Source organism: Nomascus leucogenys, chromosome 2, assembly GCF_006542625.1.
Source record: "Nomascus leucogenys isolate Asia chromosome 2, Asia_NLE_v1, whole genome shotgun sequence".
NCBI lineage: Eukaryota > Metazoa > Chordata > Mammalia > Primates > Hylobatidae > Nomascus > Nomascus leucogenys.
The window spans coordinates 51,738,531-51,947,464 of NC_044382.1; the positions used below are offsets into that span (position 1 = coordinate 51,738,531).

The 208,934-nt window shown below is 49.4% G+C and overlaps 4 protein-coding genes, 3 non-coding genes and 2 pseudogenes across 16 annotated transcripts; 7 read left to right on the top strand and 2 right to left on the bottom strand.

Annotated features, from left to right (window-relative positions):
- Positions 1-10,646: 10,646 nt before the first annotated feature.
- On the top strand, positions 10,647-103,151 carry SMPD3 (sphingomyelin phosphodiesterase 3). 5 transcript variants are annotated; one of them, XM_003262921.4, is made up of 9 exons: positions 10,647-10,983; positions 73,649-73,710; positions 88,215-89,743; positions 96,413-96,488; positions 96,598-96,753; positions 97,636-97,725; positions 97,942-98,005; positions 99,734-99,890; positions 100,177-103,151. In XM_003262921.4, exons 3-9 carry the CDS (start codon positions 88,421-88,423, stop codon positions 100,276-100,278), a joined length of 1,968 nt encoding a protein of 655 aa, XP_003262969.1. In that variant the 5' UTR covers positions 10,647-10,983; positions 73,649-73,710; positions 88,215-88,420; the 3' UTR covers positions 100,279-103,151. The 5 variants fall into 5 exon arrangements, with proteins under 5 accessions (XP_003262969.1, XP_030650813.1, XP_030650820.1 ...); XM_030794953.1 differs by lacking the exon at positions 100,177-103,151 and having other exon boundaries at positions 99,734-100,159; XM_030794960.1 differs by lacking the exons at positions 73,649-73,710; positions 100,177-103,151 and having other exon boundaries at positions 10,811-10,983; positions 99,734-100,159.
- On the top strand, positions 47,099-47,242 carry LOC115832054 (annotated as a pseudogene).
- Positions 100,803-156,593, bottom strand: PRMT7 (protein arginine methyltransferase 7). 3 transcript variants are annotated; one of them, XM_030794935.1, is made up of 20 exons: positions 156,466-156,593; positions 151,522-151,699; positions 146,172-146,208; positions 142,792-142,941; positions 138,413-138,521; positions 129,319-129,431; positions 127,323-127,564; positions 126,917-127,097; positions 115,655-115,782; positions 115,177-115,312; positions 114,164-114,247; positions 113,780-113,827; positions 113,027-113,116; positions 109,084-109,245; positions 107,926-108,000; positions 105,619-105,779; positions 104,703-104,799; positions 104,298-104,446; positions 103,511-103,684; positions 100,803-100,882 (listed from the first exon to the last, which is right to left on the bottom strand). In XM_030794935.1, the coding sequence occupies exons 2-19, from the start codon at positions 151,614-151,616 to the stop codon at positions 103,600-103,602; spliced, it is 2,142 nt and encodes a 713-aa protein (XP_030650795.1). In that variant the 5' UTR covers positions 151,617-151,699; positions 156,466-156,593; the 3' UTR covers positions 100,803-100,882; positions 103,511-103,599. The 3 variants fall into 3 exon arrangements, with proteins under 3 accessions (XP_030650795.1, XP_030650783.1, XP_030650787.1); XM_030794923.1 differs by lacking the exons at positions 100,803-100,882; positions 103,511-103,684 and having other exon boundaries at positions 104,234-104,446; XM_030794927.1 differs by lacking the exons at positions 100,803-100,882; positions 103,511-103,684; positions 142,792-142,941 and having other exon boundaries at positions 104,234-104,446.
- LOC115830627 lies at positions 102,155-103,151 on the top strand (annotated as a pseudogene). Its single transcript, XR_004026156.1, has one exon. The product of XR_004026156.1 is annotated as a translation initiation factor IF-2-like (transcript).
- Positions 137,700-137,833, top strand: LOC115832074. Its single transcript, XR_004027542.1, has one exon. It is a non-coding gene; the product is annotated as a U4 spliceosomal RNA (small nuclear RNA).
- LOC115831975 lies at positions 154,251-154,352 on the top strand. The gene has a single exon (XR_004027458.1). It is a non-coding gene; the product is annotated as a small nucleolar RNA U13 (small nucleolar RNA).
- A 13-nt stretch (positions 156,594-156,606) lies between the features above and the next one.
- SLC7A6OS (solute carrier family 7 member 6 opposite strand) lies at positions 156,607-169,810 on the top strand. The gene is made up of 5 exons (XM_003262923.4): positions 156,607-156,854; positions 156,976-157,254; positions 163,428-163,634; positions 165,468-165,588; positions 166,562-169,810. Exons 1-5 carry the CDS (start codon positions 156,663-156,665, stop codon positions 166,690-166,692), a joined length of 930 nt encoding a protein of 309 aa, XP_003262971.1. The 5' UTR covers positions 156,607-156,662; the 3' UTR covers positions 166,693-169,810.
- Positions 166,149-205,844, bottom strand: SLC7A6 (solute carrier family 7 member 6). Of its 3 annotated transcripts, none has more exons than XM_030794981.1 (11): positions 205,668-205,844; positions 203,441-203,569; positions 193,242-193,800; positions 180,412-180,537; positions 177,754-177,898; positions 176,851-176,974; positions 176,525-176,628; positions 173,170-173,266; positions 171,460-171,609; positions 171,163-171,346; positions 166,149-170,738 (listed from the first exon to the last, which is right to left on the bottom strand). In XM_030794981.1, exons 3-11 carry the CDS (start codon positions 193,762-193,764, stop codon positions 170,644-170,646), a joined length of 1,548 nt encoding a protein of 515 aa, XP_030650841.1. In that variant the 5' UTR covers positions 193,765-193,800; positions 203,441-203,569; positions 205,668-205,844; the 3' UTR covers positions 166,149-170,643. The 3 variants fall into 3 exon arrangements, with proteins under 3 accessions (XP_030650841.1, XP_030650844.1, XP_004087350.2); XM_030794984.1 differs by lacking the exon at positions 205,668-205,844 and adding an exon at positions 200,685-200,735 and having other exon boundaries at positions 203,441-203,478; XM_004087302.3 differs by lacking the exon at positions 203,441-203,569.
- LOC115831834 lies at positions 183,936-184,041 on the top strand. Its single transcript, XR_004027326.1, has one exon. It is a non-coding gene; the product is annotated as a U6 spliceosomal RNA (small nuclear RNA).
- Positions 205,845-208,934: the final 3,090 nt, after the last annotated feature.

Genomic DNA, 208,934 nt, shown 5'->3' on the forward strand with positions numbered 1-208,934 from the left:
ATTGTGACCACCGAGGCTGGAATACTGCCCCCCGACCCACACCACAGACAACCCCATGCTGGATGCTGCCCATAAAACTGTTGTCACTGGTAAATGAGATCATACCCATCGAATCACTAAAAGGGCTGCTAAGCAGGCCCTTCCCCTTTGCTGTCTTTTGCTTCCAATCAAAAATTGATGGAGGGAGCCAATAGTGGGTATGGTTTGTCTTGCCAGAGAAGCCTGAGCCTCAGGCCAGTGCCCATGCCCTAGGTGCAAAGGAATATGGCTCTACCTCATGACACATGGAATTCCTCAAGGACAGAAAGGAGGCTCAGATGTCAGGCAACCAAAATGAGTGACACACATCTAACCCTGCATCTCACAATCAATCATCACACCTACACGTGAAGTTGTCAGGATGATTCTTATTTCCTTTTCAGATAGGAGTGGGACCAGGGTAGCTTCTCTACAACCAGGTTGAAATAAAACAGGGAGAAAACCAAACTCTTGCTTTCAGATTTCAAAAAGAAACAACAACAACAACAACAACAACAACAAAAACTGCAGGAGTGTAGGATAAGAGGAACTAGGTTTGGCTGCAGGTCACATAAAGATCTCAGCATCTCAGCTTACCAGAAGCTTCACATGAACCCAGTTGGAAAGGCTGCTGACTTGGCCACTGCGAAGACTTATGGCCAGGACAGGGTCCTGGCCTCTGGGCCTGCCAGACTTCACCTGGGGTTGAACATTCTAGTCTGGCAACATATTTGGTGAGATAGGCAGTCATGGAGGAGGAGGTTCTATAACACTTGGTATGTGGGCCCTGCTGCTCCTGAGGGCAGAACTGGGTCACATGAAAGCCACAGGGGTAGGCCGGGTGCAGTGGCTCATGCCTGTAATGCCAGCATTTTGGGAGGCTGAGGCAGGTGGGTCACCTGAGGCCAGAAGTTTGAGACCAGCCTGGCCAACATGGTGAAACCCCGTCTCTACTAAAAATACAAAAATTAGCCAGGCATGGTGGTGCATGCCTGTAATCCCAGCTACTTGGGAGGCTGAGGCGGGAGAATCACTTGAACCCGGGAGGCAGAGATTGCAGTGAGCAGAGATGGCGCCATTGCACTCCAGCCTGGGCGACAGAATGAGACTCCGTCTCAAAAAAAAAAAAAAAAAGAAAGAAAAAAGAATGAAAGCCACAGGGGGAAAATGCCAGCTCAACACTTGAAGTGCAGGTCAAAAACTGGACAGGCTGTCCCATGAGGTGGCAAGGTCCTCATTACCAGGGATGTGTAAGCAGAGGACGGAAAGCCATCTGTCCAAAATTTTAGTTGAACTAGATGATGAATGCAGTCCCTTCCAACTCTAAGATGCTATGATAAGCTTCCGTTGTGTGCTAAATATTGGGCACAATCTACAAGGTAGGACATCGGCCCTCCAAGAGCCTCCTGGGGACCTACTGAACAAACCAATGACCAAAAAAAAAAAAAAAAAAAAAGAAAGAAAGAAAAAAGAAAAGCAAAAAGGTGCATCCTTACTAGACATTAATTACACATAAAAATAAAAGGAAGGACCATTTTATACTCTACATTAGGAAAACCTGAAAGTAATGCCTAATGTTGGTAAGGCTGCAATAAAGCTGAAACATTCATTCATATTGGTGTTTAGGTAAAATGGGTACTACCCTTTTTATAAGCAATGTAGGGTGCAGTGGCTCACGCCTGTAATCCCAGCACTTTGGGATGCTGAGGTGGGCAGATCACCTGAGGTCAGGAGTTTGAGACCAGCCTGGCTAACATGGCGAAACCCCATCCCTACTAAAAATACAAAAATTAGCTGGGTGTGGTGGCGCATGCCTGTAATCTCAGTTGCTCAGGAGGTTGAGGAAGGAGAATCATTTGAACCCAGGAGGCAGAGCCTGCAGTGAGCTGATATCATGCCACTGCACTCCAGCCTGGGCAACAGAGCAAGACTCCATCTCAAAAAATAAAAAAAAAAGCAATGTGGCAGATGGTATCAAAAAAACCAAAACTATATTTAATCCTACAACCCAAAAACTGCTTGGGAACTTACCTTAAGAATGAAAGGTAATTGCTATAAACTTGAAGATATTCATTACATTATTATTAATAGACAAAAAGTCTTAACTAGGGGAGAAGTTAAGTGTGGTATGGTATATGATAGAATACTGGGCCATCATTACAAATGGCGTTTATAAAGAACCACTGTTTCTACATCTTGTTCACCACTATAGTCCCAACACTGTTTAGAACACAGAAACATTTCATTAAAGATTTATTGAATGAATGAGTGAATGGACAACTGAACAAATGAATCCAAGCAAAGGAAAATGCTTATTATATGTTATATATTTTTTAAAAGAACCAAAAATTATTCCTAAACTATGATTTCCAGAATACGAAAGATTATATGTACATATGTCCTAGATGTGGACTGTAATATGGAAAAATAAAAAAAATTAAAAATAAGTCAGGCATGGTGGCTCACGCCTGTAATCCCAGCACTTTGGGAGGTCAAGGTGGGTGGATCACTTGAGATCAGGAGTTTGAGAGCAGTCTGGCCCAAACGGTGAAACCTGTCTCTACTGAAAATACAAAAGTTAGTTGGGTGTGGTGGCGGGCACCTGTAGTCCCAGCTCCTCGGGAGGCTGAAGCACAAGAATCGCTTGAACCCAGGAGGTGGAGGTTGCAGTGAGCCGAGATAGACTGCTGCACTCCAGCCTGGGCAACAGAGGGAGACTCTGTCTCAAAAAAAAAAAAAAAAAAAAAAAAAAAAAAAAAAAAAAAGTTAGGATTATGTATTACGGAGGATGTGCTGTTATTCTTATTCATTCAAAGCATTTTGCTGACTACTTATCATGTACCAGACACTGTTCTACATGGTGTGAGCATAGCAGTGAACAAAATAGACAAAGTCTCTACCCTGATGGAGAGCTTATTCTACCTGGTCACTGGAGAGTTGGCAGTGGGTATAGACAGACAAAAAAGAGAGAGAGAATGTATATGTTAGATGGTGATAAGTGCTATTGACAAAAAAAAAAAAAAAAAATAGCAGGCAAGGGTGATAGAAAGTGTCAAGAGAGAAAAGGATGCCATTTTATAGGATGACCATCAGCATATTTAGGGAAAGAGCTTCCAAGCAAAGAGAACAGCAAGTTCAAAGGCTACAAAGGCGCTGAGGCCACAGTGTTTGGTACAATTAAAGAAGGTTAAGTTACTGGAGCAGAGAGTCTAGGGGAGGGGTCAGTGAGGCTACAGGAGTCAAAGTTCATGCCATGTAGGCTACCATAAGGACTTTAGGGTTTGCTCTCAAAGACACAGAAAAGCCGCTAAGAGCAGAGGTGTGATATGATCTGACTTGGGTTTTAAAACAGTCACTCCTCTTGTAAAAATATTTTATGAAAGTTTAGGATAAAAAAGAAGAACTTTAAACATTGGCCAGATTATCATAACATTCATGAATTGATTCACAAAATATATTCTGAGCTGTCCCCAACCCCACTTTGAGAGGCTGGAATAGCAGGCCTATTTCAAGATTACAAAGACATATCAACCATATGAAAATGTTTTAATATAACATTCTTTTTTTCAAAGATAGGGATTGCTCGAAGCAATTAACTGATTTTGTCCTTTTTTCTTTAGACATTACGGAGATTGTTTTTCTTAATTAACATTTAGATGCACATTTCATATTCTATACGAAGCCCTGTAATTGCAAACTGAGCTCCTGCTTGGGAAATCCTAAAGTTGGCTGCTTATTTGACTTGTCTTAAATATCCCACGCACAGCACTTCGGCAACATCACTCACAATCCAGCATTATTGATAGGAGACCCTTGTGGGAAGTCTAAATGTGCTGGCAAGATTATTTGAAAAACTAATAAAATTCTTGTAATCCCTTTCAAGGATGCAGAGAGGAAGATGGCTGCATTTCAAATTCATGGCATTTCAAAGGCATGAATTAAGCTCTAAGCTCTACATTTGGAAAAAAAATAAATCAACACAAGTTCTCTAATTTATATTCTAAACTGAGAAAACAAATCGTTGCTAAGAAATAAAATTTGCAAAAAATATTCAAATTTGTTTCTGAAACACATTTTCTAGTTGATATGCACATATTTAAATCTACAAACTATACCAAAATATAAATTACAGGAATCACTACTGTTGAACTTGGTTGATATAATTTCACCATGAAATCTGAAGTCACTTTTTGGTTTGGTTAATTTTATTCCAACATTCTGCCTTTTAGATGTGTACAAAACTGATCACGTGTATTGATGTTGACACAAGACTTCTGTGAAAATGTATGAGAGGCCAGATGTGGTGGCTCGCGCCTGTAATCTCAGCACTTTGGGAAGCCGAGGTGGGTGGATCAGGCCAGGAGTTCGAGATCAGCCTGGCCAACATGGTGATTCCCTGTCTCTACTAAAAATACAAAAATTAGCCAGGCGTGGTGGCGCATGCCTGTAATCCCAGCTACTCGGGAGGCTGAGGTGGGAGAATTGCTTGAACCCAAGAGACAGAGGCTGCAGTGAGCTAAGATTGTACCACTGCACTCCAGCCTGGGTGACAGAGCAAGACCCCATCTCAAAAAAAAAAAAAAAAAAGAAAGAAAGAAAAGAAAATGTATGAGAAAGCTCATTGCCTCACTTCCTCCTCACCCCACCTATCTTGGGCAAGAGGGCTTCTTCTTAGCACCCGCTATCTTGGGTTGTGTGACTCTCATGTCAGAGGGCTCTGTACTCCATCTCTCCACCTTGCCATCATCGAACACGCCACTCACTGTACATTGGCATGCAGCTACCAGGGTTCCTGTCTCCTTCAAACCGGCCATCTTTCCAGGAGACTTGCCAATAACCCATATAACAAACTGGCCTTTCAATCTCATGATCTTCTCTGTCCACCCCAGCCACCCTGCCCCCTCATCCCTGCCCAGAGCTCCTCCATCTCTGACCAGCATTGCTTGCCCTCCCTGCTCTTCCCTGCCACCCACGGCATCTGTCCTCTCACTCCGCCAAGAATCTCACTACCCCCATCTGCCCTCTCCATCCAGGCTTCACCTTCCTCTTGGTGGACCACCATTTCCACCTCTCGTCAGTATCTCCAAATCCCTTCCTTTCTTGTTTCCCTTGTCCAGCAAACCCCAGCCTGCACCAGCCTCCCCAAGGCTATCTCAGGGCCAACAAGATGCTGGAGAAAGCCCATAACCACATGGATTAGTGCTTCCACACCCATGGTCTCCAACTTCAGCAGGCCCCACCACTACCCTGCAGCCTCTGTGGATTGCCATTAGCTTTCCCTCCTGTTTTCCACAGCAGCCATCTTGAATCTTTTCTTCTTTCTCCAAGTTTCCCACCCCACCACACCTCCTCACACTGAGCACATATCCTTGCTTCCAGCATCAGAGAAGTAATGGCCATGGAATATGAACTCCCTCAATTTCCAGAGCCCACCTCTCATCTACCTACCTACATGTTTATTATTGTTAAATGTCCTAATTGCTCCCAACTCAAAACAAAATTGTTCCTCAACCTATATTCCTTCTGGTTTTCTCTCTCCTCCCCTTCCAAAGCAGTCCATTCCCCACAGTTGTCTACATGTACTCCCATTCACGGAGACTTCTGTCCCTGCTACTCCCCTGCACCCACTCTCTCCAAGGTCACAAGTGACCTTTTTGTTGCTAAATTTGGCATTTGTTTTTTCAGACCTTCGCTTATCTGAAGGTACCATGTCACCCCACTTCCTCCCTGTGGCTTCTGTGGCACCCCACCCTATGATTTTCTTCTAATCTCTCTGACTGGTCTCACCTTTTCCTCTGGGCTCCTCTTTCTCTACTTGTCCCCTAAATGTTGATATTTCCCAAGGAATGTTGTTCTTTTCTTTGACCCTCTCTACTGAAGGATTTCATTCATTCCCATGGCTTCAATTATGATCTATATGGTGATAATTTGATAATTTATGACTCTATCCCTTAACCAGATCCCTCTCATAAGCTCCGAACCACCTCTAGACATCTTGTTTGGACATTCACACCCAATTCAAACTTACCTACTCCTCTTCCTGCCTAAACGTGCTCCTTTACTGTGTCACATCTCAGGGGACAGCACCCCTATCCATCCCCTAGTTACCCAGGGCAGACACCTAAACATCATCTTTGACTTTTATCAGTTTCCTCCGCACCCTCGGCTCTCATTCACAAAGTCCTCTGAATATTTACCTTCTTAATAACTCTGTGATGAGCTACTTAAAAAAGATGGGAAACTTGATGAACTATTAATACTTAAAAAACAAACAAATAAATAAAAATATCTCTCAGATCTACCCCCTCTTTTCCACTCACCATGCTGGATCACCGCAGCACCTTCCTGATCCACATCCCAGCCTCATCTTCTCCTGGCCATTCTCCAAGCAGCCCCTAGACCTTTTCAAAATGCACATCTCCTTAAAAACCTTCATTAGCTTTAGAATCAACTTATATTCTCAGCCTAGAATACCAAGTTCTTCAGGACCCAGCCCTGGTCAATCACTCTAACCCCTCAGTGTCTGAGATTCAGCATTCTAGTTAATCTCCCCTTTACTTACTGAGAAGACCCATGGAACTTCACTGAGATCTTTTCTTCCCCAGGAAGAAGGAAGAAGTCCAGCACAGTGTTCCCCTGGAATCTTTTTTTTTTTTTTTTTGAGACGGAGTCTCGCCCTGTCGCCCAGGCTGGAGTGCAGTGGCACAATCTCGCCTCACTGCAAGCTCTGCCTCCCGGGTTCACGCCATTCTCCTGCCTCAGCCTCTCCGAGTAGCTGGGACTACAGGCGCCCGCCACCATGCCCGGCTAATTTTTTGTATTTTTTAGTAGAGACGGGGTTTCACCGTGGTCTCGATCTCCTGACGTCGTGATCCGCCCGCCTCGGCCTCCCAAAGTGCTGGGATTACAAGCGTGAGCCACCGCGCCCGGCCTGCCCTGGAATCTTTCACAACTGTAGCTTCGAAGCATTTAGAATTCCATTCATTCCTTTAGGGTTCTGTGCCCTAAAACCACCCCTTAAAAATGACAAAACAAATATATTGAGCATTTTCTCATATGAGTCAGGCCTTTTATCACATTTAACCCTCACAATTCTGAAGAACACATCATTTTAATTTCACAAATGAGAAAACTGAGACCCAGAACAATTAAATATTAAATAACCTAATCAAAGTCATACAATTAGTAAGAGAGAGAAGGGGGATTCAAACTCAGATTACCCAAGAAATTATCTCCTGTTTATTCATAGTCAAACCAATTTCTGGTAATCCAAGAATAATGTGAAAACAGACTAACATTTGGTAAGTGCTTAATATTTATAAAGTACTTTACATAAGGAATCTCATTTATCCCTTATGACATTTTCAAATAAACAGACTGCAAATCCAAGAAGGTAGTTTAGGCAAGGTCACACAGCTAGTAAGTAGCTTTGAATTTCCCTACCTCCACCCTTAAAAAAAATTTCTTTTTTTTTAGAGAGACGTCTTGCTCTGTCACTCAGGCTACTAGAATGTAGTGGTGTGATTGATCATAGTTCACTGCAGCCTCGAACTCCTGGGCTCAAGCAACCCTCCTACCCCAACCTCCTGAGTAGCTGGGACTACAGGCATGCACCACTGCACTGAGTTATTTTTTTTTACTTTTTAGTAGAGGCAGAGTCTCATTATGTAGCCCAAGCTGGTCTCAAATCCCTGGCCTCAAGCAATCCTCCTGCCTTGGCCTGTCAAACTGCTGAGATTACAGGTGTGAGCCACTGCACCCTGCCCCACCTCCATCCTTATTAGCTGCTACCTAACACCAATAAACAGCATTTTACAACTGAAGAAACAGCTCCAGCCCAGGGTCACACATCTAATCAGAGGCAAAGTCAGGATTAGGATCCAGGTTTCCTAACTCTACTTGGCTGTGCAGATGCTGTTATAGTCTCTGGGTGCTGCCAGAATTGTGGAACCCTGACTTTTTCCTATTTATAACAATTTGCCAAAACTGAAATTGGATTCCAGTGGTAGACAGATGGTGGTACACTACTTCTGAAGGGGTAAACTGACCTCCAAAGGGTTTCAGCTCTGGCTCCAGGTGGACTTATTTGGTATCCCTCTGCAATACTCGGGTGATACTCTGCTGATGCCCACCTGGTGGCATGGTCCTCCCCTGATCCACTTTTCCAACAGCCTCTGCTCTCACTGCATCCACTGAATAGCACACGTCCCATTTCCCCCTGCCTCCTTACCGTTTTCTCTTCAGCAATAAGGCCCCATCTGTTCACCCAGCTCCAGTGCCTTCTCTGACGGTTTAGCCAGGATCAAAGCCCCTCTGCCATGCCTCTTAAAGCCCTGTTGGTTCTTCCCTAAATGCCATCTGTTTTACTCACTCCCCCACCCTAGCCTTCCCTTCCTGGATGTTACTAACTCAAGGATGACAGAGCTGCTTTCTCTCAGGCTCTGTCTCTTTGGTTTGAATTAGGTTCAGAGTAAAAGTCCCCTTGGTTATTTCCTTCTTGGCCACGAGTTAATTATTCCCATATATTAAGGCATTCTCCCCAGAATGTATTGGCTGACATACACAAAAAAAATCTGGAGAAAGTGATAAAATGAAATGTGTAGATTAACTAGGCCATTTGGCCAACACCAGAATGTTTAGTGGAGAAATATTCAGGAAAGATGCTACCTAGCAAGGTGGGACATCACCAGTGAGGCCTAAGATGCTGAGCAGAGGGTTGAAAGGAGAGCAGGAGGCCGGGCACGGTGGCTCACACCTGTAATGCCAGCACTTTGGGAGACCGAAGTGGGCCTGGGTGGCGGAGGCTGCAGTGAGCTGAGATCGTGCCATTGCACTCCAGCCTGGGCAACAAGAGCGAAACTCCGTCAAAAAAAAAAAAAAAAAAAAAAAAGAGAAAGAAAGAAAAAAGAAAAGAAAGAGCAGGAATCTTAGGACGTCTTTACTTCATAACTGACAGGGCAGAAGATCTTTCTCAGAAAAGGAGTGGGAGGTAGGGCATTTAGGCACAGAAAGGAGTAGGGCCAACAGCTAGAAAAAGCAGAACATGAAGAACTGATAACATTTCAGGGAGAACTGACAGGAATAATAGGCATGGGTCTATCAATCTCTAGCATCATAGGATTAAAAGGGTATTCAAAGCATTCAGGTAAAATCCCAACCCACTGTACAAATGAAATAAACATTTCTTCAAGGGGGCGGCATGCCTCTAATTGAACACCTCCAGCAATGAGAAATGCCGAACTTTAGGAAATCAGAATTTTGGAGGTGTATGTGAATGAAGCTCCTTTATTTTCTTCTTTTAAATTTTATTCTTTTTTTTCTTTTTTTTTTTGAGACAGGGTCTCACTCTGTTGTCCAGGCTGGAATGCAGTGGTGCAATCTCGGCTCACTGCAACCTCCGCCTCCCGGGGTTCAAGTGATTCTCCCGCCTCAGCCTCCTGAATAGCTGGGATTACAGGCACGTGCCACCATGTCCAGCTAATTTTTGTATTTTTAGTAGAGACAGGGTTTCACCATGTTGGCCAGACTGGTCTCAAACTCCTGGCTTTAGGTGATCCCCCCGCCTCGGCCTTCCAAAGTGCTGGGATTACAGGCATGAGCCACCACGCCTGGCCCAATTCATTTTCAATTCAACAAATATCTATATTTATATTTCAGTAACTAGTGAGTGCCTACTACGTGCCAGATACTAGACACTGAACTGTAAGTATGAATAATATAGACATGGCCCCTCCCCTGTGGATCTTATAATGAGGAAGACGAGTATATAAACATGCAAGTAGAACAGGGGAAGTAGAGGGTGCTGCTCAAACACAGGGTGGGGCACTCAACAGACAGCCCAGCATCTAGATGTCTTCACAAAACAGGCAGTGTCTAGGCTGGGGCTTGCCGACGAGTTAGCTGAGGGCAGGGTGGAGGGGCCCAAGTGAATAGGAGGCTTCCCAGCTTCCAAAGAAGTTAAAAGTGTTGCAAGAAGGTGGAGTCCAGATCTTGAAGGGGAGAGTGGGCTTAGGTCCCGGGGCATGTGAAGCGCCCTCCGTCTACTGCGCTGGGGGAGATGCTGCGGTATCCGGGAGTGGTGTGAAGGAGGCCAGGACCTGCGATGGGAAGACGGAGACGGGAAGGCCCTGGTGGCCCAAGGGATGACCAAAAGTGAAGCTCTCCTCTATGACAAGATTGAGATAAAAATAGAGCAATAAAGTTTTGAATGCGGTGGGAGAGTCTCCTCCGTCCTCCCTCACCTTTGCTGGGCAGGAACCAAAGCTGCTTGCTTGCCCTCGGTTTGCCCCATCACCGACGGGTGTGGTCGGGGGCACAGCTCTTCGCCCTTCTTCTCAGATAGGAAAACTGAGGCCCAGGGTCCTGAGGCAGAAATCAAGGTTTTCTCCTCGAAATGGCCTCCCAAGAGGCGATCCTTCGAGGGTCCTGCGGCCTGCCCCACGCCTCCGCCAGCCATCCTCGGCTGGTCGTCTTTACTATGGAAACGGTCCTCCCGCCCTGCTCCGCGCCTCCGTGTCTTCGGTGCACTCTGGGAAATGCAGTCCCACTCTGCTTGCCTGCCCGCGGCGTGAGCCCACTCCGCGTCCTTAAAGAACTATAAGTCCCAGAAGGCTGTGCGAAACTCCGCCGGTCTCTGGGGGATGTGGTCTTGAAGGAGAGACCCAGGAACCTGCGGGCGGGGCCGGAGGGAGAGGGGGAGGACGCCCCAAATGGGCAGACTCCTGGGCGGGGTCCGGGTCACCATTGGCTACGGCGGCGCGAGGGAGGCGGGGTCAGAGGAATGAAGCGCGGAGCTGTTCGCCGCTCCAGGTGCTGAGTCTGAGGGAGGCTCCGGACCCGAGAGCCGCGAGAGCCGCCGCCGCTGCAGACGCCGCCAGATCTGCGGCCGGGAGCCCGGGCTGTGAGGAGCCGGGAGGAGCGGGGTGCGCTGCCGGGCGCTGACCGCCCTCCCGCCCGCCGTCAGAGGTCGGTGCTGCTGAATTTGCTTTTGTTTTCTTGGGGATGGGGCGAACCGAGGCGTGAGGGGCTGGGGAGTTGACGGGACGTGTTCTCGCTGCTCTCAGGACCGCGGGTCCCGGACAGCCGCCTACTGACTAGGGGCCTCCCGTGGCCCGGCGCCGGAGGTCGGAGCACCTTGGGTTAGTTTTCGTTTTATCATGGAGAAGGCTCTTGGGTATGAGGGGAGAGGGCTGGGGGTCTCCCCCGCCCCCCATCTCTCCTGGGAGAGCGAGGAGATTTGGACCCTCCCTCCCGCTGTGCCTAGCGACGGGGCTGCTCGGATTACTCAGGACGGGAGGAGGGGGTGTTGTGGGATGAGGGGACTGGAGGCAGGGGGACCCCTCCCCGCAACGGTTCGGCTGCTCGAGGTTACAAAGGAGTCTGGTGGTGATGGATGAGATCGCGGACCGCTCCCCCAACCCAGACCCTCCCAGGGTTATTAAGGAAGGGCTGCTTGGGATGCAGGGAAGACCCTTGCCCAGGCCCCTTCCTCCACACTCGTCCCCCTCCCTATCCCCCCCTCCTCCCCAGGCCCTAGGGTTTTGTAAAGAGGAGGATCGAGAATGTGGAAGAGAGAGAGGACTCTTACCCCTCCCACTTGGACCCTCCTAGGTTATTGGCGAGGGGTGGAATTGGGATGTGGCAGGGAAAGGCTGGGAGACCCCTCCCCATCCTTCTCGGAGTCGCGGGTGGAGGAAAGCACCGACACTTGGAATCCCCCGTGCTCGGGCCCGCGCCGAGGGTTGGGTGGCCTGGGTGTGGGAGGTGGTGTAGGGGGATGTACGAGGAGACGAGGGACCCCTCCCGACCTCTCCCCACCTGGGCCTTATCTCCCAGGCCCTCCCTACCTGGATCCAGGCCTGGGGCTCTAAGTCGAGACGACCCGCCCTAGCCCACCACGCCCCGGGGACCGAGCCTCTGGCACCGCAGATGGGCATGTACAGAGCGGGACGGGGCGGGTCTCCCCTCAAGCACCCAAGAGCTCCAGGTAGACGCTACCCCCAACCTCGTGCCCGCGAATCTTTGGGGGCTGCTCCGCTCCGATGCAGGGCGCACCCCAAACCGAGGCTCGGGGACCTGCTTCCAGGACGCGCGGTGGCTGTTCCCAGGCACGGGGCTTTCGCGCTCGGCCCAGGCTTCCTCGAGAGGACAAAGCGGCGGTCGCCGCACTGGCAGGCCTGCGCTGCGGGCTGGGCGGGGGGCGCGGCCGCGGAGGGGGGGCTTCGGGCGCGGCGCGGGCAGCTTCCACGGAAACGTGCCAGGAGCGGGGCGGGAGACAAAGCGCACCGGCTTCTAGCGGGCCCGCGCGAGCCGGGATGGAAAATCCCGAGGGAGGAGGCGGCTGAGCCAGGGCAGGGCACTATGCCCCACATCTTTCTCTTTTCCCATACCCCCTACCCTAAGGCCAGCCAGGCACCCAGGATTCTGTGCACACGATGGTGACCAGGGCCCCTTCGGGGGCCGAGAGCAGGGGCGTTCAGGACCTGTGACCACTAGGACAGGAACAGGTGGGGGCTCCACCTTGAGCAAGAGGCTTGGAGTTCACTGGGCGTGAGTGGGCCAGGGTCCAGAGGGACATCCTGACTGGACCCTCCCACGCCCCATCAGCCATGTTAGGTCAAATTTGGTTCTGGAGAGGGGATGTGTTTAAGTGTGTGAGGGTTTGCATGGATGATGGTGTGGGTCAGAGTGTGGGTGTGAATGTGTGTGACTAGGTGAATGTACCCATGTGTGTTTCAGTCTTCGTGTGTGGCATGGCCAGAGCTTATGCTTCTGGCTGCGTGTGTGTGTGTGTGTGTGTGTGTGTGTGTAGATGAACCACTTACTCATTTACTGCTGGGCTTCGATGTTGTGGGGGTGGGGAGCAGGGTAGTCACATCTTTAACTCTCAAGCCACAGCAATGACCTAGGGTCCGAGTGGATACCCTCAGGGTGAAGGCAGCTTCAGGTTGCTTTGTGCCTAGCCTGCCTGGCCTGCGTAAGGCCCAGTAAGTGGGGAATTCGCAACTATGTGGAGCCTTCTTCAGCCCTTCTGAGGTCTCAGGTCTGACCCTAACATACTCACCAGTGCCCTGCCCTTCCCATTTTATCAGAAGCTTTATCCTACTGTAATAGGCTGCTCCAAAGACCAGAATTCTGCCCCCTCACCACCACCATGTGCTTCCAAGTGAGGCTTGGCAAGGGACTCATCAACAGAGTCACTTATGATGTGGGTGCAAGACTACGTGGCAAGGCAACTTTTGTCACTTTGGCCTCCATGTCTGGAAGAGCATGGCGCTGATGTTGCTGGTCAGTCACAGGTGGTGTCTCAGAAATACTAGGTACACTCAGAGAGGAAACAAGGGTAACACAGACATACACTACAAGGTGATAACCCTAGAGGATGAGCATGGCCCTCCCAGACCTGCCCTCCCCAATAAGTGACCCTGATTTCACAGCACTTGCATAGCAAATGTACTGTGCAGCTTTGAGATAATCTTCACAGAGATCTACTTCCCATAGGATGAGAGACCAGATGATGGCCAGCAGAACAACAGAAAGAGCAAGTACCACAACGTAGTCACCATCTATCTAGCCCAGGCTGCCTGATCCAGTTCCCACAAGTGTCCACTCCCAGTGTCCACAGCGACCTCTGCTGGAAAGAGGTTAAACCAGACACAATTTGGCAACTAACACTCCCCCATGGTGTAGAGGCTCAGAGTGGGTGTGAGCATTGTTAGGTAAAATCACAAACATTTCTATTGGGGGGCTCCCTCCTACCTTCAGAGTGTCAAGTTGATGTTCTTGTCTGAAGTTCTGTCAAGCTAGTTCAAGCCATGGAATTGCTGCTTTCTTCACCTCTATGGAAATGTTTAAAGAGGGCTTGAAGGTCTTTGTTCAAGTTTCTGACCAGTGGAATGTGGGCATCAAACCCATTTATAAGGACAATGCATGGAAAACACTTATCAAGGTCAAAGAGGTTTAGGCATCTCCTGTCTCTCCCTCTACCTCTACTACTCTTTTCTCCTCTTTTCCTGTTCCACATTTATCCTCTTCTTTCCGTCATTATTAAATTAGTCAATAACATTTTTCAAAGGCAAGCCCTCTTTTCCTCAAAAACAATGTAGCCCAGAAAATGAAGGCATCTGGAGGCTATTACTAAATGCAAAAAGCTGCAAATACGGCTCTTCCAGGCCTAATGACAGAAGTGGGGGAGAGAGATGAGACATGCTCAATCCTAAATACCCATCTGGTGACATGTGTCTCTTCTCCTGGAGTTACTCTGAAGGAATTTCATGCAGTCACAAAATCTTAAGAGCTCTGCAAAGGAAAAAAGGTATTTTAATACCTGGTATTGTTCTTACTTTGGCATCCATGTGATTTGCATTGAACTACGTGACTCAGTATCATAAAGTAAAAATAGGACTTAATCTCTTCCTTGCCTGTTTGGAAGGTGACTGCATATGGTGTGTTGTGTTCTGCATTGGAGAGTGAAAAGCTAAATTGCCTCATAAATTGAACCACCTGCTTATCCTGATTAGAATGGTGCTTAACATCACCTACAGGCAATAACGTTATTTTATGTTTCTTTTAATTTATACCTGTATCTTTGTCTTGTAAAACATTTCCTCATGTTCATACATTATTACTTTCACTTGAAGTTAATCAAGAATGTTTAATCCTTGTACTGAAGCCAAACAAATTAAATATCAGCAGATTCAGGAAGATGTGGGTGGTGTTTCTGTTCTTTTTGGCCTCAAAAAAATTCTTGGAGTTCATGGAAAAGAAGGAAAAGGCCCTAAGATTTGGTAAATCTTGTGAGCAGTTCTGAGAGGCTCCTTAGAAATTTCCAGAAGGGCTGGTCATGTTGAAGAATCTGTACATGCATGCAAGTGGCAGCATGCATGCTGGAAATGAGACTGCAGCCCTGGCATTCCTAAATCACTGCACTAATGCAGTCTTTCTCAGAAAATTTCCCAAGACCCTCCTGCTCCCTGGGGTAGCCAGCTGAATCACTATGGAGGAGAGCTGTCCAAGGTTCTGGAGTGCTGGCCTCACCCACCTGGTGGGAAGGGAGTACTTCAGGGTGTGGACCAGAAGCAAGAGCTGAGGGCCATGGCCGCCAAGAGGATTTCCCCAAAGCTGATTACAGAATGGAATAGGAGGAAACAGAGCTGTGGAGGATATTACTGCATTACTTCGAACAAACTCATCAGCAATCCCTGTTTAAAGAATTATGAGCTAATAAGAGGAAACATTTTCTGACTCAGGCTCTTCACATGTAAGAATGTGTTTAATCCTCACAGTCCTATGAGGTAGATGGTGGCATAATTCCCACTTTCAAGGTGAGGAAACCAAGCTTTGAGAGCTTTCCCAAGGTTACACAGAAGGGGAAGAATTTAGGTTCCATCCTGGATCTCAAACTCTGGAAGTTCCTCCTTACCACTGTTTTTTCCCTATTGCTATTACAGAAATAAAACTGAACTATTGGATTGTCCTATGTAAGTTTATAACCAAATGCCAGAGGAATAGGATTGGGGATCCACTAGGATTTAGACACAAATCAGTCTTTCCAAGTTCAGCAAGGATAGTGCCACCTGCTTTGTATCTTATCCAGGTTTGTTAACTGAACTTGGTTACCAAAGAATGGGGAAAGGGCAGTATAATGACCCTCATGACCAGTAGCCCAGGGGTTTCTTTCCAGCATGGAAAATTTTCACAGGAAGCCAAGCGTAGATGGCAACAGAGTGTTGTCGTTTTTTTTCCTTTTTAAGAAAGGAAGGAAAAAAAAACATGAGGAAGCTGTTATTTGACAAAGAGTACACATACAGCCAAAGAAATAGAGCTTATCTTTATTTCCTAGCATCCTGTTCCAAAGCTGAAGACACTCAGATATTATTAAGAGATTCCTTCCACCTATTCGCACTCTCAGATTTTCATAGCAAAGCCTCTAACACCTAAATAAAATTTTCACTGTGTGGGCCTCAGCCAATCTCAGGGAAGCATCACATTCTTGTCCTTATGCCACCCAACCAAAGCTCTACCTCCATATGTGGCTGCAAGACTCCAGAAGGTGGGCAGGTTTGGGGTTTGGTGAATTTCAGACCACAAGTCTGGTCCTCCTAAAGTGGCAGTTCCAACTGCTCCAATCTTGCAACACACACAGGGGCCGGTTTCTGAGAACTCCCCATTGAGTTTGGATGTCTAAAGAGGGTAGAAAGGAATGAACTTATGATTTTTCTCCTCTCCCTGGGCCTCAGTCTGTACAACACTCAGATAGGGGGTTAGCCTTTTAGGAAAAATTCTTCATATCAAGCTGAGTTTCCATTCCATTTTGAGTGATTCCTTCCCCTTCCAAGCTGGGGCTACGCAGAGCTCTGATGAAAGGAGCAAAGGCTGCTATTGCTTTTCCCCAGGGCACTTGGAAGCCAAGGACCCGGCACCCCATCTGGGTCTGCTCTGACTCATATGACTGCAGACAGATTTGATTGTTTTCTTATTTAGAGTCATTAATTAACTCTCCTCAGCATCAGAACAGCATGTAATAAGAAGGAGGCCATTTGTGGGGGTCTCTAGGCAGCCACGCCTAGGGCTGAGTACCATCTCCTTTGCACACAGGATCAGGAAATGGTTTCTAATCCTAGCTATAACCCTTCAGAAAGCTTAGATTGTTAAGATTTTAGGCCAATATAAGAAAGTGCAATTAATTGCTAAGGCTGTTGTGATCATTCTGGCAAAAACTGGGAGGCCCAGGAGTCCCTCAAAGGAGGACTGGATTTCCATTCATTCGGACGTTTCTTGTGCCTACAAAAATGTGTCAGCCACAGAGCTGGGCACAGGGAACACAACTATGATGTGGGATAAGTCTTTTCTTATAGAAATCTTGAATGGAACAAGGAAACAGACACAGAAACCCTGAAACAATGTGTGCTGTAAGCAGAAAGGGCTTTAGAAATGGAAAAGATATTAATAATCATAAATCATCATGTCTTTTTAACATGAGGAAAGAGAGCAAGGGAAGTTGAGGGTTGCTCTGGCCACAGCCCTGGTTAGTGGTTCTAAGATGGGGCTTAGAATCCAGATTTTTTAATGCCTAAAGCATGTTCTTTCCACTGTCCTAAACTGTTGCTCTGTTCATTTAATTATCCAAAGGGCACATTTCCATTAACATAGGCTTCTTTGATCCAATACCAATGCAAAACCCAAATTTTAAGTTGAAATAGCCCAGGCACGGTTGCTCATGCCTATAATCCCAATAGTTTGGGAGGCTGAGGCAGGAGGCTTGCTCGAGGCCAAGAGTTCAAGACTAGCCTGGGTAACATAGTGAGACCCTGTCTCTATAAAAAATAAAAACATTAGCTGGGCATGGTGGTGAATGCTTGTAGTCCCAACTACTTGGGAGGCTGAGATGGGAGGATTGCTTGAGCCCAAGAGTTCAAGGCTGCAATGAGCTATGATTGTACTACCACACCCTAGCCTGGGCAACAGAGCAAGATTCTAAAATTTTTTTAATTTAAAAAATTTTAAAAATAAAGTTGAAATAGAAACAAATAATAGAAAAAATAGGAAAAGTATAATGTCTGTCTATATATCTGTTGTCCAACATGGGGCCATAAGCACTTGAAATATGTCTAGTGGCAATTAAGATGTGCTGAAAGTATAAAACATACACCAGCTTTTGAAAAATTAGTATAAAAAAAGTAAAATGTTGCATTAGTAATGGTAATATTGATTACAGGTTAAAATAATATTTTAGATATATTAAGTGAAATATATTTAAATTAATTTCACTTGTTTCTTTTTACTTTTGTAATGTGGCCACTAGAAAATTTATATTATATATGTGGCTTGCATTTGTAACTCACGTTATATTTCTACTGGGCAGTGTTGTTCTAGACTGCTTCCATTTAGGAGGATATTTTCTTTATAAACTGAGGAATTTAACGAAGTAGGTCTGTAATCAATTAGCCTGGGATTTGAATCCTGGCTCTGCTATTTGGGCTGCATAACCTTGAGCAAGTTGTGCCTTAGTTTCCTCACCTGCAGAATGAGGTGATAATAAAGCCTGCCTCCTAGGTTTTGAGCTAAATCACTTAGAACAGTGACTGACAGGTCCAGAGTGAGTGTTCACTTAATATTAACTATTGCTATTACTATTGGAGGAAGCTTATGAAGTGTTACAAGATAAGGGCAACAGGAAGGAGAGCAAGCAGACAATTTTCAGATAAATCAAGCAAAAGATTTATTACTAGTTAAAATATGATTGAAAACACTTGCTAAGTATGTGGCCCCTATTTTCTGGCAGATAATGATGTTGAGGAAAGATTTCAAGCCATTTACACAAGCATACAATGAATAAACAAATTAGCTAACTGCATTATGCACAGGTCTTGACTTCAGCTAATGAGTTGAGGAAGAGGATGATTGTACCAGATGACTCAAGGGCTCTAAGTCTCTTGGACTCCCAGATTCCTCAGGGGAATCAGGGGAATGACAACCTTGTGCTCTGGGAGAAAAATTCTGGACGGGAATCAGACATACCCAAGATCAAAGCTACTCTGCCACTTATTGGCCTTGGTCAAGACACTGAGTCTCAGTTTCCTCTTCTGTAAAATGGAGATAGTACCAACTCTCTTGCAGGTTGTAGTGAGGATTAAATTAGATAATACAAATAAAACATCAGGTACATAGTAGGCACTCAACAAATGATAGCTGTGACTAAATGGGATTTCAGGTATTCTTTAATAGAGAATTTTTTGTTATTTAATATAGAATTTGCAGTTCAGGCCAAGCGCAGTGGCTCACACCTATAATCCCCGCACTTTGAGAGGTCGAGGCGAGTGGATTTCTTTAGTCCCGGAGTTCAAGACCAGCCTGGGCTACATGATGCAACCCCATCTCTACTAAAAATACAAAAAATTTGCCAAGCATGGTGGTGTGCACCTGTAGTCCCAGCTACTCAGGAGGAGGCTGAGGTGGGAGGATCACCTGAGCATGGGAGGTAGAGGCTGCAGTGAGCCAACATTGCACCACTGTACTCCAGCTTGGGCTACCGGAATGAGACCGTCTCAAAAAAACAATGAAAAAACAAAGAGAGAATTTGCTGTTCAGAATCTTCAATGCCTTTTCTACAACTCTACCGCGTCATTCCCCATCCTCATTCAGTCCCTGAGGAGATTGAAAGGACAGTTTCACCTGATTAAGTGTGTCTACACCAAAACATAGGCTCTCAGTAACTTTGGGCACACTCTACACAATCTTTCATGTTCTCTGTCCGATTAACACACATGAGGCTCTTTCTTAGGATAATGAGGCAAGTAGCAAAATGGGCATTGTTCTCCATCATGTTTACCCTGAAGTTCTGACCTCAGTGTTTAGAGCACTTTACAAGTAGTTTTGCTTTAAAAAAGAGAGAACATAAATCTGGAAACCAGAGCCCAGAGCCATTTCTCCTGACTCCTAGGGCAGGCCATGGGTCCATTCACTGCATAGCTCTGAGGGAACACACATTGTTGCTGTTCTCAACCATCACCTCTTCTTCCAAAAGTTTGCTTCTGGAGGAAGATGGCCAAAGAAATATGTATTAAGCTCAGTGAAGGCTTATGTTAACAGAGCACGTTGAACTGTAAAGAAAATACTCAGATTAGTCCTACAGGAAAAGTGAGGATCGCTTCAAATGTTTTAGCAGGAGAGCAACACAGATTTCCTGACTCACAGCACAGTGGGTGAGTTGAGGTGGAGGGAGGCTCACCTCTGGTTCTGTTGGGAGGCTCCTGACTTCCAGGTACCAAGTACCAGTGCTAAGTTATTTGGGGATAGTCTGGTGTTAATATGCACATTTTCCTACTCATTCTTTCTTTTGTTCATTCAACAAATGCCAAATGATGGATAGCTAGAGTGGGGTGTTTTGAGAACCCTTCCCCAGGAGGAGACCAGGGTCTGGCTGGGGAGAGGAGAGATGCTCATATGCAGAGTGAACCAAGGAACAGGGGCTGAAGTAACCACAGGAGTCCTGATTAAGGCAAGTTGGCTATGGCAGTAGAAAAGCTATGGATGCCAACCAAACTTGAGTCTGAATCACATTTTTACCACCAAATGTGTGGCCTTGGGCAAGTGCTTTAACCTTTCCAAACTTCATCTTTCTCCTCTGGGGCAATAAAACTAACTTTTCCTGCCATGGCAATTACATGGCAACATATATGAAAATGCTTAGAGACAATACTAACCCTCGTTCAAGTGTTTACAGTGGGTCAGCCATTGTGCTCAGCAATACATATGTGTAAAAGAATACCATTATTATCCCTACTTTATGGCTGAGGAAAGCAATGCTCAGCGACTTTAAGTAACTTGCTCAAGGTCACACAGACAGTAAGAGGACCAGGACCCCAACCCAGGCAATCTGACTGCAGAGCCTGTTCTTAACCACTGAGATCACTGCTTCTCTGGTTCAAGATCAGCAAGAACCCAATAACTATTATTTTGAAGGAGGGAGGGTGATTTGTGGGTCAACTTGTGGAGAAGTCTTACGCTTGGTCTTCAAGCATGGGTACAATATGGATAATCTCTGAGGGGTGAGTGGGATGAGGAAGGAAGGCAAGGGAAAGTTGTGATCAAATGAACAGGGGTAGGAATGACAATGGTATGTTCTGGGAGCACTGAAATGGAGAAGAGTTTCCGTATGAAATAGATGTTTGGAAAGAAGAGTTGAGAAAGCCTTGAATGTCAGACTAACAAGTGTTAGAGAACCAAAAAAGCTCATAGGCAAAGAAAGGGATATGAAATCTGAAGCCATCAGTTTGAGGCATCTCACTGAATCTGGGTAATTTGTTGCAGTATTGAGTGTGCTCACCAAGTGTCTCAAAGCCACAGCTTCTGGAGGGTATTGCCAGGTGGCACCACAGTTGAGCATTCCTACCAGTACTATTTGGTTTTCAAATAAATTACACTATTTCTCGCATTTGGTCTTCACAAAAGCCCTGGGCAGGAGAAGGTAGCAGGTCTGCCACAAGGATTCCTGCCTGTGTCAAGTCGCAGGCAGTAATGGCTGCCATGAAGCACAGATGCCAAGAACAGCTGCAGTGCCCAAACCCAAGCACAAAGCTTAGAAGAGGCTTTCTCTGTGAGGGAGGAGGCAGAAGATTTGCTCCCTGTGCTCTGGGAGGCAGGCAATAGTATCCTTTGGTTCTTGATTCCCAGTGACACTCCTGAGCAGCTGCCTCCCAGGGTGGCTGCTGGGAGGGCCTGAGTTGGGGTCATTGCAAATTCCACAGCCCTTTTTGGTTGCAGCACCCATCAGTCACCCACTCCCGTGCAAACAGCTTGTTTTACAAAAGGAGATTTTTTTGGACCTGCCATCTTGAATTCATTCTGCTTATTTCTCTGTAGGCTGCAGGGGCTGAAAACCAAACCCCATCCTCCTTAGGCTGGTTAGAAGGAAAATCTGTCTTTTCTAATGGCTGCAGTCGCACTCTGTGCCAGATTTCTCTCCATGGCTACGCTTCTAATGACAATGGAAAACAAAGGCAGGAAGGGAGAGGGGCACAGATGCAGCACTTCTTCCAAGAGGCACCTGCAGTTCTGTGGAGGATGCAAGGCAGTGAGGAGGTAACTTTCACAGCTATGAGAGAGTCTCTTGACGAGTAAAGAGTTTTGATGTGCAAGATGATAGAGGATGAAAGAGATCACTGTGTTTTCTTTGAAAAGTCATGCTAGGATTCCAGATGCTCTCCACAGTTCTGGAAGGATGAGTACAAGGGTGGGAAAGGCCACAACAATTTTGACAAGTTGTCCAGGGATAAGACCTTAGTGATTATAAACATATAACTAATGAGAAATGACAAACACTTGGAAATGAAATGTTAAGGGCTCATCTGGCCATTGACCCCAGTAACAATGTGTGTTAGCACATGCTGAACTCGACAGGGTTGAATGGTGACTTCTGGAAAACAAAATCAAGTTGGGAAATCAGAATGATAACAGTAAAGGCATGGATGTTTGGAATGGCTGTGCATCAGAAAGTAGGGCTGTTTGGTTACATCAGAGCAACTTCATCAGCCAGGACCAAGTGTTCACGCCCTGCTCACACAACTGGCTCCCACTCTGTGTTGAACCCTGTGCCAGACATTGGAGAGATGGAAGTGAATGAGACACAGTCCCTGTCCTCAGGGAGGTAGTCAATTCTAAAACAGAACAAGAGATGCAGTGTAGAAAATGTGCAAATGAATGTGGCCACTTCATGACGTTCCCTTCTAGGTGCTTCCTCACGCCTCTGGAATTAATGTAGCCCAACAGGTGAGGCAAGTCGGGATCTTATAAATACTGCCAACCTTATCTCACATCAGGCCTAAGCAGACCTGGTATGTGGAACCTGGGGTAGCAGAGTAAAGGCAAAGGAGGCAAAGGGTGGTGTATTTCAGAAGCTTGTATACAGTTGGTGAGGATGATTTGCCTTTGTATTCCTTATTTGAAAGACAAGCTCTTGAGACCCTTTGCCTGCAATTAGAGCATGCTGCCACAAGGGGCACCATGAATTAGTGTGGTCCAAGCAGCCATGTGTCCGTCCCACAGGCATGGTATGCTGAGCAAAGTACAGTTTTTCCATTGTTAACCTTCAGAAGAATATAATTTTAAATTAATTGATTATAATGGGATTGCACACTTAATAAGACCAAGCCATAGTAACCTATATGTAGTGAGTGGAGCATTGTGAATTCATCAACATTCATTTAACAAAATCCATTGTGTGCCTACTGCTATGTGCAAAGAAAAGCACAAAGTCCCTGCTTGGTATTCAAGTCCTAGAAGGAAGACAGAGATAGATAATTACAGTGTAGTGAGATAAGATAAGTGGTAATATGGAAGGAGGAGCAGAGAGCACGGGGAGCATAATTCTACCAGGGGGAACACACACCACACACACATGCACACTCTTGTGTGTTGGGTCCAGACAGTAGCACCTGGGTCACAGGGTTTGTATCAACACACATAGAAGGGGAAAAGCCAATGTATTGGAATACTTTTAGATGCTGTAAGGAATTCAGATTGTTCTATTGCATGAACTTGGACATATCACCTATGTCTCTGGACCTCAGTTTCCTAATCTGGCGCTCTGGGGTTTTGGCAGTGGCTATCTTGACTATGTGGGTGGAGCAGCATGGAGGTTAGAGTAATGACTTTGATCTCCAGTGACCAAGCCTGGGATTGTCCTTGCCCTGAGACCTCCTCGGCACTTGTTTTGTTTGTTTGTTTGTTTGTTTTTGAGACAGTCTCGCTGTCACCCAGGCTGGAGTGCAGTGGCGCAATCTCGGCTCACTGCAGGCTCCGCCCCCCCAGGGTTCACGCCATTCTCCTGCCTCAGCCTCCCGAGTAGCTGGGACTACAGGCGCCTGCCACCTCGCCCGGCTAATTTTTTGTATTTTTACTAGAGACGGGGTTTCACCCTGTTAGCCAGGATGGTCTCGATCTCCTGACCTCGTGATCCGCCCGCCTCGGCCTCCCAAAGTGCTGGGATTACAGGCGTGAGCCACCACGGCCAGCAGGGCACTTGTTTGTTGGGACGCTGGTGATGCTACCACTTGATTCCAGCTGAAATGTTCCAAGGGATCGCAGAGGATTAGCTAAGATTCTGGTTCCAGAGGAACTTGGTGTTTGTGGGGTGCAGACTTTGGTGTAGAGTGGAAATGGTCTAGATCTCCTGAGGTGCCACTGGCTTCACCACCCTCCCCAGTAGCCAGGCTGGCCCTGCCATAGCACTGACCACTGTACACACTGCCTGCCTCCTTCTCATCAGTGGTCTTCTGACCTGTGGCCTGTCCCTGATGCCACTGTTGGGAAAGCTTTGTCCGAGTCAGGCAGAGGATCGCTGACAGCAGGCCAGTCCCACTCCTGCCCCTCAGGCCCCCCAGAAGATGAGGCCCTTCTTGGCCTGTGTTTCCCTCTGGAGAACTTAGGCCCTGGCAGGATGTCCCTCCCACCCCAGCCAGCCCCCACCCTGCCTTTCGCAGGCCCTAGCCCTCCCTGTCTGTGGCCCTCAGCAGAACTGGCACCTCTGTGTTAGGGGATACAGGGGAGCGACCAACTTGAATAAATGGAAAAAAATGCCAGAGTGTTTAATTTTAAACAAACCACTTAAAGCTGTTAATTGCCCTGTAGAGAGTTTTAATATGCAATATATTAGAGCAATACCTGGTTAAGAGAGTAGACAAATGGAGGCACTGAAAAAGCCCTCACTGAAATTCCATTTACAAGTCTTTAAAAGGATTTTTTAAAACAGTTTGTTTGCCCAGGAAATTTCCCAGCTGAGACCAATAGGCCCTGACCCACCTTTCTAGGCCAGGGCCAGCTCAGGTCCCTTTCCCCCAACCTACCCTCACTCTGGTCCCTCAGCCCTAGAACCCTCTCTCTGCGAAGAGTTCATCCCTGCCAGCAGGGACCAGATCTGCTCGGGCTGCCTTTCTCAAACAAGGGCCAGTGGAGCCAGAAAGAAGTGCTTCCAAACACAGGTGGTAGTGATGACACTTTCTGCCACGCCTCCCACCCACCATTGCCAAACACACATACCCTGTGGCCTGGACAATCCCTTCATCTGGCAGGAAGCACTGGGGCACCTCCTAGGAGTGGCCTGCCACTATCCTGCTCCAGGCATGCAGGACTCCCTTCCTGGAGCTAGCAAACAAAGAAAAACCAACATAGGGCCTTTAAAACCACTCTGCAGAGGATGTTGCCTCCACCAAAGGAGATGAGAAGGGCAGGCTGAGATAAGCAGAGCTGCTTAGAAACCGAACACAGAGTCAAATTAAAACATTCATTGGAGGCAATAGAACGCGGATCAGTGGAGTGAGAAACAAGATGTCTCCCTTCCAAATCACTGCAAAAGAGAAAAGAAATCATCAGCTATGGCTCAAAAGTCAGAAAAGAAAGGAAATGCAGAAAACATAAAACAAGATGACAGGGGGCCACCTGGAATGGTTATGATGATAAATGTAAGCATTTAACATTCCCTTGTAAGAAGAGAAAGGTTCTAGATTAAATTCATACAGGAGACTCGCCTAAAATTAAATGGCTCCAGGGTAGGAAAAGCTATCCCAGGTAAATGCAAACAAAAGAAAAAGCGTGAGTGGCTATATCAGACAAAGCACAATTTAAGGCAATAAGCAGTGTCAGGCAGGATAAAAAGGGTAATTTTATATTCATAGAGCAATTGTGAAAGCATAACCGTTCTGAACATTTGTACACTCAGTACTTTAGCATTGAAATACATGAGGCAAAATTTGTTACCGTTAGAAATACAAGAAGCTGGCCAAATGACAGTTGTGGGCATAAATTTACATTCATCTCTCAGTACCTGACCTTAAATAACCAAAACATATATAACAACAGAAAGGAGTAATATAATGAAAATTTAATTAAAAGGTGGATACTGAACTTTTTACCAGTTTGAATGATGTTTGCCATGTTTTAAAAGCCATAAATTCATGCCTGTGACATATGTTAAATTTAGTACACATTTATGTATACAATATAATTATAATAGCAGTTTTCAAAATCCTAAACCACTGAAAAGCCACTGAAAGAAAATAGACCAAAATGTTAACATATGGTATCTTTAGAAAGGTTGAAATTTAGGCATTTTTAATTTTTCTTTTTTCACTTTTTCTTCCTGTGTTCTTTAATGATCAAATAATATTCCATGACCTAAAAAAAAAAAAATGAACTAGAAAAAAAAGAGTAAGACTCATTCTCATAGCATAGGGTTTAGAATTTCTAAGATTTGAGACCATATATTCATGGGGTTTGGGTAAAAATTAACAAGCAAGGGCAGCAGATAGGAATCCCAGCAGGCCCCACACAGCCTGGGCTTCTTTGCTCCTCCAGGTCCTCCTAGCTCATTGCCTACTTGAAATCCTCTGCCCCAGGGCACTGCATTCTCCTAACTCAGCTCCCACTCCTCCTATCTCATCCTTTCCACTCTTCCATACTCCACTGGCAGCTCCAATGTGGTTGTCCCAAGACATAGCCCGGTCTCCTTGCATACCCCATCTGCCATGCCCTGGTGACCTCACCCACTCTTGTACAGGGATGTAGCTCCCCCTTATGTGCTATGGATTCCTGAATTCATCTCTAGCCCCAAACTCAACACAGAATATCAAGGGTGTACATCAGCCTGCTGACTGGACATCACTCCATATATGTAGGGAAGGAATGGTAGATGCAGGTAGATGTGCCTGCAGTCAGTCCCTCTGAGCACATGAGGGTGAGGCAAAGGGATTGAGTGTGAGGCAGGGATGCCACAGAGGCTGGTGATGAGAGCATTTAAACATCCATAGACAGATGCAGTAGAAGGTTCTTACGAAAGAATCAGAATAAATCATCACCTTGGATATGGCCTACTCTACGCCATCCAAAAATAAAACCAATGGCTCTCTCTGACTTACATGATTATGAACTGTGCTTATTGCAGTAATCCAGAAAAACAACAGCCAGGCACGGTGGCTCATGCCTGTAATCCCAGCACCTTAGGAGGCCAAGGCAGGAGAGTCATTTGAGCCCAGGAGTTCAAGACCAACCTAGGCAACATAGTGAGACCTCATCTCTACCAGAACCAAAAACACTAGCTGGGCATGGTGGCACACACCTGTAGTCCCAGCTGCTCTGGAGGCTGAGGTGAGAGGATCACTTGAGCCTTGGAGGTTGAGACTGTAGTGAGCCACGATCGCACCACTGCACTCCAGCCTGGCTGACCCTGTCTCAGAAAAAGAGAAAAAAGAAAAGAAAAGAAAAACAAAGTCAAATTTTTAAAACCAGAAACAGGCTGCCCTGGCACTTGGAATGCTCACTCTGGACCCCTCAAATTTTCTTCTGCCCACCTCATACATCTAGCCACCAGACAGACTCTGCACCCCCACTGAGATTTGCTGGTCAGTGGTTTCTGGTCTGGTCTCCTTACTTCTCAGGGCAGAGCAGAAAGTCTGTAAATTTCCTGAAGTTTTTAATCTACCAGTAAAACAAGTAAGGATGAGATGAGGTTCTTAGCCCACTGATGTGGTATGTTAATTTAAAGGCTTTTGTAACTACAAGGTACTGTCTCTTTTGAAAAGGACAAAAATAAACTTAAGTACTTTTTATAAACATATATTCTTATCAATTTCAGCTCCAAGTACATACTCTCATTGGAAAGTAAATTACTTTAAGAGAGCTTTCTAAAATTATTACATATAATTTCTCTTATATAAGAATCCTAGGTCTGGATTGCTATCCAGTTACTATTTTATTTTAAAAGGCAAATGTGCATGAGACCACTCTGGAAAGAGTGGCTTTGGAGAAGGAAGAAGTGAGTCCTCTAACAAGTCACTTAACTTTTGTAATTTGCAATCTCCTCTTTTCAAAAGTGAAGAAAATAATACCTACCATAAAGGATTATTGTAAAGAAAATTCTGTTTCTTTTTTTCTTTTTTTTTTGCGAGACACAGCCTCGCTGTGCCACCCAGGCTGGAGTGCAGTGGCACAATCTCAGCTCAGTGCACCTCTGCCTTCCAGGTTCAAGTGATTCTCGTGCCTCAGCCTCACGAGTAGTTGGGATTACAGGCCCGCACCACCACACCCAGCTAATTTTTGGTTTGGGGTTTTTTTGTTTTGTTTTGTTTTGTTTTGTTCAGACAGAGTCTTGTTCTGTTGCCCAGGCTGGAGTGCAGTGGTAGGATCTCAGCTCACTGCAACCTCCACCTGCCGGGTTCAAGTCATTCTCTTGCCCCAGCCTCCCAAGTAGGTGGGATTACAGGTGCCCACCATTATGCCTGGCTAATGTTTGTATTTTTACTAGAGACAAGTTTTCATCTTGTTGACCAGGCTGGTCTCGAACTCCTGATCTCAAGTGATCCGCCTGCCTTGGCCTCCCAAAGTGTTGGGATTACAGGCGTGAGCCACGACACCCGGCCAAAATCCTGTTTCTTAAGTAAAGTGTCTAGTACAGTCTTGCAGTACAAGCTCAGTAAACATAGCAGTTATTATTATTCCCATGTCAAACAGTGGTTTTCAGGCTCCCTACTCCTGCCCCATGCACATTATAAACGGGAGTCCATGTGGGAAAAACTCCCAGGTCTGATACAATTGCCAGCAGCACAGCTTTAACTCCACATCCCTTCTCCTGTCACTCAAGAAACATCAGAAGGCACTGATTCTGACTGCAACTGAAGCTAATATAGAAAAAGTCCCTAGACTCTTTACTTTTATTTTTAAGTAAATTAGTCCCGAACCTTATTGTCTTATCATTAGTAACAAATTAAAGGGCATGCACTAATGTCTACAAGACAAGTTCCAATTATCTGAGAGGCTGTTTTCTCAGAACCAGGCATGTCATCACTTCCCTGGGAGTTGGCAGCCCCCTTTATTATGTGAGACTTGGTGGCCCAGCTCCCTGCCTCATTTACAATCTCAAGTAACTGAAAATCTAAGGCCACATTTTCTTACTCCCTCAATCCCTGTCCTCCCACTGGTATGCTGCCCTGCCTTAGCTAACAGTTCCTAAATGTTTCATGAAGAAATATGTCTGAATTCTGCCCCCACTCCCTGCACAGGGACTGGCAAATATGCATTATGGGCCAAAATCAGGTCAGATGACCTGGCTTCCAGCAACAATGTGCACAGAAGGCAGATGATTCAATAGTGCATGTCTATCCACTTGACACGACATTCTGCAGCCACTGGAAATGATGCTCTCGAAGACTCAAAGGCCACATGGAGATGGATCTAACATTAATTGAATAAATAGACCATAAAGAGAGTGTCCCGGTTCAGCCATCACACGCATGGATCCAGGCAGAAGAGGAAGGCCAAACAGTATTTCTTGCTATGAGAGGGGCATGATTCTGTATGATGTGTTTCCAAATTCTCTTCCATGTTTTTTGGCTTTTATAATGAACAGTGGGGTGATGGGGCAGGGGGAGGGAGAAGGCCCCAAGACTGGAAATTAGCCCAGGGCTTCTTCATAGGCATGTAGCCAAACTCAGCGTGCTGAACTCAGAATGAAGGGTAAGGAGCCAGACCAGGGGAAAGGATGGGTCAGCTGGAGTCCATTTAGGAATGAAATGTGGACTTGACCCAAAATAGCTGTCATGCTCAGCCTCAGAGTCTAAATTAATCCTCCTCTTAGTTTATTGACATCTATGAAATTGATTCTCACCACAGAATCACAACCCATGGCCCTAGCATTGCAGTCGATAAAGCATGACTGGGGAGGAGGTAGGAAGCATCTGCACCCAATATTCACAGAGGGGCACTGTGGTGGGCTTTTCTAAGGCCTGTGTGTTATCCTATGCATTATTAGGGAGAAAGAGAAACTTTGGTGGAGGGAGGGGGCATAGAGGGAAGAGCGGAGTATGTTAGTGGCTGGGGGACGGAGGGCAGCTTTTGCTGCTGTCAGATCAAAGCTGACCTTGGGTACCACCTCCTCTACACTCATGCTGGAAGCCTGGCCCCACTTTAATTGAATGTGCTCCTAACCCCACTCCAACCCCACCCTGCAGATTTGGGGGGTAACAGGTGCAGCAGCAGAAGGGCCTGGATGGCTTGCTCCAGAGGGGACTACTCATCCTAAACTTTCAAAGAAGGGAGTGAGTTTATCCCTTTGTCCTCATACTATCTTGAGTCTGGACTTCAAAGGGCAGGAGATAAATAGCAGAACCGGTCTCAGGGAGAAAAGGGCTTTCCAGGAAGCCATCCTGGAAATTGTAACGTCTAACCCCTTCCTTTCCTTGCTGCTGACCCAGACTTCACTACCCTCTCCTAAGAAAGGACACACTGCTTGGTCCCAGGAATGGGTCCCTCCCTTTGTCCTCAAGTCGTTCATTTTGAAAAGCACAGAGAAGGGCACAGTCCAAAGGGCTCATACTCATTGCTGACAAGAGTAACTAGGACAGGCCAGTGTCAGCCCTGGGCTACACAGCCCCACCCCTCCCCAGCTGGGCTGCAACTGATCACGCTACCCTGCAGGAGTAAGGGCCTGTGGTGCCCACTGCATGAGCCCCAAGCTCCTTTTTTCTGCCCTCAAGGTCTTGCTGAGAGCAAAAACAATTATACTCCTGGAATCAATACAGGAGCCTTGAAGCGCTGTGCCCCCAAACCTACCCAGATCCTTCTCAGGAAATCCAGCCCAGCACCAAGGTTTCCATAGTAGTCAGAGTGCCCTTATCACTGGGCACAGAAGCTAACTGAGATTTTCAGAACAACCCTTCTCAAGCACAGAGCACTAACCAGCCCTCATGCAGCATTGACTGGTGCCTGGCTCTGGCAGCCCCTATTACACTGAGCTTTGCAGGATCTGGCAGACAGCTAGACTGGAATGGAGCCCACTGTATCCAGCAAGAAAGCAGGCAGGCCTTGGCTTTGCCCACAATGGAGATTAGACCACTAGCAATCCAGCCCTGGGGCTTCCATGCACGCCACCTCAGGGTACCTGGTAGGCTAGGGCCAACTCCGAGTCTATAACCCTGCAATGGCCTAGCCCATAGCCCATGTCTGCCCTGTCTATGGCACCCAATGTATAGCCAGCAGAGAGGGGTCGTCTCCTACAGGGCAGCCAGATGTAGTTACATCACTGAGACTGACTTTCCCCTGGCTTGACTAGGCTGACCTGCTCTGACCACAGTCACCATTGTCTGCTGGGATTTTTTATGTGACCATAGTTCCTAGACAGCAGAACCCAACTGGGCCTGGTCTCCTCTGGACTCTCTGCACATACTGCTGTGCATGACCATCTGTGTCCAGGTCTGCCTCCCTTCTCTAGGGCAGGGACCAAGTGTGACCTCCTCCAGCCCCTAGTTCAGGTATTGATGGAGGGTTCTGTGATGTGGGGACCTTAGGTACTGCCTCTTGCGAACATCCCAAGCTCACTTTTTCTCTTTCTTTATCAGACATGGAAAAGGGGGTTAGATGTTCCAGTTCCCAGTATGACTTCCTGGGAAGCCCTTTTCTCTCTGTGACCAGTTCTGCTATTTACCTCTTACGTTTTGAAGTCCAGACTCAAGACAGTATGAGGACACAGGGATAAACCCACCCTCACCTTTGAAAATCCAGGATGAGAAGTCCATTCTGGAGCAAGCTGCCCAGGCCCTTCTGCTGCTGCTCCTGCTCCCCGCAAATCTGCAGAATGGGGTGGGAGCGGGGTGAAGGATGCATTCAATTTGTAAACCAGGGTGGAGTAGCTGTTTGTGGCAGCCTGTGTGGCTCTTCTGTTCAAAGTGTTGCCTCTGGCATACTAGTCAAGGATTTGTCCTACTCTTTCTGATCATACACGGTTTATTGCTCTCTGCTTCCTAATGTCTTTTTACCATGGCTATATCTTCTTGGGAGATGCTCACAGGGCCTTTGAGCTGGAAAATCTTGGGCCATTAGCCTCTGTAAGTGAAGTTAAGTGAGTTTGTCTCCATGATGTTTATTTCCCTGCTCCAAGGATGGGGCCTTGGCTGCTCAAATACTCCAAAGCAAACATAGAAATGGGGTGTGGATGAAGGTGGACATAGCTCATGGGAAGTCTAGGACACTGACAGAGGCACAGGAAGATGCTTCTCTGTGGGTAGATCCACTAAGTGGCATGGGACCCTCCCCTCTCTGAAGTCTTCATCTTTCCTTTGCATTTCTGGGTCTCAAGCACAGGGAACAAGGGACTGGATCCTCAGGTGAACCTGTCTTGTACCTGCCCCCGCTTGCCAAGCTCCTCCCGTCCCCTCTGTCCTGCCCACTCCCTTCCTCCTTCCTTTCTCTGATTCGATGTTTCAGCTCCCACATTTGGAGGTGACTGCTCACAATGCATCAGCACCCCCCCAGTCATTTTTAACTCCCCATCCCACTCCTATGACCCAAACGTTAGATGTTACACAGTTCTCAACCCAGAATTATCCTGTTGACTTCTGCCCATAGCACCAGGGTTGTGCTGTCTGGTATGGGAGCCTCTAGCAATGTGTAACTATTTAAATATAAATAAATAAGATTAAATTAAAAATTCAGTTTCTCAGTCACCCAAGCCACATTTCAAGTGCCTGATAACCATGTGTGGCTACAGGCTACCATACTGGACAGTGTCGAAACAAAACATTTCCATCACTGCAGAAAGTTCTATTGGACAGTTGCTACCAGAGCCTCCAGATGTCTTAGGGTCCCAATTCTTTCACTAAATGCATTCATTATTCCTCCCAGTTCTTCCTTGACGTCTGGCAAGTTTGACGATACAGAAAAGTGGTAAGATCATCTTTGAAATCAGATAGACCTTAGTTTAAGGCTGGGCATGGTGGCTCACACCTTAATCCCAGCACTTTGGGAGGCTGAGGCAGGTGGATCGCTTGAGGTCAGGAGTTTGAGACAAGCCTGGCCAACATGGTGAAACCCTGTCTCTTTTGTATCTGAAAATACAAAAATTAGCCAGGCATGGTGGCACACTCCTGTAATCCCAGCTACTCGGGAGGCTGAGGCAGGAGAACCGCTCGAACCCCAGAGGTGGAGGTTGCAGTGAGCCAAGATCTCACCACTGCACTCCAGCCTGGGTGACAGAGCAAGACTCTGTCTCAAAAAAAAAAAAAAAAAAAAAAAAAGATAGACCTGAGTTTAAATCTCTGATTTAAAATAGGTTGCTGAGTGGACCTAGGAAGCCTCAGCCTCCTCATCTGTAAAATGGGAATAACCATATTGACCTACGTGGATTCATGGGAGGATTAAATGAGTAAATTTAAAGTAGCTGGCAGAAAGAAGCACTCCACAAATGAGGTTATTATTGTTCTTGTTATTAATAAAAAGTTGAACAGCCCAGTGTGAGGCTGAGTCCGTATGAAATATTTACATGTGTACACACAGTCAGGGTTGGAAAATGAGTGCAGTGACAGAAACAGCAATGACTAATGTACATCTATCCCTTGGCCTCTTGGGGATATTTCTATTTTGGGTGCTATTTCCACACCATATTGATTTTAAATCAATTGTTAAGAGCTTTTCATTGTTTCACAGTTTTCAGAAGCGTGTCTCTCCCTCAGATATTCAGTAGCTCCCCCTGGCAACTTTCATCAATGAGTCACTTGTATGGAGGCCAAGCAGTAGGGACAAGCTACTGGGTCAGCCAGGAGTCAGCTCCAGGCCGCTGTGAGGAGACCCACAGAAGCTTCTTGACATGGTCATGAAGTGGTTGTCAGTGTGACAAGGGTCAGCCAGCTCACCACTCTTTGTTTTCTCTTCCTCCAGTCTCCAGTCCCCATAATGACATAATAAATGGGGTTGTCAAAGATCAAATAAGGTTATTGAATCAACATTCATTTCCTTGTGGGTACACCTGTGTCTGACATCCGTGGGGCTTGGTTCTGCATTAAGCCTTAGTAGATTCTCCATTCAAATGTTGACTAGATACCTGATCATGCAAACGTCCTATTTAGAACTATGCTATGCATCTTGCAAAAGTGGAACAGGATTATTGATACTGTAGTAGATAAGATGGCTAAAATAGAGCCTCCATTTTATTTTCACCTTTGTTGTGTCTTAAGTCTGAAGTTTATTTTCCTTGAGGAAAATCTAGCCCATCATCAGCACTAGGGATCCCTGCTTCTTTTTAAGCAAATCCACTCTCAGTGCTCCCTTAGCATCCTCCCATGGAAGCCTCTGTGCTGGGGGTACATTGTTACCTCAGAGACACACATGTGATTGACTTCCCCGCAGCATAGTGCAAGGGAGGAGGGCTGGCAAACCCAGGTGTTGTTCCTTCTGGGTGGCACACCGCTCCCTCTCTTCCAGCAGGGAATGCTTGTTCTCCAGATCCCCACCACCCAGCCCCAGCCTGGGCTGGGCCGAGGCCAGATATCTTGCTGAGTATCCCACCAGCCTCCCAGCCTGCAGATTCACCCATCCTCATTGCCTTGCAGTGCTAACAACAATCTGAAGAGCTTAGGGTCAGCATTGATGCGTCCCATGGGGCTGCCACATCCCTGCCCCTGTCATCACAGCCTCCTTGGTTTCTGCCCATCCTTCTTCTGACTCTGGTTCCTTAGGGCCCACCCCCCACCCATTGTCCTCATGGCATCCAGTGGAGTTTGCCTCCTGTGGCTGTCACTCTGCAAAAGCCAAAGACCGTCTCCAAGAGATGAGGAAGCTGGGCCCCTTCGCTCCCTCCCACTGATTATTCATGTGAAACCTTGGAATCATCCAGCTGGAGGAGACCCTCTTGGCATGCAGGGCTCTTGCCCCTGCCTTCACCCACCCCAAGCAGTCTATTTCTTTTGAATAGGGAAGATTCTCCCTCACCAGTTCCAGCCTTGACTTCAGTGCACCTCCAGAGACATCCATGCAGTTCCCTTTTGATTTCCCATATACAGAGAATTGACTATCCTTAAAGGTCTAAAGCCAGAGGTTCTAATTCTGGCCCTTGTAAGCCCTACTATCTGATAAGTGGGAGTGAGTGCCATGACTACCAACCCACAGGCACCATCCCATCAGCTGAGGCCCAGGCCTCTCTTCCACATCTTCCTGGGAGGAGGTTTCTACATCTTTTATTAGGGACTGTTTTCTTAAGAACATTCTTGTGGTTTATAATATAGCCAGGTGCAGTGGCTCATACCAGCAATCCCACCATTTTGGGAGGCCAAGGCGGGCAGATCACTTGAGACCAGGTGTTCGAGACCAGCCTGAGCAACTTGGTGAAACCTTGTCTCGACCAAAAATATAAAAAATTAGCCAGGCATGGTGATGTGCACCTGTAATCCCAGCTACTCAGGAAGCTGAGGTGGGAGGATCACTTGAGCCCAGGAAGCAGAGGTTGCAGTGAACCGAGATCATGCCACTGCACTCCAGCCTGGGTCACAGAGTGAGACCCCATCTCAAAAAAAAAGAGAGAACAGGCCAGGCGCGGTGGCTCACGCTTGTAATCCCAGCACTTTGGGAGGCCGAGGCGGGCGGATCACGAGGTCAGGAGATCGAGACCATCCTGGCTAACATGGTGGAACCCCGTCTCTACTAAAAATACAAAAAATTAGCCGGGCGTGGTGGCAGGCGCCTGTAGTCCCAGCTACTCGGAGAGGCTGAGGCGGGAGAATGGCATGAACCTGGGAGGTGGAGCTTGCAGTGAGCCGAGATCGTGCCACTGCACTCCAGCCTGGGCGACAGAGCGAGACTCCGTCTCAAAAAAAAAAAAAAAAAAAAAAAAAAAAAAGAGAGAGAGAGAACATTCTTCTGGTTTATAATAGAGTCATCAAGACAGGAACTTTGCAGGACAATGCCACAGCATCTATTGAGCATGCTGATGCCTGGAATGGCGCTGAACCATTCTGTGTGGATTCTCCCATTTCATCCCCTCAGCTGTCGTATGATGCAGCTACTATGATTACCTCCATTTTACAGATGTGAGAATTGGGGTTCAGAAGTAAAATTACTTTTCCCAGGTCACTGTGGAGTCAGGCCCAACATGACTTGAGGGCCTGACTGTTTGACCATGATCCACAGGCCCTTGCACACAGGACCAAAGCTCTGCAGGCAGTGCCCAGGAGTCACAAGGGTCTCTGCTGATGCTCATTCCCCCTGCGGCCCCTGCAGCCCCATTGTGGAGGGGCAAGTGAAGAAGGCAGAAAGGCAGACTTAATGCTGGGGCTGGGAGTTCAGGATTCAAAGCTTCAGGATGGTATCTTTAGGATAGTTTCATCCTGCCATGTATACACAGGAGCAAGGACATGGCAGTACTCCTGGCCAAAGAGAGGATTCAGGAGAAACTGTTGTCCCCATAGCCAATGACCAGGGCAGGCTTAGCCAGGGGGCCTAGGACCCTCTGGCACCCTACAACCACCTAGGCCCCCTGGCTAAGCCTGCCCTGGTCATTGGCTAACTCCTTGGGCTTTGTGCAGGGAGGGCCTAGACTGGGCAGGTGACCTCCACAGGCCAAGCCCTTGGTCACCTTGGGCCATGTCCACCCTCAGTGTGGACTGTTCACCCCCACTGAGGCCTCCAGACCTTCCATCTCCCCAGCACTGCTCTGCTGGGTGACATCACCCCTCCTCAGCCACAGCTCGGGTCCAGAACCACCCACATCAGCCTCCACAACTTGCTTCACTTGTGCCAGTCTGTTCTTTCATGCTCAGAGTGCCCCATGGGGTCTGGAATAGTGCCCAGCTTAGGAAGTACCTGCTGGTAGGTAAAAAATAAGGTGGTCCTAGGCTCCTTGGCTAAGCCTGAAGCAGAGATCTGGGGTTCAGGAACAAGATCACTAGGAAGAAAAAGACTCAACCCAGTTTGCTGGTGTCTTAGTTCATTTTCTGTTGCTGTAACAGAACACCTGAGACTGGGTGATTTAGAAAGACAAGAAATGTATTTCTTACAGTTCTGGAGGCTGAGAAGCCCAAGGTCAAGGGGTCGCATCTGATGAGGGTCTTCTTGCTGTGTCATAATATGGTAGAAGATGGAGAGAGACAGAGAGTATGCCAGCTCAGATCTCTCTTCCTCTTATAAAGCCGCCAGTCCCATCGTGGAGCTCCACCCTAACTACCTTAACTAATCCTAATTACCACCCAAAGGCCTCACCTCCAAATGCCATCAATATATGAGTTTGAAGATTAGGTTTCTAACACAAGAAATTTGGGGGACACATTCAAACCATAGCAGCTAGTAAGTAACTCTCTGAGGAATCCCAGGAAGCATCTTCAGTGACTCAGAGCAAGGTCACAAGAAGGGAATGATCTTTGAGATCCCTTTTGTGCCATAAAGGAGGTGACAAGGAGACCAGAAAACCTGGGTCAAAATCCTGACTGTGATGCTAACTTCAACCAATTACTTCACCTCTTTGAACCTTAGTTTCCTCAACTGTAAAATAAGGTGATACCAGTGCCTGTTCTTAGGTTGTTGTGAAGATCAGAGCTAATAACTTTGAAAATGACTGTGAAGCCCCCGCTGAGGACTGTGGGAAAGTTTACCATTACAACTAAAATCCTCTAAATCAGGCTGGAGCTGTATATATGTACAATGGTTAAGGAAACTGGCGCTTTTCAAGGAGACTGCAACATTTTAGCCGAAGGACCTCAGAGATCCTCACATTAACCTCCTCACTTTAACGAAAGAACCAGTGCAGCCCAGCCCAGAATCTCCCAGCAGCCTACGTGCCACCTCTTTCTCTGCAGCAGGTACACCCAGGGGAGGCAGAAACTCGCCCACTATTCCCTGGAGGTTAAAATAAGGAGACTGCATGGGAAGCAATTTGCAGTCATCTCAGATCTGTGGCTAAGGAGAAAATTCCCTCCCCTTTTCTCCAAACCCTCAGCATCATCAAACTAAACAACCCCTCAGTGGGAGGTGGAATTCTTCACCACCAGTTCTCACCTGACTGGAGGCCTCCAAGCAGCTGGGCCTGTACTGTTTTTTATTTCAACAACAGAAAAATGTTCTTTTCCTCCTCTGAGCGCTTTATTATACTCTGTTTCCTGCACATTTTTCCAGCTTTTTGCTCAGGGGCCTTATACGTCTATCTTGTCCAAGCACCTTCCCAGATCACAGTTCAAATGAGAACCAGGCCCCCCATCCATGGCTTTCCCAGTTCTGGGCAAGGGAAGAGGTTAATTCAGATTCCATGAGAGCCTCTGCAGAATCACAATATTTCCTCACCTAGGATAAATTCCACCTCCTTCTGAGGATTTCTGCTGTAGTTTGGTGATGCTGAGGAATATGTTATCTTATAGTTTTGGAGGTCAGAAACCCAAAATCAATTTCACTGAGCTAAAATCAAAGCATCAGCAGGCTGATGTTCTTTCAGGAAGCTCTAGGGGAGAATCTGTTTCCTTCTAACTTCTAGAGCCTGCCTATATTCCTTGGCTCCTTGCTCATTCCTCCATCTTCAAAGCTTCAGCCTCTGCTTCCTTGTCATCCTCTTCTTCTGCCTTCAGCGGTCTTGCTTCCCTCTCACAAGGATCCTTGTCGTTACATTGGGCCCATCTGGATAATGCAGGCTTCTCCCCCCATCTCGAGTTGCTTGACTTAATCACACCTGCAAAGTTCCTTTTGCCACATAGAGTAGCATATTCACCAGTTCTGGAGATCAGGATATGGACGTCTTTCAGGGGCTACTATCAAGTCTACCACAGGCAGGCCACTGGACCCCTAAGCCTTGGTTTCATCAAGCAAGTAGGGAAGAAAAACAATGCCCACCCCTAGACTTTTTAATGGGTCTAACTCAATGGTGCCCTGGAATGTCAATGGCTAGGAATGGAGGCCGAGCTATGAGTATCAGGCCTCATTCCCTAGCCAAGTCAGAGAGATGTGTCTGGGAGGTGGTAGAGTGAGGGAGTGGGACTTGGACTTAATTGTTTTACCGGACATGGCTTTTTCAGGTGTACTGGGGGAGTGGTTTGCACAAACACTGCCAGGTTGGTCATAAGTCTGTCCCCCTGGCTCATTGCCATGCTGGCTTTGGCCCCATTGCTTCTGGTCTCTTCATCCCCCACCCCACATACATATCTTCCTGTGCTGTCATTCCAAAGCACACATATAACCACGTCTCTCCCTTTTGTGGCTCCCCCTCATCCTTGGGTGGAGGTTCAAGCTCTTTACCTTGAGTTAAACAGTCTCTGCCATTCTCCACAAGCGCCAGACAGAGCCACAGCAAGCAGGTAGCAGATGTGCGAAGGCAGAGCTGGGAATGGGGGTGAAGCAGATGAGGGAGGATGGGGATACTGTGCAGATGGTGTTGCAGGGACGGGCCTGACTCCAGGGGCCCCTGTGTACAGAGGCAGTCGGTGCCGACATGCTGGTGGTCTCTGGCTGTGAACCCAGGTGGGCCAGTGAATGAGCATCAGGTAGAGCCCAGCCCATCAGAGCCGTTGGCCTGGTCCTGACTCAAATGGGAGTGGCTTCTGAGTGCTGGTTATTGTTCTGAAGTCTGGAAGGACAAGAGGGGAAGTCTTTTCTCCACAAATGATTTCGGCCAAACCCCAGGGATGGAGAATGCCCACTAGGACCTGGATGAGCTGAAGGCCATAGCTTGCTGAGGGAGCGATTTGGTCTCTCTCTGCATTAGCTGAAGACATGTTGAAGTGGGTTCAGGGCCCCCACCTACCTGAGTCACCACCATGAAGCTTAATTAATGCTTACAAAGTGCTCTGAGGCCTTGACTGAGAGGCCTCATGTGAACACAGAATACCCTTATTAATCACTGTGACAGCACCAAGTGAGGTGGCCTATGGGGCAGCTGCCTCCACGCACAGAACAATGGATGCAGCCCAGCAGTTAAATTGCGATTTTGAAGAGTAGTCCTGATCAGATGGTTCAAAAGCAGCTTAGCTAGAGAAGGCAGGCCTGCCTAGGAGCCACTTAACTCACCTGGCCCTTATCTCCCATGCATTAAGTTGAGGCAATAAAACGCCCCTCCCTGCTGGGCAGGGATAATGGGAGGACTGTCAGGTAATGGTGAAGCATCCCTTTTAAGCCTGGGTAACCAGGCTGTTAGCCTTGCTAGAGGGAGCCAACTGGAAGATCATATAGGCTCCATATACCAGGCTGAGTGTCTTTGGACAAGTCCCTCAACTTCTCTGAACCTCAATTTCCTCATCTGCAAAGTGGGACAATAACAATCATACCTTTTTCCTTATAGGATTGCGAGGTTCAAATGAAATGGATATGAAAGGTGCCTATAGTAATGATATTAGTAATAAGAATAATGGCCGGACATGGTGGCTCACACCTATAACCCCAGCACTTTGGGAGGCTGAAGCGGATGGATCACCTGACGTCAGGAGTTCGGTACCAGCCTGGCCAACATGGCAAAACCTGTGCATGCCTGTGGTCTCAGCTACTTGGGAGACAGGTGGGAGGATTGCTTGAGCCTAGGAGGTTGAGGCTGCAGTGAGCCAAGATCACACCACTGCACTCCAGGCTGTGTGACAAGAAAGACCCTATATCTTAAAAAAAAAAAAAAAACAAAAAAAAAAAAAAACAGCAATAGCTATTCAGGATACTACATGTTCCAATAATCAGCTACTCTGATTCCCACTTTACAGATGAGGGAGCCCAAGAACAAAGTGACCTCCAAGTTCCCACAATTAGTGAGAGGTAGAGCTGGAACTCAGGCAGTCTGGCTTCAAAGTCTGTTCTCTCCCCCACTCTCTGATGCTGCCTTTATCATTAGTGTCATTATACTCATTTTAGGAGTAAGATTTCATTATGGTTGTCATCTTCATCATCATCATTACATGGGGTTCATGGAAGCTAGGCCCTGGGGCATCTGTGCTATGTTGGAGGTGAGGAGGGTTCTCCCTATTTTCCATAGGAAGGGAAGAAAGTTATTGTTGTCAAGATGGAGGTGAAGTACATGGATTTTCTCACTCACCAAAACTCTGGAGATGCAAGGAAATGTGTAACAGGATTTGAGGAAAAGCAGTCAACAGATGTTGGATGCTGCATCCCCATCCTGCCCTGCCCCTCAGGCTAGGCATTGAGGGGGACATTGTCCCCACATGTGATATACAGTGAGCTGCCTGTGGGTGATAGGGCAGTAGATTCCTGGTCACCCAGCCATCACCTGTTTCTCCTGCACTGGCTGATCCCCCAAAGGAAGGTTCCAGAGACCTGACCGAAAATCCTCAGTCTTGTTAATGTGCTCAATCCATGTTCCAGAACTTCAGCCAGTCCCTGCAGTGGGACCCTGGCTCAAGGGCCATCAACCTTCACTTCTTCCTGTCTCATTGGTGGCCATAGCTGCTCTGGGGCAGCTTCCTCCAAGACTCCCCGACCCTCCTAAACCAGCCTCAGAGGGTATGGTCCAGCATCCCTTACCCCTCCAGGACTAGATAGCCCAGCCAGATACTAGCTGTGGCCCCTAGCCACTACTTCTTCATCCCTCTCACTCCTCCTGAGGCCTATTTCTACAAATAGACCATACTGGGGCCTGCCCTGTACCCAGCTTTGCCCTCATGCCACACTCTCTCCATCCTGTCCTTGTCCCCTTCCTCAGCATCCTGCATTCACACCATCCCTCTCTCCCCTCTAGGAGGATACACCTAGCAGACCCATTCTAGACCCAGCATACAGAAGGTTCCCTGCTCTGGCCTTCTCATCACCCAAAAGGACAAGGAAGTCCAGATCCATCTTTAGACAAGCTGAAGACTATGGTTCAGGCCCACCTGACATTTACAAGGAGACAGAGCCAAGGGCAGGCTTACTTTAGAAATGAACAAAAGAGTTTCCCAAGCTACCTACCATTTGAAATGGGCTTCTCTGTTCTCATATGGGATCCAAACTGGTTTGCAAGGTAATGTGTGGTATATGGGGTGCTAGTGTAGACTATAAAATGCATTGAATCCTCCTCTGCTGCCTGCAGGGGGATGTGATGTCAACATGGATGTTGTTCTTTGCCTTCCCCATTTGCCTTTTGGGGAATATGTCCCTATCAGGAAAGTGAGTCTCTCACCCTAGGAAAGCTCTCTACTTTAAAAAATTTAGTGCAATTCTTTTTATATCAGATGGTTATATTTAAAGTATTCAAAGGCCTAGATTTGCATCGTCTTAGTTAAATTACTCATCACCCATCTCTCATCTACAACCTTTTTTTTTTCTTTTTTTTTTCATTTTATGGAGGCTTCATTTACATAGAGTCTAAGTTTTCCTCCAGCCAAGTAGGTGCTCATTTCTCTTGTGGGTATTTGAGTCATGTATCTACCTGCCTGGATGAACTCGGTGGGCATCTACACGGGACCTTCTGCTGCTGCACACCGTCTGCTGTGAGCCGCAGGTGTCTGGGTAGGCATCTTTCTCCCATGAGAAAGTGAAACCCAACAAGCCAGAAATGCACCTTGGCTGACAGCCCGCACACAACAGGAAGGGAGTGGGGGCAGATCCGGCAACATGATAGGGCACTTTCTTGAGAGCACATGATTTTATAAAAAGTTGTTATGAATGTGTACCATTTATTGAGCACTTGATATGTACCAGGCATGTGCTTGTTGTATTTTTCTTCAGAATAATTATGTGATGCAGGCATCAGGCCCACTCCTTGGCTGAATAAACTAGGGCTTAGAGAAGTTGTAACTTGGCAAATGTCCCAGAGCTGGTAACCGGCAGACAGGTCTGTCTGACACCACACCCCCATGGCTGTATGTATGTGTTTACTCATTTATACCCTACTTCATTCCACGCAGGGTTTGAGGCAGCTCAGAGGGAGCTGTGTGATATAGCAAAACAGCACAAAGAACAATAGCAAGGAAGGCACATTAAGGGAACTCTGAAGGTACCAGCATCTTTGTCTAGTAGCGCGTAGGTCTAGGACTGGTCTCCAAGCTTCCCAGCAGCCAAAGCAAAGAAAGCCCAATCTCTTCCCCACTTGTTTGTGTTTATATCATAAACACAATCCAAACACAGACCAAAGTCCTAAAGAAGCACAATGTTTCCTAAGTCCAAGTTCAAAAATAAACAAATGTCTCTCAAGTGGCTCCTTAGGGAGGCTTGAATGCAATAAAAGAGTAACAGTAGAACAATTGAGGGGGCTTCGTCAGCAGCCCCAGCACAGCAGGGCCAGAGTGGCTCTGGAGTGGGTAAGAGGCTATCAATCAACCCAGCCCCTCTTAGCTGAGCCGTGACAGCTGTCATAGCCTGGTCTGAGTGTGTGCGGATTTGTTGATGAGTTCAGGGAAGTGAAGAAGGCAGGATCAGGCAGATGGAGAAACAGACCCAGACTGTGGGTGCAAATGAGACCTCGGCCGTTCTACAGGGAACTCAGGAGCTGAGATAGCCCCTCAGAGTTGTCCCAGATGGGGGCCAAGGGACCTGGCCTTGGTACCCCCTCCCCATCTGCCAATCATTCGGAAAGGGCTTAATTTTGAGTGAGGCAGTTTGCCTCGGCTGAGGGCAATGCCCAGGGAGGGACACAGCTGTGAGATGTCCCCAGTGCCCAGGAGATGGGTACACCAGCCCTGAAGACAGGGTCTAAGTGGAAACCATGGCAGCCACCCCAAAGAGCCCTTGGCTACAGCTTTTGTGACTGAGTGCCCTGGCAATCAGGAAGCAGCTTTCCAGCCACAGAGCTCTCCTGGGACTGAGGCATATTCCAGCGACACAGGCCTCCCACCTGGACCTGACAAGCCTCAGGACCAGCCAAGTTGCCCCTGGAATATAGCATGGCCTATGATCTGACACACCTGTGCTGTGACCCACCAGACAGATAGGGCTTGAAGCCCCAGTGGCCGCATGGGTGACAATAACTTCAGCCTGGAAACTACTGAACACTCACCTAAGGCACACCTACCTACATTCACACAGCTTCAGAAATAAAAGTGCCACAAAGCACCTGGCTTTAGCAGTATTGTTACTTCCTGGTGAACCTGCCAAGATAAACTGTTTGCTGAGCATACAAGGACTAGGCAGAATAAGGGAACAAGTTTGATGTTGCTGTTAAGAGGGAAACTGCCAGGGTTAGAAGACAACAACGGCCTTAGATTGTGTAAGGTTTGCCAGTAACATTCTGGACAGGAGGGTCAGGAGGGATTAGGGACAAACCCAGCTGGGCGGTGGCAATGATTTGTGGAGGGAAGAGTGGGATGGGAAGTAGAAGCCTGGGACAACTCAGGGTCTGAGGCCCCAGAGAGAGGGAGATGGGAAGGGGCTGACAGGGAACAATGGGGAGACCAGGGAAGAGGGTGAGGTCTAGAGCAGGGGAAGGGGTCGGGCTCTGAGCCATGACCCATGTCAGTTTTCATTCACAGGAGTTCTCCCTGGCCTGGGCCCAGCAGGAAGCGCTGGCACACACCTGATTACAGGCACAGTGGCAGCAGCAACCTGTCACTGTCCTTCATAGAGGTCTGGTCTCAGAGTCTTGCAGAAGGCAGAATCTACAGTTCCATCCAGGTTCCATTTGGTTCTGCCCGGCTCTCCCAGCAGCCCTTGCAGCGCAGATGTTGTCAGTTTGAATCTGAAGTGATGAACTCTTTAAATAGCTACCCTAATGGATAATCAATCATTTCAGAGCTTTAATACTAAATCAGGCCGTTGGACACATTTGGGGGCAAAGCTGTTTGTAATGGAGCCAAAAACTGCCCTTTCTCTTTTACTTTGTGAGGCAAAGTATGTCACATTAAATACCTAAGGATCTAGAACAAGTCTCTTGTAACCTAAAAAAAAAAAAAAAGCTGAAGAGGTAGACTCTTCAAGAGTCTGCAAATTACATATGAAATTTGTAGATCTTTTTAAATTAGATTCTTCATCTGAAGAGTATAATGAATAGTAAAATAGAACCTCATGTTAACATTTAAAATAAGCATCCGCTATATATATTTTTGCTATATTTTTAAAAGTCAATATTAAAATAATACAAACACAGTAGTCATGGTTACACTTTTCAGGTTACCTAAATTAAAAAGGTACTGGAAGAAAGAAATTTTAAGCCGTAGGTTAACGTTTCCGTAGACAGATCTGAAAATGCCTGGGAAGCCTGCTTTGAACCTTCTGTCCAGGAAAACAAACCATCTGCAAAACTGCAGAGTTGGCTCAAACTGCAGCTAGACCCTCAGCATTGCTGAACGGGCAGAATTCCCCACAGTCTGACCCAGTGATGAGCCCGGCCTCTCAGGCATCCCCTTACTGCCTGACCCCCAAGGACTCTTGCCTCGGGGACCCACTCCATGCTCTCTAGCCACCCCTCTGCCCACTCCTTGGGTTTCTCCACAAACCCAAATGTCAGGGACTCCAGGAGCTTCTTCCTGGCCCTCTTTGGGTCTCACTCTGAACTCTCCCCATGGGATTTTATCCACTCTCTGGGTGTTACCTGTGGGATGCCCTTGCCTACTTTTCAGCCTCTGGCTTGAGTTTCTCCCTAATGGCACAGTTCATGGCCCATGTTCTCATGGATCCATCTGGATGTCCGCTAGCCACCTTAGTTGTCACCTGCCCATCTCTGACTCATCATAGATGCCCAAACCCACAGCACCCATTCTGTCTCAGATGAGGCCTCAGCATCCACCCAATGCATAAGCCAGGGGCCTGAAAGACCCCCTGCTAGGCCCACTCCCTCTCACTGTCACTGTCACACCAGTCATTGGTCCATCAGTCTTCCAGATTCATCATCTCCTGCCTGCTGTCACCATGTCCCTGGGTGACCAAGGCCACCTCTTTCCTGGCCCTGCTGCCTCTGAGCCTTCCCCTCCCGGCAGCCCATGTGGCCTTTGTAGAACACAAATCAGAGCATGTCACTCAATCTGATGTCTGCAGGATCTGGCTGCTGCCAGCCTTCCTCATCTCATGCCATGCCCTGTTGGCCAGAGCCAAGAGCCAGCACTTTCCCCTACAAGTCTTTGTGCATGCCATTCCTTCTGTTCCTGCTTGGACACAAACCAGGACATGAAGACTGGCTCCTACCTGTGGGGCCTCCCAGGCCCAGAGTCTCCCACCAGGAAATCTGACTGCCAAACCTAGCATTAGGACTGACTCCATCTCCCAAACCCCCTCCTCTATCCACCAGTGGGTGGCTCAGTGTGGGAGAGACCAGGCTGAGCCTACCCTACAGGTGGGACTGCATATAATTGAGCCCGGGTCAAGCCTTGCTAAAGAAGAGTCACAGACATTTCTTATATTCCGAAAGATACTTTCACAGATTTCCTCCAAGTTCTGAATTAATAAAGAGGAAAGTGAGGCTTTTACTCTCCAGGCTGTTTTCAAAATATCCTATTGTCCTCCCTTCTTTTGCTCAGCTTCACAAAAGCAGTGAAATTCCAAGTGCCCTTTTAAAATGTTGAAATAGCCATCTTGAAGTTATTTATCTTCCAGCTGGAAGGACTTCACAGGTCACCCAAGCCTATACTCAGCCTAGCCCTGTTAGACTATGGGAACAGAGTTGGGTGGTTGAGGTGGGGACAGAGACCAGAGCAGGGAATCTGTCTCTACCATAGTATGGCAGCACCATCCTCAGACTCTGTATAGCCAGCGGGCCAACCTTCATCTGTCCACACCTCAGGTGGAAAGTCACAGCTAGGATGGTGAGAAGGTTCTGAATGTCCACCCACCCAGACCTTGACAGGAAGTGCCCCAGGCCCTTCAGGAGAGCACCAGAACAGCACCAGAGCATGCCAGGTTTTATACTTGGTGTGTAGCAGCTGGTCAGGGATTCTGATCCAGGACTCCTGCTCTGTACAGCCCATGCTCTACCCACTAAAAATCACTGACTTCATGTGCTTGAACCTACAAACAGGAATTTAACTCAGAGAGGGGAGAGTGGAAAGGGGATTATTTTAAGCTGTTTCCAGAGGAGGATTAAACCATTTTTTGGATCCATTTCAACGCACTGCCACGTTTTCATGACTAGCCTGGAGTTCTGAGTCCATATATCTTTTTATAGTTTGACCTTTACACAGGAAAAAACCTCAATGATTTTCCACTATTTTGAATAAGCCGAATGATTTTCTATGTTTTCTGAATGATTAAGGAATGAAAAAACAGAGCCTCTCATCATCAAAGGCCTTCAGGGATAATTTTCTCTGGAGGACAGGGTTCACAAAACTATCTTCCAGGTGAGCCAATCCCTTCCTCATGATGGAGACCTCCTGTTGGATAGACCAGCTATTGGACTATCTTCCACCTGCAAGGCTTCACAGCTCATGCTTTCCCATGTGGAGAGGGGAGCTTTATCCTGGAGCAGAGACAGAAGCAGGGCCTTCACCTCTCAGAGTGGCCAAAGCTATGGAGGCCAGGGCAGGAAATCGGTCCCCACAGTGAGCTGATGGGACAGTGTCAGCCATCACCACCACCCTGGAAAACATCACCCAAACTCAGGCTCTGTGCATCCAGCAAAGCCTCATTCACCTGGTGTCAAAGAGCAGGCATTCCACATAGGCCCCAGGCCAAGGACTTGAGCCACACCAAGGGTGAAAAGAAAAAAGCATTATCGGCATGAGCTGGGATACATCACTTCAGCTCTCTAAGTCTGTTTCCTTTTCTATAAAATGGCATAGATCATAGTTACTTGTAGGATTGTTAGGAGATTAACATGTTTAAGATGATGTGTATGTAGCAGGTACTCAAAAAATGTTCTTCCATCCCCTCTTCAAATGCCTAACTTTTAAAAGCACAGCATATTCCTCTAACATCTACCATACACTACCTTGCCTTCTTAAGAAATGAAGATGGCATCGCTTCTCGGCCTTTTGGCTAAGATCAAGTGTAGTATCTGTTCTTATCAGTTTAATCAAGAAATGAAGATGGAATATTATTTTACAATGTCTTGATAAGTTGGGGAGCCTCATTATGAAAATATGGGAATCATAGAATCTCTATCTTGAGTGGGAATTGGCAGCCTTTCCAGGCTGATTCCTCACTGTGATGATCTCGCACATTCGAGATTTGCAGAGCCTTATAGTTTTTCTTTTGGGCTTGATTTTCGTTGTAATTGAAACCAGGTACCAATGTCTATCAGAACTGTGTGTTAAATGAAGCAGGTAGGCTCTGAGTGAGGGCCTCTGCCTACAGGTGAGCATGTGGGGACTGGGGGTGCTGTGGCCACCGTTTTGACTCTTCAGAGCTGCTTTCTACTTACTCCTGGATTCACCAGCTATGTTTTGGGAGATAGGTGTGGCTGGAAATCTGTTGGATTTCCTGATCTGGACCCTTTATGTTAGATGTTAGGCTGTTTGGTCACTTGTGGGTCTTGGGGGCTATCATCCTTGCTGTGGGTTTCCTCCCTGCCCACTCCCAAGGGTTGTATCTGGCAACCAGGAATAGCAGTGGGTGTTGGCACAGGGCTTGGGCCGCTGTGGGCGTACCTTGACAGGCAGTGAGATTTTCTTCTGAGTCCCCACTAACTGCTCGTTCCTCGTCATCTTCATGCCCTCCCCTCCTTAGGCTTTTCCTAGGAAGTTGCCCCAGGCCTTCCCCAGCCTCCTCTGGCCTCCTGGGCACAGCTTTGCCTAGCAACTGCCTCTGCCTCCCTGGCCCCGTGCACTGCACTTTCCCAGAGCACCTCCTGCCTCCTTCTTCCTTCCCCCATGCCCTCATTTCTGTTCCAGGCATGCTGGCTTCCCAGCCACCATGTCTCAAAAGCTCCCCGACCTCAGCCTCTCCCCTCTGGCCCAGGGGGTGGCCAGGTGCTGATCCAGACTCCTGGATTTCTCATGTCTATCATTTTCATTCCTGCCCCCAATTCTGAGCTTCCTCCCAGTCTTCAGCACTTTTTGATGCTGTCCCACTGCCCTAGGATCCCCAAGGTGTCATAGCCACTTCCTCTGGCTGCTACCAGGGCAAGGCAGAGAAGGCATTAGGAGCTCCACTTTACAGAATAAAACATCAAGGTTAATGCATGGGGCTTGCTTGAGTGACCCAGCTTGTTCTACAAGGATGCTCTACATGGTTGCTGTTCCTCCACTGCTGGGTGTGGGCCTCATCTTTGATCGTTATCCATTATCACTTCCACCTGCCCAGTCTCAAGTCCTGTGGGCAGCCCTGCTGGCCATCAGCTCATGCTCAGTCTTTCCTCCCTCCATCACCCTCCCATCCCTCACTCACCAGCCTCCGCCCATGCCTGCAGTGGGAGGGTGGGAGAGGCCCTAAGCAGGAATCAAGATGGGTAGGTGCTCATTTGGGCCCCACAAGACCAGGTCTCTAGCCTGAACTGTAGTGGTGACCTTGCAGGGGATGGTGGTTGTCCTCAGACACCAGCTCTGGGCTCCTATCTGACCAGGCAATGTGGCTGCCACACCTGGAGCTCCCCACCCCCAACACTGCAACAGCACCCAAGTGCCAAGTGCCCAAGGAGTTTGTGCCCCTCTGTGATCACTGGACTGAGGTGGTCCTGGCAGGAGAACAGGCCTGGGCCTGAGGTGGGGGGAGGGCCCTGTGCTGACACTCCCCGAAGATCTCTCCTGACCCCAGCCCGCTTTGCCTGGAGGCTGCCCTCCCTCATGCCCACAGGGACATTCTGGTCATAGAGGAGTGCAGCCACATGGCCTCTTCCTGCTGGCTCCTTAAACTCTGGCCTTCTCTCTCATCAATGTGTGATCACCCCCACACTCCAACACTGGCAGCTGATGATGCCCGCCCATTCCCTGCTTAGGCAGAACTCACTGGCATCTGCTACGAAGTCTGAGCGATTCCTGACCTCACTGTGCAGATGCCATGGCCTGTCATTAGGAGTCTTCACTCTGCCCGAATTCACAGATGCAAGATGCCTCAATACTGCAGGTGTTCCTGTTACTCTTTATTTTACCTAAATTACTTGTAACAGGAACATTGGGCCTTTCGGTTGGCCTACGATTTAAGTCCTTCTCTGTGTCTGGGAAACTTTTGAATTAAAAACAAACAAACCAAAAAACTCAGGATGCTAGAGTATTCCCATCCATGATGGTGGAGAAACAGATAAAATGACTCTCAGTCAAACTCTGCAAGAAAGCGAGGATTTGTAGTCAGGAAGGCTCTGCACTTACAGCTTTTTAATGAGGCTTAGGTGTCCAAAGTTGGGCTGATTTAAATCCAGTAGTATCTACTATGATTTTTAACACCTTGGGTTGCCAGATTTAGCACATAGAAATAGAGGACACTCCTAGCCCCACTGCCCAAATAGCCTGAGGCTGGGGGTGACAGTGCTGATGCCTAGGGGAATGGGGAGGAGATTCATGTGTGTTTGTGCCTGGACCTCAGAGTGGCATCCAAGATGACAACACCAACAATGTTCATGTTGGTGGGGCCACCCTTGGTCTGTGGATGGCATGGCCCATCGCCTCTGCCCTCACCTCCTCCTTCCCCTGGGAGCATCTGGAGCCTGAGCCCTGTGCTTCCTGACACCTGTGGAGTAACCACAGTTTGTGACACCAGCCCCAGCACCCACGGGGCATTCGTGTGTGCCAGGTGCTGGCTGCAGGTCCTCTGAGTACTGTCTTCCGTCCTCTTGTGGTGGAGCTGGGGGCAAGGAACTACCCCACCAGGGCCTGCACGTGATTCTTACAGCCCTCAGGGGACAGGCAGGTCTTGTCTCTGCCTCATTAGGGACAGAGAGGCCCTGGGGCTTGCCCACATGGGTGACTAACCTCAGCCTCTTCTCCCATGAGGTGTGAAACCTCTGTCAGGTAGGTGACGGTTTGAGGGAGGGAGCTGGTGGCTCTTCTCACCCCCAGGACAGGATAATAACCAATCACTGGCTGAGCGCGGTGGCTCACGCCTGTAATCCCAGCACTTTGGGAGGCTGAGGCGGGCAGATCACGAGGTCAAGAGTCAAGACCATCCTAGCTAACACAGTGAAACCCCGTCTCTACTAAAAATACAAAAAATTAGCCGGGCGTGGTGGCGGGCGCCTATAGTCCCAGCTACGCGGGGGGCTGAGGCAGGAGAATGGCATGAATCCCGGAGGCGGAGCTTGTAGTGAGGCGAGATCACGCCTTTGCACTCCAGCCTGGGGAACAGAGTGAAACTCCGTCTCAAAAAAAAAACCAATCATCATGACCACGCACCAAGTGCGTCTGAGTGGGGCACTGGGACAGGATTTTGTGTGAAGTTTACCCTCATGACACCTTCACCTCGTGTTACTTAGGTACTGTTAAAATTCCCACTTCAGAGATGGAAAAACGGAATCCCAGAGAGGAAACCTGACTTACCCAAATCCCCCCAACTCTGGCAGGCATTAGAGCTGCTGCCCACAACACAGACCCAGCCTGAGTCAGGCATGTAAGACTCACACTGCTGTGCCGTGACCACAGGTGTGTCCTGCTTACAGATATGCCTCTCCCCTGGGGGCTCCATGTCCAAGCCATGGCCCTCTCCCCTCACTGCATCCCCTCCCCGCATCCCCCACCTCTCAGGAAAGGCACTCTCTGCTGGGGCCAAAGTGAGTCCTCCGGGCAAGGTTTCGAGCAAGATGATGAAACACAAAAGAGCTTTAGAGCTGCAAAGGAATGAGCTCTGAGTAACTGAGTACAAAAGGTGACCGAAAAGCAGCTGGGAAAACGCAGTGCCTGCTGGAATTCCACCCTTAAAGCCTGCTGGGAGAATAGACAGAGACAGGTCAGCATTGTCAGCGAGGGTCCTCCCCCAACACACACACCCCAGTCACCTGCAGTGCAGGGCCCTTGTGAGACCTCAGCAACCTAGGTGGAGCCTCTTGGCGTGCACTCAATAGCGGTGAGGAGTGGGGGTGCACAACATATCCTTCTAAAGCAAAGCCCACTTCAGGATTGTGCCCACTCATCCAACACTTCATAACTGCCCACCTTTCCTGTTTCTAGTTTGTGAGCTATTATCGTCCAACACTAGCAGTAGTGGTATCAGCTACCAGTACCAGGCAGAAACCTCAGGGATGCTGGGAATGTGTCTTTGCCCTCCTGGAGTTCCCAACCCAGGAGAGACAGAACCATGGTTGAGTTTTTTTATGTGCAAAATGTACCAGGCACTCTCTGGGCAGACCAGAGAAATAGAACACAGCCTCTACCTAAGGACAGGCGAGACACTGCCAAATGCCTAGGTCCAGGTCCCTGGCCTTGACCTGAAATGATTCATTCAGCAATACGCTGATTGAATGGGAGCCATCCCAGAGTCACCCAGATCTTAGTGGGCATGTCTGTCAGCATCGCCCAGCCTTTGCTTCTCACCAAAAAAATTTCTAAATCAATCTTTCCTTTTCTAAATATTCTTAAAATATCTCCCCCATTTTCCCAGAAGTTACCTCTGACTCTCTTGCTTGTATAAATTCACAAATAATTAAATACCCATATGGGCAGAATATTCCTCACAGCTCAAAGGTAACAGTGGTCACATTAATTCCATAGGCAGCTTTATGTGTGGCTACAACAAATTTTACTAGCTTTTTCATTGTCTTTCCATGAAATGAAGTTGAGAAAATAATTTTCCCTTTGCAGATTGAAGTTTTATTTATGCAATTATCTTTTATTTAATAATAAAAATGCATGAATTGGCATACTTTGTTCATTTTAGTAGCTGGGGCTATGTAATTAATTACGTTTCCCTTTTTTCCTTGGATTCTAGGAAGCTCAAAGATAAATTTGGAGCTTGGTCACAGAAGTAAGATTAGCCATTGGTGGTTAGAAAATTTGTATTCTTTTCTGCCTGGGTTCCAATTTCCTATTTCTATCTTAACAAACTCTCTGTTATATCTTTTGTTATAAGCTTCACCAATTCTTTCTTGGTAAAAGGGAAATAAATGAAGTTGATTTTTAAAAGAAAGTACTTTTTTAAACACTTCTTTTTCCTCTGCCAGTAGAAACTTTTATTTTCACTGTTTTTTATAAGTAGGCAAACACATATTACAATATTATCAATACCAGAACTTCACACTCAGCAAGTTAGAGTTCGCACACCAGCCCAAACAATAAGGCATAAGAAGCATTTAAGATCACAGGTTAAAAATACAACAATATGCTACACATTCTAAGAGGCGATAATAAAGATTTTAGAATAAAAATTAAAAACAATTTTTAAAAATACAACAGGCTCCTGTAGTAGCTCACTCCTGTAATCCCAGCACTTTGGGAGGCTGAGATGGGAGGATCCTTTGAGGCCTGAAGTTTGAGACCAACTTGGCCAACGTAGCAAACACCCCGTCTCTTAAAAAAAATTAAAAATTAAAAATACAACAATAGACTCGAAAGTCAAACATTAAAGTTGAATGTCATTTTGAATACCTACCAATCAGGAATTTTAAATTACATAAAACAACAAAATACTCTTAAAATAGTTTTTCAAAAGAGGTTACTGATCATTCAAATTATTCTTTTCCAGGAAAGACAGCTTTAATTTATGCCTAAGAGCAGGGTTGTCTGCCCTTCCATGATGCTGTCTCAGACATGAATGTTATAAATTGATGGAGACAGTTCTCCTCGCCTACGTTTGGTTTTCCCTAAATGCCCTTAGCAACCTATGTATAAATCCATGCATCTTGCCAAGCTACACTTATGGTTAAGCAGTAATTATAGTGTGCCTGGACAGAGCCCTCAAATGTTCACCTCAAGCAAGACAAGTCTCCCTTCAATATTCTCCTGATCAAGCTTCTGCCCTTTTTCTGGCCACCACGTCCCAATCTTACTGAGCAGGAATCTAAAGACCACATTAATGAGCAAACAGCCCAGAACAGCCATCCGCTTTTACAAGATTCCCCCAGGCAAGCATTAAATCCTCAGTCTCTACTGCCCTACCCCCATGCCCCGATGTGCTGCTGAGAGCGGATTTTTCATTCCTGCCAGCTGATTGTGTTCAGCAAATGTTTGTAAATGTCTGTGGCCGTGTCTCCTCCACGCTACGGTGAGCTTCCGCCCCCTGAAACTGTGTTTTCTGAGTCTTTTGTGTCTCCTAATGGTGCCTGGAACATTTTGCACATGATAAAGAACTCAAATAAAATGAACAATAAGCGTCCCCAACCAGCTAGAGCTTTTACGAGGCTCTCAGTGAAAACTCTGAACCACATCAGCGTCTGATAAAGGCAAACATCTGGAGATGCCAGTGGCAGATGCCCAATTATGCTGAGTCTGATGAATGGGCACGGAGCTATTTGGGGCTCAGCAGCAATCCTCAGCTGGACCTGCTGCTACTGAGGGCGACAGGCTTCCCTCTTTCCAGGCACCATCCTGGCCTTCAGAGGGCTGGGAACTTCTGCTCATCCACCACTAGCCCCAGCCATCCCAACCAGCCACTGCCACAAGATCTGCTGCCCCATCCCCAAGGAAGAGGAGGGCCAGGTTAAATTGATTTTCTCATTCACTTTTTTATTTCACAGAAATATCATATTTTCTACAAGAAAGTGTTAATTATACCACAGACACCATCAAATGGTACTAAGTGATAACTAAATGTTCAGAAGGTTGACATGTATATTATTTCAAGTAGCTTCATGATTTATTATCTAATTTAGATAAATGGCAAATAGTGATATCATAACAGCCCCCTTTTATTCTGGTTTATGCCTCATTGTTTCTGGGTATAGAATAAAATGAATCATCAAACAGCCCCACGGGAAAGACTGGCAGACTGATTAAGAGCATAGGCTCTAGCATCAGACCCTTGGGGGTTCAACTCCTTGCCCTGCTGTTGACCAAGGGCAAAAGCAGGGAGTGCTAAGGGTGGCTCAGAGGGGACAAGGTTGATGATCAAGTGAGATAAACCACTTGACAATGTTCAGCATCACGAATGTGCTCCACCTGTGTTAGCTGGTGCTAAGTCTGGGGTTGAGGGCAGACGACAGCTCTGGATTTCCACTCCAGGGGTCACGCCCAGCTGAGAGGTGCAGGCACCCACATCAGTCTCTGAATTGTACCCAGTGATGAGGGGGCTTCACTGTGAAGGGGCAGTGACTGTGGCATGCCATCCTGTGGCCAGGTGGGTATTTTTTCAGGGCCCAAGCTGTATCAACTTACATTTCTGAAAGAGGAAAAGGACTTTCAGGCTGAGACTTTTACACCAAGAAGTCACCATTTTCATCTGAGTATAGTGAGGCCCATGATGGGGGCAGAACACAAGGCCTCTCAGACAAAATTATTCTCTCTTTGTATTTTCTTTTCTTTCTTTCTTTTTTTTTTTTTTTGAGACAGGGTCTTGCTCTGTCACCCAGGCTGAAGTGCGGGGGCACTATCATGGCTTCCTGCAGCCTCAAGCCCTAGGGCTCAAGCAATCCTCCTACCTCAGTCTCCCGAGTAGCTGGGACCACAGGTGTGTGCCACCACATGGGCTAATTTTTGTATTTTTTGTAGAAATGGGGTTTTGCCATGTTGCCCAGGCTGGTCTCAAACTCCTGAGCTCAAGAGATCTGACTGCTTCAGCCTCCCAAAGTGCTGGGATGACAGGTGTGAGCAACCACGTCCGGCCTGTGCATCTCTTTTAATGAAACCTGCCAGAGAAGCCAGCAAAGTCACGGAACCGTGTGGTCCAGGCCAGCAGGATGGAAGATACAGAGCAGCCATGAGTCCTGAGGCTGTGACCCCAAGCCCTCATCAAAACACCTGCCTTGGGGGAAGAAACTCTGCTAGTAGAATAGGTGTCTACCAGCAGTCCCAAAAGCTGTAGGTCCTAGAGGGTAGATGCCACAAATGATAAGGCCCCAAAGTTAAAAACAAAAGCAGCAGAAGAGGAAAAGTCCATTTTCCTCGAGTTACCAAATGCCCGGATAAGAGCCAGGTCCTACATCCGCTTGGGCCACAGGGCCTGGCAAGTCTGCACACATGTGCCGGGGGTTACAGAGAGAAAGTTCAGAGCCGCCCATTTCTACTGCTGCCAAGGACAAGTCTCCCACACAGTGTTCCAAGTCACTGGAGTAGATCTGTCAAGTACCAGGGCCTTTTCATTTCCAATTTGGATGCAAAGACTTCTTTTCTATGCTGTACTCCTGGAAACAGGGTTTCAGGCTGTCCTGATGCCCCCAGCATCTATACAAAGATAACAGCCTCTGGGGGCTAGCACCTCAATGACAGGTGGGCTGGGGGCACAAGTGACCCCTATCTCCTACCTGGGGAACCCTTGACAAGTCCCTTCGGAACTGCTTCTAAAGGTTGCCTGCCAGCCCCTCCTCACACCCCACCTCCTGCACACCCACCCTCACAATTGCTAAGCTGAGGCCCATGGAGATTCCAGGATAAAACAGAGAAAACAGCTGGGCGTGATGGCTCATGCCTGAGAGGCCAAGGCAAGCGAATCCCTTGAGCCCAGGAGTTCAAGACCAGCCTGGGCAACACGATGAAACCCTGTCACGGTGGCTCACTCCTGTAATCTCAGCACTTTGGGAGGCGAAGGCGGGCAGATCACCTGAGGTCAGGAGTTCGAGACCAGCCTGACCGACATGGAGAAACCTCATCTCTACTAAAAATACAAAATTAGCCAGGCATGGTGGCACATGCCTGTAATAATCTCCAGCCTGGGCAACAAGAGCGAAACTCCATCCCAAAAAAAAAAAAAAAAGTTAGCTGGTCGTGGTGGTGTGCACTGAGTAGTACCAGCTACTCGGGAGGCTGAGGTGGGAGGATCGCTTGAGCCTGAGAGGCAGAGGCTGCAGTGAGCCATGGCACCACTGCACAGAATGAGACCCTGTCAAAAAAAAAAGAAAGAAAGAAAAAAGAAAACAGAGAAACAATGGCAGGGTTGTCATCCTGCCCACCATCCCAGCTGCACCTCAGCCTCCCTGGGACCTGGCATTCCTGCAAAAGAAAGTGCATGGGCTTTCTGACAGCTGGCCCCTCTGACTCCTGTGTGTGTGGTCACCCCTCTAGTCACAGGCACTCAGTAAATGCTGTCACGCAAGAGTGGGGAGCTGTTCCCCTTCATTACGGAATATTTGTCAGGGTATTCTTCAAGGCATGAGGCCCAGCCCTGGTTTTGAAATGAGTTGGGGTAAAATTATTGTGCAAACAATCAAACCTCAGCAAATCCATTCTAATTCATTTCATTTAAAACTTTTGTTTTCCATAAAGGATTAGGCTAGGAAAGAATTTAATCACATCAAATCCACTTCTAAAATGGTTACAGATCCCAGGATCAAGAGTTATGATTACAAAAAAGAATAAAAATCCCTGGATATTGAGAACTCATGTTTGGTACTGAATTGGTCAAACCAGCCTTCCTGACGTCAAGAAGTAGCCTTCTTCCAGGACTAGGAAAACTGTATTTGTTGTTTTCAGGCGTGCATGAAGGCCTGGCCAGGCCACTTCTCTTTATGCGGAGGTCAGTTCTGACCTGTAACAAATTTGTATTGGCATCTACTCTGAGCCTGGCGCTGTTCTGGGTGTCACAGATCCAATAGTGAACATAACAGACAGAATCCCTGTCCTCAGGGAGCTCGTGTTTCAGTGGAAGAAGAAAGAAAACGTAGAAATGCAAGAGTTAAGTGGTGATGTTTTGGAAAGAAAAATGAAGCAGGGAAGGGAATAGAGGGTGACAAGAGGCATTATTTGTACGGAATGGTCAGGGAAAGCTATCCCAAGGGAGTGATGTTTGAAACAGGGACCTGAACAAAGTGAAGCAGGGAGCCACATCACATCTAAAATCAGAGCTTTACTGTAGGAACAAAGGCCCTGGGGCCAGAGGGAGTATGACACTCTGTGCTGCACCCTGACAGTGTCTACAAATCCACTCTACATACTCCAGAGGCAAGACTAGCTCATCATCATTATAGAAACAAAGCTTCCCCTCCAGCAAGTCAGCAGAGCACATCTCAGGCCCAACAAGCCCTTCTCAGCATCTTCCTGGAAGTCTCCTAACTCAGCATACGCTGGTTTTCCAGGGAAATGACATTCCAGTTGGAGGTTGCATTCCTAAGAATTTCTAACTATTGAATGCATTCCAGCATCCAATCAGGAAAGGCACTGACCTGCCGTCACCTTGAACCTTGATTCTGTAGAACCTTGTTGCCTCTTTGTGGCTACCACCTCTTTGAGTTTTCAGAGAATTGTCTGGTGTGGGTCTGGGGTCGCTGTTGGTCATCGGGGCTGGCAGTCGGGAAGGAGTGCTGAACATAAAGCCATGACAAGTGAGGATAAACTTGAACACTCAGGCACAGCAACCACCATGCTATATAACAAATCACTACCAAAGCAGTCATTGGAAGGAGTCACCACGCCTTCCACCACCAGCATAAATGTACCCACTGGCCTCATGTGGGCCCTGCTCTGTGGGACTCCCACAGCTTGTGCAAGATGAAAAGCCACACTGAATTGAGTCATGACTCTGGCTTATTGCTTGTCCTCAGATTATGACAAATGTGCACACAGAATCAATCCCTGCCTCCTGGCCCTCAGCACCCAGTTGCAGCCCCCTTCCTAGGGCGGTATGTCACATACCATCTCCATTTTATAGAGGAGAGAAACGGAGGCCTGCAGAGGTGAGGTGCTGTATCACTCAGGGTTCAATCAGGGAGGCAGAATACTACAAGTATAATGGAATCAGAAATTTATTCTAAGAATTAGACCTTATTAATTGTAGGAAGAGCCAGGGAAATGACAGTCTAAAAGAGAGAGAGATGTGACTCAGAGGAAGGTCACTAGCCAGCCGTGGCGCGGGTGAAGGAGAGTCAGAGCTTGCAGGGAGGTCCTGCTAAGGAAGGCTGGGTAGGATTCTGTAGAACCTTGTTGCCTCTTTGTGGCTACTGCCTCTTTGAGTTTTCAGAGAATTGTCTGGTGTGGGCCTGGGGTCGCTGTTGGTCATCGGGGCTGGCAGTTGGGAAGGAGAGCCGAACATAAAGCCACGACAAGTGAGGATAAACTGGAAGCTGCTGTCCTCTTAGCCATTTGGCATGTTTGCCTTGCTGGGATTCTAAAGATCTGTGAGGAAGGCATTTATATGGTCCTAGGTGCTTTAAGAAGGCTTCCAGAAAACCTGGTATGACAGCCTGCCTTGTACCTATGAAATTCTCCTGTTCTGGCCAGCACAGTGCCCTGAAACTTCCCCTTGCAATAAGAAGATTGAAGTTCCTGGAACCAGGCTATTGGTGTGGGGATCTCAGACAATTACCTTTTAGGCTAGGCCAGGATTCAGGGAGATTCTTGGACATGCCCTGTCCCACCTCCACCCTGACTCTAAAGCATGCTCCAAAGACAGGGCCCTGTCTTCAAACTCACCCCCTGTAACATCCCACTTATGCCCCAGCCCCTGCTGCCTCCTATACCCCTATCACTCCCAATTCCACTCCCAGCCCCAACTGCCCAAACTCAAGTCTTGCATTTTCTACTCCCTACTGAGCATCACCACTGAGCCGGGCAGCAAAAACCTAAAAAATTGGCTCAGAAAACCTCCAGTGCCAGTGACATCAGGTCCAAATGTGTCAGCTACATGTTGAAGTGCTCCCTGCAACAGGATGTGGCATGCCCCTCCCCTCAGCCACTGTGTTTCCCTCAGGTGGACTGGGGCAGAAAAAGGGTGAGACGCAGGGATGCTGTGGAAAGTGCCCAGATTTTGGAGCATGACAAATCGGAGCTCAAGTCCCAGTTCTGACACTCACTGATGCTGGCCTGGGTGGTTCATTCAAGACTCTGTACTTCTGTTTCACTGTCTGAGCTCTGAGGCCAGTACCTCACAGAGGGTGGCACTGGCAGTGCTCTGAAGGTGAGGGGTGGGTGTTGGGAGACAAAAGTTCAATCCAGTGCAAAACTAACAGATCCAATCACAAGCATCCAATAATCTGATTATTATTTGGCCTCTATGATCCCACAAACCACCACTTAGAAGATAAATCCTCTCTCACTCAGAGCTGGCCAGAAGTTGCCACGTACCTGAACCCAGTTACACTCCTCAGCCACAGAAGGGGCTGGTGTGACCGGCCCTGCCCACTGGGTGATTGCCCAGGTTTGGTTTTGAACAGAGCAGTGTTCCAGGTGTCTAGGCACCTTTGTCGGGGCTTGAGAGGCACAACCATAGCAGATCAAGGCTGCAGGGACACATGGCCAGTCTGAAACATGCCCCCATCTGTGTGTGGGACATACAAGTCTGTGTACTTGTAGCGTATGGTACTAAAAAAGTTCATCTCTTCCACTTAATTTTTAGAAAACTGTCAGAAAGTGCAAATTGAGGATTCTTGTCTGAGTCTAATCCAACTGCTACTGTAGTCTAACCCATGGGCCAGCTTCTGTCCCTTGATAAATATGACTTAGAACAACCATATTGAATTAGGAGCTGATTATATCTGATTTGCCCTGTAACAGGGTTAGGTCCATTTCCTGGGATATAGCAGAAGGGCCTGATGGTCACCAAGCTAATCCATAATTATGGTTTAAAATTACAGCCCAAATGGGTCATGCTGGCAAGGTCAGGGGGACACCCTAGCAGAGCTGGGCTGGACTCAACAAGAAACATCACAGCTTCCAGCACCTCCACAAAGCCCTTAACCCTTACCCAGGACCACATCACCCCCGACACGTATTTGAGGGTGGTTCCTTCTAGAGGCCACTTGGCAGAGGCAGGAAGTGGGACTAGGAGGCTCTGTGGCAGGATGGGTTGAGAAGAGCACTGGTTTTAGAGTCAGACAGACCTGGGTTCAAATCCCAGCTCCTCCACTGTGATCTTGGTAGCATGCTTTACCCCTCTGGGCCTCAGTTTCCTCATCTGGAAAATGGTGACTACAATAGTAGCTGCCCTGCTATGGAGTCGAGTGGAGAGGTGTGGTGACATCCACACTGGTGCCTGGGGAGGCATGAGGCTATGGAGAGAAGCTGTGCCCCGGCCAACTTGGCCTTAGCCCTGAGACAAGGCAGGGCTTTGGGTTTATCGTGGATGTCACTGATGTACTGTGTTTATAACAAGGGGCTCCTCTCTGGACATGGTCACTACAGAAGCAAAGTCCATACCTGGCCACTGGTGCAGTCTTCCAAATGATGAGGACGAGGCAACCTGGCAGTCCAGGTGAGCAGCCGCTGATTGGGTTCCAAGTCATCCAAGAAGAATGGCCAGTGGGGGGTCTGACCATCATTCTTCCTTCCTCCCCACCCACCCGCCCCTACATTGCATCAGCTGCCTCTAGGGAGCCTGGGCCTCAAGGCTCCTTCTTTGTGGGTGTCCACAAGATGGGATGGATGGCACTTGGCTCTTGAAGGGGACCCCACAGGCCTAGAAGGGGTCCCTACTTCCCTCCATTCCAGGCAGCAGATGTACTGGGGGCATGGGGACAGCAGAGTTGTTCTTTTTACATCCAAGGCCTGTGGGACCAGGGGCTGACATTCATAAATGAAGCACAGTGGTGAGTGGACATGCTATGGGGCACCAGACCATGGGGCAGTGGGGGTAAGATGGTGGCTCCTCCTTCTCACCTCCTGACCTTCACCTTGAACCCAGAGCAGAAGCCAGGTAATGGGAGAAGCCAGAAGTCCCCATGTGGGGAAAATGGGACCTCACTGCACGGCCTAGCCAGTCCTGATTTTGAATCCTGAAGTGACCTCCCCGCAAGCCCACCCACAAGGACATTTTCTGGCTTCAGCATTTGAACGAGAGTCTGAGAACCCAGAGGTGTAGGCAGAGGCTGGGCGGGCCTGAGGAGGCCGGGAGGATTTTCTGTCTTTATTCAGAGCCAACAACTACAGGCTCAATGTTTTTAAATGTTTGAATCAACAGAGGGACTATTTATCACTATTTTAAATAAGAAATGTAATTAGAGGTTAGTGAGCCCCCAGAGCTCCTGGCCACGATGCCAAAGGTTTCCTTGACCTGGAGCAGGGAACAGAATGAAAAGTGACCACAGACACACTCCACTTCGGTGTGCTCTGCCACAAATCCCGCCTGATGGGTGCCCCCACCAAGGCCCACAGAAGATTCTGTGGCTACTGGAATGGCATTTCACATAGGTCCATGTTTTTCTCATTCCTAGGTGGCTTTTCTTTCTAAACTTGGGAATGTGGAGATTCTATTTTAAGAGCATGAATTACTGTCTAATTTTAATGTAACTACTACAAACCAAAAACCAACTTTGAACTGAGGAAAGGAAACAAAAGCAATTTATGGGATAATTTTGTGTTCACATCCCTCAAGATTACTTGAGAACACTTGTCTGATGCATTTATTTCTGGTCAAGAAAAGTGAATAGCCAGCTTTTTGGTGGTTTCTGGAGAACAAGGTGAAGGTTGGCCACATCAGCCTGGAAGACTCCAGCTCGGCCACCTCAGGCCAGGATCCTCCTCGGGGCTCAAAGAGGTAGTGTCAGGAAGGTAAAAATAGCGCGAGGGATTCGGCACCAGCTTTCTGACACATGATTTTCTCATCCCAGGGACTGCCACGTAGGGCCCTCCTTTTCCAGCTATTCTAAGTGAAAAAGAAAAAAATAAGATTATTTGAGAACTAAATAAAAACAGTGCTATATTTTAAGCACCTTTTCTGTGATCTTCCTCCTTTCCCAAGTGCTCTTTTTGGCTCTTCTTTCCTCACCAAGCCAAAAATGGGATAAGCCCCAAGCTTCTGTCCTTGACCCCCTTTTTCCCTCCGCCTGTTCTCCCTGAGAACAGCATCCACAGCTGCAGCTCCAGCAGGGGCCCAGGTGGCCACAGCCCTAGCACAGTCCAGACGCCCACCCACCTCTTGGACTCCCTCCCTCCCTCCCTCCCTGACGAAGCCCCAACATCCCAGAACCAGATTCTGTATCTCCCTCTGGAAGGTTGCCTTTGGGGCATATTCCTCCCCGTGGTTGTCATCCCCTGGCCTTGCCTGTCTGCAGGTGGCCAGGACTGTTTGACATGTGACCCAGGTCCCAGACCCTCTAGAGACCACCTCTGGGGTGGTGCCAGGAGCAATAGGGGCTCGCTGTAGGAGGCCCTAAGACGAAGCACTGCCACCAGGGGAGGGGGGAAGGCTTCCTGAAGAGACCCCCCCACCAACCTGCAAAAGGCAAGAAGATGAGGAGGAGCTAACCAAGCGAGGCATGGAATTCCAGGCTGAGGAAAGGCCATCCTGGAGAGAGACCGGGACCAAGAAGGAAAGAGGGGAGCTCTAAGGACAGGATTGGCAAGAAGTGTGACAGGAGAGGAGGCAGACGTGGGGCATGGATTTTATCCTGGGGGCCATGAAAGAGTTCTCAGCTGGGAGGGTACCCAGGTGTGTACCTAGAAAGATCACTCTGGCTTCTGTATGGAGAACAAATGGAGGGCGCAAGGCTGAAGGACACCAGGGAGAGACAATGGGCTTGACCGGGGTGTTCCCCATCATCCCTCAGCCCCACAGCAGAACTCTACCTGGTTCCTGCTGGGTTCATACCTCCCAATCCCCACCAGCTCTCTGACCATTCAGATATCCAGGACAACAGTTGATGGATGAATTCACACTCAAGTGTTAAGAATAAATCATGGCAGCATCCGCCTTGAATCCCTCTGGGACAGAGGAGGAGGCAGGTAAGAGGGAAGGGTGGTGGCTAGCAAGACTTCTCAACCCCTGGGGTGTTCCTCCCTTACCTATGGGCACCTCCTGTGTATTAGAGAGCCCCATCGGTCAAAATGCTAACCAGGATGGGGCTGTAGATAAGTCTTGCTCACAGAATCTGTGCCACCCTCTAGCTGTGTGACTGAGCAAGTCACTTATGCCCCTCCAAGCGTCAGTTTTCATCTCTGAGTACGGGATCAATAATACCTACCCTCCCCAAGCTGCTTAGGGGATAAAACAAGGCATTGTGCAGAGAATGCTGTGAACACAGTGCCTGGCATACAGTGGGTGCCCCAAAACATTTTTTATATAATCATGTTGATGAAGATGATGATTCCAGTAAGCTATAGGCACTCACAACACACACGTGAGTTCACACAGCTTTTAAATTTCAAGTCTCCATGTTGCATTTTCATTTTGTTTTCTTTTGTTTTACGACAAAGTAGCCTCATTGAGGCAATAATTCAAACAATTGGGAGCAGTTTCTCACAGCTCCTGCTGTGCCCCCTGGTGTGTACAAACGGAATCAAACCTTCTGGTGATGGACATGCCCGCCTGGCTAGAAATCACTTTATTGATTCCACCGAGGTTCCTGGAATGCCTGTCAGGGACTGGACCCTGTGCTTAGAGCTCAGGGGGCTCTAGGCTGCCAGTACAAAGCCCCAGGGTGTGAGACTGAGGGGAGGGGGTTGGAAGCTTTAGAGCTGAACCTTGGAGGAGGGGTGTCAGGTGGACCACCAGGGTGTTCCAGACACAGGGTACAGCATGTGCAAAGGCATGGAGGCGTGAAAGAGCATGGTACGTTCCAGGAACAGTGAAGGCTGGAGGTCGGGGCCGTCAGATCAAATCAATGGGAGAAAGAGAGGGGCAGAAATGAGGCTGAGGAGGGCAGGGCCTGGTCACTGGGGTCCTCAAGCCAGGCCAGGTAGAAGGATTGATCCTGGGGGTAGAGGGAGATCTGGAGATGCTGGACAAGGGCAGAATGAGCTCAGAGCTGCTGGTGATGGGGATCACAGGCTTCAGCCCGATTAGGAGGGAAGGGGCTCAAAGCAGGCAAGACAGGAGGAGGCCCTGGTGGAGGTGACAGCCAGGGATGGGTTGGGAGTAGGGACTAGAAATGGACTCAGGAACTAGGAGTAATTGACCTTGACTCTGGACAGGACACTTGGGGCTGAGGGAGGGGCCAAGGACAGAGTAGACAACTAGGGGCTACACCCGCTGAGGCTGGAAGGGCAGGGCTGGGCTGCCCAGGCCAGGCACACTGAGCTGAGGCACCCAGGGAACAGGACTCTGCTCCCTGCCTTCCCTCAACCACTTTCAGTCTGTTTTTCTCTCTTCTTTAACTGCCACAATAGGAAACTAAGGTCTTTTTTATTGTTTGATATATTCCTCATTTTTAATTTGAAAAAAAGAGTAAGTGAAATATTTTCTATTTCCTTCTCAAACAGAAAAGCAACATTACCTATACAGTCTCTCATGTATAGGAATGTCTAGATTTTACTTTTCCCTTGATGTATTTTTTTAAGACAGTTTAGGCACCGGGATGAAATTTAGAGCTGTCTGTCACCTTGGTGCTCAGCTAGCTGCCACTCAGGGTCACCCCCTAAGTGGGCCCAGACTAGGGTGGCCACAGGCCCGAGCTCACCTGCCCGGTCTCAGGCTCATTGCTCAATATCTTGAGGTAAACTGGGACATGACGGCTGTGGGACTGAGATCTTCCCTCAAAGCCAGAGGGCACACTTTAAACCCTGGAGATGATGACATTTTGATAAAGTTTAAAAAAACTATTTCACTTTGCAAGACAAACAGCTAATAAAATAGAATCTTTTTTTGTAACCACCCATACACCAATCAATCTGTCACTCGAAAAACTAGTTCCCAAGAAGTGTGAAATGAGGCCACTCTGGAGTTCTGTGGGAACAGAGAGCCCCTGACAAGCCTTCCTCTCGACCAGATTACAGTTGCCACCCAACACAGGGAAAATCTCTGATTCTGAGCACAGGAAATACACAGCTAATTAGTTGCTCAATCAATACTGACTTTTGGAAGGTGAGCCATGAGGCTGGGGGTCACTGTTACACTGTTTATGTGCCCCCAGTCCACACTATCACCTATAATCCTGCCTTTTTTTTTTCTTTTTAATTCCAGCCCCCTTGGGAAAGATATATATATATATATATAAGCATGTCCCACCCAGGGGGGCTAGCCAAGGGAGTGATGCCATGGGAGCCTCTTCTGCACTGTAGCCATTCAAGCAAGAATTTAAAACAAAGGGTCATTCAACACCACCAACAAAAATCAATAGGACAAGCCTCAGTCATAAAACACATCTCTGTGCCCACCTGAGGCCACCATTGGAATGAGACTTCACCTCACTCACTCTCTCTGTGTCTCCAACTCTGCCTGATGGCCTCTTGTTTATTCTGTTTTCCCTTAGCTCTAATTCCCTATTTAAACAAACAAACAAAAGAAGTCTCATATTGTACATAGGATACAGTTTAAGTTATCTTAAATCTTTTGGGGAACAAGAGAAAATAAATGAATTAATTAATCAGAACCTGCCCAAAGCAGATGTGACTGAAGAATTCTGAATCCTGCTGCACTAAACTGAGAAAGAAAGCAGACAGCTACAAGTGCTAAATGATAAGCAGCAGTGTCTGCATGCAGTAGGTGCCCAATAAATGTCAATTAATTTTTTTTTAAATGATGGAATCTGAAGGAACAAATAAGATGAACTGGATAATAACTACTTTGAAAGAAATAAATGACAACAACAACAAAATACTAACAGAAACAGATCAGAAAAAAATAACAGCTGTAATTCCATGGTGACAATTATAAAAGAATTAGAAAACACCTGGAAGTAGTAATTGGCATTAACAGAAACAAATAGAACAAAGAAATTAGTGATGTTGAGGAGAAGGTAAGACATGAAACCTAAAATGTAAACAAAGAGAGGAGAAAATAACTGATTCAGAAAATGGAAAATGGTATCACAGCCCTAAAGTAGGCCTAGAAGAGAGAGATGAATGGATGAGGAACACATAAAGGAGACATCAGGAAAGAAATAATATAAGAAAAGTTTCCAGAAATGAAAAAACAGCTCAGCCTAGAACTAAAGAAAACACACTATACCTTTCAAGTTCAACTCTGAGGGAAAGAAATAAGCATTTGCTAGTGTAAATTTTGAATTATAAATTATCCAACAAGCTGAAGTGAAGGGAGATATGTTCTTCTGAAATTGGATAAGAATGACAAGAGAACTGACATCACAAATATTGAAGACAAAATGAGCCTCAAAAAAATGTGTAATTCTGACTGCACAAGTAGATTCTAACCACATCAGTTATGCTCCTAAACAAGACTTGTTCTCTACAAGTAGGGGAAAACAAAGTCTTGTAAAAATTGGGGGAAAGTTGTGCACAATTGTACTTTTTTAAAGCAAAGGAGAATATCTGATTTTTACAAAAATATAAAAGACAAAAAGCTATCTTATATAACAAGAAATTAGAATTAGAATGGACCAATTGAAGAAGAAAGAAAGAATAAGTGATCTGACAAAATGTAGTCACTCCCAAGAGTCCGCCTACACTCTAATATTCTCAAACCTGCTCCAATCCAGACCTCAACTCTGAGTTCTGGTTCTGAAGATCCCAATTCTGTCTGGACACTTCTATGCAAATGTCACCCAACACCACAAACCCTGCCTTCACCCATTCACCCAAACCCCACTGCCAGTGAGCAACTTCACTAGCCATACAGTTACCTGAACCAGGAGACCTCTGAATAAATTCCTGGTCCATTTTCCTTTTTGTTTTTTTGTTTTTGAGACAGAATCTTGTGCTCTATCGCCCAGGCTGGAGTATAGTGGTGCTATCTCAGCTCACTGCAACCTTGACCTCCTGGGTTCAAGCAATTCCCCTGGCTTAGCCTCCTGAGTAGCTGGGACTACAGGCTCACACCACCACACCCGGCTAATTTTTGTGTTTTTACTAGAGATGGGGTTCTACCATGTTGGCCATGCTGGTCTTGAACCCCTGACCTCAAGTGATCTGCCTGCCTCGGCCTCCCAAAGTTCTGGGATTACAGGCATGAGCCACCATGCCCAGCCTCCTGGTCCATTTTCATGTTACCCAGGTACCCCTTGGTCCCCATCCATTTGTATAAGTCTGTTTGGGCTACCATAACAAAATATCATAGACTGGGTGGCTTAAACAACCGAAATTTAGTTTCTTACAGGTTAGAGGCTAGAAGTCTGAGATCAATGTTCTGGCTGATTCAGTTTCTGGTAAGGGCTCTCTTCTGGGCTTGTAGACAGCCGCTTTCTTACCAAGTCCGCATATGGCTTTTCCTTGGTTAGTGTATGCACTTTGGCATCTCTCTCTTTTTTTTTTCCAGATAGCATCTCATTCTGTCATGCAATCTCAGCTCACTGCAACCTCCACCTCCAGGGTTCAAGCGTGCCTCAGCCTCCCGAGCAACTGGGACTACAGGCGCGCACCATCATACCCGGCTAATTTTTGTCTTTTTAGTAGAGACAGGGTTTTGCATGTTGGGCAAGCTGGTCTCTAACTCTTGGCCTCAGGTGATCCTCCTACATTGGCCTCCCAAAGTGCTAGGATTACAGGTGTGAGCCACCGCACCTGGCCTGGCATCTCTTCTTATAAGAACACTAATGTTATCAGATCAGGGGCCCATCCTTATGACCACCTTTAAACTTAATTACAAATGCTCCTCAATTTTTCATGGGGTTACATCCCTATATGCCCATCTTATGTTGAAAATACAGTTCCTTGAAAATGCATTTAATACCCCTAAACCAGCAAACATTATAGCTTAACCTAGCCTACGTTAAACATGTTCGAAACACTCACATTAGTTTACATTTGGGCAAAATCATCTAACAAAGTCTATTTTATAATAACTACTAACATTTTATAATAAAAAATTAAAATAATAAAAAGAAAAGGTCAAAATTCAAAGCACAATTTCTATGGAATGTCTATTACTTTTGCACCATTGAAAAGTTGAAAAATCTTGGCCAGGCACAGTGGCTTAAGCTTGTAATCCCAGCACTCTGGAAGGCCAAGGCGGACAGATCACCTGAGGTCAGAAGTTCGAGGCCAGCCTGGCCCACATGGTGAAACCTTGTCTCTACTAAAAATACAAAAATTAGCTGGACGTGGTGGTAGGCACCTGTAATCCCAGCTACTCGGGAGGCTGAGGCACGAGAATCACTTGAACCCGGGAGGTGGAGTTTGTAGTGAGCCAAGATGGCACCACTGCACTCCAGTATGGGTAACAGAGTGAGACTCTGTCTCAAAAAAGAAAAAAAGAAAAGTTGAAAATTCTTAAGTCGCACCATCGTAAGTCAGAGACCATCTACACTTCCTTAGAGCCTCCATCTGCAAATGCAACCACACAGTGGGTTTAGGGCTTCAACATATAAATTTGTTGGGGACACAAACATTCAGTTCATAACACCATTCTACCCTCTTAGATGTCCCCCAGATATGTGACCGTTCTCTCTTCCCACTGCCTTGGCCCTGCCATCTCCCTGCTTTGCCTACTGCACTGGCCTTCCTGCTTGTCTCCCCTCCTGCCCACCCCATGCTCCCTGTAGAATTATCTTTCCAAATGGATAACTGATCACTGAATGCCTACAAAGAGTTGTCACCAATATCATCTCATCTAATTCTCCCAACAGCCTTGCAAAGTAGTAGAAACCCAAGGCTCAGAGAGACTAAGTGAAGGCCCAGTGTTGTCCAGGGCCAGATTTGAACCTAGATTGGACTCTAAAGTGCACAGTCTTTCCAAGTGTGTCTCCCACCTTTGTAGTCCAAACTTCTGAAAGGATGTCAGGTCCACAATATACACAACAATTAATGACTGGCAGGTGAATGGGCTTCATATGTAATCAGAACTTCATCTTCTTCAGTATATATAGTCAAGTTGATCTCCCTTCTGAGTCCAACTAACAGAGATCCAGGCCCTCTGTTTTGCTGCTTCTTTGGGAGAAATGAGGAGTTAACATGTTGTTAATCAAAATCAAAATGTGTACTTTTCCTGTTAAAGACAATTCCCACATGTGACTTCAATTATTTACTAGTAGAGTTATTTGCACTTTTAAGGGCAGAACTTTTTCAAGCATAAAATGACAAACTACTGCTTTGTCTTAATTCCCCATTAGCTTATGTCCTAATCTTTGTTCACTGAGGTGGGGGCACTGTCCCACTCACTGGAAGATCAAGTTGAACCAACCAGGTGAGACACTCATCACCCTATAGTGTTACTCGGAGACCTAGGAGGTTTGAAGGGCAGCTCCTCTCACCAGCCATCACTAGCAGCTACTCTGGGATACTTCTGCACCTCTCCCCCAGGGTCTCACCCAAATGCAGACAGGCTGCCTGACCATGCCTGTCCAACCATGCCACCCCCCTTGCCTTGGTGCTGGTGTCAGAGGTGTTTGAACCAGGGCAACTCTATCTTGTTTTTTTTTTTTTTTTTTTGAGACGGAGTCTCGCTCTGTCACCCAGGCTGGAGTGCAGTGGCGCAATCTCGGCTCACTGCAAGCTCCGCCTCCCGGGTTCACGCCATTCTCCTGCCTCAGCCTCTCCGAGTAGCTGGGACTACAGGCGCCCGCCACCACGCCCGGCTAATGTTTTGTATTTTTAGTAGAGACGGGGTTTCACTGTGGCCTCGATCTCCTGACCTCGTGATCCGCCCGCCTTGGCCTCCCAAAGTGCTGGGATTACAAGCGTGAGCCACCGCGCCCGGCCGAACCAGGGCAACTCTATCTTGAATAGGTGCTGGGTAAAATGAGGCTGAGACATGCTGGGCTGCATTCCCAGAAGGTTAGGAATTCTTATTCTTTGTTTATTTTGAGACAGGGTCTCACTTTGTCACCCAAGCTAGAGTGCAGTGGCGCCATCACAGCTCACTGCAGCCTCGAACTCCTGGGCTCCAGCGATCTTCCCACTTCAGCAGCGCAAGTAGCTGGGATTACAGGCATGCACCACCACACTCAGCTAGTTTTTGTATATTTTTTAGAGACAGGGTTTCACCATGTTACCCAGGCTGGTCTCAAATTCCTGAGCTCAAGAGATCTGCCTGCCTAAGCCTCCAAAGTGCTGGGATTATAGGCGTCAGCCACTACATCCAGCCTAGGTTAGGCATTCTTAGTCACAGGATGAGATAGGAGGTCAGCCCAAGACACAGGTCACAAAGACCCCACTGATGAAAACAGGATGCAGTAAAGAAGCTAGCCAAAACCTGCCAAAAGCAAGATGGTGACCAAAACAACCTCTGGTTGTCCTCACTGCTCATTATATGCTAATTATAATACATTAGCATGCCAAAAGACACTCCCACCAGCGCCATGACAATTTACAAATGCCAGGGCAATGTTCCAGAAGTCATCCTTGGTTTTATATGGTCTAAAAAGGAGAGGAACCCTCAGTTTCAGGAATTGCCCACCCCTTTCCTGGAAAACTCATAAATAATCCACCCCTCGTTTAGCACATGATCAAGAAATAACCATAAAAATAGCCAACAAGCACCCTCAGGGCTGCTCTGTCAATGAAGTAGCCATTCTTTTGTTTCTTCTCTAATGAACTTGCTTTCACTTTACTGTGTGGACTCACCCTGAACTCTTTCCTGTGCGAGGTCCCAGAACCCTTTCTTGAGGTCTGGATCAGGACCCCTTTCCCATAACACTGGGGGCTTAAAGGTAACCCCTTCACTAGGGTTCAGTCAAGATTTTTCCCCAAGGTGAGCAGCTGCTCTTCACTCTCACTCACCCCAAACTTCAACTGTAGCATGAGGCTGGGAGGCCCCAGGTCTGCATGAGGTCTGACACTGACAGTCAGATGGAAGGCTGTGTGACTTTGGGTCCATTACTAAATCTCTAGGCTCCAGCCTCATCGAAGGTACCTGGCCCCAGTATCACCATGTGGGTAAAAAAATCAACCTCCTAGGTGCCAGGCCCTTTGCAAATATTATTTCTAGACCTGTGAAGTCAGTGTTATCCTCATTTTAAGAAGGCAGAAACTGAGGCTTGGAGAGAGGCCCCGGGGAACAGGTCCATTCATCTCCACAGCTGGTTCTGCTACAAAGGAGAGGTGGAGGTATCCAGGAAACTGACCAAGCTCAGTGCATCTAGGGATGTCTCCCTTGGAGCTGCACATCCATCAGGGGTCACCCCAGGTGCTGGTCTGTGGTCTTGGGGCCTGTGGGATTGAGGCCTCCTGGTGGACAGGCAGGCAGGCAGGCACATGTTTGGGACCACTGCTGGCTCCAGACACTGCCTTGCTGTGCTAGGTAAACGGCCCACTTTCCACACCCGTCCCCCAGGCCCTCCCTGCTCTGCTCCCACTGCCTATTTAAGCCAGAGGCCTGACTCAGCCCAGGCACAAGCCAGCTGCCGGAGCCAGGAGAGCAGCACTGCAGGCCCTGCTCAGCCAAGATGAAAGGTTCTTCTGTTTCACCATTTCCTACCGGTGCGTTTTGAATGATGATGCTGAGCAGGGTTGGAGCAGGAGCTGATTCTGCTCGCCTGGGAGTATATTGAGATGGGTAGCTGGCAGAGGGAGGCTCTGATTGAATTTTTCCCGTTTCTAATCCCTGACTTGATGTGATCTTATTCTCAAAGAGGGAAAAAGTCTGTGGTTCGTGAAAGGATAGGGGGAGAGCATATTTCAAAACAAGGCCTGGCTGAGAATATCAATGATCTGACATGTTTCTCTTTTCTTTGAGAAAAGAGAAGGGCTATAATTTCAAGGTTGTCAAGATTCCATTTCCCCTCAGGAACCCCTCCCTAAATAGTCATTTCTTGTCATTTAATTCTATTTTGAAAAAAACATGTAGGGATTTTTCAGAAGAGTTGGTGGGGCATGGGAGTGGGGGTGGAGAGTGGGGAGGGGGCTGTGCAGCTGGTGGGGGACAGTTTGGGAAATGTCGGAGGCCAAAGATCCTGCTTGACAAACTTCTCACTCAGGGATGAGAGGTGAGCTCCTCCCCACTTAGAGAGAGGGCAGTGGGGGCTGGGAGTCACACAGGCCCAAATGGCTCAGGAGCGGCCTGCCTCCTTTATGTCTAATGCCGGATGCTTGCGAGCCTGTGGCCTGGGTCAGGTCAGCCCAGCAAGAGGGTGAAGGACAGAGGTGCATGCAGGTTGTCAGCCAACTGTGGGTGAAGAGGCAGGAGTACCAGGAACAGAGGACAGGCCGGGACAGCAGGTCACTCTCTGCTTCCCGGCAGGCTGGACTCCCCAGGCTATGGGTGGGGAGGGATCCTGCCAGGTACTTGGCTCTGAGGGCAAAAGCCAGGGTGTCCACATGAACATAAGGGCTTCTGGGGAAGCCAGGTCACCACGTGCACAGCGTAGACCTGGGGGGCTCTAGCTTCCTTCTTCCCACTCTGATCTGGCAATATCAAGTGCCAGTGCTCATTTGGTCCTGGCCGTGGCCATCCAAGATCTTGCAGTGGCCCCTAATGTTACAGGGGAGGCTCAGAGGTTAAATGACTTGCCCAAGACCGATGGCCTAGACCAGAACCGGGTCTCATTGGAGCCCAAGCCTTTTCTGTGCAAATTCCCAGTGAGAAGGGAGCCAACTGTGTGCCGTGGAGGAGATGCTCCTGCCAGCACTGCTGCTACATCTTCAGCTAGGGGACAGAGAATGGACGGGGCCTCAGCTTTCAGATTCTTCTGAAACACTTAGTTTGGGTGATTTGCAAAATAAGTGTACCTAAGGGATAGGGTGTGAAGAGTGATGGGTCACCCTACTCTGGATGGAGTGGTGGTAAGAGGGCTTTGGGCCGGGCCATGGGACTGGCTTAAGAAGGTGGAGCATGCAAGGACAGCCCTGGCTGTGCTGGGCATTGGGCGGGGGGTGCTGAACTTGAAAGCAGAGACTGGGCCTGAGACAGGGGGCAGGCCCTGGAGCCAAGGATTCGGCAGGTTAGTAGGGACGAGGCCTGGAACTGGGCCAGTGGGCTCAGAGAGCTGCCTGGGACCAGGAATCAGGGGCGGGGCCAGCACCTGAGGCCAGGGGCGGGACTAGCAGGCAAGGGCAGGGACTACAAACTGGGACTGGGGCCCAAGTGTGGAGGGCAGCGTCCCCAGAGCATAGTGCCAGGATCCCTCACCTCAGTCAGCAAGGGGAGCCAGTGACATCATGTCCAAAGGCCTAGGGTCACATGAGTTCCCTCCCAGCTGTCCCCTCCAAAGACCCCGCTGGGTTCACAAAGTGTCCCGCTGAGCCTCCCTTCCACTGATCTGCTCCGCCTTAGATAATGGGGGAGCCACCAAATCCCTTTGGTTCCTCTCAATGTTGCTCTTCCTCCCCTAATCCACCCCATCCTGGTGGCCACTGTCCCTCTTCCCTGGCCTGGGTTCAGCTCTCCCCTACCCTCAGTATCTTAGGGAAGCAGAGATTGCACAAAGCTCCCAAAGCTGTGATTATTCTGGTTCTAACTATCAGATTAAACCTGGGCCCTGTGGCTGGAGCTTTTGAATTCACCTCTTGCCCACCCTCCACCTTCACCCTGAACCCCCTGGGCCTGGCCTGGGTCCCGGTGTCGATGTGGAGGGCTCATCCATCCCACCCTCAGAGTCCTCTCCTCTTGGCAACCCTCCTCCCTGAAAATCCGTCACACAAACCTCGGGCCCCACCCACTGGGGCTGCACTTCGTCCACTGGAACTGCCGGGCACACACCCTCGCCCTGGCGACGTGGAGGGTGTGGCAGTGCCTCTGGCCGCAGGTGAGGCCCCTTGGTCTTTGTACCTGGCTCACCTGTTCTGGGCTGCTCGGTGGCTGTCAGGTGAGCTCTGGAGATTGTTCCGGGCACCCCTGTGAACTGCTCATCTCCTTTCAGGTCTGCGGTGACAGCTCTTCTTCAGAGAGAAGGACAACAAGGTCCCAGTGGCCCCTCCTCAGGTAAAACCAAGGTTTCTGGAACCAGAGGGGTGGGGTGGGGGTGGGTAAGGGAGTGCTCCAAGCCTTTCCTCATGGGCTACTTGTTAGTATTTTTATAAAGAGACGCTGTGTGAGATTAAGAAAAGGCTCTCCTGCTTGTTAAAATGTTTGAAAACCACAGCTTTGGGGTAAGCAATCTGGAGCTGGCCATCTGGGTCCCATCCTGAACCTGACTCAAGTGGAGTGCAATACACCCAATCTATGGAGAAAATACTAACTCCTTCAATATATGGGAAAAGGATTTGAAGCAGCACTTCATAAAATGGATACAAATTAAGCATCCTGAAAAATGTAACCAGATACCACTGCCCACTAAACTATCAAAAACTTTTTTTTTTTTTTTAAACCTGTCTGTCTCTGGGGCTGGAGTGCAGTGGTGGGATCTCAGCTCACTGCAACCTCTACTTCCTGGGCTCAGGTGTTCCTCTAACCTCAGCCTCCTGAGTAGCTGGAACTACAAGTACAAGCCACCATGCCTGGCTAATTTTTGTGTTTTTTGCAGAGACTGGTTTCGCCATGTTGCCTTAGCTGGTCTCCAACTCCTGGGCTCAAGTGGTCTGCCCGCCTTGGCCTCCCAATGTGCTAGGATTACAGGCATGAGCCACTGTGCCCAGCCAAAATCACATTTTTTAATGTTAAAACCCAGAGTTGGTAAGGATGTTGTGAAACACATATTCTCAAACAATCAGTAAATTGACAGAACCTTGGTAGAAAGCAGTTGGGCAATATGTATCAGAAGCTTTAAAGTTTACTGAGTAATTCTACTCTTGAATCCATCCCAAAGAAGTAATTCAGACGACTGGCCCGTTCTCAGGAATAAAAGCAGAAACTGGTGACCCCTGACAGTCAGGAACCTCAGACTAGGAACCAAAACAAGACGACTGTAAGAACCCACTCCTTCCCAAATATTGACAAATTAAGTGTTTTCAGGGTTGCCAGGGTGGTCACCAGGCTGGGGGCAGGGAGATTTGGGGATCCAAGGTGGTGGTGACTGGATGGAAGAAAAAAGGGGAAATAGATGAGACCAGCAGCTCACAGGGAGGGAGGAAGAAGATCGGTGGAGTTTTCACCAATGGCTCAGAGGGGGTGGGTGACAAATGTAACCTTCAGGGGACTGAAAAAAGAGGCAAAGGTCTTGTTTTGTGGGAATTTAGGGGAAAAGACAAGAAGGACAGTGTAGGGAATGTTACTCTTCCCCCAGAACTTGTCCTGGAAGTAAGGGTGGTGCTGGACGCTGCTCATTTACATATTTCTGGATATGTTTGCATATCCCTTATATTCAGCCTTGGCAAGAAAAGTAGAGAGAAAAAGGAAATTGGAGTCAGGTGACTTGGCTGCACCTCTCAGAGACTGCCATTTACTTCTCTGAGTCTCCGTTTCCTCATCGGTAAGTGGGGCCAGCTGTACCCATTTGGGGTAATTGTGCAGTATAGATGCACCCCCAGTGTGAAAACCATATTCTCTGAGGTGTGTGCTGGGTGACGCCTTCTCCAATGTCCCCAAGAGCCGGCTCCGTTACTCCTGCCTTTCTGATGCTCATGTCCAATCTCCCTCTTGTCTTTGCCATGGACTGGCTCATAGCTGTGTCCCCGCTTCAGGAGGCAAAGAGAAAGGAAGGGAGGGAGGGAATGAGTTTGAAGTCCCAAGCAGGCCACAGGTGGCCTCAGATGAGCCCATTCTGGCTGCAGCTCCAGGTCAGCAGGGGGCAGGGCTGCCACTTGTTCTCGGTCAGCAGGGGTTCCTATTACCTGCCTACTCTACACACAGCTAGGGTCAGGTGATGGAATAAAATACTGAGGGCTTGTGGGGGGAGTGGGGGACACAAGCTTTGTTCTCTTCATCTGGCCTCAAAGTTAGAAAACAGAACCCTTATTCCCTGGGACTGGAAGTTGGGATGGTCGGGGAGCACCTTACCCCCCAACCCCAGGGCTCCACATGGGCAGGGTCCCTGGTCCTGCAGAGACAACCCGCAGAGCCACACGCACAAGGCCGTCCCTCCTTCTGCTTTGAAGGATGGAATTTGCTGACATAGCTTGAGCCTCCTGTCTCTCAGTTCTGTTTTTAGCTTGATAGATCTGAAGGTGTCAGATCTATCAGGGGCTGGTTACCTCCCTTTCTAGTATGCAGACTGCAAGCTTGTGCAATACATGCACAGAAACACTCAGCTCTCAAGAGAGAAAGGGCCTGTTTGGCCTCAGTCTAAGGTCCTCTAGTTATCCCAGGGGCCATGGGTAGACTGGCTGAGTTTTGATGAAGGGATCATCTCTGTGAATCTTAAACCCTGAGCTCCTCTGCTGAGGCCACATTCCTTCACACAGATGACAGCTGTCAGGGAACAACCCCAACAGAAGTGTGGAGGCCTGGAAGGGCACAGTGGGGGACTGCTCGGGTCAGGGCCCCTGGAGCTCCAGGAGCAAGAGGAGACAGAGCAATCAGGCAACCAGATATATCCTGCCCTTCCCTGCCTAGGTGCCTGGGCAACCTGGAGTCTGCAGGCACTACTGAAGGGCCATAGGGGAGCAGTGTGGTATGATGTGTAGTTTAGAAAGACCCCACCAGCTGCCAGGTGGGCCAGAGGAGGGAGACCAGGTGGAATCTGTTGCAGTGTCTAGGTTGGAGAGGGCAAGGCCTGAACTGGGATATGGCTGTGGGAATGGATCCAGGGGACTAGGAGGCAGAATTGTGAGCTGGGAAGAGGAGACAGGGTATGGAGGAGGTCCAGGGCCCAGAACTACATGGGAGACAGAACTGTATGTGGGGAAGTTGGGGGAGGAGGAGTAATAAACTTCTAGAGGAAGATGTAGAGTTGTCAATCAAATACATGTGGTCAGAGATCAGGAGATACCTGGGCTGGCTGTCACCTGGAAACAGGTGACCCACAAGGGATCAGCCGAGAAGGGAGGGAAGAGGCAAGAGAAAGTTCAGCCCCTAAGAAGTGGGCAGGGGAGGGGCTCTGAGGGATCTTCCAAGGGTCCTGAGAAGGAGCAGTCCCATGGTGCGGGGAGCAAGAGGATGGCGCCAGGACCAAGGGGCAGCAAGTGGAGCAGATGAGGAATGAGCCTCTTACACCTCCGGTTGGGCCTATTTCCTAAGCCCAATCTGGTTGAAACTGCATGGACTGTTTTCTCAGAGATGCTGACCTCTGTTCTGGACATTTTCTTTCCAAAACTCTACCAAGAAAGTCCAGTGAGACACTCTGTCTTCCTTTTCTCTTGTGGTGTGCGGGGGAGAGCAGGCAGCTTCAGGTGGGTTGCCACCCAGACCCCCAACCAGCCAGAGGGCCACTCAGCCCTCCTGGAGTGCAGGACACAGATGCAGCCGGCATGCTCTGAGCAGAAGGGATGACTTGAGCCAGCTTGCTCTGCACAGTGTAGGTGGGATGCTATCCGGACAGCCTAAGCATTTAAGTTAAACAAATCTGGCTGGGCGTGGTGGCTCAAGCACTTTGGGAGGCTGAGGCTGGTGGATCACCTGAGGTCAAGAATTCGAGACCAGCCTGGCCAACATGGTAAAACCCCATCTCTACTAAAAATACAAAAAAAATTAGCTGGCACATGCCTGTAATCCCAGATAATTGGGAGGCTGAGGCAGGAGAATCGCTTGAGCCCAGGAGGTGGAGGTTGTAGTGAGCAGAGATTGCACCATTGCACTCCAGCCTGGGCGACAGAGCGAGACTCCATCTCCAAAACAAAAAACAAAACAAAACAAACAAACAAAAAACTAACTGGGGGCAAACTAAGTGAATGCAGGGGATCCTCCCCTCAGGCCTGTGTTCCCCAGCTGCCCCTCCTGGAGGATGCCTCCTTGTCTGCAGTCAGTGATCTGGTAGTCATTACGGTACTCAAAGGTATGGCCCTGGCAAGGCATGATTCTCTAAGTGGCTCCACCTCCCTGAGTCCACTCTCAGTTCCCTTTCTGTCCCACCACCACACCTGTTTCTCCCTTGCTCATGGCTTGCTCCACGCAATACCCCCCACCTTCCTATCTCCACACCCTCCCTAGGGGACACCCCACCCTCAACTATACACAACTAGGAGGCAAAGTCTCTGCTGCCAGAAACCCTAGGCCCTTGCTGTGCAATACCCTGAGCTGCCACTGTGCTGCATCTGACTCGCCCAGTGCCCCCAGCCTCCCTGCTTAACAGCTGCTGCCCAGCCCTGCCCCTGCCAGCCCTGGGTGCACTGTCAGCCAGCCAGACCTGGCAGTGTCTCACCAAGCTGGGCCTCTGGGCTTTGACTCTTATCTCAGCCCACCTTAAAGGACCCCCAGTGTTGCCTCCTGCCCCTCCCCTACAGGGCTCACTTGGCCCCTGTGACCAACTCATACCCTGACCCCTGGCAGAGGTTTCTGGTGGATTTACTTCTCCAAGTCTATGGATTTACTGTGCTACCTGTGTCACCAAAGCAACCGCTTCTCTGAGCAGAAACAGTTTCCACTACAAATTAAAAGATTAAGACTCAGCTCCCCTGATGCTTCATGGTGCTAGAGGAACTTGGGCAGGTAGGAATGGACTTTTTCAGGCCACACTGAGGGGGTGAGGAGTGAGCCTTCCGCCTGGCCTGGATTCAGGACAAAGGAACATCATTATTGCTTCATTATCCTTGAGGGCAGGAAGAGTTGGATTGGATTGGAGAGTAGATCTGGCTGTATTCTTGGGAAACTGCGAGCTGTCCATAATGAGGCTTGTTTTCAGCATCAAGTAAGTGGACTAATTACACAGCCAATCAGAAGCTGTCCTCTATTGGTCAGGATGGGATGGGTCACGTGGTGGTTATAATCAAAGGTTTTCTTTTCTTTCTTTTTTTTTTTTGAGATGGAATCTTGCTCTGTCACCCAGGCTGGAGTGCAGTGGCGCCATCTCAGCTCACTGCAAGCTCTGCCTCCCAGGTTCATGCCGTTCTCCTGCCTGAGCCTCCCGAGTAGCTGGGACTACAGGAGCCCGCCACCACGCCAGGCTAATTTTTTGTATTTTTAGTAGAGACGGGGTTTCACCTTGTTAGCCAGGATGGTCTCGATCTCCTGACCTTGTGATCCGCCCACCTCGGCCTCCCAAAGTGCTGGGATTACAGGCTTGAGCCACCGCGCCCGGCCAATCAAAGGTTTTCTTCTTGCCCACACTACATGTGGGTTAGCTGGGGCCCTGCTCCGTGTCTCTTCATCCTGGACTGAGGCTGCCGGAGCAGCCACCATCTCCAACACTGCAGGTCAATGTGGCAGAAGGAGAGAGCTCTGGAAGGTTCCACATCTACTGTTTAAGTACTTAATTAAGCGCAGCAATACCCGAGATCACTTTCACTCACAGCTCATTGGTCAGAACTCATCACATGATCCCACCCAACCACCAGAGGACCAGGAAGTGCAGTCCTACCTCTTGGCTGGACATCAGGTTCCAGGTGCTTCAGGGGCCAGAGGAAGTGAGGCAAGAGTCCTGTCTTGGGCTTGGAAGCAGAGGTAAACTAAAGGGAAAAGAGCTCTGGTCTCCCCTTTCAGAGGTACAGCCCTTGGTTGGGCCTGAGCTGGGGCATCCTCTCTCAAAGAGGAGCGTGTTCTGGCTGGTTCTCTTGGAGCCAAGGGCTTTCATGGTGCCGTGTACAGAGGGAGGGTCTTTCATGGTGCCATGTATAGAGCAGTGGCCTAGGGTTAGAGGTCTCCAAAAGGGTCCAGGATGGGGCCTCAATCCTCAGCAGTGAGGCCTTGCCTCAGTCCAAAAAGCCCAGCCGCCTGGGAGGGTGAGTGAAATGCTGACACCTGATTTTATTTACTCATTCTCACTCACTTGCTTTTTAAGCTCCGCATAAATTTTCCTCTAGGACTCAGTTTGTTAAATGTTCTTTGCATAGAAAACTTTAGACTGAATGTGAAATGATTCCCTTCCGAAGAATGTTAGCCCGTCTGTTCTGTTTTAGGAAGGTTTGTCGTCTTAATCTGTGTTCTCTGGTGCCTTGAAATGCCTACACATCATGCAGTCGGCCAATCCGTTCCAGAAGGAAATGCTGTACTTGAAATGCAGCCGACACAGGGTCTGCCTAAATCCTAACATTTGTGTGGACTTGTGTTTAAAATTCTACTCCCACAGAAAGTATGCTGTCATCCCCTCTTAAGTAAAGTATATTCCAAGCCTTGTTTGGCTCATGAACCATTAACATCAGCCTTCATGTCAGGGAAGTAGGGACTTGGCTGTGACAGAAACCTCAACAGCAGAACCTGAGAGAAGCAAAGCCCTCCTGGTCTCCTTCCTGTGAAGGGCAGAGGTGGCGCTGAGGGCAGAGGGCCTCCTGAGGATGCAGGTGGCGCTGGTCAGCCAGGAGCAGGTGACGTGACCTGCTTTGGTGTTCCAGGATCCCTTGCTTTGGCGACTTGTGAGGCCCAGCCCAGGCACAGGCCTCAGCACCCAGGCAGGCTCAGAGCACTTGAGGTTGGAGGCCTTGCCTAGCTTAGATGCTCAGCTGTGGCCTGTAGCCTCCTGAGTCGGGCCTGCTCCAGTTCGGCCCCGGAGCTGCCTCAGGTGGAGGAGGTTCCCCATCTTCATCCTGAAGCAAGCCTTTGCCCCTGGCCGCCTCTCTGTCTTGCGCTCAGCCTCCATGAGGACATAGGACTGGGAGGAGCCCTGCGGGCTTCTGCCCTTGCAAACTCTGGCAGATAAGTCTGGTCAGGCGGGTTCGTGAGCAGAACACAGGAATGAGAGGAGGTGCTGCCTGGTGTGGCTCAGACGTGGGTCTAGGTGCCAGCCTCCATCCAGCCATCTTCTTGCTGGCACTCTTTGTGGTCACCAATAGATGACTTTGGAGTGGCAGGTGGTAGAGAGTGGGCAGTCAGGTCTTCAAACTCAGCTGTCCCCCTAGGATGGGGCCCATGCCTCCAGGGCAACTGCCCATGTCACCGTGGCACAAGGGCCTGGACCCAGGGGTCCTGCTGTTTGAAACATCACATTGGCTCTTGCACCTCTAGGACATGCACCACTCACCTGGCTTGAGATTTGCTTTCCAATCACGCCCAAGTTGGCTTCATCTGGGCTTTCTGACTTCACCAGGGAAATGCCGAGGCTGGCTGGTTGAAGGAGTGCCCCAGAGCTGCTCACAGCCTGTTCATATTCTCAGAAATCACACAGTGCAGTAATACCTCCTGTGGAAAGTTTCTTTCTGAAAATTGTATGGCCCCTTTGCCTGCACCTGGCTTCTGCAGAAGCCTGTGCCTCGGGCTCCCACAAGCAGCCCACAACAGATGGCTCTGATCACCTCCTGCGAGGAGACGGAGGCCCTGACGTTGTCCCCTGCACTGTCCTCACCATGCACCTGGGAGAGCAGAGAACCCTCTTTGTAAGGCAAACCAGCCTCACGAGGAGGAGACTTTGAAGGCTCCGGCTGTATCTTCAGGCCTTTGCAGCAAGGGAATTAACAGTGATAGCAAAATGATAAAAATAAGCATCCTAGAGATGAGGCAGGCACCACACTCGGTGCTGCACGTGCACCATCTGCAACTACCCTGAGAGACGGTTATTACCAAGGCTTAACATGTGAGGAAACTAAGGCACAGTCAGTTGAGCAGCCTGTCCAATAACCAGCAGGTTGACCTGGCCCCACATGTCCAACACCAGAGTTTGTGCTCCCAGCATCTGCTCCACTGTGGTCTCCCAAGGGATGCTGATAAGGCACAGGCCAGAGGCACCAGGTTCTGCAGGGCCTCCCAGGACTCAGGGGAGCCTCCACTTTGCCCAGTGGGACGTCAAGGGGGAGCCACAGGAGGTTTGCACAGGAGAGGACCTGATAGAATCACATTTTAGAAAGATCACATAGCTGTATCTGAGACAGGATCCATTTGGTGGCAAATGCCAGAAACCAACTCAAAGGGACTAGAGCAAGGAAAAGGGGAACTGCTGAATCATTAATTGGAAAGTCTGTGGGTTGTGCTGGCTTCGGGTGCAGGGAGCTCAGAGCTCAATGATGTCTCTAGGACTTGGTCTCTTTCCTTCCAGCCCTAAGGTCTGTTTTCCTCTGAATTGGATTCATTTTCAAAGAAGGTTCCAGAAGCTTCAGGTTTCTAACCTTCCATCTCAGATAAAATGCAGGCCTCTTTCCTAAAGGGCACAGTAAGAGTTCCAGGGAGAGCTTAGGGTAGTCTAGCTGGGTTGTGTGACCTTCCAGGTCAGGAGGGCTGGTGCTGTGTGGCCTGGCTGGCTCACTGCCCTCCCTGTGGAGTGCAGCAGGGTGGGCTTCAGGCTTGTGGTGGTGCCGAGACTTGGAGCTGTATCCAGGACGTGCAAACAGACACATGCCTGATTAGAGTGACAGACGGGGTGTGTGCAGGTCAGGGAGGACTTCAGGGAGAAGGAGGCAGGTGCTTTGGATCTAGATGGATGAACAGGCATTTACCTGGCACACCTGTGTCTGTGGGAGCCGCTGCCACAGCACACACATTCTTGCTGGACCCCAGACCCAATTCTGCCTGGGATGTGGCTTTCGGGAATTAGCATGGATGTGTCTGACCTGCATCACTCAGAAAGGCATCCGCTTCTGTCTTTCTGTCCTCCCAGCCACGAGCTGACTTAAGTTTCAGCAGCTCAGAGCTCATGTTGCCATGCCAACTCCTCTGCAGCAGGCATCCAGGCAGAAATGGCCTGGCCTTGGGTAATTGGATTGGAGCAATCCACGTGGCTTTTCCTGCAGAAACCAGGGGCTTGGTGCAGCTCCTGTTTAGACATGAGCTTGTGGACACAACAGGGACTCAGAGGAGGCCTCTCTGCTCTGGGACTCCCAGCCCTGCTGCCGGGAAGAGCAGTGTCAGCAAGCACACGAGCCAGAGGAAAGGGCAGTGGAGGGGAGACAGGCCTCATCCTAGCACCAAGGTGGGGCAACTCCCAAACCTCCTCAATTTTCCAGAAGCCCCCCAAGCTCAGAGATCCCTAGAAAATGGTGTAGGCTTCCTCACAGGGGCCAGGGCTTGCCTTACCAGCAGAACTGTCTGGCTTGTTCACTTTCCCACCACCAGAGAAATTCAAATTCAAAGCCAGGATCCACCTAGGACCCTTTGCACCACCGTGCAGGCAGAGCCTGTGTGCCATTACACCTGCAAGTCTATTGCCAGGGAGCTGGGGAATGGGATGGCTGTCTTGGTGCTGGTGGTATTTGAAGTCCAGTAGCAGAGGTCCTGGCCACAATGGCTTGTCCAGACAGGACCAGCCTGGCCAGGCCTTATTCCTGGGATCACCCTCCGCTGGTGGTGGCAGATCAGCTGCCCTCTGAGCCCTCAGGTCAGTGTCTATGGAGGGGGGCTCTGGCTCAGTGCAGGCCCCTGAGCAGCCATAGTCTCCCACTGTCCGTGCCGTGATGCCTCAGGTCACATGTCAGCAACGGGTCTCAGGACTGCAGATTGACTGCAGATCATCAGTCACTCACAGGAGCAGCCGCAGTGTGGGGCTGCCTGCTGTCAATGTCACACACCCACCAGGAGTGGCTGGGGCTGTGGCCTCCTGGGTCCTGCCCAAGACTTGTTCACTTCTTCCCCTCATCCTCTCACATCTGGACTTGGGGTTGTCTGGACTCCCAAACTCCCAGGGCAAGTTCCCCTCCTACTCGGGTCAACCTGCAAACCATGGAGCTCTCTGCTCCCTGTAGCCCAGTCCCCTTGTCACAGTCAGGCCCAGTCCAGTCCCCACTGCAGGGAACAGCAACAAGCTAGTGAAGTCCAGCAGCTCCAGCCTAGGCAGTGTGGCTGATGTCTCTGAGGCTGCTGAAGGTGCTCTGGGACAGTCAGGGTCCTGGGACTTCTGTGGGTGGGCTCCAGTGACCCCCAGAACCGTGCCCAGGACCACAGGCTGGGGAGAGCAAACAGGGCACACAGGGGCCGACCTCAGGGGAGGAGTGGTTGGGAGGTCCTACCAGGAGGGGCACAGCGGGTAGGGAAGGAAGCAGGGCCTGGCCAGGTCACTAGACTGGTCCCTTTCTGTCCTCATGATCATCCTGGGAGGTAGGAAGTCCTGACTAGTGCAGGGTTGCACTCAGGTCACCCTGAGTCCCAAGACCAAGCTAAGCAGTGGCCAGTGAAGCTGAGGGCCAGGGGCAGGTCTAAAGTCTCCTTTTCTAGGTTGGGGCTGACTCCCAGTAGCCCGGCCTTGGGGTACCGTGTGGCCTCCCACACTGACCCCAGGGCTCAGGAGTGACCATGGGGCCTGCCAGGACCCATGATGACCTGGAGACATTGGGACTCCAACTCAGGTCTGGAGAGCATGGTGTTGGCGGATGTCATTCTGGGCAACCTCAGAAGCCACATACCAGGATTTCAAAGGGGACAAACCCACAGATGACTGTGGACTTCAAAATAAGGAGCCCTGGGGGAACAATGCAGTCTGAGGTTAAGCTTCGAAAACTCAGCCATCAAGGCCTGTGGGGGTCCTGCCAGTCCCCTCAGAGGGGCCCACAGTGGACTCTACTTGGCAAACTTGCCAGTCCAGGGACATAGAAGCAGAGAGCGGGGGCATGGAGTCCCCCACCTGGAGACAGAGCCTGGCCTGGGCCCACTCAATGGCCCAACTAGGCCAAAGGAGCGCAGGCAACAGGAAGGGGACAGGCACCAGTGTGGCTGAGCACCACCACGCAGCAGGCCCGGGCCGGGGAGCACGTCCTGCCTTGGCCACCTCTCTGAGGACTCGGGGGTTTCTCTGAAAAGTTACTAGCCTCTAATGTTTAACTCTAGTTCTCCTCTTTCATGGGAAAGTGTAGATCAGACTAATTAATGTGTTGTTGCTTATTTACCCTCCTTTTATTTCCCTGAGACAAGATAATTAACCACAGAGCCTTAGAAACCAGCTCCATGGTTTCTCCATGGGTGGCAATCCCTTTTGTGTCTCCTGCACCAGCGGCTTCTGTGCAGAGGCAGGGGCCGCACACAGGAGCAGGGCAGGGGACAGCAGCTGGGAGGCTGGCAAGGGGCTGTGGACAGGGGACCTGGAGTCACTAGGAGGGGCCTGGAAGGGCAGCAGGAAGGGCTGGCATGCTTGGCTCTGCCACTTCCTAGAGGAATGCTCTTGGGCCACTCCTGCCCACCAGCTGCCAGTCACCTCAAATCCCATCAATTCCTGAATAAGGACCAAAGACATTCCTCTGGCCAGCCCAGGAGAAGTGTAAAGAGCAGGACTGGCCACTCACTACCATTGCTGGCAGGGCCGTGGGGAGCTGGCCCACAGGGTTTCTGGGGTCACAGCAGGAGAAAGGGGGGCCCAGGGCGGCTGAGGGGAGAGTCTGTCTCCTCTACACCCTCCACAGCCCCATCTCAGCCAATAGCAGATCCCAGCCCTGATGGGCCAGTGTCAGGGATGCACCACACGGGAGAGCAGTTTTGCAGAATTCCCTTAGGAACCCTTTGATGAAGTGAGTCTGCACCCTCCTCTGACCCATAAGGGAGCTGTGGTCACACTGGAATAGCAGCTAGTTCTGCCAGGAGGGCGGCATGGTGCAGACAGGATAGACCTTCTCCTCCCAAATCCTTCTGCAAAAGTGTCCTCATGCCAGGGCTCAGCCTGCACAGCCCTTCCTGCTGGTGGACCCCAGGGTGGGGGTGGATGAGGGAAAAGCTGGTGGGGGCAGAAGCACAAACGGCCCCTAGATAGAGACTGGGAGACTGGACTTTGTCCCCCAAGACAGTGAGACCACCAAGGGGAGAGAGAGAATCGGCTGTGTCTAGGAGGACCCTCTGCACACTGGTGGTGGACTTGGGGCTGTGGCTGAGGCTGAGGGCAGCAGGACAGTGCCGGGGTGAGGCAGGAGCTCAGGTGAGGATGGTGCTGGCCAGGCTGGGCTGGTGACCTCAGGCCACAGAGATGAGGGAGACTCGGGAATGGGCCTGCCTCATGACATTGGGGCGACATCCAGGTGGCCCCAAGAATCTGGCCTGGACCTTTAACCTGAGGCCTTAGTGCCAACTGCAGGGACTACTGGTGGCTGGAGAGCCTTGAGAGACCCCATCCCCCCCATTGTCCCCACAGGGACAGGACCTGCAAGCTCTCCCTCCGGCCCCAGCTGGTCCAACAGAGACAGGTGCCTGTGGGTGGCTCTGTGTCCCCTCCTGTGGATGTCAGTCCAGCCAGTGTGAAAGCAGCCGGCTCCACACAATGCGGGCTGCAGGTTTGCCGGCGGGGGGAACCCTCCAGCCTGGGAGGGAGAGTGAGTGGGCTGTCGCTCCCTCTGCAGGTTTGATTCATCTTGCAGCAAGTGCTGGGATTTTAAAGAAAGAATGAGGGAGTATGTCCTGGAGTCTCCCAAGCCAGATGGCAGGCGGGGGTGGACCTGGACACCCACCAGTCCCGCTGAGCACTGAGCCATGAGCACTGGCCGCAGAGTGAGATGCCCATGTCCCAGATTTCACTGAAGCCCAGGGCAGAGCTGGTTTCCCAAGGCTCCGGGTTGCCCGGCTGTGGTCTGCACAGATACACATGCTGCTCCGAACTGCACCCTTCCAGTGTTGGCTTCAAAGGCATTTCCCCTGAGGAGAGTGACAGCCTTGTGAAGCTGCTTATCAGAACCAGACACAGCTCCAGCTCAAGTTCACCTTTAGACACTAAGCGCTGGAGATGGCTGCAGGCTTGCCCTGGGGCTGCTGACATGCCCCACAGAAACCCCCTCCCCACACCTCGGGCTGGCGGGAAAACAGCTGCCCCCTCTCTGGCTGGAGGCATCCAGGTGAACCTCCCCTCATCCCCATCTCCTGCATACCTGCTGGTGCAAGCCTGGGACTCTAGGGCGCCCCTGTGCAGCCTATTCTTTCCTGAAGCTTGCGGTCTGCTGGGCAGGTGGCCACATCCCAGAGCATTTGTGATACAGAACTGCAGAGACCGGGCCACACGTGGGGACAAGAGCCACCAGTGGAGACACCTAAGCCACCGGGGCAAGGGGTCCAAAGGTCTTCTAAGCAGGGAATTTCTAAGTTGAGTCTTAGAAGGGGTGAGTGAGGCGAGGGGCAAAGGGATGGGGAATGGCAGGCAGGGACAGGACACAAGTGAGAGGCGGGCGTCCAGGGGAGGGGGCTGCAGAGACCCGCAGGCCTGATGGAGGGGCTGAGCTCCCCACTAAGGGCCGAGGGAGTTCCAGTAGGTGTGAGGCAGCTGTGACACAGCAGACTACATAGAGAGCATCCCTGCAGCCCTTGTGGAGGCTGATAAAGTTGGGGAACCGTGATGCAGTATCAGGCCAGCACAGGGGGTCCAGCAGGAGTGGCAGGGACTGATGGGGACTGAGGGAGGGCAGAGTCCAGTGACACCTAGGTCCCTGGCTTGGGTGACCAGGGATTCAGGAGGAGGAGAGGGTGTGGGGCCAGGATGGATGGCACCGTGGGCTCAGACCCCCCAAAGTGCCAGGGCAGGAGCTGGGCTGAGTCAGCAAGACAGTGGGTGGGAAAAGAGTGGCCCAACTGCTCCAGTCATGAAAAGTCTGGGTTATACTTCTACAGGCTCCCCCACGGAGTGATCACACGTGGGTCCCTGGAGGCTGGGCAAATACTCCAGACACTTGTCTTTATTGATTTTACATTCAGCACAATAGATGCACCTGGCAGCCTTGCCTAGGCGGAGCTCTGAGTCTGCTCTGAGACCCACTTGTGGCTCCCACAGGGGACCCAGGGTGGGCTTATTCAGGTGGCTGTGGGTCTCGACTGGGCTGCATCTCTGAGGACATGAGGAACAGCAGTTAAAGCTTGGGCCAGACCCACACAGCCCCAGGGAGCTTCTCCGAAAGTCACAGGGACTGTCAGGGGACCTCTGATGGTTCTCGAAGTTGATAAGACCCAGGCTGTGCTGGGATCCTCATTGCTGGAGGGTTTCGCCCCCGGTCAGTGGAGTGGAAGCACCGGGCTTGGTGTGATCCTGCAGGCTGGGGCCACAGTGACAGCCCAGTTGTGCATGGAGGGAGACCGCCCTCCCCTGCGGCCCTGCTGGCCACACTGCCCTCTGCTCCAGGAGTCTCTGGCCCCTTTGCTCTGCTATTTGTTCCTGCTCTGTCCTTACCTGGCAGGCGCTCCATGACAAGTGGCCATGTTTGTGGCTCCTCTGACCCAGGGTCACCTGCCCTCCCATTCTAAAAACTGCCCTGGCTCCTGATGGGCTTCTGGTGGCCCCCGGCAAGGGTGGGCCCAGGAGTCCTCTAGGATGCCCTGCCTGCTCCCTTTGCACCCACAAATCTGTACCTCTCTGAAAACCAGGGCCATTTTTCAAGCAATTGGGTTACAAGGTTAAGAAGGTTAGTTAGGGGCAGTCATGTCACCAAGCTATTCGCTCCAAGAGAACAGCACACACGGAGGAAGGGGTGTGCGGGGGCTGCCTCCCAGTCACCTGCTGAGCCTGCCGGCTCCAGCCTGGTTCTCAGAACCGTCCCACTCACACCAGGGGAAGCAGGAGTGGGATGAGCTGGGGTGACGGCCCCATATCTGACCCGCTCCCCTGAAGATCACTAAAAACAGTCCCCCTACTTTTGTCTCTGCAGGGTCTGCAGTAGGCCTCCGCATGGCCCACCGAGGTGAACCATGACCGGCTGGCCAACACTCGCCATTGACCAGCCGGAGTTGCATCTCGCCAGGAGGTGACCCCTCCTCCAGCTGTCCCCAACTCGCCCACCCTCGCCCAGGAAAGTGCCCGCGGCTGCCACGGACACCATGTAGTAGGGCCGGCTGCGGCGCCCAGTGAGCTGCGATGGTTTTGTACACGACCCCCTTTCCTAACAGCTGTCTGTCCGCCCTGCACTGTGTGTCCTGGGCTCTTATCTTCCCATGCTACTGGCTGGTGGACCGGCTCGCTGCCTCCTTCATACCCACCACCTACGAGAAGCGCCAGCGGGCGGACGACCCGTGCTGCCTGCAGCTGCTCTGCACCGCCCTATTCACGCCCATCTACCTGGCCCTCCTGGTGGCCTCGCTGCCCTTTGCATTTCTCGGCTTTCTCTTCTGGTCCCCACTGCAGTCGGCCCGCCGGCCCTACATCTATTCACGGCTGGAAGACAAGGGCCTGGCCGGTGGGGCAGCCCTGCTCAGTGAATGGAAGGGCACGGGGCCTGGCAAAAGCTTCTGCTTCGCCACTGCCAACGTCTGCCTCCTGCCCGACTCGCTCGCCAGGATCAACAACCTTTTTAACACCCAAGCGCGGGCCAAGGAGATCGGGCAGAGAATCCGCAATGGGGCCGCCCGGCCCCAGATCAAAATTTACATCGACTCCCCCACCAATACCTCCATCAGCGCCGCTAGCTTCAGCAGCCTGGTGTCACCACAGGGTGGCGATGGGGTGGCCCGGGCCGTCCCTGGGAGCATTAAGAGGACAGCCTCTGTGGAGTACAAGGGTGACAGCGGGCGGCACCCTGGTGACGAGGCTGCCAACGGCCCAGCCTCTGGGGACCCTGTCGACAGCAGCAGCCCAGAGGACGCCTGCATCGTGCGCATCGGTGGCGAGGAGGGTGGCCGGCCACCTGAAGCTGACGACCCTGCGCCTGGGGGCCAGGCCAGGAACGGAGCTGGCGGGGGCCCGAGGGGCCAGACGCCCAACCACAACCAGCGGGACGGGGATTCAGGGAGCCTGGGCAGCCCCTCGGCCTCCAGGGAGTCCCTGGTGAAGGGGCGAGCTGGGCCAGACACCAGTGCCAGCGGGGAGCCAGGTGCCAACAGCAAGCTCCTGTACAAGGCCTCGGTGGTGAAGAAGGCGGCTGCGCGCAGGAGGCGGCACCCCGACGAGGCCTTCGACCATGAGGTCTCCGCCTTCTTCCCCGCCAACCTGGACTTCCTGTGCCTGCAGGAGGTGTTTGACAAGCGAGCAGCCACCAAATTGAAAGAGCAGCTGCACGGCTACTTCGAGTACATCCTGTACGACGTCGGGGTCTATGGCTGCCAGGGCTGCTGCAGCTTCAAGTGTCTCAACAGCGGCCTCCTCTTTGCCAGCCGCTACCCCATCATGGACGTGGCCTATCACTGTTACCCCAACAAGTGTAACGACGATGCCCTGGCCTCTAAGGGAGCTCTGTTTCTCAAGGTAGGAGACCTCGGCCCAGCCTGAGGACCACGTGCCAGCCGGTCCTAGAGCCACGCAGGCAGGGGGGCTATAGCGGGGCGTCCTCCTCGTCATGGGGGCTGGAGTGGGAGGTTGGAGTGGGAGGCAGACGCCGTCTTTCCTGGAGCCAAACAGCAGGGCCCTGGCTCGGGGACAGGGTCAACACCAATGCAGGGATGAGCACTGAGGCTCTGGGCTCAGACAGACCCATCTGGGTGATCCCGGGCCCATTCCTCAGATCTCTGAGCCACCATTTCCACAACTGTAAAGTGGGGAGAGGGTGGGAGTGGAACAGAGCAGTAAGGCCTGGGAAGGGTTCCAAGCCGGCGCAAGAGTGGCAGTGGTGGCCATGGAGATGGTGGCAGTGATAAAGCAAGGAAGAACAGGAGGCAGGGCCCCTGTCGGTTCATACGAGGCAGAGAGACCAGCCCAGACCAAGCGCATGAGGCAGGCAGACGGGACCCTCAGGTCTCCAGGCCGTGATACCGCCTGGCTCACTGAGGCCACTAGCTGGACACCCCTCCCTCCTGGCTGTCGTGCAGCTGCCCTGCCAGGCTGTCTGCCCACCAGCCGTGGTTTCGCTTCCATAGTCACTAATTAAAGTGAATCATAATTATTTCTGCTAATTTGGATTCGATTGGAGGAGTTTTTAGGCTGTGGTAATTTGGCCATTATACATTATCTTCTGCTGCGCCTGAGATGCTCAGAGTGCCGACTTTTGTTCTCTATCCAAAAGCCGCTCATGGTGCTTCCAGAGTTTTCTGAAGAGTCATTTGGCCAGTGGATGCAGCACAGGGCTTTCTGCCCCGAGAGGCAGCAGCTGTTTCAGATGTGGGTTCTGTCCCTTTAGGGTGAGACATGAAAAAGTAGTGGCTCTGTAGGGAGGGCTGCAGCTCGGAGGCCTGCCTAGGGCGGGTTTCCTCACTTCCCAGTTCGCCTTCAGAAGCAACCACGCTCCGCCTGCCCAGGGAAACACTGGTGCGCAACCTGGCGCCTGCCAGGGGTGGTGGTGCTTTTCTTCAAGCCCTACGGGAGCCAGGGCAGGCAGCAAGGGCCCTGGCCCCCACTTCTGGTTCCTTGATGGCTCTTGTGTGGCTCTGCCAGGCCTAGAGTTTGGGTCCTCTGCTCTTCATTCACAGCAAGGGATGCTGAAATTGAAGCAACTCCTGACAGATAGATCCAACCTTCCCATTTTGGCATATGGTTCGTTGGTGTTCTGTTCCCTGGATATATTTTTGTCTCGGCAGCTAGAGTGACTTTCTGGGGAGGAAGGGGATGTGTTGTCAGGCCCAGGGTGGGAGGATGTGCCCCTTACTCCCACCCCTCACTCCTCCCACCCTACTACAGGTGGCTCAGAGGTCGGGGCCTCCCCCGCCCCCTACCCCAGCCCACTTCTGCACAGATCAATTGACACATCCTATCCCCACCTCCCTCCTCCATGGGGCACCCTCACTGTTCCCACCGAGGTCAACAGTGTTCTGTCCTGAAAGTTCTTTTCATCTTCCTCTACCCCCTGGGTCTCAAACTGTAACCTGATCTATGACGTTCAAAAATGTTTTGTATTGACCAATTTTTTTTTTTTTTTTTTTTTTTTTTTTTGAGACGGAGTTTCATTCTTGTTGCCCAGGCTGGAGTGCGATGGCACGATCTCAGCTCACTACAACCTCCACCTCCCGGGTTCAAGCGATTCTCCTGCCTCGGCCTCCCAAGTAGCTAGGATTACAGGCATGCACCACCACGCCTGGCTAATTTTTTATTTTTAGTAGAGACAGAGTTTCACCATGTTGGTCAGGCTGATCTCAATCTCCCGACCTCAGGTGATCTGCCCACCTCGGCCTCCCAAAGTGCTGGAATTACAGGCGTGAGCTACCACACCCAGCCTTGACCAATATGTTAAAATCAATATATTTCACAGAAAACCCAGTTTGCAGGTTCTCTCAGCAGCCCCAGGCCTGCCACATTCCGCACCCCACGCGGCTGCAGTGAGCTGGAGCTGTGGTTGGCTGCCCCTCGGTGGGGTTTCCCAGTGACCACCATGACACCTGCCTGGGAGTGAGACTCTGCAGCTTCCATTTCTGTCCTTTCTGAGGGCCCTCTGCTTTGTCCTGGCCCAGACCTCTTCCCCTAGCCCTGCATCTGGCTGCCTCCAGGACGCATCCCCATTCACTCGCAAACCAGACTCAGCCTCTGCCCTGGGCTGCTCCTCTTCCGTGTTCTGCCATCCTGAAGCCAGAAGGACCACCTTGGCTGCTCTGTCTTGTGCCCGACCCATCCATCCCAGGCCCCTAGCTCACTTTCTAGATGGCCCTGGGTGCACCCCACATGTCCAGCTCCCTTGGCCCAGGCCCCCTCCTCTGCATCAGCCCTGCTGTGGTTTCGGTCACCCTCCCCCTCGTCTGAGGCCAGGTGTGACTCCTCTTACACCCTCCACTGCCTCAGGAAAAGTCTGACCTTCACCTTGTACCACCTCCCCCCGCCCCCCCTCCGGCCCTCGCCACCCTTAGCTCCAGCTCTGCCTCAGCCACAACCCCGACGAGGGGCGCCTGTACTCCTGGCCCCTGCTTGTCTTGGTCCCACACTGGGTGTGGCCACACCACCTCATGGAGCTCCCTCAGCGGCCAGCTGCACAATCCTCTCTTCCCTTCATGGGCTCCTCTGCCCTCGTGCCCAGGGTCTTGTCTGTCCATCAGACAGAGCACCAGGACAGCAGAGCTGTGGTGTGCTCGGCACACACGGACCCGAGCACGGAGAAGTGAAGTACCTGGGGCCGCCTCGGGGACAGGCCCAGCCGGAGAGGGGCCGGGACGCTGGAGGGACTCGCTGCAGAAGCCAGCGGTCCCCTCCTCCCCGGAAGGCCCTCATGGTTTCCAGTGTGGGACTTCAGAGCCTTCAGGGAAATGTGGCTCTGTGAAGGAAGGGACTGGAATCCCTTTTTCCTCACCTACAATAGAGCCTTATTCTGGACGCCTCTTCTGTTGACAGTCTTTGCCCGCCAGGACTCAAAGGCACAGCCTCTCCTGTGATTGTTTGTTTTTGCAAGAGAAACACAAGGCTCTGCGGCTCCCAAGGCCACGAGCCAGGAATCAATAAGGCCCAGCAAATAATCAAGTGGATCTTGGCGAGATCACACAGCCGATGAGGAAGGAGAAGCGGGGCGGAAGGGAATAGGGCCTCGCCACTCCTCCGGCCGGCGGGTTCTCGTCGTGCAGGGCCCAGTCTGAGGCCTCCCTGCGAGTGTCCAACCCTGCCTGGGACACAGCACAGGGCAGGTGACACCAAGTGCTGTGTGAGTGAGAGGCTGATGCCTTAAGACCAGCAAACGGGCGGCTGGCGAGAAACCACAAAGACACCAGCCCCTCAGAAAGCAGCGCAGAGCAGCGCACAACAAACAGATCCGACTGGAAGCTGCCTAGACCATGTGAGCCTGTGACCCTGGCCCACGACTCAACTTCTGGCCTCAGTGTGTTCAACGGTAAAAGCAGCATCACTTTACCATGTGCCTGAGCCATTGTAAGGACCCAGAAAAGTAACGTCCATGCGCGGCCGCCCCACCCCAGCGTGAACCCACCGGGCCTGAGATGATCCTCATGGAGGAGGAGCAGTTGTTGCCTGAAGACGGCGCCCCCGTGTGGTCTTTTATTTATTTATTTATTTTGATACAGAGTCTCGTTCTGTCGCCCAGGCCAGAGTGGTGCAATGGGCCGATCTTGGCTCACTGCAACCTCTGCCTCCCAGGTCCAAGGGATTCTCCTGCCTCAGCCTCCTGAATAGCTGGGATTACAGGCATGCACCACCACGCCTGGCTAATTTTTGTATTTTTAGTAGACACAGCGTTTCACCATGTTGGTCAGGCTGGTCTCGAACTCCTGACCTCATGATCTGCCTGCCTCAACCTCCCAAAGTGCTGGGATTGCAGGTGTGAGCCACTGTGCCCGGCACACCCGGCTGATTTTTGTATTCTTAGTCAAAATGGGGTTTCACCACGTTGGCCAGGCTGGTCTCGAACTCCTGAACTCAGGTAATCCACTCGCCTCGGCCTCCCAAAGTACTGGGATTACAGGCGTGAGCCGCCGTGCTCAGCCTCATGTGGCCTTTTGAGCATGGCGGCTTCATAAATACTTTGTTTTTGCGGCAGAACCATTAACGCTGCGTGATCTCACAGAGCCATTCCGGGGGCGGGGATGCTGTTAGGCTAAGGTTTGGGTCTGTCTGTGGGCAAGAAGTGAATGGTGAACCTGTGAGGCCGAACAGCCAGACATTCATACCTGCAGGTACTGGGGAAGGAAGGCTGTGCATTAGGGCTGGGAAGGGGATGAAGAGCTGTAGAAAGCCAGGGGCACCTGCTGCTGAGGACATCCAGATGGAGGAGATAATACCAGCCCGACCGACTGCAGCAGTGAAGGAAGGACGGAGCCGGCCAAGGCCATTGGAGCAGATGGGCTGTGACGTTTGGGCTGCTGTGAGCTCCACAGATGCGAGGCACCCACCCTGCGGCCCTCGGCCCTCAGCCAACAACTGGGAGAGGCAGCGTGTCCTGCCCAGCCACCTCCCTGGAATGTTTTTTGGGTCTGGGGTCTCCTCATCATGGGAAACCCAGTCTGGAATAGATGTGCATGGCTTGGGGAGGGCACAGAGGCACAGGAGGGAAGGAATCCCAGGGGCAGGGGATGAGGAGCCGGTGAGCGGCCTCTCTGTGCGGGGCATCTCCATGGCCATCCCTCACCTCTCCTGGGCTGAACACTGACAAGGGCTCCATCTCGCCCCCACCTGGGGTAGGGCAGTTATGAGTTGCCTGCAGGGTACAGTGGAGATGCTCATTTGTTTTTTTTGTTTGTTTGTTTGTTTGTTTTTTATTATTTAGGGTTTTAGGGTACATGTGCACAATGTGCAGGTTTGTTACATATGTATCCATGTGCCATGTTGATTTCCTGCACCCATTAACTCGTCATTTAGCATTAGGTGTATCTCCTAATGCTGTCCCTCCCCCCTCCCCCCACCCCACAACAGTCCCCGGAGTGTGATGTTCCCCTTCCTGTGTCCATGAGTTCTCATTGTTCAATTCCCACCTATGAGTGAGAACATGCGGTGTTTGGTTTTTTGTCCTTGTGATAGTTTACTGAGAATGATGTTTTCCAGTTTCATCCATGTCCCTACAAAGGACACGAACTCATCATTTTTTATGGCTGCATAGTATTCCATGGTGTATATGTGCCACATTTTCTTAATCCAGTCTATCGTTGTTGGACATTTGGGTTGGTTCCAACTCTTTGCTATTGTGAATAGTGCCGCAATAAACATACGTGTGCATGTGTCTTTATAGCAGCATGATTTATAGTCCTTTGGGTATATACCCAGTAATGGGATGGCTGGGTCAAATGGTATTGCTAGTTCGAGATCCCTGAGGAATCGCCACACTGACTTCCACAATGGTTGAACTAGTTTACAGTCCCACCAACAGTGTAAAAGTGTTCCTATTTCTCCACAACCTCTCCAGCACCTGTTGTTTCCTGATTTTTTAATGATGGCCATTCTAACTGGTGTGAGATGGTATCTCACTGTGGTTTTGATTTGCATTTCTCTGATGGCCAGTGATGATGAGCATTTCTTCATGTGTTTTCTGGCTGCATAAATGTCTTCTTTTGAGAAGTGTCTGTTCATGTCCTCTGCCCACTTTTTGATGGGGTTGTTTGTTTTTTTCTTGTAAATTTGTTTGAGTTCGTTATAGATTCTGGATATTAGCCCTTTGTCAGATGAGTAGGTTGCAAAAATTTTCTCCCATTCTGTAGGTTGCCTGTTCATTCTGATGATAGTTTCTTTTGCTGTGCAGAAGCTCTTTAGTTTAATGAGATCCCATTTGTCGATTTTGGTGATGCTCATTTGTATTAAGCCAGCCTTTGGGGTCCTGCCAGGGTCACCTGCCACCTGGCGGGTGGAAGGCTCCGTCTTGGGTAAAGGAGGTAAGCAGGAGGTCAGGGCAGAGGGGAGGCCTGAAGAGGACGCTGCCACAGTGGGCTCAGGCTGGAGCCAGGGGTGTGCAGGGGCCAGCCTAGGACACAGGCCAGGGAGCTCTCATCCAAGACGTGGGACAACGGGACCACGGCCTATAAAGCAGATGACTCACCATGCAGCCAGAAGGCGACGAGGCCAGGAGGGGCAGGGTCTGGGCCTCTTACCATGTGGGGTGGGCTCTGAGGCCACGCCATGGCACAGGGGCAACCCCCTGAGATTTCAGAGGGAGAAAGCACCAGGGTGTGACCAGGTCTAGGGTGTAACTGAGGGAGGGAGGAAAGAGCCACAGACAGGAGTGGACAAGGAACTGAGAGCCGTGGCCATGCTGGTCGCTGGGAGATGGCAGGGCCTGGGCCTCGGGGGAGCCTTGCTGCGGTTCGGCACTTCCCCCATGCTTTGCACAGATGGCCGCCAGCACTCCCCACGCCACATGCCGATAGTTTCTTTCAGCATCCACCTCCGGCTCAGATCCGTAAGCTCCCAGAAGCAGGACACGTCCTGTCCCTACTTGGGCCCCAGAATCCAGCCAGGAACCTGGCTTGTGAGGGTCTGACCTCATGGGTGGGTGGGCACTGCCAGTGTCCTGTGCTCTCAGGGCCACAGTGACTGGCAGGTGGCGGCACTGACCCCCTCCTCCCCCAGGTGCAGGTGGGAAGCACACCTCAGGACCAAAGAATCGTCGGGTACATCGCCTGCACACACCTGCATGCCCCGCAAGGTAGGACTGCCGCCCACCTGTGATTTTCTAGGCATGGGATCAGCGCCTGGGGCCTAGGTGGGGTCTGGGGCAAGCTTCATCATCCAGTCTCCGTACTTCTGCCCTGCAGAGGACAGCGCCATCCGGTGTGGGCAGCTGGACCTGCTTCAGGACTGGCTGGCTGATTTCCGAAAATCTACCTCCTCGTCCAGCGCAGCCAACCCCGAGGAGCTGGTGGCATTTGACGTCGTCTGCGGAGATTTCAACTTTGATAACTGCTCCTCTGGTAAGGCCGGGCTCCTCCCCACTCAGGTCTCCAGCTCTGGGGAGGCTGTGGGCTCAGTCACAGCTAGACAGACTTCATTAGGCAGCTCAAAGAATTCCTGCTCCTCGAGAGCATGTGGGTGGGGTATTTAGCAAGACTGATTTCTCTGCCCCCTAGAAATCCTAGAACAGGAAGAGCCCACGCTCTGCCTAGAAAGCTGGAGACAGAGATGCCCTAAAAACGAACCTCTGACAAGGAAGGCTGGGGGCCTCTGAAGCGGACGAAGGACGAGTCCACTAGTAACACTCATCAACGGGGCGCCACGCTCTCGCTTCGAGCCAGCTGCCATTCTATCGCTGTTTCACTTAAGTGTCTTAACAACCTTGACAGGGAAGCATTGCATGTCTCCACGTGGTGTGGTGGAGGAAGCTGAGACTCAGAGAGGCTGGAGAACCAGCCCAAGGTCACATAGCCAGGCAGTGATTGCACTGGGATCTGAACCCTGGGAATTGCCCCTTAAACCATTAGGGTGAAAGACTACAAGCTCATCATCAGTGAAACAGCAAACACTTGCTGTGAATAACTGATCTGTGGATCCGATGACCATACGGACCTTGTGGGGACCTTCTTTTCTCTGTCCGAGGACAGTGGTTACTGTCACTGTCCTCAGACGTAATGCTGAAGACCAGGGCGTGTGCTGGGGCAGGTGTTCTCAAGGACACAGAAAAGGAGCGACAAATGAAGCACGGGGCACCTGACTGGGACCGAGATCCCACCCAGGGGCAGTGGCCTAAGGGACGGGGGCCTGGCAGCACATGGGGAGTAAGATGGGAAGCGGGGGCACAGGCCGTGTGGGACAACAAAGCCCCTTGATGCCTCAGCGTTTCCTCCCTCCCCGCACAGATGACAAGCTGGAGCAGCAACACTCCCTGTTCACCCACTACAGGGACCCCTGCCGCCTGGGGCCCGGGGAGGAGAAGCCGTGGGCCATCGGTGAGCTGGGGCTGGGGGAGGAGGATGGGAGCTGGGCTCCCCACAGACTTCCCTCGAAGATCACCAGGACCTACCCCCAAGACCCTACTACTGGGGAAGGGCCCCATTCAGCTGCCCCTGGCTAGCAGAAGCCCGTGCCCACCCACAGCGGCCACCCCTGAGAGGCTGCCTGGGCCCCGCCTGCAGCGACCACTGTCACCCCCTCGTCCCCCCCAGGTACTCTGCTGGACACGAACGGCCTGTATGACGAGGATGTGTGCACCCCGGACAACCTCCAGAAGTAAGCACCGCGCTCCCAGGCTGGGGACGAGGCACTGACTCCCTGACTCGGGTGGAGACAGGGACTGGGCAGGACCCACGCGGGAGAGCTCAGCTCAGGCTCATGAGGGCTTTTGTGTGGCAGAAACCTGTCCCTCATCTCACCTTTGAGAGCTTTTGAGAGCTGGGCCAGGCAGGTGCACCTCACACCCTCACGCCCAGGGGGACTGGCCTTGCTAAATCTCTAGGGGTGTTTCCTAAACCTGTTTTCAGGAGCTAGCCCTGCCCCGGGCCCCTGCCTGCTGGGTACAGGAAAGGGCCTGGAATTTCCCCAGGCCAGGCCACGGGTCGACCCCTGTGAAAGAGCTGCTGGGTACGGCGCCTGCTGAAGGCAGCCTGGCAGCTTGCAGCACCAATCAGGCAAAAATACACCAGCAGCAATTAACACAGTTGACCATTTTCAAAGTAGAGACAGTTCCATCCCAGCCAAAATTCATTCTTGAGCCCAGTGAGATGTCCATAAAGAACACATCTGAGAGGCCAACAGCAGAACCAATTTATAATTCACAGCCCGAGACTGCAGTCACGGTGATGGTTCCTTGCAGCTAATTTGAGCCAATTAATTAGATTATAGACTAAATTTGAAACATCATCCTATGCTGAGAAAATTCTTTTTATGAGATGATGATTAAAAAATGACTACCAGTAACTCTCAGATCATTGATGCTGGAATTAATTATCAAGGGCAAAGGACAGTGATGGATTCCATTTCTGAGCTGTAACAATGTTCTAAATGTCATTAGTGTATTTATCTTAAGGCTGATGAAAACCTTGTGGAAGCCCATGTTTGCAGGCCCTGCCTCGCCGGGTACCCCTTTTCCATCTCTCCAGGCACTCACTGACCTGGCGGCCTGTGCAGGGTCTCTAACCACTGCACTTGCCATCCTAGGCCCTGGCCCCAGCCTGCCCTCTGCGATAGGGGCTCCCAGGAGGGGGTCCTAAGCCTCTGGCCCAGTGGTGCTGAGGCCCCAGGGGACAGGCTGGCAGGAAGCAGACAGGCATACTGCTTGTCTCAGGGGAACAGTGCCAGAAAGGGATTCCAGATGTCACATCCCCCTGCTCCAGCACCCTGCCCTCCCTGTGGATCCCCTAGCACTATCATGGGTTTCCTCACTCAGAAGCGGTATGACAGCCTGTTCCCTGAAGCGTCTTGGGGCCCACAGCAACCATTCTCGTTTCAGAGGAGGAAACAGAGGCTTGGAGGCTCGGTGACATAAGCAGAGTCACACAGCCATGTAGGGACAGCCCCACATGAGACTCCTCAGAGGTGCTCTCCTGGCTCCCTCAGCCCGTCAACCTGGGAACAACAGTCACAGGGGTCCTCGAGACTCATGGCAAAGACCAAGCTCCCCAGAACAGGCCCCCTACTGGTTCAGGGCAGAAGCCCATTCTGGGAAACTGGTGGGATCAGTTCTGTCCGAGTTCAGAAAGGGAAAGTGAGTGCTGGCCAGGCTGGGGTGGACAGAACACCTCGACGGGCTCCAGAGCCCAGATTCAGCCAGGAACCTGCAGGCAACTCAGCCTGCCCCCAGCTGAGGCCCTTTTTGGACCCGAAAGGGAGAGATAAACCCAGCGCTTTGGTCCCACCCACCCGCTCCCACACTGGGAGGAGACCATGGCTCCACACACAGCCCCTGTCAGGCCCAGGGGCGGGCATGGGGGCTCACCTGCCTCCTGCATGTGTGGACAGAGTCCTGGAGAGTGAGGAGGGCCGCAGGGAGTACCTGGCGTTTCCCACCAGCAAGAGCTCGGGCCAGAAGGGGCGGAAGGAGCTGCTGAAGGGCAACGGCCGGCGCATCGACTACATGCTGCACGCAGAGGAGGGGCTGTGCCCAGACTGGAAGGCCGTGAGTCAGGCGGGCCCAGCAGCCAGGGCCATGCAAAGAGAGCGCAGGGCCCAGGCGCTGCAGCTCTCGACAGCCGACTCCCTGAGACCCCACATCCCAGGCCACTCTTACAATGACACCCATCACTCCCTTAGACCCTCAGGGCCCCAGGTCTTCCAAGCCCCATCCCTCTGACTGCAAGAAGGTCCCAGCCCCAGGGCCTCACTTCGGGGATCCCCAGGCCGCTCCCTGCAAGATGCCCTTGGAATCTGACCAGGATGTTTCTCCCCTCTCCCACTGGCCCCAGGAGGTGGAAGAATTCAGTTTTATTACCCAGCTGTCCGGCCTGACGGACCACCTGCCAGTAGCCATGCGACTGATGGTGTCTTCGGGGGAGGAGGAGGCATAGACCATCCGGAGCAGCGGGGCCTCTGCCAACCCTTGGAGCTGCAGCCCATCCCTGGGCCGTGTCCCCTCCATCGAGCGCCTGGTGCTTGGGGGAGGAGGGCAGGGACAGGGAGGGAGCCACAGTCAGTGCCCAGGAACCTGGAAGTTGCGCTGCTCTGCGCCTCTGGGCCTCACTGTGGACAGAGGAGTCAGGCCCGTCCCGGGAGCCTCCAGCTGCCTAACCAGTGCCATTCTTTCACAACACGATTTTCTACAAATCTACAGCACAACCGAGTTTGTAACCCGTGGGTTAGTATGAGGACCGGGTTCATGTACTCTCTGTATCTCTTAAGCTTCGTCCAGGGTTCTTTATTTTTGTCTGCTGCCAATGTCGTCTCGCATGCCTGCACCCTCGCATGCACGCTGCCCGCATGCCACGTGCCATGCCGTAGCCACAGACCCCTTGCTCGGGCCTCACCCAAGGCCAAACTCCAAACACAATCAGAACCAGCCAAAGAAGCACTTCCTGGGCACGGCCACCAGCTCTCCCGCCTCCAGTGTGGGCCGGCTCCCGCAGGGTCCGAGGGCTGCATCCCTACCAGCCAGCCCAGGGCTCTTCCCAGGGTCTCGCATTCAAGGGCGATTACATTTTAAAAAGAAAAACAGAAAAAGGTTAATCATAAAACCAACCCTCACTTCACAGGGTCTGTAAGTCACTCATAGAACTTTGCTCTTCCTGAGACAGGGTCCCTTCCCCAGCTCAGGCACAACAGGGTCTGGCAGGCTCTGGCGCCCCGGGCCTCCTCTGGGAGCCTCCCATCTGGGCAGTGGAGCCATAAACGGGGAATCCGAGAAGAGAGCATCCACTTTTTTTTTTTTTTACAGGAAGAAGGGACTCACAGCATAAAGGGGGGTGGGGGGGATCCTGATTTTGAAAATAATCTATTTGTAGCTTCTCTTCTATCAAAACCAACACATCCTCTTCTTTCTGCCAATCCTCTCCCCCACTGGACACCTCTCTGGTTCGGGACCAATCCCTCCCTGGGGACGTGCCCCACCTGCGTGCCGAATGAGCTCAGGAACCCCTGCCTGCCCCCCGGGTGGGGCTGCGGCTCTGGCCTCCCAGGCCCATCCTCAACAGCTACCCCAGCCAACAACACCAAGGCCACAAGGGGACCCCGGCCTAGGAAGCAGGAAGCCAAGCTGCAGAGAGCAGCCTGGCCCTCCCAGTGCGCGGGCTGGGGCAGCAAGACTGACAGTTGCCGCATGCCCAGGGCAGGGTATGGTACTGGCACCCAAGTTCAGCATGGCAGAGCTGGCCAACAGCCTGTGGTCCCTGATCTGCCTCCAGCCCCAAGCTGCCTATAGCCCCCAGGCCCCTTCGGCAGCACTGCCTCTGCCCACCTGCCTTTAACAGACTCCAGGGCTGCTCCTGTCATGCAGCGAAGGTTCTGTCTGTTTCAAAGTTCCAGACTCAACTTGAGGGACTGTTTTTGACAATCCCCGCTGACCTCCGCTCCTCGTGGCGCCCTGGCCCTGCACCCAGCCTGGCCCAGAGCTGGCTTTGCCTGGTGAGGCTGGAGGGAGCACCAGGACCTGCTGTCTGCTGTCAGCCCCTCCTGGTGCTGGTGCCCTGATGCTGTGCCTTGTCACCCATTGAGCTGCAAGAGGGACCAAGAGGGGGCCACGCAGCCAGCCAGATGCCTGGCCCTGTGCTGGGGCAGACAACACTGCGGAGCCTGGCACTAGGACGTGCGTCCTTGTGACACTGGCCTGTCTGAACTCACCTGGCCTGGGAAGCACCGTCTGTGCCCGGGCCCAAGCCCTGCCCCCGCTAGAGTCCAGAGCCAGGAAGGGGCTGCTGAGGGCGAGCGTCCTGCTGGGCTCTCTGCCTGGCCAGCGAGCCTTGACTGGGCTTCATGCTGTGGAGGCCCCCAACTCCCAGAAGCAGCTGGGATTCTGCTCACACAAGCAACTGGGCCGGCCGGCCCTGGACTCCTAGACCCTGAGCCGCCTGCCGACTGCCTGCACAGGGAGAACAGCTGAGGCCCGGGCAGGGCCCCCACACCAGACCCCAGCATAGCTTCCCCACCCAGGCACCCCCCTTCCTGGGGCAGCAGGCATGGGAGTCAGGGCTGCACGCTCCTCCCCTCCCACCTCACAGGCGGCCTTAGGCAAGTCATTTTCTGTCATCACAAGGTCGCCTCTGCCTAGTCAGGTCCTGGCGTCCAGAGTAAGGACGTGCGGCCCCCAGGCCCCCACATCCCTCCCTCAGCTCCAAGGCCAGGACGCCCCCTCCCCGCCCCCGCCCACTCACGTGTCTCATTGTGGCTGCCTGTGGACTCCCGGGCCTTGTGTACAGGCCTGGCCCTTCCACTGATTTTTAAAAGTGAACCATTGCTGGATCTCAGATTCTGTGGCATCTAAGGCCTAGCAGGGGTGGGCACAGGGGTTACCCGAGGCCCATACCAAGACTCTGTGCCTGCCCTAGGCCCAGTCTCAAAGGAAGCCACGAGGCACGGGGGCCGCTGAGGAAGGAAATGTTCATTTTCATTTGTCCAAAACCACCTTAAGTTTTAAGTATATTAATCTTGATGCTTTTTAACTATTGCTTTTTAACTTGCTGAGATTTAGAAATACTGTTAAAAGAAAAACTTTTTTAATTTCTGTATTTTTTTCTGTATTGTATCTTCATGGGACATTAGGGGTTTTCTATGGTAAGCACACCTACGGTTTTGGTAAAAACATCAAATATATATCCAGACGGTTCTTCCCTAGAAGAAAAACAAATCTTTACACCTGATAAAATATTTTGCAAAGAGAGGTGTTCTTTTTCCTTACTGGTGCTGAAAGGAAGGATGGATAATGAGGAGAAAATAAAACTGTGAGGCTCAAGGCTGGTGTTCTCCACTTATTTCAGCGACAAGCTGGGGCCAAGCCTCAGGGGCACGCCTGGGGGCAGGGGAGGGAGTTCCTGCCCCCAACTGCAGGATAGGCGCTGCCCAAGTCTGCCCTGAATCCGAGGACACCAGAACTCTGCTCATACAGGCGGCTTGGCTGGCCTGGCACAAGCCTCACCTCCTGAGCTGCGAGCCAGAGGCCACTGGGTTCTCTCACGTGGTGTCTGCTGTTACCTCTGAGAGCTGGGACATAACCAAAGCGGGGTTAGTGTGTGAGAGAAGCAAGGTCACAGTGCCTACTTGCCTCCCTGGTGAAGTGGGGCTGGGCAGGGGCTGCTCCCTGCCATACCCTACCTGCAGGAGGGGCTTTCCAAGCTGAGGGCGGTGCAGAGAACAGGGCTGCCTCCCAGCTCCCCTGACAGCCGCTTTCCTGGGCCTGCATCTCAGGAACTGCTCTGGGACAGCTGCCTTGTGTCCAGTCTCAGGTCCTGGCAGGCCTCCAGCTGGTGCAACACTGAGGCCAGACACCTATGGATGTGGCTTGAAGTTATCTGTCAGGTTAAAGGGCCAGAACCCAGGCCTCTCAGCCCGGGCCCAGCCAGGGTCTTCAAGCCCCAGAGACCCAGCCACAACTCAGCATCTCCACTCCGTAGAGGGCCAGAAATCTCCACCCTCCTAGCAGAAGCCAGAAGAGCAGGGACCCGGAGATCCCCGAGAGTGGGACAGGCAGGACAGGCTCCCACCATGGGGACTGCTCGCCAAGGGCGGCGTGGACAACCCCACCGGCCAGCCCAAGCCCCCAGTGCTTCCACTCCCTCCCCAGCTGGGGAGAGATGTCTCCGCATTGGAGCTTTCTCAGCACCTCAGAAGCACAAGCAGGGGGGTCTCCCCAGCCCCTCCAGGGCTCCAAATTCAGTCACCCTCTCATGCTCCCTGCCACAGCTGGAGCCAGAGGCCAGCAGTGCAAAGATGCAACAAGATGCAACACGGCGCAGTCTTTCCCACCCCTGAGGCCGAGCAGCTCCCAGAGAGGAGAAGAGGGCCTTCAGCCTTCCCCCCTAGAAAGCCATGAGCCACTCAGAACCCCAGCCCTCAGGCCACTTTATTGCTCAAGAGTGGTCATTCTGGGGTATCTGCGAGCCTGAACTCCATGGCGATGTCGCCTGTGTCGGGGTGAAACTCCACCGCATAGCTGACAGTCCGTGGGCCACCCACCAGTGCTCTGTGATCTGGGGCAGGGCTGAAGAAGTAGACGGCCTGCTTGCAGTGGGGGTTCCAGCAGCAGCCCCCCTGTAGGAAGAAGAGCAGGAAGATAGTGAGGGCTCCCTGGCACCTGAGCCTCCTTGCTAGCCAGCCTCCAGCCCAGGCAGCTCACAGCAGAGAGAAGCTGCTCAGAGGCCAGATGGCCCAGGACCACTGGGGGGTCATCATGTGGCCCGAAGAACTTGTGACAGAAACACCCAGAGCACGGGGGCAGGAAGGCCTCCCCAGGTGGCGCCTGCTCTCAGGGTCTGCATGCATACTGGGCCTGGCACACAGGCACTACCTCAGGGTCTGCAGGCTCCAGGAGGCCAGTGCTGAGCGTGCACTCCGGGGTGAGGTGGTACTCCATCCATAGCACCGCTGCGTGGCTTCGCCCGGGCCTGCCAAGGAGAGGGGGCCCAGCAAAAGTAGTCACACAAGAGGCAGAGGGGCACAGCTGCAGCTCCTGTGGCTTTCCAGAAACTTGTGGTCTTCCCCACTTCCTTCCTGCCCTGCTGGGAGCTCCCAGTGCTGCATCTACATAAACGTTCCTCAGAAAAACCCCAGCCAGAACAGCCGCAGCCAAGCCCCCACCTGAGCCAATCCGAGCCCTGCAGCCGGGCCACACATGGGGCAGGGCCGGCACGGCTCCAGGGTCCGGGGGGCTTGAAGCACAGCCTGGCACTGAAGGCTGGAAGGCCCCTCTGATACCCCAGACAGCAACCCTGGGAGCTCAGGTGGTGGCGCCCGCCCTGCCTGGCTGCCTGCCCCGGGTTGGGAGGTGCTTCCAGGAGAAGTCACTCCTCGGGCGAGGGTGGGGTGAGGGCCGGAGCAGGACAGGGCTGCCCGTGCCTGGACGCAAGCAGCGCTTGCTGACCCTGACCTGCTTCAGCTCCCAGGAGGGTTCAGGAAAATGGTGCACCGGTGACCACAGGAACTAAGCTCCCATCTTCCTGAGCTGTGATCCAACAAGGGACCCTCAGCTGTAGGGGGTGAGCAGAGCCCTTCCTGGCTCCCCCACCACTGGCACACACAGGACCGTGGGAACCACCACACGTGCAGGGCCACTCTGACAGGGACGGGCAAGGTTGTGGGGAGGACGAATACCCCCTCCACATGTCAGTGCCTCGCAGGCCAACTGTGCTCACCACGGGGGTGAGAACTCCAAGGGCAAGCAGCAGCCCCTGCCTGCCCCCCCGCCCAGCCCTCCCTGCACCCACCTCCTGAGCTCCACAGTGCCCTCGGCACACAGGGGCTGCGAGGGCACCGGCTGCCGGAAGTCAAAGGCCAGGATCTGCCAGGGCTCGGAGAGGCTGCGGCACGGGTACTCCCACAGTGGGTGGGGCTCAGCCTCCCTGCTCTCCTTGAAGTCCAGGGCACGCTGTGAACAGAAGGCGGCCTGGGGGCTGCAGAGACAGGCCGGCGGCCAGACAGAGGGACCCCTCCCTGGCTTGGCTCCCACTGACTGCAGTCACAAGGGGTGTGCGTTCTCCCGTAAAGATGCCGAGCGCCCAGCAGACCAGCGGCTCCCCCTCTCTGCCACTTCTCTCTCATCAGTGGCTCCCCAGGCACTGCTGGCTCTGAGCCTCACTCTCCGGATTTTTAAGATGGGGTGGTACCGCCTGTCTCAAGCTGTTCTGAGGACCACACGTCTACATCACTGGTGAGAACACCCAGCACCTAGAAACTTGGTGACCACCACAGCTGTGTGGCCATGACAGGTGGGCCCCAGGCCACGGGGAGGGATAAATGTGTGACAATACAGCGCCGGTGCCTGGCGGCAGGTTGGGGGCACCTGCATCCAGGAGGGATGCAGAAAGCTGCCTGGAGGAGGGGAGCTGACGGTCAAATGGGAGCCGGCAGGAGAAGGGCCAGAGGAGGTCCTTGAGGATAGAGCTAAGCCAGGAGAGCAGGCCAGGGCACCCAGGCCAGCCCGGCCACTCTGCAGGGGTGGTGTGGGGAGCCAGCTAGGGCATTCCTGCAGCGGGACGTGGCCAGACTCAGATCTACAAGTTCATGTGGGCTCCGTGTGGAGGACGGCCAGAGCAGGAGGGGCCCAAACTAGGACGGCAGCAGTCAGGGGACAGCCTGGGTCAGAGGCTCACTGGGAGCACGAAGGCCAATGGCAGGGGACAGGAGGACTTGCCAGGGAGGATGCCCGGGGCCCTGGGCCTGGCTGGTCGTGTGAAGTGGCACCAGGTCTAAGACAGGGCACTGGAAGGGCCAGGCTGAGGGTGGGGAAGGGCAGGGGGATTTAGAAAGCAGAGAAGTAAAAATGCCTGGCACCCCACTGTGGGATATCCACCACTCTCGGCCATCTGCCTTAGCACACGAGAGACAGACACTGGCCCAGGACCAGAGTGGCAGAACCGTATCAGCAAGAGGGGACAGGGACAGCCAGGGTGGGCAGGCCATGAGCAGGGGCCCAGGGGAGGCATAGAGCACATGGATCCAGTGCATGCAGGGCTCAGCGCGAAGGAGATTTCTAAAAGCATCAGTCAATGGTCTGCTGTGAGAGGCAGGTAAGATGCAAACTGAAAATATCCACAAGGTTTAATTTACTTAAAAAAGTGTTCACACACAGGCAATCCATGTTCGCTATGGGAAAATGTGAGCAGAAAGGCGAGCAGAAGCAGAAAAGCCCCACCTCCCCACGCGCAGCTGCTGCTGCGGGGCCACCGCTGCTTCCCGCTCCTCCGGTGTCCATGAGATTTCTTTTTTTGAGACAGGGTCTTGCTCTATCACCAAGCCTGAAGGCAGTGGCGCAAACGCAGCTCACTGCAGTGCCTCAACCTCCCAGGCCAAAGCCATCCTCCCACCTCAGCCTCCTGAGTAGCTGGGAATACAGGTGTGCACTGCCATGCCCGGCTAATTTTTTGTTAAGACAGGGTCTTGCTATATTGCCCAGGCTGGTCTTGAACATCTGGGCTCAAGCAATCCACCTGCCTCAGGTTCCCAGACTGCTGGGATGACAAGCAGGAGCCACGTGCATTTCCTTAATACACAGCATGGCCCACGCTCCTCACCCTGCCCCTCTCCTGTGGATGGAACAGGACCCTCAGCTTCAGTCCTCATGAATCCAAAGACCACTGGCGCTGTCAGGACAGCCCATGGTTCTGGAGAACGTAGGCCCAGTTGCTAATCCCTACCATGTAAATAACCTGTGGGACACTCCTCAGGTACCCCTCCCGGGAATGGAGCCCCCACCGTGGAAATGGCTGCCTAAGAAGGTTCCCAGACAGCCTCTGGAAAGGCTGCCCCAATAGAAAACAAGCTGTAGGCACTGACGGGGGCAGTTGCAATGACAGGACGTGTGGGCCCAGTGGAAATTCTGACACAGGGTGACAGCACAGAGCCAAGAACAGGACTGGTACCAAGCAATGCTCATGTTGAACCACACAAAATGGCAGCGCCTGACCTCACTGCCCCCAACAGAAGAGACTGTGCTGCCCAAGCCAGGACCCTGTGAGAGGCCTGCGCCGCAGGAGCAGGCGCGGGGGGACTACGCAGAGTGTGGCCCTGCCTACCTTAATCATGTCGTCCATGATGTGCACGTCGAAGCCTTCGCAGTCACCACAGGGGCTCCGGATCCGCCACAGGTCCTGTGAGGAAGGAGCAGCCCTGTCCACACCCGCCCGCCAGGGCACAGGGAAGTGTGGCAGCAAGAACAAGAGGCACATCTTGCTGTTCCCTGCACACCTGAAAGAGACCCCCAAGTATGAAGGGGCTCAGAGAGAACAAAGATCCACAACGGTTTCTGTAACAGACTGGGTTGGGCGGGAACCTGCAACCTCTGACGTGACACCTGAGTCCTCTCCTATAAGGGACAATCAGCCAGAGCTACCAGGCTGGGGGCTGCACACTCCTATCCGGGCCATCCTGAACATCATTTCTTCGGGAAGAAATTTGTAAGCCATTTCTCTACCCAGCATCATCTCCAGTCCATGAGGATGCTGGGGAGAGAAAAAGGCCCTGCCAAGAGGAATCCAGAGGACACTCAGGCCACACGGCCTTCCCTCCGTTCCTCCTGGTCACATGCATGCATGGATTGTGACATCCCCTCTTCGGCCATGAAAACCAGAATTCATGTGGAAATCTAATTAGGTAAACAAGTAACACAGGAGAAATGCCCAGAATTTCAGAGATGGAGCCAATAAGCTAGGAGAGAAAACCACTCTCATCAAATGAGATACACTCTCCAACCAGGGTAGAGCTTTTCAAATCCTTTTAATAAAAATGCCCTTCCCAAAATGACTTTGTGACTATGGTTCTGCTTTGATGAGAAAATTAAAAGGAAGCTTTTCCATTTTTTCTTGCATAAAGCAGCTGACTCTCCCAATCTCAAAATGCTTTTAACAATTGAAGCCTCGGCTCTTAATGAGAGCAGAGCAGGCCACACGGCATGGCTTCTGAAACGCTTAATTTATATTTTTTAATTATTCTGATAAGCCACAATTGTAAAATGACAACACTCAGCCATTTCCATTTCGTATGTCAAATTATCACATTTTTTAAAAGGCAAGCATCTTCTACTCAACCCCACAGTGTGCTGACACAGAAAGAAAACACAAGCTCAAATCATCAAGGCCCGAGCTGCTCCACAGGTGCCCAAGGTTCCTGCAAGAGAACAAGGTTCCCCACCCGCCTCCTCTGCTTTTTTCTGCAACATCCCCAGGGTGGCCTACCCTGAACTCCACAACCACAGCGTGCAGCGAGGCTGCCTGGGGCATCACCACGGCACCTGGCCCCAGGTGCTGGTCCACAGCGGTCCGCACGTACCAGAAGTAGAGGTTGTGCCACGGCAGCAGGCTGGTAGTGAAGAATGGCTCGCCCAGGAGGAGAGAGACCTGGTGAGCAGGGCGAGAAGCAGGGCCCAGGCGTCAGAAGGGCTCGGCCCAGGAGCGTTAACAGGAACACGGAAGCAACAGGCCACTCGAGTCACTCAAGTCACTCCCTCACTCCCTCCCCCTCCCTCCCTCACTCAGTCACTCACTCATTCAGTCACTCATTCCCTCCCTCCCTCAGTCAACAAACAAGCAAGGCAGCAAGGCTCTGTACCTCCCCTGGAGGCTGTAAAGATTACAACCAGATATGAGACCCGTGCTCAGGAGGGCAGAGTGGAAGAGGGAAGCAGACAAAGAGACAAAGCGGGGCTGACCCCATGTGACAGAAAAAAGCAAGGATGGGGGTCATGGAGGGAGCCCAGAAATAAACGTGCCAGATGGGGCTTCCAGGGTGGCATCCTGTCAACCCCCACTGGACACTTCATCTCAGGACTTACCGGGGCTTGTCTCCGTCTCCCTCCCCAGGCTGTGAGCACCACAAGAGCAGGGACTGGCAGCCCAGCATCCCCAGCAGTGGGCCAGTGCCGTGACCAGATGTTCTGTGAACATTTGTGAGTAAAGGAACACATGCATGGCGAGGAGCCTGAACAGCCGAGGGAGGGGCAGCAGGGGCAAGAGTGAGGCCGGGAGACAGCAAGGCCCCCCAAGGTGAGGGTGTGGAGCTGCACAGGAGCCAGCCCAGCCCAAGGCAGCCAGGACAAGGTAAGGGGCTGGACTCATCCCGGAGGCGGCGGTGGGGGTGGTGGGTGTCACTAAAAGCTTTCATCAGGGGTTCAAAATCAGAAGGAATGTGATTTAGAAGATCCTGCTGAGGACCATGAAGTGTGGAAGGGAATCTGCAGGTGCTGGGGATGGATGCGACTTGGGAGAGTGCAGAAAGAGTCCGGGCAAGAAACGGAGACTCCAAGGTGGGAGGAAAGGAAGGAGTGGCAGAGGGTAAGGAGACAGCCAATCCCGGGCGGGCCCAAGCAGACAGGCACCAAAGGGGGGCCAGTCAGAGATGACGGAGGTGCAGCAGGAAATGCTGGGAGACAGAAAGGGCTGCCCTGAGTGCTTCCTGGCCTCCCCCCACAGCATCAGGAACATGGCAAGAACGCCCACTCCCGCCACTCCAATTCAACGTGACCCCAGTCTACCAGTACACCACATAGCAGCTTTCAGAATCATCTCCTATGCCCTCATCTATGAAGGAGAAAAAAGGCGACTTGTGGATAAATATTTATAGCAGCATTACTCACAACAGCCCAAAAGTAGGAGCCACCCAAAGTCCATCAGCTGATAAACAGATAAATAACATGGTCTATCCACACAACGGAATCTTACTCAGCAAGAAAGAGAAATGAGGTATTGATTCAGGCTACGACATGGATGAGCCCTGAAAACATGAAGCCACATGAGAGGCCAGTCACGAAAGACCACACACTGTCTGATTCCACTCACACAAGACGCCCAGAATGGGCAAGCTAAAGACAGAAAGGAGAAGAGTGGGACTGCGGACAAATGGTGCGTGACTGCCAGTGGGTAATGAAAGGGTTCTTAAACTGATGTAGTGATGATTATACAACCTTATGAATATACAAAAATCACTGAGTGAATAGTAAGGTATGTGAATTGTATCTCAATAAAACTGTTATTTTTTAAATGGGCAAAAGGCTTGAATAGATATTTCACCAAGCAAGACACAAGCACACGAAATGATGTTCACCATCATCAGTCATTGGGCAAATACAAATTAAAACTATGTGGAGACATCACCACACTCCCATTAAAATGGTTATGCTAAAAAAAAAGCCAATGCCAGGTGCTGGTGAGGATCCAAGAACCTGGACCCTCAGACGTTACCGATGGGGATGTCAAAGGGACAGCCACTTCGAACAACAGTTCAGCAGCTTCTTAAAAAGCTGACCGTAACTACCACATGACCCAGCAATCTACACCAAGGCATCTGCATAAGAGACTGAGGACATACATCCTAAGACCGGTGAACCCATGTTCACAGAAGCCTTATTCAAAGTGGCCAAAAACTGGACACAATCCAAACATCCATAAGCAGGTGAATGGATAGCCACACCGTGGAATGCTACGCAGCCTTAAAAAGAACGAAATGGGTGAACCTCAAAGACGTTATGCTCAGTGAAAAGGAGCCAGACTCACGAGACCACACACTGTGTACCTCACTTTTGAGAAATGCCAGAAGAGACACATACTGGAGACACAAACCAGACCAGTGGCTGCCAGGCCTGGGGCAGGGGGATGCTGACTATTAACAGGCTCCCGGGAATTTGGGAAGTAACAGAAATGTTCTCTTTTCATTCCCATTTTTTTAGAGACAAGATATCACTCTGTCAGCCATGCTGTAGTGCTCTGCCACAAGCACGGTTCACTGCAGCCTCCAACTTCTGGGCTCAGGCGATCCTCCCACCTCACCCACCTCAGCCTCCTGGGACTACAGGCACGTGCCACCACACTCGGTTAATTTTTTTTGTTTTTATAGAGACAAGGTCTCCCTATGTTACCCACATTGGTCTGGAACTCCTGGATCCAAGCGATTCTCCCACCTTGGCCTCCCAAAGTTCTGGGATTACAGACATGTGCCACCATGTCTGGCCTGGAAATGTTCTAAATGAGACTGGGTGATGGTTAACTCCATACATTTACTTAAAAAATCACTGAACTGTACACTTGAAATGCATTAATTTTGTGGTATGTCAACTACATCTCAATAAAGCTATTATTTAAAAAAAGACTGGCAGGAAAGATGAAAGATGACAGCTCTGCTTTGGATGAGTCCAGTTTGTGGGATATTCAAGGAAAGGTGACAGGATGGCAGCTGGACATGAGATTTGAATCCAAAATAGTAAAGAGTGAAGGTCGGCTCTGATGGTCACTGATTCACACATGAGAAGGAACATGAATACCAGAGAGGATGCAGTAGGGGGAAACGGGGGACACGGGGAGAGTGCCATGGAGCAGCTCAAGGGAAGGAGCAGCCAGGAAGGTGAGGGGAAAGCGACCTCCCCAGCACAGGCAGAAGTCCCGGGTCACAAGGACAAACAAGTAGAGCAGATGAAGCCTGCAGGGAGACCGTGGGAGTAACGACGAGGTTGCTGGCAGAAGCAGTTTCAGGGCCTGGAAGCCTGACTGCAGCAGGAAGCCGTGGACGGGGAATGAAGACAGGAGTGCAGTGGAGAGGAAAGGACGCGCTCTGCTCCTAGGAACCCCAAGACAGCTGCTCTGTTCTGACCTGAAGGAGCAGAAATAAGGCTGAGCTAAGAGCAGTACAGCCAGGTGTGGTGGCTTATGCCTGTAATCCCAGCATTTTGGGAGGCTGAGGCTGGCAGATCCCATGAGCCCAGGAGTTCAAGACCAGCCTGGGCCACATGATGAAACGCTGACTCTACAAAAAATACAAAAATTAGCCGGGCGTAATGGCACATGACTACAGTCCCAGCTACTCGGGAGAGGTGAGAGGATCGCTTGAGGCTGGAAGGTTGAGGCTGCAGTAAGCCAAGATCGTGCCACTGCACTACACCCTGGGCGACAGCGCGAGACCCCATTTTCAAAAAAAAAAAAAAAAAAAAAAAAGGAGCAGTGCAACCATCTGCTCGCTGGGCAGCTCCATGAAAGCCTCACCACACCCTTGATGGTGGGAGCTCCTAGGAGGTAAGGTTACGTGGAGGACCCACCGTGAGACCCCAGGGACAGGGTGGGGCCTAGGCTACTTCAGTGCCGTGCTGCCCACCCTAACACAGCCCAGCGTAGCCGAAAGGCTCCTGCTACTCACCTTTCTGCCCTTCAGGTCCTCATTTGTTAATAATTCTGGCCGTTTCTCTATGATGTTAATTTTATCTTCCAAGTGGTTAGCCTTGAAGATCTTAGAAAGAAAACCGTAAAATTACTGTATTTATACTAAAGTATTGTTTTTATCAGGAAAAATAATCTCTCAAAGTTGCATTCTCCACTTTGAATTTTCTGGCAAATAATTCTGGAAAACCACTTTTATCTGCTTTGTGGAAATCCTCTCCTTGGGGGGCATCCTATAGACTATGGATGAGATCAGGAGCAGAATGTGATAAAAGCAAAAGAAATTTCTCCCGCAGGTGCACACCAGGACTCAGTGCGAGCCTGCAGTTCTGGTGAAGGGAGTTCCCCTTTGGAGAGGAAATCAAACCAGTTACTGGCCAGGGAGAGAAATGCCATCTCCCATCAGGCTGTGAGCACTGGCTCCCTCAGCACTGATGTCCCAGAAACACATCCTACATTCGATTCTACCACAACAGTAGCTTTATGTGAAGTGAGGAGAAAAGCCTAAACTTCTTCAGACACAAAAAAACAAAGCAGAGTGCAAATGCCTGCCTCTATTTCAGTGACAGCCCCCAAGGCCTCTGGCTGCTCTCCAGGCAGCAACCAAGACAACACAGGGGTGCAAGCGAGCTGCCACTCCTTCGTTCCCCCCCCGGGACAATGCCACTTCAAAGCCATCAACCCAGACCCCACAGGTCCTCTCACTATTTCAGCAACAACAATTCTCACTTACTTTTCTCAACAGTTTGTGAGAAGCTGCTGAGCTCTCGACTGTAAACACCTAGAGGGAACACCATGCTATTAGTTGTAAGATATTCACTTAATAGAGAAGAAATTAAAGATTAAAATGTGACAAGACCATCCTAAGGCAGAGGACACACCTGAACAACCCTCCCTGCACTCATTCCCTCCCTGGGGCAGCCTGAACACCAGCTCTGAGGCCTGATGCATGCCTGCACGCACAGGCAATAAACCCCCCAGCCCCTGACCCGAGCATGCTGTGCCCACGACAGTGGCCTTTGCAAAGAGCCTTGACCACAGAATTGTGCACCCGGACCACACGACGCCCTAACTCACGAGCCCACCCCAGGAGGCTGACAAGGGTGCACGTCAATACCTGCTCCACCCCCAGGTGATGGGCCAACATGGAGAGCAGGCTGCCATCGCTGACACACAGACACACGCTGTCCGGCTTCAGCACCTGTGGGGAATGGGCAACCTCAGCACAGGGCTTCCTCCAGTTTGCCAGAAGATTCCTGCTGGCAAGCTGTCAGAAATGCTTCCCTTCTCACCCCACTTGCCCAGACCTCGGACCATCCCCCTGCGTCCTCATGCAGTAACCACCCCCAGCCACAAACATGCCCGCCTTGCTCATGTCTCCCCACCTGTCCCCACTGTCAGAAAAGACACTCCTCAACCCAGCCTAGTGGCCCCGCTAAAGGCCTGCCCCACCTGCAGGCCACCTCCCAGTCCATGACAACAGGCTTCTTCCCTGTCTGGTGACAGCACAGACAGCTGAGAGCCTCCAAGGCTCGAGTGTTCACAATTGACTCCCCAAAGTCAGGGATGCCTTTCTGGGTGACAGACCCCTCTGAGAGAAACTCAGGATGGCTTGGATCCTCCTCCATCCCCCAAAATGCACACATGCACACTTATTTCTGTACACACCCCCAAGGGCCTCAAGAGACCCTCCCTCTAAGCCCCATCTGTAATCCCCAGGCCGAGTCCCCTGCTACAGGTAGCAGGGAGCAAAGGTTTTCAGGCAGGAGAGCGACATGATCAGATTTACATCTTAGAAAATTTTAGAAAGGCGACAACACATGAAAAGAGGGGTGGCCTAACCCACTGTGACCACCCACAGCAATGACTGTGTCTGAAAAGGCAAAGGCGTCCAGCAGGAGCCCAGCCAGAGGCTCTCCCAGTAGAGCAGAGAGCAAGCCCTCAGGAAGTCCAGCCCCAGGCTCTCCTGCTTTCTGCTCCAGTGCCCACCCCAGGAGGCGATCGCTGAAGCCACTCATAGACAAGAGGACACAGGAAAGAAACAGCAAATCATAAGCAGAGTGCTGGGGCTCATGGGACAAACTTATTTTTCTCTTTTCCCCACAACCAGCCAAGTGGCTGGACACTTACGGTCCTCAGAGCCTGGACGTATCGATCAGTTCTGTCCTGATCATTGATCTCCCCAAACCGAGGCCGGTTCCAGAGCAGGTGAGCCTGGCAGTCGCACACGGGGCGCATCTGGCGGACTCTCTCATTCTTTTCAGGGCTAGGCCAGGAGATGAACAAACAAACGTGGGCTGTGAGCGCCTCCACAGGTCTCTAGAGGGCATGAATCTGGACACTGGTCTCCAGTAGGCATGAGAGCCTAGAGCACCTGCTAGTTCCAGACTTATCCTACGCGTCTGCTCTAAACAGATTCCAGCAACCCATGACAGCCTCTCCTGGGTATACACGAATGGGCACTGACACATCGGTCACAAATCTTTGTTCTTATATTATCCTGTCCAGACACAAATCAACCCACTGGCACCTCCAAAGGATCTGTAAATGGGGAATTTACATGCAAGTCTCAGAGGCTCATCCTCCACCCCCATGAGGCTCGACATACCCGGTCCTCTGCAGGCTGTACCATACGCAGTAGTCATCGTGGTGGGCTACCAGATAGAGCGCTGAGCCCTGCACCACAGGCTCCTCTTGTGGCAGGAAGTACACACACTGCATCCAGTGGTCTCGCCACTGAAACGCAGAACAGAGTCAGCTGTCAACAAGCTGCAGCGTGAGCAATGCTTCTAATCCAGGAGCCGAATGCCAGAGAACTGCCAGTTTTCAGGACGTCCACAACGTAGACTGCAGCTGGCATTTGTGGCCAAGGAGATAAAGAAATAAACTCTAAACTCAGAGGCCAGTGGCCCAAAAGTTTGCGGGAACCCTGTTGGCTTCAGGAAGACACAATGTGGCCAAGGGCAGCGATCTGCCACAGTGGCTCAGGGGAGGGGACAAGTGCAGGCTCCAGTCCCCACCCCATCAGAGTAGCACCAAAGCTCTCTCTTCAACATGTAGGGCTGTGCTGAATGTTTCATTTGAAGGAAAAAACAATGGTTTAAACCTAGTGGTTTGAGGGGAACCTTTTCAGAATAGTCCCATGGCACGCATTCCAAAGGCTTTAACATACTCGGAATTTACAAAACAGTCAAACGCAATGCACTAAACCTAACTGGATCGTAGACTGAGGAAACAAAAGCTATCAAGGACTTCTGGAGACAAATTTTATTTTGAACCATATGTTAGACGATACTATGGAACCACTGTTTTTCTTAGGTGTGATCATGTGTTTCGTTTATGTTGCAGACTGTTTTCATTCTTGGGAGATGTGTTGAGGTATTTAAAAGTAAAGTGTCAGATGTCTGCAACTTACTTTCAAATGATTTAGCAAAAAAAAAAATGCGTGCGCACGTGTGTGTGTGTGTGTGTAGAGATGCAGGGCAAGAGGCAGAAAGACAAAGACAAAGCAGGTATTGTTAGGTAACATGGGGTACCTTAAAATGGCACCGTACCTTAAGATGGGGCCGGTTCCGGGTTCTTCTCCCCTCCTTGACCGGGCACTGTCTGAACCCGCCAAAGGAGGGCCAATCAGAAAGAAGTATCTCCCGCCTTCCCTTGGGCCCGCCCCTAGCCCAATCCACGTAGGTCCAGCACACCAGCAGCCCTCTCTCTGTCTCTTCTCTTCCTTCTCCTTGCGTGGTGCCGCTCGATACCTCCAATAAAGATCTCTTGACCGCGACCGGTGTAGTTTGGTCTCCGCCCGGCCCCTTTCATTAGTGCCGTGACTCAGATCGGGACTCCCCACCCCCCTCGGTGGGACCCCGATCCCTTTCGGGCTCAGTCCAGACCCCGGCCAGTCTTCGCTCATTCTCCTGTTCGCCAAGCTGTTCGCCCAACACCGGCCTCGTCTCGGTAAGTCTTCCCCTCCAGGGTCTACCTCTCTAGGCAGGCAAGAGACCCCACAAAGCGCCTTGCCTCAAGCCCCTAAGGCCACGGTAGAACCCAAATAGCAAAACTGGCCCACATATCCCCTAGACAACCAAAGCAAATGGCCCACTTATGGGTCTCTCGATCCTAACATTCTCCAGGATCTCTACAATTATTGTGAGTGAACAGGAAAATGGGTAGAGATCCCATATATCCACGCCTTCTTTCTCCTATGGGATAGACCTAACCTTTGTCTCCCTTGCAAACTGCAGCAGCTCCTTGCCGATAAACCGCCAACCTCTCCCTCTGCCCCTGACTTCGACCCAGCCGACGAACCCCCCCGCCCCCGGCCACCACCCTCCGCCACGTCCTCCGGCCGCTACCCAACCGGAAGTCGCCCAGCCTCCCGCTGCCCGCCCCCCCCCGATGCCCTCAACCGCCTATCCCGTCAGCCCCAGCCTTCAGACCCCCCACCACTCACTCAAAGTCACACCCCCCCCCGGCCCCCCTTAGAGAGATGGCAGGAGCTGAAGGTATTGTCCGAGTCCACGTCCCCTTTTCTATGGCTGACTTATCACAAATAGAAAAACACCTAGGCTCCTACACTTCCAATTCTGCTTCCAATACCTCATCCAAGCTTATAGCCTTCCATGCTCTCTAACACCCTCCTCCCCGAGAAGTGTAGGCGAGTCTAGGAACAAGCTCGAACTTATGCAGCATACAGGATAAAAATGAAAACCCATCCGCTTTTCTAGACCGCCTTACACAGGCACTCCAACAATACACCAACATAGATCCCGAAACCCCAGACGGTAGGCAACTCCTCATGTCCCATTTTTTGCTCAGAGTTTTCCTGATATCAAAGGTAAACTAAAAAAAACTGGACAAAGGCCCCCTCACCCCTCAAACTGAGATCTTAGCAACGGCATTTAAGGTGTATCACAATCGAGATGAGAAGGCAAAGAGGCAGAAGTACCAGTTACTGGCACAAGCCCTTCAAGCCTCCCCTCGATCACACGGCCATAAGTTGTCGTCTGCCCATCCATCCCAACGTCAGCCCCCAGGGCCCTGTTTCAAATGCAGAAAGGAAGGGAACTGGGTCCGAGAGTGCCCAAATCCCAGGCCCCTCAACCGGCCATGTCCTAAATGCCACCAATCTGGCCACTGGGGCGTAGACTGCCCCGGCTCCCAAAGCGGGGCCGGGCCGGCCACCATCCCAACTCCCAATCTTCTAGGATTGGCCATTCAAGACTGACGGGGCCTTGGGACTTCCTTCCTGACACAAATCATCACCACACAGGAGCCCAGGGTCTCTTTAACAGTGGATGGATGTCCCATCACCTTTCTCCTAGACACCAGAGCTACTTTCTCGGTTTTAAGGGAATTTTGGGGCGCCACTTCCCTCTTTGGATCTCCCATAGTCGGGGTCAGAGGCCAAACCATACGTCCAAGAGCCACTCCTCCCCTCTCCTGCACTTTCTCTGGCCACATCTTTTCCCATCAATTCCTAGTCATGCCACAATGCCCACTCTCCCTTTGTTAAGAAGAGACATCCTCTCAAAATTCAAAACCTCTATCACCTTTAATCCAGCCATCCCCCCCAAAATCCACCTCACTCATTGCCCTAGTTGCTGATTCCATATACCAGGCTCCTGCTCCTCCTCCGCCTTCGCTCCCAACAGGCGTCAATCCTGTAGTTTGGGATACTACCACCCCTTCGTTAGCACTATGCACCCCCATACAAATCTCCCTCAAAAATCCACATCACTTTCCCAGCCAACCCCAGTATCCTCTCCCCACCTCTAGTCTGGGAGGATTACAACCAGTTATCTCCGATCTCCTCAGGAAGGGGTTCCTTAGACCAACCCACTCACCATTCAACACCCCCATTCTTGCAGTAAAAAAATCCAATGGCACATTCTGCCTTGTTCAGGACCTCAGACTCATTAATGAAGCCGTTAAACCCATTCACCCCCTAGTCCCCAACCCCTATACTCTCTTGTCCTCAATTCCTATCTCAAGGATGCTTTCTTCACCATTCCTCTCTCCCCCCAATCACAAGATCTCTTTGCTTTCACCTGGACTGACCCAGACACCAAACAGTCACAACAACTGACATGGACCATTCTTCCCCAAGGGTTCAGAGATAGCCCTCACATTTTTGGCCAAACCCTAGCTTCACACCTACAAAAATTACACTTTCCCCAGTCCACCCTCCTACAATACGTTAATGACCTCCTCCTATGCATTCCCTCTCTAACTGTCTCACAAACTGACACCACCTCTCTTCTCAACTTCCTTGCTGACCAAGGCTACCGAGTATCCCCCCAAAAGGTCCAGCTCTCCCTCACTCAAGTCACCTATCTAGGAGTCCTCCTTGCCCATGACTCAAAGGCCACCACCCTAGACCAAAAGTGCTTCATTAGAAGTCTTCCCATCCCAAAAACCAAACAAGAGATTCTCTCCTTCTTAGGACTAGCAGGCTACTTTAGAACTTGGATCCCCAACTACTCTTTATTAGCAAAGGCCCTATATGATCTCTCCCGAGGTACCCCATCCGAGCCTGTAGAGGCCAGTCAAGCAGCCCTTCCTGTCACTCCAACAGGCACTACTCAAAGCCCCAGCCCTACATCTTCCAGACTTACAACAACCTTTCATTCTATATGTACATGAGCACAATGGCTTGGCTCTTGGAGTCCTAGGTCAGATGCACGGACCCACCTTTGCGGCAGTTGCATACCTATCCAAACAATTCTGAGAGCGAACTCGGCCCGCAGGGAACTGAGTTTTCTCCTTTCCCTCCTCACTCGTCCGGCCTGGGTTTCCTCCCTTCTCTCGCTCAAAAAATCCTGGTACCAGGTAACCCATGGCCCTCGGCCTTACAGAGGCCCATCAGTTCTTTCGTTTCAGTGACGACCAGCTCAAAGGTTCTGACTCGCAACACGGCCATCGGCTAATAGGGGACGCCCTGTTCAGCCAGCCGCCGTATACATATACCCCTTCCTCTCTCACCATGGGAGGCTCTGCATCCCTGCCGGCCAACTAGACCCCACCGTGAGAGGGTGGGCCCCCTGCCTTCGGGCCCTGGCTGCAGCCTACCTACTACTTCAAGAGTCAAAGAAATTAACGTTTAGGGGAGCTGTTGTCATTACCTCCCCCCATCACCTCAAGGAACTCCTGACCTACAAAAGTCTCCGCGTACTGTCTCTCCTAGTTTCCTTCCTGCACGATTCCGCTGTAACTTTCCAAACATGTGCACCCCTCAATCCCGCCACCCTTCTGCCTGTCTCTCCTTAAACACAAACCCACAAACCCCTCTAAAGCCAGGCACGCCTGTACCCCACAACCCTCTCAAAGTTCGCATTTCTAAAACGCCCTCCAGGGCCGCGCGCGGTGGCTCACGCTTGTAATCCCAGCACTTTGGGAGGCCGAGGCGGATGGATCACGAGGTCAGGAGATTGAGACCACAGTGAAACCCCGTCTCTAATAAAAATACAAAAAAAAATTAGCCGGGCGTGGTGGCGGGCGCCTGTAGTCCCAGCCACTCGGAGAGGCTGAGGCAGGAGAATGGCGTGAACCCAGGAGGCGGAGCTTGCAGTGAGCCGAGATTGCGCCACTGCACTCCAGCCTGGGTGACAGAGCGAGACTCCGTCTCAAAAATAAATAAATAAAAAAATAAAACGCCCTCCCTTCCTACTATTCCTAAGGCGTAAGCTGCCGCCCTCATGCCTGCTCTGAGCCTGCTCTTCTGGCTCTCCGCCTCTTACATCTTCTTCTACGGACCCTCCTCCGCCAACAGGCCCACTTCACAACCCTACTACCTGTTCACCCTCAAAGAAACCTACAACGCTAACCGGAGGTCACACACCAATGTCATCAGTTACACCCGATGCTCCGTCGACGCATCCTCAGTAAACCTTTCCCTCCCTAAACTCACCATAATAAATAGCGGTTAGGACCCTTATTTCCACATGTTCCACTTTGCCATTTGCTTTCCACACCAACAATCCCGCAGCGCCTGTAAAACTGAATGGCCCCAAAACTATGGGTGTCCCTGGACCAGCTGTGTTATGAATTAAATCACCAAAAAAACAGACAGACCCCATTCATATATTATGTCACCAAAACAATGCCTCATCTCGAGCAATTCACATCACCGACCCAGCCAACGCAATCTGGGGCCAGGCAGCCACAGGGGGAATATACCCAAGCAATGCCTGGTCTTATCCAGCACAAACTATAACCATCACCCGTACCCTAAAAACTGACTCCCAACAGGTTCTCCCTACTTCCGATTGTTTCCTCATTAAGTTTCTCTTCCATATCTAACCAAACATTTAACCAGCTTCTCCTCAGAAACTACCAACTTTTAGCCACCAGCGAGGACGGGACAGATTCCACAGACGGGCTCACAACCTGCTAACCCAAGCCAGTCATGACAACCGCCAACCGATTCCACAAATTGCTCAACGATCTCTGAGCCGACAGCTGGCTCATCGCCAACCCATCCCTGCCCCTCAACTGGCTCACGGCACTGGAGGATCTATACCTACAAGGAACATTACCCCACGAACAACCCTGACAGTTCTCCCTGTGCCCCCTCCCCACAGCGCCCCCACTCAGCAGGAAGCAGCCAGATGAACCACGACGCCCATTTTCCTCCATTTAAGAAAACAAAAAGGGAGGAATGTTAGGTAACATGGGGTACCTTAAAATGGCGCCATACCTTAAGATGGGGCTGGTTCTGGGTTCTTCTCCCCTCCTTGACCGGGCACTGTCTGAACCCGCCAAAGTAGGGCCAATCAGAAAGAAGCATCTCCCGCCCTCCCTTGGGCCTGCCCCTAGCCCAATCCACGTAGGCCTAAGGGATATAAAACCCAGCACACCAGCAGCCCTCTCTCTTCTCTTCCTTCTCCTTGCATGGTGCCGCTCGATACCTCCAATAAAGATCTCTTGACCGTGACCGGTGTAGTTTGGTCTCCACCCGGCCCCTTTCAGGTATGGCAAACGTTAACAACTGGTAAATTTAAATTAATAAAGGGACTATCAGTGTTCATTTTCACATATTCTGTGGATATATAATTTTTCAAAATAAAAAGGCGGGAAAATACAAAAAGGTTTTGGCTTATTCTTCGAATTAAATTGAAGTATTTAAATAACTGAATATTCTAAATTGTGAAACATGGTTGACAATGATCCACAGTCAATTTTTAATAAGCTGTGCTAGTCCTTACTACAAACCCCACATACAGGATTCTATCCTACGAAAATCCAAAAAAAAACAAAAAACAAAAAAAAGAAAAGAGTTATATTCACATAAAAATGCAAATCACAGAATTATTTATACCAGCAAAAACTGGAACCCACCCAAACAGCCAGTACTCAGAACAGGATATAAACCCTCATGTAGAATATGGACAGACATCTTAAACGCTGCTGCTGAAGGCTACGGGGCCCGGAACAGAGATGAGCCCCAACGACACCCACGCGTTTGGAGAGAGACCAAACAAAGGGAGCTATTTTGAGTGAAAGGGAAGACCATGAGTGATATTTTTATTTTATATAATGAGGTTTATTTCTCTCATAATTGTTAAGCTTCTTTTTGAAGGAAGAACTGCCCTAAAAAGTAGATGCCAGCTGGACGCGGTGGCTCACACCTGTAATCCCAACAATTTGGGAGGCCGAGGCTGGCGAATTGCTTGAGGCCAGGTGTACGGGACCAGCCTGGGTAACACACCAGTGACCCCCATTTCTACAAAAAACACAAGATTAGCTAGGCATGGTGGCACGTGCCTATAGTCCCAGCTACTCAGGAGCCTGAGGTGGGAGGATCGCTCGTGCCCAGAGTTCACAGCAGCAGTGAGCTAAGAAGTGCCACCACAATCCAACCTGAGCAATAGAGCAAGACCCTGTCTCTAACAAACAAAAACAGGAGATGCCTGGCTCAACTCTGAAGAGACGATTGCCTGCTCATTCTGTCACCTTCAGGAACTAAGAAAAACTTGGCCCTGTGGGACTCCAAGAGCACAGGTAAGGAACGTGCCCACCCGCCTGGTCTTGAATTTAACAAAAAGGCAGGAGAATGACATCCCCACACACTTAAGACGCCTACTTGAACATAAAAACTAGAAAATGAAAATCTGACCAGATATGTTCTGGAAAAATAAATAGTAACAGGAATAACACAGGTTCTTTTAAACCTTTTATTTATTCCCACACTATGCAAATATATGAAGACAGGAGAACCCTTCCCCGACCCCTCCTAGGCTCCCATGGCACTGCCCTGTCATCATGTCCTTCCCATACTCCCACCACAGGGACCTCCTGGGTCCTAATGTTGAGGAGCTGGTGACAGAACCCACTGTGCCAAGGTGGAACAGACTAAATATACTTAGGATCAAAGCAGTTACATGAATTCACAAGGGAGATTCATTAGCAACTTTCAAATTTCCAATCCAAAAGTCAACGCTGGTAGAGAAACAACACAAGACCCACAGTCAAGAGACCAGGGGCAGGACCCACTCTACTGCTCCTGGACACAAGGCCCCGCTCCAACCCCTGGAGCCTACTGAGTCCGGGTTGGCTATGGTTGTGGTTACCTGGTTTGTCTACTAAGAGGATTCAAGGAGAAAAAATACATAGTAGTGCTCTGAAGATATGCAAATTAAAAGTACTAACTTTTTTTTTTTTTTTTTTTGAGACGGAGTTTCACTCTTGTTGCCCAGGCTGGAGTGCAATGGTGCAGTCTCGGCTTACTACAACCTCCACCTCCCAGGTTGAAGCGATTCTCCTGCCTCAGCCTCCCAAGTAGCTGGGATTACAGGCGCCTGCCACCATGCCCGGCTAATTTTCTTTGTATTTTTAGTAGAGACAGGGTTTCACCATGTTGGCCAGGCTGGTCTTGAACTCCTGACCTCAGGTGATCCACCTGCCTTGGCCTCCCAAAGTGCTGGGATTACAGGAGTGAGCCACCAGCCAAAAGTACTAACATTTTAATGCTATTCTTATGCTAATTCTGCAACACAGTCTTAGGAAGAATGTGGCGCAGTGCCAATCTCAACTCTGTGGGTGAATTCAGAGTGACATACACACAGGCTGCAGAGGGAAGCTGGCATGCCCTGGCTGGACACACATCCACCAGGGGCCAGGCAACTGGAAGGTGGAGGGGAGACTAGGAAGCTCACATACTTCTTAGTCTCACATGCTGCTGTTGGTATGGGTACGCTGATTGACAGCAATCCCCCAGCAGTCACAACCGTTCGGCCTAAACAGTAACTCTGGGAATGGGGTAGGTGAAGCTGCTAAGGCCTTCCACAATGTTGTGGACACCTAGAACCAGCAGGTGAGCATTCAAAACAAAGCCAGCGGTTAAGGCCAGGCAGGCTGGACCATGAACAAAGGATGGTGCCTGAGGGCTCCTGGGTAGAGACAGGTTCTATTCTTGGCCCTGAAACCAAAACTGCCTTTGCAAAAAACAGTGAGAGAATTATGACAGTGAAAGAGATCTCATCTAACTAACGCCCATTTTGCTTTAATGTCCAAACTGCCCTTAATCATTCCTGGGTCCGGGCCAAGCTAACTGTGGGAGACATTTGGTTAATAGTTTATTTTTTATTCTTATTATTTTTTGAGACAGTCTCGCTCTTCCACCCAGGTTTCAGTGCAGTGGCGTGACCTCAGCTCACTTCAACTTCCACCTCCTGGGTTCAAACAATTCTCCTGCCTCAGCCTCCCCAGTAGCTGGAATTACAGGCACACACCACCACATCTGGCTAATTTTTGTATTTTTAGTAGAAGTGGGGTTTCTCCATGTTGGCCAGGCTGGTCTCAAACTCCTGACCTCAAATGATCCACCCACCTGGGCCTCCCAAAGTGTTGGGATTATAGGCGTGAGCAACCACACCCAGCTGGTTAATACTTTAAATGATAACCGCCCTTCTCCCAAATTAAACTTAAACTGAATCAAAGATCATTAGGTTAGGAGGATGAGAGGAGGCTGAATTCTGCTAAGGTGAAGCCATTATTAGGTCACAAGATCTGCAACCTTCCCTGATTCCTCCTGCAGATAACACCACCGTTGTAGAAACTAAGACTGACCCTTTGAAATGTCTTTTCGGGTTTTTACGTTTCTGTCTGATGACTCCACCCAGAAGTGGACTCCCTCGCCTGCCAAACTATCCTTGAAAAACCCTAGCCTGGGCCGGGCGTAGTGGCTCACGCCTGTAATCCCAGCACTTTGGGAGGCCGGTGGGGCAGGTCGCCTGAGGCCAGCCTGGCCAACATGGAGAAACCCTGTCTCTACTAAAAATACAAAATTAGCCAGGCGTGGTGGCGCATGCCTGTAATCACAGCTACTCGGGGGGCTGAGGCAGGAGAATTGCTTGAACCCAGGAGGTGGAGGTGGCAGTGAGCTGAGATCGCGCCATTGCACTCCAGCCTGGGCAACAAGAACGAAACTCCACCTCAAAACAAACAAAAAACTGTAGCCTGTGAATTTTCAGGGAGACTGATTTGAGTAACAACTCTGTCTCCCACGTGGTGTGGCTGGCTTCGTGTCAATTAAACTCTTTATTGTAATGCCATAGTGTCAGCGAATTGGTTTTGTCTGAACAGTGGGTGGGAAGAACCCATCAGGCAATTCCAACACACCTTTCCCACTTTCTTTTCCTTTGAGTGTGAGAGTGAGGGAGGGTGGATGAGGGTGTAAATAACACAAGCACATGAGGAGAAAATTCAAAAGGTATACAAGGATGCGTAGTGAAAAATATGTTTCCTTTCCACCCCTAACCTCCAGCCCCCATTCCCAGATGCAGTCAGTTTTACGAATTTCTGGGAATTCTTCCAAAGACGTCCTTATAGGTACACCACACACAACTCATCCACTCACAAACACATATATTCCTATTTTTACTAACACCAGTGCTGCCACACAACACACCATTCTGCACCATTCTCCACCCTGAAGCTTGTCCCACATCAGTGCACAGAGAGCTACCTCACCCACTGAAAGGATAATGGACTTGATCCCTGCTAGTGGCCTTTAGGTTGGCCATTTTCTACTAAACCAGGGCTGCACACATCTATTCTGTACAGACGCAAATCCAGCCACAGCCCCACGTCTGGAAGCAGCATTGCTATCTACCTAAGACGTTCTGACGACTCGCTTTCCTGCTTTTTCCCTGAGCTTCACCAACAGTGTGCTTGCAAACTGTTTAAACTTTATTCACTAATAGGTGAAAATGATATCTCATTGCAGTTTAAAGTTGCATCTCTCTCTCTCTTTTTTTTTTGAGAGACAGGGTCTCATCTTATTGCCCAGGCTGAAGTGCAGTAATGCAATCACGACTCACTGCAGCCTCGACTTCCTGGGTTCAAGCAATCCTCCTGCCTCAGTCTCCTGAGAGGCTGGGAGCACAGGTGCTGTGAGCAGCTAATACTGCATTTCTCTTATTATGAGGGACAGTGGGCAACTATCCCCATCATTTGTATTTCCTTTTCTGTCTTTCATGTCCTCTGCCTACTTTCTATTGGGGTAGAGAAAGGAGATTTTGAGGCCACAGAAGGTGAGGCTGTAGTTCTCTATTCCAAGCTGATGGGAGCCCCCTGGGATTACTCAGGGGATGAGGGGTGGTATCTAAGGGTGGCTGCATCATGATGAGGTGGGACAGGAAAGCCAACTTCTCTGTTGCTCACTGTGTCCATGGGTGCTGACCATGAGCTCACCCTGGGAAGGCTACCTTACTACAGCTAGCCTTTGCTTGCTTTTTAAAAACTTTTATTTGTCTTTGATTCTGACACAGCCCTCCTGTCTCTAAATTCTCTAAATTCTCCTGGTTACTTTCCCATGAACAGCAGTGGACAAGTTTCCTGACAGGGCACATGCTCGGCTCCTGCCTCTTACCTGCATCTCCTCTGCGTCTGAGTGTGCCCAGAAGGGGGCCATGGTGCACTTGATCTTCCCCTCAGGGTCCATTTCAATGTCCCACCAAGAGAGAACCACCTGAGCTTGGCCAGATGTCAGAGGTTCAAACTGCCTGCTATGGCAGGCTGCTGAGCTACTGACTTGCTTGCTGAAGTCTATGCTGAGGAATAATATTCAAGAATGTAAGCAGAGTTTAACCTCACACACTCCATTTTTTAAGCTTTTACAGTGACCTCACTGGCAATGACATTTGGCTGCAAAGGACTCCTGCCTTCGAGGCAGGTGACAGCAGCTAGATTTCCTTCCCACTCAAAAAGAACCTCCTAATACCCCACTTCTATCAAATGTCTCAAAAGTGCCGTCACCTATGGTGGCTCCTTGGTACCTGAACATGGGCAGCACATCGCTGAGGACTGTAAAGTCGGCTGGTGACACCTGGTTCAGCTGAATGTCACAGACAGAGGGTGCGCCAGGGCAGCTCTCCAGGTCCACGGGAGGGACGATGACCTGCTCTCCGAGGCTGGTCTGCACGCGGATGGGAAACAGCTTGTTCCACGACCACATCCTCCTGGACTCCACTAGCTGTGCATAGACAGTGGCTCTGTGGGGCACAGCCTCACAATTTTCCTAAGTTTATGTTAAAAAACAAAACCAAACAAAAATCAGGTGCTTAGACCCACAGTAATTCCCATTGATCAAAAGAGGTTTATTCCTTAACATTAGGTTGGTTTAGTAATGCCCAACACCTTATACTATTAGAATAGTGAACTGTTTTCAGCCCTATGCCCTTGGAAAAGGGAAAAAAAAGGTACCACATTTCAAAAAGAATACACACGGTGCCTAAAATGACTTACGTCAGCTAAGTTCCTGGCTACCTGGCACTCTTAAATGCTTCAAGTCCTGCTGCTGGGTGGTGATCCTGGCTCTGGGCTCAATGTCCCTTCAGTGCTGCTCCTGCTCAGCACCAAAACAAGAGCCTCCTTGTGGCAAAGCCCTGTGGACCATGGTGCCCCCTCAGCTGCCCAGCCCTCTGGCGCCGCTGCATTGCTGCACACTCAGCCCCTAGGGCTGCGGTTCCAGCTCCTTGTCCAGCTTTCCTCCTACCTCATGCATCCAATCCACATCCTCCATGCACCAGGCAATAGGGATCCAGCAAGAGCGCACTCACAGCTGCTACCCACGTGGCTTTCACCACCAGGGCACCACTGGCCTCTTGGGCCAAATGATTCTCTGCTGTGGGGGTTGCTCCGGGCATGGTAAAAGGTTAGCAGCATAACTGGCCTCCCTGCGAGGCATCTCCCAACCTTGCTCTGGTAGAGAAATGCCGCTCTAACTGGACTCGCTCCCGCTGCCTTCCCCAGGCTGTGCTTCCTCTGCCCCGCCTCACAAGGGGACTCCCTGGTCCGGACTGTCTCCCTCCACACTCTCCAGACTGACCTCAACCACGCCCTCTTCACTGACTAAATCCATACATCTCTGGGCCTCTTGGGCCTCTCTACTTGGCTGACCTTTAGAGAGCTCAAACTGTCTAAACCAGAAGAATCGCCCTCACCACTTCCCAACCTTCCCAAGGCTACCCCTCCTCCTGCACTCCCAGTCAACAGGAAGCACCACCATCCAATCCAGGTACCCAAACCCTGGCATCAATACCTCTACACCTAAGGGACCACCAACTCCTAGGACCACCTATCAGGCCCCTGGTCTACAGCCTTGGCTGAGGCCCACTGCACCATAGCGTCTGGACGACTCCACAGCCTTTTAACCCACCCGCAACCTCCAGCCCTATACCCCAACTGCCCTCCACACGTCTGCCTGCATAAATCTGCTGTCAATCCTCTGCTTCAAACCCTCCTGTGATGCCACCCCACCTTCCAGATGACAGCTACCCTCTGGGCATAGCCCCCAAGCCCTGCTCCATCTAGCTCCTGCCCAGCTCTCTAGCCTCAGTTGCTAAGCCCATCTCTCCATCTCTCCTGCCGCCCACACAGCACAAAATCCAAAGCAGGCTCCCGAGCCACCACGCCGATTCAGTCTCACATCTAGCACATGCTGCTCTCCTCTACCAGAAATATTCCATCTGCCAGGCCAACACCTGGTCACTTCTCAAGACTGACAGCTCAAGCATCGCCTTCCTGAGAATATTAACTGAACTGAATTTGAATATAGTTTCTTGCTTTTCAACTCTAACCTATTAAGATTTGGCATTCAAGGGACATGAAAGTCATAAGTGAAGAGAACCAGAGCCCCCCAGGAATGGAGGGGTGTCCCAGGTGCATCAGAGGTGCTGAGGGCTTGGGCTGTGTGGGACACGGTGCGTGAGTGAGTGCTATGTGAGCTGGCTGAGACCACAGACACGTCTGAGGGAGCCCTCCATCCACTACCTCCACGAGATGCCTGTGTGCGTGCTCATAGGAGGGCAGTGCCCCCTCCCCGATCAGCTCTGTGTCAAACAACTCTGTGACCAGGATGTTGGCACGGCACGGCATGTCACCCTCTGAAAAACACAAGAAAACAGAGTTGGACATAAGCAACAGGCTAGGAAAAATATTTACAGCAAATATGGGAAAGATAAGTGGTTAAGGGGCCATCACGCTAAAAGCACATATACATGCTGAGGTATTCAGAAGTGTCAGGATATCTGTGACTGACTTGCCAATGGTTCAGCGAAAGAAAAAAAAAAAATCCATATGTATGACAAATGCTAACTGAGAAATCTAGGGTAAGGGATCGTAAGTGTTTACTGTACTGCTCTTACAGCTATTCCATATGCTTAACATTGGTAGAGAGACCTGGAAAAAAATGATAAGAAAACTATAAATACCCAATGGATTGCTTGAGTTCAGGAGTTTGACATCAGCCTGGAAAACACGACAAATCCCCATTTCCACAAAAAATACAAAAATTAGCCAGGCGCGGTGGCTCACGCCTGTAATCCTAGCACTTTGGGAGGCCAAGGCAGGAGGATCACTTGAGGCCAGGAGTTCAAGAACAGCCTAGCCATCATGGCGAAACCCCATCTCTACTAAAAATACAAAAATTAGCCAGGTGTGATGGCGCACACCTGTAACCCCAGCTACCCAGGAGGCTGAGGCATGAGAATCACTTGAACCTGGGAGGCAGAGGTTGCAGTGAGCCGAGATTGTGCCACTGTACTCCAGCCTGGGCGACAGAGTGAGACTCTGTCTCAAACAAACAAAAAAAATACATGCCCAAAAGGAAACCAGGTAAAAATATAAACAGAAAATTCAAAACAGAAATCAAACATATGGAAACTTTTTCATCCCTATTAGCAATTAGACAGATATAAATTAACAATTAAACTATTAACCACTAAATTAGAAAAATTATTTGAAAAGCAAAAACTGAATGCTGGTACATCAAATACTTCTAGGTTGCAGGCAGAGGGAGGGAAAGCCAAAGCAAGACAACAAGGTTCTCTGATGATCTTCCAGCTACTGTGAGTTCAGCTCTGGCAGCCAAAATTGAGATCCATGACTTAGAATCCCCAGATCACTATGGTAAATCCCCTTAATGAAAGTGCCTTGTCACCAATCTCTTAAATAACAGTTGTTTTAGGACAGTAGGATTTTAGAGGACAGTAGGATTTGGGAGGGTTCTTCCGTTAACTGTTTTCTAAACCTCACTAATGTACTGCTACTTCTACAATTATAATTTTTAATGAGCCAAGAGCCAAGATAGACTTTGGAAGGGGCTATTCATCAGGGAGAATTAACTGTAAACATTTTAATGCCTCATGAATTATTATCTGACAAAGCCCACTCATCTCCCCTGCACAGAGCACAAGTCTCACAGATGACACAAGGAAGAGAAGCATGAAAGCAGCTGACAGGGGCCGGGCGCAGTGGCTCCCATGTGTAATCCCAGCATTTTGGGAGGCCAAGATGGGCAGATCACCTGAGGTCAGAAGTTTGAAACCAACCTGGCCAACATGGTGAAACCCTCTCTCTACTAAAAATACAAAAATTAGCCAGGCATGGTGATGGGTGCCCGTAATCCCAGCTACTTGAGAGACTGAGGCAGGAGAATCACTTGAACCCGCAAGGCAGAGGTTGCAGTGGGCCGAGATCGCGCCACTGCACTCTAATCTGGGCCAGAGTGAGACTCCATTTCAAAGAAAGAAAGAAAGCAGCTGATAGAAGAGCACAACAGAGACAGCGTGAACCTCGAGCTCGAGGCTGGAGCCTGGCCTGGATCTCGCTTCCTATCCCTAAGCCCTCGGTTCTTGACCATCAGTTGCCTCATCAGTAAAACAGGTGAATGGGCTCTGTCTCATGTGGTGGTGGTTGGGATGAAGAAGATAAAAAAAGCACACTTCCTAAGAAGCTCACCTGTGCTCCATGACAGTCTCACGTGGAGGAGCTTAAGAAGAAACTTCTGTCTTCTGCCACAGAGACCACCCTCCCGAGCAGCCCTGCCCATCCTCTCTGATGTCATGTCAAACTCCAACCGGAATACACTGTCCAAAACTCAACCTACCCACCCCACCTAACATGCCTGCTCCTCCCTCCGGGGTTTCTGCCTCAATCAATGAGTCACACAGTCCAGGAATCTGGGCATCATTTACTAGCTCCAGAACAGCAGGACCGCTGACTGCCTGTCCACTACTGTACCCCAGCGCCCACAACAAGGTCTAGTGCCCTGTAACAGTCAACACACACTAGATAAATTATTGATTTCTGTCACCCTACAACCCACTGATCACCTACTCTGCCAATTCTATCTCCTGAATGTTTAAAACAATTATATAACTTAAAATGCTTTATAGTCCAAATTGCTTCATTAAAATAAAAATCAAGAGCCAGGCACAGTGACTCACACCTGTAATTCCAGCACTTTGAGAGGCCAAGGTGGGTGGATCACTTGAGGCCAGGAGTTCGATACCAGCCTGGCCAATGTGGCGAAACCTTGTCTCTACTAAAAATACAAAAATTAGCCGGGTGTGGTAGCACGCGCCTATAGTCCCAGCTACTCAGGAGGCTGAGGCATGAGAATTGCCTGAACCCAGGAGGCAGATGTTGTAGTGAGCCAAGATTGCCCCACCATACTCTATCTTGGGCGATACAGTGAGACTGTCTCAAAAAATAATAAAGATTAAAAAAAATAAAAATCAAGCTTTATGGTCCAGTGCATTTTAACAAGTACTTCTTGAGGGCCTGGTATTTTGAGTGTGACTGCTAATGCATAAGGGCACGGGGTGGGGGAGTCTGAAGCGGGTAGCCACCCCAGGAGCTTCTTAAGCCCTTTCCAAATGAACGACATGGACGGATGAACACACACTGCTCCCTGGGTTGGCTCTCCACAAGCCTCAGCATGTAATCCAGCTCTGGGGAACAGGCAACTTCAGATGCCACTTTTAAAAAGGGCTGAGAGGCCAGGCGCGGTGGCTCACACCTGTAATCCCAGCACTTTGGGAGGCCAAGGCAGGCGGATCACAAGGTCAGGAGATCAAGACCATCCTGGCTAACATGGTGAAACCCCGTCTCTACTAAAAATACAAAAAAAAATTAGCCGGGCGTGGTTGCGGGCGCCTGCACTCCCAGCTACTCGGGAGGCTGAGGCAGGAGAATGGTGTGAACCCGGGAGGCGGAGCTTGCAGTGAGCCGAGATCGCCCCACTGCACTCCAGCCTGGGCGACAGAGCAAGACTCCGTCTCAAAAAAAAAAAAAAAAAGGACTGAGAGCAGAACCTTGGAAAGCATACATTTGGAGTAGAAAGAAAGCAACACAGGAGAACCAAGATGAAGAGATATCACTAAGGTCCAGGGAGAGAGTTTCAAGAAGAAAGGAATGGCAGAAGCACCAAAGCCGCAGTGGTTAGAGAGGAAAAGCAGAGGAAAGACCACCCAACTTGGCAATGAGGAAGCCACTTGTCAGTCTGCAGGATCGGAAACAAAGTCACATTTACAAGGGATTAGCACGACTGACAATCTACTCACTTAACAAAAATTACTGAACTCCTTTATATGACAGTCCCTGAACAAATAACAGAATGGAATAGTTAATACAACCCACGCAGTGCATGACCTCAGGATGCCTCAGCTGGGTGGGGATACAGACATTAAATACATAACTACATAATGATTTAATGATTGCAGTGGTAAGTGCTATGAAGAAAAAGTATTAAGAAATTGGCCAGGCGTGGTGGTTCGTGCCTATAATCCCAGCATTTTGGGAGGCCGAGGCAGGCAGATCGCTTGAGGTCAGGAGTTCAAGACCAGCCTGGCCAACATAGTGAAACCCCATCTCTACTAAAAATACAAAAATTAGTTGGGTGGTGGTGCATGCCTGTAATATCAGCTACTTAGGAGGCTGATGTGGAAGGATCACTTGAATCCGGGAGGTGGAAGTTGCAATGAGCCGAGGTCATGCCACTGCACTCCAGCCTGGGCGACAGAGCTACTCCGTCTAAAAAAAAAAAAAAAAAAAATTTTTTAAATAAGAAATCATATGAGGGGCCTGGCTTAAGCTGAGGTGCATGTGAACAATGCTGCCTGGAGGCAGAGTCAGCATACTGCACGGCCAAGGCTGCCCCGCAGGTCAGTCTCCCTGCCGTCAAAATGGATGGATTTTCAAGAATAAATGATCTTGCCAGGTGCAGTGGCTCCCATCTGTGATCCCAGCACTTTGGGAGGCTGAGGCAGGAGGACTGCTTGAGGCCTGGCGTTCAAGACCAGCCTGCGAAACAAAGTGAGACCTAGTTTCTTTTCTTTTTTTTTTTTTTTTTTTTTTTTGAGACAGAGTTTTGCTCTTGTTGCCCAGGCTGGAGTGCAATAGTGCAATCTCGGCTCACTGCAACCTTTGTCTCCCGGGTTCAAGCAATTCTCCTGCCTCAGCCTCCCAAATAGCTGGGATTACAGGCATGCACCACCACGCCTGACTAATTTTGTATTTTTAGTAGAAACGGGGTTTCTCCATGTTGGTCAGACTGGTTGCGAACTCCCGACCTCAGGTGATCCGCCCGCCTCGGCCTCCCAAAGTGCTAGGATTACAGACGTGAGCCACTGCACCCAGCCGCAAGACTTAGTTTCTAATAAAAATTTTAAAAAACAAAAAAATTAGTTGGGTATGGTGGCACCTGCCTGTGGTCCCAGCTACTCAGGAGGCTGAGGCAGGAGGATCACTTGAGCCCAGGAAGTCGAGGCTGCAGTGAGCTGTGTTCGCAGCACTGTACTCCAGCCTAGGCAACAGAGTGAGACGGTTTCAAAAATATATAAAAGAATCAATCTCCACTTTGACCATAGTGGAATAAGTGGGATCAGGCTTACCCTCCTGCTGTTATCAACTAGAAAACTGGGCAAAATGTATGAAACAAGTGTTTTCAGATGTTGAGCAAGAGGCAACACAGTTTGCTCCCTAAGAAGGGAAACAAACCAAGTAACCCTTACCCTGCCCTGGCTATCAGCCAGGAGACCCTCTCCAGACCACAGTACGGGGTAAGAGGTCACGCAGAGCACGGCAGTCTTGCTGAGCTAAACAGACAGGAAACGAGTTCAGGGAAGTGGAAGCAGCTGGAACTTGCCAGGCGGAGAATCAGAGAGGAAGTTAACACAGAAAAAAGCCTTCAGAATGCTGCACAGGGTTCCTCTAGGGTCTGTGTTAATACACTCACATACACAGAGGGTAATACTCTGTGAAGCCGAGCAAAGGGTGCATGAGCGATAACAATCTCCGGAGCTCTCAGAGGCCTGGGAAACATTCAAGTTCTGATCAGCCAGACAAGGGAATCCCTGCTGAGCACCTAGAGCTCTCAGCAGACACTCCAGAAAGGTCGCAGTAACAGTCTGGCTAAATAGCCTTAGAGCAGTGGTTCTCAACAGGTGGCAATTTTACACACTCGAGACCAAGGAAGACATGTGGCAGTCTGGAGACATTTTTAGTTGGCAAGAATGGTGGGAGGAGGGGAGTGCTACTGACATCCACTGGGAAGAGGCCAGGGACGCTGCTAAACATCCTACAATGCAAAAGACAGGGTCCACACAAAGAATTATCAAAATGTCACATAGTTGGGGAATGCCAAAATGTCATAGCACTACTGTTGAGAAGGCCTGACTTAAATCTACTCTAACCCTGCTCCAAAGAAAGCTTAAACAAGCCCCGAAAGGATCAATCTGAACTGCAAGTAACCCAACTGCATGCCAAAGTTTAAAAAGCAAAAACAACAAAGTCTAGCACTCAACAATGGGGAATTCCCAATAGCCACAGCATCCAAACAAAAATGATTAGACATGTGAAGAAGGAAAATGTGACCCAGAACAAGGATAAAAATGACTCAAGAGAACAAATCCAGAAAAAGCAAAGATGGTGGGAACAGAAGATAAGGATGTTCAAAAAGCTAAAATAAATGTGCTTATAGGAAACTATGAACGTGAGAAAAATGGAAGTTACGAAAAAGAATCAAGTGGAACTTTCAGAGATAAAAAATACAGTATCAAAAATGAGGCCAGGCACAGCGGCTCACGCCTGTAATCCCAGGACTTTGGGATGCTGAGGTGGGAGAATCACTCGAGCCCAGGAATTTGAGACCAGCCTAGGCAACAAACTGAGATCCCATCTCTACAAAAAAAAAAAAAAAAAAAAAAAAAAAAAAAAAAATTTAAGTTAGCCAGGCATGGTGGCATGAGCCTGTGGTCCCAGCTACACAGGAGGCTGAAGCAGGAAGACTGTGTGAGCCCAGGAAGTCAAAGCTGCAATGAGCTGTGCTCACACCCCTGCACTCCAGCCTGGGGGACAGGTCAAGACCCTGTCTCAAAAAAAAAAAAAAAAGAACAAAAAAGAAAGAGAAATGAAAAGTTTACTAGATATACTTAACAGCATATTAGATGCTGCAAAAGAAACGATCAGTGAATCTCAAGAACTATCCAAGAAATCCCTGTCCATCAACAGGTAGAGGGACAAACAAGTTACGGTACATCTATCTACCGAGTGCTGCTCGGTAACACAAAAGAACGAACCCCCAAGACACGAACACCGTGGAAGAGTCTTACCAGCATCACACTATATAAAACAGAGCACACACACAGAAGAGTACACACTTCTATGATTCCACTTCCTTGAAATCCTAGACAGGCAAATCTAATCTATAATGAAGAAGTCTATGAGCCGGTGCCTAGGACCAGGATATGGAGGGACTGACTAGAAAGGGTCATGAGAAATCTCTTTGGGCATGATGGAGATATTCTATTATCTTGATTATGGTGATGGTGGTTACAAGTGTGTTTATATTTGTCAAAACTCATCAAACTAATGAAAATGGATATTCATTTAATGTAAATCATACTTCAATAATGTTGATTGTAAATGGAATTACTTGTGCACTTTTTTGTTTGTATGTTTTAAAAATAAAAAAGATAGGCCAGCTGCGGTGGCTCACACCTGTAATCCCAGCACTTTCGGAGGCCGAGGCAGGCAGGTCACCTGAGGTCAGGAGTTTGGGACTAGCCTGGCCAACATGGTGAAACCCGGTCTCCACTAAAAATACAAAAATTAGCCGGGCATGGTGGTGCACGCCTGTAATCTCAGCTACTTGGGAGGCTGAATAAGGAGAATCGTTTGAACATGGGAGGCAGAGGTTGCAGTGAGCTGAGATCCTGCCATTGCACTCCAGCCTGGGCAACAGAGTGAGACTCTGTCTCAAATAAATAAATAAATAAGATAGTATCTGCTTCTTTTGTACATGTTTCAGATTCTCCATTAAAAAAAATTGTTAAATGGGAGAATAATGTTGACCTTACGTAGAAGCTTCAATTCAGAATCATACTGCATTCTCCAAAACCGTGGTGAAAAAGCCAGGTGCGGTAGTGCACACCTGTAGTCCCAGGTACTTGGGTGGCTGAGATGGGAGGATCGCTTTAGCATAAGAGTTTGAGTCCAGCCTGGGCAACATAGTAAGACCCTATCTCCACAAAAAATTAGAAAAAATCCATGGTGTTATCCATAACTTCACCACAGAAGTTTTTCCTTTGCAAATCTTTCAACTATGTTCTCTAAGTGTCAGTGGCATGTGAAATTTTCAGAGACTGAAACAAAGTTCTAGACTATAAAAAAATATTCTGGAGGCCAGGCATGGTGGCTCACACTTATAATCCTAGCACTTTGGGAGACTGAGGCAGGTGGATCACCTGAGGTCAGGGGTTCAAGACCAGCCTGGCCAACATGGTGAAACCCCGTCTCTACTAAAAAATACAAAAATTAGCCAGGTGTGGTGGCAGTCACCTGTAATCACAGCTACCTGGGAGGCTGAGGCAGGAGAATCACTTGTACCCGGGAGGTAGAGGATGCAGTGAGCCAAGATTGCACCACTGCAATGCAGCCTGGGTGACACAGTGAGATTCCGTCTCAAAAAAAAAAAAAAAATATATGTGTGTGTGTGTGTGTACATGTACATATTCTGGAAACCTTAAGAGACAATGCTATACAGGAGAATCGTTCATGTTGTATGCAGAGGCAGGATGTCAGAACTAAGTACTCTTGCCATTCTCCTGCCTCAGCCTCCCCAGTAGCTGGGACTACAGGTGCCCACCACCACGCCCGGCTAATTTTTTGTATTTTTAGTAGAGATAGAGTTTCACCATGTTAGCCAGGATGGGTGAACCAAGGAGGCGGAGCTTGCAGTGAGGTGAGATAGCGCCACTGCACTCCAGCCTGGGCGACAGAGCGAGACTCCATCTCAAAATAAATAAATAAATAAATAAACAAACAAACAAACAAACAAAGTACTCTCTGCCTGATGAAACTCAGAGTTGAGCTTTGAGCAGTGGCAGTATCGTAGCCAATGAGGTTTATCCAAGGCGTGATTATTGGTAGTTGAAACTCAAGAGTTGGCCGGGCGTGGTGGCTCACACCTGTAATCCCAGCACTTTGGGAGGCCGAGGCAGGCGGATCATGAGGTCAGGAGATAGAGACCATCCTGGCTAACACAGTGAAACCCCGTCTCTACTAAAAATACAAAAAATCAGCTGGGTGAGGTGGCGGGCACCTGTAGTCCCAGCTACTCGGGAGGCTGAGGCAGGAGAATGGCGTGAACCCCAGGGGGCGGAGCCTGCAGTGAGCCGAGATCACGCCACTGCACTCCTGCCTGGGCGACAGCGAGACTCTGGCTCAAAAAATAAATAAATAAAAAATAAATAAAAAATAAAAAAATTAAAAAAAAAAAGAAATAAAAAAGAAACTCAAGAGTTGAGCCCCATAAGAATTCCAACTTGCTTAAAGCAAATGTAGGGTTTGTTTGCGTCTCCATTGCTGGACCTGACTAGCTCTAGTCTACTCCTTCTTGATTAGTTTTAACTAGCAGGAAAATAAACATCAAGAGAAACCAAGTCCTTATTGTCAGAGCCCCACACAGAGAGGCCCCATTTCTATGCTATGACCTAGATTTGTTCCAGGTAACTGGAATAACCCTTTTCCTCTCTCACACAAGAGCAAGCAAAGTTTTCAACACAGGGTGTGTAAATCTCACCTGAACCTACAGTCACCTCGGTGGAATGCTTGTTGATAACCTTAATCTTATCACTAAAGCCATTTTTCTCCACAATCTTCACAGCAGCATCAGCCATAGGCTTGAAAACCTAGAAAATAGAGCCGAAACCCAAGGAAAAATGAGCAATAAATTAAACAGTAGTCTGACCTTTAAGGTGAGCAAGCTATTATTCCTTGATTCTGGTCCTAAGATATGTAACTTAAATACTTTATTCTCCAAATGTGCATCATGAAAAAGGGCTGAGATTCAGCTGGCTTTAACTTGTGATTAGGGACTGTCACTCCGTGCCAGGCACAGCGGGGATGCTGGGGATCCTGAGGAGGCTGCACTACTTAGTAAGAGCAGTAGGTGTCAGTACCACACAAGGGGACGCCAAAAAGCCAGGAAAGGGACTTGCCTCGCAAACCTGGGAGGTGTGCTGTGCCCTCCAGAGGACAGCAAGACTGTAGGTGTGAGTAAGCAGGTCATCCTCTGGGCTCAAAATTGTCCCAAATCCCCACTGTTGGCAGAACACAGCCTCTATTTTCTTATGGTGCAGCAGTGCCTCTTGTCCATGGGGGATACATTTTAAGACCCTTGGTGGATGCTTGAAACCTCAGATAGTACTGACCCTTATATATACTTTTTTTTTTTTTTTTTTTTTTTGCTATACATACGTACTGTTCCGTGGTGGGCAGCTCTATGTAAACCTACCCCAACAGGCCACGGGAGCTGAGAGGTTGAGGAAAGAGACTGGCAAATCCAGCTTCTTAGAAAGACACATTTTATAGAGACGTACCAACAGAAGCCTTGTCTCGGGCAGTGAGACACTGGGCCCCCACACTGTTATGGCTCAGACGCACGGCTTACATACCACAGGGAATGTGACTAAGGGCAGGATTTATGGTAAGTATGTATTTATGATAACATCAAAGTTGTTCTGACCTGAGGGCAGGATTTACATCAAAGTGCATGAGAGCGGAAATTTTAGAGGCATTCCTGAAACTGGGGTTGGTCAGAAGTCAGCATGGAGGATTAGCATTCACAGTGGAGCTGCTTCAGCCTCCAAGCTTACCTGTGACCAGGTTTAATTTATAAATTAGGCACAATAATAAATATAAAAAATAATTTATAAATTAACAACAATAAAAATAGAACAATTATGTAATAATACTCAGAATGGCACACAACTTACAACTTATAAATAATTTCTGGAATTTTCCATTTAATTTTTTTTTCTTTTTGAGAAGGGTCTCACTCTGTTGTCCAGGCTGGAGTCCAGTGGCATGATCACAGTTCACTGCAGCTTCCACCTCCCAGGCTCAAGCAATTTCCCATCTCAACATCCCGAGTAGCTGGGACTACAGGCATAGACCACCATGCCCAGCTACTTTTTGTAGAGGCAGGGTTTTGCCATGTTGCCCAGGCTGGTCTCCAACTCTGGGACTCAAGGTTTCCACCTGTCTCAGCCACCCAAAGTGCTGGGATTACAGGCGTGAGCCACCGCACCTGGCTCCGTTTAGCATTTTTGGACCTCAGTTGACCACAGGTAACTGAAATCACAAAAAGTGAAACCATAGATAAGGGGGAACTACTGCTTTGGAGGCCCTCCACCTTCCCAGTCTTCCTCCCCCACTCCCCCAACAACCAACACTCCAGCCACAAAGATCTCATGATCACTAGGCAAGCCTGAGCCTTCCCTGTCCTAGCCCCACCTGCCAAATCAAACCCCACTTCCCAGGGCAGCACGAATCCCCCGTCCAGAAGTCTTCCCTGAACTCTTCGAGTTTCCCTGAACATAAATAAGCACCTCCAACTCTTTGTTTTCAACTTATCCAGTCTAGATTCCACAGCCCCAAGAGCTCTAGCATGTAAAACAAACAGACTCATGTGTGGCCCTACACACGAAGTGGAAACAACAAAATGATAACGAGACTGATCCTGATAAGATTTCCATTTTTTCTAAATTCTTTTCTGTATTTCCCACATTTTCTACCATGAATACTATATTTTTTACTATAATCAAGGGACAAATGCTGTCTCCTTTCGTAAAGAGTACATATGTGAGCAGCTCCAGTTGTGCAATTGATTAGCGTGCAGTACTTACATGGAATACACACATGCTCTGCATGTTCTGCTAGAAAAATCTTCATCATCTATTTCAAATTATTTCTAGGATTTGCCTTGATGTTTGTAGATGTGGTCTGAGGGCCTTAAACCCTAGTTCTCACCGATCACTTTGCCTCCACCCTGACAATATCCAAAGCCAGTGTCGTCCCTCACCCCTGCTGCCTTCTGACTCATCAGTCACCTCTCCCTGAACCTGCAGGCTGGTACCTTCACACCTCCTTCTCCTCAGCCCATCAAGAAGCTCAAGATCTCACCCAAAACACTACCAGGAGTGGACACTGAAGATGACTTCCCGACATCCATTCTGTGTCCTCCCTCTCCCCTGAAATCAGGTAAGGGTGCAGCATGGGGAACTGACCTTTGCAGTGGTGCACTTGTCTGAGCTAAGAGTAACTGAATCCCTCTTGCCAGAGATGAGTTAAGAAATGAGATTTAACCTCATTCTAGCTGATGGTACCCAAGGAGAGGTTTGCTATGATAGAAATTCCTGGGAAAGTTCTTCCTTCTTACTTTTAAAAAAGAGAAACAAGGCAGGGCGCGGTGGTTCATACCTGTAATCCCAGCACGTTGGGAGGCTGAGGTGGGGGGATCCCTTGAGATCAGGAATTCAAGACCAGCCTGGCCAACATGGCGAAACCCTATCTCTACTAAAAATACAAAAATTAGCCAGGTGCAGTGGTACACACCTGTAACCCCAGCTATTTGGGAGGCTGAGACAAGAGAATTGCTTGAACCCAGGAGGCGGAGGTTGCGGTGAGTAGAGATCACGCCCCTAAAAAGACAGCAAAAAACTACTCTACCTTAAGCCACTGTGATTTTGAGGCTTTGTTATTTCCAACTCAATCACTACATGAACCCAGTTTTGTAGGGAAAGTATTTATATACATGCTCCCTGCCTGCCCCCAAAACTTGGAAGAATATACACCAAAATGTTAACAGTACTTAACTTTGGGTCAACATACTATTTTTATTTGGTATTTACCAAATTTCCTACAATAATATGCACTATTTGTTTTATGAGAAAAATAACATGTTTAATTTTTAATTTTGTTTGGTTTTTAATTTTTCTTGCTCTGTGGGCTCAAGCTGTTTAACGTTTTATTAAAGAAATGACAAATTGGTAAACATAAGAGAGCTGGCTGTGTAGGGACATTTAAGGTAGTGGTTCTCAACCTTGCCGCACATTCCAAAGTCCCAAGGCTCAGGCCTCACCCCAGAAAAGTTAAATCAAAATCTGTTAGGGCTGGGGACCAGCCATAAGGTTTTTTTGTTTTGTTTTGTTTTGTTTTGAGATGGAGTCTCACTCTGCCGCCCAGGCTGGAGTGCAGTGGCGCGATCTCGGCTCACTGTAACCTCTGCCTCCCGGGTTTAAGCGATTCTCTTGCCTCAGCCTCCTGAGTAGCTGGGATTACAGGCGCGCATCACCACACCCGGCTAATTTTTGTATTTTTAGTAGAGATGGAGTTTCACCATGCTGGTCAGGCTGGTCTTGAACTCCTGACCTCATGATCCACTCGCCTCAGCCTCCCAAAGTGCTGGGATTACAGGAGTGAGACACTGTGCCCAGCCTTTGTTTCATTTTGATTTTTTTGAGATAAAGTCTCACTCTGTCACCCAGGCTGGAGTGTGGTGGTGTGGGGGCATGTATTTAAATACTTTCCCCTACAAAACTGAGTTCATATACTGATTAGTTGGAAACAACAAAGTCCCACAATAACTGGCTTAAACAAAGTAGAAGTAGTTTTTTGCTTTCTCACATAAAGTCCAAATCATGGCTCACTGTAGCCTTGACTTTCTGGGCTCAAGAGATCTTCCCACCTCAGCCTCAAGAATAGCTGGAACACAGGCACGTGCCACCATGCCCGGCTAATATTTAAAAGTTTTTCTGTGGAGATGGGATCTCACTATGTTGCCCAGGCTGGTCTCAAACTCCTGGGCTCAAGCAATTCTCTTGCCTCAGCCTCCCGAAGTGCTGGGATTACAGGCATGAGCCACTGTGCCCAGCCTGTAAGTATTTTTTAAAGCTCCTAGTGATTCTGATGTGCAGCCTAGGCTGACAGAGGAGAAAACTAGCTCCTGGAGGAAGGAACTGTGTCTGACTCATCTCTGCATGCTCAGAGCCTGGCTCTGTGCTTGGCACAGAATGAGCACTCCATGAATGTTTGTGAAGGAACAGATAGGGAAAGTGCAAGAGCATAGGGAACTTCCCATGCAAGATGCAGGACACAAACCTGAAGGGAATGGCTTACCTCGATGGCATAGCAGAAGTCGGCGCCTGCTGTGACCGCCATCATTGACAAGAGTCCCGTGCCAGTGCCAATGTCGAGAACCAAGGCCTTCTGTCCTCTGTTCTTCACCCTGCTCACGGCAGCCCAGATACCTTGGTAGTATTTTACATTCTAAGGAAGACATGGCCGTCACTTACTACCAGTTATTGTAAGTAAGTGGAAAGGTGCTTTGCAAAGTTCTAGAATCACAGCTGGCAGTGGCAGTGCAAGTCAGGAGGGCCCTATGGCCTTTCTGGCCCCTGGCGGAACAGCTCTGGCTGAGTTGGGTAGGTCTTGTGAGTCAGCCCCTTGCCCTTTATTAAGCGACTGTCCCTGCTCCACACTCACTCTTCTATCCCCTACTAAGTGACGCCAGAGCCCTGCAAACCATGTTCTCCTTTTTCCAACTGTTAGGTACAGCCAAAGCGGGGACCAAAGAGGGCGACTGGAAGGTAGGAGGACAGAGCAGGCTTGCTCCTTTCTGCATGCTGCTGCTCTCATCAGGGTCCTCTCAGTAGGGGCAGTTGATTGCAGACTCCAACTTCTCCCAGTGATCCCATAACCAGCTCCTTGGGCCCCTCAGAGCTGCAGCCATACTTGGACAGTGGTCCACAGGATCTCTCCTCAATGCTTGTGGCTTCTGGAAATCCTAATCTTCTCGTTTAGTTTCTCAGTCCTAGGCAAGGTAACTGCTCCCTGCAATCTCTACTGCTAGGTTACTCAGCGTTCCCATTTGCTTTCTAGCCCTCCCACAGCTGGGTAGCCAGCTCCTTGTGTTAAAGCCGCTCTGCTGCAATATGTATGGCTTGTTTTCCTTTGCCGACTCTAACTCAGAGAGCTTCACTAAAAAGTATTTTCCCCATCAGAAAATAACTTCTTTGCATTTTGAAGATTTTTACTTCTGGTCTTTAGTAAACAGATACATCTTTCATCTATAATGGTCTGACTCAATAGGCACAGTGACCCTTCTGTTGAAAATAACTAAAGATAATGGAAAAAATATGTGCAAATCTTTTAAATAGACTGATGACCTGCCAAGTTAGTAAGAAATATTAAGAGGCTATTAAAATTTAAGGTAATTTGTTAAATAACAGTAGACAGCTAATACAGAACTGGCATCAAAAGGGTGATATCCTCTGACCACAATGCAAAACAAGTTAGAAATCTTAATATCAGAAACACAACTAAAGAAAAAAAAATTTTCAAACATTAAGAAACACACTTCTAAACTGATAGGCAAAAGACTAAATCAGACTGGAATTAGAAAATATCTAGAACTGAATATTCTTTAGAATTACCAGGCCAAGTGCGGTGACTCACGTCTGTAATCCCAGCACTTTGGGAGGCTGAGGCGGGTGGATCACCTGAGGTCAGGAGTTGGAGACCAACCTGGCCAACATGGTGAAACCTCGTCTCTACTAAAGATACAAAAAATTAGTTGGGCATGGTGGCGCATGCCTGTAACCCCAGCTATTCGGGAGGCTAAGGCAGGAGAATCACTTGAACTCGGGAGGTGGAGGTTGCAGTGAGCTGAGATCACACCACTGCACTAAAGCCTGGCAACAGAGAGAGACTCATTCTTGTTAAAAAAAAAAAAAAAAAAAAAAAAGAAGAAATGACGTTGCCTCTGAGGTAAAGCACAAAAATGTTTAGTCTGGGTGAAATAATTTTTCACAGAAATATAGAACTATTTCCCTGTTAAAGTAAGTGCATTTATGTCTCGGATACAATCAGTATGACCATTTATGTTATGTGTTTTTACAATTTTTTTTTTTTTTTTTTTGAGACGGAGTCTCCCTCTGTGGCCCAGGTTGGAGTGCAGTGGCGCTATCTCGGCTCACTGCAAGCTCCTCCTCCCAGGTTCACGCCATTCTCCTGCATCAGCCTCCTGAGTAGCTGGGATTACAGGCCCTGCCCACCACCACGCCTAGCTTTTTTTTGTATTTTTACTAGAGACGGGGTTTCACCATGTTAGCCAGGATGGTCTCGATCTCCTGACCTCGTGATCCGCCTGCCTCGGCCTCCCAAAGTGCTGGGATTACAGGCATGAGCCATTGTGCCTGGCCTTGTTTTATTTATTTTTTAAGTTAAAAAAAAATGATGAACAGCATCCTCAATTGTAAACCAGGGATGGCACAGCCTTCACTTTAACGATGCCATTAAATTAGCTGTCACTTTTTAATGACCCAGTTTTGAAGATACTACAGTGAATCTGGAACCCTTTTTTAAGGCAATGTGGCAGTGTCTATCAAGAATCACACCTATGTTCATAACCCTAGACTAGAACAAAGATATACACATGGTAAACAAGCACATGATGGCGGGGTGCGGTGGCTCATGCCTGTAATCCCAGCACTTTGGGAGGCCAAGGCGGGTGGATCCCTTGACCTCAGGGGATCAAGACCAGCCTGGGCAATACAGCGAAACTCCGTCTCTACAAAACATACAAAAATTAGCCGGGCGTGGTGGCATGCCTGTAGTCCCAGCTACTGGGAAGGCTGAGGTTGGAGGATCACTTAAGCCCGAGAAGTCGAGGCTGCAGTGGAGCCGAGATCACACCACTGCACTGGGCAACAGAGACCCGGTCTCAAAAAAATAAAATTAAAATTAAAAATGGAAATTAAAACTACAGTGAAGGCCAGGCATCATGGCACGCACCTGTAATCCCAGGTTATAATCCCAATACTAGGTATAATAGTATAATAATAGTATTATCCCAATACTAGGTATAATCCCAATACTTAGGCAGGTTGAGGCAGAAGAATCGCTTGAACTCGGGAGACTGAGGCTGCAGTGAGCCAAGATCTCGCCACTGCACTCTAGCCTGGGTGACAGAGCGAGACTCTGCCTCAAAAAAAAAAAAAAAAAAAAAAAAAATGTTGAACTCAGAAGCCCAGAGGATGGTACCTGCTGAGGGAGAGGATCTGATGTTTCAGTCAGACAGGATGAATAAGTTCTGGAGATCTGCTGAACGGCATTGTGAGCTATAGTTAATAATGTACACTTAAAAATTACTAAGCGAGTAGATCTTAAATGTTCTCACCACACACAAAAAAGTATGAGGTAGTAGATACGTTAATTAGCTTACTTCAATCATTTTACACCATACACATATATTCACCACATTGTATACCATAAACACAGACCATTTTTATTTGTCAGTTCTATCTTGATAAAGCTGGGAGATTAAACAACAAAAACAGCCAGAAGTAGGACCCAGCCTCCCAACTGATTTCCTGACCTCTACACCATATGCCTCTCAGTATCATTTAACATCATGACCCCCAAGGATTTTCAACCTTCTTGTAATCCAAGACTTCAAAACACCCCACATCAAGATAATAGTTTCCTTTTACACTTACTCTGTCTTTGTCATGTAGCATATCTGCATAGGATGACCTAAAAAGCAAAAAAGACAGTCAGTAACCTTTGCATGATACACATCAACACATGAGAGTATTCACATATATAAACACATTCCTAAACAGATAGAACAAACGTGCCACCTATTTTAAACTATTTTTTGGTTGTCTTTTTTATTTATTTTTTTGAGACAGGGTCTCACCCCATCACCCAGGCTGGAGTACAGTGGTGCGATCTCGGCTCACTGCAACCTCTGCCTCCCAAGTTCAAGCAATTCTCATGCCTCAGCCTCCCAGGTAGCTGGGATTACAGGCGCTCACCACCATGCCTGGCTAATTTTTGTATTTTCATTAGAGATGGGGTTTCACCATGTTGGCCAGGCTGATCTCGAACTCCTGACCTCAAGTGATCCACCCACCTTGGCCTCCTAAAGTGCTGGGATTATAGGTGTGAGCCACCGTGCCTGGCCTATTTTTTTGTTTATTTTTAGAAACAGGGTCTCGCTATGTCACCCAGGCTGGAGTGCAGAGGCTATGAACAGCCTCAACCATTGGGCACTGCAGCCTTCAACTCCTTAGCTCAAGAGATCCTCTTGCCTCAGCAGAACTACAAGCATCCGTTGCTGCACCTGGCCACTTTATTTTAATAGAGTTTCAAGCTGTTAGTCTCTAGTGCTGCAGAAAAAAAGTCTCAGTGAAAGATGTTCTCAGACCTAAAAATGCTCCAGTAGTTAGCTGCTGGGAACAGGCCCCCAAATCTGGCCAAAAACAGGCCCCAAAACTGGCCATAAACAAAATCTCTGCAGCACTGTGACATGCTCGTGACGGCTATGACGCCCACACTGAAGGTCGTGGGTTTACCGGAATGAGGGCAAGGAACACCTGGCCCACCCAGGGCAGTTTTCGCTTAAGGCATTCCTGAACCACAAACAATAGCATGAGTGATCTGTGCCTTCAGGACATGTTCCTGCTGCAGATAACTAGCCAGAGCCCATCCCTTTGTTTCCCGTTTTAATCTATAATCTATGGGAACAATGTTTATCACTGGCTTGCTGTCAATAAATACGCAGGTAAAGTTCTGTTCGTGGCTGTCAGCTCTGAAGGCTGTCAGCCCCCCGATTCCCACTCTGCACTCTATATTTCTGTGTGTGTCTTTAACTCCTCTAGCGCCGCTGGGTTAGGATCTCGACGACTGAGCTGGTCTCGGCAGTTAGCCCTGTCACAGTAATTCCACAGCCACTAGCATCTTGATCTTGTTATATGCGATACATTTTCCTCCTCAGGAAAAATTCAGACTCAATCTGCCTAATACTTGACCTAACCTTGCTTACATCTGTGCCTGGGGATAACCACTGATGTAGTAGCATTAAGGAGAGCAGCCAGGGAAAGAGAAGCACTCACATACACCCACTGTATATGTGACAGGTCCCCCACTGGGCACGTTCACTTAACATCATCAGGGAAAACTAAAGAGTTCACCAATACCGTACTAAAGGGAGGGGAGTCACTTCTCCATATTTCCTACTTCAGTAATTCACACACTGAAAACCCTCAGGTGGGGTCAGGATGAGCACCCAGAACTAGGCAGGCCCTCCCACGCTTTCTGGGAATTCAAGGGGACAGCTAAGGAGCTCACATTAAAACAGAGGCCCTCCAGCCTTGGGTCAACACTAGAATCACTAGAAAGCTTACTTGAAATGCAGAGTCCCAGAACACACATGAACACACACACACACACTCTCTCTCACTCTTATTGAGAAGGCTGGGCTAATGTGCTCCAGGCAATTGTGCCACAGGTGGTCCACATTCCACATTTTGAAGAGCGGTGCACTGAAAGAAGGGGTTTTTTTGTTTTTTTGTTTTTTTTAATGGCACATCAAGGTTTTATATCTGAAGCCAGCTATGGATGCTTAGCTGAAATGTAGTCCTTTCTACCTCTGCTCACTATTTAAAAGGCATCTCACTCACCACCTTCCTGGCCTCTTCACACACTTACTGCCCACCACTCCACTGACATCACTCTTGGTAACCACAACCAGCTCACTCCTGCAGCTGATGTCAGTCATCAGGATCTGGGACTTCCCAGTGCCTCTGACCTTGCTAGACACTCCCTCTTTCTTCCTTTCCATGCTGGCCATCTCCCTCGCCCTTCTCCTTTTGCCTCCTCAGCTATTCCAGGATTCCTTCTTCAGCCCTCTACCTTTCGCGTTCCACACCCCTTGAGAGACTGCAACCTCTCCCAGTTTCAGTTTCAACAACTACAAATTCTGTCTCCAGACCCAAAATTCTATTTGCCATTGGCATCTCTATGTGGATGTCCAAACCTAAACGCCTAATCTCCATCGTGTTCCTCTCCCCCACACCACCCATTCCGCCCTTGCAGGCCCCATCCACTTTGTCATTCTAACCAGAAGTCTTGGTGCTTCTTGAATCTTCTCTCTCCCTCCATCATATCCAGTGAGTTACCAAACTCAAGCTCCCCCAGCTGTCTCCTCTGGGAATATGCAGCTCTGGGACTACAATATCCCCAAATGCTCTCCTTTGCACACCACTCTCAGTGAGTGTTCCAAAATGCAATCCAATCCTCTTTCTCTCCTGTTTAATATATTACTCAGAAAATAACGTCCAGGCCTGGCGCAGTGGCTCACACCTGCAGTCCCAGCACTTAGCGAGGCAGAGGCGGGTGGATCACCTGAGGTCAGGAGTTCAAGACCAGCCTGGCCAACAGGTGAAACCCCGTCTCTACTAAAAAATACAAAAATTAGCCAGGTGTGGTGGCAGGTGCCTGTAATCCCAGCTACCTAGGAGGCTGAGGCAGGAGAATCACTTGAACCTGGGAGACAGAGATTGCAGTGAGCCGAGACTATGCCACTGCACTCCAGCCAAGGCAACAAAGTCTCCGTCTCAACAACAACAAAACAAGAAAATAATGTCCAAAATGTTTAGAAATATTTTAAGCCCTAGCCGGGCGTGGTGGCTCACGCCTGTAATCCCAGCACTTTGGGAGGCCGAGGCGGGCGGATCACAAAGTCAGGAGATTGAGATCATCCTGGCTAACACAGTGAAACCCCGTCTCTATTAAAAATACAAAAAATTAGCCAGGCGTGGCGGTGGGCACCTGTAGTCCCAGCTACTCAGGAGGCTGAGGCGGGAGAATGGTGTGAACCCAGGAGGCAGAGCTTGCAGTGAGCAGAGATCACGCCACTGCACTCTAGCCTGGGCAACAGAGCAAGACTCCGTCTCAAAAAAGAAAGAAAAAAAAGGAAATATTTTAAGCCCTAATTCTGCACCAGACACTGTATTACATTTAATCATCAAACAATTCTAAGATAATTCTATTATACTGTGAGATAATGTATTATTATATTGAAGTATATATTATTTTATATTAAGGCTCAGAGAAGTAACTTGGCCAAGAGAGTAAAGAAGTGGCAGAGCTTGGACTTAAACTCATGTTCCTCTTCCTGCATTTTGCTACCACCCTTTACAAAATGACCCTGCCTATGCTTTCAGCAGCCTCTCTTACCATAGTACTTTTGTACCACACTCCAGCTGCACTAAACTGCTAGCTGCTCCCCAAACTAGCCCATCTGTGTGTTTTTTTTGTTTGTTTTTTTGAGACAGAGTTTAGCTCTCGTTGTCGAGGCTGGAGTGCAATGGCGGGATCTCGGCTCACGGCAACCTCCGCCTCACAGGTTCAAGTGATTCTCCTACCTCAGCCTCCCGAACAGCTGGGATTACAGGCATGCGCCACCACACCTGGCTAATTTTGTATTTTTAGTAGAGGCGGGGTTTCTCCATGTTGGTCATGCTGGTCTCCAACTCCCGACCTCAGGTGATCCGCCTGCCTTGGCCTCCCAAAGTGCTGGGATTACAGGCATGAGCCACCGTGCCCGGCCTGTTTTTTTGTTTGTGAGACAGTGTTTTACTATGTTGAACTTGTGGGCACAAGCAATCCTCCTGCCTTGGCCTCCCAAGTAGCTGGGACTACAGGTGTGGGCCACTGCACCCAGCCACAAACTGGCTCATCTGAAAGCTTACATGTAATCCCTGCTGCTCAGACTTCACCTTCTCTTCCTTTAGAACTGAGAAATTATTCGAACATTACCTCCCACCCCAAGTCCAGCTGGTTCTTGCTGTTTCCATGACCTCTTGTGCCTTTATCTCACTGTGCTGTAATTTTTTTTTTTTTTTTTTTTGAGACACAGTCTCACTGTTACCCAGGCTGGAGTGCAGTGGCACAACCTTGGCTCATTGCAACCTCCACCTCTCGAGTTCAAGTGATTTTCCTGCCTCAGCCTCCCGAGTACCTGGGATTACAGGCGCCCACCACCACTCCCAGCTAATTTTTTTTTGCAGAGACGGGGGCTTCACCGTGTTGGCCAGGCTGATCTCGAACTCCCGACCCTCAAGAGATCAGCGCCCCCCCCCACCCCCCCCGCCCACCCTTTGCCTCCCAAAGTGCTGGGATTACGGGCGTGAGCCACCGTGCCTGGCTTTTGTGCTGTAATTTTGTACATGCCCGTCTCTTCCACAAAACTGCATGGTCCTTGAAGATGAGAACAGGATGTTCATCTGGTATCCACAGCCTTAGCACAATGCTGGCATACTGAATGCACTTAACGATTGCTACATAACAACTCACATACTTTTTTTTTTTGAGACAGAGTTTCGCTCTTGTTGCCCAGGCTGGAGTGCAATGGCGCGATCTCGGCTCAACACAACCTCTGCCTCCCAGGCTCAAGTGATTCTCCTGCCTCAGCCTTCCAAGTAAGCTGGGATTACAGGCATGAGCCACCATGCCCAGCTAATTTTTGTATTTTTAGTAGAAACGGGGTTTCTCCATGTTGGTCAGGCTGGTCTCAAACTCCCAACCTCAGGTGATCTGGCCACCTTGGCCTCCCAAAGTGCTAGGATTAGAGGTGTGAGCCACTGTGCCTGGCCAACAACTCATATACTTTTAAATATTTCTTCTAAGGGAAAAAAACCATTTTCATTTTTTTCATTCAAAAGAATTTAACCATATGATGAACATGTCACCATTTCAGTAAGGCAAGTAAATGATTCAACTTCATCAACACTACTGAGGCTTGGGTTTTCTTTACTCCATTTAACAGATGCTGAGGCTCTGCTAAGGCTGCTACATAATGTCTGACTCTCCAAACAGGCAAAACTTTGCCTAAATGCCACATATACCTACCTGGCTGAGCAGACCTGCTCAGAACCAACACCAGCCCTCATCATAAGCACTGGGTGACAGCCTAGCCCACGCTCAGACTGGATCCCAAGGCATCTGCTTTGAGATCAAGTGCCCCACCCAGCTGCAGCCTGCTGTAAACCAACCCAGTACCTTGCAATCTCCTGGTGGTAATCATAGTGTTCATCCTCCTCCAGCCACTCCACAGACCCCGTGGTTGGATTGGCCCGACTGCAGAAGATCTTCATGGTGCCCACTAGCTCCCCAGTTTTAGCACAGAAAAGCAGCCTTGCCAATTGAGTTCTTGTGGACAAGTCTGACTGTCAGAAATCTATTAACATCAGAAGGAAACAAGAGGTATATAAACAAACGAACAGAAAAAAATCTATTAACAGCATAATGCCCCAAAATTTGGAGGGGGGAAGGGGAGACAAAAGGGAAAAAAAAAATCAAGAAACTGACAAAAATGTCAAAGCCACTGACAGTATTTGTTAATCAGTATTGTAAATGTTTCCAGCAGGAGTTACTTGGTTTTATATTCAGCATATAACATTAAAAAACTGCAACAGATTTATACAGATGTCTGGAAACTTTAGCAGGCTTCGGTGCTTCCAAAAGGGTCAAATGAGGTTCATCTAGGTGCAGCCCTCAAGGCTAGGAGGAGAAGAGATGGGGTACTGGTAAAGAAGTGCCACCAATACTGCCTTCGTATACTGAATCCTTAGCTTAAGGAAAAATATGAAGATAGAGAAAGTCAAACCAGGAAAACTTTCATCTAAACAATAAATCACAGCCACACATAAACCTAAAAATGGATAATCCCAGGAATATAATGATGAGCAAAAACAGCAAATCACACAACACATGCAATACAATTCCATTTCTATGAAATTTATAGCTATGCAAAATGGAATGATACGTTCTTCAGGGATCACACTAAAAAGCATAGCAAGGAATCAGGATAGTTCACTTCTAAAAGAGAAGAGAAAGAGATGGGATCAAGGAGGGGTACGCAGTGGATTTCAAAACTATTGTTCTTTTTCTTAAATTGGGTGGTGGGAGCATAAATGTTCACGATATTAGCATTCTTATTTTTATTTTTTTAAAAAAGATGGAGTCTCGTTATGTTGCCCAGGCTGGACTCAAATTCCTGGGCTCAAGCATTCCTCCTGCCTCAGCCTCTCCAGTAGTTGGGACTACAAGTGAGTGCCCCCACCCAGCTAATACTAGCATTCCTTATGCTTCATTATTTTTTATAGTGATTACTTCTTATCTATTCAAATTTTAATTTTAAAAGCAATTTTTAAAAACCTTCCATCACCTAAAAAAATTTTGCTTCAAATAAATAAAATGTCATCAGATTCACATCTTGTATGGCTTGTCTCCCCAAAGAGATCTATTTCTGGGAGGCAGAGAAACACCACCGCTCAAAGTCTAAAGGCACTCCTCAGCAGGTGTGGGCTCTCCCAATACCCATCCCTCTTACCATGCAGAAAGCAATAGGTGTTCTACACTGTCCTTCCTTTCTTGTTAAACATTGGTGCATCTTCAGGAAACCTTAGAAAGAATGCCTACTCCACTTATCCCTAAACATTCCTATGGCATTTTATTGGCCAGAGTTTTTTTCTTTTGAAGTTATCTAGAGTAAGTAAACATGGAATTCTTACACAAATAGATGAGAAACAGGCCGGGCACGGTGGCTCACGCCTGTAATCCCAGCACTTTGGGAGGCCAAGGCAGGCGGATCACCAGAGGTCAAGAGTTCAAGACCAGCCTTGCCAACATGGCAAAACCCCCGTCTCTACTAAAAATACCAAAAGTAGCCAGGCATGGTGGTGCACGTCTGTATTCCCAGCTACTTGGGAGGCTGAGGCAGGAGAATCACTTGAACCCAGGAGGCGGAGGTTGCAGCAAGCCGAGACCACACCACTGCACTCCAGCCTGGGCAAGAGAGTAAGACTCCGTCCCCAAAACAAACAAACAAACAAACAAAAAGCAAATAGATTAGAAACAATCTTCCCTGAACAAACTCAGGCAGGCAGTCAGGTTCAAAGTAGACAATTTGTCCAGGTAAAACTCTACTTCTAAAATCCCAGCATATCTATCCCCTAGTCTAATGTTTTTCAAACTTCCTGATAACCCCAGTAAGAAATACACTTTACAATGAGACTCAATACACATACCTGCATATATGCATACAACTAAAAGTTCCACAAAACAATACTGACTTCCTACAAACAAGGCCCTCTGATATGCTCTATTTCATTTTTACTGTTTTTAAGAGATGGGATCTCCCTGCTGTCCAGGTTGGATCACAGTGGCTATTCACAGGCATGATCATTATACTCTGCAGCCTTGAACTCCTGGACTCAAGCGATCCTCCTACGTCAGCCTACCAAGTAGCTAGACTACCGGCATGCACCACGGCACCCAGCCGCACTTTTACTTGCTGGTCAGGACCCATCAATGGGTTGCAACCAGCAGTTTAACAGCATTGCTATAATCCATTTTATCTCATGTACTAACATTTATTTTACAGATAGAATACCTAGAACTATCAGAATCTGTAATGTGCATTAGAAAACTGTGTCCAACAAATGCTGGAGTAGAGAAAGAAATGGCCATATCTGACTGAATGTTCAGGGAAGGCTTAAAAGGTGGATTCAACTGAGGCAGGCGGAGAAGGAGGGTTGTAGAGGGAGAAGGCATTTCATCCAATTAGAAAGGCCTGGACAATCATGCACATTAAATCAATCAGTTTAGTGAAGTAAAACTGGACCAGGTGTTAAACATGTCAATAGGATCCATATGGTAGACTCCTGAAATACTAATCCGGTGGTCCATGTGGAATCAATTCTGAAGTCACTTAAAGGTTAAGAGTCATCCTTTTGTAGTTCATAAGCGTAATGACTGGGTGTTCATGTGTCTGTGTCAGACGTGCCTCCCTCAAACCTTTACTACATTGGCACGTTACCCATCTGAACTGGAGAAAGAAAAAAAAAACTTATAGTGAAGAACTTTAATCCATAGGATTCCTTTCTTGTCTGTGATGTTGCTGAGTCTAAAACCAGGACCACAGTGTCTTTTCAAAACCTGGAACAGCCCGGGCACGGTGGCTCACGCCTATAATCCCAGCACTTTGGGAGACCAAGGCAGGTGGATCACCTGAGGTCAGGAGTTCGAGACCAGCCTGGCCAACATGGTGAAACCCCGTCTCTACTAAAAATACAAAAAATTAGCAGGCGTGGTGGCAGGTGCCTGTAATCTCTGCTACTTGGGAGGCTGAGGCAGGAGAACTGCTTGAACCTGGGAGGCAGAGGTTGTAGTGAGCCAAGATCGCGCCACTGCACTCCAGCCTGGGCAACAGAGCAAGACTATCTCAAAAAAAAGGAACAAACCTGGAACTATGTCTTGTGTTAACAATTTTATGAAGGCATGAACCTCTTCTGGTGGGCACTACACACCTTCTCTGGCTAAATGCCTTCATCCATTATTATTTGTTCTCTCCCAGAAGTAGTCTACACTACAGATTCAGGAGATATTCTCTGACCCCCTCCTCATTCTCCAAGAATTGTAAACTCGCATGGCCATTTACAAGGAGGAAATAGAAACCACCATGCCAAGCCCTTATTACCCGTCAGACTGCAGAGCAGATGGTCCATTACATTCATTCAAAATGTATTTGCTAGGCGGTGGTGGCTCACACCTGTGATCCCAGCACTTTGAGGGGCCGAGGCGCAAGGATATCGAGTCTGGGAGTTCCAGACCAGCCTGCGCAACATAGTGAGACCCCGTTCTCCACAAAAAATTAAAAAAAAAAAAAAATTAGCCGGGCGCGGTGGCCTGTGCCTGTCGTCCCAGTTACTCCCAGCTGCTCGGGAGGCTGAGGTAGGGGAATCGGAGGTTGCAGTGAGCCGAGATGGCGCCACTGAACTCCAGCCTGGGTGACAGTGAGACCCTGTCTTAAAATATATATATATATAAATTAAATATACATACATTAAAATTAAAAATTAGCCGAGTGTAGTGGCGCGTGCCTGTAGTCCCAGCTACTCGGTAGGCTGAGGTGAGAGGATTGCTTGAGCCCAGGAGGTCAAAGCTGCAGTGCGCCTTGATCACACCACTGCACTCAGCCTAGGCAGCAGAGTGAGACTCTGTCTCGAAAAAATAAAATAACAAAATTTATTAAATACCTTCTATGTGCCAGGCACTATATTAGGGACTGGAGCCACTATCACAAGCTAGAGAAGACCCTTGCCCTCCAAGAGCTTAGACTCTAATGAGAGAGTAATACAAATTACAGACTAAACATGAAGGCAAGAAATACAGCGTTGTAGAAAGAGAAAATCAAGGTTACAGAAGGACTCTGAGAAAAGTAGTATTTGAGACCTACAAGACACACCGGGATAAAAGTTGGGGAAGAGTTTTTACAGGTCAGGAATCCTTCCCCCAACTTTCCCAAGAAAAGGCCCTAAGGTGGAAAGAATAGGTACATTAAGCAAAATGTGCCAAAAGCCTGAGCGACCGAAGCACTTCGGCAGAAGCCCTCCACTCCTCATCTCCTATCACACTTCTGCTCAATCAAGCTGGGCCTTGTCGACTTCGGAAAGGCGTTTGGATTTTGTTCTAAAAGCAGTGGGAGCCACTCAAGAGTTTTAAGCAGAAGCATATCTACACTGGGCGTACTCTTTTACAGGACCACTCTGGCTGGCGTGTAGTAAATACACGACTCTCCAATTACTCAGAACACAGTGAGTGGCAAAGACAACAGCAGGTCTGCCAATCAGAGAACTCGTGGCCCAGTTAAGGGTGCGATGGTTGGAGCTACTGCGGTCTCTGTGGCTGAGGGGAGGCGCCAGGCACGAGTACTGCAACACAGCCCCGCGAGCGGCAGGCACCCGGCTGCACTGCAGAGCCGGGGCCAGCCTAGAACCCCGCTCTCCCGCAGGCCAGGGCGTCCCGAGCTGCCCCACGCGGAGGAGTCCAAGTAGGCCCACGCTAGGCTCCTCTGCCGAAACCCTGGTGCCGAGGACACCATGCTGGCTGCACACCGAACCCCAAAGCGACCCCACCTTCCCAGCATACCCAGCGCCTCACCCGTCGCAGGAAACCCTCCGCTCGCCTCCGCTGCAAACCCTCCGCTCGCCTCCGCTGCTACCACTTTTACAGCGGCCAGCACGCGGGGCGGGACCTCGCAGCGCAGAGGAGCGTGCTGAGGGGCGGGTCCCAAAGCAGAACTGGAAGGCTATCCCGTCACACCCCGCGCGCTCCCACAGTGCTCAGTGGCAGCCACCATGGAGGCCGCCAGGACCGCTGTGCTGCGGGTGAAGCGGAAGCGCAGTGAGGAGCCTGCCGAGGCTCTTGTGCTCGCTTGTAAACGCCTCCGGAGCGACGCGGTCGAGTCAGCGGCACAGAAGACGTCGGAGGGTTTGGAGAGAGCGGCGGAGAATAATGTCTTCCACTTGGTGGCCACTGTGTGCTCCCAGGTATTGGGCGTGGTGCAGCTGGTGTGGAGGGCATCTTCGGGTGCAGCCGGTACGAAACCCGATCCCTGAGCCGCTCGCGAACTCCTGCTTACGATCGCCTCCGTCCCCTGTTGCCCCCTAGGAGGAACCAGTCCAGCCTCTCCTGCGGGAAGTTCTGCATCCGTCACGGGACAGCCAGCAGCGTGTCCGCCGCAATCTCCGCGCCTCGGCTCGGGAGATCCGGCAGGAGGGCCGCTACCGGGTGGTTTCCAGCCGCCGATCCTTGGGGACCACCTCGAGCGGCCAGGAGTCCGAGTACACGCCGGGGAACCCAGAAGCCGCCGGGGACTCGGGCTTTCAGTTGTTAGACCTTGTCCACGAGGAGGGAGAACCTGAAGCCGCCGCTGCAGGCTCCTGCAAAGTGAGTATGCTCCTGAAGGTGGTCGCTGGGCTTCTCAGGTAATGCCAGAAGACTGGGCCCAGTCGCAGCACAGTTTCGTCTCAGGGGGATGGATGATCCATCCGGCGTGACGGCCTCATTTTACAGATTTGGTTATTCATCCAACATGTGTTTACTGCGTGCCTACTATATGCCAGGTATTTTTTTTTTTTTAGTTTCTGTGGATACAGCAGTGAGGACCTAACATGCAGGTAGACAGAAACAGTAAACAAGTGAATTCAGTGTCAGATGATGATAAGGAATGTAAGGAGGCGGGGAGCCAAAGCAGGAAGAGTGGTGCCACTTCAGTGAGAGTGTCACTGAGAAAATGACATTTGAGTGAAGACTTGCAGAAGGTGAATGGCAGGGCATTCTACGTATCGAGAGGACTTCTAGGCAGAGAACCTGAAAGTAAAGAGGCCCTGAAGCCGTTTCTCTGCCCCTTGCAAGGTGCCTGGAGCCCGGTGAGCTAGAGGAGAGCAGTAAGGAATTTGAGGGGAGGATGCCTGCTAGACCTTCTAGGTACTTGTAAGGACATTGCCTTTCACCCTGACTGAGATGGGGATCACTGGAGCAAAGTAGAGATAGAGCAGGTAGGAAAATTGATCAAAGAGATGTTAAAGGAATAGTCCTGGGTAGCATATCAAGTTTGAGGTAGATTTAGGTCTAGAATGCAAGTCTTCTCACATTTAATCCAGTGCTTTTCTTTATATTACATTTGCTAAATTCAGTTGCACTCACTTCCAAAAAAAAGTCTACTACATGCAGCAAAACTACAGAAATGGAAAATTCTCCTTGAGGCTGGGCACAGTAGCTGATGCCTAATCCTAGCACGTAGGGAGGCCCAGGCGGGAGGATCACCTGAGCCTGGGGAGGTCAAGGCTACAGTGAGCCATGATTGTACGGCAGTAGCATTTCAGCCTAGGTGACAGAGTGAGACCCTGTCTCAAAAAAAATAAAATTCTCCTTGTAATCCCAGCGCTTTGGGAGGCTGAGGCAGGAGGGTCGCTTGAGGCCAGCCTAGGCAACAAAGCAAGACCTTGTCACTACAAAAAGGAAAAGGAGATTAGCTGGGCATTGTGGCATGCGCTTGTAATCCTAGCCACTGGGGAGACTGGGGCAGGAGGATCACTTAAATTCAGGAATTAGAGATTGTAGTGAGCTGTGATCAAGTCACTGCCCTCTGGTTTGAGCAACAGAGCAAGATACTGTCTCTTAAAAAAACAGAAAATTCTCAACATAAGGTGTGCCCTCTCTTTTTTTTTTTTTTTTTGAGTCAGAGTCTCACTCTGTGGCCCAGGCTAGAGCGCATTGGCGTGATGCTGGCTCACTGCAACCTCCGACTCCTGGGTTCAAGCGATTCTCCTGCCTCAGCCTCCCAAATAGCTGGGATTACAAGCGTGAGCCACCACACCCAGCTAATTTTTGTATTTTTAGTAGAGACAGGGTTTCGCTATGTTGGCCAGTCTGGTTTCGAACTCCTGGCCTCAAGTGATCCGCTCGCCTCAACCTCCCAAAGTGCTGGGATAACAGGCATGAGCCGCTGCGCCTAGCCAATATGCCCTCTCTTGATAAACTTTTTCATAGAACTCATTTTAATCACTTTTGAAACTTAAAAAAATCATAATTCAAAATGAATCCACAAGCAACAAGCAAATGGTACTAGTGTAATTGTTTATTGTTGTTTTTGTTTTGTTTGAGATGGAGTCTGGCCCTTGTCGCCCAGGCTGTAGTGCAGTGGCACGATCTCGGCTCACTGCAGCCTCCGCCTCCTGGATTCAAGCAGTTCTCATGCCTCAGCCTCGTGAGTAGCTGCGATTACAGGCATGAGCCACCACGCCCGGCTAATTTTGTATTTTTAGTAGAGACGGGGTTTCGCCATGTTGGCCAGGCTGGTCTTCAACTCCTGACCTCAGGTGATCCACCCGCATCGGCCTCCCAAAGTGCTGGGATTACAGGCGTGAGCCACCATGCCCAGCTGGTGCTAGTGTAACTGGATAGCAATTTGTGTATGATGTCCGTAGCCACATCTTTCACCAAAACATTCCAGACTAATGCATGACTTATAAAATGTGTAAAGTAAACCAATGCTCAGTGGAATTGAATCAAGTAAATAGTTCACTAGGCTGGGCACAGTGGCCCATGCCTGTAATCCCAGCACTTTGGGAGGCCAAGGCAGGTGGATCACTTGAGGTCAGGAGTTCAAGAGCAGCCTGGCCAACATGGCGAAACCCCATTTCTACTAAAAATACAAAAATTAGCCGGGCGTGGTGGCGGGCGCCTGTAATCCCGTCTACTCGGGAGGTTGAGGCAGGACAATCACCTGAATACAGGAGGCAGAGGTTGCAGTGAGCCAAGATTGCACCACTGCACTCCAGCCTGGGCGAGAAGAGCAAAACTCTATCTCAGAAAACAAGAGTAAATAGCTAATTTAATTTTATAAAGAAAACTAGGAGATAAACTGATGACGGATATGAACAGAGATTTTTCCAGTAAAGCAATACCGACTCCAAACATACCAAAAATGTTTGCGCAGAGTAATTATAGGGGAAAAATTAATTTAAGCTTAAAGCATGCTTGAGGTTTTATGCATACTAGACTAGCAGGAAAAAAGTAGTTGATAGCAGTGCTGGCAAGGCAATGATTAAAAGCATACACAATTGTAGGAATAAAATTGATGCAAGCCTTTTGGAAAACAGCATGGCATGGGAGCCATATTTTACATATGTAAACAAGCCTTTTGGAAAACAGCATGGCATGGGAGCCATATTTTACATATGTAAATTTATTATTGTTTGGATCTAAAGCCATGCATAATCTAGGAAAATTTTAAAATTAAAAATTTCTAAGGAAATTTAAAAGTGAGAGTATTTCTATGTTATGTTACAATGAATTTCTCCTTAAATTGACATAATTTACATTTTAAGCAAAGAAATTCCTATTAGATAAATTTAATAGGAAATTTAAAAATTAAAGGACTTCAGTTCCTTTTAACTAGTAGTCTCACCTCCAAGATTTATCCTAGGGAGATAATTCAGCAGAAGCAAACAGCTAAGCTAAGCTATGATATTAACAAATGCTACTGTTGATTGATTAAGTAATTATGTCAAATAGCGTGCTAGGTACTTGTTATATTTTCTTTTAATTTAACTCATTTAATCCTCACAAAAACCTTATGAGTTAGACACTTTCATCTCCATTTTCAAATGCAGGAAATGGCACATTCATTGCAACACTATACATGGAGGTTAAAAATTATATCCAAGAGGTTGACACATACAACTGTCTGGACCCTTAGAACTGATAACCGTGAAGACTGATTGTAGGGGAAAATATATATGTTTAACAGTACAAAATGCTGTGTGTAGTGAAACTGAAAATATAGGCTGGGCTCAGTGGTTCACACCTGTAGTCCCAACACTTTGGGAGGCCAAGAAAGGAGCACTTGAGCCCAGGAGTTCAAGACTGCAGTGAGCCATGATCATACTGCTGCCCTCCAGCCTGGGCGACAGAGCAAGGCCCTGATTCCAAGTGAATGAATGAATACACGTGGACATAGACTTTAAAATAATTTTCAGCAAGGGTACGGTGGGTTACTCCTATAATCCTAGCACTTTGGGAGGCCAAGGCAGGAGGATTGCTTGAGGCCTGAAGTTCAAGACCATCCTGAGCAACATAGCAAGACTCCATCTCTACAGAAATAATAATAATTATTTTTCTTCTAGCTAGGAGGAGTGGTGCACACCTTTAGTCCCAGCTACTCAGGAGGTTGAAACAGAAAGATCACCTAAGGCTAGGAGTTCAAGGCCAGTTTGGGCAACATAATGAAAACCGCCTCTTTAAGCAGTAATAGGCCGGGCGCAGTGGCTCGTGCCTGTGTTGCCAGCACTTTGGGAGGCCAAGGTGGGCAGATCATGAGGTCAGGAGTTCGAGACCAGCCTGACCAACGTAGTGAAACCCCGTCTCTACTAAAAATACAAAAATTGGCCAGGCATGGTGGTGCGCACCTGTAATCCCAGCTACTCAGGAGGCTGAGGCAGGAGAATCGCTTGAACCCGGGACGCAGAGGTTGCAGTGAGCCGAGATCGCGCCATTGCACTCAAGCCTGGGTGACAAGAGCAAAACTCCATCTCAAAAAAGAAAAAAAAATAATTTATGCTCATTATAGGAAATTTGAAAAAATATAGCAAAGGAGGAAAATCTCCCATTTTACCACCAACCCAAAAGTAGGTAGAATAGAACTGGTTTACTTCCTTCTGAGTACAAAATTCTGTATCTGTCATTTTTCTGTATTGCTAGTCTTATACCTTTTTTTGAGACAGCATCTCACTCTGTTGCCCAGGCTGGAGTGCAGTGGCATGATCACAGCTCGGTGCGGCCTCCACCTCCTGGGCTCATGTGATCCTCCTGCCTCAGGCTCTCAAGTAGCTGGAGCCACAGGCCTGCGCCACCACACCCAGCTAATTTTTGTATTTTTTGTGGAGACTGGGTTTTGCCATGTTGCCCAGGCTGGTCTCAAACTCCTGGGCTCAAACATTCCTCCCACCTTGGCTTCCCAAAGTGCTGTGATTACAGGCATGAGCCACTGTGCCAGCAATCTTATATTTTAATGGCTGCATAATTTGACTGAGTGGAGGGACTTGTGGGTTGGAGCCAGAACTTTCGTCATAGGTAGCTTTAAGTTTGCTCAAGAGCCTGCAGAAAAACTGGCATCTCTAGCTTCTTTTTGACTTTGGAGCAAGGAAGAATTCCTTAGTCTGTAAATTATAGCATTGGTCTCCCCTTGTCTGCCTTGGCCATGGGATCTTCACCATTTTCCTGCGTGGTGTCTGCTTGGAGCTATGCAGTGTCCTGTGATGAACCTATCAAGAGGAGCCATCTGCAGCATGTCCCTGTGGTTAACAAACTGACCCATGCCACCAGGCCCCTGGATAATACAGCCTGTCAGCACTGGAGCACATCTTACCTGGGCCATTTCTGTTCTGGGACATTGCATTTCAAACTGTTCTTTCCAGTAGAAAGACTATAGGTGAGCCCATTCCCAATTTGTGGTTAAAAGGAGGATGTCAATATATGGCAAGCCAAATGATGGGCAATGGTAGAGGTCACCAGGAACACCTGTTGGCTTCTATAGGAGGCCACACAAAATAGAGACTCATTTCAGGTTCAGCCATAGGGGTGCTAAGGTGGGCCTACTGATCCCCAAAGAGAGAACATTGCATAATACCAAAGGATCTCAGAAGACCTATAGAAGCAGGTCTGACTCAGAGCTTGGGGTCAAGACTGGCCAGGTCTTCTGTCTTTCCCCTCTCCTTGGGCCAGTCTTCCCATATTTTTTTTTCTTTCATTGTTTTGAGACAGGTCTTATTCTGTCACCCAGGATGGAGTACAGTGGCATGATCATGGCTCACTGCAGCTTCAACCTCCTGAGTACCTGGGACTACAGGTGCACACCACCACACCCAGCTAATTTTTATATTTCTTTGTAGAGACGGGGGGTTTTGCCATGTTGCCCAGGCTGGTCTTGAGCTTCTGGGCTCAAGCTACCTGTCCACCTTGGCTTCCCAAAGCGTTGGGATTATAGGTGTGAGAGCCGAGCACAAAAGAGCAGGGGGCTATCTTGTACGTTTCTATCTTAAAATAAGAACTACACAGTAATTTTACAGAGATTCTTGATTTTTTAATGTAATAATTAATTAAAAGACTAGGAATTCATGGGGATAAGAATCTTGACCACGACACTATGGAACTGTAGCTGGGCAAGGTGGCTCACGCCTGTAATCCCAGCACTTTGGGAGGCCAGGGCGGGCAGATTACTTGAGGTCAGGAGATCAAAACCATCCTGGCTAACACAGTGAAACCCCATCTCTACTAAGAATACAAAAAATTAGCCAGGCGTAGTGGCACGCACCTGTAGTCCCAGCTCTACTTGGGAGGCTGAGGCAGGAGAAACACTTGAACCTGGGAGGCGGAGGTTGCGGTGAGCCAAGATCACGCCACTGCACTCCAGCCTGGGCAACAGTGAGAGTCCGTCTCAAAAAAAAAAAAAAAAAAACGCTGTAGGGAGCCTTCCTTCACCCAACTCATAGGTTCTTCTTCATGGAATATCGTGTTTTGGGTCATGCATATGTCTGTAATCTGTGGTTCCTTTACAGACATCTGACCCAGATGTGATCCTCTGCAATTCTGTAGAGTTGATCCGTGAGCGATTGACTGTATCTGAGGATGGACCAGGAGTCAGGCACCAGGAAGAACAAAAACACGATGACTATGTGTATGACATTTACTACTTGGAGACGGCCACTCCAGGCTGGATTGAGAACATCCTCTCCGTACAGCCCTACAGCCAAGAATGGGAGCTGGTAAGGGGGCCCATGAGGAGACAGGGCATGAGGCATCCTAAGCTCTTTATCTAATCAGAATGCTTTGCTTCCCTGGGCTCCACTCCTGAACAACACTGTCCTTAGTTCTTTCCCTCCTTAAAAGGAAGAATTTATTCTAAGTGCCTTTTAGGAACCTGACTTTATAGTACAGGGAATTTTGGGAAAGATCATCTTAGATTGATAATTTTACATTAATGAATATTTTACAAGGTTTGCAACATCACCTTTATTGTTTATAGCTATCCATTCTTAGGGGGGAAATATGTATATGGGGCTTATGATAAGATAAAGACAATAAAACCAGAAATTCTTAACATGAGTGACAACAAAACCTATTTTTTAATTCGTACCTTAGAAGTAGAGAAACCTCGAATGAAGAAAGCTAACGTCCTGACATTCTTTTTTTTTTTTCTTCTTTTTTGAGGCAAGGTCTCACGCTGTCACCCAGGCTGCAGTGCAGTGGTGCTATCTGAGCTCACTGCAGCCTCTATCTCCCAGGCTCAAGTGATCCTCCCATCTCAGCCTCCCAAGCAGCCAGCCAGGAGTACAGGCATGCACCATGATGCCCAATTTTTGTTGATTTTTTTGTAGAGGCAGGGTCCCACTATGTTGTCCAGGCTGGTCTTATGGTCTTGAACTCCTGGGCTCAAGTGATCTTCCCACCTTGGCCTCCCAAAGTGCTGGGATTACAGGTGTGAGCCACCACACCTAGCTGACACCATTATCTTTTTTTTTTTTTTTTTTTTTTTTGAGATGGAGTCTCACTCTGTCACCCAGGCTGGAGTGCAGTGGTGCAATCTTGGCTCATTGCAACCTCCGTCTCCTGGGTTCAAGTGATTCTCTTGCCTCAGCCTCCCAAGTAGCTGGGACTACAGGTGCGTACCACCACGCCCAGCTAATTTTTGTATTTTTAGTAGAGAAAGGATTTTACCATGTTGCCCAGGCTGGTCTCAAACTTCTGACCTCAAGTGATCCGCCCACCTCGGCCTCCCAAAGTGCTGGGATTACAGGCATGAGCCACCGCGCCCAGCCTATTCTTAAATTCTAAAATGGGCTGGGCGCCATGGCTCACGCTTGTAATCCCAGCACTTTGGGAGGCCGAGGCGGGCGGATCACGAGGTCAGGAGATCGAGACCACAGTGAAACCCCGTCTCTACTAAAAATACCAAAAAAATTAGCCGGGCGTGGTGGCGGGCGCCTGTAGTCCCAGCTACTTGGAGAGGGTGAGGCAGGAGAATGGCGTGAACCCGGGAGGCGGAGCTTTCAGTGAGCCGAGATTGCGCCACTGCACTCCAGCCTGGGCAACAGAGCGAGACTCGGTCTCAAAAAAAAAAAAAATTCTAAAATGATTAACAAGAAAACTTAAGGTGGCACCTAACGGTCATGCTCAGACTGTAAGCAAGAAGCACTGCATCCTGCACCTGCATTAGGACAGATTTGCAGTCAGGTACCCACCTTAGACCACTGCATGGCCCTTCCTCCTGCCTTTCTGCACCTCTTACGCTTGGGTTTTGGTTTTGACCTTTGGAATTTGAAGGAATCGCTCAGAGCCATTACTCCTCTTTTCCCTGTGTTCCCTTCTCATGGAGTTCAGCGTGTCCTATCATTGTGGAGCTGGACTCTGAGTGGAAGGTGGCTATTATCTCCCTCTCATAGCCTCTTGTGCAATGGAGTCAAACTAACTCCTAGTCTGCAGTTTTTTCACATGGCACTTTTACATGACATCTCTCCAAGCTGGTATGCTAACAACTTCCCCCAGAGCATAACCTTAGAGGTTTTGACTTGGACTCATGTTTGTCTTGAGATGTGTAGGTGAATGATGATCAAGAACCAGAGGACATTTACGACGACGAAGATGACGAGAACAGTGAGAATAACTGGCGCAATGAGTACCCAGAGGAGGAGAGCAGTGATGGAGATGAGGATTCCAGAGGTGGGTGGCAGCCCCAGACCAGGAGGGACTGGTAGGATCTGAGACTGAGGTGCAGGCATAGTTGACAGGTGCATCTTAACTGCCTTTCCTTCTCTGCCATTGAGCACCAGCAGCTCAGCCGCAACTGAGCCGTGCTGTAGGAGACCCAAAGACCAGTGTTTCCCAGGGGCCTCCTGGGGGGTGTAATAATCCATCAGGCCTGGGTTCAAATCTGTAGTTGTCATTACTTTGCTGTGGCTCTTGGGCAGTTACTTTACCTCACTGAGCCTCATTTTCTCTCCAGATGAGATGGTTCTGCATGAATTTTAGTGGTTGAGATTATGTAAAATATGTAGCTCATTGTCTCTTCCCCTGCCCCAGTCAAGAAACCAATGAAGAGAGAGGTTTGCCAGTAGGAATAAGCCCAGCGTTTTCACAAATCAGTTATCTAACTTCTCAAAAAAACTGCTGCATGTACAACTGTTTTAAGAAAGATGCAACACAGACATAATACCTGGGGGAAGAAGATGCTCTGACAACATAATTCCTGTGGTAACTGTGTTAAAGAAGATAGAAGAAGCCCCAACAAAAAGAATTTATTGGTGTCTGATAACACAGAAATGAATCAAACAATTGCATATTCTATTGGGGAGGTCTGTCAATAACACGTTAAAAGGAGAAAGGTACAAAAATATTTACAATATGACTACAACTCTTACAACAAAAAAAATCCTATACAGCGGGGAGAAGTGACAAAATACTCCACGGAGGGGAGAAGTGACAAAATACTCCAGTGTGAAGGAACTTGGTTTAGATGATAGGAAAGTGATTCCTTCTTTAAAAAAAAAAAATTCTATATTCTTTACTTTATTTATTGAGCAAGCATTTTGCATTACAATCGGGAACAAAAACAGACCTTTCTGAGAAGAGAAGGGGCTCCTGCAGTAGCCTAGGAAAATCACATTTAGAATCCATTCCCGGGATGTCATTCTAGGCTCTGCTGACTACAACAGCCTGAGTGAGGAGGAAAGAGGCAGCAGCAGACAGCGGATATGGAGCAAGTACCCTCTGGATGTGCAGAAGGAGTTCGGCTATGACAGCCCCCACGACCTGGATTCAGACTGATGGTCTTGTGATGTCCATGAGGTTCTGCCACATGCCCTTGAGGGCTCTGAGTCCAGAGTTAACTGCCCTGCTGACATCCTCTTAGGTTTCCTAGCTTAACATGTGGAAGGAAAAGCATATCAAGCGTATCGGGCGGCACCATCCCACCACAGTGAAAACTTAGGGGAGTCTTTTCCACTTACAGTAGGGCCCCTTTGTCTCAATCAGAAGTGACCCTACAGTTTGAAAGAAAAAAAATGTTGAAAAAAGGAAGGTTTCTTTAATTTTAGCTTCTTGGCCCAGGAATTTTTCCTGGCATTCAGATTCTGTGCTGAAACCACAAGGGAGGGGGAGGTTCCCGTTTCATTAGCAGTAAGCTTCTGCTCTGCCATACCACCAGGCTGCCTGCCTCTAGGAAATCCCTGTTCCTTTTGATAGACAGAATCTACAAGGGGTACCAGTGGGTCCCTTGTAGCAACACAGACTGGATAGTAATGGCCATTAAGGCAGAAAGTAGTCTGTCTGAGCAGTGGGAGATTTTAGTTAACAGCTATTTGTGCTTCCAAACTCTGATAACGGTTGTGAAATTACTGACTGACTTCCTTCGACAGTGGGGCCAAGAAATAATATATATGAATGTGATACATGTGTTTAGTAAAATCTAGCTTTGAACATGGAAGAAAGTGATTCTTTTAAAACCTTTTAAATCCGAATATCTAAAACAGGGAGCAGTAGTGAGATAGAAGTTTCAGCATTGATTATAAATACCAAGGACTTAAGGCAAGGGAGGAAAAACAAAGTACCTTCTGAACTTAGCTTTCCACTGAGTAATGTTTACTCTTCACAGCACCCACCACAAAAACAAAGTACTATCAACAAGATCAATTTTATTACCACAGCTTGTATCTCTTCTAAGCAAACTCTGTCCCTATGCCTTTCCAAACCATAGCTGCCTTAACTGCCTTGGTGTTTATTCTAGCGTAACACTGTCCAGTAGAACTATCTGCAGTGACAATATGTTCTGTGTCTGCGCTGTGTAGTAGTAGACACGGGTGGCTACTGAGCACTTGAAATGTGATTAGCGCAACTGAGAAACTGAGCTTTTAATTTTATTTCATTTTAATGTAATTAGCTGCACGTGTCTAGTAGCTGTTGTAGCGGACACCACAGGTCTAAGGAAACAACACAGAACATTCAGCTAGGGGTGTGCCCTCATAGCCTGTGAGTGTCTCTGACTCACTGTCATGGGGGAAGGTGAGTTACACAGGGAGATACCTTCTTGCCGCCTCTTTTAGGATTTCCTAAGTATCTCTCTATCCTACCTGCCATCATTCTTTGACTTTATGTCCATTTTCTAAACCTTTACCTACACCAGCTCTTATCTACATGGAGTTGTTCAACCTGCCAAAGTGATTAAATTCTGTGTACACAGGTCATATATATTGCAGCTAATTAAAACAACAAACATCCTAGGTATGCACAAAGGTATAATTCACCGTTATAACAGGCAGCAACTTGTATGTCTAATATTACACATCTTGCTTTCTGTCTGTAGGCTTAGAAACAAAGGATTGAAAGCCATTCTCGTACTCACGGCAACTGGGTGAAAAAACAAAACACTGTGCTGTTACAATTTGCTCCCTGCTATTTATACTCATTAAGTTTCCCCAATATTAAAGGGCTGACAACTTAATAAACTGTACTCACTGCAAAAGGGATAATAAGCACAACAGGAGAAGGATTTAAGGAGACAGACAACAAAGAGCTGGCAGAAATTAATTCCACCATGAAGCTTGAGTGCTGTAGGGATCCTTTGGCTTTGCTCCCAAAGAGGGGATCCTGGGAGAAGTCTGTATCCAGCACAGAGGGGAAAAATGCTGTCACCATCCAAAAATGAAAGGAGGATGACACAGCTCACTAAGCAAGTACTAGGGCACCTGGCATGTGAGGTCCTTGCTTTCCCTAGAAGCCACTGGGGGAGGGGAGCAAATTCCTGGGATTAGCTGGTTATGTGGTAGAGAAAGCTAAAGCCTGGGTCAGGGATCTTCAAAAGGCAAGCACATTTTGCTTAAAGGATTAGCTCCAGAGGAGCCCTGGGATGGGTGCCAGCTTGGCTTAGAAGTCATGTTCTTAGAGTTCAGGCAAGTCAGCCTTTGCACAAGACACCCTGTCGTCGGGCAGGAATTTGCTGTACAAATCCCAGACCCATGACAGTAGGAATGTCACCCCATGTTTCACATATGCATTATGCTCTGAACCCAAGGCAACTGTGACCATGCTTCCTTCAATCTTTATTGAGCAAATATATGGCCAAGGTTATTCCCTTATCTGTGACTGGGTGGAGAAGAATGGTCAGGAAGGGAGACTGCCTCACTGTTGACCAATTCCAAAACCTAAGGATAAGAAGTCCATGGGGTATGTCAAGCTAGCAGGTTCTTCTCGGCCCAGGATGATAGTGTCTGGGTATCACAAAACAATTGTACAATCCAGTGCAGCCGTCCTGCTCATACAGTAAGATCCATTAGGCCAGAGCAGGCCTAACTTGGGTGTAAGCCCAGCCTGAGCACCAGAATTAGCTGCTTCCGTTTGTGCAGACTGCTGAAGAGCCAGACTCACTCAGGTTGAAGCAGCTTTCCTCCCAGTCTTCACTGATCTCCACAGGGAGAAAACAGAAGTCCCCACAAGTACCAAGCTCTTCCTGAGACTGCAGCCACCACGCCTCGGGGAAGGGGAGGCTGGCAGGAGAGGAGTACACTGTCCTGGTGACCCACACCAAGGCGGCTCCAATTGTAAACAAAGCCTGGTGCCAGGGACAGAAGAGGATGCAGCCTGATGTGAGGTTTTCAGAAAAGTGAAATGACCTAGCACCAGGGTGGGCTTGCTTGGGTCTGCACAGCAGTCCCTCACACTGCCCTTACAGAGAGGAACAGGTTATTTGATGACTTGGGCCCATGAGATGGGCCAAGTCATGTTCTCCAAGCCATTGACAGCTGAGAGAATTCAGGTGATCTACCTGAATTTCAGAAGTTTCAGCCCCCTTAGAGTTCGTAACAGAAACCCAGAGATTTACTGTCGGTTAGAACAAAGATGTAAGGTCTCAAGTAAAATAAAGGATTATCCTTCAAAACAGCAGTATTAACAGACTTCTGACTCATGAATTTGTTCATCTGTCCTTGCTGGACCTGAGCCAAGTGCTTGTAATGTGATCTACGATCTATCTGTATGCTAAAGTGTAACAGGTACATGAGGGAAAAAATCTTTAAGGTTCATTGTTGCAGGTAAGACTCAATAGAAGATTGCGCTAAACAGCATAAAATCTGTCGTCAGAGTCTGACCCAATACCATAGACATTTCTGAGCCCAAAGGGACTCAGTTTTGGGTACTTTGAATTTTAAATACAATCAGCCTATTGCATCCTGTAGATGAAGAGACACGCATGCTTCGTTAGAACTGGTGTTCTGGACTAAATATCAATAAATAAGGAACTCTCTCCCCAGGGAAGAATTTTGAGCCAGAGGAAGAAATGGTAGCATTTCAGGCCTTTAAAGTCAGGTGTTGGACCTGGTCAGAGGAAAACTTCCCATAAAGCAGCCCCTCTATAGGGACTTCTAGTTCAAATACCAAATTCAGAAGCCACCAGCCCTATCAACCTAGCATTCCCTCTTCCCCACTGCACTTTACCAAGTAAATATCTGTAAGAGCTGCATCTAACTATCAGGAGTAAAACTAAATGACCATTCCCCTGTTCCCCAATCTTCCCCCCACCCTCTGAAGCCCCAACCTTGAGGTTGGCCCAGATCCTGAGTCTCCTCCTATAGCTTACCAATAAGAGTGAGCACTGGCCCTGAGCCCCGTTATATGATGTGGGTCAAAAGGCTCCTTTAATTCAGGAGAGGTGGGCCCACAGAGTCTTGTTATCAGGATTTTCCTGGTTGGCCAGCCTTCCAGGCCTCGGAAAGCCACCTCTGACCTCTAGTCAGTTTTCCTCTCATCTTTTTTCTCTTCGGCTACATCAAGCTCAGTCAGGACACAAAAGCAAAGCTGCTGGGTGCCTCTGGTGATAGCAGCTAAATGAAAATAGAGCAAGCACAGGATTTAGTAAACATCTAGCTACAGCCCTAACCTGAACACAAGGCTGACTAGTAACATCTATGGCTCCCTCCCACCTGCCCCTTGAGTACCCTATATCAGGCTTTGCCCCTGTCTCCCAGCAAGCCTTATCATCCTCTGTCCCATGCCCAACCAGAGTCTGATGCACAACTCATCTTCCCAGGTGATTTGTGTTGTCAGGAGGCAATGTTTTAGCCCCAAAATAGGACACTAAAATTAGAACTAAAGTGATCATGTCAAAATCAAAAGGGAAGTTGTGGACAGCTAGGTCTCATGGCCTCCAGCAAATTCTGAGTATGGGGAAGCTGTAAGCCACCCCCGACCTCTGCATGCGCATGCACACACAGCCACCAGTGAGTAATGGGGTGCAGAGAAGCTCACCCAGGACATTCCGAATAAACAGTGGCCTCCTGGACTCTGGCAGGTAAACACCCATGAAGTAGAAAGGGACTCCAGAAAGGGCAATCCCGATGCCAATGAAGGAATTAATGGTGTCAGTGAAGAGGGGCACTATCACCAGAAACACGGAGCATATGCAGAACACAATGGGGAAAAACACGCTCAGCTGAAATAGAGGGGGTGAGAGATTAAGTAACGTGGGAAGAGGGAACAGCTCACGGGCAAGAAGCCACCTTAGGGAGATGGCCCACCCCTCCTAGTCTGCCCAGAGCTGCTGACCTTGAGAGGCCGGGGCCGCTTGGGCTCCTTCCAGCGGAGGTAGAGCTGTCCAACAACAGACAGGCCCACGAAGAACCAGTAGCTGAAGCTGAAGTAGTTGATAAGCTGGAAAACATCCTCCACGATGAGGTAGATGAGTGCCATGGTGCACTGTGGGAAAGGGGTGGGGAGACAGGTGAGCATCGTCATCACCTGCGCCCCCAGGAGACTCCACCACCCAGCAGTCAGTACTAGATCTGGTGCCACTTCACCAGATTACCTCTGGCTCTTTTCATTGACCCCTTGGCATCAGATAGGTCCATTCCTTGATGTACCCTGAGGTACATTAACCCTCAGGGTAGCATCTTTCCCTCTTCTGTTGCAGCCCTTCCTCCACTCAATGCCTCCCCCTTGTTGCAAGCACTTTAGAAAAAGGCACACATTGAGGCCCTCCTCACTTCAGTGCACCAACCTTAACATGGATTACACGGTGTCCTAGAGAGGGGTTAGACTTGGGTCCCAACTACCTGGCATAAAATGGGGGAAACACCTTCAGAACCATCTCACTGTCCTCGGGCCTGAGAAATGCTAACTAGCAAAATGGATCCCTACCCATCCGGACTAAATAATGTCAATAAATAATGGAATATAACTCTCTCCCCATGGAAGAATTTTGAGCCAGAGAGAGAAATTGTAGCATTTCAGGCCTCTGAAGTCAGGTGTTGGACCTGGAAACTAGCAAAATGGATCCATCCAGACATATGACAGCATTAGCCTCTGGAACAAAAGAATCCTAGAAGACAAGGATCAGGACCTAGAGTCCTGGGACAAGGTCAAATGTGTTTAAACTTCAATAATCTTTTCATTACAAATTATCAACAAAGGATTTAAAACAAAATAGCTCATTCTGCGGAGACAAGGGAGAACCCTGTATTAAGAAGAGAAGGCTGGGCGTGGTGGCTCATGCCTATAATCCCAGCACTTTGGGGACTGAAGTGGCAGCTCACTGGAGCCCAGGAGCTCAAGACCAGCCTGGGCAACATAGTGAGACCTCATCTCTACAAAAAATTAATTAGCCAGGCCTGGTGGTATGTGCCTATAGTCAGATAACCTAAATTTATAAATTCAATGCTGGCCCTGTCAAAATATCAAGAGAATTTTTCTCTTACTTCGATGAAATGATAGAAAAGTTCATCAAGACAAATAAACGAATGTGACAATTGCTAGGAAAATTCCAAGGGCGGGGGGACTAAAGAAGTACCCTTGGTCCCTCTTTAGTTTTCAGAGAGTCAGTATAAAGCTAAACTAAGGAGGCTTGGTGCTGATGGGGAGGATTAGTTGAGATGGCACATTTAAGGGGCATACAATAATAACTGGCACATATTAAGGACCCTAAAAAATTAGCTATTATTAATTTTCTATGATAGAAGTTTGAAAACTGTGGAAAAATGGATTGTTGAGTAAGCGATATTGGTATAGCTGGCTGCCATTTGAGAAAAAATTAAGTGAATCCCCACCTTTCTCAATCCTATGCTATAATATAAATTCCAGATTCATCCAAAATTAAACGTAATAAAACCATAAAATAACTAAATGACAACAAAAAATGAACTGTTTTTCAAATCTTAGAGTAAGGCCTTTCTCAGGGTCCCTCTTATTTAACAACTTAGCACAAATCAGAAGGAGCAATGCACAGATCCGCCCGAGCCCCGTGGTCCCAGCAAAGCTTACGTTGAACAGTAAAGCAGGGATAGGTGTAAAACGCTCAATGTGGATCATGGACAGAAGGTCCGGTAGGTGGCCCTCCCGGGAGCCCACGAAGAACAGCCTAGAAGGATGAGAATGCAGGATCCTTTACTCCTTTTACTCAGCCATATGGCCACACTCCTCACTTGGACAAACTCAGCTCAGAGCCCCCAAGGAAAGCAGGATGCAGCCTCCCAGGAGCATCCCAGGTCCTTAGCGCATCACCAGTCCAACCTCCCCGCTCCCCGCTTCCCTACAGATTTTCCCTCCCTCTTCATCCCCGGGCACCTCACCACTACCCAGATGCCTCACCCACCATCACCCAGACACCCCCTCTTCTCTCAGCCACAGATACCTCACCAACATCCAACAGATGCCTCACCCTGCTGTCACCCACTAACAGACTCACCCAATGCATGCCAAATTCATAGCTAACATAATAGGTTTTAAAGGGCAGCCAGATTCCTGTTCATGCCCTCCATATATGTTCCCTGAGCTAATGTAAGGCAAGACTGAGGGTCAGAGAGACAACCCAGGCTTCCTTTCTACACCTAAAGAGCTCTACCGACTGGGAAAAAGACTGACTGGCACAGCAGCCAGGTGCGGTGGCTCATGCCTATAATCCCAGCACTTTGGGAGGCCGAGGCAGGCGGATCACCTGAGGTCGGGAGTTTGAGACCAGCCTGACCAACATGGAGAAACCCCGTCTCTACTAAAAATACAAAACTAGCCAGGCACGGTAGCACATGCCTGTAATCCCAGCTACTCGGGAGGCTGAGGCAGGAGAAGCACTTGAATCCGGGAGGCAGAGGTTGCAGTGAGCCGAGATCGCACTATTGCACTCCAGCCTGGGCAACAAGAGCTAAACTCCATCTCAAAAACAAACAAAAAAAGACTGGCGCAGAAATGAACTGCCCCCCAGCATGGTCAGCATCACCTTGGAGTACACGACACTCACTCGCTAGGCTTGAGGCTTGTGCCGAAATGCTTTGCAAGAGAAGAGATGCAAAGAAGAGTTTCCAGAAGCAAGTCAGTAGGTGGAGAAAACGAGCATGTGCATAGGCAAAATGTGTGTAGGTAGGAAAGAGCGTGGCCTCTTTGGAGGTTGATGTAGAATGCCTAGAGCCCCAGGACAAGCTATGTGAGAAGAGGGTGCTGCGAAGGACCTGCATACAAGGCCACACTGTGGAGTCTGAATAAACACAGTCAGCTGTGGCTTTAAGGTAAGGGCCTGACGGGATTTGACACCAGACTGGAGGGCACACTAGAGCAGGGGGAGGCTAGGGTGTCAAGGAAAGGCTAGACAAGAATTCCATCTATCACAACTAGGCTGAGCAGAGGGAAGATGACACTACTTTTTTTATTTTTGAGACGGAGTCTCGCTCTGTAGCCCATGCTGGAGTGCAATGGGCTCACTGCAACCTCCGCCTCCTGGGTTCAGACAATTCTCCTGCCTCACCCTCCCGAGTGTCTGGGACTACAAGCACATGCCACCATGCCCAGCTAATTTTTTTTTTTTTTTTTGTATTTTTAGTAGAGACAGAGTTTCACCATATTGGTCAGGCTGGTGTCGAACTCCTGACCTAAGGTGATCTTCTCACCTCAGCCTCCCAAAGTGCTGGGATTACAGGCATGAGCCCCGCGCCCAGCTAGACACTATGTTCTTTTACAAGGCCTTGACTTCTCTAATTCTTTGGTTGCCCCAGGGAGGCACAATACATGGACTGGTGTGTGAAAACCAGTAAAAAGAATGAACAGGACAAAACTCTCTTTTATTTTTCATGCTTCTGTGTGTTCACATGGCAAATATTTATTGGATGACTATTATACCCCCGGCCCTGGGGATACCAGTTATAGGGTGAGTGGAAGAGAAATCAGGAAAGAAACTTTCTTCTCAGGTATCTTATGTCATAGAAGCCATGGGAATTGTTTCAAAATTGGAAAGTGGTCAGCATCACTTGCTTCAGAGGTCCAATAGGTTGAGGACTAAAGACAGGCTAGGAAAGAGATAGCCTTAATAAGAATATTTTTCAGGTAGTAGAAGCCAAACTTAACAGATGGGAAAATGAATGAAAGTTGAAGCCCAGACTGCTGTCTCACAAGTGCATCCAGGGCCAGGCATGGTGGTGCACGCCTTTAATCCCAGCTACTCGGGAGGCTAAGGTGGGAGGATCACTTGAGACCAGGAGTTTGAGACCAGCCTGGGCAACATAGTGAGACCCTAATCTCTAAAAAAAATTTAATTTAAAAATGAAAAGTAGTACATCCAGTAAGTGGGAAAAGGAGAGATGCAAAACGCTATTTTGTGACTCTCCTAAGTGGAGAGGAGAGAAGCTATTGGAGAGCTGGCTCCAAGTGAGCACCCACGAAAGAGAAGGGCCAACTGATGGAGCAAACTGCTGAAGAAGAGGGGAAGTGCAGGAACCCTGAGCCCAGGTAGCAGAGTCTGCCAGGAAAGGCACACCTGCTCCTTGCTTTGCAACAGCAGGAAGGACCAGCACGCTTATTGATGTCTGCACAGAGAGGAGATCAGGAGACCTGATGGCCTTGGCATTTTCTGGGAAGTGAGGGGGAAAGTCTTTCTGTACATAGTACCAATACCTGGTACACAGCAAGTGCTGTTGTCATCTACTGAAGGAATGAATCCTGGGGCTACAGCATAACCCACAAGGAGCCTAGAATCTGGTCCCTGCCCAAGTCACCACTCCAAGCTGTTGCTTTTCTCCCCTATACCTTTCATCAATCTGTCCTCATCTCAGATGGAAACATGAGCTACCAGCACATAAACATGAGCTACCAGCACATAAACATGAGCTACCAGCACATAAACATGAGCTATCAACACATAACATGAGCTATCAGCATACAATCTGTCCTCATCTCAGATGGAAACATGAGCTACCAGCACACAAAACATGAGCTACCAGCACACAAAACATGAGCTACTAGCACACAAAACATGAGCTACCAGCACACAAAACATGAGCTACCAGCACACAAAACATGAGCTACCAGCACACAAAACATGAGCTACTAGCACACAAAACATGAGCTACCAGCACATAAATATGAGCTATCAACACATAACACGAGCTATCAGCACACAATCTGTCCTCATCTCAGATGGAAACATGAGCTACCAGCATACAAATGTGCTACTTGCACAAAGGCAAGTACATGCCCACATACCAAACACACACACACACACACACACACACACACACACACACACACACACCCTATATGCCCATGAGAAGGAGGGAAAAAAGGAACTCTTATGCCTAAGCCCCAGAGAAATGAAATATTGTGGTCTATTATCAGTGACACAGAGACACGGTACCTTGATGAAGCAAAGATGGATGCATTGAGGCCCCCAAAGCAGGACAGGGCAACAGCAATGGGGATGGTCCAGCTGAACATGCCAAACGTCTGGTCAGCAAATGTCTGGGGGCAGGGCACAGAAAAGGCACTTAAACAGACAGGGTTTCATAATCCTGCATCTATGATCTCGGAACAAATGCAATCACTGCTAAGCAGCCCACCCTCTGGCCTAGACTCATGACCTCATCCTGCAGAGCTGAGGAGGGTGCAGTAAGACAGACTGAGCTGTGCAGGGTGCCTCAGTATCAGGAGATGATGAACAAATGGGGATCCCAGGAGACTCACCACAGCCACGGCATCACTGCTAAGGACATCTGAAATGTTCAGCACTGTGTAATAGGCCACATTGGTCAGGATGTAGATGAGCGTCACAATTGGCATAGAAATCCCAATGGCCAAGGGCAAATTTCTGTCAGGACAAGTGAGAAAGGACTACCTAGAACCAACCTCTCCTTGGGAACAAAGTTTACCAAGTCTCCACTGGGATTTTCCTAACATTTAACAGTTCACTAGCCTCCAAGTCTTTGAGGCAGGCTCACCTTCCCCTTGACCCTGGGTTCTTTCTATTGAGAAAGACACAACTTTCTCTGTGAAGATAGCTCATGATCAATATTGAATCTTTGCCACAGTAGGACCAATGGGTCCTACTGGGTTTCATAATCCTCCTGCATCTGTGATCTCAGAGGAACAGTGCAAGGAACAGTGTCCTGGGGACTAGATGCCAGGCTGGGGACCCAGCTGGCCAGAATAAGTTTTGGTTCTGTGGGCTGTAGTGTCAGCACCAGAGTCCGAGGTCCTAATTCCTTTGCCCCAGCTGGGCCTGCTGCTCCCCACTGAAGGTGCAAGGTCCTAATCCCTTAGCCCCAGCTGGGCCTGCTGCTCCCCACTGAAGGTGCAAGGTCCTAATCCCTTAGCCCCAGCTGGGCCTGCTGCTCCCTACTGAAGGGCCTCTCCTCTAGGAAGGACCCTGTGTATCCTCCAGTGCTAACATGAGGACAGGGAGCCAAAGGCTTTCCTACCTTCACTCACTCCCATTCTAGCCCTCAGCCCCTCCTAGCTGGAGAAGGGGGAGTAGGGAGAAGAGGGGAGGAGAGTTGGAGGGAGAAGGAGAAGGATGAGGGCAGCCACGCCCACTATCAGCAGGAGTTCCAGCCAAACTGGGGAGTGAGAGTATGATCCCACCTTTACCTTTCTGGGTTTTTGATTTCTTCTGTTACAAAATTAAGGGTGTCCCAACCTGAGTAAGAGAAGAGGGCAGAGTAGAGGGCAAGAGAGAGGTTTCCCATGTCCCAGGAGGAACCCTCAAAGGTGTCCTGAAAGTGCTCAGAGTGTCCTGTGGGGGCAAAGGCAGGTGAGGGGTTCAGAGAGAAGGAGCAGGCCAAAGGAGAAAGGAGGAGGAGATGGGAGGTGTAAGAGAAAGATACGAAAGGAGAATAGGAAAGAGGAAGGGAAGATGAAAAAAAGGAGGAATGGGGAGGAACAAGAAAGAAAAAACAAGAAGGTAGGGGAAAGAAAAAAAAACATAATTTAACACCAAAAGATCAACAACCACTAGCTCCCTACACTTTACCACCCCACCCACTTCCTCAGGAAAGCTCACATTCCTTTAATAAAACTAGACAATAAAAAACCAAAGACATTCCTGGCTGCCCTCTGATGTAGCAATACTTCTTCCAAAACCCTAAAGAATTTCCATTTCCTGCAAATGATCTCACAGCAAGCCCCAGCTCTTCTACCTATTTATGTCAAGAACCCCGTTTCACATGAAGGAGTCATTTTTCATTCAAAATTAGACCTTCCTGTGAACTACCTCTCTTGGACCAGACTACTGCACAGTTTGATCAATGGGTTTATCAGCCTCATGGGAAGGACTCTCTGCTGCTCTACTTGCGGTAGCTATGGTTGCATGGAGGAGATCACATGCTATAGAGGAACTGAGACCTTATCTTTCACTAGGCCTGAGCCACCCCCACCCTTTGGGGAGCCAGCCCAGCCTGTCATTCTCCTCAGAGGCCTCAGAGACTGCAGACACAAAAGCCCAGGGGACAGCACCCAGCTACCCAGGACAGAGACCCTCTGGACACACTGGGGTCTTTAACAAGACCCCAGACTTCTAAGGAACCCCATTGTCACACCCTGAAGAAAGCCTAGACCCAGCTCTCATATGGTAAAAAGAGCTGGCTATGCAGCAAGAGAAGAGAAAATAGAGACCCCTGTCCTCAGGGGTGTCCATCCTCATACACAGCAGTGGTTCCCTAAGGAACAGATCTTCAGGGGAGGATTACTCAAAACCCAATTTGACCCCAGGATGCTCCCGAGCCTCCAGGGACATCCACATGGCTAGCTCTACTAACTTGATATAAGTACACGGGCTAGACCAGCAGCCTGAGAATCAACAAGGGCAATTCTTTTTTTCTTTTTCTTTTTCTTTTTTTTGAGACGGAGTTTCACTCTTGTTGTCCAGGCTGGAGTGCAATGGCAAGATCTCAGCTTACTGCAACCTCTGCCTCCCAAGTTCAAGCGATTCTCCTGCATCAGCCTCCCAGGTACCTGGGATTACAGGCACCCGCCACCACCCCCGGCTAATTTTTTGTATTTTTAGTAGAGACAGGGTTTCTCCATGTTGGCCAGGCTGGTCTCAAACTCCTGACCTCCGGTGATCCATCTGCCTCAGCCTCCCGGCCTCCCAGAGTGCTGAGATTACAGGTGTGAGCCACCGCGCCCAGCCCAACAAGGGCAATTCTTTTTTTTTTTTGAGACGGAGTCTTGCTCTGTCACCTAGGCTGGAGGGCAGTGGCACAATCTCGGCTTACTGCAACTTCCGCCTCCTGTTTTCAAGCCATTCTCCTGCCTCAGCTTCCTAAGTAGCTGGGATTACAGGCGCGCACTACCATGCCCAGCCAATTTTTGTATTTTTAGTAGAGACAGGGTTTCTCCATGTTGGTCAGGCTGGTCTCGAACTCTTGACCCGCTGATTCACCCGCCTCAGCCTCCCAAAGTGTTGGGATATCAGGCGTGAGCCAGCGCGCCGGGCCAAGGGCAATTCTTAAAAGCACAGCTTTTTAGACTCCAAACCAACCAGAATGTGATCCAATAGATTTGAGATTAGGGTCTCAGCTACCTGGGTGACTGTACACAGCCACATTTAGGGACTGATGACCTAGAGAACTGGGCTGTGAAATGATTGAGATATCTGTAACTAAAGACACCTCAAGACCTCTCTAGGGCTCATGAGATCTTGGTAGGCCTGTTACCCTCACTGCCAGTCCTCTCTGATCCAGGAACGAAAAGCTTTCTAAAGCCAACATTTAGGAAAGACACTGCCAATTTCACAATATTTTAATATTTTTCTGAGAGCTGACTTGGGGAGGGATTGCTGAATACAAGTCCAGATGAAAAGTAAAGGCTGCAAAATAACCACCCATTTCCATACCCCACTTCCAGCTCCATATACCCTGCCACCTGTCTCAAGGAGGGCCCAGTCTTCCTACTTGTAGCTTGGCAGTCACAGACCACAAACAGGAGCCACTCTATCCCCACAGATTACTTTTATGACCCAATCATGACCCAAGCTTCGGGAGCTCCTAGGCCCTTGGCTGGCTTCCTGCAATGCTCCCAACCTCCACCAAAGGAAACCAGCCCTGAGGGAGAGGCTGACTCATGTCCACTTGGCCAAGCCATCCTGGCCCAAAAAGCCCAGAAAGAAATCTACTCCCATCTCTTGCACTCACTGACACATGCTAGCATGTACACAGAAACAGCTGAGCAGTGAAGCTAACAGAGTCCCCATGTCCTCCTCAGGGAATCCAGAGGAACTCTTGGTGGTACCCCCTTCCCACCACTTACCCTGGCACAGTTTAACAAGGCCCATGACAATGATGGCAATGAGCGCTACGACCTTGGCGTAAGTGAACGTGTCCTGCACACGTGTGCCCCACTTGACATAGGCACAGTTCACAAATGTCAGCAGACCTAGGAGGAAAACCACAAAGTCACTGGCAGACTTGAGTTGAGGGAACAGGGGCCCAACCCCTCTTTACAGAGAGCACCCTTTCTGACCTTCCTGCCTAAGGCAAAGGGGCCAATGGACCAGTCAGAACAAGGCAAACTGGCAAGTGAGGGGACACCCTGCACCCGCCCCAGCTGACAGCACACAGGCATGTCCATCACTACTGGCACTCAAGGATATGAAGGCATTCGTGAACACATACTTATACATCCTGATGGCCAGCACCATTTCTGGGAATCCCCCCCAGGCCCAGGGATGGGTGATTTCACCCACTCTTTCCCACCCAGACTCCCAAGGTTCCAAACCACAGGAGACACAAGACCTCTTCATGGCCAAAAGAAACTCATCAGTAAGTGAGGTAAATTTGAATGCAGATGGCAGGTTACCTAAGAAATTAGAGAGACAGTGTTTTGCATTAAGTGTAAAAATGAGGCCAGGTGCAGTGGCTCACACCTGTAATCCCAGCACTTTGGGAAACTGAGGCAGATGGATCATGTGAGCCCAGGAGTTAGAGACCAGCCTGGGCAACATGGAGAAACCCTGTCCCTACAAAAAATACAAAAATTAGCTGGGCATGGTGGTGCACACCTGTAGTCCCAGCTACTCAGGAGGCTGAGGAGGGAGGGTCACTTGAGCCTAGGAGGTTGAGGCAGCAGTGAGCCGTGCACTCCAGCCTGATGACAGACTAAGACCCTGTCTCAAAAAAAAAAAAAAAGAAAGAAAAAGAAAAGTCTGTTATATGCCTGACAATTTCACATACACCTCTCCATCGATTCTCACGACTCCAAAATACAGATATTCCTATTCCCATTTTATGGATGAGGAAACTGAGGCTGAGAGAAGCTAACTACCATTTCTAAGTTCACATTCCCAAGCCCACTGATCGCTTCCACCCTCATTCCTACCCATACCTCCCAATTCTCAATGAAGTCCATGGAGAAGCGCACCATAGGCTCACGTGGCCTTAAGTTCTAGCTCCTCACACACCTCAGTGACATCTGGGTCCTGTGCTGAGACCCCCGGCACTTTGCTCCTGCTAAACAATGACTGATCCATGGGGACGACATAAGAAAAATATCCAGCAAGAAGGAATGCAGTGACATCTGTGAGTACTGCCTCTAGCATCCAAAAATAGAACTTTTATGTGCACCTCAAATCTTACTACAAAATCTTTTGGGCCCATCCTCTAGGCCAACTCCACTTACTCCTACCCACTTTGCACTCTCTCCTTCAGCCAGACTTTCTCTCTTATTTGTACCGTACACACACATAAAAAGAAACGTCCTCCCCTCCTCTTCCTGCCATAGCCAACAGCAACTCCCACTTTCAAGGTCTAGTTCAGCCCCCGCTTCCTCTTCCTCTGTAAAACCTTCTCTAAATACACCACCTAGCCCCTCTCTGAGCTCTTTCTCTCCTGAACCACATGGCATTCCTGCTTCTTAGCACAGGTCAGTGTCTATGCTATCATCATGTAGACACCTGTCTCAAGTCTCTCCCTCAGGTGATTGGGTCATGCTTCTCCCAATATCACAAATTCTCAGAAGGTAACAGCAGTATATAATTTTATTTTCTTTCTTTCCTTCTTTTTTTTTTTTTTTTTTTTTGAGACAGGGTCTTCCTCTGTCATCCAGGCTGGAGTGGGCGCGATCACAGCTCACTGCAGCCTCGATGTCCAGGGCTCAAGTGATCTTCCCACCTCAACCTCCTATTAGCTGGGACCACAGGTGCACACCACCACACCCAGCTAATTAAAAAAAAAATTATTTTGTAGAGACAGAGGTCTTGCTATGTTGCCCAGGCTGGTCTGGAACTCCTGGGCTCAAGCGATCCTCCTGCCTCAGCCTCCCAAAGTATTAGGATTACAGGCATGAGCTACTGCGCCTGGCCATGTTGTTTTCTTAAGCTCATCGCCAAGCAAAGAGGGGCACTGATAAACCCTGGTTGGAACCAAGGTGGTAAGATTTTCACTCTAACTTCCAATTCCCTGGGGCAAGGCAAATTGTCAGAAAGTTGGATATTCTTCCATTCAAATGGAGAGAAGTGCCTACAGCCAGCCTGTGAAAATGAACACAGGTGGCAGGTGGCAGGCTCAATGGCTTCAAAGAGCTTTCACTCAGTACACTGGCAAGTAACACAGGTGCTTACTAGTCAATCATGATGTGGGAGTAGGGAGACAGTGGTCAAATGGGAGAGTAGAAGCAGCCCAAAGAAATGCATGCTGCTGGCAGGTCTTCCTAGGGACCTACCCTGATGATCAAAGCTACCTGTATGGGGTTAAGCCTCAATCAACTAACATAAGGATTACCTAGTTAATAGGTACCAGTAATCCATAGGCCCCTATATAGTACAGTAGCCATGTTTTGAAGTACCTGTCCAGCTCCTTCTTGGGAATTGCTCCCCCTTCCCTATCATGACTGATGGAGCCAGACACGGGACCCAAGTTGAGCCTGTTATATTGCCTCTCCCAGAAACACAGAGTTGGAATACCAAGAAACTGAATCTAACAGTAATGGGCAGAAGGGTCAGGAGCTACAGCAAGTCAAAGTCACATACAAGCCCTTAGTAACAAAGGGACAGAAACCACAAGTAAGTAGAGAAAGGAAGCAGAACACAAAAAGAAGCAGAAGTGGGAGGGCATGCAGCTTAGACAAAAAGACAGACAGGGGCCAGGGCAGCGGTGCACACCTGGAGTCCCAACTGTGTGGGAGGCTGAGGTGGGAGAACTGCTGGACCCAGGAGTCCGGGCCTATAGTGCACTGTAATAGCATCTGTGAATAGTCATTGCACTCCAGCCAGGGCAACAGAGTGAGAACTTGTCTCAAAAAAAAAAAACGAGAAAATACACAGAAGACAGAGATAGAGGGGTGAGAGATAAGAGACAAGGAGGCAGAGACAGAGAGAAGAGGACAAAAGGAGAGAAACACAAAAAGGTGGAAATAAACATGGAGAAAGAGACTGGCTGATAATATCCTGGCAGTGCTAACTGTGCGTCTGGTTTGCAGCTCCAAGGGGAAGAGAAGCTGATACACTCCTCAGACCCACTAACAGGCACTGGGTCTCACTTCTGATCCTTCTCCCTCCTTCTATCCTGCCATAAATGTCCTACAGGTTTGGTCCTCTCTGTGCACAGGTAAATATTACACACAGTGGAAATTCAACCATGTGCTAAACTAATGAATAAAGAAGGCTGCTTGTAAATGCCTGCAGAGTCCATTCCAATAGACCAGCTGGAAGGATACAAAAGCACCTGGTCAGAGTGGCTCCTCTGGGGAGAAAGACTAAAGCTGTGGAGAGGGAGGGAGACTTTTTCCACTCTATGGCTTACCGTGAACATAGCCCTTTTTCTAGATAAAAATAGTTCGTGCTCACTTCAGCGCACATATACTAAAATTGGAACGATGCAAAGAAGATTAGCATGGCCCCTGAAAAAATTTTAAAGAATTTGTTTAAAAATAAAAATAGTTCGGCCGGGCGCGGTGGCTCACGCTTGTAATCCCAGCACTTTGGGAGGCCGAGGCAGGCGGATCACGAGGTCAGGAGATCAAGACCATCCTGGCTAACACGGTGAAACCCCGTCTCTACTAAAAATACAAAAAATTAGCCGGGCGTGGTGGTGGGCACCTGTAGTCCCAGCTACTCGGAGAGACTGAGGCAGGAGAATGGCGTGAACCCGGGAGGCGGAGCTTGCAGCAAGCCGAGATCGCGCCACTGCACTCCAGCCTGGGTGAGAGAGCGAGACTCCATCTCAATAAATAAATAAATAAATAAATAAATAAATAAATAAATAAAGTTCATTAGCAACAATGTAGCACCAGAAGGCAGAGCCAGGGCAGTGTGAAGCTAGGAGGCACCTAGGGCACAAAATTTAAGGAGGCACTCACTCTAAGGGGACCACATGCCGGAACCTGAGAGTGAGTACGCCCTTCAACGCTGACCCCAGGCACCTCGCTTGCCTCACCCTACTCTCAGCCCTGCCAGAGAACAGAAAGCTCCTAGAACAGTCTGTCAAGCAGAAGCCAAGTCCCTTGACTGTTCTCCTGATTCTAATTAAGAAACAAAATTTCACCATCTGATCCTTACTCCTCTATTGCTTCCCAGAACTCCCAGCCCCCCTAGCTTACCATAAACTATCAGAGTTCAAACAAAGTCAACAACTGGGCCTTAAAGCCAGATGCTAAGATTCAGCTACCACAATTAAAACATCCAAGCCTTCCCTCTTCTCCTGATCTCATTTCCTTGCTGGACAAGGCTGCACCAATGAGCGTGGGACCCATGTGAGGGTCTTCAAGGCTCTCTGGGAGCTTATTGCTGAGAAAGGAGTACTCGAATGGCAGATCCAGACTGAAAGCCAAAGCAGAAACAAATCCCCAAAGTCTCTGTGGCAGACACGGCTAGTTATCTTCCTCTATCTGTTCTTCCCTTTTTCCTTCGTAATAGAAATTTTAGCTGAAGGCATGGCTGTCCAAAATAAAGCTGACATTTCCCAGCCTCTCCTGCAGGTAGGTATGGCTGTGCAACCAGGTTTTCTCCCAGGATGTATGCAAATATTTCATATAAGACCTCAGAAAGTGTCTTTAAATGGGGAAGGCAGTGTCTTTGTCCTTCCTGTCAGTTACAGTGCAGACATGACAGCTAGAGCTTCAGTAACCATCCTGGACCACCAGCTAGAAGTCACAGGCTGAGGATGGCAGAAGACAGAAGGAATAAACCTGGCTCTCTGAAGAACTGAAGTCATCCAACCCACACTGCCTCCTTTTAACATGTGAGAGAAGCAAACATCAACATGTTTGAGCCATGCTGCTGAAGGTTTTCTGTTGTCTGAAACCCAGGTTAATAGTGAATAACATATGCACCCTCTGGCAGAACTGTGCCTTTCATACTCTCTTTCTGATGAGGAGATGGCCTGGCAATCTGAAGTTGTACTCCCAGCTACGCTGACAGTAGTCACAACTCTCTTTTCCCACAGGCAACAGAGAGCGGAGGGAAACCTTCCAATTCCTCCCAGACAGGCTGAGTGTTATAAAGGGGCATTCAAGGACAAAGGAGTGCAACCTTAAACAAAAAATAACAACAAAAATGTGGAAGAAAGGCCGGGCACGGTGGCTCACGCCTGTAATCCCAGCACTTTGGGAGGCCGAGGCAGGCAAATCACAAGGTCAAGGGTTCGAGACTAGCCTGGCCAGTATGGTGAAACCCCGTCTCTACTAAAAATACAAAATAATTAGCTGGGCATAGTGGCGTGTGCCTGTAGTCCCAGCTAATCGGCAGGCTGAGGCAGAAGAATCGCTTGAACCCGGGAGGCAGAGGTTGCAGTGAGCCAAGAACACGCCACTGGACTCCAGCCTGGGCAACAGAGTGAGACTCCGTCTAAAAAAAAAAAATGCGGAAGGAAGAAAGGCAGGGTAGGGAGGGGACAACTAACTACAAGACATTCAGGAGCGAAATGCTCTCCAACACTCCAGGGGAGGTAAACCCTTCCAAATGGGGATCCCAGAATCAGTAGCTACCTCCTGGGATGTATATAAATATGTAATGTATGTGTCTTTTTTTAAAGTAGCCTTGTTTTTTTGTGGTTTTTTGTTTTATTTTGTTTTTTAAGAGACGAGTTCTTGCTATGTTGCCCAAGCTGGTCATGAACTCCTGGGCTCAAGTGATCCTGCTGCCTTGGCCTCCCAAACTGCTGAGATTATCAGGCATGAGCCACTGAGCCTGGCCAGTGTCTTTGTTTTTAATTACACAAATACATTTAGTCCCATTATGAAAGCATTCAAACAATATATAGCGTTGGAGTCTTGAAACAACTATGATCAAGACCCAGTCCTCCCTAGCCCCGTGTCACTCTCAGAACAAGAAAGCTGTCTGTCCATAGCAACTAGCCAAAATGAGGAGCGTGTCTTCTGTACTGAGAACTCTGACCAGGCCTGGGCCCAAGAAAGCAGGAAAGCATGGAAACAATGGATATTCAGGGATTATACAGTGTTTCTTCTTCCCTCCAGTCTCATCCTTCCCAGTTTCCCTGCTTCTCTTCCTCCTGCTCACTGTCACCCTTGCCAAACAAACTCAGGGGGAATGGAGTCTCAGCTGTGAGCAGGCACTGGGCTTTGATGCTGCTGTGTCAGCAATGAACTACTTCCATGTTGACATCTTCAAAGCAAATACTTCCCATTGATGTGTATGAGCCTACACAAGAGGGAGGATCCCGAGGTCAAAGCCCACAAAGCTAAATGGGCTGACAACACTCAAGGCAAAAACATCACCCTTCTGCAGTCAAATCAAGTACTCTTATAATACTGGGCACCTGGGTTACTGTGAATCCTGCTGGTCACCTAGGCAAAGAGGAGACCCTATGTACCTACCTCAAGAACCAACATTTCTCCCCATTAGTCTCACAAGTGAGTATGAGCCCCTAAACTTACTGAGTTCAGTCAGCAGCCTGTGGCCCTGCCTCACCACATAAGATTCCAAAACCCCAGAATACATATGAACAGAGTGCACCCTTAAGACAGAGTTTCTCAACCTCAGCACTATTGACATTTTAGGCCAAGTAAGTCTTTATTATGAGAAGCTGTTCTGTGCATGGTGGTATGTTCAGCAGCACCCCTGACCTCTACCATTAGAAGCAAAAAGCACCCCCTCCCAGGAGTTATTGCAACCAAAAGTGTCTCCAGATATTGCTAAATGTCTCCTGGAAGATAAACTCCCCTCTGGCTAAGAACCACTGTTCTAGGATAATTAGTAGGTAAAATAAAATAGCCTAAAATCTGCCAAAAGCTGCTTGGATCTCCTTGCCAGTATAACCTGGGAATGGGATGGGGTACAGCCAGAAAGCCAGGATCTGAAAGTGCAGTGCCGTCAGGGGCCAGGAAAGTAATATGAGTGAGCAAAGGCAAGAAAATCTGGGTATAATACAAGAAGTGGAGGACTACAGTGGTTTGGGGAGTCCATACTCCATTTAAAAAGAGCCACAGCCGGCCGGGCGCGGTGGCTCACGCCTGTAATCCCAGCACTTTGGGAGGCCGAGGTGGGCAGATCATGAGGTCAGGACATCGAGACCATCCTGGCTAACATGGTGAAACCCGTCTCTACTAAAAATACAAAAAATTAGCCAGGTGTGGTGGCAGGCACCTGTTGTCCCAGCTACTCAGGAGGCTGACGCAGAAGAATGGTGTGAACCTGGGAGGCGGAGCTTGCAGAGAGCCAAGATCGCGCCACTGCACTCCAGCTTGGGTGACAGAGCGAGACTCTGTCTCAAAAAAAACAAACAAAAAAAAGAGCCATAGCCCTCCACAGCGGCTCACGCCTGTAATCCCAACACTGGGGGAGGCTGAGGCGGGAGCATCACTTGAGCCAGGAGTTTGAGACCAGCCTGGGCAACATAGGGATACTCCTTTTAAATAAACAAAAAAAAATTTTTTTTTTTTTAAAGGAGCTACAACTGCTGAAATCCAGCTTATTTTATCAGGCAGGAATTTGGGTCCAACGATGCCCGAACTTTTGATTTTTAAAGAGAAAAGGCAAGTCCTGATTTTCAAATGTTGGCAACTAATTCAAAATTATTTACAATACCACAAACCAAACAAATCTATCTCTGGGGCCCAAGTCTGGCTCACGGGCCACCGGCTTGCAGCCTCTGCCCTAGAGTTGGTTATATACAGACTTCCTGGGCCCTCCCTTCTAGGATGGAACTTTAAGTGTCTAGAATGGCGTGGCCATAACTTGTTTAGGCAGTCTCCCAACCAACAAGCGGGACCCCTCTCATGCCTCAATTTCAAGACTAACTTAATTCTCCTATCCTACCGAAGTCTTACCCTAGATTCAGTGCAGACCTTTGGTTTTTTTCCCCCAAATAACCTCATTGGTTTCATGCAATTTATGTCTCCTGAAACCATGTTGTTCCCACTGCCGCCTCTACTCAAGGAGACTCTCTCAGCATATCCTAGCTCTGTTGAAAGCCTGATACTGCAACCTAAGTTCCAAGAAGGGAAGTAAGCTGAACCTTAAAGCCTACCCTAGTCAGAAGAGAATATGGTTTTAGGACTTGGCCATTATTACTATGACAAGCAAGTTCTTGCCCTCAGGCCTGGATTCTGGAAAAGCCAGTGCTTCTAGGATAGAAAGCCTGCAGGAATTCAGATCCCGAGGAATCTGGATGAAAGTACATGTTGAATGAAAGAGGCTGGCCAGCCCACACTTACAGGCTCACACCTATGATCCCAGCACTCTGGGAGGCCAAGGTGGGCAGATCACTTGAGCTCAGGAGTTCAAGACCAGTGTGGCCAATATGGTAAAACCCCATCTCTACTAAAAATATAAAAATTAGCCAGGCATGGTAGCTCGCACCTGTAAACCCAGCTACTTGGGAGGCTGAGGCAGGAGAATCACTTGAACCTGGGAGGTGGAGGTTGCAGTGAGCCAAGATTGAGCCACTGCCCTCCAGCCTGGGCAACAAAGCAAGACTCTGTCTCAAATAAAAATAAAAGAGAAAATCGAGGCAGCAATTAGTTAACTCCCCAAGATCAACAGTTGGTCAATGATAAAGCTGAAAATTAAATCCAGTCTGGCATGGAGGCCTGCAATCCTAACTACTATACTATACTGCCTGGAGATTGCTTATGTATCTTCAAACCATGTTTTCTAAGAGTATCTGATGAAAGAGATTAAATATGAAATTTTTTTTTTGAGACAAAGTCTCATTCTGTCACCTAGGCTGGAGTGCAGTGGCATGATCATAGCTCACTGCAACCTTGAATTTCTGGGCTCAAGGGATCCTCCCTCCTCAGGCTCCCGAGTAGCTAGGATTACAGATGCACACCACTGTCACTGCCACCATGCCTGGCTAATTATTTTTTTTTTAGAGGTGGGGGTCTTGCTTTGTTGCCCAGGCTGGTATCAAACTCCTGTGCTCAAGTGATCCTCCCTCCTCAGCCTCCCAAAGTGCTGGAATTACAAAAGGCATGAGCTACCATGCCCAGCCAATATTAATTTTTTTTTTAATTTTATAAAGCAGTATACAACCTACAAGAAAAGATGACCTCAAAAGGTATTTATGGCTGGGCATGGTGGCTCACGCCTGTAATCCCAGCACTTTGGGAGGCCAAAGCAGGCGGATCACGAGGTCACGAGATCAAGACCATCCTGACCAACATGGTGAAACCCCCGTCTCTACTAAAAATACAAAAATTAGCTGGGCATGGTGGTGCGCGCCTATATTCCCAGCTACTCGGGAGGCTGAGGCAGGAGAATCTCTTGAACCTGGGAGGCAGAGGATGCAGTGAGCCAGAGGTTGCAGTGAGCAGAGATCGCGCCACTGTACTCCAGCCTAGGCGACAGAGCAAGACTCTGTCTCAAAAAAGAAAAAAAAAAATAATAATAATAATAGATAGGCCAGGCGTGGGGGCTCACACCTATAATCCCAGCACTTTGGGAGGCCGGGTGGGCAGATCACCTGAGGTCAGGAGTTCAAGACCAGCCTGACCAACATGGAGAAACCCTGTCGCTACTAAAAATACAAAATTAGCCAGGTGTGGTGGCACATGCCTGAAATCCCAGCTATTCGGGAGGCTGAGTCAGGAGAATCGCTTGAACCCAGGAGGCGGAGGTTGCCATGAGCCGAGATCATGCCATTGCACTCCAGCCTGGATAGCAAGGGTGAAACTCCATCTCAAAAAAAAAATTTTTTTAATTAAAAAATAGTAACAAGAGTACTGTAGGAGGTAAAATCACGGGTGATTCTTAATTTTTTCTATTTTTCTGTATTTTTAAAATTATCTGTAAAATCTATGTTTTACCTTTTAATTAAAAAACACTAGGCCGGGCACCGTGGCTCACACCTGTAATCCCAGCACTCTGGGAGGCTGAGGCAGGTGGATCATCTGAGGTCAGGAGTTCAAGACCAGCCTGGCTAACATGGTGAAACCCTGTTTCTACTAAAAATACAAAAAATTAGCCAGGCGTGGTGGAGCGCACCTGTAATCCCAGCTACTCGGGAGGCTGAGGCAGGAGAGTCACTTGAGCCGGGAGGCAGAGGTTGCAGTGAGCCAAAATCATGCCATTGTACTCTGGCTTGGGCAACAAGAGCGAAACTCCGTCTCAAGAAAAAAAAAAAAAAAACACTAAAAAGTGTTGCTTTTGAAGAACATTTTATGAAATGGGGAAAAGCTTGTGATGTACTAAGTTTAGAAAGCAGAATATAAAATTATAAGCAAAGTATAGTGCCAAGTCTACAAAAGAAAGAAAGTACACTATCAAACTATTAAAAGTACTCTTCTTGGCTGGGCACGGTGGCTCACGCCTGTAATCCCAGCACTTTGGGAGGCCAAGGTGGGCGGATCATGAGGTCAGGACATCAAGACCATCCTGGCTAACACAGTGAAACCCCATCTCTACTAAAAAACTACAAAAAAATTAGCCGGGCGTGGTGGCGGGCGCCTGTAGTCCCAGCTACTTGGGAGGCTCAGGCAGGAGAATGGCGTGAACCTGGGAGGCAGAGCTTGCAGTGAGCCAAGATCACCCCACTGCATTCCAGCCTGGGCGACAGAGCAAGACTCCATCTCAAAAAAATAAATAAATAATAAATAAATAAAAGTACTCTTCTCGACCAGCCTGACCAACATGGTGAAACCCCCTCTCTACTAAAAATACAAAAATTAGCTGGGTGTGGTGGCAGGCACCTGTAATCCCAGCTACTCAGGAGGCTGAGGCAAGAGAATCATTTGAACCCAGGAGGCAGAGGTTGGAGTGAGCCGAGATTGTGCCATTGTACTCCAGCCTGGGCAACAGAGCAAGACTCCATCTCAAAAAAAAAAAAGTACTCTTCTTTTGGTGGTAGATTTTGGATGACTTAAGAGTAATTTAATTTTCTAAATAAACATGCTTTGTGAGGTTTTTTTTGTTTTGTTTTGTTTCTTTTGGAGACAGGGTCTTGCTCTGTCACCCAGGCTGGAGTGCAGTGGCGTGATCATAGCTCACTGTAGCCTTGACCTCCCGGGCTCAAGAGATCCTCCCATCTCAGCCTCCTGAATTGCTGGGACCACAGGCATACACCAACATGCCCAGCTAATTTGATTTTTTGTAGAGACAGGGTCTCACCATGTTGATGTTGCCCAGATTGGTCTCAAATTCCTGAGCTCAAGCAATCCTCCTACCTCAGCGTCCCAAAGTGCTGGGATTACTGGCGTGAGCCACCATGCCTGGCCTAATAAACATATTTTATAATCAGAAAATTATTCCCTTTTTTAGAAAGCTCAGTCAGACCAGAGTCTCCCTAGCCAAAGCCTATCAGACATATAGCTGAGCAGCCGCCTTCCCTAATCCTAAGGGTATGTGTTTCCCCCTCACTATCCCAAGGAATATGGAGGGTTTTCCCTTTAATTTGTCTTTAACAAATTCCATAAAGTCAAGAGGCATGGGTATTCTACAGTCCTTTATTGCTAACTCCAAGGTACTCTCAGGCTATTTTTAACACTGGATAAACTGCATATACTGCCAATGCTTTTGCAAGCAGAGATGTGGAAAGAACAGAATATTATTAAGTACCTCTGGCAGTACAGTGCTAAGGAACATAGAATTCTGGGCCTTTCTCATTTAAAACACTAGTTCTGCAAGGCTGGGTAAATTCACTGCAATCTTTTCTCCTTACTACCCCGTAAGGGAAGAAGGAAAATAAAGAGGGATCGACTGGGATCTCTCAGGTTCTATCTGCAGAAACTCAAATGTGGCCGCAGACAGAGCTTGTTTACAAAGTCAGTGTAAAGAAGTCTGATACACTAGGAAGAAAAGGCGTTTTGTTGTCATACCTGCTGCTCAGAGCAAGCCACAAAGAGCAGCAACAGCAGACAGGAAAGGGTCCTATGGGCCTGAGGTTTAACACCGTAGGACTCCCACAGTCTAGTGAAGCCTATTTTCTCACTGATGACTTTAACTGGTTTAAGATAAAAATCTGGGAAATGAAAGAACTCTTTATTTTTTTTCCTTTAGCAACAGAATAAAGGCCTCAACACTGGTGGGGTTTTTTTCTGGGCTTACAACTAGTGATGTTGACTTCAATCAAAACAGCTGTCAAGACAAATAAAAGACATGCCCCAACCTGTCACACAGACCACAAAATAGAACAAGGGCAGCCAAGAGAGGAGGAATATGAGGCACCAAAGCCACGAACAGATTCAAACTTCTCCCATCCCCATCCTTTATGCTTACTTATCTCTCAGGACCAAATGACTGGTAAAATTACTTCCTCAAAAGGTAAGAAGCCTCCCTCCCCTCCAAAATGCAAAATATGCTATTCAAATATAAAGTATCTTTTTTTTTTTTTTTTTTTTTTTTTGGAGACAGAGTTTTGCTCGTTACCCAGGCTGGAGTACAATGGCGTGATCTCTGCTCACCACAACCTCCGCCTCCCAGGTTCAAGCAATTCTCCTGCCTCAGCCTCCTGAGTAGCTGGGATTACAGGCATGCGCCACCATGCCCAGCTAATTTTGTATTTTTAGTAGAGACAGAGTTTCTCCATGTTGGTCAGGCTGGTCTCGATCTCCCAACCTCAGGTGATCCGCCCGCCTCAGCCTCCCAAAGTGCTGGGATTACAGGCATGAGCCACGGCGCCTGGCCTAAAGTACCATTATTATAGTACCCCCCACCCCCCAACATGCTCCCAATCTCAGCCCCCACTTACATATGCAAGCAGCAGCGAGGAGACGGCAGGCCAGGTATGGGGGATCACAGCTGGGGAAGGACGGCTGGATGATGTAGTTGGCGAAGGTGATGGCGATGATGGCCTGACTGGTGGGCTCAACAACTAGCAGTGAGACCCACAGGCGGATGAAGGCAATGAAGCCCCCAAAGGCCTCTAGAATGTAAGCGTAGCTGGCTCCCGACTTGGTGATGGTAGTCCCCAGCTCTGCATAACAAAGGGCACCCACAACAGAGAAGAGCCCACCAATGGCCCACACAATCAGCGACATCCCATAGGAGGCAGTGTGTACCAGCACACCCTTGGGTGAGACAAAGATCCCTGAGCCGATCATGTTGCCCACCACCAGGCTGACCCCATTCAGCAGGGAGATCTCCTTCTTCAGCTGCATAGTTTCAGAAGACCTTTGAGGTGGCGAGCTGACATCTTCTTCCACCTGGGACTGGCTGGTGTTAGGGACAAGATGGTAGGTGGGTGTGGGCCTCCCAGGCTCCCTGGCTTCCATGACAAACAGTTCCTGCACACCTGTGTTTACTGTGGCCTGGCAAAGAATACAAGTATGTCAGTCTAGGGCAGGAGCTAGTGAGGCTCTATTTAGACCAGATTTCCCTGCCCACTTCCTATTTAGGGACAGCATGCCATGCACACAGCCCGAACTACAATAGGCCTGTCTCAGTTCCCACCATAGGACACAGGGAAATAGAAGTGGGTAGACCTTCACTGCTCCCAAGAAAGACGCCATGAGAGCTCAGGCATGATATGATGACGACTTCCAATGACAAATACCTGTCTTGCAGCCCAGAGTAGGCTGGCATTAAATTTGTCCAACGATTGGATTCTCCCTGAGTTATGGATTTCTGCTCTGTTCTCACCAGCTTAAAACCCAAAAACCTGCCCTGCAGAGAAGACCAGAGTCTCTGTACCTGGTACACAGTCATCACCAGCCTGAAAGGCTTCTCACTGTCCATATCCAGGTAATCCTGCCTACTCACCTCTACCCAAACATAAACTGGGACTTCTGCAATATCCAGCGAGACATGGAGACGTCTGCAGCTATTCTCAGGCCAGTACAGAACATGAGGAGGTGATGGGAAGGGCGAGAAAGATGCTAAGATAGGGGCACATCATCATTGTAGTGACTAAACCAAGGGGAAGTCCCTCATGAAAATACACGCCTGGTAGGGCGCAGTGGCTCCCACCTGTAATCCCAGCACGTTGGGAGGCCGAGGTAGGCGGATCACAAGGTCAGGAGATCGAGACCATCCTAGCCAAAACGGTGAAACCCCATCTCTACTAAAAATACAAAAATTAGCTGGGCATGGTGACACATACCTGTAATCCCCACTCAGGAGGCTGAGGCAGGAGAATCGCTTGAACCAGGGAGTCAGAGGTTGCAGTGAGCCAAGATCACGCCACTGCACTACAGCCTGGCAACAGAGCGAGACTCGGTCTCAAAAAAAAAAAAAAAAAAATACATGCCTGTGTATCACTGTGTCTGCAACACCTACCTTACTTTCCCATGTTGCTGCTTGCCCATTCAACATCTTTCTTTTTCCAAAGTACCCAAAAGAGAAGGGTTACGTAATAAGACAGGGTGGAAAAAGGGCATCCAGGGGCATCCCGACCCAGGGCTAATTTGCCATTGGTGTATTTGCTTTCTTCCCCAGCATGCCCTCATGTTGGATTCCACATTAACCTACCTATGAAGGACCCAGAATCTATCAAAGGAAAATAAGCACCTTCCTGACCCTGCACCCAGCGTGATCTTCTCCCTCCCTCAACTCCTGTGCCAGTCACACTTCTGATCCCTTGATCCCATCTCATCTTCAGAAGAAATCTGGTGGGCCATTTGATTCCCACCCATGAGTTAGTCCTTTAAGGTCACAGAGATAACCTCCAAGAATCAGCAATAGGAACAGGATCGGCAAGCACATCATCTTTCCAGAAGTCTCTTATCTGTTCAACAAATGTGTATGTGATGTGCCCGAACCTGGCCTCATGGAGCTCAGAGCAAGGAAACCACAGAGAGTCAAGAGTGAGTAGTTCTTAGGGAAAATGCTGATCTCCACAGTCCCCACCCAAAACTCCTGCTTTCCCTGTCCCAAACCCCTTCAAGTCCGGACCTGAGCCCAAGTCAAAAAGCTCCTCCCAGGCCCTAGTCAAGCCTTCCCCCAGTCCCAGGAGTGGAGGCAGCCGACCTCTGCTTCAGTGAGGCTGAGCTTTAAGGCAGCACCACTTTTGCTCTCACTCTGGCACCAAGCCATGCAGGATTCCTACGCAGGCACCTGGAAACATATTTGTTTTCATGTGCCTGTCAGGTGAGCCCAGGCATCCATTAGAACAAAACCAGTATACAGCTGGGGAGCCTATAGTCTCACATAAGAGTCAGGTGCAAAGAGACCTAGGATGCCTTTTCTGTCCAAGTCAACATGGAGACAAGCAGAGAAATCTGACCCCAGTGACCAATACAGCTCCCTCTATTCCATTAGACTCTAGCTGGGAGGAGGGATTGGGGTTACTAGGTATTCCCTTTGTATTCATAAAACCTGGCACTGGTGTCGCTGATATGGCTTTATCAGGTTTGTCAAATACACTGGTGAAACTACCCAGTGGCCTTATTTAGAGAGGTGGGGCACAGTCACAGCCCCACAAGACCTCATGCCTAGGATTTCAGTCACAGCACCTGAATGAAAGACAAGGTTCCTGCTGGAAGGTTAAGGACTCCTTCAGCCACGGAGAGTAGCAGAATCACACACAACTGAAGACAGATAAGACTTCTTTCTCTTTCAATCTCTCTCTCTCTTTTTTATTCGAGAGACAGGGTCTCACTTTGTCACCCAGGCTGGAGTGCAATCTTGCAATCACAGCTCACTGCAGCCTCCAACTCCTAGGCTCAAGCAGTCCTCTATCTCGGCCTCATGAGGAGCTAGGACTACAGGTGCTCGCCACCATGGCCAGCTATTTATTTATATATTTATTTATTTATTAAATTTGTTTGTAGAGGCAGTGTTTCACTATGTTGCCCAGGCTGGTCTTGAACTCCTGGCCTCAATTGATCCTCCTACCTTGGCCTCCTGAAGTGCTGAAATTACAGGTGTGAGCCACCATGCCAGGCTTCTTTATCTTCATTCAGTAACAAAATGCATGCTGGGCGCAGTGGCTCACGCCTGTAATCCCAGCACTTTCGGAGGCAGAGGCGGGCAGATCACAAGGCCAAGAGATTGAGACCATCCTGGCCAACATGGTGAAACCCCGTCTCTAATAAAAATACAAAAAAATTTAGCTGGGCGTGGTGGCATGCACTTGTAGTCTCAGCTACTCAGGAGGCTGAGGCAGGAGAATCACCTGAACCTGGGAGGCGGAGGTTGCAGTGAGCCAAGATAGCGCCACTGCACTCCAGTCTGGTGACAGAGCAAGACTCTGTCTCAAAAAAAAGAAAACAAAAGAAAAATGCAATTGTTATCAAGAGTCTGTCCTTGGCAAAAGTAATTAAAGTTCCTACCTCTTCGCTAAACACCCAAGAGCAAAATTGTGATGTAACCCTAGCAGCTCCCAAGAGCACATGACTAAGTCCCAGGCTTGGCTTGGCACATGACTAACCCTAAGGCCATCCCTCACCTTCTCTCCATATCTAAACTTCACCTTGGCAGGGCACAGTGGTGCACACCTGTAATCCCAGCACTTTGGGAGACCAAAGCAGGTGGATCACTTGAGCCCAGGAGACCAGCCTGGGCAATGGCAAAACCCTGTCTACACCAAAAAACTGCAAAAGTTAGCTGCGCATGGTGGCACACACCTGTAGTCTTAGTTACTCAGGAGGCTGAAGTGGGAGGATCACCTGAGCCCAAGAAGGTTGAGGCTGCAGTGAGCCATGATCACACCATTGCACTCCCACCTGGGTGACAGAGACCCTGTCTCAAAAAACAAACAACAAAAAGTACAAATAAAATGGGACCAGACATGATGACTCACGCCTATAATCCTAGTACTTTGGGAAACCAAGGCCAGAGGATCGCCTGAAGCCAGGAGTTCAGGAGTAGCCTGGGCAACATAGAGAGGCTCTGTCTCTACAAAAAAATGAAATAAGAAAAAACTAGGCCAGGCACAGTGGTCCACACCTGTAATCCAGCACTTTGGGAGGCTGAGGCAAGAGGATTGCTTGAGCCCAGGAGTCCAAGACCAGCCTGGACAATATGGCAAGACCCCATCTCTACAAAAAATACAAAAATTAGCCGGGCACGGTGGCACATGCCAGTTACTTGGGAGGCCAAGGTAGGAGTATCTCTTGAGCCAAGGAGGTCAGGGCTGCGGTGAGCCATTATCATGCCACTGCATTCCAGCCTGGGCAACAGAGCAAGACTCTGTTTCAAAAAAAAAAAAAAAAAAAAAATCTAATATAAAATGGAAAGTCCTCAACTTCCAGCTTCCATTCAGTATAGATAGCACATTCCCACTCCAGTGACAAACAACAATTTTTCTTGGAGCCATCAGAAAGCTGAAGTTACAGGGCAACCAACTAGATTGAAACTGGTGGAAAGATGGCCACCTCCAAGGAGATAGAGAGATACAGGGTCTGGTTCACTTGTGGCAGTGGGAGAAAGATGAGACCACCATTTAGGTGAGTCAGAAGAATTCAAGTAAATTTTTTTTTTAATTACCAAATGTCAAGTGTGGGTTAGTCAGAGCCACAGACACTCAGGTTTTTTCCATAGACCTCAGTGGTTACTCAAAAGAAATATTGGGCAAGTAACCTGAGAAAACTCTCTTGGTAGTGCTGGCTTATGGGAGGGAAAATACAAAGGCCAACCTATACCCTTCTCCTCTAAATAATAAAAACCATAAACCCCTGGGAAAGGGCAGCAAACTCTGTCACTCCTGAGGCAGCTGGGGCAGGATAAAAGAAAAAAAAAACTCTATGCCTAGAGGAGGGGTAGGAAATTCTGGGCAAGACCACTGGAGGTGTCTTTCTCCTGGGAAAAGGGGAGGAGCACCCAGAAAGATCCACTCCCAAGACCCAGGGAAACCAACAGGGCCTGCCTAAGACTGAGGCTGAACCAGAACAACAGAGAAATCCCTACTCCCTACCACCAGGTTAGCAAGCACCCAGGAACAAGCAACAGTAGTCTACCACTGAGACTGTGCACTGAGGCATAGGTGCACAGAGAAATCCTAAAGCTGAGGGTGGCTGGACGCAGTGGCTTACACCTGTAATCTCAGCTACTCTGGAGGCTAAGGCTGGAGGAACTTGAGGCCAAGAGTTCGAGACCAGCCTGGGCAACATAGCAAGACCCCATCTCTACAAAAAAAATTAAAAAGTAGCCAGGTATGATGGCATACGCCTATAGCCCCACCTATTTACTCAGAAAGCTAAGAGGTAAGTTTGAGCTCAGGAGTTTGGAGGCTGCAGTGAACCATGATGGCACCACTGGCATTCCAGCTTTAGTGACACAGTGAGATGACCGAGTGAGACCTTTTTTCTTTCTTTTTTTTTTTTCTGAGACAGAGTCTTGCTTTGTCATGCAGGCTGGAGTGCAGTGGTACAATCTTGGCTCACTGTAACCTCCGCCTCCTGGGTTCGAGGGATTCTCCTGCCTCAGCCTCCTGAGTAGCTGGGACTACAGGTGTGCACTACCAAGCAAGCTAATAAGCTGAGGGTATGGATGGAGGATAACCACTGAGAAAAAGCCTCCCTCCAGAAAATCAACCGTAAGCTGGCAAGGCAACATGAGAAGAATTTGAAGCCATTGGTGCACCTAACGTAACCATAGCAACAATAACACCCAAACACAACTGTCTCCTGACTAGGAGTTCAAACTCCCATACAAACAGTCTAGCAAAGAAGAGCTGTACCCAGTTCCCCAAATAAATACTATATACCTCAGTCTCTACTGTTCCACATACCGTATCTGGCAATCAGTAACAAGTTACAAGCAACATAAAAAAAGCAAGAAAAACAACCCACTATCAAGAGGTAAAGTAATCAACAGGACCATACTGAGAGATGACCCAGATAATGGAAACATCAAACAAGGAATTTAAAATAATTGTGTTTGATACATTTAAGGCTCTACTGAAAAAGTTGAACAGCATGCGGAAACAAATGTAGAACTTTAGCAGTGAGATGAAAACCAAAAGGGTCAAAATGGAAAAAGTGAAAAAATAGAACATCAAGCTGTGGTGCAATATCAAATAGCCTAGGTAAATATTTTTTAAATACGTATTTTTGCTCTTTTTTTTTTTAGACGGAGTTTCGTTCATTGCCCACGCTGGAGTGCAGTGGCTCGATCTCGGCTCACCGCAACCTCTGCCTCCCAAGTTCAAACAATTCTTCTGCCTCAGCCTCATGAGTAGCTGGGATTACAGGCACAAGCCCCCACACCCAGCTAATTTTTTTATTTTTAGTAGAGACGGAGTTCACCATGTTGGCCAGGATGGTCTGGATCTCTTGACCTCGTGATCCGCCTGTCTGGGCCTCCCAAAGTGCTGGGATTACAGGTGTGAGCCACGACACCCAGCCCCGGCTAATTTTCATTTTTAGTAGAGACGGGGTTTCTCCATGTTGGTGAGGCTGGTCTTGAACTCCCAACCTCAGGTAATCCGCCCACCTCGGCCTCCCAAAGTGCTGGGATTACAGGCGTGAGCCACCGCGCCCAACCACATTTTTGCTTATTTTTAGTAACTTTAGAATATAACTGACTACCCAAAACAAAAATAGTAGTAATGTATTATGGGATTATAGCATATTTAAACGTAAAAATGTCAAGCCGGGCACGGTGGCCCACACCTATAATCCCTGCACTTTGGGAGGCTGAGGCAGGGGGAATCACTTGAGCACAGGAGTTTGAGACCAGCCTCGGCAACACAGCAAGACCTTGTCTCTACAAAAAATATAAAAATTAGCCAGGCATAGTGACGCACACCTGTAGTCCCAGCTACTCAGGAGGCTAAGACAGGATGATCCCTTGAACCTGGGAGTCAGAGGTTGCAGTGAGCTGAGAGATCGCACCACTGCACTCCAGCCTGGGCACTTCAGTGAGACCTGGTCTCCAAAAAAACAAGTAAAATGTCTGGCCAGTCCGTGGGAAGCCAAGAAGGGAGGGAGGATCACTTGAGGCCGAGTTCAAGACCAACCTGGGCAACATGGGGAGATCTCTGTCTCTACAAAAGGAAGGAAAGAAAGAAGGAGGGAAGGAGGGAAGGAAAGAAGGAAGGAAAAGGGAAGGAGGGAAGGAGGGATGGAGGAAGGAAGGTAGGTGAACTGGCTGTATTAACATCAGACATTTTCTGTCACAGTACTTATTCTTCAGGTAACAACTGATAAAGAATAAATAATGGCAAAAAGCTACTAAGACTTGGTTTTGAAGGAATTTGCATTTAATTAATCACAACAGTAGCTACATACATTCCAAAAACAGCAGTGCGTACCTGTGTGAGACGTGTTGTCTATCCTGTCCTCAGGGTAGATCTGCAGACCCTCTGCAACAATGGAATGAAAATCGTTGATTCAAGAGGTCAATAATTAAGACATTACCTCCAGCTAGGCATTATAAGAGGGTCATCAAAATTCTACCAGATCACCCTCCTGAATTGGCTATCCTTTTCCCTCAATTTTTATCCAATTCATAAGAGAAATTGCTACTTCCAATTAGTTACAGGTGCCACGAAAAAAAAAAGAGAGAAATTGGTATGTGAGGATCACACACAATATCAATCTCTCTCAGCCTGGGTAACATGGCAAAACCTCACCTCTACCAAAAAAATACAAAAAATTAGGCTGGGTGCAGTGGTTCAAGCCTGTAATCCCAGCACTTTGAGAGGCCAAGGTAAGAAGATGGCTTGAGGCCAGGAGTTCGAGACCAACCTGGGCAACATGGCAAAAACAAAAAAAAATTTTTTTTTTTTTTTTGGGGACAGAGTTCCGCTCTTGTTGCCCAGGCTGGAGTGCAATGACGCGATCTTGGCTCACTGCCACCTCCGCCTCCTGGGTTCAAGCAATTCTCCTGCCTCAGCTTTCCGAGTAGCTGGGATTACAGGCATGCGCCACCACACCCGGCTAATTTTTTGTGTTTAGTAGAGATGGGGTTTCACCATGTTGGTCAGGCTGGTCTCGGACTCCTGGGACGTCAGGTGATCCGCCTGCCTCAGCCTCCCAAAGTGCTGGGATTACAGGCGTGAGCCACCGCACCCAGCCAACAAAAAAATTTTTAAAAATTTTAAATTCCTGCAGTCTCCTGCAGCAGGTAATAAAGGAATTTAACAGAATACTAAAATTTCCCCATGAAAATTTAACCACGAAACTGCCACAAGCAATTTTTGGAATAAATGAATTTATCACAATTCAATTACATCAGAAAACGGGATGAAAGGGGGGAAAAGCTCAATTACAAAGGAAGTTTTACAAAGTGGATTTGAAACCAAAATTTTTGTAATGACTAAAGAAAAAAATGCTGTTGAGAATGTTTGGAAAAACTCAAAACCATTTTTACTGGGTACTCTCACACCACAACAATCAACACAGAAGAGTTCCGTGACCAAATGCCGGCGGGGAGGGTTCCCTACTAACAAGCAATCATTTCTCCCCAGGGACACCAGCTGAGAGTCCTCCAGTTCAATCCCAACACTATCTACCTGGAGACAGCATCAGATCCCACAGAGGAAGGGCCCAGTCCCACAAGACTGCCCCTCCCCCACAGGATACCTGGCACAAATCCAGGCCTCCTGAACTTCTGACCGAACTGTTTCAAGTTGGGGCTCCCAAGACTCCTCTTTCGGTTCAATTAATTTGCTAGAGCGGCTCACAGAACTCAGAGAAACACTTACTTACGTTTACTGGTATATTATAAAGGGTATAACAAAGGATACAGATGAAGAGGTTTGCAGAGCCACATATGGGGGAAGGGTCACAGACTTTCCTTGTCCTCCCAAGGAGAAGTACCATCCAGGAACCTCCACGTGTCCAGCTATCCGGAAGCTCCCCAAATCCCCGGCCTCTTGGGTTTTTATGGAGGCTTCATTACATAGGCATGAGTGATTAAGCCACTGGCCATTGGTGATCAAGTTAACCTCACCCTCCTCCTTTCTCCCCTCCCCGGAGGTTGGGGGTAGGGCTCAAAGTCCCAACCCTCTAATCCTGACTTGGTCTTTCCAGTGACCAGCCCCCATCCTGAAGCTTTCTAGGGGCTGCCAGACACCAATCATCAGCATACAAAAAGACATTACTTTGATCTTTCTAAGTATTTTAGGAGTTGTATGCTAGGAAACGGGCTGAAGACCAAAAAATATTTTGCTATATTACAGAGAAATACATCAAAATATTTTTATTACCCCCTCTGGTTGAATCAAAATCTTAACTATAGTGAAAACACAGAAGACTTTTTCTTATAAAACTCTCTGAGTTATGGCCAGGCGCGGTGTCTCACACCTGTAATCCCAGCACTTTGGGAGGCTGAGGTGGGTGGATCGCCTGAGGTCAGGAGTTCGGGACCAGCCTGGCCAACATAGTGAAACCCCGTCTCTGCTAAAAATACAAAAAATTGTCCGGGCATGGTGGTGGGCGCCTGTAATCCCAGCTACTCGGGTGGCTGAGGCATGAGAATCACTTGAACCCGGGAGTTGGAGGTTACAGTGAGCCGAGATCGCACCATTGCACACCAGCCTGGGCAATGAGAGCGAAACTCCATCTCAAAAAAAAAAAAAAAAAATCCACCACAATTGGGAGGCCGAGACGGGCAGATTGCCTAGCTCAGGAGTTCGTGACCAGCCTGGCCAACATGGTAAAGCCCCATCTCTACTAAAAATACAATTAGCTGGGCATGGTGGCGGGTGCCTGTAATCCCAGCTACTTGGGAGGCTGAAGCAAGAGAATCGCTTGAACCCAGGAGGCAGAGGTTGCAGTGAGCAGAGATCACGCCACGACACCCCAGCCTGGGTGACGGAGTGAGACTCTGTCTCCAAAAAAAAAAAGAAAAAACCCACCACAATTACTCTTTAGAAAGAGTTGTAACATAAATAAATGTATAATTTATTTTTATAATAAATTAGTGTTATTTAACATGTAATACTAAAGAGTTGTTAATTATGTGTAAGCCATTCTCTTTACTAGTATTGTATTCACACTGTATACAAGTAAGTAAAAACTCTTTGTAAATCACACAAACAAAAGACAGTGCAACAATATTCACCTGTCAAGAAATACGCGAACATCACACTTTCATAAGCCACCTCCTCATAAATGGGTCCAGTACTGAGAAGGAAATGAAGTCCCCTGCAGCAAGGCCTAATTCCACTTGTCTGCCTCGGCCACATAAACTCTGCAACAAAGAGTGGGAGGGAACTGATGAAAAAATGAACCCTTTTAACCTGAGAAAGCTGATTTAAAAATATATGTATATATGTGTGTGCATGTGTGTGTGTGTGTATGTGTGTGTGTAATTTTTTTTTTAATTAACCAAGAAAGCAGCAGAATGATATTTCCTTGTAAAATCTAAATTTTACATGCCCGACAGGGGCAGTCCTAATTACTGGCAGGTTCCCTGACACCCACAGGGTGGGTATAACTGAAGCAGCCAGCCCAAACCTGTCAGAGAACTGGCCTTGTCACATTAAATCATGCATGTCTAGGCAGCTCTGGGGCCCCAGGTCCCGTGGGCACTGTTTACATAACTTTTTTTCTTTTTTTTTGGAGACAGAGTCCCGCTCTGTCGCCCAGGCTAGAGTGCAATGGCGCAATCTTGGCTCACTGCAACCTCCGCCTCCCGGGCTCAAGCCATTCTCCTGCCTCAGCCTCCCAAGTAGGTGGGACTACAGGTGCCCACCACCACACCTGGCTCATTTTTTGTATTTTTAGTAGAGACGGGATTTCACCATGTTAGCCAGGATGCTCTCGATCTCCTGACCTCGTGATCCGCCTGCCTTGGCCTCCCAAAGTGCTGGGATTACAGGCCTGAGCCACCGCGCCTGGCCTGCATAACTTTTTTAGAAACTAATATACATCCAACAGATTACAGCAGAAAGCACAAAGGTCAGGAAATTTCTTCCACTAAGAAGTTCCAGGGAGATGGGGATCATAAAACCGGTACATGCAATAAAAATACATCCATGGCCAAATAGGGAAGGAGGACAAGGAGAGGAAGAGAGGAGAAAATCAGGGTGGTGGTTTTCCACACACTTGCCAGGAAAATAAATCAGGCTGGTGGTTTTCCACACACTTGCCAGGAAAATAAACTCCAGTGTAACGACCTGAATGATGATCTGAGATCAAAGTTGGGAAGCAAAAGCCATCTGCGCAGCATACATGGGACCTGAATAATGCAGGCAGCCTGGGCAGGTCCCCAAAGGGCCTCACCGCCACCAAAAAGAGGTGGAACTGATATAAGGAAGCACTCACAGCCTTTCAAATCTGCTCCTCCCAGATCTGAAATCTGGGAGCAGCTCTGAGAGATAAGCTCTGGATGGCTGGACACTGAACTGCCGCCCTGTGAGATGAGCTGGTCCTGGCTTTTTCCCCTATCAAGGGCAGAGGCTGAATTCTTTTTAACTGTGTCACCAAGCCCAGGGCATACAAGAGGTACTCAAAAACGTGTTCGCCGACACCCTGATTCCTATTTATACTGATCATTACACAACATGTTTGCTTAGAGCGCAGCGAAGAATTTTCAGAATGTTTCACGTCTATCTCCCCACATTCAGGAGAGATAGTCACACAAGATGACAGGCTATAGGGACGCTCAAAAGAGCCATAATCACCAGGGGCACGCGGGTTCCCCAGCGCCAGCAGCCCAACGCTCCAGGCTCCAGCACGCCACAAAACCCTGCGGCATTCTCTAAAGTAAAAGGACTGATTTTAAAATGATAATCGTCATTCTTGCGACAGCCCCAGGAAGCCTGGCTCCTGCGGTCCTGAGCCCGCGTCTTTCTCCGCCCCACCGCGGCCGCCACACAGCACAGGTTCTCCGTCCTGCAGTCGGAGGCACAGTCACAGTCCCACTCAGGGTCACCGTCGCACAGTCTCACGCTCGCGGCGCGGCCCGCACACTCAGCGTCCCGGTCACCCTCGCACCTGGGGTTTCCCTCTCCACACACACCCCCCGTCTCCCTCACACTCGCCGCGTCGCCAGCACACCCCAAGACTGGCTCCCTCGCGGTCACCATCAGCCTCCGGGGCTCGCACCATACAGCGTTTCTCCCACACTCGGCCCTCACGCTCGAGGTCTGTCTCTCCTCGTGGCACCCCCCGCCCCTCACCCGCAGCGCCTCTCGCGCGGCCCCGATCGGCCAGCCCTGCGCCGTTTCTGGGCCGCATTCCGCTCCCGACGGCGGCAGCGAAGACCCACAGGGCTCGGCTCCCACAGAACGCGGCCCAGCCCCGGCCCCGCTCCCGGCGCGCCCGCCCATGGCCCAGCCCGTTACCTCCCAGTGGCCCGGCGCCGCCAGGATGCTCGGTCGCGCCGCCGCCGCCGCCGCCGCGGCAGCTCAGGCCCCGCCCCGCCACGTCACTCGCCGCCGGATCGCGACAGCGCGCGCCGCGTCGGGACACAGTTTCGTGCGGGGCCAGCTGGAGGCGGCGCTTCCGGGCCCCCGTGGCCGCCACAGCCTGGCCGGTACGGGGTCCGCCGGCCCAGAACGTGAGCGTGGACGCCCGACAGCCCCCAGCTGCCTCGTCAGGGCCCGAGCAGCCCGTGAACTGGGCCCGGCCACGCTCGCCGCCTTGGAGTTAGATGGGGCCTCCGAGGGCGTCCACACCGGACATTCCCGCGGGGAGCTCTCATCGGCCCCTGCACCCCGTTCCTATCTCGCCCTTGACCTGGGCCCGACGTCCTGGGCGCCCCCTACAGCTCACACAGGGATCCAAACGGCCTCCGCCGCCGGGCCACTGCCACTCTCAGGCTAGGAACTCCAGGAAGACACACACTCTGGGGACTTGTCCAAACACACGCACAGCTCAGACTCGCAGTCCTTGAGGCCCCCACACCCACAAAGAAACTGCAGGCTCCCTTTGCCAACCCCAGCCCTCCCTGGGGCTCTGTCCTCATCTTCCCAAGAGGGCTGCCACCCCTCTTGGGGGAGCTGCACCTCCTGCCCCCTTCCCCTCCCTCTGTTTGCTCCTCCATCTTTCTCTCGAGTTCCTTTTCCTCTGGTGGCTCTGGGGCTCTCTGTCTAGAGCCTCCTGACCTCATGGGCGCCTGAGCCGTCCTCGGAAATTTCCTGTCCACACCTCAAGCACTGACTTTCTCCAGGGCCCTGGAATCTTTTCCCCCAGCCTTATGACCACAAGTGCACGTCCTCTGGTTCCAGACCATACCCAAGACCCTGCTCCCTGCCACCCAGTGACAGGGACCCAGCCAGAGATGGGTAGCACCTCAGACCCTTCCTCCCCACTCCTCTCACGGCCTATACCCCGTTTTCTTTTTTTTTTTTTTTTTTTTTGAGAGGGAGTCTTGCTCTGTCCCCCAGGCTGGAGTGCAGTGGCGCGATCTCGGCTCACTGCAAGCTCCGCCCCCCGGGTTCACGCCATTCTCCTGCCTCAGCCTCCCAAGTAGCTGGGACTACAGGCGTCCGCCAACACGCCTGGCTGATTTTTTGTATTTTTAGTAAAGACGGGGTTTCACCGTGTTAGCCAGGATGGTCTCGAACCTCGTGATCCGCCCGCCTCAGCCTCCCAAAGTGCTGGGATTACAGGCTTGAGACACCGCGCCCGGCCAACCTATACCCCGTTTTCTTCTCCCCAGCCACAACGGCTTCCCAATCCCTATCCTGTTCCCCTTAACCCACCTCCACAGAGTAGGGGATGCTCCTAAAATACAGATTGCGATAACTTTGTATCTGCCTAAAACGCTTCCATTCTCCTTTCTGCAGGCCTGGGATGACAATGCTTGAGGAACCCTCGCTGGTGCTGCCCTCCTGCCCTCTGCTTGGAACACCTCCCCTAAGTATCAGTGAGTGGACATATATATTTGGATCAATCGAGTTGCACCCTTTGCCTTCCAGATCCGTTCCTCCGGCCTCCCTGGCTGGGCAGAAGGACAGCTCTGGACACTTGTGTCGGCACCCAGCCCACTTGTCCCTGCCACAGCTTCATATAAGGTATGCCAGCTCAGCCGGGCCTGGTGGCTCACACCTGTAATCCTACAACTTTGGGAGGCTGAGGCAGGCAGATCACCTGAGGTCAGGAGTTCGAGACCAGCCTGACCAACATGGAGAAACCCCGTCTCTACTAAAAATACAAAATTAGCCGAGTGTGGTGGCACATGCCTGTAATCGCAGCTACTCAGGAGGCTGAGGCAGGAGAATCGCTTTAACCCAGGAAGCAGAGGTTGCAGTAAGCCGAGATCGCGCCATTGCACTCCAGCCTGGGTGATAAGAGCGAAAATCCATCTCCAAAAAAACAAAAACAAAAACAAAAAAAACCATATGCCAGCTCCCTCTGGCTTTGCAGTCTCACACCCAGTTACGTAGCCCATCAGCTGAAAGCCCCATGTACACCACACCCTGAATCAGATGTTCTCCAACACCATCAGTGTTCCTCAGGACCACCCTGCAGGATACATTTATTTGAAACCATTCTTTTCTTTTGCTTTTAGAGATCCTGCTGTTGCCCAGGCTAGAGTGCAATGGCTATTCACAGGTGTGATCATAGCTCACTGCAGCCTCGAACTCCTGGTTTCAAGTGATCTTCCTGCCTCAGCTTCCTACTTGGGACTACAGATTTATTTCATCTTTTTTTTTTTGAGATGTATCTCACTCTGTCTTGCTCAGGCTGGAGTGCAGTGGCGCCATCTTGGCTCACTGCAGCCTCCGCCTCCCAGGTTCCAGCGATTCTCCTGTCTCGGCCTCCAGAGTAGCTAGGACTACAAGACATGTGCCACCACACCTGACTAATTTTGTATTTTTAATAGATATGGGGTTTCACCATGTTGGCCAGGCTGCTCTTGAACTCCTGACCTCAGGTGATCCACCCTCCTTGGCCTCCCACAGTGCTGGGATCACAGACGTGAACCACGGCGCCCGGCCTATTTCACCTTTAGAGATAAAGTCTTGCCCAGGCTGGTCTCAAACTCCTGGGCTCAAGCGATCCACCCGCCTTAGCCTCCTGAGTAGGCGGAACTATAAGCGTGAGCCAATGCACCCAGATGTCCCTATTCTTTGGATGAGGAAACTGAGGGTCTGGAGGCTCCCCAGACAACTTGGCTGGAGCTAGTAGAGCTGAGATTTGAACCCTAGTGTGCTGGTCCTAAAGCTTCCTCTGATTCCATGTCCTTTCTCGCTGCAGCTATGAAACTGAGGGTGACAGTGAAGCTAAAATGGGTCAGGGGTGAGTGAGGTGCCATGAATAGGGGGGTGTCAGGGCCAAGCAGGGAGTCAGGTTGGGCAGGGCCTGGGGTGAAGCTTCCTTTCATGTTGTCATCCTTTTACTGAGGCCAGAGCTGCAGCTGGACCCCAGTATTTTTACCACAGGCATTTTTACCCCCACTCTGGGTCACCCCATCCTTCCAGGTTTGGCTAACAGGTGGTTCGGTGAGAGAGTTCAGGGCGCCCTCTTGTGGCCTCTGGTGTATCAAAGCCTGGTGCCCCAGCTTGTGGGGCTGAGTGAAGACAGAACTGGGTACCGGCTGGGCTCTGGACTACAAAATTCAGGCTGGGACCTTATCCCCTATCCATGTTTCCCTGTCTCTGCCT

Excerpts from the sequence above, each read along its gene's own strand:
- SMPD3 (XM_030794953.1), top strand. The coding sequence starts at position 88,421 with ATGGTTTTGTACACGACCCCCTTTCCTAACAGCTGTCTGTCCGCCCTG. Across the intron at positions 96,489-96,597 it reads ACACCTGCATGCCCCGCAAG|AGGACAGCGCCATCCGGTGT; the intron begins GTAGGACTGCCG and ends TCTGCCCTGCAG. Across the intron at positions 96,754-97,635 it reads CTTTGATAACTGCTCCTCTG|ATGACAAGCTGGAGCAGCAA; the intron begins GTAAGGCCGGGC and ends CTCCCCGCACAG.
- PRMT7 (XM_030794935.1), bottom strand. The coding sequence starts at position 151,616 with ATGAAGATCTTCTGCAGTCGGGCCAATCCAACCACGGGGTCTGTGGAG. Across the intron at positions 127,565-129,318 it reads CACACAGGCATCTCGTGGAG|GAAAATTGTGAGGCTGTGCC; the intron begins GTAGTGGATGGA and ends ACATAAACTTAG. Across the intron at positions 103,685-104,297 it reads GACATCGCCATGGAGTTCAG|GTGTCTGGCCTCAGTGTTGC; the intron begins GCTCGCAGATAC and ends CCACATCCATAG.
- SLC7A6OS (XM_003262923.4), top strand. The coding sequence starts at position 156,663 with ATGGAGGCCGCCAGGACCGCTGTGCTGCGGGTGAAGCGGAAGCGCAGT. Across the intron at positions 156,855-156,975 it reads TGGCCACTGTGTGCTCCCAG|GAGGAACCAGTCCAGCCTCT; the intron begins GTATTGGGCGTG and ends GTTGCCCCCTAG. Across the intron at positions 165,589-166,561 it reads TGGAGATGAGGATTCCAGAG|GCTCTGCTGACTACAACAGC; the intron begins GTGGGTGGCAGC and ends ATGTCATTCTAG.
- SLC7A6 (XM_004087302.3), bottom strand. The coding sequence starts at position 193,764 with ATGGAAGCCAGGGAGCCTGGGAGGCCCACACCCACCTACCATCTTGTC. Across the intron at positions 176,975-177,753 it reads GAAATCAAAAACCCAGAAAG|AAATTTGCCCTTGGCCATTG; the intron begins GTAAAGGTGGGA and ends TTGTCCTGACAG. Across the intron at positions 170,739-171,162 it reads GTTTATTCGGAATGTCCTGG|CTGCTATCACCAGAGGCACC; the intron begins GTGAGCTTCTCT and ends ATTTTCATTTAG.